Source organism: Astyanax mexicanus, chromosome 17 (assembly GCF_023375975.1).
Source record: "Astyanax mexicanus isolate ESR-SI-001 chromosome 17, AstMex3_surface, whole genome shotgun sequence".
Classification (NCBI taxonomy): Eukaryota; Metazoa; Chordata; class Actinopteri; order Characiformes; family Acestrorhamphidae; genus Astyanax; species Astyanax mexicanus.
In genome coordinates this window covers 5,866,634-6,110,426 of record NC_064424.1, presented here as the reverse complement: position 1 = coordinate 6,110,426, position 243,793 = coordinate 5,866,634, and the positions used below count along the sequence as shown (strand labels likewise).

General features: G+C 39.3%; 1 protein-coding gene and 1 long non-coding RNA gene across 9 annotated transcripts; both read right to left on the bottom strand.

The window, feature by feature from the left end:
- Positions 1 to 1,149: 1,149 nt before the first annotated feature.
- On the bottom strand, positions 1,150 to 203,918 carry gria4b (glutamate receptor, ionotropic, AMPA 4b). 7 transcript variants are annotated; one of them, XM_022675976.2, is made up of 16 exons: positions 203,636 to 203,917; positions 199,470 to 199,628; positions 100,521 to 100,760; positions 90,231 to 90,415; positions 88,578 to 88,631; positions 87,858 to 88,016; positions 72,987 to 73,154; positions 70,089 to 70,193; positions 62,477 to 62,587; positions 52,019 to 52,225; positions 46,048 to 46,421; positions 19,146 to 19,344; positions 16,658 to 16,905; positions 9,165 to 9,279; positions 6,107 to 6,244; positions 1,150 to 3,231 (listed from the first exon to the last, which is right to left on the bottom strand). In XM_022675976.2, exons 1-16 carry the CDS (start codon positions 203,721 to 203,723, stop codon positions 3,067 to 3,069), a joined length of 2,715 nt encoding a protein of 904 aa, XP_022531697.1. In that variant the 5' UTR covers positions 203,724 to 203,917; the 3' UTR covers positions 1,150 to 3,066. The 7 variants fall into 7 exon arrangements, with proteins under 7 accessions (XP_022531697.1, XP_022531696.1, XP_022531694.1 ...); XM_022675975.2 differs by lacking the exon at positions 9,165 to 9,279 and adding an exon at positions 11,866 to 11,980 and having other exon boundaries at positions 203,636 to 203,916; XM_022675973.2 differs by lacking the exon at positions 9,165 to 9,279 and adding an exon at positions 11,866 to 11,980 and having other exon boundaries at positions 3,091 to 3,231; positions 5,895 to 6,244; positions 203,636 to 203,918.
- On the bottom strand, positions 168,472 to 169,413 carry LOC125782395 (uncharacterized). 2 transcript variants are annotated; one of them, XR_007425041.1, is made up of 4 exons: positions 169,198 to 169,413; positions 169,048 to 169,143; positions 168,760 to 168,861; positions 168,472 to 168,519 (listed from the first exon to the last, which is right to left on the bottom strand). It is a non-coding gene; the product is annotated as an uncharacterized LOC125782395 (long non-coding RNA). The 2 variants fall into 2 exon arrangements; XR_007425040.1 differs by lacking the exon at positions 168,472 to 168,519 and adding an exon at positions 168,562 to 168,663.
- Positions 203,919 to 243,793: the final 39,875 nt, after the last annotated feature.

Sequence of the window (243,793 nt, the reverse complement as noted above, 5' to 3'; positions counted from 1 at the left end):
GTTCTGCAGTTGGGTTCAACAACCCTCTGGGCTGAAGAGCTACTAGTCTGTAGCACTTCATCCCAAAACAGATTTTGCTAAAACTTCCTATGAACCCTGTATTCATAATGCCTTATAAATGCATTTATAATAATGCATAATACCTTAAAATGACTGTAATAAGCCTGTAAAATTGCTTATAAGTTCTTAGCATAGCACATTAAAAACTACAAGTGTTTATAAAGAATGGTGTATAATGCCTTATAATATCTGTTCATAAGAATATTGCACAATGTAGTGTTGTAATGCACTATAACACAGATTTGGTATATATTTTGGTATAATGCATCAGTGTTTTCATATGCTTTTTAAACGTGAATTAAATTTTATTATGCCTTACTGTAATGTCGTATAAAGCATTACGAGTGCTCTGTATTGACTTTAAGTGAAGTGTGTTTTAAACAAGTTTTTAAACAAGTAAATGTGATTATGCCTCACTGTAGGCATTTGAAAAGGCATTTGTAAACACACTTCACTTAAATCCAGTAAAGAGCACTCATAATGCTCTATAAGACATTACTACAGTGAGGCATAATAAGATTTACTTCACGTTTAAAATGCATATGAAATCTTACTTTTCATATCAGTAATTTAATGACTGTATATAAGGCTTTATAATGTGCTACACACTTTTATAAAAGCCTAATTTGAGAAATCATAGCTGCTTATTATAATGCATTATACCAAAATATACCAAATCTGTGTTATAGTGCATTACAACACTACATTGTACAAAGTTCATTTGAACAGATTATATATTGTAAGGCATTATAAGCAGTTTCTTTATAAACCCTTATACTTTATACCCTTTATAATGTGTAATGAATGTTGCTGTAAGTGCTTATTACAGTCATTATAAGGTATTATGCATGTCATATTATGCATTATGAATGCATTTATAATACATTTTGAATACAGGGTTTACAGGAAGTGTTACCCAGATTTTTTTTGTGGACTACCACAAAATATCCAGCCCATGGCCAAACTTGATTGCCGACCCCTGGTGTAGAGGGTCTCAGTACTTCAGACAGACAGGTGTAATAGTGTGTAGATGGAGATGTAAGTGTAGATGCCTTTCTTTTGGGAATTAAAGTGGAGTTAAGAACATGAAACAGAGCAGAAATTGCACTTTATAAGGTAAAATGCCTTGAGTTTGAAGGAGGTTTGGGCAGTAGTCGGTTAAACAGGATAGGTCAGTGTCCCATTGTGATGCCCTGAAGCTTTAACGTCCCTTCATTGTCCTTTAAGTCCAGATGTCCGGTGTATAAGTCCAGATTCGTTCCTCTGGCTGGAGACCCATTGCTCCATTGCTACAGGTTCTGGAGGAGAACATGCTCAAAGGCCTGGTTGAGGTTACACAGTGTTTTGTAGAAAAGGCCAAAGCCGGGCTCTGACCATGGCTCTAAACAATACAGTGTCTTCAGAGTTCTCAGTGTTGCTTTTCTATACACTCCCCTCTCTCTCTTTTTTTTTAGTTAATTTTTTTTTCCTTTTAGTTGATAAAGTAGCTTCAGTGAAAAGTGTTTTTCCTTTGTATTACGTTCAATGTAAGAACTTCAGAACTCCTACCACCCACATATCCACTATATCCATTATATATATATATATTCTCATTATTTCATTCATAAACACACGGCGGCTGCTCTAAAAAAATGAACGGGCAGACACTGAAATAAGAAATATTAAAACTACTGAAAAAAATTCAGACATGACCAATTTCTCATGTGTGAATCGACCAACCACGTAAAATCCAAAAAAATAAAGTCTGTTTCTGAGGAAAATAAATAAAAAATAAAACAGTCTAGAAAGTTCCATGGTCTACAACTGCACAGTGAGCGTATGCAGGGCATGGGCTTGGAGAAGGGCCTTCGTTTAGATATAGATATCCCACCACATTTAGACTCGCCCTCCCCCAGGTTCAGCTGAGCACTGCATCTCCACTTCAGTTCACCACAACATGCCCATAGTTTTTAGTTTTTAGTTTTTTCACTTTTTATTTCATTGTATTGTATAGATTTAGATTTTCACATACTGTATGTCTCTATATAAATAAACCATTTTTGTAATATATTTTTTTGTACATTTCTTCACAAATTTCTATCCATTATTGCAATGAATTCTTTTCTAAAGATGGTTAAAAAAGAGAATTATACTTTGTCCACTACAGAATCGGCTATTTACATTGGTTTAAAAAGCAAGCGAGTTGTACAGTCTTCATTTCTATTTACAAAGCGATGTAAATAATAATAATTTCTTTAGTTATGATTTAGTAGAATATACATTTACTCTTCTTCACAGTTTTTAGTATCAGTAAGTATCAGTAATACTGTTTTGAGTTATTATTATTATTATTATTATTATTATTATTATTCATGTTACAATTGAAAACCCTCTCGGGCATGGAAATGCCCGCTTTTTAAGCTTTCCTTATCGAGATTTACGCCTCGATACTTCAGTTTGGCAAGGATTATGGCCGGGTGTTAGAGCGAGCGTGATTTCACGTTGATTCGCCAAACATTTCAAGTCAAGTTTTGTTTTGTTTTTTTTGTCTGTTTCAGAATTACAGTTTAGTGGTCCTCTTACCCTTTTTCCTTTTTTGTCCTTTATTTCAGTTCATTTCTCCTCTGCGATTGCGATCCTGCTCGTTTGGCTCTGAGCAGCAGCACAAGCTCTTAAAAAAAGAGGCTGCAGACAGAGGCTGCAAACGTCTGGAGGTTGCAGACGACTTGTCTCGTCTCGTCTCACTGCTGTCTGTCTTTCTTTTGTCTGTCTGTCTGTCTGTGCTGAAATCATCTCTCGTATAGCATATCTCATTGCCGCTCCACAGTGAATCTGTATCTGGATCTTCTCCCCCAGTGTTTTTCAGTGTATGGAGCAGCCGAAGGGCCCCGGATCATTGTCCATCTAAAGATTGGTCACGGTGATTTCTCAGCTCGGAAACCGTTGGTGCTGTTCGGGTTGGTTGTTCTGATAGTTGTGGTTCAGTGGAATTTTTTTGTTTTTAAGGCACTTGGTCGTTTTTGGTTTTCACGGCAAGTCGGACGAGACCAGAGCCAGGCCGGAGCTCTGTCGTAGGGAGGGGCCGGAGTGGACGGCTTTAGGGCAGTCGGGGGTCAGGACACGCCCATTCTCGCCCACACTCCCCGTGATTGACAGTCGAGCTTTGTTCCGCATGGCTTCGGTGAAGGTCAGCTGGAGCGGACGTCAAGAAGAGAGAGGTGGGAAGATGGCCGAGAGACATAGAGAGAGAAAGAAAGAGATACAGAGAGAGAGAAAGAAAGAGATACAGAGAGAGAGAAAGAGAAAGAAAGAGATACAGAGATACAGAGAGAGAGAAAGAAAGAAAGAGATACAGAGAGAGAGAAAGAGAAAGAAAGAGATACAGAGATACAGAGAGAGAGAAAGAAAGAGATACAGAGAGAGAGAAAGAGAAAGAAAGAGATACAGAGAGAGAGAAAGAGAAAGAGAGAGATACAGAGATACAGAGAGAGAGAGAAAGAAAGAGATACAGAGATACAGAGAGAGAGAGAAAGAAAGAGATACAGAGATACAGAGAGAAAGAAAGAGATACAGAGAGAGAAAGAAAGAGATACAGAGAGAGAGAAAGAGATACAGAGATACACAGAGAGAGAGAGAAAGAAAGAGATACAGAGAGTGAGAGAGAAAGAAAGAGAAACAGAGAGAGAAAGAAAGAAAGAGATACAGAGATACAGAGAGAAAGAAAGAGATACAGAGAGAGAAAGAAAGAGATACAGAGAGAGAGAAAGAGAAAGAAAGAGATACAGAGATACAGAGAGAGAGAAAGAAAGAAAGAGATACAGAGAGAGAGAAAGAGAAAGAAAGAGATACAGAGATACAGAGAGAGAGAAAGAAAGAGATACAGAGAGAGAGAAAGAGAAAGAAAGAGATACAGAGAGAGAGAAAGAGAAAGAGAGAGATACAGAGATACAGAGAGAGAGAGAAAGAAAGAGATACAGAGATACAGAGAGAGAGAGAAAGAAAGAGATACAGAGAGAGAGAAAGAGATACAGAGATACACAGAGAGAGAGAGAAAGAAAGAGATACAGAGAGTGAGAGAGAAAGAAAGAGAAACAGAGAGAGAAAGAAAGAAAGAGATACAGAGATACAGAGAGAAAGAAAGAGATACAGAGAGAGAAAGAAAGAGATACAGAGAGAGAGAAAGAAAGAGATACAGAGATACAGAGAGAGAAAGAAAGAGATACAGAGATACAGAGAGAGAAAGAAAGAGATACAGAGAGAGAGAGAGAGAAAGAGATACAGAGATACAGAGAGAGAGAAAGAAAGAGAAACAGAGAGAGAGAAAGAAAGAGAAAAAAAAACAAGTTAGACGCCACCGATTTAAAGTGAGAGAGAGAAAAAGAGAAAGCAGGCATTTTAAAACCGTCATTAATTGAGTGAACACACATTATCAGCAAGCACAGACAAAACACCAGATTAAAACACACTTCAGCGATGGAGCGACTCAAACGCACCTGGCAAAGTCCTGCACTTCTACAGAACAACAAATGACTGATATGAGCGTTTCTAATGAAGGCTACTGCGCTGTAGTGAAGGAGATTACAGCTGACAGATGTGCTTGTGCACACTGTGGAATCTTCCTAGTGGTGTTTGATGTCTTGTCGTGTGTGAGGAGGCTACTCGCTGGATGCACTGTAGCTGCTGCTGCTGCTGCTGCTGTCTGAATGACTCTGCACTGCACTGTGGTGAAAACATTTTCTTTCATATTTGAAGCCAATTTTATTCTATTTACTAATCCCCACTAGTGCTGAGCGGTATGAGCAAAAATGTATATTATGGTACTTTTCAAGATTCTGGCGGTTTTACTATTTATATTACTTTTTTTATTATTATTAATTTATTGAATGAACACATGTGGAGTTTTATGTACTTAACAAAAAATGAGCTGAACCTCCACAGTCACCGGACCTGAACCCAATCCAGATGGTTTGGGGTGAGCTGGAGCACAGAGTGAAGAAGACAAAGGAGCAACAAGTGCTAATAAACACATCTGGGAACTCCTTCCTTCCTTCAAGACTGTTGGAAAACCATTTCAGGTGGCCACCTCTTGAAGCTCACTAAGAGAATGATGCCAAGAGTGTGCAAAGCAGTAATCAGAGCAAAGGGTGGCTATTTTGAAGAAACTAGAATATAAAACATTTTTTTTAAGTTATTTCACCTTTTTTTTGTTAAGTACATAAAACTCCACATGTGGTCATTCATAGTTTTGATGCTTCAGTGAGAATCTACAATGTAAATAGTCATAAAAATAAAGAAAACGCATTGAAAAAGAGAAGGTGTGTCCAAACTTTTGGCCTGTACTGTGTATATATAGCCAAGCCATATATATAAATTCTATTATGCTGGATGCATTATAATGTGTTATGGGTATGCTTGCACATATTCTTAGAGAGATGACATTCATAGAAAGTGCTACCTCAGGAAGCTATCCCACATTACACATTACAGGAGTTTATAATGAGTTATAACCACATTTATAGTATAATAACTTACTGTATAAATACAAGTAAATACAAGTATTTTTACTCTAATCTCAGACTTTTTTGATCTTTTTACTGTTTAATTTATAGAGAGAGCATGGAGCTACGTATGACCCTCTTCAGCATCGATGAGTTTGCTTCACATTTGCTATTTTCACATTTTACCACGGCTTGAATGGCTACAGACAGATGTGCGAGATGCAGGAACCTCCACTGTGGACCACACGGCGAGAGGAGACGAGATGAAGGACGTCACAAAACACAAGCAGCTTTACCACGGGTTCACACGCTCAACACGGCAAAGCTACTGCAGCAGTACAGAGGAGCTCCACTTACTACAGCAGGGCACCCTACGTACGTCTGAGCGCCTACATCTCTACGCCATCAGTCCCGTAGACGTTGTAACCCTCTCTATATGTGGCTAAGCTCTGAGTGCTGTGGGTGGGACTGGGCCCCAGGATGGGGTGGGGTGGGCTGGGGGCGGGGCTGGGGAGGGGGGCGGGGTTTTCAGGTGAGATAGAGGGGCGGTGTTGTTCAGGCGCTTCCACCTTCATTCTCTTGGCCTCGTTTCGCGACTTGTAGCAGAACTCGATGAGGGCCACCAGCATGGCCAGGCCCAGGCCCCCCACCAGGATGTAGAAGACCCCCGCCACATTACTGAGGCTGAGGGCCTGAGAGCTCTTGTCCTGGGGGCAGGAGGAAGGAGGAGAGAGAGTTAGAGGGATGGATCGTATGTAACACACAATACAGCACACACACTAGATGGATCCATTCTTTCAGAACCCACAATTCATTCAGACACACAACAAAAAACTCTAGTTCTACTACTAGATCTACTACTAATTCTATTGGTGATAACAAAAAGACTACAAAAAGACTACAAAACTACATTCTCTACATTCTCTCTCATGCAAAAACACACAAACACACTCTCATACATGTGAATGTACACATACACATACACATACATCAGTGCATCTCCTCAAAGTCAGCATTTTCCTACCCTCAACATTCGGTATCACCTTCCATCTTCCTGCCCTGACTTTCTTTTCTTTTCATCATTCCTGCATCTCACTACGCCTCCTCCTCTGCTTTCCCCTAACCAGGCATCAGTCTACAACCCCGTAACGCACAACAATTACTGCACAACTGCTCGCTACAATAAAGCGCCAACAGGTTTCGCTAAACTCTGAAGTGGATTACTCTCCCCCGTTATCACCGCATACGTAATTACACACTGTGAATTCTCTTAAAGAGATGAGACACAGGATTTAGGTTCTCGTGGCTTAGCTCCGCGTCTCAGGCTTCCCTTCCACCGAGGGGTCAGAAAAAAAAAAAAAAATCAGGCTCATAACGCTCGGTCTGTCATGCAGCAAATCTGTGTATGCTCACGCTTAAAAAGAAATTGCACTGATCTTTTTAATACAATTTCTGCATAATTTAGTCATTGAAACATAAATAAAGTTATTACAGAATGTTTAGAGCTATAATACATATTATAATACAAGTATTGTATGGATTTGATTGTTCTGTATTACAATTAAAGGTGTATGTATTTTATACAAATATTATACATGTAATTTATGATATCTGACTCTTCAGTACTCCAATTAAAGGTGCAGCAGATCTGTCATACAATTCCTGCACAATTTAGTCACTGAAATGTAAAATAAAGTCATTAAATCTAAATAAAGTTATTAAACTGTGATTAGATTTGCTTAATGCATTTCATACAGCTATAATACATATCATTTTTCATATTTGCCTGTTCTGTATTTCAATTTAAGGTGCAGCAGATCTTTCATGCAAATAAAAACATTAAAGAGTGTTTAGATTTGCTTTATGTATTTTATACAGGTATAAAACATAGAATTTATTAATTTGACTGTCCTGTATTCCAAATAAAGGTGAAGCAGATCTTTTTAAATACAATTTCTGCAGAATTTAGTCACTGAAATATAAATAAAGTCATTACAAAGTTACAGTGTTTAGATTAGCTTTAAGGAATTTTAAACAGCTATGATACATATAATTTGTTATATTTGCCTGTTCCAATAAAAGTATTCCCCTCGGGGGATACTTTTTCCCTAGACTTTATTCCCTAGAATTTTCCCCTCGGGGATCAATAAAGTATCTATCGATCTATCATCTATCTATCTATCTCAAATAAAGGTGCAGCAGATCTTTTTTAATACACTTTCTGCACAATTTAGTCACTGAAGTATAAATAAAGTTATTAAACTGTGATTAGATTTGCTTAATGCATTTTATACAGCTATAATACATATCATTAATGATATTCATGTGCTATGTATTCCAATTAAAGGTGCAGCAGATCTTTTTTAATACAATTTCTGCACAATTAATCACTGAAATGTAAATAAAATTATTAAGGAGTGTTTAGATTTGCTTTATGCATTTTATACAGCTATAATACATATCATTTATTAATTTGACAGTTCTGTATTCTAATTAAAGGTGAAGCAGATCTTTTTTAATACAATTTCTGCATAATTTAGTCAGTAAAATCATTAAAGAGTGATTAGACTTGCTTTATGTATTTTTTACAAATATTATACATGTAACTTATGATATTTGACTCTTCAGTACTCCAATTAAAGGTGCAGCAGATCTGTCATACAATTCCTGCACAATTTAGTCACTGAAATGTAAAATAAAGTCATTAAAGAGTGTTTAGATTTGCTTTATGCATTTTTTTTACAGCTATAATACATATCATTTATAATTTTGACTGTTCTGTACTCTAATTAAAGGTGCAGCAGATCTTTTTTAATACAGTTCCTGCACAATTTAGTCACTGAAATGTAAATAAAGTCAAAGTTACAGTGTTTAGATTTGCTTTAAGGCATTTTAAGCAGCTATAGTCCATATAATGTATGATATTTGCCTGTTCTGTATTCCAAATAAAGGAATATAATGGCTTTATTTTACATTATTTTTACTTTTATACTTTAAGTGGTTTTGAAACCAGTACTTTTACTTCTACTTTTACTACTTGATACTTCAACTTCTACAGAAGTATTCTAAATATGGAGATACTTTTCACACCTATGTTAGTTACTATAATTATAAAACTCTTATATGGAGGGGTTATATTTACAGCACTGTTCTGTCTTTGTCTGTATTTGATTCTCCTGTACAGTTGCAGCTGTACTGGTGATTTAGAGTGATTTTATCGCTTGCTGTGTGCACACAGGGTCTACTAGAGCTACAGAGCTACTAGCTGAGCAACAGTTTTTTTTTGTAGGCGAGACAGTAAGACAGTCCGAACTCGGGGAGGGGAACTGAGCAGCGCTTGGAGAAACAGCTACACTGTTTGGAACTGCTTACACCGAGTGGTACACTTGTTATTTTTACCTGTTACATAAGTGGTGTGTAGTGAAACTGACATGTCCTCCTCCTCCCTTAACAAGTGCCTGCTGTATCTAAACGTTTTCTCTCTCTCTTTCTTTCTTTGTTGTTCTCTAACTCTCTCTCTCTCTGTCTCTCTCTTTTTCTCTGTCTCTCTCACTGATACACAGGCTGTCACCATGTCTGTGCGAGCATTTAGACAACAGTGATGGTCCCAGACTTGTGGAGACTGACCTTACTTCCCGAGTCCTTGGGTCCACACTCGCCCTTATCGTACCACCATTTGTTTTTCAGCTTGTCTAAGATGCCTGATTCACTCAGTTTCAAAACGGCAAGGTTTACGGGAGTTCTTCAACCACGTAGGGGAAATAACATAAATAACATCATAGGACATGTTATTTTATGTTATTCAGTTACAATAGCCGACATAGCAGTTGCACTGGCAAAGTGACGGAGACGGGGTCCCATCGGAGTACATGTCTCTATGCTCCTGGAGCTGAAAGCGTGAGGGCCTGGGAGGGTGAGGGGGCGGAGCTACAGACATATGAATGGGACCCTGCTCCATCGCTTTGGGCAACGGACCCATACTGCCACGGCCTGTCTCTCGCCAAAAGCCGGAGGCAGTTACTGTTAACCCACAAACATTGGCACACACCAGCAGAAACACATGCGTGCAGCTATAGCACACACTGTTCAGCACTGCAGACACTGCTTTTTTCTTTTTCTTTTTTTGTACAGTATTAAATACATATATAAATATCTAAGAATCAAGGGTTTCTCAGTGGTTCTTGAGGCAAGGATGCATATATTTATAGAAAACACTTCATTTTAATTAGAATAGAATAGGCATGTTCAGGAGTTCACGAGAATCGAAATATTGGAGTCAGGCCATACAGCAGATCCCTAAAACCAGGATTGAGGCTGCATTCCCATTTAACTCAAGTTAAATGAGTATCAAGAGGAAAAAATTAACATAAATTTGACTATTAACAGGCCTCATCTTTTCTTTTTTTGTACAGTATTAAATATATATATATATAAGTGGTTCTTGAGGCTGGGATGCATATATTTCTAGGAAAATGGAGGATATTTCTAGGAAAAAAGGATATTGGAGGCAGGTTGTACAGTAGATCCTTAAAACCAGATTTGATGCTACATTTCCTTTCAACTAAAGATGTTGTACTTTAATGTTAAGTTGAATGAGTATCAAGAAAAAAATCTACCTAAATTTAACCCATTAAGAGGCCATTGCTTGTTTTTTTTTGTACAGTAATAAATACATATATAAATATCTAAGAATTAAGGGGTTTTTCATTGGTTCTTGAGGCAAGGATGCGTATATTTATAGAAAACACTTCGTTTTAATTAGTATAGATCAGAGATATTCAGGAGTTTATCACCTGATACAGGTAATAAATTAATGTATGAGAATACATCCTACAGTAGATCCTTAAAACCAGGATTGATGCTTAGTTCGCAGAATTGGACATAAAACACTGTTAAATGATCGTCAACCAGTTGTGGTAAACTCCAAAGTACTACTTTATCTACTGAAAACGAAATGAATTGAAATAGTGTAAAATTATCTTAATAATTTAATTGAATGAAACGCAACATGAGCCCCCTTGCTATACAACCCAAAGTATTAAGTTAAAAGGTTTTTCAGTCCTGTGTATCTCATTTTCTCATTGTTTCTCAATTTCAGTCTATTAAAAAGTTCTTTAGGGAAGCAAATAACTGCTTCAAAGTAGGCCTGTCTTAATAATTCTAATAGTTATTGACTTATTGGACAATATATTAACAGAGCCTCCATCATCTTTGCTCAGCATTTTTTGTCAGCAAGGAGAGCAGGTATGTCTACTTTCTTTTTAAAAATGAAGTTTTAATTTACTTTTATTCATATTTATTTAGGATATTTAATAATTTTGTATATTTCAAAAACATTCAACAGTCAAGAATGAATATTCTTAATTATCCTTCAAAGTTAACTGCTCTTTAAAATGCTGTAGTTAAATCATTATTTGCTATTATATATATATATATATATATATATATATATATATATATATATATATATATATATATATATATATATATATATATATAAAGTTATATATAAAATGGTCTTAAAAGAATGACAATAATATAATATTAATATTTATTGCAATAATGACTGAAACTACATACATACTGTATATCATCCACACGAATATAGTTATTGTGACAGGCCTATCTCCAAATAAACTTTTTTTAAAGATTTTTTTAAAGAGTCCTGAGTCCTTCCAACAAAGAGAAACAGCTTGTTTTTGAAGGTAGACCTGGAACGTTTTGAGAAGATATCCAGGAAAGTGTCCTTGGCAGCTGCTAAATATTGCAGCAGTACCAACAGTGGCAATGGAGTTATTTGTAAGCTCTTTATAATGGCAGCACTTTGAGTATAGTTTTCTGTGCCAGTCTAAAATGCACCATCATAATGCGTCTGTTGAAGCTCCTTCTTTCCGAAGCCACTGAATCGGTCCTGCATTGTTCATCCTTAAAGATGCAGACGCAGGTGCGGCTTTCTCTTCTAGGAGAGAATAGGGACGACAAAAGGATGCAGATTAATTTTTTTATGCGCTAAATCTTGGGAGGAAAGGAAAAAAGGAGAGCGTGCTCCTGCCTCGGTATCTCCTCGCTCTAAATATGGTGCATGAGAGTGAAGATGAGCCACATCAAAGGAGGAATCTGAAGGAATGGGATGGATTGGCGAATGTTTGTGGTCTGACAGTAACTGCTGTTTCCGTTTCTCATCGCTGGTGAAATATAGAGTTTAAAGCGATGGCCAGGCTTGTGTGTGTGTGTGTGTAAGTGTGTGTTTTTAAGTGTGTGTGCCCCCGGCAGATGCGCCCGTTACATAGGAATCTGTTTACCCGCATTTGTTGACATAGTGGCTAACCTTCTCACCACCTCCTCCGCTGCCACACTCTCCTTTGTCGTACCACCACTTGTTTTTCAATTTGTCCAACAGGCCTTGTTCATTCAGTTTTAAAACTGCCAGGTTAACTGCACTTCTTGAAACGATAAAACATAGTTTGTCAGAGTGAGCAGAACCCAATCAGAGGAAATTAGAGAGATATAGAGAAATAATATACTGTATATATAGATATACATATATATATAAATATACACTACTGGTCAAACGTTTTAGAACACCCCCATATTTGTTATCAGTCCAGCGGCAGTGCTGCAAATGACTTTTAAATACCCTAAATTACTTTATTTTATTACTGCTTATCACTTTTCACCTGTCAGACCTCCTTTAATTCTTCTCTAATTCTTCTTCTACTGCTAAAACTAAGACTAAAGCCATATTCGGATGGGATTCGTTTCTCAGGGGGTTCTGGGGTCATTTTTTCTTTTATGGGCGTCCTCCAAGATTTTATTCCTGTCCAGAACGACAATTATCTACTGAACTCCGTGGTCCGCCGGAAATGTTTGTCCCGTCCGGACGCACATCTCTGAGTTTCATCTCCTTGTGTTTAATAAAATTGCTTTTTGTCCCCTGCTGCGCACCATAATTACACTTTGGGTGCACGTTTCCACGGAGATCCATGTTAAAAACACAACAGAGAGTGGAAATAGAGGAGCTACTGAACGCCATGTCATAAAAATTCACTGGTTCTCCTGTTTTTTTTAAATGCAGTCCAGATGCAAGAGTTTTATCACTGAGTAGAAGTGTGAAATATATTTCACAGATGCCCCCCTGAGATACTAATCCCGTCCGGATTGGGCTTTAGTCCAGTCATGTTAAGCTAAGCTAAAGGCTAAAGCTGTTGTTTCCATGTGGGTCAGCCAGACGTGACTCTTCCTGTAGCAGTTTTCTTCAGTTTCCAAGAGTCAAGAGTTTTTTGAAGGTGTAGGAGACAGTTCTCACTGCTCCCTGGCTGTAATTTCTGTAATGTCTTTAAAGAAAAGACTTCTACTTTTTTTATAGTTACAGAAATCTCTGTGTTTCTGTGTCTTTTTCTAGTTATTATAATGATGAATATGTGAATGTACTGATTTACTACAGATCATTGGTAACACTTTAAAATAACTTTCATTAATATACCATAAACTAATGATTAATAACTGTTATTTTTCACAATTAAAGAAACTAAAAAGTTGCTATCACATTTGTGAACTCCAATTAATAAACATTTGCCTGGTTTAAAATTCATATTTACTAGTGATTTATAAATGTTCAAATTCTGATGAGCTAATGATTTTCTAACCTTTTTTAAATATGAATATTCATGCTGATAAATAAGGGTCATGTGTGAGCATTTGTTAATATTCAAATCGTGATGAACTACTGATTTTTTCACATCTACTGATCATTAGTTAAAAATATATTAATGAAAGTTATTATAAAGTGTTACCAGATCATTTGTACATAAGCTTAGTTTATTTCCAGTTATGTAGACCAGCTGTAAGCCAATGATTAACCGATGACTTTTTTCCTGAAAAGAACTATATTTTTAAGTGTTAGTTTAAGCTGAAAACTTTTGTACCATTAAAGCTCACTGGATTCTGTACTATTTCAGGTTATTCACTGGAACTGAAGGGTTTCAGTAGCAAAAATGAATGGAAAAAGATACCTGGGGGTGTTCTAAAGCTTTTGACCGGTAGTGTATAAATAGACTATATACAGGGGTGGAAATTTCTATAGCTTTATATTCACAACCCCTCCCTCCACCCTCCCGCCACACAAAACACATAAACACAGGACAAACCTCTCTTTTCCCATGTCGCACCGTAAAACGCACACATGTTCACGCGTGATTTGTTTCTAACAAGAACAACCCAAGACCACTAATATGAAAGAAGTGAAAAATCTATAGCCCCTCTGCACGCGCTCCTTCTCTCCTCTATCCTCCCTCCATCCCTCCCTCCCTCCGTCCGGCTCTCCACCCTCATGCTTCCTCATTACTCCATAGTCAATATTGCTCTGAGAGACGCAGAGGACCTTCACCGTATTGAATACCTGTTTCTATCCCCCTGGGCGACTTTAGAATAGTTTAAATGAGCTCTGAACGTCTGCAAAAGTGCTGAATCAGGCGGATCCCGGCCTAAAATTCCTTTATCCTCAAGATGGCCATTCACTTGCCAATGAGTGGAGCTTATAGAGCTCGATAAGCTTTACATTAACGCATTTAGAATAAAATAAAAACTTTGGGGAGAGGGGTTCGATCCTCTTTGTGTCGTCATTGTCCTATGAGAAACATAATCCTAATTATAATAATAATAATAATAATAATAATAATATATGTAATTAACTTATTTCAGTTAGTTTTTCTCGTTTTTTTTATTAATATTGGCGATATGGTAAAACATATATCATGATAATTAAAAGATGAAATACGGAATCCTACTAATTATTAAAACAAATATTAATTCTAGATCTGTGATTATAGTATAGTCACTGTATAGGTTTACATTTTAAATGGTTGGTTGCATTTTTTTTGTGGGCTTTGGTGCATTTTATGGTGGATTCATTTGGATATAGGTTATATACTATACTATACTAAAATTATTAAAATGTATTTATATATTTATGAAATAGGCTTACTATTAACAGAAGCTGCTTTTGACTGCATGGGGCAAATGGTTAACAAGGCCGAAATCAGGACCAGGACCAACTAGCCAATAAGCAGGTCTCTTAGTTTTTAAGCCCTCCCACTGAATAATTCTGTGGCCCCAAATTAAGTTATCTAACTGTAAGAAAAACAGGTTCAGACCGGATGCCTCCAGGCCCACAACCGTTCAGCCCTGCGGTGAAAAAGATGCCGTTAATCCCTAATAGTTAAACTGTGAATGCAAGGACCCTGTTTTAGCGATCTATAGGCAAGCCGTTATTTAGGGCGTGTCAGTGTGTCTTTGCTATCATAACAACGGGAAAAGTACACCTTGCGCATTTTAAAATGCGCAAAAGGCTTATACTCATTTTCTTAATTATTCATGGGTGTGTTTTGGGTGTAACATGCAATAAACCAATCAGCATGCCACTTGCCTTCCATGACTTATTGGCAGATTGCTATTTCAATGGTGCAGCGTTTTTGCACTTCTCAGCAGAGGACACTGACCTGCTCGTTCACACTGTAAAGATGCGTAAGCAGGTAATTCACGGGAATAGCAATGTTATTTTATTTTGTATTCTGTTTATTGCTGATATAAATGTTGGGTTTGTGATCTGTGGCATGTCCTTCAGTGTGTTTAAGCAGGTTGAGCGCACCTGCGTTGCCAAGTTAGCAATGAACGTCTGACTGTTGACATCTGTCTAGGTAGTTTTCAGTCAGTGGTGCACCTGTGTTTTCCGTTGCCTAGATAGCAATAAACCAGAAATGTACCTGGTGTACACACCTTTATATTTATTCAAAAGCATCTTTGCTATTTAAATGACGCAAGTTGAAAATAGAGTGTTGGTGGGGTGTAAGATAGCAATGAGCATCACAACGCGCCTTCCGCAGGGTGTAAATTAGGGCTTCTAGTGTGCATATGAGAATAATTTTTTTTTTGATAAAAATATATATCTATAAAAAAAAAACTAGTTGGATGATTAGCAATGATCTAGCACAAAAATCATCAGAAATTTGTTAGAAATTTAGAAACAAATTGAAAAGAATCCGCATTGTCACTGGTTTCAAGAGAGGTTTATCCTGAACGCAGTTTATCCTGAATGCAACACTGATAAAGACACAGCCCACAGGAACAAAGACAAGGACGAGACTGCAGTGGAAAAGGACAAGAAAGCAGAGAGAGAGCCGGTCTGAGCTGAGGAGGGGAAGAGACAGAAGAGTGTTAAAGAGTGCTGGAGGAGTGGGCGGAGTCGAGGGAACGCCATGGCTCTGCTCTGACGCCACACGCCGCCCCTCGGCCACACCGGCGGAGGCCCTGTTCCTCACGCGCTGGAGAAGCGACAGACAGACGATGATAACTCCAGAGAAATGCCTGACCCAGGGAGCTACCCGCATCTGTAAGCTACTCTTCCCACCAAGATCAGCGAGAAAAGCCTGGACAGTGCTGGACTTCCTCAACAGGCCAGGCGTGGTGGAGTTTACAGACTGAACGGTTCTCATTCTCAATCGGTTTGCTTTAGTTTGAGTGGGTGCAAATCTATGCGAACCCTGTATACACACACATATATTTAAAAATATTTCGTTTTTTACTTATTTATCGGTTTAATTTGGCTCCTTTTGTGTCTCTTTATTGTTTCAGGCCCTCCTTTCAGTCTGTAAATTCTACAATCACTGCAAGAGCAGGGCGGAGTCAGAGCAAGCCAGGCATTCACTGGACTCTCCGTTCAGACATATTCATCATCATCATCATCATCATCTTCATCATCATAACCATGAGTTAAACATCTCAACATTTCCCAACATCTCAAAATCAGAGGCATCCACATGCAACTCAGTTACCTGAGCGAAGCTTCCCATAAACATGAACAACATGAAGCTGAACAAAGCAAATTTAGAAGAAAACAACAAGAAAAACAAACCACTGCTGCAGCCGTAACTCCACCACATAATAAAAGCACTCGATAAAGAAAAAAAAAAGCAGGAAAAGCTAACTTAAGACAATAGAAAACGAGAAAGAAAAGAGAAAGAAAGAGAGAAAGAAAGAAAGAGAGCATCGAGTAGACATAGGCACGCCAGGGAAGGTGGAATACCATAACAACACGTTACATATTGTTATACTACTCCACCCACCTTAACTGTGAGCCCTTGGGCGTGGCGACTCCGTAGCCCTTGGAGTCCAGGTTCCCCCCGACCTTCATGGTGTCGCAGGGCTTGCGCTGCTCCGTGTACTCGTTCATGGTGGACTCCAGCAGGAAGGCGTACTTCCCCTTCGACTTGCGCACCCGAGCCACGCCCTCCGCCGTGGTCTTAGTGAACACCGTGGGCTCGGCCGACTTCATGTAGCCCCACATTTTCTCATACACAGCGATCTTTGACCTCTGGGAGGCAGCAGAGGGGGAGACAAGGACATTCAAACAAAGTGGACACAAGAATACACAAATAAAAGGGATGAAGCTTGTGCGATAAAGGTTTCGTCACTGGTGTATAAATAATACTACTACAGTGTAGGGCTATGCATCAAAAATATTATCTCAATATATTTTCATCATACAATCTAAAGCAGGGGTGCCTACTACAGTTGATCACACAGTACACGTTGGTAGATCACGTTTCCTTTAACCCTCTATAGCATGAGATTGATGATATTTGTAAAGAGGGTGATCTAACCGCATGATGTTGCGCTGAGGCAACAAATATAAAAACCCTGTCTTGGGGAGTAAATGAAAATAAAATAGTCAGTAAGCTTTAAAACAGACATTTAAACATACTTCTCTAAACAGCTCTGGAAAAAAAACAGATCACTTTAGTTTCTGAATCAGTTTCTCTGATTTTGCTATTTTTAGGTTTATGTTTAAGTAAAATGAACATTGTTGTTTTATTCTATAAACTACAAACAATATTTCTCCCAAAATTCCAAATAAAAATATTGTAATTTAGAGCATTTATTTGCAGAAAATGAGAAATGGCTGAAATAACAAAAAAAAGTTGCAGAGCTTTCAGACCTCAAATAATGCAAAAAAAAAAAAAAAAAAAAAAACGAGATCATATTCATAAAGTTTTAGGAGTTCAGAATGAATCAATATTTGGTGGAATAACCTTGGTTTTTAATCACAGTTTTCATGCAGCTTGGCATCATGTTCTCCTCCACCAGTCTTACACACTGCTTTTGGATAACTTTATGCCTTTACTCCTGTTGCAACAATTCAGACAGTTCAGTTTGGTTCGATGGCTTGTGATCATCCATCTTCCTCTTGATTATATTCCAGAGGTTTTCAATTTGGTAAAATCAAAGAAACTCATCATTTTTAAGTGGGCGCTTATTTTTGTTTCCAGAGTTAGATATTAAAACATTAAGGGACAAGGGATAATCACAAAAGTGCTTTTTTTGCCTCAGGGCAACATTATGCCATAGAGGGTTAAATGTATGTTTATGGTGGTGGGCGGGTCAGTGTATTAACATAAAAGCCAATGCACTGCTGTTCTGTGTTACCATAGCCATGCCCACCACATAATACCACAGCCTGCATAAAGCACCGTTTGCCTCGTGATACATCTAACTTTTTGTTTTGTATTATTGACTCCAAATATTTGGTCCAAAGTGTTTAGAAATAACTCATTCAAATGATCAGGATCATCATCAAAGTTGCAAAAATAGTTCCACCCAGAAGAAGTGCTGGATTGTGATGCTATTTGGAAGAAATATATGAGACTGATATGTGGGAAACTCTTAGCTATGTTTATTAACATAAATATCCTCTTGAGACCCTGTGTCCTCATATGAGGACGTTACATTTCTGCATCTCTGCACCATGATTCTTAATATTTTAAAACATTGACCCTTTGGCCTCATATGGAGACACTGCCCGTACCATTTAATCACATGACAACAGCACAATCAATTGATGTAAAACAGGAAAGGTGGCGGGAATTCCAGTCAAAGGTTTTTACAGCCAGTCCAGACAGGAAAATGGGCCAGATATCCAATTTCATATTTGAAAGTAGTTTATTTACTTATTTTGTTTTTGGACCATGGATCATTTTAAATATTAAAATAAACTAATGTCCCCATAGGTCGACATAATTTTTTTTACAAGAACGACTACCTGTGCAAGGACAACGTTTAGTTTTTATACCTGCACACAAAGCAAAAGTCTGGGTCTCAGGAGGATATATAATTAGATAGATATAACATGGCTATAATGTGTTACACATGGTCATAAATATGTATAATATGATAAATTTGTCTGTCTGAGTGCCTGTAGTGAAGACCAACGATGATCTGGTATTGCACGAAACTGCCCTCCTCACAATGACACCAGGTTTTCTGGATGTGGGATGTACAACAACAAACACTTGATCTTGGCACTGACCAAGGTGCCTCCAGACACTGATTTATTGGTCATCTACAACAAGCCAGAAGCAGTTCTTGTCACTAAAGACTCATTCAATGACCAAAAGTTTCGGTCCTATTGGTTGATTCCTTCTGGGTGCAACTATATATTTTGATGGTGGGTGTACTAATTTAAACAATCCATTTAGATAACATCAAGAACTCAAGAAGAACAGCTTATTGGCTGATTCTCCATGGTCAGAGGTCAGATGGTCTTTGCCTACTCACCCTGAAGAACTCTTTGGTGGAACCTGAGTCTAGAGTGCCGTAAGCTATATCTGTCTGCTTGGCCAGATCTTCAGCGCTCTCGATGGGCGACACCATCCTCTCGACTGTGAGGAAGGCAGCCAGGTTGGCCGTGTAGGAGGAGATGATGATGAGGGTGAAGAACCACCACACGCCTCCCACGATGCGGCCAGACAGTGACCTGCACCACAGGGTGGAGAAAGAAGAAGAAGAGGGGGAGGAAGAAGGAGGAGTGCGGAGAGAAGCAGGAGGGAGAGGCAAAAAACAGAAGCATCAGTTATCGTGGTGCGGAAAGCAGAGATTAATGGCTGTGGACAGATCCATAATCAAGCATAATGAGGCCAGGGCTTATCACCTCTGTGTGGGCACAATGGATGAGCACCAAACATGTAGCGGACCACCACTGTGGCGTATATACAGTATATATACAGCTATACTGAACCGCAACCCTGCGGCATGCAGATTTCCCCTAGCCTGAGACGGGTTCCGCCTCGTGGAACAGCGCAGGCTGTTAAAACGTGCCTGCGAGCAGAAATGTTCACCAGACAGCCAGAGATCACGAACCCTGCTCCGCAGTTAGAACCCCGCCTGCGGCTCTCAGAGAGAGAGAGAGAGAGCGTGTGGAGGGGATATAACAACAGGACTAGGTGATAAAACAACAGCAGTTGTAGAGATCGGATTTTTTTCTAATATAGACAATAATATACACCAGTGTGGTAATTTCAGTAAACTGCTGCTGCTCGTGTATAAGGGTTGGAATATATACAGTATACAGTACATGTGATGACAGTGACAATGAGGACAAAGAATGACGATAAGAGGTTGTTACATCATCTTGTAGCTCCTGGGATTGTGCTTCTCTGTGAAGGTTGTTAAGCAGGTAATAGGACTAGGGTTTATAAGGCACAATGGAATCTGCTTTATTATGTAAACCATAGACTGTGTATAGCTGGACAGAGCATTGTCTCTTAAAAGTGAAGCCACCACAGGTCGGGCGCCCCCTGCTGTTCGGCTGCAGAAAGCTGTGTAACTCCGCCCATCCACATAGGTTTCAATGGCAAAACTCTCAATCACCTTTTTTTCTAATATAATGTAATTCTACCTCCATTTTTTAAATGCAGCAGCTAGTGTAACCTCTGCTTATATTGTCAAATTTTTATATCCCCACAGAATTCGGTTTTTAAAACTTTATTCGGCTCTATTCAAAAAAGGTGTGGTTATGGTAAAAGGGCTGCTTATGGGCGGGACCAATAACAGACCGTCAGCTCCGCTCCGCCCCGCTCTGCAGTCTGTGACCGCGAGGCAGTCCTCAGGGGCGGGGTTATTTAAATGAGTAGGCGTCTCTCCACAGCCTTTCTCTCTCCTCTGGTCTCTACTGCGCAGACTCTGGGGTTGGTGGTTGGTGGGGGGAGAGATACGTTCTGTCTCCCCCCTGTCATTACTTTCCCACCGCGCTCCGCAAACCAGCAAGCTAATTGGCTGTTTCTCCGGAGAGGAAATTTATTTGGGGCTTTGATTTGGCGCCCCCTCTAGTGCAGCGCCCCTATGCGTTGCATAGGCTGCATACCCCCTTTTTGCGCCACTGAAAAACTTAAAAGTGTTTAACAAACCAAAATTTTGAATTTAGGTAGTTTCTGAGGCTGGTAACTCTGATGAACTTATCCTGTACAACAGAGGAAACTCTTGCTTTTCCTGTCTTGGGTTGGTCCTGATGAGTGCCAGTTTCATTATCAATGTTTTTGATGATCTTTGTGTCTTTTTACTTGAGGATACTTTGAAAGTTCTTGATTTTTTTCAGATTGACGGACCTTCATTTCTTAAAGTATTTTTTTTTCTTTACTTAGCTGAGTATTTCTTGCAGAACATTACTCAAATAGGGATATTCACTGTATACCAACTCTATCTCTTCACAACTTAACTAATTTACAACAATGCTCTTGAACACATTATGATATATTCAAGTAATTAACTATTGCCTTCTTTTTTATAGTTTGGATGACTTTATCTACAATGCAGAACATTTTAAAATAATGAAAAAAACTCCAATGAACTTTTGACTGGTGCTGTATGTATGACAGAACATCTCAAAAATCTCAAAAACCTGATTTACCTCAACAGGCAAAGGCAAAAAATGTAATTATTATTATTTGGGTGGGTGGTCATTATTCTCAGTACTGCAGTGATTAGCGCTGATTAGCATGGTGGTGGTGTATGAAGTGTTATTAGTGTGTGTTGTGCTGCTGGTACAGTGAGTGGATCAGATACTGCAGCAGTGCTGATGGTGTTTTTAAACACTGTGTTTAATCATCACTCACTGTCCTCCACTCCTCTATTACACACTCCTACCTACAGCTGAAACACCCTGTAGATAAAGTAAAGTCAGAGACAGAAGCTCAGAATCTGTTGCTGTACAGTTTACAGTGTTGCTTATTCTTTAGATCTTCATCAGTGCATGTCTGTGACGTTTTAATCAACCTTGAAATCCATATTCTGGCTTTTTCTGTGCTTCAAAGGCGCCCAATTCCGTATGTGGTGCTCTCACAAGGGCAGCCTACTCTTTCCTGATTGGCTGAATGCAGCATGTCGGCCGTATTTATTTGCATAAAGTTGAAATTTTCATCATACAGTAAGGCTGACTTGCACCAGCATGCACCACACCACGTGGTGTCTCTCAATTGAAAGGAATAGGATGCGTCGAGAATGTGTGAGAATAACCCACCAAATAAATAATAGCTGCTCTGTGGTGGATTTCTCTCCTGTAGGGTCCTGACTATTAAAGAACAGGGTGAAAGAAAGATAATAATGAAGTACATAGAGAAACTACAAAGGACTACAGTCTGTAACGTATCCATTTTTGAAGGTTTTTGTTTCAGCACAGGGCGTGATAGAGGCCATTCTATTCTCCCACAAAGAACAATGCTACAAATGTACAGCAGGAGAGCAGAGTTAATACAGACAGGTTTAGCCAAGTCAGGTTAGCCCAGAGCAAGCATAAATTACCTCACTAACTTAGGCAGAAAGGAAAAATTACATTAATGCAATCTGTTGGAAAGTAGCCAGTCAAGCAAGTCGGCCTGTTTCACAGAATAAAAGTATTATTTTAATGCAGCAGGAGTTCAAACTGCCTGAGAGCTTAGATTCCTGCTGTAATAACAATCACTGTGTCTGCATTAAAATGTGATGTGCTTGGGTGCTATAGGCTTTATTTGATTTTGTAGCTTGTGCTCAAACACTAAAAAAAGACCTGTGGTCTCAGAACATAATGGGCACCGGGCGTGATAGGACGGTGACGCGGTGAGTGACGCAACTTCCGGCCTGCGAACCTGCTTGCTGTTTGTTTAGCTCCTCTCTGTTTTAGCTATTTGTTTACGTTTTCTACTACTTATTAACTTTTAACCGTCTTATAACCCTCCTAAACTTATAAAATCCCTCAGGTAGCCATTATTTTTGTGTTATTTATCGATTTTTGCCGTTTTTTGTGTGTGTTTTGTGCTTACTTCGAGGTAATGGCGTGTGCGGAGGATCGTGCTCTCCTGACACTCAGCGAGGAGCTCGTCCGTCTGGATCAGCAGATCCACCGCCTGCTCGAGAGGCAGTCGGAGCTCCACAGGCAGAGGACGAGGCTGGAGGAATCCCGCGACGCCGCCTTCGCGGCCGTCTCCACCCCGGTGCTGCCGGCGCGGCGGACCCCGGCGGTCGTTTGCTTCACCCCCGCTCCGGGAGGGGCCTGGGAGCGGCAGCGCGGCCGAGGAAAGCGGGTTTCCCCCCTACCTTCTCAGCCGGATTTTGCCTCCGCAAACCGGTTTGAGGTCCTCAGCTCGTCGCCTCCTTCACCTCCCCCAGCCCCGAGGAAAACAGATAAGGGCAGTACCCTCATTGTCGGAGATTCCATTGTTAGGCATTTAAAGGTGTCTAACGCTAAGTGTAATGCTGCAGTGTCGTGTTTTCCAGGAGCTCGGGTCCTGGACGTCGCCCGGCGGCTTCCTACGGTGCTTCGGCATCGCGGGGACCCCGGCACCGTCATCCTGCATGTGGGTACCAACGACACGTCCGCCCGGCGCAGTGAGGTCCTGAAGGAGCACTTTCGCACTCTTCTGGACACCGCTCGCAGACTGACCCGCGCCCGCCTCCTCATCTCTGGTCCGATGCCCACCTACCGCCGCGGGAGCCAGCCGTTCAGCCGCCTCTACGCTCTCCACTGCTGGCTGCGGGACTGGTGCTCTGCTAGTGGAGTTGGCTACGTGGACAACTGGGAGAGTTTTCGGGAACGTCCAGCCCTCTTCCACCGAGACGGGCTTCACCCCAGCCGCCTGGGATCCACCGTCCTCTCTGGTAACATTGAGGCGGTGCTACGCCGGGACTGACTGGCTCTAACCAGTCATACCGGCCAGGTTAGTGGTCTAAGTAATGGGCAGTTTAGTAATATACATTGTTCTAATGAGTTATCTTGCCACTTTCCTGTGCATAAGGCTGTGAGTTTTAATTATGTGCCTTTTTCAGATACAAGTGCATTTTTACCTTGTAGGATTGAGACTGTGTCTGTCCCCCGTGTCGCTCGAAACCGAAAAACTCAGAAAATCTGTTTTAATAATCTTATTAAAATTAAAACAACAGCATCCGTCTCTCAGAGTACCAGCAGCGTCCGTATGAAACTAGGGCTATTAAATATAAGATCGCTAGCACCAAAATCAGTTATTGTTAATGATATTATTACTGATAATCACCTTAATGCACTATGTCTGTGTGAAACCTGGATTAAACCTGATGAATATATCGCTTTAAATGAGTCTACCCCCCCAGGTTTTAGCTATTTCAGTTACCCACGCAGCTCTGGTCGTGGCGGTGGTGTTGCCACAATCTATGACTCAATGTTAGGTATATCTCAAAACTCACAATTGGATGCTAAGTCGTTTGAAGTTCTTAGTCTTAAAGTAGCAGGCCCGTCTCCTGCTTCCAAAACGCAGCATTCGTTCCTGCTTATAACACTGTATCGTCCTCCTGGACCATACTCAAATTTTATTAGTGAATTTGCTGACTTTCTAGCAGCAGTAATTCTTCTTTCTGATAAGATCATAATTGTCGGAGACTTTAATATCCACTTTGAAAAGGACCAGGATCCACTAAAAATTGCATTTAAATCAGTTTTAGATGCTCTAGGCTTTAAACAAAATGTAATTGGCCCCACTCACCGATGTAGTCATACATTAGACTTAGTTTTGACACTGGGTATTGAGGCTGAGAATATAGTTACTCTTTCTCAACATGACTCAATATCCGATCATTATCTAATTATGTTTGAAATAGTTTTTAATCAAAATATCCTCCTCCCGCCCCGCTATATCAGCAAGCGTAAAATAACAACCGCAATTGCTAATGAATTTGTAAATAAACTCCCCGACTTAACCATCTCCCTTCCGTCCTATGAGCATGATCTCGAGCACAAAACAGAAAATCTACAAACTGTGCTCCGCTCTAACCTTGACCGCGTAGCGCCGACAAAAATAAAACAAATCAGGGATAAAAAGCTAGCACCGTGGTATAATGACCACACACGTACATTAAAACAAACCGCTCGTAACTTTGAACGTAAATGGCGACACACAAAACTAGAATTTTTCCGGCTAGCATGGCAGCATAGTCTCACAGACTACAAAAAAGCCCTAATTAAAACAAAATCCCAGTATATTTCATCGCTTATTGAGAAAAATAGAGACAATCCTAGATTCCTTTTCACTACTGTGGCTAAACTCACCGGCAGTCAAAAACAAACTAGCTCCGTTATCCCTGTCGACATTAATAGTAATGATTTCATGAAGTTCTTTGATGATAAAATTAATAGCATTAGACAAAAAATTCAGTATCACCCCCAAAATTTACTTATAGATATCGATGAATGCTGCTCCAGCTCTGAGACACACCTAGAGTGTTTCAGCCCGGTTACAGAAAAAGATTTACTTAGTGTAATTAACTCATCAAAATCAACATCATGTATATTAGATCCAGTACCCACACAATTATTGAAACAGGCACTGCCAAAGGTGGGAAAATCATTACTAGAAATAGTAAATTCATCCCTTAGCATGGGCTATGTACCCAATTCTCTTAAATTGGCGGTCATTAAGCCCATTATCAAAAAGCCAAATCTGGACCCCCGCGAGCTTGCTAATTATAGACCAATTTCTAATCTTTCCTTTATAGCCAAAATCCTAGAAAAAATTGTGTTTAACCAGCTGCGCTTGTATCTACAAAGTAATAGTATGCATGAGGTTTTTCAATCTGGATTTAGACAAAACCATAGTACTGAAACAGCTCTACTTAGAGTAACTAATGATTTACTTTCAGCTCTTGATAGGGGCAGTAATGCCATCCTTGTACTGCTAGATCTAAGTGCTGCCTTTGACACCATAGATCACGCTATTCTACTTGATAGGTTAGAAAATCTTATAGGAATTAAAGGATCAGCCCTCACCTGGTTCAGATCTTATCTGAGAGATCGATTCCAGTGTGTTTACTTAAATAACGAATGCTCTTATCAGTCTAGAGTAAAATATGGTGTCCCTCAAGGATCAATACTGGGTCCATTACTCTTTACACTTTATATGCTACCACTGGGTAAAATTATCCGTAGGCATGGTATTAACTTTCACTGCTATGCTGATGACACGCAACTTTACATATCTGCTAAACCCAACGAGGAGCTCTGTATAAATCAAATAACAGACTGTATTAAAGACATTAAAAATTGGATGACACACAACTTTCTCTTACTTAATTCTGATAAAACTGAGGTCCTTCTATTAGGTCCTAATATTGATAAAAACATAAATGTTAATACTGTAGACATAGACGGTCACTTAATTATACCTGGTAAAACTGTGAGAAACCTTGGGGTCATCTTTGACCCAATTCTTTCGTTTGATGCTCACATATGTAGCATAGTCAAAACTGCATTCTTCCACTTAAGAAATATAGCTAAAATCCGCAGTATACTCTCTCTGGAAGATGCTGAGAAGCTGGTACATGCATTCATAACCTCCAGGCTGGACTACTGCAACGCGTTGTTGGCTGGAAGTCCACATAAATTACTCCATAAACTCCAGCTAGTTCAGAATGCAGCCGCAAGAGTGCTTACCAGAGCTAGAAAGTTCGATCACATTACACCTATTCTTTCATCCCTACATTGGCTACCTGTTAGATTTCGTATAGATTATAAAATACTTCTCCTGACGTATAAATCCCTTAATGATCTGGCCCCGCATTATCTACAGGAACTCCTTACTCCTTACAATCCGCCGCGTTCACTCCGCTCCCAAGACGCTGGCCTGTTATTAGTCCCGCGTATTAGAAAAAACTATGCAGGAGGAAGAGCGTTCTTTTATAAAGCTCCCCAACTTTGGAATAACCTCCCTATTAATATACGGGACTCAGACACACTCTCAATCTTTAAATCTAGACTCAAAACATTTCTATTTGCTCAAGCTTTTGAGTAATGTCTCATTACAATTTTCTTCCTCTTACAGCTTATCCAGCAAATATAAACCCTGTCCTAATCATCTGCTTTCTCTTTCTCTCCCCATGTCCTGAGCTGCTGCTACCAGTGCCCATCCCACTCCAGCAGAGTTTTATAAAACCATTCTAACCCCTTTTTCTTCCCTCCCCTCTCTGTTCTCTCTCTCTGTCTTTCTCACATGTGCTGAGACGCCTGGCCGGCCGGTCTTCCTGGATGCGTCCGTCTGTGGTTCCAGCTTTCAGGAATCAGCCCTGTCCTTCTACTCAGAATTATTACACAGCCCTTCTAACTCCTGCTTTTTTTTTCTCTTCCTTTCCTTTCTGTTTTCTCTATCTATCTCTTTTACATGTATGGAGATGCCCTGTTCCTGATGTTCCCAGCCTGGCTCTCCACTGCCCGCTGTGTTGTTCTCCGGCTCTGCAACCCTGCACTGATTACCATTAACACACTCAGTATCTGTTTCTGTATTAGCCATAGCTCTATAGTTTGTGCCCATCACATTCTTATATTCATAAATTAGTACCTGTTATATTAGCCATAGTTCACATTAATTCTCTGTACTGTTTTTGTTCTGTTATTTGTTTGTTGTTTGTTTGTACTGAGCGGGTCAACCCGAGTAGGATGGGTTCCTCGGACTGAGTCTTGGTTCCTTCCAAGGTTTCTTCCTCTTAAAGGGAGTTTTTCCTTGCCACTGTGTCACCATAAAATTGGCATCTCTGTGGTGCTGCTCATAAGAGGTGTGGACCTGTTTTTCCTGTAAAGCTGCTTTGTGACAACCTTTGTTGTAAAAAGCGCTATATAAATAAATTGAATTGAAACAGTTGGTTGTGAAAAAAAAAATACACATCTGTGTATCTTTAGTAGAGTGCAGATCTCTTAGGGTGTTTTTACACCAGCACCATTTGGTCCAGTTAAAACGGGCTCTGGCTGGTTTGTATTCTTAGTGCGGTTCAATTGAGCAGGTGAAAAGAACCCGACCAAGACCTGCTAGATGAGGTGGTCTCGGTCCAATCCCAAACTAAACTGAAGCTAAACTGCTAAAAAGGTGCAGTTTAATCTGATATATTAGCCAGATAATGCTAATTACCACAGCTATAAATGGACGCTGTCTCTGCTGCTCCATGCTGTTTACACGCGCATAATGTGCAGCGTTCACTGCTCTCAGCCATGCGAACACTACCTGAACATATGCGCTGTACATCCAATTAAAAACACTGTGTTTAAAAAAGCAGTGGCACATTGTCTGCATTCTGTGTTAACCCCTTATCAACCCTAAATCTTGAGGATTTCACATAAAAAGCTTTCATGAATGATGAAGAACGTTACTGAAAATCATAACTGTAGTTGTACCCAAAAGTATAGAAAAATAGTCAAGTAAATCTGCAACTGTCATATTGTTATAATGAATAAAATCATAAAATTATTTTTTTCCTAAACTTCATTTTGAAATCAATATTTTTCTGAATACAAATCAAACATTTTGTTTTGTTTTGTTTGTTATGTTTGTCTTTCACTAGTTTTTACGTCTATGCTGAATTTAGATGCAGAATTTAGGTTGATTCCTGTTACTGATCTGGAATTATTAAGTGGAGTAGACATAAAGTGAACAAGCAGCTTCTCCAATTGCCCTGTAGGAGATTTCAAATTTGAAGAATTTAGAGTGTAAATAACTTATTTTACTACAGAAATAAGAGTTTTGTATCACCTACACCTGTAGCCCGTATACAGGACAAGGCATGTTAATAGGATAAAGCAGCTTCACACTGCACAGATACGTACAATTTTAACCTTCTTGCTACCACACCAGACAGCTCTGACCAATCAGAGGAGACAATGTGCTTGTGTGTGTTTTTTTTTTTGGTGCGCATTTTGGTGTGTTTAGGTTTATGCCTGTGTGAAAACAAACCAAACCACCATTGCCTAAAGATCATGCCAGAAGTTCAAACCCAGAAACTGAACTTGCACCTCCATTCAGAGAGCAGACGCTCCATTTCTCAAGTCTGCCACTTAGTCAAACTGTCTCTAATAACTTGAATCATAAAGGATAGTGGAAAATAGCTGATATAAAATCAAATAGAGTACTATTCTGAGACTGCTATTATGACATTTGGCCGTATCGTCTCGTGCTACATCATGAGAGGCTTACCCGAGACCCTCTCTCTACGGAGGAGGACACTTCTTTGAGTGGGAGCCATGGTGACAGATTGGTAGTCATGGTGGGCAGGAGGGGACGTCATTGACGAGTGTCTCCGTGGAGGTGGTGTGAGAAAAGTTAGCGGCGCTTAAATTTACACCTTATACTGATCATGCAAATCATTTCACGACTGAGGAAGGCGGGCGATGTGAATTCATGCATTTCTTTTACGGGTTTTCGGTCAGTGCAACACTGGAGCGAACCCATTTACACCAGTTATTCACTCACCAGCCTGAAATAACAATGGTCAGACATGATGGCGGCGGCGGCAAAAGAGCAATAGGCCATCGACAGCTACATTTGTGGATAGGCCTGTCACAATAACATTTTTTTAAATAATATATTTTCTCAAAAATAACTGTGCTAAACAATATTATCATTATTTTAAGATTAAAACAATTGAATGCCAGTGACAGTGATAATAATGCAATAGCAACATAAAGCAGTTACATCCATTTAAGGACAATGAACAGGTTATTAATCATAGTTTGGGACCTATGTATATATATTGTAGTATATACTATGTATAAATATTGTAGTTAATTTATATACTGTTTAAAAAAAAATACAAAAAATGATTTCTACTTTTTTCAAATTTCTTCCAATTTAGCTAGGCTGACTGTCCTAGCCATTCAGCTTCTACTCAGCTGTTTATCCCCCATCACTATAGTGATTCCACAACATAAGGAGGGTGAAGACCAGCACATGCCTCCTCTGATACATGTGAAGTCAGACTCCGCCTCTTTTTGAACTGCTGCTGATGCTTGGAGCCTTGTGCTGATCCACATCACCCTAGGAGTGATGAGGGGAAAGACCACCATCTACTGTACCCACCCAGAGAGAGCAAGGCCAGTTGTGCCAGTGTGTCTCCAGCAGCTGATGGAAAGCTGTAAGAGCAAGTTACCACTTTCTTAACTGCAAAGTCTCACTGAACTGAAACTCATGTTTATAATATGTATGCAGTATTTTAAGCAGATTCTACAGGCTGTTTTTACAGTTTTCCAGCCATTTTAGAAAATATAAAGCACATAATAACAGTAAAATGCAGGTTGCCAGCTAAATTTATTTATTCATTTATTTTCACAGACTATAAACAGCAATAAACAGAATGCACGATATTACGATCTCCGAGATTATTGAGCTTATGTCCATTTATTGTTTGATAAATCGATAATGCAATTATCGAGACAGGCCTATCTATGCAGCACATCAAACACCAACCTAAAGAGGATTCTAAAAAAAGGTTCTCTCATGAATTCTCTGACTGCATGCTCTGCGTACCCCGCCACCGGCCGTGATTGACGCTGGATCTGGGCGAGCGGCGTCGTCTTCCGCTAAGCACTAACCTGCATGCAGACACACAGTCTGCCACAGTGACGTCTGAGGGACAGATGCGTCTGGGACGGCGCTAAAGCGCGGCTAATCGATTTGACTCTATAAGACAAAGTCAATTTAATAAAAGCCCCAATTGAGCGGACACGACACCAATGACTCAAAGCCTCGCCGCTCGCCCGCTCCGCCGCCCCGCCGCCTGCCTGGCACGCCGGCTCATTCACAAGGACACATCAGCCACGGACAAATAGCCATTCTCTCTGCTCCCTCCCATGTCATTGCTTGTATTACAGCCTTTCTGATCATAGCACAATGATGAGAGGCTGACTGCTTCCCTGCAGCACACACACACTCACACACACACACTCTTACACTTACACACACACACTTACACACACGTGGACTCACCTGTCACCAGTGCATGTCTCAAAGCAGCTCTTTATCAAGGCAGTGTCATTAGCAGAGCGTGATAAGTGTGCTATTGACAGTGAAGCGCTCTGCATTTGTCAGTGCAGTCAGTACTTTATGCTCTTGTCTGGCGTCCCTGCAGACTGTGCTCACCGCAGTCATTACACATCAAAAACACACATCAGTCGGATCGTGTGCCTCTTTTTTTGGGTGGAAAAGAGAGAGAAAAGAGAGAAAACACTGAATTTTTGTGTTTGAAGTTGGAGAGACTGCATAATGTCAGGTCCTTTCAGGCTGCCCTGCTTTTTAATTGCTCATGAACTGCATGATTTACCATATATTACTATATTATAAAACTCATCTCAAGCTGATTGACATGCATTAAAGTTTAAAGTTTTAGGTAAGAAGTCAAATCGTCACTATAAGTGAAATATTTGGATAAGTTTGGTCTTGGTATTGATCAGTACAGTGATGGCGGCGCCCAGAGATTAGGCTATGCTACGGGTTGTAAACAGTGGTTTTTAATAAGATTTTTATTCACTTTTTAAGTTATTAATGCCTTGTTTTAAATGTCAGAGCTCTCCAGATTCTACCAATGTGTTGTGAAGCTTCTTTGAGCCTGAATATCAGTGTAAAAAGCTATTTATCTGCAGGGGCTAGTGGATGCCCCAAAGCACCCGTTGTAAAGAGTGCCGGGCAAAAAGCACAAAATTACTGGATCTTAGAAAGCTGCAGGTGAACCGAGTGGGAATATTCAACAAAGGTTAATACTCTTTATCATGTTTTACTACACCAAAAGACAAATTTACACTGGAGTTCTCCTTCAAAATGAATAAAAATGCAGCAAAGAAAATAATTACATATAATAGTTCTGTAAAATAAACCTACCTTGTAAGGACATTTAACATTAATCTGTAGTCTACTGTTATATACATATTTATTTTACATTATTATGATTAATTCAAGTACTTATATAATATTTAATGTCTATTTCAAGTGCCTATATTTAGATTTGTAATGAAAAACAATAATATGGCCCTTTGTACATGAGTTTGACACCCCTGTTCTAATAGTTACATCCAGCTTTATATTATTGCACCAATGGCTGTCCGATACAGAAGTCGTCACAAACTGTATTTTCTATTTATATATGTGTTATATTCTGTGCATTCAGGAAAGTGCATATAAGAAGAAAGTATTCTATACTGTCCTTTAAGCTATTTAATATAATGGTTGGCTGCCTGATAACAGTGTTTTAGGCTTTAAGAACAAGTTACCACTTTCTTTCCTGCAAAGTGTCACTAAACTGAAACTCTGTGATGCGTTTTTTTAATAGATTCTACAGATCCTCCTGGTAAGAACTGATAGACTTTGAGAGGGGATGCAAATCTACAGCTACTTCCCACAAAGGAGAATAACCCAAACTGCCCAGCATGTAATATTTCATTGTTTATTTCAAGTGCCTATATTTTGATGTTGCAGTTTTTGGCATATTTTGAATGATAATATGGTCCTTTGTACTTGAGTCTAACACCCTTGTTCCAATGGCTACACCCTGCTTTATATTGATGCACCAATGGCTGTCCAAAGCAGAAGTCAATCTCAACCTGTATTTACCATTTATATATATGTTTCATATTTTGTGCGTTCACTGCTGGGACCTGAAAGTGCCTGTAGTTGCAGAAACAGTTACAGGAAAGTGCTTATAAGAAGAAAAGCCCTCCATACTGTTCTATATGGGATGATATAAGCAGTATAAGCACAGATCCGGACTGAAGCGCAGAGCTGGACTACGACCCACACCGAGCACATTCTGCCCTGACGGCTTATTTTTTGTCAAGGGCTCGGCGTAATCTGTGTCCGGAGAAGCGGCCCAGTGGGAGCAGAAAAGGGTGAATAAGGATAGAGTGGAGGGAGAGAGGGGCAGGGACGGGGCGAGAGGGAGAAGAGAGGACCTTGAAACAGTGTAGATAAATGAAAAGGTCACTGCCTGCAGCCCCCAGTAAGCCTCCAGTGCTTTATTTATTCATGGCTTGCTCTCTACTGGCCTGATTAAGATTTAATACCTGCAAATCAATTTCTCCACGCATAAGGCCGGAGCCGTTTGCAATCACCCTCCACATTACTGATCTCTAATTTCACTGGCAGATTGGAAAAAAACCCAAACCAGCACTTCCATTACCCGATTCCACAGCAGGCAATCATATTTCAGACCAGTTTCTATTTCCACTGGTAGATCCAGAGTGATGCTCTGACCCTGTTGGCAGAATCTCAGGCTACATGTGTTGCTGCCACGGCATGAACATGATACAGCATATGCTGCACTGTGAACTGCAATCCACGGCCTGCTGAAGGTAATCCGTACAATTACAGCTTCATGCAAGAGTGCAGCAAATAGACGAGTGATCTAAACAGGCCTGTCACTTTCCATCATATTAGCAATCAAGTAATCTAACAATTATTTTGATGATTAGTTGAGTAATCAGTGTTTTGAAAAAAAATAAAAAAGTTAAAAAAGGCCAGCCACTGAAACTGTGCTGTACTGAACAATAAATAACACAGTGGGCATAGTGTTTTTTAGAGTTTAAGTGTATTTGTAAATTGTATTACGAGTATTATAATAAAGCACAAGCTAGAAGGACTTTTATGTTTTTAAGGACAGCCTTAAAAACAATACACTAGTGCATCTCAAAAAGGTTATCATTGAATTATCATTGAATATCAAGTTACTTTATTTGGTACCACTTTAAAATAAGACTACCTTTATAAAAGGTTTGTAAATGGTTTACATTTAGTTTATTAATGGCTACTAATTAATTTGCCATTTCTAATTATGTGTTATAACTGATTATTAATGATTTTTAAGGCATTTACAACCTAATTAGTAACCATTAATAAACTAATTGTAAACCATTTATAAACCCTTTATAAAGGTAGTCTTATTTAAAAGTGCTACCTTTATTTCAGTTGTTTAGTTCAAAATGTGAAACTCATATATTATATAGATGTATTACACACAGAGTGATCTATTTTAAGCCTTTATTTCTTTAATAGTTGATGATAATGGTTTACAGCCAATTAAAACCCAAAAATCAGTGTCTCAGAAAATTTTAATATTATATAAGACCAATTGGTACTTTTGGCAGTGTGGGCAGTGTGCCAAGTCCTGCTGGAAAATGAAATCCGTATCTCCATAAAAGTTGTCAGTAGCAGAGGGAGGCATGAAGTGCTGTAAGATTTTGCAGGAAAACAAAACTGCACTGACTTTAGACTTGATAATAAAACACAGTGGATCAACACCAGCAGATGACATGACTCTCCAAACCATCACTGATCATCAGTAAATTTTACATTTCATTTGAAGGAAATCAATTGTGAAGTTTCCACAATCAGTGACGGTTTGGAGAGACACGTCATGTGCTGGTGTTGATCCACTGTGTTTTAATTATCAAGTAATTTGTATTGGCGTCAACGTAAATGTGTTAATGTAGTTTAATCTGAAAACTTTAACACGTTAATGTTAAGGTTTTTCCCATAATTCACTCTTTTTACAACTATTTTATTTCTTTTTACAACAAAAAGTCACTACTGTCAAGTTCATAAGATGTAAAACTACTGATGTATGCTGAAATATGAATTAAATCTCTAAACCTAACTCTCACTACCCCTCTCACTCACACTTACTTACACACACACAGACTAAGGGAGGGAGAGTATATCAATATTGCAGTATTTTATCAATACATGCCATTAATATCTATATTTTCACTGTTTTCACCACCAAATTGGCTTACTAAAGTTACTGCTTCATTACTACCATGCTTTCAGACCTCAAATAAAGCAAAGAAAACAAGTTCATATTCATGTTTTAATGTTTTAAGAGTTTAGAAATCTAAAGTATTTGGTTGAATAACCTTGATTTATAATCACAGCTCTCCTCCACCAGTCTTACACACTACTTTTGCACTAGATACAAGCAGTCCAGCTTTATTTAATGGATTTTGACTATCTATCTTCCTCTTGATTATATTTCAGAGGTTTTCACGCTACTATTTTTAATTGAGTTATCACAAATTCCCGAGATTACGGTTATAAATGTGTGCCTGGTCGTGGTAGTTTTGGCAGGAGGTGAGCTTGGAGTTGAAACGTCCTCAGCTGTAGTGTGATCTGCACCCTCCTCTCTGTCTCTGCTAAACCTGGCCCTGATGAGTGAATCACATCCTCTCACTAACATCCCTGCCATGATCTTTCCCTCCTCCCGGCCCCGCAATAATTTCCCAGTCATTTCCGGAATAAAAGGAGCTGCTGAATAGAGGCAATTGCTGAGGCAAAATCGACCCTCAAATACAAAAAAAATAAAAAATGGAGGGAAAAGTGAAGGACGGATTGTCAGAGAGAGAGAGAGAGCGAGAGAGCGGGTGATGGAGAGAGCGGAGAATTTTAGCATGCTGTGCTGGAAATGTGTAAAGGGGTGATGAGGAAATCCACAGATGAATAGGAGGAGGAATAGGAAGGACTGAAATGGGAACGGAACATTAAAAAACATAACTATTTTCCTCGCAGGCAAACGGCCAGCACCACCTTATTCACATATACTCCTTCCTTTAAACACACGAGACCTGAAACATGTACCAACAGCTGCATATCTCTCCTACTCTATCTCTCTGCAACACACACACATTTCCACACACACTCTCACACACACACACTCCAGCCAGCACGCACATACATGCAGAAAATAAGCAGGATTGGAGGCAATCACGACACGTCAAGGACTCGAGTCAGGGAAGCATGAAGACTGCAGGGAAATGGTGGGAATTACATACGTGACAGAAATGTCTTATCCCAGGGCTCTAGGCTCAGGAGCTCAGCTAAACGCACAGCATGCTAGAGCTAGCACTAGCGTTAGCATAGCATTGCTTCCAATGAAAAACATATACTGTATCTCCAATATGGTGAATTTCCTAGCTTTAACTCTTTTAGACCTGAATTATGTGCCAGTGTTAATAAATAAGTAAATTAATAAATAAAAATAATATTTAAAAAATAATAATCTATATCGTAATTAAATCCAGTTAAACTAAAATAAGAAACTGTTATTTTATGTCTATTGGATTGGAGGCCTGTTCTTAACATTTTTTAGATTTAATATTAACCTTTTTGTTCACAAGCCATCCCTAAGCATTTAGAAAACGTGTTATAAATTACATACAATTAGTAAAAATTAAGCTAGTTTAATGTCTTTTAATTTGCCTCTTTGGCTCTAGTGCTTTTTTTTCAGTGCTGGGGCACGGCTATGTTATTGTTTAATTGGCATATAAACTTTTTCTTTGGCTTGTTTATAGTCTATTCTGATTACAAACAGGTCACAATTAGTGTTATGTGCAACAAAGCATTTAAAAAAATAAGAAAATACATGATGTCCAGTGTAATGGATGCAGGGTCTGAAAGGGTTAAATTGAAGTTAATGTAAAATAAAAATGTATTCCAAGTCACTTCAGACTATGGTGAAGACAAATAATTTGTGTTATAAAAATATAAAATGTGTGTAGTTTGGTAAGCTAGAGATACTCTGAAAAATATTTACTAACTCAAGTCAAGTCATTATTTTTAATTGCAAATGTATACAATTTTACCTTTATTCAACTTAACTGAATCAAAACTAGATGACAACTTAAATCAGTTTAGTTTATTCAACTGAGTTTTGTTAATAGTTTAATTAACTCGACTGTTTTTTCAAGTATTATGTTGTTTTAAAAAATATAATATAAAGTTCACTTCTTATTAATAAAGGCTATATGCTATGAATATTGTATAGTTGTTTAGTCTTATTATTTAATTTAATTGAGCTTTATACTCTTTATTTTAGTCAGCAAGATAGCATCCATAAAGGCTATAGCTAGAAATGCTCTTTAGTTTTTTTTTAAGTGCTGCCACTATTATCAGGAGATTGCTTGTTCGAATCCTGGTCATGCAGCTTTATTATCAGCTGCCAGAGCCCGAAGAGAGCACAATTGGCCTTGCTCTCTCTCTGGGTGGGTATAATAGATGGCGCTCTCTCCTCTCATCACTCCTAGGGTGATGTGGATCAGCACAAGGCTGCGTCTGTGAGCTGATGTATCAGAACCGAGTCACTGGGCTTTCCTCCGAGTGCGCTGAGATGCTACTCAGTAATGCTGCATCAGCAGCAGTTCAAAAATAGGTCTGACTTCACATGTATTGGAGGAGGCATGTGCTAGTCTTTATCATCCTGGTGTTGGAGCATCACTAGTGATAGGGGATATACAGCTAAGTAGCAGCTGAATGGGTGGAACAAAGGGTTTTTCATTGTTTTCAATAAATATTTGCAGTATTTTGAATAAGTATTGTATCTGGTTGGTTTACTGCTCAATTGTGTGATCATAAACTGTATCCTATTGAACTATAGGTAATTTTTAAATAGCAATAACAACTCTCATATGTTTTTTTGTGTGTGTTCGTGTGATCTGATGCCTGTCAGATCTGATCACTCCTGCCAGATGTTACCTGTTCCAAGACCCAGGAAGCTACAGTACCTATGCTACCTGCCTGCTAACGACATGTCAGAACACTGAGCCAAAGACAACACCACGGGGATCCATCCAAGAGTTACGACCCCGTCTAAACCCATCGCAGATCTCTCTCTCAACACTTTCATCCAGCATCGCTTACACACTACCGTCATCCGGCTCGCTCTGGGTAGCCATCATACTGGGCAGCAATGGTGAAAGAACACAATAGCTAGAGAAGAATGTGATTAATATACAGCAAGATTGAATGGACTTTAGGTCTTTAGGCTTTACATCTAAATTGCAATGAAAGATGAAATGAAATGAAATGAAATGAAATAAGATACAAGATACAAGCTAAAGAAAGCAATCTGGAGCAAGCAAGCATAATTCCATTTCGTGTTCTCCATCAAATGATGATTAATAATTCAAATGCGCACAGCATGAGAGCAAGGATAAATCCCCCCTCAGGAATTCTCACATTTAAAACATGCACATAACTAGCAAGGGAATTACTGCCAGGGGTGGAAAAAGTACAAAGAAACCGCACTCAATGCACTTAATGCTGACGCTGAGGGATGGGGGGGGGAGTGAGGGCCATCCTACCCAACTATACAGCCAATCAGATAGAGAGAGAGAGAGAGAGAGAGAAAGAGAGAGAGAGAGAAGCTCCTGGACTACTGTCCACAGTCACCAAAGACGCCACAGCCATCATAGAAAACCACACAGATAAGTTGTTGCTAGGTGGTTGCTATGGAGATTGGTGATGGGTTGGTATCACAAGTGTTTTAACTAAGTGTGTTATAGTATACACGCTTGCTAGATGGATGGTATGGTGTTGCTAGGTGGTTCCTAGAAAGGTCTTGTTTGGTGTCAGAACTTAGGGGTTTAAATAGTAGCATTATAGTACTTTTTATATATGTATATGTTATTTCAGTAACATAAAAAACAAGTATGAACACTAACAGGGATTTAAAATATAAAACATTTCCAAAACCTTCTCCATGAATTCTGAATATTTGTTTTTCTGGTCTCAATCAGCCCTCTGCTTCTTAAAGCTTCTTAAATGTCAAAAACTAGGCAAAAATTGACATATTTTTGTCTAAAATACAAGGTAAACTGAATAAAAGCTGTGCTTTTAAGGGTTAAAATGACTGTTTCTGCCAAAACTTACAAAACTGAATTTAGGAATCCAATTCTTAAGAAACAAATTGATTAATAGCAATTTATTAGCAAACAATATTTGTCATAAAATGTGAAAACTGTGATAACTGGCATTTTAAAAAGAAATGGCATGTAAGTCCAACAATTATGGGTGGGAGAAAATATCATATTATAATATAATATAATATATTAGAGATATATTGCATATTTTTTGTATACATTTGCAATACATTAGCAATAGGTGGCATCAAATATCTATATCTTTATTGAAACATAGGTGATGTGATTAAAAAAATTGGTTGTTAAATTATTTGAAACTGAAACACCAATAAATCCATAAGTTTTTTTCTTATTTAGGAGTATTTTATGCATCAGTAACACAAAGACTGTTAAGTATCATAGATAACTTTCTTGTGATATATCGAGTATCACTGTTATCGTGGGCAGCGTAGTGTGAGATGAGGATCCCACTGGAGACCCAGGATGTCCTATTGAGAGGACAGTTCAAACAGATTGTATAAGTTCCATTGGCTTACAGATCCCAGACATGAATTGTATCTATAACCCAGACTATTAAATATATCTTGTAATATTCCCAGATCTCTGTGTGTGGTGCTGTGATTAATAGTTAGTACTGGTGTGGTGACCACAGTGGTCCCATCTGCCAGGCTGATCCACCTGCCATCATAAATATGTTTCTACTGGAAGAAATCACTCATACACACACACACACACACACACACGCACACACACACACACAAATAGTTTCATTGATAATAGAAAAGATCTTTTTTGCTCACTGAACTTCTGCAGTGTCTAAAATGCTAGGTGGCAAACATCAGAAGCTATCACACTGTGGCATCAACAACATCAGTGAAAAGGGTTGCCAGGTTGCTACAGTGGTTTCCTGACAAAACATGTTAAAAAAAATCTACTAAAATGCATGGGAAACTGGTTGTCAAGTGTTTGCTTGAATGCTACTAGTGTACTTTAATCATCATGACATAACAATGGAGCCAAAATATTCACACCCCATAATTTTCCTGTGGGAAGAAAAACGTATAGTCTACAAAAATCCACAAATATCTGTAGATCAATCAAAAAGCAGTATAAAAAAGTTATACATAACATAATATACAGGGGTTGGACAATGAACCTGTGCTCTTACCCTGCTAATTGAACCTTCACACTCTGCTCTTACTGGTGCAATGTGCAATTCATGAAGATTGACCACCAGGCTGCTCCAATTTAGCCATGAAACCTCCAACACTAAAATGACGACTGGTGTTTCAGTTTCCTTGTCCAACCCCTGTATGTATATAACACTAATAATATACATCATTTATCAGTATAACCATAATAATGATGAGATGCTGTGTTTAATAAGCTTGCAATATTTTCCACTGATTGTTCATAGTAGTGGATGAGGGGTGCTCATAACAAGCTCAGCATGGGAGACCACCATATTCAACTGTTTTTTGCACAAGGAGGAATTACTATCTTACCGTCTATTTTCTTGTCTATTTTCATACATAAGGAGCACTGGATTATATTGCACATTATGCGACACTAGTAAGGAACTGGGGTGTCGCCATGTTTCCCTTCTAATTTATCAGGTCTTGCTGCTGGGTGGTGGTGGGGTAACTAAAGTAAAGCTAAGCTGAATAAACAAAACTGTAATTCTTAAAATATATACATTTTTAGGTCAAACAATCACACATTAATCTACACATTCTTCTCTCCTAAAAACTGTTTCTTTGGGTGAGTGAAGCGTACCTGTTTATTTACAGTAAGCTTAGATTTCCAGATTTCCACTAAGGCTGGGTGCAGCAGCATTAGTGTTAGCAGATAACTGCTAGCTGCCCAACAGCGCTACACTAAAGAAAGTTTCGGAAAGCATGGGCAATATTAGCCAGCAATTCGTCCCTCGATAAACGCACCTTACCTCTGAACGGAAAAAGAACTAGAGCTTAACACACTTAGCTGCCAATGCTAATGATGTTCCAGCAGTGCTAGCCGGGGTTAGCAGCTGGCTACAGGCCAATAAATAATACTCACTTCTGAACGCTAATACAAACAGTTCACTAAAACTCCTGTATAATGCTGTACTTCAACCTGACTGGTACATTTTTTACGTAAAACACACTAGATTATAAGGTGCACTGACAATTTTTGGGAAAATAAAGGATTTAAGGTGTACGTTATAGTGTGAAAAATACAGTAAACATGCACTGGCCAAAATACAAACTATGCTTTGGAGCATGCTGGTTTACATTTTGCAATATAACTTACATTGAAAACAAAAGTATAAAGATTAATAGTACAAGTACTCTACACACTACTTAGACGTTTCTACTATACACTGTTGGTTCTACACAGTCCAGGACAAAGCCCTGCCATATGCTGTGGTGTTACTGCATCAGCTTTCTGCAAATAAACCCAACATACATTAAGACTGGAAAGATGGCATATGGTGAGAGGAGAAGATGAACAGTATGTAAAAAGGTGGCGCAGTTCTTCTTTTTTTTTTACACTGAGCTCGAACAGCCTGTTCTGGATACTCATTAAACGCACATTCAGCACTGCCCTTGAAACCCCCCACCCCCCCACCCCCCCTCCTTATTCATACCATGCATCCTTATTAGCACTGTATTAGGATGATGAAAGTCATGAGCTTCTTACAGTCCTAAATGGAATCCTAAATGAGTTTCTTATGCTGGATCAGAACCATAGGCTCGCTATAGTGCTGTATGCGGGGAGCAGCAGCCTATAGCGCTACAGCGTGGCTCAGCCGGACCCTATGGTTCTGATGGCCCTCTGTAGTACCTGCTGTCTTCTGCCAGCACGTGTCGCTCTTTTTATTGCTCCTTTGTTCCCCTTTGTCCTGTCATGTGAGTGATTTCTTATCTGGCGGTGGAGGGGGGCTGAAAAATACGAGTCTCTTTTTTTGCTCACCACTTTTGATAACAGGTCTTAAAAAAAGCTCTATCACGGGCATGCAGGTGTTATAAAGGACAAAGAGAAAGAGAGACTGAGAGATAGAGAGAGATAGAGAGATAGATAGAGAAAAAAAGAGAGAGATGGCGTCATAGATAGCCAGAGAAAGCCTGAGGTCAGACCAGGGGGCACGACAAATGACCAGAAACAAAATTAATAACACAAAACCACCTACTGCACACAGTAGCTCACATATTATCTCATATTATGTTGTTACCTGACAGATTTTAGAACATCTCTACAGGACAAACGTGAGGACAGTAAGTGCACAGAAAAAGACAATGACCCCCAAATGATTGTTAACAGACTCCTGCTGGGCTCGCTGAGAGATAAAGATTCATCAAAAAAAAAAAAAAAAAAAAGAGAAAAGAGCAATGAAGACCATGAGCCCAATCCCATTTCTCATTTGTACCCATACCACTTGTTTTCGAGTGTCACCAGAGAATGTTATAAGAACATTCAGCAACATTTTGAAAAGGTTTTAGGAAGGTAAACCTGTAATGTTACAGAAATAATTCCAGGAATGAGTTAAAAAGTTTATAACTGGAATTTAAAAGCATTAAAAGTTGTGCCTGCACAACAAACATAGAAACATAGAAGGCCCTATTTTAGTGATCTACAATGACCGGGAAATTGCGCAGCTTGATTTAGAGCGTGTCGGTGGATCTTTGGTGTTTGGCTAAGATATGATTGGGAATCTGACTGTTGACTGTTTAATCAGGATTTTAATCAGTCAGTGGCGCTCCTGTATTTTCTGCCACCAAGACAGAAACACGCCAGATATTTACCTGAACACACCTCACTTCCAGACCACCAGTCAGCCTATAAGTGTAGACTTATTCCTAAACTCAGATGCTATTTTAACAGCGTGTGCACAAGGCGTAAAAATAGACTACTGATGGGGTGTAAGATAGCAACAAGCATCAAAACACGCCTTGCGCAGGGTGTATGATAGGGCCCTTGATGTTGTTCTGTGTTAAGAAATTGAGTACAATTTTCAGTATAAAAATTATCAAACATTTCTAAACTACGATTGAATATTTTTTTTTATTAAAAAAATTATCAAACATTTTTAAATTACTGACAAAATCAAAACTGCAAGAATAATAATGTAACTAAGTATATTAAAAAAAAAACATATTTTCTATATACTTTGTAAAATACACTTTTTCCTTTTGATTCTTAAATTTTTGATAGCGGATTTAATTTTTTTCCTTTCTTTTATTTTTTTTTGTTGTTGCAGAGATGATGTTCACTTGGCTTCACTTCAGCAGATGCTACGCAGAAACTTTCTGTGTCACGCACATGAAAATTAGTGTCTGAAGGCAATGCATGGCAATGCCTGTGATAGATCGAGGGCGTAGGCGATTGTAAATTTGTGAAGCTGTGCTCAGCTTTGTGCAGCGCTCCCTGATTTGGTTTCGAAGGGAATTTTTGGAGGCCTTTAGGGCTAGGTGTTAGGGAGCAAGTAGTAAAATGGGATTGGGCCCAACTGTTCCTTTCTTCCTAACTTCTTTATACAGCACAGGTGAGACACGTCAATAAACTAACAGACTGAGGACAGATGAGGATGATGCGTTCGATAAGCACACAGAGACACATTAAAATACACACACAGAGAGACCAAGCACATCTGTGCAGTTATGGGACATTAATGACTGTGTTGTTACGTCCTTATAAAAGAGACAGAGAGACACACACACACTAACACACACTAACACATATACAGCTCTGGAAAACAGTAAAAGACCACTTAAAAATTGTAAGTTTGATTTCACCAAATTGAAAACCCCTGGAATATAATCAAGAGGAAGATGGATGATCACAAGCCATCAAACCACCAAACTGAACTGCTTGAATTTTTGCAGCAGGATTGACATTAAGTTATCCAAAAGCAGTGTGTAAGACTGGTGGAGGAGAACATGATGCCAATATGCATTAAAACTGTGATTAAAAACCAGGGTTATTGCACCAAATATTGATTATTTCTGAACTCTTAAAACTTTATGAATATGAACTTGTGTTTTCTTTGTATTATTTGAGGTCTGAAAGCTCTGCATCTTTTTTGTTATTTCACCCATTTCTCATTTTCTGTTAATATAAATAAATGCTCTAAATGAGAGTATTTAATTCTTGTTAATTAATATTTGGTATTTGGGAGAAATGTTGTCCGTAGTTTATAAAATAAAACAACAATGTTCATTTTACTCTTATAACTTATAAATAGCAAAATCAGATTCAGAAACTGAAGTGGTCTCCTATTTTTTTCCAGAGCTGTATATTCACACATATATATGGATGCAGAATGACAGCGCCCCCTTCCCAGCAGGAGAGCAAAGCAAGGACACAATGCAGCAGTAAATCCATTTACATTATGCTTATAAAACTCTACCAAACACAGAACACAGACCCTCTTTTCACTCTTTTTCAAATTACATGCACTTTTCCAGTCAAGTTCAGACACTCTTCAGTGCATCGCCATGGTAACCACAGAGCCACATGTCTATTTCAGGTTGTCCGGTATTACCATATCAATACTCAGGAGACCTTTTCATGAGGTAACCCCAGGTTAACAGACTTAATTCCACTTCTTTCTCCAATCAGTACTGCCCTAAAGAAGCTGCCCTCGGGGCAATTGAAGGTGCAGAGGTGAGCGATTCAACTCCTTAACATTCATGGACCCGGTCCAGGCTTCTATTACTCACTTTTTTTTTATTACTAACTTAATATTAATTCAATACACTTCCAATAATTGTTTTTTCATGTATAGGTACAGAATACAGATGTAACTGCTGCTCTCTCTACGCAACTAATTCTGCCAGTTCTGTCAGTTTAATCAACTCATACTGAGAGTATCTGTGTGGCCATTAAATAGACACTGGGGCAGATTTAAGATAAGTCTCTTCTGGGAGATGATCTTTTTAACTCTTTTCAGGAGTAAAGATACAGATTACCTGGCATTTCATAGTACATCACACAAAAGGACATCGTTCCTATTGGCTCCTGCTATTTTTAATTTGTATAGTGAGTGTATCCACACAGTTTGACCCTTTCAGACCCTGCGTCCATTACAATGGACATCATTTATTATTATTTTTTTTTCAAACCTTTTGTTGCACATAACACCAATTGTGACCTGTTTCAATCAGAATAGACTATAAACAAGTCAAAAATAGTTTATAAGCCAGTGAAACAATAAATTAGCAATGCCCACTGCACTGAAACAAAAAAAGAAAAAAAAGGGAATTTAAAAGAGCAAAATGTTACAAATTGTATGTAATTTAGGACACTTTTTCATGTTTATTTCAGTGTCAATATCAAATCTAAAAGAAAAATGTTAAGCACAGGCCTCCAATCCAATAGCCATAAAAACAGTTACTTTACGTTATTTTAGTTTTATTGGATTTAGTGTTAATATAGATTTTAAATTAAAATATTAGAGTCTTCCTTTGTGTGCATTGCAGACAGAAAACAGCATTAATATTATTATATTTTTTAACACTGGCACATAACTCTGAAAGCTCTGAAAGGGTTAACTCACTATCAGTGCGTGGTTTCGCCCACCAAGGGTTTTTAAGCCCAAGGGATTTTAAGTGACTCAATATAAATAAGGTTTAGCTGTATGAAAACTGTACAATGTATCGTGCCAAAAAGCACAAGCAACGTAAGTCAGTATAGGTCCTACGATCCAACAATAATGTTGAGGTTGTAACTTGAAATCTGTAAGAGGAGTAGCGTAAAAAAAAGGCAGAGTTCAGTTCTGCCAGATTATTTTCTCATTATACAAAAAAATTTATTCAATACAGATTTATTTCCTTATTTCAGTTCTCAGCCAGCGTGAAGTCACTCACTGCAGTAAAGGAAATGGTAACTTGCTCTTATGGCCTATAACTGTGGCCATGTAGTCTATACAACTGCATAAAACATAAAACTATAATACCCAATGAAAGGTAGCCTTGGTGGGCAAGACTACACACTGACGGTTACTCAGGGTTGGGGGAGGGCTGACCATTATTTAAATAAACAAATACCAGGAGCCAATAGGAAAGCTGTACTTTTTGTGTATTGTTGCAAATTGTTGCTTCAACTTGCAACAAAGCCATAAAAGTTCTATGAAGGTTTAAGACATCTTATCTTATCTTATCTAGCTACAATGAAACTGCAATAAAAGTGATAAGTAGTTATAAGAGTGTTATAGTAGTGTGAACACATACAGCTCTGGAAAAAAATAAGAGACCAGTTTCTGAATCAGTTTATATGATTTTGCTATTTATAGATATTCTATAAACTACGGACAACATTTCTCCCAAATTCCAAATAAAAATATGAAATACTGTCCTTTAGAGCATTTATTTGCAGAAAATGAGAAATGGCTGAAATAACAAAAAAGATGCAGAGCTCAAATAATGCAAAGAAACCAAGTTCATATTCATAAAATTTTAAGAGTTCAGAAATCAATATTCGGTGGAATAACCCTGGATCTTGGCATGTTCTCCTCCACCAGTCTTACACACTGCTTTTGGATAACTTTATGCATGCACTCCTGGTACAAAAATTCAAGCAGTTCAGTTTGGTTTGTTGGCTTGTGATCATCCATCTTTCTCTTGATTATATTCCAGAGGTTTTCAATTTGGTAAAATCAAAGAAACTCATCATTTATAAGTGGTCTCTTATTTTTTTACAGAGCTGTACAGGACAATTTGTTAGATTTATAGATGCTAAAAATAAATAAATAAAAGGTAGCTAGCTCACCTGGGTGAGATGTCACAGCCCTGCTGCATGAAAGCTCCCAGGGAGAACCAGAGACTGTTGAAGATCCCAAACTCATTGGGGGGCTGGTCACTGGGCGGACCGTCGGTGCCCTCCTCGGGCTCCTCGGTGTGCCACTCGTACGGGCTGAAGCGGCTGACCAGGAAGAGCACCACGCTCACGCCGATATAGGCGAACACGATGCACATCCAGATCTCGTAGGCCAACGGGTCCAGGAAGGAGAACACGCCCGGCTTGGACTTTTGAGGCTTCTTGATCATGATGGAGATGCCCAAGCTCATGAAGGGCTTAGAGAAGTCAATGACCTCCTCCCGGACCAGGGTGATAGTTAATGGGGCCACAGCGATTTCCGCTTTCTGAAATCAGAGACGGGGAGGGTCATCAGGGAGCGTCAATCCAACAAATATTGTTCTGAATGCAAAATTCTTCTATTAACTCTCCTGTTATGTTCATTTATCAGGAACAGCAATGCAGTTTTCCGGGTCATATTGACCTGGTGCATGTTTAACCATACCATTTGTCTAAAACCAAAAAATCCTGAAAAGCAGTGTGAATATTTAATGACTAACTCCATTCACTGTAAGCCTGGATAAGCTGAATTTACTTAAAATTATTTGAGGAAAACGGTTGCCTTAAAAAAGTTAAGTAATGGGTAATGAAAAATTAAGATAGCATAACTTAAAACATCAAGTTATTACAGCTAAAGGGGAAGTTGATTTAACTTTTTTTTTTGTTATACTGTAAGACAGTTTGAGTAGGTTGAGTTTACTTAACTTTTTTAAGGCAGCCAGTTTTCTCAATATTTTTTAAGTAAAAGTGGTATGAAAACTTGAGTTAGCATAAATTAAAACATCAAGTTATTCATTACAACTAAAGGGGAATTTGATTTTTTGTAAGGTAGCCCAGGGGGGGGAATCACTACACACTGATGGTGAGTGTTAGTCAAAATCAGAAGCCAGTCAGAAGCCAATGTAAAAGAAGCTGCTAATGGCAACAGACTAAACTCAGTTATTATAAGTTGGTTTAACTCAAAGATCTCAGTTTGAATAGTACAGTAAATGTGCCCACAAATATACTCAGATTTAAATCATTTGAGTTTAAACAATGTATGGGTTTACAGTGTGATATAGGGGTGTCACGATTCTCTAAATCCTCGATTCGATTTCATTTTCGATTTGAGGGTCACGATTCGATTCGATTCTCGATTTTCTTGTTTTTTTTTCTTGTTATTATTTTATGCCTCATAAAATTTAAATAATATATTTATTATTATTATTATTATTATAAATATTATAAATATTATTATTATTATTTATTAAGATATATATGGTAATGCCATCTAGTGACTTTTTTTGGTAGCAACAGTGTGCACTATTAAAACAAGCAGTTTATCAGAGCTGTGTGTGGATGGCTGGTGAAACTGCTCATTACATGAAGCTGCAGTTCTTCATCCAACCACTAGCAGCAGCAGCACAAGCCCCGCTCTTTTCACTCAGTCACTACTTCAGTACAGCCCAGCCACGGGCTACAGAGCTCAGCCAGTCCGTTTTTACTGTTTCTGTAAACAAATAAAGGTTTTAACCCCACTAACCGGATAATACAGCTCACTACAGTTCATCTTTCAGCCCAAGCAGCTAACAGCAGCAGGTTAGAACAGCCGACACGGAGGCACTGCTCGGATTACATTATAAACAGGTCAGTTAGCGCGCTGCTAACCTCAGGATGTTTATAACTACGGAGTTTAGTGGACACACCACGGCCGCCAGGTAAGTCTTTTAAAGGCTACTGAAGACTATTAAAGGCTATTAGAGTGTAACCCCTGGCTCCCAGGGGTTACAAGAGGTTATTGAAAGCATTATTGGGGGGCAGAAATCAGTACAGGCTGGTTAGATAAGTGATGTGGGTATTGTCTTATAAATATTTACACATAACTTATATCTCTCCTGAAAAGCTTTTATTTTAGTCAGAAACACGCTTGTGTTTACTTTATCTGAGAGAAAGATGTTTTTTTAATTCAATGGAAAGCAACAGGTGTAGTCAATTATAAGTTTAAGATTTTTAATCCACCTCACTGTGATCTATAGTCAGTGTTCTCAAGTCACACTGACACACGCATTTCAGCGAGTTCACACGCTCTCACCTGCGCGCACCCACCCCTCCGTTAGATACAGATACAAAACCTGCGCGCCCAACCCCCGCCCCCCCTCCCCCGTTGGACAGATAAAAACAGTGATCACACTCCCGCCGACTGCGCTCATGCAGTGGCTATCTCTATTTAAATGAATAGGATGCGCTGTGTTGGTGCCGCGCCATTTGCGTAGCGCGCTGCGCTATTTGCGTAGCGCGCGCGGGAGGGATCGTCGATCCTCTTTTTGACTTCGATACTCGAGATCGTGACCTCATTTCGATTCGATTTCGATAAAATATCGAGATCGTGACACCCCTAGTGTGATACTAATTATTCTATTAATATTTAGTGCAATGCTGTTCCTCACCTCTAACAGGTAATGGCTCAATTAGGATTATTCACAAATGTTTCATAAAAAAAAAACTTTCTTTTAATGTTTCACTACTTTATTACTTTTGAAAGGTCAATATAAAAAAAACATTAGTTCTACATAACATTGAAACATAACATTGCAATTTAGTTTTAGTTTTTGTAGTTTTTGCAGGGGGTGGTTGCAAATATGTGAGATGAACCATTTTCATATTAAATGTTGATTAAACTAATTCAGGCAAGCAGAAGTAAAATAAAGTAAAGTAAAAATACTTTTAACTATTTTTCCTAGATCTTCATACTTTACATTACATACATTTACATTACAGGAGGGTTCACTTTTTAACTTTTAAGGTCATCTAAAATCTTTCCCCTTCATATCTCTTAGATTTAGTTCAATACTCTCAGATCCTCTTCCTCCATCTAACTGTACCCTCTGCTCGTTTTGCCACTATGGGGAGCAGAGCTGTTACTCACTTCCAGTTTTTAAAACTTGACTCAAAACTCATCTATTTAGGATTGTTTTATCTTTATAAAATCACTTCTAAACACCACTAACAAATATCTAATAATAATTCAATATTTGATTTATTTTGTTCAGCTTTTCTTCTATTTTTTACCCTTTAAGTACTTTTTATTGTTTATTATTGTATAGTGTCCTTGGGTGCTAGAAATAATAGGCGCCTTGAAATAAAATGCATTATTATTATTATTATTATTATTATTATAACAACAACAGTCCAGTACAGCAAAGATAATAAAATACTTTTCATCATTTTATGATTTTCTATCATAAAAAATAGAAAAAAATAAAAGTCTCGCTCAGTAGCCGGCACTAGTAAGCGGAGCAGTAAATGCCCTCATTTAAGCAGATAACAATGACACGGTTCAAACTTTATGACTAAACCTGACAAAAACACGAGGCATCTCACACTGCCGAACAATAGCCGGCGAAGCGGAGGGAAATAAAGAATAATCCATCCATTTCCACCTCTCCTTTCACATCATATTTTACCATTTCTCTAATTGGACAAGGCTTTGCATGTTAATGCTGAAGAAAAAAAAAAAAAAAAAACTAAGAAGCTAATCCCAGGGACTTAATTCCACGGGGCTGTGCAAAGTTTTTTGGGGGAGCAGGATGAACCAATCAATTCAGAGAAAAATGCTTACAGCACAAGACAGAAAAATTGGATACAGACGCTAAGGTCTGGGAGCGATGCATTGCTTTGCGGTAAATCCACAAACTTGATTATTGTCGGTGACTTAGCAACACTCTCGACCTCGCCGGGGCTGTGCAGGGCTCAAAACTAATCCAAAAAAGAAATTAAACTTTATCATAATAGGCTGACACTTTGTAGAGGGAATAGAAGTCCGAAAAAAGAGAGGAAAAAAAAAACTTGAAGGGATAAATAAATAAATATAAATTTATAAATATATAAATAAATATATATAGATGTTTTCCCGTGCTCAGCATAAATCTACCAGATGACAGGACCGGCTGTATAGCGCACATGCCGTGCATTAATATACATCAGCTCGCCAAAGGTTGTTTATTTTTCAGAGGTGCTAGGACTGTCACGCACTCCCACTGTGAGTGCTCGCTCACAGCTGAAGCTTCAGGAAGGGAAATCGCTGATGCTTTCTGCTCAAATCCACAGCAAGTCTCTCCCAAAGCCTCTGCAGAGAGAAAGAGTCTATTCCACAGCTGGAACCGGCGGACCGGGAGTCTTTCACAGCAAATTACACAGACAGTGACTTGCCCCCCCTCAACCCTCAATATTTCATCCCAATCTACGAACCTGCTTCATTCACAGCATACAGAAATAGACCTTAACCTTCTCAAACTCTCCAGCCCTTCAGATCCAGCTCCGCCAGTGAAGACCCTTAAGGACCTCATAACAGCACGGAGCCAAAGCTCATCTCAGGAATGTTAAAAATACAATGTGATCAAAGAACCCTTTAACTGACACCGAACCACATGCATTAAACAAGGGTTTAAACAGCGTGTCATAGCCCTCACCACGGCAGAGATACTGTATTCCCAGCTAATCCTAGTCTCTGAAATGTGAACTATTTCAGGCCTTTTGGGTCAGTTTCCCAAACAGTGATAAGGCCTAGTTCTTAATCATGGGTTTTCTAACCTTTTGTACTCAAAATATTCCTTCCCAAATCCAAATTAACCCCCCAAAACACATTAGAGAGGAATACCTGACAGGCAGCACAGTTATAAGCTGAAACTACAAAAACTAAATCCTCAACTTCCTTTATATTTTACAACCTTTACTGAAATTTGCTTTTATTTGACCAAACCTAACTTATATCTGATTATATTTGACCAAGATTGTATTTAAGGCACACTCACACTACTCCCCAGCATCCACAGTAAAATACAGTAAAAAGATATGAAAACATCAAATCAAACTCATCAAACTGTCACATTTTGAGAAAGTTAAATCAAACATTTTGTGCCCTTTTTTTACCTATCAATAAGCAAGCCATCAACCGTAAACTGTGCATTTGATTTTGGGCGTGTCAGTGAGTCTTAGCTATTGTAACGTCAGGAAAAGTACACCATCATGGGTGTGTTTGGGGCGTAATGTAAAATAAACCAATCAGCCTGTCCTTTGCTATTCCCTTTAAAAGCTAGGTGCACTCAGACTTTAGGGCATTGCTATTTCAATGGTGTAGTGCCCATGTGAGCATAATAAATAGTAATAAGAGGTATACATGTGCATGTTGGGGACGTGCCTGTGTTGACAATTCACTCCCAAGACAGCAATGAACGTCTGACTGTTGACGTCTGTCTAGGTTGTAATTAGTCAGTGGTGCACCTGTGTTTTCCATTGCCAAGATAGAAATTCACCTGAACACACCACATTTCCATATTTTCACATTTTTCTCCCAATTTAGCTAGGTCAATTGTCCCACCCATTCAGCTGTTAATCAGCTGCATTTTCCAATTACAGGTGATGCCACAACACCAGGAGGGTGAAGACTGGTGAAGGGTGAAAACATGCCTCCTCTGATACATATGAAGTCAGACACGGCCTTTATTCAAACTACCGTTGATGCAGCATTGCCGGGTAGCATCACAGCGCTAACACTCGGAAGAAAGCTCAGCGACTCGATTCTGATACATCAGCTCACAGACGCAGCCTTGTGCCGATCTACATCACCCTAGGAGTGATGAGGGGAATGAGAGTCATCTACTGTACCCACCCAGAGAAAGCAAGACCAATTGTGCTCTCTCAGGGCTCCGTCAGCTAATGGCAAGCTGCATGGCCTGGATTCAAACCAGCGATCTCCCAATCATAGTGGCAGTGCAGAATTTTTTTTGTGATGAATCTGATTATTTTATTTAATTAAGATTATATTATGTATTATTGTTTAACACCACTGTTAAAAACCTATTCGATTAGTTTGATATTTGAGTGCTTGTGTGTTTGAGAGTCTTACCCCGTACACCAGCTCCCCGACCATGCCGTTCCAGATCTTGGTCTCCGGGTCCCGAGCTCCGTATTTTCCGTCCGGCACGATAGAGATCTTGTATTTGATGCCAATGTGTTTGGCGATCTCAGACGCCAGATCCACGCAGTATCCCTCATACCTGTCATTACCCTCGTACATCTCCCAGTTTTTCTTCAGCATCACATAAGGTCCTTCCTGGAAGGAGCAAACCACACAAGAGATTCAACCTGGCAACCCGGCAAGAACTCCAGCCATCCCAGCCAAGCACCCGACTCCTTGATTTTGGTACATTTGTCGCAGCTCCTTCATCTCAGAACAGAAAATGTGAACATAAATAAAACCGAGCACAAAGTGACCCAAATAAAAATCCATCTTTAATTCAGCTTGGAATGTTTTAGCAGAAACATTGGAATAAAAACACTGAGATCAAAGAGAAGAAACACACTGAGGCACGGCTACTGTTTAACAACGGCTCCCGACACCACGCTGATACACTACTGCAACCGTACTGTAGCACAACCATTACATCCAGATTTACTACAGCAGCTAATCACATCATTACATCATAAAAACACACAATTTACACACAAATCAGCTCATAAACTGAAATGAAAGATTACAGAATATCAATAAAGATTAACACAAGAGAGCAAACGACTAATCAATGTACAATCTCAAAGCGTCAATACCATTATTGTGATTATAATCAGCTGAACTAATACAATGCATTGTGTAATTTATAGTTGCAAATATTTACACATATTTCCAGATAATGGCTGTGTGTGTTTTGCGTATTTGTTGAAACACAAGTTCAGATTATTAGAAACATCAACCTGTGGGTTCACTTTAGTGCTGGAGAATAATAATAAGTGTTAGTCTATGTTCACACAGCAGCTAAAAGTGGCCCAAATTCAATCTTTAAGGTTACATATGACACAGATGTGTTGTTTGTGTGGCAGTGTGAACAGCAAAAACACATTAAATCCCACATTTACACAAATCTGATCCACATGTGACATTCATCTGAACAGTCCGTGCTGTGTTACTGATGCACATGTGCAAAATATGTACAGAACATTACCTTGAGGAGAAGGGAAACGTAAAATAAAATTATATTTATCATAATCATACAGGTGTATCTCAAAAAAAAATTTAATATCATTGAAAAGTTATTTTATTTCAGTAATTCAGTTCAAAATGTAAAATTATTTCTTTCATTGTTGATGTTTATGCCTTACAGCCAACGAAAACCCAAAAGTCAGTGTCTCAGAAAATTAGAATATTATATAAGGCCAATTGATATTTCTGTGGGCAGTGTGCCAAGTCCTGCTGGAAAATGAAATCCGCATCTCCATAAAAGTAGTCAGTAGCAGAGGGAAGCATGAAGTGCTGTAAGATTTTGTGGGAAAACTAAACTGCACTGACTTTAGACTGGATAATAAAACACAGTGGATCAACACCAGCAGATGACATGTCTCTCCAAACCATCACTGATTGGTGGAAACTTCACACTAGACCTCGAGCAGTTTGGACTGTGTGTCTCTCCACTCTTCCTCCAGACTCTGCTAGATAAAATAGATCACTCTGTGTGTAATACATCTATATAATATATGAGTTTCACTTTTTGATCTGAATTAATGAAATAAAATAACTTTTCAATGATTTTTTTTTAGATACATTAGTATTGGTTCAGCCATTCTCACACATACTGTATAGTGGAACTTTAAGGTAGATGGACCACATAAACTGACCACTGTGTATCAAAGGAGATCAGTATACAGCATACAGCATACATTTGTGTAAAAGTGTTTAAATAATACCAATAATAATACTTTATGATTAGTGAAACAAATAACAGTGCTTATGACAGTAATAAACATTGTTATAAACCCATTATTAATTGACACTAGTTAAAATACTATTAAACATTAGACATTTGAGACATTTGTAATGAATTAATAATGTGTAATAATTAATAATGATTTAACTAATGTAATTTAATAGTTTAATAGTTATTTAATGTACCCTTATTGTAAATTGTTACTTTGAAATAAAAATAAAAACACAAAATACAAATACAAGTTGAAGCAGTACAGTAAAACAGCAATAAAAACAAATCATCAAATTGTACATTTCACAAAAGTACACTCCTAAAAAACAAACTTGTGTATAAAGAAACTTTGGTAACACTTTCTATGAACGTCATCTCTATTAGACTCTATAACCACATTCATAACATATTATAATGCATTATAAACATGGCTATAAATATTTAGAAAAATGCATAACCCATTATAGCCATGTTTATTATGCATTATGAATTGTGATCATAATACATTATAAGCTGTGCTTATAACATGTAGGTTTAAATAGTTTATGTCTATCATTAATAATCTAGTTCCAGAATGAAAGTTGGGGCGCACAAAGGCCTGTTATAACTCATTATAAGTGACTATAACTAATATTATATTCAAAACAATTATAATTAATGAGTGGTTTCAAATATTTAAAGTATTATGCAGGGTGTTTTAAAATGTATTAATCGTAATGCATAATTCTGCAAGCTGGGACTGAGTTTCTTGATATTGACATATAATATAACATGTTAGAAACACAACTATTAATGCATTATGATCACAATTCATAATGCATAATAATAAATATGGCTATGATGGGTTATACATTTTTACAAATATGTATAATCACGTTTATAATGAATTATAAATGCATTATAACGTGTTGTGTGTATGTTTATAGAGTCTTATAGAGATGACATTCATAGAAAGTGTTACAGAAACTGTTTACGATAACACTTTCTATGAATGTCATCTCTATACGACTCTACAAATATACTTATATCACATTATAATGTATTCATAAGGCATTATGAACATGGCTATACATATTTACAAAAATTTATAATCCATCATAGCCATGTTTATTATGCATCATACATTGTCATCATAATGCATCATTAGCTGTGTTTGTAACACGTTATATGTCAACACCAAGAAACTCAGTCCCAGCTTGCAGAATACTTTATGAGTAAAAAAGCTATATTTAGCTATATTTATAACTTATAAACACACCCCCAATAATACTCTAAATATACTTTTAACCACACATTAATTATTTTTGTCTTAAATATAATATTAGTTATAGCAATTATAATGTATTATAACAGGTATTTGTGCGCTCCAAGTAATGTGACAGACTTTCATTGTGGGAATAGATTATTAACAATACATATATACTATTTTAGCATACATATCATAAGCACAGTTTATAATGTATTATGATCACAAGTCATAATGTTTAATAAACATGGCTATAATGGGTTATGCATTTTTATAAATATTTATAGCCATGTTTATAATAAACTATGAATGCTTTATAATATGTTATGAATGTGTTTATAGAGTCTAAAGAGATGACATTCATAGAAAGTGTTAACCAAAACTTTTTATAAGAAGTATTTTATAAGGTTTGCTAATGCAGCACTGTACTACTCTAATCCAAACTCTGAAATGCATGACTTCCACTCTTTATTAAATCACAGCACAGAACGGATGGCGTTAATATCTTCAGTAAATATTAAATACAAATAAAGAAATACAGCAAGAAAAAATAAAACAAAGAAACAAAGAAACAGAACAGCACAGAATAAATACTACAAGAATTACGACTATAGCAAAAACAATGGCAGCTCTATACATTACTGTAATTCCTAGGTAATAACAAGCACAGATCTACCACACTTATCCAATAACACACACAGAATAATGTTATCTCTCCAGGAGAGGAAAGCACATTTCCATAACCACCCCGCAAAAACCCGCCTGTCTTCTCAGAGACGCTCTCTGAGCCATATGGCTAGCCTGGAACCATGAAAGGCATAAAGCCCAGCAGGACGAATCAAGCATTCACCCTCAGCCAATCGAGAGCTCTTCATTGAATGCCAACCGAGGATTCGTTTCATCTTGAATTTGTTTGATGTATGAGAATGTGGCTTTCGCCGCGTATCTATAGGTTTATACAAGAGCAACGCTGTATTATTCTAGGATCGTGTTAATCTACAGGTATAAGAAAAAGCAAGACAATTCATCATCTGTGGAGCGCAGTGCTGCAGCTGCAGGTTATCTGCAGCCCTAAGACATGCTTTAGCGGAGGATACTCAATCATGCAAAATTACGGCTGAGCAAAGGACAGGACTGCACAAAGGCACCAAGCTTAAAGCTGCTATTGAGCGAAAGAGAAAAATATCAAGCAGCAGGCATTAGAGAATGCTAAAGACTGGAGGAAGTGGGTATGAATGAAGCTGGAATTTCATTGAATAATTTACTCAGTACTGCTAACATGTTGTACTACACATTTCTTTGGACATGCCAGAAGTGTTACCTTTAGAGCAGGGTTGCCAGGTCCAACAAAAATATCCAGCCCAAACTCAGTCTAAAACCCACCCTTCAGAAGCCTATGAAACGTATTTGGTTTAATAAGGGATTTATTATCAGTATTGCTATTTATCCTCAAGTCATTAATAATATTGTAAAATTAGTGTTTTATTAGTTCTTTTATAACAGTTATAACATTATAACAGTTTTATTTCCTAGTCAATAACATTTATTAGTAACATAATTAGCAAAAGAACTGACTTTTTCCTACTCTATTCTTTTCTTGCCCCTTCTGAACTCTCCTCTTTAACATTTTTTTTTATCATCTTGTGATTTCTGGTAACACTGTGATCTCTCTCTCTCTCTCTCTCTCTCTCTTTTCTTTTCATGCTGTCCTTTTTGTCCTTATGTTCTCCTGGGCCCAAACAAACTTACCCTGCTACCCCTGAATTTTCACCCACAACTGGATTTTCAAACAAGCCCAATTTGGCAGAAAAACAGCGAACCTGGCAACTCTGCCTCAGAGGCGGCTTGGGAACACCCGCACCTGTGTAAGCTGTGTATAGGGTGTTGTCTTGTGAGATAGGTTAACAGGATAAACATTGGGCAACATGCTCATGGCAAGGCAAAGTGTAATTATTGAATGAGCTTGAGCGAGGCCTGATAGTGGCTGCCATATGGACATGACATTTTCCATTTTCAAAGTTGGAGGATATTTAACATTCCTCTTAATGTGTATATCAGGTAAAATATATAACAGAAGGCTCATATAACCACCCACAGTGCAGTGCAGTGGGTGGTAATGAGCGGCAGTGTCTGGCTAGAAAAAAGACTCAGTCCTGCAGTATTGTTTGGCCTCAATGAGACATGGCAAAAGTTATGGGACACAATACTAGGCTCTATCCCATGACTTTTGGCATGTCAGTATATATATATATATATATATATATATATATATATATATATATATATATATATATATATATACAGCTCTGGAAAAAAATAAGAGACCACTTAAAAATGATGAGTTTCTTTAATTTTAAGAAATGTTAGTTAAAAAACATCTGGAATATAATCAAGAGGAAGATGGATGATCACAAGCCATCAAACCAAACTGAACTGCTAGAGTTTTTGCACCAGGAGTAAAGGCATAAAGTTATCCAAAAGCAGTGTGTAAGACTGGTGGAGGAGAACATGCCAAAATGCATGAAAACTGTGATTAAAAACCAGGATTATTCCACCAAATATTGATTTTCATTTGATGACAATATTTTTATTTGGAATTTGGGAGAAATGTTGTCTGTAGTTTATAGAATAAAAAAACAGTGTTCATTTTACTCAAACATAAACCTATAAATAGCTTCAGAAACTGAAGTGATCTCTATTTTTTTCCAGAGCTGTAAACTATAGAGGTGCACTTTGTAGGTGCATTAGTTAGTAGTCGTTTTTAACTGAACCTTTCCAACTGACAACCATATATCATCCATTTCAGTTATTTTATTTTAAATACCTTTATGAATAAATAAATATAATTCATGACAATATGACCCCTACTATTATATATTTTTTTAGCTCCACTGATCATATAGGAGCACTTTGTAGTTCTGTATTTACAGACTGTAGTCCTGTATCTGTTTCTCTTCATAATTTATTATTATCCCTCTTTCAGCCTGTTCTTCAATGCTCAGGATAAACCACCACAGATCAGCTATTATTATTCGGATGGTGGGTCATAATTATTCTCAGCACTGCAGTGACACAAAGGTGTTTAAAAACTCCAGCAGCACTGCTGCTGTATGTAATCCACTCACTGTACCACCAGCACAACACTCACTAACACCTCATACACCACCACCACCATGCTAATGAGTGCTAATCACTGCAGTGCTGAGAATAAAGACCCGCCACCCAAATATTGATAATAATGGCAACTCTGTGGTAGTCTAATCTATGGATTTTGGTTCAAAAAAGAACAGGGTTAAAAAGGAGGATAATAATACAGTACACAGAGAAACCGGTACAGGACTACAGTCTGTAACTTATAGAACTACACAGTGTTATAATATGATCAGTGGAGAATTTTTTTGTATTAATCTTAATTTCTTAAAATCTTAAATTCTTTAACTGGTACTCTATAACAATAAACTATGACTGAATTTGACTGAATGTGAAACAGCCCACACTCCGAGCCCAGGCCTTGTTATCCATATACAGAACATTTCCATTCAACCTATTTGTTTTCTCCTAAATGAAAACTCCAGTGGCTTCATCCAGCGCTCGACTCGTCTCCTAATGCTCGGCTCATTACGGTGCTCCCGGAGTCCGTCCGTAGTTCAGCTGCTTAATGAGGGCTTGGCTTGGCTTTGTCTTTGCGTGTGTGTTTTTCCAGTTGGTTTTGGCAGGGGAAGTGTCTGTCCACGGCTCAGAGTTATTGCTTTTCTGCTCAGAATCTGTCTGTGTCTGTCCGTGCTTTAATAAGAGGCTTGGTTTCGGCCGGGCAGAGTCCGTCTGCTGCTCAGTTTCTTAAAAGTGGGTTCCTCAGCAGGGGCTGAAAAGAGGAGCATTGGCTTCAGGTGTAACTCTCCAATCCAATCCCTTCTCCATCAACATCCACACCTTTCTTTTATAGGCTCTACTGTTACTCTTCATCACTGACTGACTGACTGACTCTTTATATGACCTTTCTTTAACAAAATAAGAACAGGGAGCTACAGCGTCGCATTTCATGCAGTGCTCCGTCTGTTTATCTCCCATGAAATGAAAACGCCTCAAAAACACAACAATTACAGGAGACAGAACAGAGGAAAACAAGCCAAAACACAGAGTCCTCAGCACAGTGTAGGGCAACCATGAGATCTTCTGACACACACTATAATGACAGAGGCAGATGATATATACACACACACACACACACACACATACTATACATATATACATACACACATTCCTGCAAAAGCACTGTTGAGAAACGCTACTCAGCAAATAAACATAAATAGACATAAATCTGTACTGATCTGACTGGACACTGATAGGACTGACGGGTAAATCACTTATACACACACACACACACACACACACACACTAGGGCTGCAACTAATGACTATTTTAGTAGTCGACTTATCTGCCAATTGTCTCCTATTTATATATTATATTATATAGGCGTATATATTATATAGGTCTTGGGTTAAAGTCCCTATCTGGGTGGAGTTTCCATGTTCTCCCTGTGTCTGCGTGGGTTTCCTCCGGTGACTCCGGTTTCCTCCCACAGGCCAAAAACATGGAGATCATGTAAATTGAATACTCTAAATTGTCCAGAAAAATTGAAGACTCTAAAATTGATCTGGTGTGTATGTGTAAAAAGTGTGTGGTATGTATGTAAGTTTGTGTAAATGTGTGTGTATGATTGTGCTCAGATGTGGATTGGCACTCTGTCCTGGGTAAATGCTGTAGGGCCCGATGCAGTCCTCCAGGTGGACGGTTGTTTCCGGTTGAGAGTACGCTGTGCGCTATTGGCTGCCGCTTCTTACCGGTGTGTGGATGAGTGTTGATGGGTAATGTGCTTGTGTGTAAAAACATGTTAATTGTAAAAGCGTCCTTGGGTTTCTAGAAAGGTGCTATATATAATATATTTGTTTGATTAGTCGATTAGTCGCGGTTATTTACATTTAGGCCCCAGGACCAATTTTGTAGTAATATATTAGTAATATATAGTATATAATATATAGTAATATATTAAAGTAAAAATTACATAATATACTATAGGAAACATTCACACATTATGTATTTTTTTATTTACTTTTTTTCCAAGAGAGATACCTCCCTGAAATCAGGATTTGTCTCAGGATTTGTCACTCTCTCACTACGTGTGTGTATTCATCTCTAACCCTTTTTTTCTCTTGTATGCACTCTCTCGCTCCATCAAACTTTAGCAACGCGTCGACAATTAATTTTCTTTTAAGTTGACATTGTCGATTATGGTGACTAATTGTTGCAGACCTAACACACACAAATACACACAGACACACACACGCACACTGACACAAGGGGTGATCGATACGGTCCTAACACAATATCACAATTATTAGCAACTTCTGTGTTAGCCAACATAAATTGATGCTAAAGAAGTGTGCTAAAAATTAAGGCATCAATTAAGGAGTCAAATCATATCATCGAGCAGTTGAGAGCTTTTTTTTTTATTAAAAAATAAAGAAATTATTATTTCAATATGGACAATGCTACAGATTTCCTTAACTGTTCCTTAACTGTATCAGGTCAGGCCTTTTTCCGCTCATCTAAAAAAATAAATATAAGTAGATGTTAATTAATTTAATTCGGTAATTTAGTTTAATTTATGAGAGAAAGTAAGAGGCATGCTCGTCCTGTTAAAGAAAAATGTATCAGGTATATTGCAATTGGCGGCAATTTGAATTTATTCATTTACACATTGAATTTAATATTTAAAACCATATTATGGTTCGACTTACAGTAGGCTGTAATCAGAAATTACACAAGGCTGCAATTCAAATTATTATGCCTAAAAATATGTTTCTGTGACTTACAATACATACACACAATGGACAGGCACACACACACACACACACACAATAGGGGTGACTCATATGGCCCTAAAATGCTATTTGCTATAACTATAAGAAAAAAATCTATATGAAAAAAATCACTGAAGCTATTAAATTCTGCACTGAATGTGGATGATGTCATTTCTAGCTAGACACCACCCGTCACAATCATTACAGTAATGCCTACCATTACCTATACACAAGTGATACTGCTAATACTACCTTTTTTAAATATTTAGCTGAAACCAACTTACCAAATTTGTATTTTAAACTTTTTTAAACAAGTTTACTTACAATAAAAGTCACAAATAACAGTACTTACTACAGCAATAAACATAATTAAATGGTTAAGTATTGTCTCTACAATAATTAATTAACACTAGTTAGGATATTATTAAATATTATTAAATATTATACCACAGTTAGTTCTGACCCTGCAATGTGATTGGCTGAGAAGCATTCTATGAGTGCCATTATCAGCCGGTAATGCATGGTAACCGAAGCTCTTCATGTATTACTCCGCCACATACAGGTAACCTAGCAACGATGCAGCGCTTACAAGCCAAACAGTGCAGGAACAAACAGACCAGCAACAGAACTATTTTAACTGGCAGAGTTTTTATAACCAAACAGATCGTATTTTCTTGTTCTCTTTAACTCAAAATCTTTCAATAAACAGTGATAATAGAACTGTGGTATAATTGCAATAATATTCCAGAAGTTGGTGCTATCTATAACATGTAATATTGGCAAGCTGTGCTGATTTGCCTATGACTGTAGCACAGCAGTGCCAATATTACACGTTTTAGTACCAACCTTGAGTGTATTAGTGCTTAATGATTAATTGATTAATTAATGCTTAAGAATGTAGTAAGTAATAATGAATTAAGACATCTAATATTGTATCAATCTTGCATTCACTCATAGATACTGAGTTTTACCGAGATTACCAAGTAATATAATATAGCACAAAAAAAAATTAGTAAAGTAATAAAGTGGATGCATAATTAATGCAAACAGTAGTAGACAATTATACAAAATATATTACTATTATTGCAATATATTCACGTCATTTTGTATGATACAATATGGCACACCCCTAAGACACACACACACACATACACACACACACACACACATACACAGAAACGTCACTTTTTTAAGCAACAAAACAGCAGGGTCATGCTTTACATAAACTCAAACGCAGCCCAGTCTGTGACAGCATGGACACGTCGTTCATCAAAATGCAAGTGTGTGTAAATGTGTTGAGGCATGAGGCAGCCACCCGAGCCCACTTCCAAATCCTCAATGTATATTTCATTCAAATGAGCGGAACACCTAATTAAGAGGAAGCATTTGGATGAGAGACAAACATTAACAGTGTTTTTGGTCAGTCTGGAGGCTGACGACTGTTGCTGTGTGCTCTTACTGACAAAATCATCCATATAAGAAAGCAAGAAAACACTGCAGACACTCACCATGATGGTCGTCACCACCACAGTCCTGTTCTCCATGCCGGAGGTCTCGTTAGGGAGTAACGCTTGATCCTGGATCAGAACCAACTTATCAGCATCATTCCAATAGCCAATCTAGGGACAGGATACACGGTTAGATGGTTAGTAAAGCATTTATAAAAATAAAGCAGCCTGATCAACTAATCTACATTATATATAAATTACAAATGATTCTAACTCATTTACTTATGGACGTCATTGTCAATCAATTGCCTTGTATCTACTGAACGAAATTTATTAAAATATTTTTTATTTCTATTCTAGCATCTATTCTATTGTTAAAAAAACAGCACATTATATTTACATTATATCAAAAAGTACATTTCTCATGCATGTCAAAAATGGAGATACAAGGTTTTTGCATGGCAGTGATGATACTGTTTATGTACATACATGTACATACAAATGTGTGTGTGATTATGTGTACTCATGGTGGTGACGTGTCTATAAGTGTGTGTGTGTGTGTGTATCTGAGGCTATGTCAGTGTGTGTGTGATGTGCAGCATGTGTTAGTGCAGCTCCTCTGTGTGTGTGCTGTGTGTGATTGAGATGCAGTGTGAGAAGCGTGAAGCCACTTCAGGGGGAGTGGGTCCAAGCAAGTGCGGAGGTGGAAGTGATGTCGCTGTGTATTACATTATGCTGAGTGGAGGATGATTGAGGACTGGAGGGGCGGGTGCAGCTCCCTGTCCGTCCAGGAGGCAGCAGGGCGAGAGGAGCCGGGCCAGTTAAATCATTTCAGTCTTTCAGCCTCTCAGCCTCGCCTGCATATGTGACAGCCTTTCAGTCTCTCAGGCTCTCAGTTTCTCAGAAACTTGTTGTTTCAGTCTCCTCTCAGCCTCTCAGACCAACAGCTTCTCAGTCTCCCAACAACTCAGCCTCTCTGGCTCCCAATCTCTCAGTCTCTTAGTCTCCCAATCTCTCTGTCCCCCAATCTCTCAGTCTGCCAGTCTCTCAGTTTCTCAGTCTACCAATCTCTCAGTCTCCCAAACTCACAGCCTCTCAGTCTCCCAAATTTACAGTGTCCCAATCTCTCAGTCTGCCAATCTCTCAGTCTCCCAAGCTTTTAGTTTCTCAGTCTCCCAATCTCTGTCTCTCAATCTGTCAGTTTCTCAGTCTCCCAATCTCTCATTCTCTCAATCTCTCAGTTTCTCAGTCTCCCAATCTCTAAATCTCTTAGTTTCTCAGTCTCCCAATCTCTCAGTTTCTCAGTCTCCCAATCTTTCAGTCTCTCAATCTGTCAGTTTCTCAGTCTCCTAAATTTACAGTGTCCCAATCTCTCAGTCTGCCAATCTCTCAGTCTCCCAATCTCTTAGTTTCTCAGTCTCCCAATCTGTCAGTTTCTCAGTCTCCCAATCTTTCAGTCCTCAATCTTTCAATTTCTCAGTCTCCCAATCTCTCAGTCTTAATTTGTCAGTTTCTCAGTCTCCCAATCTCTCAATCTCTCAGTTTCTCAGTCTCCCAATCTCTAAATCTCTTAGTTTCTCAGTCTCCCAATCTGTCAGTTTCTCAGTCTCCCAATCTTTCAGTCTCTCAATCTGTCAGTTTCTCAGTCTCCCAATCTCTCAGTCTTAATCTGTCAGTTTCTCAGTCTCCCAATCTCTCAATCTCTTAGTTTCTCAGTCTCCCAATCTCTCAGTCTCTCAATCTCTCAGTTTCTCAGTCTCCCAATCTCTTAGTTTCTCAGTCTCCCAATCTCTCAGTTTCTCAGTCTCCCAATCTCTCAGTCTTAATCTGTCAGTTTCTCAGTCTCCCAATCTCTCAATCTCTTAGTTTCTCAGTCTCCCAATCTCTCAGTCTCTCAATCTCTCAGTTTCTCAGTCTCCCAATCTCTTAGTTTCTCAGTCTCCCAATCTCTCAGTTTCTCAGTCTCCCAATCTCTCAGTCTTAATCTGTCAGTTTCTCAGTCTCCCAATCTCTCAATCTCTTAGTTTCTCAGTCTCCCAATCTCTCAATCTCTTAGTTTCTCAGTCTCCCAATCTCTAAATCTCTCAGTTTCTCAGTCTACCAATCTCTCAGTCTCCCAAACTCACAGCCTCTCAGTCTCCCAAATTTACAGTGTCCCAATCTCTCAGTCTGCCAATCTCTCAGTCTCCCAAGCTTTTAGTTTCTCAGTCTCCCAATCTCTCAGTCTCTCAATCTGTCAGTTTCTCAGTCTCCCAATCTCTCATTCTCTCAATCTCTCAGTTTCTCAGTCTCCCAATCTCTAAATCTCTTAGTTTCTCAGTCTCCCAATCTCTCAGTTTCTCAGTCTCCCAATCTTTCAGTCTCTCAATCTGTCAGTTTCTCAGTCTCCTAAATTTACAGTGTCCCAATCTCTCAGTCTGCCAATCTCTCAGTCTCCCAATCTCTTAGTTTCTCAGTCTCCCAATCTGTCAGTTTCTCAGTCTCCCAATCTTTCAGTCCTCAATCTTTCAATTTCTCAGTCTCCCAATCTCTCAGTCTTAATTTGTCAGTTTCTCAGTCTCCCAATCTCTCAATCTCTCAGTTTCTCAGTCTCCCAATCTCTAAATCTCTTAGTTTCTCAGTCTCCCAATCTCTCAGTTTCTCAGTCTCCCAATCTTTCAGTCTCTCAATCTGTCAGTTTCTCAGTCTCCCAATCTCTCAGTCTTAATCTGTCAGTTTCTCAGTCTCCCAATCTCTCAATCTCTTAGTTTCTCAGTCTCCCAATCTCTCAGTCTCTCAATCTCTCAGTTTCTCAGTCTCCCAATCTCTTAGTTTCTCAGTCTCCCAATCTCTCAGTTTCTCAGTCTCCCAATCTTTCAGTCTCTCAATCTGTCAGTTTCTCAGTCTCCCAATCTCTCAGTCTTAATCTGTCAGTTTCTCAGTCTCCCAATCTCTCAATCTCTTAGTTTCTCAGTCTCCCAATCTCTCAGTCTCTCAATCTCTCAGTTTCTCAGTCTCCCAATCTCTTAGTTTCTCAGTCTCCCAATCTCTCAGTTTCTCAGTCTCCCAATCTCTCAGTCTTAATCTGTCAGTTTCTCAGTCTCCCAATCTCTCAATCTCTTAGTTTCTCAGTCTCCCAATCTCTCAATCTCTTAGTTTCTCAGTCTCCCAATCTCTAAATCTCTTAGTTTCTCAGTCTCCCAATCTTTCAATCTCTTAGTTTCTCAGTATCCCAATCTCTCAGTCTCCCAATCTCTCAATTTCTCAGTCTCCCAATTTCTCAGTCTCCCAAAAACTCACATCCTCTCAGTCTCCCAAACTTAGTGTCTCAATCTCTCAGTCTGCCAATCTCACAGTCTCCCAATCTTTCAGTCTCTCAGTCTGCCAATCTCACAGTCTGCCAATCTTTCAGTCTCTCAGTCTGCCAATCTCACAGTCTCTCAATCTCTCAGTCTGCCAATCTCTCAGACTCCCAATCTTTCACTCTCTTAGTCTGCCAATCTCACAGTCTCTCAATCTCTCAGTCTCCCAATCTCACATTCTCTCAGTCTCAGTTTCTTAGTCTCACAGTGTCTCATTCATCCAACATTTCAGTTTACCAGTTTCTCAGTCTCTCAGTCATCCAGCATTTCAGTTTTTCAGCCTCTTAGTCTCATAACCTCTCAGTTTCCCAGCCTTTCAGTCTCCCAGCCTCTCAGTCTATCAGTCACACAACATTCCAGTCTCCCAGACTTCAAACTACCAGCCTTTTAGTCTCTCAACCTCTCTTTCTTTTTCAGTTTTCCAGTTTCTCAAGTCTCCCAGCCACTATTAGTCTTACAAATATGTCAAATAAGACTCCCAGTCTCTCAGTCACTCAGCCTACCAATATATTAGTCCCCCGACATATTAGTCTTCCAAACCCTCAGCCACTCAATCTACCAGCATTTCTATCCCCCAGCAGTTTAGTCTCCCAATATTTCATTTTCCCAACAATTTCAGTATTCCAGCCTTTAGTCCATCAATCCATCAGCTTATCAGTATGTTAGTTTCCCAGTGACTTCCAGTGAGTCTCTTAGTTGATCAGCCTCTCAATATATCAGCCTCCCAGTCTCTGACTCTTAGTCTCTTTCAGTCAGTACATTCATCTCTCAGACTCTCAGTCTTATTAGCCTCTCAGTCTCTCAGCTGATTATCCTCTCAGTAAATCAGCCCCTCTGTCTCACTGCCAGCCAATATCCCAGCCTCATTCAGTCTCACTCCATCAGACTCCCAGTATCTCCGTCTCTCAGCCTCACAGGCTGTCAGTCTCTGAGTATCTAAGCAGGCCAGCCTTTCAGCCTGCAGCAGTCGCTCAGTCTCTGCAGCGGCAGCAGCGGCAGCAGCCTCTCAGTCTGCTTGATTGATGCTCTCTAAAGGTAGGCAGCCTTCAGTGCTCCCCGCCCCTCTGCCTGCCTCTCTCTATCACTCTTCCCCAGACACACTGCTCCACAGCAGCAGCCAGCAGCCGCCACACTCCATAAAGCACCTCACAGGACCTCCACACAACTTTACAGGAGCCGAGTGACAGGAACCTTTACAGCACTTACTGAACTCTTATTGAACTGAACCCCAAAACGCATATTTCCTGTATACAGCTGTGGTTATTAGTGACCCGGCAGTCATCTATAAATTATTTACGAATTGATCTGTAAGTTGTCATAACAGTGCGAATTGTTCACAATATTTTATGTATAAGGCTGTAAAAATGTGAAAATACATCTGAAAAAAAAAAAAAAAAAAACAGAACACACAATATACGCCCAAATAAATGCATTCAGTTACTTGAGGGTGCATCTATTGCTGACAAAGATGTGCAAATGCACACAAAAAGCTTGTTGAATCCCTGTACAGAACTTAAGTTATGAGAGATAATACAGCTCTGAAAAAAAGACCGCTTCTGAGTTTCTGAATCAGTTTCTCTCATTTTGCTATTTATAGGTTTATGTTTGAGTAAAATGAACATTGTTGTTTTATTCTATAAACTACAGACAACATTTCTCCCAAATTCCAAATAAAAATATTGTAATTTAGAGCATTTTTCTGCAGAAAATGAGAAATGGCCGAAATAACAAAAAAGATGCAGAGCTTTCAGACCTCAAATAATACAAAGAAAAAAGTTCATATTTATAGGTTTTAAGTTCAGAAATTAATATTTGGTGCAATAGCCTTGGTTTTTAATCACAGTTTTCATGCATCTTGGCATCATGTTCTCCTCCACCAGTCTTACACACTGCTTTTGGATAACTTTCTAAAAATTCAAGCAGTTCAGTTTGGTTTGATGGTTTGTGATCATCCATTTTCCTCTTGATTATATTCCAGAGGTTTTCAATTTGGTAAAATCAAAGAAACTCATACTTTTTAAGTGGTTTCTTATTTTTTTCCAGAACTGTATATTCCCTAAATGAAATTGAAGAACATTTGAATGTTGTTTCTTATGTTCAATACTGAAATATTTCCTTACTTTTGTTTAACTGAAAACTAATAAACTAATGGTGCTTTTCCACTCTATTGTACCTAGCCTACTTAAGTGGTTCATTATCATCTTGAGCCTGATTCATGTTCAATTCCTACAATTCCTCCATGAAATGTAGTTGGGGATGCTGCAGCTATTTCTGGATCATTTTGCTGAAAGCATCAAAAGAATAAATCAAAGCCTAAAAACAAAGATTAATTAATAAAGTAATAAAGGACAGAAACCAAATAAGTGTGACCCTTTTATAGTGAGCTGTTGGTGATAAGGTCAGATGAAAGGTACTACTATTCTTTGATAGCTTTAATAGCTAATGTGATACTGAAGTAAATGAAACCGAAACTTTACGTGAAGCATTGCTCTTTTGCAAATGGATGTTAAGCTAGACAAATATCATATTAAACAGATAGTGTGAACAAATTGGGGAATTGGATTTGGGTCACTTTGCCTGCTTTTTCCAATTTATGTGAATAATTCTTATTATTAATATTATTATTAGTTCTGTACATTGGGCAAATGCAATTTGTCATTTCCCCTCTGGGATTATTAAAGTTGTATATCTGTCTGTCTGTCTGTCTGTCTATCTTTCTATCTAGCAAATTTGAATCCTCTAAATAAGTACCACTAAAAAAAATCCCCCAAAAAGTGGAAAACCCAAAAAGTAGACACTATATAGTGGGAAAGCACCATAATCAGATCATGCAAGTTACAGTATGCATTTACAATTTAAACTACATAAGATAAGACAAGACCTGCCTTTTGCTTTATAATTCCTATAAATCTCTACAATGTCAGCATCCAAATTTATATGAGGAAAGCAGCATGTTTTACATGCTAATTGAAGGAAATGGCCATTCTTAATTACTCACTACAGCCTTTCTACTCACAAAGAAGAGCTTCTGCTTTATTGAGAGAGGATGCAGGCCATTTAAGCTGGAATATTGAAGCTTAGTTACTCATTTTAGTATTCACTTCACGCAAATTATATTTTACATTCATAAAGCCTTTTAATGAGTCACTAAAAAGCTAACGTCTCAATAAAATAAGCGTTTCGGTGTGGAAAAAAGGTCCTTATTTTCGAACACAGCAGCACAATGTTAAACCCTGAAGCAGCATCGGAGGCAATCCAGATGAAAACATGATGAAAACAAATATGAAGCTCATCGGTATTGCTCCTGCTGAAACAGCTGCATCAAACAACCCATGGAGCATTAAACACACAGAAAAAAAACACACACAGAGCGTGAATCAGACAGTGAACAACACTCAACAGATGTAAGCAGACAGACTAAAGGAAAAAGCACAAAAATACTTTAGCACAGTCAAAGGCAAGAATCAAACACAGAGCAGATGTACATGTTCACTCATTGACAAAAAAAATGCAGCACAGATAAAAAAAACCTGTGCTGAAAATAGCAAAATTCAACATTTAAAATAATGTCTCAGGCAGGTTTTTAAATGAATACAGGTGTGGTCTGATTATATACTGGGTATTACCAATGGGGTACACTTTTTAGAGGTGTATCCTGTTACTTCTGGTGTAAAACCAACACATAATTTTGGAAAAAGAACATTATACTGATTGTAAAACATGGTGGTGGTAGTGTGATGCTCTGAAGATACTTTGCTGCTCTTTTTTTGACTTGGACCACTTGCTATAATAGATGGCAGTAAACCAGTAATTATGTAGTTAACCAGACAGTTCTAAAGGAGAATATCCGACCATCAGTTTGTGACCTCAAGTTTAGGTGTACTTGGGTTCTGCAGCAGGACAATGACCCATAGCACACAAACAAGTCCACATATGAACGGCTTAAAAAAAATAACTAAATGAATTAATAATTATCATTTATAAAGGGCATTTTTATATATTTTTTTATATAATTTTTATATTAACTCAGGTTATCTTTGTGTAATATTAAAGTTTGTTTGATAATCAGAAAAATATCAGCATATCAAATTAGCAAAAACTAAATTAACTCCTTTTTTTACGCCATTGTATTTCATCATTACATTCACACATATGAACCTCTTGGTGCGTTACTTTTTTATTTTCGTCAATAAGTGATATTTCTTCTATTAGTACAGTCACATTTAGCCGGATTTTATTATTTATGAGATAATTAAAGCAATTTATGATGTGAAAATCATGGAAATCAGTGATGATACATTTGATAAAGAAAGGAAAAATGATGATCTTACTCGTCGAGGGCCGTTGTTCTTCAGCTCGAACACGTCCATGGTGTAGTTGACTCTGCGCCCGTAGTGGTCGAATTGGACGTTTCCTGTTAATCCTTGGAGCCGGACCTGGATTTCGGCGATAAACAATGTAATTACTGCTTATCCAACTGCTGCCTCTCGCAGCCCCATTACTCTACTGCTGCTGCTCAGTCTTAACTCATTTCCCCAGCTTTACTCCATCTCCCTCTTTTCTTCTCCCTCGCTCTAATTTTCAGCGGGTTTCTGTGCCGGGGCTTTGAGCTTTCTCCAGCCTGTCCAGCAGCCTTTATCTCTGTGTTCATCAACGACCCTGTCGCACCTATTCAGGACGCTGCAGTTCACTAGCACACAGCATTTCCTGCCACTTACACAGCCTATTCACACACTGTGCACTTCCTGTGTCCTGAACCCCACTCCTCTGCACTGTGCACTGCTTATTATTTATCATAATCACAACACTGGGCTTTATTATAGTGATAGCATAGAACAAACGAGCCTCCTGTCCACTGTTCATTAAGAATTTCTATTTCTATGAATGTCTTGTTTATATGACTCATTATAATGCATTCATAAGGTCTTACAATATGGCTATACATACCGTATTTATAGAAATGCATAATATAAATACAATTAAAATACCGTAATGTAACATGGTTATTATGAATGCCACTTTACTTGAAAGTGTCTTTACAAAGACATGTTATAATATACAACAAAATGACTATACACACACTAATGAGTCTTAATGTATAATAAACCTGTTTTTTAACATGTCACATATTTTATTTACCATGTTTTTAAGGCCTTATGAATGTATTCATAGAGTCTTATGGACATAACATTAATGGTACCACTTTCTATGAATGTCATCTCTATTAGACTCTATGAACACATTAATAACAGATTTTAATGCAGTTATAAGGCATTATAAACATGGCTATATATTTAGAAAAATGCATAACCCATTAAAGTTGTGTTTTGTAACATTATGACTTGTGATTATAATACATTATAAGCTGTGCTTATAACATATATGTTAAAATAGAGTATATATATATATCTTTAATAATCTAGTCCTGCAAAGAAAGTCTGTCACTTTACTTGGAGCTCACAAAGACCTGTTATAATACATTATAACAGACTATAACTAAAAATATATTTTAGGCAAGTATAATTCATGAGCGGTTAAAATATATTTAGAGTATTATTTTCGGGTGTGTTTTTAAGTTGGAAGCTTTTTTAGTCCTAATGCATAATTCTGCAAGCTGGGACTGAGTTTCTTGGTATTGACGTACAACATGTTATAACGCAGCTATTAATGCATTATGATGACAATTTATAATGCATAATAAACATGGCTATGGTGGACTATCCTTTTTTATGAATATGTATAGCCTTGTTTATAATGCCTTATGAATGCATTATAATGTGCTATAAGTATGTGTATAGATTCTTATAGAGATGACATGCATAGAATGTGTTACCACATTAATTACAGGTGCATCCTCAAAAATTACTTTATTTCAGTAACTCACTTCAAAATGTGAAACTCGTATATTGTATAGATGTATTGTTGATGATTATGGCTTACAGCCAATAAAAACCCAAAAAAGTGTCTCAAAAAAACAGAATATTATATAAGACCAATTGATACTTTTGGCAGTGTGACAAGTCCTGCTGGAAAATGAAATCTGCATCTCCATAAAAGAGAAGTGCTGTAAGATTTTGTGGGAAAACAAAACTGCACTGACTTTAGACTTGATAATAAAACACAGTGGATCAACACCAGCAGATGACATGTCTCTCCAAACCATCACTGATCATCAGTAAATTTTACATTTCATTTGTAAATCAGGGGAGCAGAGTCTGGAGGAAGAGTGGAGAGACACACAGTCCAAACTGCTCGAGGTCTAGTGTGAAGTTTCCACCAATCAGTGATGGTTTGGAGAGACATGTCATCTGCAAAAAAGAAAAAGATTAAAGCAAACACTTGGGCACCCTGCATGGTCAGTACTTAGTAACACCCATTTCCTGCCAAATATCACAGCTTGTAAAGGCTTTTGTAGGCAGCTATGAATCTTTCAGTTCTTGTTTGGAGGATTTTCAGTCTTGCTTCTATTTCTGAGGTGTGTTTATGATCATCATCAACCAGCTGCTACTATATATTATGGTGAGAACTACTCAAATAAGTAAAGAAAAAAAATACTTTAACCCTTCTGTTATGTTCATTTGCAAGGAATGTTTAATTATCCAATTAATATCCAAAATAATAATTATCCAAAATTATAATTATTCAAAAGAATTCAAACAAGCAGTGTGAATATTTCCTTACTAACTACATTGCTAATAATTATATCAATATTTAGTGCAATGTTGTTCCTTACATCTAACAGGTAATGCTTCAATTAGGATAATTACTCGTTTAAAAAAAAACAAAAAAAAAAAAACACACGTTTTATCCTGAAAAAAATACTATTTTTCCTAAATCTTCAAACTTTTAAACAGGTCAATTTGACCCGAAACATAACAGGAGGGTTAAGAAATGAGGATCAGTCAATCTGAAATAAGTGCATTCGAAAAGACCATAAAAAATGTGATGATGAAACTGGCACTAAATAAGACCACCCCAGGAATGGAAGAGCAAGAGTTTCCTCTATTTAACAGGATAAGTTCATCAGAGTTACCAGCCTCAGAAACTACAAGTTAACAGCACCCCAGATAAGAGCAGACTATTTGTCCATTCATCCATTTATAACGCATTTATAATGTATATATATATATATATATATGTATATATAACAATATGCAACACGTAGCAACAGCTTTACCATATTGTGTTTTATCTGTCCCATTGATCCCCAGCCCCCCTGTGTTTCTAACCTGCTTGAGGGTCCGCTCCATGTCTATCCCCTGGTTCCAGGGGGCCGCAGGATTGGCCAGGCAGTCTCCAGCATTGCCCCTGCGGGAGATGTCCACCTTCTGCCTGCGCAGATTCCTGAAAGCTTCTGCCATCACCATCACACCGTCGTATGTCAGAGCGGAGGTGTACTGCAGAGAGAGAAGGTCAGATAAAGGTCATATAAATACCAAGCATCCAATACAGCGCTCGCTCAAACACGCTCTCTTTATAACTCCCCCCCCTCCTCCCCCGCACCATCGCTTTGTACTTTACTCTGTGTCAGTGTAACCCTACTGACACTAAACACAAACTACACGTATGAATATTATTATAATATCAGTACTGATATATACAGCTCTGGAAAAAAAATAAGAGACCACTTAAAAATAACAAGTTTCTTCTTCTGCTTGAATTTTTGCACCAGAAGTAAAGGCATAAAGTTATCCAAAAGCAGTGTGTAAGACTGGTGGAGGAGAACATGATGCCAAGATGCATGAAAACTGTGATTAAAAACCAGGGTTATTCCACCAAATATTGATTTCTGAACACTTTAAACTACAACTTTATGAATATGAATAGTTTTCTTTGCATTATTTGAGGTCTGAAAGCTCTGCATCTTTTTTTGTTTTTTCATCCATTTCTCATTTTCTGCAAATAAATGATCTAAATAACAATATTTCTATTTGGAATTTGGGAGAAATGTTGTCTGTAGTTTATAGAATAAAACAACAATGTTCATTTTACTCAAATATCTACCTATAAATAGCAAAATCAGAGAAACTGATTAATTTTTTCCAGAGGTGTATATAGAATCAACAAGGAGTTTATATATTCATACAGAGCCTTGCAAAAGTATTTGGCCCACTTGAACTTTTCAAACTTTTGACACATTTGAGGCTTCAAACATAAAGATATTAATAGTCTTTTGTGAAGAATTAACAACAAGTAGAACACAATTGTAAGGTGGAAAGAAATTTATTGGATATTTAAAACTTTTTTTTAGAAATAAAAAACTAAGAAAGTAAAGAGTGTAATATTATTCGGCCCCCTTGTATTAATTCTTTGTAGTGCCACCTTTTGCTGCGATTACAGCTGCAAGTCGCTTGGGGCATGTCTCTATCAGTTTTGAATTATGAGAGACTGAAATTTTTGCCCAATCTTCCTTCGAAAACAAGGAAAACGACCCGAGCTGGGTCGAATACTTTTGCAAGGCACTGTATATATAAAACATGAATATACTCAAATATACATAACTGTTTCAAGTAAGACATAATAAAATAGAAAAAAACACATGAAACAGATCACCACCTGGATTTAACTAAGCAAATAGTAAGAGCATCCAATTGGATAATTAATGCATGGGTGATTATGTTTTAGCTAGCAACACATTATTTAACCTTAAATGATGCAGGGAGTAGCTTCTCATTTGTTAAACAACCATGTAAAAAAAGAAAGACTCTTCCTGTGGTTGTGGAAAAGATGTTGATCTGTTTTTTAGAAGGGTCAAATTATTTGCATTCATCATTTACAGAAAACATCTAAGGAGATAGTAGCTGAAGCTACTAAAATCGGGTTAAAAACTGTCCAACACATTATTAAATAGTGGAAGGACAGTGGAGGTATAGGACAGTGGAGGTATAGGACAGTGGAACAGAATTTTGGTGAAATAAATCAAATGGTAGAAGAACAGCACTAGAACTCATGAGATATGATGTTTAATAGTGAAAGTAAGAGCTTTACCATACACACAATATGAAGCGAACTCGAGGCATTGGGACTAAACAGCTGTGTAGCCTTAAGACAACCACTAATCAGTAAAGCTAGGCAGCTAAATAGCTTCAGTTTGCTGGGGAGCATAAAGATTAGACTCTGGAGCAATAGAAGAAGATCATGTGAAGGTCTGATGAGTCCAGATTTACCCTCTTCCAGAGTGATGGAGCATCAGGGTAAGAAGAGAGGTAGCCATCATGCCTAGTGCTACTGTAAAAGCTGGTGGGGGTTTAATTACACATCCTAACACCTTGTGAATAAACTGACCTATCTTACAGAACTTAAAGGATCTGCTGCTAACATTAGTCCTGGTGCCAAATATTACAGGATACCTTCAGATCTTCAGAGGTCTTTTGGAGTTCATGCTTTAAATGGTCAGATCTGTTCTTGTGGCACAAGAGGGGTCTGCTCAATATTAGGCAGGTGGTGTTAATGTTATGGCAGATCAGTGCAGTTAAACAGCAGTAAACCAATAATAAACCTTCTACTCACTGAAAGCTAATAAAACTGAAACGCAGAACAGAAATGGAACATGAATTGTCCTGCACTCGTTTACTGTAAACATGGTTTTGATGGTATTGAAAAATGGCGGGGGCACATTGTTCCAGCTGAGGGAGTTCTGTCCTCTCGTGACCCCCGTATGATTCCAGGCCTGGCTAAATGTCATGTGTTGGCTCAGTGAGGAGATGCATGTTTGCGCAGTCAAAATAAGTGAGATTTGATTCTCTCCAGGCAGCCGGATCCAACTGAGTTATGAAGGCTTTCCAGCGGATATGAAAGCGTGAGGAGCTGAGGAGCACAGCTGCATTACACAAACACCACGTCACACCACTACCGCACTACTCCTCACACCCTCCTCACATACTGTGTCACACCAGAGAGAGAGAGAGAGAAAGAGAGAGAGAGAGATAAAGGAACAGAAAGAGAGTGAAAGCAGGACAGAAAGAGACAGTCATAGAGTGAGCGATTAAGGGAAACAGAGAGAAAGAGATAGGAAGCAAGAGAGAAAGATGGATAAGGAAAAAAGAGGGAGAAAGAATGAGAAAGATAGAGAGAAAGGAAAAAAGCAAAAGAAGGAGAAAGAGGGAGAGAGAAATAGAGAGCAAGAGAGAATAAGAAAAATAAAGAGAGGGAGAAAGACAGATGGAGTACGGAAAAGTAAGAGAGAGAGTGAGAAAGAGGGAGAGAGAGAAAGAGATATAGAGAGAGCAAGGCAAAGAGAGAGAGTAAGTGAGTAAGGAAAACAGAGAGAGATAGAGAGCAAGAGAGAGAGATGGATTAGGAAAAAGAGAAAGAGAGGCAGAAGATAGAAAGAGAGTAAGGAAAAGAAAGAGAGAGATAGAGAGCAAGAGAAAAAGATGGATTAGGAAAAAGAGAGAGAGGGAGAAAGTGGGAGAGAGAATAAGAAAAATAAAAAGAGAGGAAAAAAGAGAGAGAGAAAGATATACAGAGAGGGGGAGAGAGAAGGAGAGATGGGGACAGTAAATGAAAGAGAGGGAGAAGGAAAAAAGAGAGAGAAGTGTATATATATATATTGTGGTAGGCCCCTGGGGTTAGGGGCGTGACCACTGTGACCCGGAAGGAGGAAGCTCACAGAGATACACAGACACGGGGAGTAAATGAACTCAAACCATACCTTTTATTTTAAATGCCCTCCACCACACCCAAAAACAACTCAAAACATAACTCAGCCCAATGGGGCTCTAGAGTCTGTAGAATTACTTAGTTTTACTTTAAAGGCTAAATACGAGTCTGTGCAGCCTCAGCCCTCAGCTCCCCAGTCAAAGTCCTCCCAAATGATGGCGGAGGCTGAGTATATATGGCAGTCTCAACTGGCAGCTCAATCAGCCCTCATGCGGGCCAGCTGAGACAGGCATGGCTTTGCGCTCTGGCGTGGGGCGGACCCACAACTCCGCCGCCTCCTCACGCCACAGTCCCTCCCCCTAAGCTTCCAGCCACCAGGGTCGAAGGTGAGGCGTGACCTGGTGACTGGAGCGAACGAAGAGAGGCGGGGTGAGGAGAGCGGGGGATGCAGTTCGTTCGCTTGGGCCCTCCCCTCCAGAGAGAGACCCGTGGAGATGGCAGCCCACCTCCCAGCCTCCGTCCCCCAGCCTCGCGCAGCGGCGGCTCTCGGTAGCGCTGTGGCGGCTCTCGGCAGCGCCGTGGCGGCTCTCGGCAGCGACGTGGCGGGAGGTGCGGCGGCTCTCGGCAGCGCCGTGGCGGGAGGTGCGGCGGCTCTCGGCAGCGCCGTGGCGGGAGGTGCGGCGGCTCTCGGCAGCGCCGTGGTGGGAGGTGCGGCGGCTCTCGGCAGCGAGCGGCTGCTCGGGGCACCGGGACAGGTGGAGCGGCTGCTCGGGGCAACGGGACAGGTGGAGCGGCTGCTCTCGGCACCGGGACAGGTGGAGTGGCTGCTCTCGGCACCAGGACAGGGGGAGCGGCGGCTCGTGGCACCGGGGCTGGCTGAGCGGCTGCTCCCGATAGCGCCGGGGCTTGCGGAGCGGCGGCTCTCGGTAGCGCCGGGGCATTCGGAGCGGCGGCTCTCGGTAGCGCCGGGGCTTGTGGAGCGGCGGCTCTCGGTAGCATCGGGGCTTGTGGAGCGGCGGCTCTCGGTAGCGGCAGGGCTTGTGGAGCGGCGGCTCTCGGTAGCGCTGGGGCTTGTGGAGCGGCGGCTTGTGGAGCGGCGGCTCTCGGTAGCGCCGGGGCTGGATCGGCCTCGCTCTTGTCAGGCCCGTTCTCCCCCCTCCACGACTCCGACTCGGCCGCCGAAGAGTTTCGCGGGAGAGGCGGGGCGGAGTCGGACTTTAGCCCGGGCAGAGAGGCGCAGAACTCGTCATCCTCCTCCGGGAAGACTCAGCAGCAGCAGAAGTCCGGGCCGTTGTGAGCGCAGTCCGCCTCGCGGTGTCTGGGCTCCGGACACCACTCGCACCAGCCGAGCTCGGGGCGAGGCGTCCACTGCTGCTGCAGCCGCCTCTCGCTGGCGTCCTCCCACCGCTGACGGAGCCACTCCGGCAGGAGAGAGGAGAAGGGGAAATCCCCAGCGTCACCGCTGCAGAGCGTTGGAGAGAAACTGGGGGCGGGCTCTGGCTCGCGCAGTAGGGCGGCGAAGGGGAATTCCCCGGCGTCACACCAGAGAGGCGGTGAGTAGCCGGGGGCGGGCCTCCTTTTTCCACCAGCGATCCCCGCATTCTCCACCACTGTGGTAGGTCCCTGGGGTTAGGGGCGTGACCACTGTGACCCGGAAGGAGGAAGCTCACAAAGATACACAGACACGGGGAGTAAATGAACTCAAACCATACCTTTTATTTTAAATGCCCTCCACCACACCCAAAAACAACTCAAAACATAACTCAGCCCAATGGGGCTCTAGAGTCTGTAGAATTACTTAGTTTTACTTTAAAGGCTAAATACGAGTCCGTGCAGCCTCAGCCCTCAGCTCCCCATCCAAAGTCCTCCCAAATGATGGCGGAGGCTCAACTGGCGGCTCAATCAGCCCTCATGCGGGCCAGCTGAGACAGGCATGGCTTTGCGCTCTGGCGTGGGGCGGACCCACAACTCCCCCGCCTCCTCACGCCACAATATATATATATATAGAGAGAGAGAGAGAGAAAGAAAAGAGAGAAAGAGACAGCGAATGAGAGAATGAGAGAAAGACAGTCATACATAGAGAGAGTAAATGAGTAAGAGAAACAGAGAGAAAGAGAGGGAAAAGGAAAGAGAGAGAGAGAGAGAGAGAAGTGAGCAGTGGTGCGTTGAGAAGTCAGAGCTAGGCGCACAAGCTTGTCATTGCACATATCAGGAGTGGGCCGAGCATGCAAAATCACACACACACACACACACACACACACACACACACACACACACACACTGTCTGTTCAGCCTGTGGGGGAGGGGGGACTGATTGTGCCAATAAGCAGCCATGCTCTTTCCCATGCTGTGATAAAAGGATACAGAATGAATCACTGGAGACAGCACACAGAAAGACACAGACAGAAACACACACACACACACACACACACACAGATACACACAAAACACACACACAAACACACACAGAGCCAATGCGGAAATGGGGCCAGTGCAGCAGACCAGGACGTGCACCGAATCGTCCTGTTTTTTAAAGGTTTCACACCTAATGCTCCTGTTTTTTTCCTGTTGTTTGTCGGGTTTTGTGCTATTTCCAGTGTGTGTGACGTGTGTGTGATGTGTGTGGTGACGCTAGTTTATTCTACACGGACTCTGTGGTGTGTGTCATCAGTTTGAGTCAGGGGGTTTAGTTTACCTGAGATTTTTTCTTTCAGACATACTTACAAAATATCCACACATACAGATACAGAGACAACAAAAACCTTAACTCTGGTTACTAGGGAATAGTGTCCCATGACTTTTGGCAAGCTTCAATGACCTGCAGGATGTGCCAGAGTTACTTGTCTGTTGGCATGGACAATTTTAGACAATCGAGATGCTGCTGGTTGGATACGAAGAGTTGATGCAGCATCATCAGGTAGCCAGCAGGCATGGAGGAAAGTGCAGAGACACAGCTCTGATACATCAGCTAACAGATGCCTGTGCTGAACAACATTACACTTAAAGGGATGAGAGAGAGCGCCATCTATCCACCCAGAAAAAGCAAGGCCAACTGTCCTCTCTCTCTCTCTCTGACTCCGGCTGCTGATGGAGACATACAATGGAGCAGCAAGAAACAGGAGAAGTCAAGTGTTCTCCAAATGACCAGAGCAAAGACGCTGATTGTAAGAAACAATGGCATGATTTCTCTGTTTCTGTCCATGTCAGTGTTTCACTATGATGGAAGTCATTGTGTGTAAAGGTGTTTGTTTCACTGTTTTTATGGTCTGTTGCTGGATAGATAAGTGACTAGTGGGGATGCTCATTTAGGTAGATATAGTAGTTAGATAGTTAGCGAGCTGGCTGGCTAAACATTTTTGTTCTAGTAATAGCTAGATAACTGTCTTTGCATCACTTACTATTTGGCAACCTTGCTTCATTAGCGAAGTTAGGTCCAGATATGTGTGTATTTACTTTACAAAATAGCCTATTTTTGGGGTGTATTTGATTTGAAGTGTGTTTTTTTTACTTTAAATTTATTTAGAATTTTTTCCTCATAGGCCAGTTGTCCCTCCCATTCAGCTGCTACTCAGCTGTATATCCCCGATATATATCATCCAGAGAGAGCAAGACCATTTGTGCTCTCTTAGGGCTCCGGCAGCTGATGGCAAGCTGCATGAACAGGATTCAAACCATCGAAAATCTATAAAATTGTTGAAAATTTACACAAAATCAATAATTACTTTTGTAGACATTATTTTTTTCTTGGCCTGTAGGGGGAGCCTTGTAATAAAACCAACCAAAGTTTGCATAGTGTCCCTTTAAATAAATGAATTTTGTGAATACATTTTGTATATTCTCCTGTTTATATTCTGCATTTTGTCTTATCATTTCGTCAACGACAACTGTGCATTTAAAGGGTTAAAGTGTGTTTTCACCATTTTCCACTTTTTACTGCAACACCGTAGCGTACTGTTCGGTCTGTCTTATCTGTTTCTGAAGGATGACACTTCAAAGTGTCTGGTTTTCTCGCAGCTCGCCGAAAAAAGGTGTTTGGAATTCCACTGAAGGATTGGAGTTACAGGAGTTTTGATTCTTTGTTCCTTTACAAACAAAAATACAAAACCCATGGAGAGACCTGAAGGCAGAAACATCACATCAGCAGGGGAGGCGAGGGAGACGGAGTGTGTGTGAGAGCATGAGAAAGAGAGAGAGAGAGAGAGAGTGAGAGAGAAAGAGAGAAAGGAGGAAAGAAAAAAAAAAGACACACACATATAGAGCGACTTCCACAGCGTTACAGTCATGTATTAATTATCAAAAATGGCAGGGAGTTCATTATCTCCCCCAGGCCAGAGGGAGGACATTACATCATTCTCTCAGATTCATTAGGGCCTTCAGTGTGCCGGTGGTAGCTCACGGTTCGCGCCGGGTGGGGGGGTTAAAGAGCAGTACCTCTGCAGCTCAATCAGCCCCACTAATGCCCCTCGCTGCACCCCGGCCCTCTGCTGGGCGGACGGAGGGCAAATTTGTCTAAAGCTCTTAAACAGGGGGACTGAGCCCAGTGACTCTGCTGAGGATTCGCATGATGAAGAGGATAGCGCGCACTTTAGAGACTGGGAGAATAACCGTGGCAGCAAAAGGGCTTTAATTAACAGCTAAGAGAGCTCTGAGTGTGTTTCCTGCTACACAAACGACTGAGAGACGTCTCTGAGCAAAGAGAGAGAGATACAGAACGTGTGAGATGGTTAAAGAGCGAGAAATTAGTGAGAAAAACTCACTAATTACACTGTATTATTAATAAAAGAAGGTCTCCTTACGCTAAAATGGACTTTTTCCTGTTCTTTGTGAAATTCTATAGGTCTCTCTGAGTTGTATATGATGCTGCACATGAAACTGTTCTTCAATCTTTATTGTCTGCAGTAGCTAGTAAAAGAACATTTTGCAAAAAACGAGTCGATCAGGACTATCTTGTGTAAGTAACTATAGGTTTAAATTGGATCTCCGGTGAATTCTGCGTTTTACCGAGATGTTAAATATACACTAGTGAAGCATACAGGGAGAGCGCGGCTAGTCTGACATTAAGTGAAGTTTAAGGGTTAACTTTACCTAGCACTCATTGCTATATCTTTACAACTTAGGCTGTATCTCTGAAAACATTTTGTCCTTTGAGTTTTAAAGGCGAAGGCAGGTAGGCGTTCTCTGCCCCAACTGCTGTTGGCCAATCAGAGGCGATATGTTTGCATGTATAAATATTCATGAGCAGGAGCCAAAATCCTGTCTTTCCTCAGAGACCTCTAATTCAGTGAACTAAAGCAGGGCTATATAGAAACACCGGAGCACTTTTTTCAGAAAAAAAATGGCTCACATGGCATTAATTCATACTAGAGACCACAACTAGACATTTTAAAATTACTAAAAAAATATTAAAAATGTCTGAACTACTACAACAGTATTACACAGTAAACAGTAGAGGTGGGTGATACGGACCTTAAGTAAAATATCACAATATTTAGTGATATTCTTGATTTTTAAGATTATTTCGAAAATATACTATTGCAACAAAATAATATTAATATAAAGGGTTTAATATAAAATATTAAACCCTTATTTAGTATAAATATAAGAGTTTCATACATTCAGTAAAAACAAACAAAAAAAATCTAAAAAGTGTGTCTGTTTCATAAACAGTAACTCACCAAGACTTAATAATAATATAATAATAATATAATAATAATAGTGTAACAAAATCAAAAATATATAATTAAACATAAATTAATGCAACTACAAAAACCTACCACCAGACCTAAAGTGCAGCATATATTCAGTGCATGTAAACTGCAAACAAATAATTAATAGTAAATTATTAAAAGTAAATACATCAAATAGCAAAATATACAGTTTTTTTTCGTGTCGATACAATATTGCACGCCCTTAGTAAAACTATTCAGAAAAGACAGAAAATGACATAATGTGAATTTTTAGTTGTATATTGTTGTCATTAATTATTTTATCATTTGTATCATAATTCCACAATACTTCATTTTTATTTAATATTTTTCTCCATTTTTGCTGTTTCCTTCCTTTCTTCACAGAACACTGACATTATGTAAAGGACGGTAAAGGACATTTTTATATTATGCCAAATTATTAAACATGCTAAACAATGAGATATAATTTTGAGATTTATATTTTGTGCTGACAGTAATGATGAATTATGATTATACTGCATATTTTTAGTAATATCTTATCTGCCGTGAGATTTCATTAATATCTTTCTAATTGGAGACAGTCAGCATGTTCATTGTATTTTACACATAGAATTTCATTCTGAATGTTCTACAACTTTCTTAATTAATCTGGGTTAATTATCTACATATCTGTTCATCTTTCTGAACATATCGGAACATCACACACACACACACACACACACACTATAACCCCCGCTGACCACCTGCCTCACTCTGAGCCCTTAATGCCGCTGGCCTCTGGAGGGCACAGGTCGCAGCCCCAGCCAGCGGTGTGTAGTGAGCAGCAGCCGCCCGGTAAAGCAGCATCCCCTCAGGCCATGCCAAAGGGATTTCCTTTACCACATCAGTCCCTCAGCCCTCTTCACAGTGTCATTCTCCTCAGCCCCACGGGGACGTGCAGTCATAGTGAAAAAAGCATAGAAATTCAGCAGCGCCTTCACTGGATACACTCCAGCACGGTTACACATCGCATCACTAATGGGAAAATGTGGAGGTTGAAATAAGCCCATCATAGCATATAGAGCGGCTCTGTAATACACAGCACAGCAGAGCATAGCACATCACATCATAGCACAGCACAACACAGCATATCATAGCACAGCATACCACATTGTAGCACAGCCCAGCACATCATAGCACTGCACTTTGTAGCACAGCACATCTTAGCATAGCATATCCTAGCACAGGATATGCTAGCACAGCACATAATAGCATATAGAGTGGCTGTGTAATACAAAGCACAACACTGCACATCATAGTACAGCACATTGTAGCAGAGCACATCATAGCATATAGAGAGACTCTGTACAGTACAGCACATCACAGCACAACACAACACAGCACAAGACATCATAGCATATAGAGAGGCTTTGTACAGTACAGTACAGCACATCACAGCACAACACAACACAGCACAACATAGCACAGAACAGCACAGCACAGCACAGCATAGCATAGCACAGCACAGCATAGCACAGCACAGCACAGCACAACACAAGACATCATAGCATATAGAAAGGCTCTGTACAGTACAGTACAGCACATCACAGCACAACACAACACAGCACAACATAGCACAGAACAGCACAGCACAGCACAGCATAGCATAGCACAACATAGCACAGCACAGCACAGCACAGCACAGCACAACACAAGACATCATAGCATATAGAAAGGCTCTGTACAGTACAGTACAGCACATTACAACACAGCACAGCACAGCACAGCATATAGAGAGGCTCTGTAACACAGAGCTTGACTTAATATGTTTTTTTTCTGGAGAAGAACAGGAAAAATCCACCAAGGTAAGGACTTGAACTGGGGACCAGGCAAACCAATCAATTAATGAGCTCAGGGCCCCCAGGCAATGTGTTACGCCCTCGCCAGGTTTCCCTCTGTTTCCCCGGTGTTTCCACTGTTATTTTCCATTACGTGTGTCTAATTTGTAACTCCGCCCCTTCCCAGGTGTTCTGTGTTTCATGTTTAGTTTAAATAGTACCTGTTAGTCAATGTTTGCTGTCGGTCTTTGCACCTTCCCACGTTTGTTTGTCTCGTCACGCTATTTACTATTGTTTTGCCACGCCACGTCACGTTTGTTTATTTCATGTTTCTGTATTTACTTGTTCTTGTTTATTTCCTGTTTGTTTCTTTGTTTATTTTGTATATATATATTTACGTAGTTATCCCTGTATATATCCCTAGCCCTGTTTCTTTATCTGTTTAGCTTAGCTCACTGTTTGTTTGTTTATGTACATAGATATTTTCGTTATTCCCCTGTTTAGTTTACTTGTTTATCTGTTATTTAATAAAGTCATGTCTTACCCGTTTAAACGTCCGCCTCCCGTCTCATCACGCCTTACAGAAAGACCGACCGCCATGGACGTTTATTCGGGAAACCCTTGGGTTGGATCCGGGCTGGCCATCCGTCATGCCCCCTTTGGGACCTCGGCGCAGGAAAATCCGAGGCCTCGAGGCCGGAGAAGGCCTCGGGCTGGGCGTTCTAAGAGGTCCCAAAAATCGGAGGATTTTCTTGGGGGGGGGCTAACGGTTGGGGCCATCGGCCTCGCTCCTAACCGCGAGGTAGGCAAGGCGGGCAGAAACGCGGACTGTGAGGACTACTTCTGGGATTACGTGGACCTCCTCGCAGCCGCGTCCAGTTCGGAGGACGAGTTCTACCCCCTGACGAGAGCCCGCTTGCCGCCGCTTGCGGAGGCTATCCTCCACCCGCCTCCCAGGGCGCGCTCCACCTCGGCGGCTCCGCAGCTAGCTTCTGAGGCTAACCAGCTAGCTCCTCCGGCGGCTGCAGCTCGAGGCTTCCCCACGGCTACGCGGCTAATGCAGGTAGCATCTCCAGCGGCTGCAGCTCCAGGCATTCCCACGGCTACGCGGCTAACGCAGTTAGCATCTCCTGATTCCACGGGTCAAGTTTCTCTGGCTGCTACGGCGCTCGCATCTTCTACGGCTGCAGACCCAGCTTCCACGGCGGCCGCCAAGCAGCGCTTCCAGTCACCCGTAGCGGCAGCAGATCTTCGCTCCGGGGTTCCCATGACAACGGCGCTACACTGTACTGCTACTACCACCCCGGAACCTGAATACGCTACGGTGAAATTAGGTCAAGTCTCCGTGCAGTCTTCAGCAGCCCGAGTCGTCACACAGACACCTACAGCCCAAGGGTCCAAGTCTGTTCATGTGAGTGTTCCTGTGTCAGCGGTGCCCGCCACCGCCAATGTTCCTGTGCCAGCGGTGCCCGCCACCGCCAATGTTCCTGTGCCAGCGGTGCCCGCCACCGCCAATGTTTCTGTGCCAGCGGTGCCCACCGCCAATGTTTCTGTGCCAGCGGTGCCCACCGCCTATGTTCCTGTGCCAGCGGTGCCCACCGCCCATGCTACGATGCCAGTGGTGCCCACCGCCAATGTTCCTGTGCCAGCGGTGCCCACCGCCTATGTTCCTATGCCAGCGGTGCCCACCGCCTATGTTCCTGTGCCAGCGGTGCCCACCGCTCCTGCTACGATGCCAGCGGTGCCCACCGCTCCTGCTACGATGCCAGCGGTGCCCACCGCTCCTGCTACGATGCCAGCGGTGCCCACCGCTCCTGCTACGATGCCAGTGGTGCCCACCGCCAATGTTCCTGTGCCAGCGGTGCCCACCGCCTATGTTCCTGTGTCAGCGGTGCCCACCGCCCATGCTACGATGCCAGCGGTGCCCACCGCTCCTGCTACGATGCCAGCGGTGCCAGACACCGTCCATGTTCCTGTGCCAGCGGTGTCCACTGCCCATGTTCCGAAGCCAGCAGTGCCCACCGTCCATGTCCCTGTGCCAGCGGTGCCTACCGCTCCAGCACCGACCACGCCGCCAGCCCCAGCTGCTCAAGTCGCCGCGCCGTCAGCTCCCGCTGCCCGAGATGCCGCACCGCCAGTGTCTACTGTCCGAGTCGCCGCGCCGCCAGCTACTGCTGCCCGAGTCGCCGTGCCGCCAGCTCCAGCTGCCCGAGATGCCGCACCGCCAGCTCCTGCTGCCCGAGTCGCCGCACCGCCAGCTCCTGCTGCCCGAGACGCCGCACCGCCACCAGCTCCTGCTGCCCGAGTTGCCGCGCCTCCAGCTCCTGCTGCCCAAGCCGTCGCATCGCCAGCGAGGCCCGTCACCACACCCACGCCTATCCCGGCACCCAGGACTAAGTTTCACCCCAAGCCCCATGTGCCCAGGTCTGCCCCAAGGCCCCCGGACTCCAGCCCAAGAACTTTGCCCAGGCTGGCTCCATGGACTACCCCACAGACTTTAGCCAGTCCTGGGCATCCCCAAGTGGTTCTGGTCCCCATGTCACTTCCTGTTCTGGTCCCCGTGTCTGTATATGTTCCTGTTCCTGTCTTGTCTGGTTTTTCTGTGCCTGTTCCTGTCACCGTCTTCGTGTCTGTTCCTGTTAATGTTTTTGTTCCCGTTCCCATGTCTAGTCCTGTCCAGTCACCCGTCATGTCTCACGTCCAGTCATCGTCCCCTGTCCAGTTCCCCGTCCAGTCTCCTGTCTCGCCCAATGTCCAGTCTCCAGTCACGTCCCCGGTTCAGTCTCCTTTCTATGTCCAGTCTCCTGTCCAGTCTCCTGTGTTGCCTCATGTCAAGTCTCCGGTCTCGTCTTTTGTTTTTCCCGGCCTCTCCCCGCCGCCGGCCCCCGGGGTTCGTTTTTACGCGCCTCGGGAGCTGCGCGTTTAGGGAGGGGCTTCTGTTACGCCCTCGCCAGGTTTCCCTCTGTTTCCCCGGTGTTTCCACTGTTATTTTCCATTACGTGTGTCTAATTTGTAACTCCGCCCCTTCCCAGGTGTTCTGTGTTTCATGTTTAGTTTAAATAGTACCTGTTAGTCAATGTTTGCTGTCGGTCTTTGCACCTTCCCACGTTTGTTTGTCTCGTCACGCTATTTACTATTGTTTTGCCACGCCACGTCACGTTTGTTTATTTCATGTTTCTGTATTTACTTGTTCTTGTTTATTTCCTGTTTGTTTCTTTGTTTATTTTGTATATATATATTTACGTAGTTATCCCTGTATATATCCCTAGCCCTGTTTCTTTATCTGTTTAGCTTAGCTCACTGTTTGTTTGTTTATGTACATAGATATTTTCGTTATTCCCCTGTTTAGTTTACTTGTTTATCTGTTATTTAATAAAGTCATGTCTTACCCGTTTAAACGTCCGCCTCCCGTCTCATCACGCCTTACACAATGACTGGTTATGAATTGAATAGAATTTAATTGAATATCGTAAAACGATATTATACCCTGAAATATGATGCCATATCACTCACCCCTAATTATCACACTATTTTATTTTACTTTTAGGTTTTATTATTTATTTTACTTTAATCCTTGATATATGGAGAGCTATTTGGAGTGCATTATTATTATTAGTATCATGACATTCTGGATCACTGACTCTGTTACAAATCTGATAAAACTCTTGTATTTCTTTTTAAATCTCAGTTAGGGGTGTGCCACATCATATCATATCATATACACAATAATATATATTTGTTTCATTTTGCTGAAGTAGTGTATTCTTGAAATATATATTTTTTAATTCAGTGTTTTGTCATATCGCCAAGAGTATCGTTATCGCGAAAATACAATGAAATATCGTGATTTTATTTTAGGGTCAAATCGCCTACGATGCTGATAGTATGTCCAAATGCCTTGAAAAGGCCCTGGAGTTTGTTCAGCAGGAAATGGCATGTTTGAGGCCCAACATGAGGAGAGAGAGAGTATATCTGGTGGTTGGGGACAGTTTACCTTGGGTGGGCTGTCTGAGCCGGGGTACTCGCGCTGGTCCAGCTTGTTCCAGCGCTGCAGGAGCTTAATCACCATGGGATTGCCGAAGTCCACTAGCTGAAAACCCGTCACATTCGCCCCGCCGTGCATGAAACGCTCCAGATTGATGTCCTTAAAGCCCTGTAGGAGCACAGGGGAGAGAGAAATAGAGAGAAAGAGGAGCAGAGAGAGAGAGAGAGAGAGAACGAGAGAATGAGAGAATGAGAAAGCAAGGAATTATTAAAGCTGGGCTGTGATAAGAGTGATTCTGCAAACACACACACACTTACGAACACATAAACACACACACACTTATACACACACTTATACACACTTTCCCCCCGCTTGCCCTACTGAGCCAATCCAGTGCACACACACAGACACAGCCTGTTCTCTGCTTTAAAACACTGTCACTGGCTCTGCAGCCCGGAATATGAATTAAACTCCACAAATGACGTATCTCGCATAGAAAAGGCAGCGGATTAAGAAAGCCACAGAAGGAAGGAGGGGAGAGAGGGAGGAGAATGCAGGCAAAAAGACAGTGAGAGGATAGGAAGAGAGTCAGGAGAAAGACAGGAAGAAAATGAGGAGGAAATATACAGCGAGAGAGAGAGAGAAAGGGAGTTAATATGAAGATGAATAGAAGAGGCAAAGCTGACAACGAGAAAAGGGCGATAAGAAGAGAAAAACAATTTCGCTCACCAAATTTGCCATGATGTAATGGTAGCCTTTGACATGCTTGCCGACGCTCACAATCTGCGGAGGTAAGCCAGACACACGGCGATGAGCAAAATCCGCAGCACAAACACACCGCTGTCAAGCGCTCTGAACGAAAGAACTGTGCCTCCAACTGAGGGGGGGAGTGGTGGGGGGGATCGGAGGGGATAGACTTCTGCTGTTTTTAATTATCAGTAATCAAAGCCTCTGCCTCGGCCTATAATGTTCTGTCACTGCAGGGATATTAAGTAAATACCGTCCCTCATATCTCAGAGACGTTTGACAGCCAGGGAAATTATTCGGCAAACGGCAATCCTGTGGGACGAACAGCAAATGACGTAATTTCACACTGGGTTGTTCCTGCTGAAGGGTTTTTCTATTCTCATTTTATAGGCTTTGACACTGTGTGATTTTGTGTGCAGACACTGCTGACTGAGGTATACTTTACCTAGTTCACATTCAACTTTTAACGTTTAATATAGATGTTTTAGTTCATTAAACTAGGCCACATATATTGTTTTTGTCGGATTATAAGGTGCACTCTCAATGAACGTCTATTTTCTGGTCTATTTTCATTAAGCGACACTAGTAAGGATGCCTACATTGAAGTGAGCAAGTGTATCACCATTTTTCCCTTCTAATAGGAAAGCTTACAATAAAGTTAACAAAACTGTAATTCTTAAAATAAAACACTTTCTTTCTAAGTCAAATGAGTGCCGGAAATTAATCTACACAGATTCTCTCCTGAAAAAAAAAAAACATTTAACTGAGTGAGTAAAGTGCTTCCATTTATTTACAGTAAGCTTAGAATTCCAATATTTTGTTCTCCAGCATTAAGGCTGGGTGCAGCAGCATTAGCATTAGCCGTTAACCATAGTGCTAGCGGATGTGAATACTGCCTGATAGTGCTACGCTGAGGAACCCTGAGTGTTCTGGTAACGGTTCATCACACACAGCTTGTTTTAACACAGCAAACACATAGAATATACTCGCCTCTAAGCGGCAAAAGAGCTAGCGTTGTGGTTTAGCGGTTAATGCTAATGCACAATGTGCCTAATGCTAATGCACCTTTATAATGCTGTACTTCAGCTGAGTGGCTTTACTGCTTGATAATACCTGACTGGTAGATTTCTATATAAGGCACAGCGGATTATAAGGTGCACTGTCGATTTTTGGGAAAATTAAAGAATTTCAAGTGCACCTTATAGTCTGAAAAAATGTGATAATTTGTGCTTTTACTCATAGCAAAGCTAACTTAAATTTCACTGTAAAAAAATTGTCCTGTAAAATGACTATATAATTCAAGTAATTATGTCTTCGGCACAAGTTCAGCACAAAGCCTGAATTCCAGGTGACTCTACCTCATAAAGCTGACTGACAAAATCCAGCCAAGATGTGCAAAGCTAAAGTAATCTAAGCAAGTGGTGCTACTTTGGAGAATGTAAAATATAAAACATATTCTGGTTTGTTTAAAACCTTTTTTTGTTCACTAAATAATTCCTTATGTTTTTCTTCTTCATAGTTTGGTTGACATATTATAAGTATTGATCTACAATGCAGAACCGAATAAAAAAAAAAATTAGTTTGCCCAAACTTTTGACTGGCTCTGTACATCTATCATCATCCCCTGGGATGTACCTGCTCCAGCATGTTGGTGAGTCTCTCTGGTTCCAGATCTATCACGAACGTCTTCTCCTGCCTGCGGTCCAGGTCCTCCAGTAGCTGCCGGTAGCTGGCATCGTTGAAGTTCTCCACGCAGATGGCGCTGACCTGCCAGCCGTTCTGTCCTGCCTTCTCCATGATGGCCTGCAGGATGGAATATCCTGTGGATCAAGAGAAGAAGACACTTCCGTTATTCCATCACAGAGCTTAATGCACTTAAAGAGAAGGTGAAATGTGACTTAATCGTAGAATCAGAGCTTCTGCAGTGCGGCGTGATCACGGCTGAGGCTCGATATCTATATGCTAATGTTCTCATTAGCCTACCGTCCTTTTTCTACACATCAGCCAGTTTTAGATGTCATTCTCATCACCTAAAAGCGATTGGAGATAGAGGAGACTGCAGTCAACTCGCTGCCGGCAGTGTTGAGACAGGATGCTGGATTTAGGTGCCCGACCGGCAGTTCATTAGGCCAAATTGGCAGGAGAAACCCGGTGCACGCTCCCGCACCTCTGCAGTGTTATTGAGGCTCAGGAAGGACAGCACAGAACCAGGCTTTAATTCAGGCCTGCCACACTGCTGCTTGTTCCAATCGGTCCGGACTGATGTTAGATATGTTAATCTGGCTGCTCGAGAGAGGCACCCGCAGCCTCTGAGGGCCACTTGACTCCAAGATGAGCAGATGTCCCTGTAAAACGGATCCTTATGGTCACAATCAGAATTTGGCAACAGGGAGAGCAAAAGCTCCCTCTTGCTCCTCTAATTAGTGGATTAACCTATGCTTAATCTGGCAACCCTGCAGTTACGCCATTTGGGAGACATGTCTGCTCACCCTTGCTCTTCCCTCGCCCAAATTCCCACATGGTAAAGCACACGTGCCAGATCATTCAAAGCAACGGAGCCCTGTGATACTGGGTAATGCTGTGAGTTGAATGATAGGTGGTACAGGTGGGCAATATAACACATTTCTGATACTTTAAAGGTGGCATTCCATTGTTTTTTCATTCAAAGTGTCTAGTTGTGGCTCTAAAACGCTGCTTTAGTTTAGTGGAGGAGTGGGCGGGGAGAATTGCTCATGAATATTCATACATGCAAACATATCGCCTCTGATTGGCTATAAGCACTGCAACGGAGGGAGACAGACAACAACTAGAATTTACATTTTTACACTAGAAAGACATTTTACACCAATACCAGTCTTGGTGCATTTTTATTAAATAATAGGTCTGTGCTTCTTCAGTGTTGCAATGTTCATTAATATTAGACTGGAAATGTTTTTAAAAAGCTTGGTTTTAACGTTGTATTAATTCGGGCTCAGGCTCATAATGACAGTGTATGGGGCAGGTCGGGTCTGGCTCGGGCAGAACATGCACGGGCTCGGGCCGGGTCGTGTCAGATTTTTTGGGCTCGATATAAGCTCTACTTTCAATACAACATTCAACACACTACATATTCAAAGCATATTAATTAGTGCTCAGTTGGGATGCACCCTCAGTACACTGCACCCATAATCACATGTAAGGCTTTGACATGGTTTGCTAAATGCACTAAATACAGTGCATCAGCGAAACACTAGTGCTACATTCGGCTGATTAATGTTCTTTAGTTTTTGCTGATGACATTCAGAATGTGCTTATTGTGTTAAAATTCACTATACGATAACCCTGACACACTGTCATATCGCCCAACTCTAACGCTTAGCCTTCAGATTCTCGCTGTCGTTTGTACGCTGGCCTGTGGTTGGTTGGTGCGTTGGGATGAATTAAGCAGTGCACACGGGTTGCCAGGCACTCTGGGGATTTTGCCATTCCATAAATTTCCCCTAGAATTAACACATCAAAGCAAAGCGCTGCATTATGGAAAGCATGAAGGCTGTGTTAATGTGGCGGTTTGTAAACCGCATCAGTCAATGTCCAGTAATCATAAACGCATAACGCACAAGCTAAGCTGTGTGCACACAGGCATACATTAAACTCAGACATGTTACAAGCATGCATGCATGTGCAGAGAGCTGCTTTGAGCGTGCTCCGAGCTGCTGTACACACACACACACACACACACACACACACACACACACAAGAGAACAGGCGTACACAAACACACCTGCAGTAGTGCTCTCTGCTCTGTGTAATCATACGAAATGCCTTCACTTCCAATTCCCACTCACAGCCCTTACTGCTAATAATTCAAGCCCTCCAACAGAGAATACAGCGCTGATTAATATCTGATAAATCTGATAGCCTCAGGCTGTGTGTGTGTATGTGTGTGTGTTTGTGGACGGGTGTGTGTTTATGTATTTGTGTGTGTGTGTGTGTCAGAAATTCATATTAGAGTAAGTGGTGCCAAGTCAGCCCCTCCTCATCCCTCCTCATCCCCTTCCTCACAACCTCCCTCCTCCCCATTCACCCATCCGGCCCAGCAGGGGGAAGCAGCGCAATGGGATGTGGTCTATGGATGAATGAAAAGAGGAGAGGAAAAAAGTGGGGGGGAAAAGGAGGGAGAGAGAGAGAAAGAGCTGCAGGAAGTGTGGGATTGCAATGCTACAAAAAATAAAAGTTACCAGGAACATGGTTCATTATAAAACATTTAGACTGATATGAGAATTTGAGCTACACATGCAGAAATATTGTGTGTAACACATGTAAAGCAACATACTACCTTACATTTCAGCACATGTGGAGGATTCTTGATGAAGTTTTTAATGCAATAATCAATCCAATACAGGATAGGAAAACACTGCACTGACTTTGGACTTAATAGAACACAGTGGATCAACACCAGCAGATGACATGACTCTACAATCCATCACTGATCATCAGTAAATTTTGCATTTTTAATGGAGAGACACACAGTTCAAGCTGCTCAAGGTCTAGTGTGAAGTTTCTACAATCAGTGATGGTTTGGAGAGACATGTCATCTGCTGGTGTTGATCCACTGTGTTTTATTATCAAGTCTAAAATCAGAGCAGTTTTGTTTTCCCGCAAAATCTTACAGCACTTCATGCTTTCCTCTGCTCTGCAACATTTATGTAGATGCGGATTTCATTTTCTAGCAGGACTTGGCACATTACCACACACTGCCAAAAGTATATAATATTATATAATATTCTAATTTCTGAGACACTGATTTTTGGGTTTTCATTGGCTGTAAGACATATTCATCAACAATAAAAGAAATAAACACTTAAAACAGATCACTCTTTCACATTTTGAACTGAATTACTGAAATAAAGTAACTTTTCACTGATATTTGATTTTTTTGAGATGCACTTGTATATATAAGACCTCGCCCAACAATTTGACTTTTTAAAGTTATTGCTTCATTACTAAGTAGGTGGAACTATAATCAAATGAATAGAGTTAATAATCCTGCAGTGAAGTATATTGGTTGTAAAATTATGTGAAACTGACTCCAATAAAGACATAATTTCTGGTCTTTGCTTATTTAGGAGTATTCTATCCTCTTCAGTAACACAAATGCTGAATGTTTTAAATCCCAGTCCCAATCAAATTGATCGAATCCAGGTCATGCAGCTTGCCATCAGCTGCCGGAGCCCTGAGAGAGCACAGCTGGCCTTGCTCTCTCTGGGTGGGTACAGTAGATTGCGCTCTTTTCCCTCATCACTCCTAGGGTGATGTGGATCTGCACAAGGCTGCGTCTGTGAGCTGATGTATCAGAACCGCTGTGATGCTACTCGGCAATGCTGCATCAGCAGAAGTTAATAAAGAGGTGGCGTCTGACCTCACATGTGTTGGAGGAGGCATGTGCTAGTCTTCACCCTCCTTGTGTTGAAGCATCACTAGTGATAGGGGGTAATATTGGGTAATATTGTGAGATGCCCTGTGATTCCCACCCATTAATGTACATGGTACAAAAACTGAAGTTAAAAAAGTTGTGTAGAGTGAACCAGGCATTACGCCAAGTAGCTGAATGCCTTTGTTAGAATTTTACAAATATATAGTGTCTATATATATCTACTGTATATCAAGGGAGGACAGACAGAAGACAAAAAAGGTTGGTGTATGAGACAGACAGAAAAAAGAGAGAAAAAAAAGGAAGTACACATAGAAAGAGAGAGAGAGAGAGAGAGAGAGAGAGACAGAAGGTATCTGTGAGCCATTCATCATGTCTCTTCGTGCTCTGCTCGTGTCTGCTGAGATCTCTCACAGTCCAGTGAATCTGAGCCAAACTCACCCTGCCCTGAGCCCACGCTCAGCCAGCAGTCAAAATACACGTCCTCAGGGACACACACACACACACACACACACACACACACACTACACCTACACAACCGCAGCAGCAACAGCTGCCTACACTTCTCAAGGCTTTTTTAGACCTGAGACACTTAGATACGAACACTAATCTGATTCATTCATTCATACAGCCGTAAAAACAGAGCTGCAGGACAATCCGTCAAACAAGCGCTTCAAACTGCCTGTTCTATACACACTTCATAAACACACACTTGTAAAGTCAGCCTTTAAAAATGTAAATATCACCTCCATAAACTGCTTTTTGGCCCTTCATCTTCATACAGCTATAAACCTGCCCTGTGCTGGAGCTCTTCGAAGTTTAAAAGGGGCTCCAGTCTCTTAGGAACCCAAAGCCACAATAATGTTTCATGACATTATCAGAAAAGGCCCTGATTCCCCAATGTATTCACACTCTCACTGTTTGCATGCTCTGTGCGGACTCTGACTGCATAACTAGTGCAGTGGGTTTGCAGCGGGAGCTCTGGGGTTTACTAGCAGGGTTTGGTTTGAATAGGCTAGATCATAATCATTGATTTATTAAACCCCCACACACACACACAGATCTGTGTGATTGACAGACACCCAATACAATGTGTGCTCTGGTCTATTTTGCTCTCACTCAATCAATAAGCTCCCAATAACTAGCATTTATTTATGTATAAACATTAATAGAGTTGGCTTCATCCATATAGAAATTATTCCATCTTTAAAAGCAACACATACAATTCATATATTCTGATCAGGGGAGTAACGGTACTACGTTTTCGGTACTACTGTCATCATGAGAGGCTCCATCTTTTCAATCTTGTTGGAACAAACAATGAGTATGATTGTTGTGCTTTATTAATAAAACAAACAAAAAAATATTGCCAAGCCTATTACTGAATGCATTTCAGTGTTTGAGTTCTTTTTAAGAAATATCAGCATTAGATTGTTTAAAGTTAAGTATATTAGTGGTGTCAATCACTTAAATCTCAGAGAGACAGAGAGATAGAGAGAGAGCATGTGAGAGAGAGAGTGTGAGAGAGACAGACAGACAGAGAGAGTATGTGAGAGAGAGAGACAGACAGAGAGTGTGAGAGAGAAACAGACAAAGAGAGTGTGAGAGACAGACGGAAAGAGTGTGAGAGAGAGACAGACAGAGAGAGTGTGAGAGAGAGAGACAGACAGAGAGAGTGTGAGAGAGAGAGAGACAGACAGAGTGTGAGAGAGAAACAGACAGAGAGAGTGTGAGAGAGAGACAGACAAAGAGAGGGTGAGAGACAGACGGAAAGAGTGTGAGAGAGAGACAGACAGAGAGAGTGTGAGAGAGAGAGACAGACAGAGAGAGTGTGAGAGAGACAGAGAGAGAGTGTGAGAGAGAGAGAGACAGACAGAGTGTGAGAGAGACAGAGAGTTTGAGAGAGACAGACAGAGAGAGTGTGAGAGAGACAGAGAGAGAGTTTGAGAGAGACAGACAGAGAGAGTGTGAGAGAGAGAGAGACAGACAGAGAGAGTGTGTGAGAGAGAGAGAGACAGACAGAGAGAGTGTGTGAGAGAGAGACAGAGAGAGTGTGAGAGAGAGAGTGTGAGAGAGAGAGACAGACAGAGTGTGAGAGTGAAAGACACAGAAAGAGAGAGTGTAAGAGAGAGAGAGTGTAAGAGTGAGAGAGACGTGTGAGAGCGTGTGAGACTGAGAGCGCGCGAGAGAGAGAAAGAGACAGAGAAAGAAAGAAAGAGAGAGCGTACGTGTGAGCAAAAGTGAGAGTGACAGAAAGAGAGAGCGAAGGCAAGTGAGCAAGCGAAAGAGAACGAGAGACAGAACAAAGAGCAGTTAATAAAAATTAGTAAAAAAATCGTTAAAAAAAATTAGTAGTCAGTAGTTGAGAGCGAGCGACCGAGAGAGAGACCCTTTCCAGTTTCCAGTCGGCCATATGCTCAGAGCTAAACTTCAGCGCAGGCTATGGGCTAAGTCAGTAGCGTGTTGATAATAGCAACAGTGCTACAGCTACACTTTCCAGGTTTCGTTCATTGGTTCCACATTGGTTCCTATAGGCTGTACTGTGTATTCTGTGTGCATTTGCGTGTACTGAACCGAGACCTACCACATGTGTTCATTCATAGTTTTGATGCCTTCAGTGAGAATCCACAATGTAAATAGTCATGAAAATAAGGTGTGTCCAAACTTTTGGCCTGTACTGTATCTGCATCATTTTATGAGTTTTCATTTTTATCACAAAGCAGGATGCTCGAATCCACCCATAAAACGCAGCTGCTGTTGCAGATGAAGAGGCATCCACAAACCGTGTCCTAAAACTCTGTTGACTGCCTCCTGCAGCAGCTGAGCTTCAAGTTATCTGGGTTGAAAAGTGCAGTGAGCTGTTTCTCACATTTGATTTCCACCGCTAGCAGAGCTGTTTACCAAATCTAGGTCTACAGAAAACCCACAGCGTCAGATGACAGGAGGATAAAGTGGGATGTATCAGTAGTTCATCTAGTAGGCTCTCGCCTGAAGTGAGTGCTTTTAGGAAATGTGTCAGAGCACGAGCCGTAGCTTTCCTCCAGGGCTCCTGCCAGTGTAGTGGCCCAGCCTGCTGGAGAAGAGGAAGCGAGAAGAAAAGGCACTGATGGAGAGGAAAGAGAAAAGACAAGGGGGAAGGGGGTGGGGGGGTAGTGGAGGGGTTCAAACAAGGCTCTGATTCTTGGCGAGGGAAGTGTTCATTAGGCGCTGGAAGCTCGCGGCCTGGGTACGCTCCAGAAGAATAAAACCACAGCAGCCAACTCTATTAATAAAAGGAGAGCAGGAAATAAAAACACTTCCCAAAGTGAGCAGTCCATCACCCCAGGTCATGACACTGCCAGTACTGAACATTACATCAGTATTAATCAGCAGCGTGCCCAACACCCCCACTGTAAAATATTATAATCATTTTTATACTGAGGGCAACACGGGTCTGACCAATACTGCTACAAACCATTCATTTACAGTACAGCAGTTAGCTTTTACTGTAGAGCAGGGGTGTCCAAACTTTTTTTTTGTTGGGGGCCAGAAGGAAAAATATATTTGAAGTCACGGGCCACAGACTCTGTAATAAAACAAATAATGAAATATACCACTTTAAATAATACATTTTCCTGATTACTTTCATTTACACACCATTTTACTTGACTTACTATCTTTATCTATCTTTGACAATGTTGAGTAAACTAAGATTTTTCAAATTGATGTTTAATTTCATGATGTCTCTTAATATTAAACTCCTTAATTACAGCAGCTTTTAGACTCTTTAGCCCTTTTTCTGTGCTACAACTGAACACTCTCTCCGCTATTAGACTCTTTGGCCCGTTTGTCTGTGCTACAACTCTCCCCTTTTAGACTCTTTTGCCCTTTTTCTGTGCTACAGCTGAACACTCTCGCCACTTTTAGACTCTTTGGCCTGTTTTTTCTGTGCTACAACTGAACACTCTCGCCCCTTTTTAGACTCTTTTGCCCGTTTTTCTGCACTACAACTGTGCATCCTTTCTGCTTTTAAACTCTTTGGCCTGTTTTTCTGTGCTACAACTCCGCAATCTCTCCGCTTTTAGATACATTTTCATTTTCCTGATTACTTTCATTTACACATCATTTTACTTGACTTACTATCTTTATCTTTGACAGTGTTGTGTAAACTAAGATTTTTCAAATTGATGTTTAATTTCATGATGTCTCTTCATATTAAACTCCAGCTTTTAGACTCTTTTGCCCTTTTTCTGCGCTGCAACTGAGCACCCTCTCCGCTTTTAGACTCTTTGGTGTGTCTCTGATACCAAAGACACACCGACACGCCCTAAATCCAGCTATGCGATGCGCAATTGACTGGTGCATGAAAGATCACTAAAATAGGGCTCTAAGTGCCCTAATTTTGCATAGAAGGAACAGGAGTACAATAAATAAGATAAAAAACAATATCATTTTATTGGACGTTTAAGCTCATACTGATACTCATAATGCATTTTCTTATTATTAATATGAATCATTTCTAATGTTGTGAAGTCAGTGCAGTTGGTTCACCACTACAAATCGATGCATTGTGAACCATTAAATGTATTTTTTCTGAGGAGTGTACATGCTGGGAAGTGACACACTGAGATTTTTTTTATAAGCTGAAGATGCCCACTGTTGTTTTATTGGCAGGTGCATGATATTGATCTGCTGGATAATGCATGAAAATACTCTGAATTATTTGTTATGTGTATTATTACATGTTTGTGGACCAGCAGCGTCTATAGTATCTCTTTATGCAATTCGCAGCATATGATGTGTATTATATATATGAAATACACACATACCATATTTAGCTCTGGAGACCACTTATAAAAATGATGAGTTTATTTGATTTTACCAAATTGAAAACCTCTGGAATATAATCAAGAGGAAGATGGATGATCACAAACCATCAAACCACCAAACTGAACTGCTTGAAATTTTGCACCATGAGTAAAGCAGCATAAAGTTATCCAAAAGCAGTGTGTAAGACTGGTGGAGGAGAACACGATGCCAAGATGCATGAAAACTGTGATTAAAAACCAGGGTTATTCCTAAATGACAATATTTTTATTTGGAATTTGGGAGAAATGTTGTTTGTAGTTTATAGAATAGAACAACAATGTTCATTTTAATTAAACATAAACCTATAAATAGCAAAATCAGAGAAACTGATTCAGAAATTGAAGTGCTGAATTTTTTCCAGAGCTGTATATACCACACTATTGGTGCTAAACCTTTAGGGGTTTCAGCACCTTGGAGAGCGCTGGCTTTTTGCAGTGATGCCGTGACCTGCGTCACTGAGAGATACTGATATATTGAAATATATTAAGTACTTATTTTTTGGATTAATTGTTAACATGCAATGGATCATGTCTGACAATGGTTCACTTTATGATGTATTTAAACCCTGACCAATAGATAGCAGTGTTGATCAGTGTTTATTTTTCTGTGATTTTCTATAGTATTTTATTAGAAATGTTTTAATGCTGACTGATAGAAAAGACAAATTAAGATAAGCATCCAGGCCACTGTTGCCTGTTGCCCTTTCTAATGATGTGTTATAACAGCTTATTAAGGATTTTACAACCTATTTAATATCCATTAATAAACTCCTTAATTCATAACTCTTTATAAGTGAGCCATATTCCAAAGTAGTATGTTACTGTTTACTATGTAATTCCATTTGTGTCATTTAATTGTTTTCATGTCTTTAATATTAATCTACAATGTAGAAAATGTATTAAATAAAGGTATACGTTTGAATCATAATGAGTGCCCAAGCTGTTTTTTTTTTAAATAAACTGAAATATACAGACATGCTTCCTTAGTTGTTTGAGTAATATACATTATTCTACTTTCTAAAATTAAAGAAATATTCAGAACATGTCATTTCTAATTATTTTTAATTTAAAGTTTTTAGCTTTTAGCTGCATTCACTTCTACTCATAGAGGACTCACTCACGGGTCCCTCTAGAGCTTAACAGTCATTTACTGATATAACAGGGGAGACAGTAGGGTGGTCAGACTCCCCATAAACAGCTCTGGTGTGTTTTGGACCCGTGGTTCTCTCTTTCCCATATCCCATTGGCATTGACTGAGGCAGATAATAAACATGTTGAATATTTGCTGGGCGTCTGCGTCTTTTCGGGGATCAGCGAGCGTCTTTCAGTTGTTTTTCGGTAGCCGAGTGATCCCAGATTTCCCTCCGAGGAGAGTTTTTGTCGTCGATTAACAATAAACTGTCAGCAACTGAAAAAACTGGCCCAAAATCGCATAGTATAAACCTGGCATTAATTGGTTTTGTGTCTTTAATATTAATCTACAGTGTAGAAAATACATTAAATAAAGGAATATGAATCAGAATGTGTGCCCAAAAGTGTACTTTAAAAAACTGATACAGTATTGCAAAAAAAAAAGGTGAGTTGTCTTCGATATATCAATATTTTCCTACACCACTGTGTGTATGTGTGGTGTGTGTGTGTGTGTGTGTGTGTGTGCAGGGGTCTTACCCCGGTCTGTGTCATAGAGGAAGACAAAGCGGTTCCAGTCGTAGTGGTCCAGGATACTGAGCAGTGCCCCTCGTATAGAGGGTCTCAACTGCAGCACGAACTGACTCTCGCCCTCGATGGGGAAGCTGGGGGTGATGAGGGAGATGTGGAGAGCTCCGCAGAATGACGTCAGGGTGTGTACCGAGCGCTTATCATACAGGCCGAAGATGGCAAACACACCCCTCGAGTACTGTGAGCAGACTGTGGAGAGAGAGAGAGAGAGAGAGAGAGAGAGAGAGAGTTGGGTAAGTTTAAAGTTAAATTAAGCTAAACACCCAGAGGGAAGTGATACATTCATTTTGCCACTTTCTATAACATCTGCAGATAAAGTAAAGCAGATTAGTTTGCTGGTACAGGATTCATTTAGCATTTAGCAACTTACGCTCATGTCTACAGACTTCAGCCTCAAAACAAGGGCCTTATCCTACAGTCTTATATACTGTATGATATTTTTGTTTATATATTTTTGAATATTTTTTCTTCTAATTAAGCTAATTCAATCGTACCCCCAATTTGCTGCTACTCAGCTGTGTATCCTCCATCACAAGAGATTCCACAACACCAGGAGGGTGAAAGGTAGCACATGCCTCCTCTGATACATCTTTGTGAACTGCTGCTGATGCAGCATTGCCAAGTAGCATCACAGCGCTAAAGCACAGCTACTCGGTTCTAATACATCAGCTCACAGACGCAGCCTTGTACTGATCTACATCACCCTAGGAGTGATGAGGAGAACGAGCGCCATCTACTGTACCCACCCAGAGAGAGAGAGCAAGCCCAGTTGTGCTCTGTCGGGGCTCCAGCAGCTGATGGCAAGCTGCATGAACGGGATTCAAACCAAGGATCTCTCGATTATAGCAGACCACTGGTCCACTTGGCAACTCATACTGTAAGATATTTGAGTGCTTTTCTGCACCATCATGAATCATTATTATTTTTTTAAACTTCTCATTTTATGACTGTTAAAAGTAATGTAAATAATCTCTGGTATGAAGGCTTGGGTGGCTTTTCCTTTTATAATATCAGGCTTAAAACAACATTTCATAGCAAGTGTATCCTAATATAACTTCATAAATATCATTTAATTTGTATGTACAGTAGTAAGTAAGGTATTCAGTCAGTGTTGTTTATATATATATATATATATATATATATATATATATATATATATATATATACAGGGGTTGGACAATGAATCTGAACACCTGGTTTTAGACCACAATAATTTATTGTGGTGACGGACAGTTCTGGTGGAAACAGGAGAGTTGAGGTGCACATTGATTTCTGCCGTGATTTGATCAGCCGTGGTTTTATGTTTTTTGGATACAATCCGGGTTAGCAACCAAACATCCCTTTCAGACAGCTTCCTCTTACAGCGTCCACAGTTAATCCTGTTGGATGTGGTTGGTCCTTCTTGGTGGTACGCTGACATTACCCTGGATACCGTGGCTCTTGATACATCACAAAGACTTGCTGTCTTGGTCACAGATGCTCCAGCAAGACGTGCACCAACAATTTGTCCTCTTTTGAACTCTGGTGTGCCACCCATAATGTTGTGTGCATTGCAATATTTTGAGCAAAACTGTGCTCTTACCCTGCTAATTGAACCTTCACACTCTGATTAGCCACCAGGCTGCTCCAATTTAGCAATGAAACCTCCCACATTAAAATGACAGGTCTTTCAATTTGCCATATAGCGGTTAAAAGAGGAACTTCAGCATTCTGTGACTTTACATACAGGGGGAGCCCATGAGCTTTTCACTTTACATTTCTTAAATGGGTATGCCTAGAAATCTGCAGGCTGAACAAACAGATATAGGTATTGTAACTACTGTAAATGTGCTGATTTCTGTGGCACATCACAGAAGCAGTGAATATTAAATGCACTGTTTTTGCGGTGTTGTGCTTGTGTATGTTTATGGGGATAGATCAGACATGGTGTGATTAGAAACTTTAACAATGCTTTGGTGCTGCGTTCAATGATTTCCTTTCGAAAAAAAAGTGAGAACATTTTTGATAGGGGCCCTTTATACAAAAAAAGGACAGAAGAAAGAACATAAGAACATGCTCATTATTCTGCATTCTGTTTATTTATATCTGTCGTAATTGCTGCCATTTTTATATTTATATAAATATATACACCATATCCATACTGGGGCTACTAATGGCTGGTATGCCGACTTTCTGCCCGGTCTGAGATTGGAGTGGTCTGTAAATGGTGGAGTTGCGTTTGAAGCGCGGCTCCAGTCTGAGGCAAGCAGATAAATAAGGCCTTCTCTAAACTCGGAAAATGCTTCTCCATCCTGACGGTCCTGCACTTTTATTTATTTATTTATTTGCTTATTTTTTTTCCCTCCAGCAGCCAATCCAACTCCTCAGCCGTGAGCAGCCCGGAGCTTAACTGTGCAGCGCTGATGGAAAGCCTCCTGGCTTTGATGATTTTCACTTTCCTCTTCGTCCGCCGAGCACAAAGTGAAAGACAGCGAAATGTCAGAGCTAACAATGAACAAAACAACGCTTTGTTTTCCGGACGCGGCTCGGCTCCGCACTCGGGAAATGTTTGTTAACATCAGGTAGCGGCGAGCTGTGGCAAATGGCCTGTGTCATAATTACACTGGGCTGAATATAGACCCAGCTGAAGTGTCCCTTTGTCTAGTTGTCTTCGTAATTCTCCAATGACGCTGATTGCCACTCACACGCGTCTGAGGGTAATTGTAGATTATTAGCGGGGGTCTTATTGTGCTTTAAACACAGGCTCTTTGATCATGCATGTGCTGAGAGGGCTATTGCCATGTCTGCAGAACACAGAGTCCATGTGAGTGCATGCAACTCCTGAAAGAGGAGGAGGAGGAGGAGGACCACAGCACCTGGGGTTGAGGTGGGGGGGGGGGGTGAGGACAATCTCCCAAAGGGATGGAGGCCACTCAGTGTTTCCACATAGAAACACACACACACACACACACACACACACAGCTCTTGGCTAGAGCCTCACCTCAATACTGTCCTGGGAATTATGTAAAATCCTGTATTACGGACTGTTTAGTATTTATGAACTCCACTTCCTCCACAAGATATTTTAGTTGTACACATTCTACAGAGTGAGACATGTTGACAAAAATGGTCGAAGTGTTCAAAATAGCAATTCTTGCATAACGCTGGTGTAAACACATACACACACACACACACGGCCATGAGAAGACAAGCGACCCTCTGAGGCAGCAGCTCTTGGCTAGAGCCTCACCTCAATACTGTCCTGGGAATTGTGTAAAATCCTGTATTATGGACTGATTAGTGATTAGTATTTTTGAAGTCGATATGTGAATCCCTCTACAGCACTGCACTGTGGAGCTCAGAAGTGGTGTGTACTATCTTCATTAGCTCTGCTGCGTTCTGATGTTTCCTATGCTGGGATGAGTGACACACTCTCAAAAAGGGCTACCTGGTTACTGGTGTTAAAATATTTACTCAAATTCCTCCACGTGATATTTTAGTTTTACACATTCTACAAATATTAGTTTGTGAGAGTAAAACATGTTGGCAAAAATGGTCCGAATTGCCGTTTATTGGTTAAATGAGGAGAGCAATTATTGACTTCATAACAATTATATAAACACACACAAACACACTCGGCTATGAGAAGGCAAGGAACCCTCTGAGGCAGAAGCTCTTGGCTAGAGCCTCACCTCAATACTGTCCTGGGAATTATGTAAAACCCTGTATTATGGACTGATTTAGTATTTTTGAAGCCGATATGTGAATTCCTCTACAGCACTGCACTGTGGAGATCAGAAGTGTACTCTCTTCATTAGCTCTCCTGTGTTCTTTATTCCACTTCCTCCACTGGATATTTTAGTTTTACACACTCTACAAATATTAGTTAGTAAGAGTAAGACATGTTGACAAAATGGCCCAAATTGCCATGTAGTGGTTAAATAAGGACCGGACAGTCTTGTGAATTTATGAACCACTGCAGCAACTTGCAAAATATGAATCATATGATCTGACCAACCCTCAGCACTGACCAGTTATTAGTTGAACTCATATTTTGAGATGAAAATCGTCTGAGAAGGTAAGGAACCCTCCAAGGCAGAACCTCACAACAATACGTTCCTGGGAATTGTGTTAAATCCTGTATTATGGACTGATTTAGTATTTTTGAAGTCGATATGTGAATCCCTCTACAGCACTGCACTGTGGAGCTCAGGAGTGTTGTGTACTATCTTCATTAGCTCTGCTGCATTCTGATGTTCCCTATGCTGGGATGAGTGACGCACTCTCACAAGGGGTACCTGGTTACTGGTGTTAAAAGTCTTTACTCCACTTCCTCCACAAAATATTTTAGTTTTACACATTCTACAAATATTAGTTTGTGAGAGTGAGACATGTTGGCAAAAATGGTCCGAATTGCCATTTATAGGTTGAATGAGGATAGCAATTCTTGACTTCATAATGCTGGTGTAAACACACACACACACACACACACACACACACACACACACGGCTATGAGAAGGCAAGGAACCCTCTGAGGCAGCAGCTCCTGGCTGGAGCCTCAGCCCTCTCCTGGGAATTACACACAATAAATGTACTGTGTTTGCCTACATTTCCTTCGGGATCAATAAAGTGTCTCTCTGTTTATCTCTCTGTTAATCTCTGTCTTACACATACAGTAGAGTACTGGGTCATATACATTACATGCAGCGCTCAACAGAGAAAGGGAATGGTGTTTTCTATACTGGAACTAAAACACAATTCTTGCAGTCAAATGTATTGATTGGGTATTTTCTCTTCAATACTCAGGACATCCCAGCAGTTCCTAACTGTTATCACAAATTAGTAGTAGGACATTTGGCTGATATTCTGTCTAAAGCAGCTCACATTTGACTCATGTTGCTGTCTGAGCAGAGAATCAAACCCTATTCTGAGGGAGGGTGATGTTGATACCCACTACTCTACTGTATAACATCCTACACAAATATGAGCATCAGATGTCACCTAGCATTACAGCCAGATTTACAGCACTGTAAACCAAATTCATAATGAATGAATGAAGTTCAACTTATATAGTGCCTTTCTAGAAACACAAACACGTGTTACAATTTACACGTTTTACGTGCAACCATTTATACTCAGCACTCATCCACACACCGGTGAGAAGCAGCAGCCAATAGAGCACAGTGTACTCTCAACCGGAAACAACCGCCCACCTGGAGGAGGACTGCATCCAGCACTACAGTATTTTACCCAGGACAAATTGCCAATCCATATCTGGGCACAGTCAAACTCACATTTACACACACACAAACTTACAAACATACCACACATTTACAAACCAGATCAATTAAGAGTTTTCAATTTTAATAATAAGGATGCTATGGTCTATTCTATATTAAAGTGTTAAGAACAACAGTAAAATAATATATGTATATATTAGTGCATCTAAACAAAATTGAATGTAATTGAAAAGTTACTTTTTTCAGTAATTCAGTTCATAATGTGAAACTCACTTATATTATATAGATGTATTGCACACAGAGTGATCTATTTTGAACGTTTATTTCTTTTATTGTGGATGATTATGACTTACAGCCCATCAATAAAAAATAAAAATCAGTCTCTCAGAAAATTTGAATATTATATAAGACCAATTGGTACTTTTGGCAGTTTTCCATAAAAGTTGTCAGCAGAGGGAATCATGAAGTGCTGTAAGATTTAGCGGGAAATCACTGCGCTGACTTTAAACTTGATAATAAAACACAGTGGATCAACACCAGCAGATGACATGTCTCTCCAAACCATCACTGATTGTAGAAACTTCACACTAGACCTTGAGCTCAAGCTTGAGACTCTGCTCCCTTGATTTACATAAAAAAATGTAAAATTCACTGATGATCAGTGATGGTTTGGAGAGATATGTCATCTGCTGGTGTTTAGTCCACAGAGATGTATATATATATATATATATATATTGTACCTCTGTGTGTACAGTCTGTTGTGTAGTGTCTTCCTGTATGACTTCATTATGCAACTCAGACCAGACAGCCAATCACCTGTCTAGATTCTGGAATACATTGTGCAGTATTATTGCCTATTATCTCACTAATGCGTATTATCTCACTATTATTATTAGACACTGACAAGACTGACTGCTCAGGCTCCTGATTCTCTGTGGCGCTGAATCAATTTATTTGATACCATAAAAGTAAATAAATCAAATTTCGATACCCAGCTCTGCCTCTGAGGCGCTGTCTCTCTCTCTCTCTCTCTCTCTCTCTCTCTCTCTCTGTCTCTCTTGCTCTCTTTCTCATCCTGCTGAAGTCGAACGCAAAACTGCCGGGGCTGAGCTTCTTATCCAGTGGAGGGAAGTGTGAGAGGACTGCGGCTGGCGAATGGCCCTTTTCACACCGCAGTCATTCAATTTCACCCAATTTCCACACTCAACACTCTTTTGTCTGATGCCGAATAGATTCCCTTAGCCTGTTTGTCATTTCAGCCCCTTCATATGATTACCCAACATGAAACCATTACGAGGAGAACAGCATTGTCTTGTTCTCTCCACCACCTTCTTTTTTTTAGCTCTATTAAATCTCCACGTGTTTCAATTTACTTCTTATTTTCTTTTCTTTTCCTTTTTTTCCCTTTTCTTCTTACAGGGAAATCACAGGCAGTGCCTGAGGATGCTGCTGAACTGAACTGACAGCTCTGAAATATATGTGCAAAGCACATTATCAGCAGAAACGAGGAGGAGAAGGGGGGGGGGGCGGTATTCCAACACAAAGATCTCATATCATAAAAAGCAGCAGACTCGCTCTTTGAAGTGGAAGTATGCGAGTGGGGCGTGGTGACGTCGGGCTATAAGGGAAGTCCCTGCTGCCTTCATTACAGCGAGCGCAGCGGAGCTCAGAGACCTGGACAGTGGTGGGATTCACTGATGCAATCCCCTGCCTGCCTCCATCTCCTTATAGCTTTCAGCCACGTCTTCTATCTTCTTCTATCTCCTCCTATCTGCCTTTGGGTGAACGCCGAAATCACCCCTGCAAGCCAATTCCCCAGAGAGAGAGAAAAAGAGAGAGAGAGAGAGAGGGGTTGGGGGAAAAAAGAGTGGGGGGGTTAAGAGATGCAGGGAAAAAAGAAAATAGAGAGATGAAGGTGTAGCGAGAGAGGATGTGAGAAAAGGAATGAGACACACTCAAGAAAGGGACAAAAAGAAAGACAGAAAAGACAAAGAAAGACTAACAAGAGGGTGAGAATAAAGGAGAGACAGAAGATGGAAGAGAAAAAGTAATATGAGAAGAGGAGAGAAAAAAAGATAAGATTGGAGATGGAAAAGACCACAGCAGGGTTTCCATTCAAATCTAATGATGGCTGAAATCTCCCCAAATGCCACCCCGATAACCTTAACAACACCACGCATCTGGGAGCACAAACACACCAGACAGTTTAGCTGAGAAAACAATGGGGGAAGAAGGGAGATATAAGGAAAAATAATCTAAAGAGGATTAAGAGAGAGAGAAGAGAAAGGATGTGACACAACACAAAAAGAGATGGATCAGAAGAAATCAGATAAAGACAAAAGCAAAAGAAATCAGGATGAAAGGATGCAAGACAAAACGGCAAAAAGAGATACATGGGAGAGAGAGGTAAAAAGGTTGAGAATAACAGAGAGAAAGGCAAAATAAACAGATAAAGGGAAGGTGAGATGAGAGAAAGATAAAGGAAGAAGAATGAAGAGAGAAAAGGGAGAGCAAGAGATACACTGGAGATGGGGAGAAAAAAGAGCAAGATTGAGAGAGAAAGAGGAAAAAGAGAGGGATAGAAAAAAATGGAAATTGGGAGAGCAAAAGGGAGCAACTGATGGAGAAAGAGAGAGAGAGGAAATAGAGAAAGAGAGAAAAAGACAGAGCAGGAAAGCGTTGGAGAGGGAATGGGAGAGTGAGAGGATGCAGGTGCAGGAGATGGAGTGAGAGAAATGGAGAGTAGGAAAGAGAGAGAAAGAGAAATGGGAGAGCAAGAGATAAATGAGGGAGAGAGTGAAGGGAGAGAGGCAGAGAGAGGGTGAGGTAGACAGAGAGAGAAAGTGAGGCAGAGAGAGGGAGAGAGACAGAGAAAGAGATCAAGTGATGCAGAAAGAGGAAGAGAAAGAGATAAATGAGAGAGAGAGAAGTAGAGAGTGAGGTAGAAAGAGAGAGAGAGAGAGAGACTGAGAGAAAGGGGAGAAAGACAGAAATTGAGACAGAGAGAGAGAGGGAGGTATAAAGAGTGAGGTAGAGAGAGAGAGGCAGAGAGAGTGAAGTAGAGAGATAGAGGGAGAGAGAGAGAAGTAGAGAGTGAGGTAAACAGAGAGAGGGGGGAGAAAGAGAGGCAGAGAGAGAGAGTGAAGAATAGAGAGACATAGAGAGAGAAAGGTAAATAGTGAGGTACAGAGAGAGAGAGAAAGAGAGAGATCGAGTGATGTAGAAGAAGAGACTGAAGTAGAGAGTGAGGTAGAGTGAGGTAGAGAGAGAGAGAGAGAGAAGTAGAGAGTGAGGTAGAGAGAGAGGCAAAGAGAGTGAAGTAGAGAAATAGAAAGAGAGAGTGAGGTAGAGAGAGAAAGAGAGAGATAGAGGTAGAGAGAGAAGTAGAGAATGAGGTAGAGAGAGAGTCAGAGAGAGTGAAGTAGAGAGATAGAGGTAGAGAGAGAGAGAGAAGAAGAGAGTGAGGTAAAGAGAGAGAAGGGGGAAAAAAGAGAGGCAGAGAGAGAGTGAAAAAGAGAAAGATAGAGAGAGAGAGAGAGAGGTAAAGAGTGAGGTACAGAGAGAGAGAGAGAAAGAGAGTGATGAGTGATGTAGAAAGAGGAAGTGAAGTAGAGAGAGAGAGAGAAAGAGAGTGATGAGTGATGTAGAAAGAGGAAGTGAAGTAGAGAGAGAGAGAGAAAGAGAGTGATGAGTGATGTAGAAAGAGGAAGTGAAGTAGAGAGAGTGAAGTAGAGAGAGGTAGAAGGATGGAGAGAGAGAGAGAGTGAAGTAGAAAGGTAGAGAGAGACAGATAGAGAGAGCGTGAGGGAGAGAGAGAGCACTAAAGGGGGACACCCAGGCTGCTTGTAGCAATCAAGACAGCAATCACCTTAACAACATTCCTACCATCTCCACCCCCCACACCCCCACCTCCATCCCCACCTCCACCCATCTCAGAGTAGCTGTGCTCTGGGTCAGCGTGACCTTTTTAAAGAGGCCACAGCTGTTTAGAAACACAGCCCAAAGAAAAGCTCCGCCTGACATTATCAAACAGCCCCGCCCGCCTCCCAACACTCTCCATTAGCCTGCGCTGTGTTTACACGCACTCACTACTAGCACACGAGGGTCTGCGGGGGGGTTCAGAGAGTTACTGCTGAGTAACGGTGTAATGATTTAAATACTACAGCTGTGTTTTGGCAAAAAACTTATATGATACCTATCAATATTAGGGGTGAGATAAAAAATCGATATTGTGATCGCATACCACTCTGACTTACTGAAGGTACTGCTTTTTTTGTGGCGCCATAATCAAATAAATGGGGTAAACTAGCGGCCAATGATATTGATTGTTAAAATCATTGAAACTGACGCATATAAATCTTTAATTCCTGGTCGTGATGCTATTTGCTATCTTACATCAGGTCAACAGTCTATTTTCACGCCTTAAAATAACGTCAGAATTTAGGAATAAATATATATACTGATGGGTGTGATGGTCTGGAAGTGAGGTGTGTTCAGGTAAATTTCTGGCGTATTGCTATCTTGGCAATGGAAAACACAGAAGCTCCTCTGACTAATATAAACCTAGACAGTCAATCATCATCAGAGTCCATTCCTAAAGGTTCACCCCCGCTCATTACACACATACACACTTTTTAAACTCAACAATAAACCGAATAAATAATAAATTAACATTGCTGATCCCTTAAATAAGATGCTGGCGTACCTTCACAGGTCAGTATCCTCTGCTGAGACACGCAAAAGTGCCACACTGTTAAGATACAAACGCGCCAGAGTCAGAGCTCACCTGACTGGAGTCACATGACAGGAGTCACACTGATTATTATACTGGTTTATTTCATGTTCATGTTTATTTTAACTGACCAGTGGACTACAGAACGCTAAAATAGGGTGCTAAAATAGAAACACAGAGAACCCTGTAACTATTAAAAGTAGAAGTCTTTTCTTTATAGAAATTACAGATAAAGTCAGAGAGGTGAGTACCGTTTCCTACACCTTCAAAAGAATCTTGGAAACTGGAGAAAAAAACTGCTACAGGAAGACGTCTGGCTGACCCACATGGAACCAACAGCTTTAGCCTTTAGCTCAGATTAACATGATTGAACTAAATCTCAGTTTCAGCAGAGAAGAGAATTAGAATTAGAGGTCTGACAGGTGAAGTGCAGAAATTAAGTCATTGCTAAAATAGGGGTGTTCTAAAACTCTTTTTGTCCGGTAGTGCAAAAAGTAAAATAAAATCACTGTTAAGCAAAGTTATGTCACTCCTGGTGCCGAAAGTCTCTCCTACACTTAGTTTCACCTGAAATCTTCTACCTCTAGAGTACGATACCCAGAATGCACCTCACACTGACATCATGCACTCACACTATCACATACAACTGCATATGGAACTTCCAGGAATTCAAGCACCAGAGTATTGATCTCACCTGTTCACCTCCCTATTTCTAAAACTTCACTCCATTAACTCCCTGACGAGTTTATTCTTTCTACACTGCCTGTTTTTTGCCTAAATGGTTCGACCAATTCTCTTGACTCTGAGAGACTCCCTTGTGAATGATCTTTGGACTGTTCACCGTGTATGGTATGTTTTCTCTCTATTGCTGCTGTTTACTGATATTAACCCTGCTAGGTCTAGACCAGACTACCCTTATTATCATTGCTTTATTTAATAAAGTATCAATTTTTCATCCTATCCAGTCATAACAGATTACTGTATGTCCAATTATTGTGGAATAGCTCAATTATTTTAATGATTGTGACAGGCCTACACAGAACTTAACAAATCTGAGTAAATAATACCAGAGTAAATATGCTTAGTGTTGCACAGCTGCTACTAAGGTCTGGTTTTGTGAAGAGGCTGGATCATGATCATCGATCTGTCCTCTACAGAGATCTGGTACATCTGTGTGTGACAGAGAGCCAGCCAGCGCTGCTGTGGTCTAGATTTCTCCAGCCCACACAGAGCTAATCAGCCCCCAAACAGCATCAATTTACATCTCATTTCCCTCCTAAAACCATTCCTAAAATGTACAGATCTTCTACAAATCTATAGTAAAAAATCCTCCTGATATACATAAGTGATTCCCACTGCTATTATTCTATTCTGCCAAATTATGTTAAGTTAAATTCATATTTTTTGTTTTATACAGTATTGTGCAAATATTTTAGGCACCTGTGGGAATGTCAGTCAAGAAAAAGCTTCTTATCTGTGAAGTAAGTGTTTATTAGCTCAGTAAAACACATTACATCATTACAATAAATACAAACAGCAATTTTACAAAGTTTTGTAAAATTACAGAGTTTTTACAGCCCTGTTTTCCTTAAAATATCTCCTAATCTCTCCTCCTCATCTGAGTTTAATAGAGTTATTTCTAGCTCTCATCATATTAATTACTGGTAAATGTGGTAAATCAGATGAGCTGCTGACGGAACTGAACATAATATACACATGCTGGCTGAGGGAAATCTTCCAGGAGAAATCTGGAGAAACTATACTTTGTTCTTCAGCTTCGGCTCACAGGATATAACATACTTTTAGAGTTAAAAATGAGAATTCCTTGTTCTGTTTTACTGTATTTATGTTTAATTGCATGTGTTTAAATCATATGTGGTGCTTTTTTTTAAAGGTAAAAACACTCATATTGCTGAGATAAATGAATTAGTGTAATTTGCTTTGCACAGTACTGTTCATCAGTTGTAATTAACTCATATGGAAACTCAAAAGAATAAATAAATGTTTAAATGAACCAAACGTACATCTGTTAGAGTGTTTTTTACAATGTAGTTTTTTGTTTCTCTGGTCAAAATCAAGTAATTATTTGTTAATTCAAACAACTCCTTCTCTGAGTTTTTGTTTTTTGTTATTAAGTGTATTATACATTAATAAAACAAGGCTTATTTGCTGTTTGTGTATTCATGTACTTTTAAATTTTTTGCTAATAAAAACAGAAAACTTCATTCACTCTATGCTTTGCAGAGAACTGTGTCTAAAGTTTAAAATTCTCCTCTTATACGCAGTTCTCAGTGCAGAAAGTCATTCTTTTCAAGTTGTTTTTAATGCGTGAGAATTGGAGCTGGTTAAGCCTTGAGGTTCTGTGCGTGAAACTAAATGCAAAGTGGAGCCGGACTGCTTTGTTTCCATAATGCATAAATCAGGAAGGAGTAAACAAAAAAACCACAACAAACTAGGAGGGTAAGAAAATAACAGTATATTGAAGTATATTGAAGAATGTATGTTTTGCAATCCAGTTTTTATTCTCAAAAGCTTGGTATTGATTACTTTTTATCATTAGTTTATATATTAAGAATGGTGGTGGACTTTGGCTCACCTGTGTTGTTTTTAGTTGTCTTTTATTCAGATTTTATTAATATTATGTATTAATATGAATATACAGTACCAGTATCAGTCTTATTCAATGTTTTTCTTTCTTTTTTATAATTTTGTACATTGCGAATTTAATATTGAATATGTTAAAACTGTACAGTGTGCAAATTTGCACACTTTTGGTATTTTCTCAGCGTCATCATGTTTCTTGTCACTAACTTATCACTAAAGACTCCATTTCCCAGCATACACCCACACCAGACTTCCTTCACACCACTGATAATGTGACGCTACGGCGTTCCTGCTCTCCGAGTTACTGATTGTTTCCACCTGTTCTCCACTGTATAAATACCCCTTAGTTTGCCATTATATTTGCTAATTATTGCATCTAGCTTTCTATCTGTTCTACGATGTGTTCTTTTAGTATCAGAGGGGTCTGAGTTTGTCTGACATCTTATACATATACATATACTTTGTCTATGACATCATCATATATACAAAAAAAACACACAACTCAGCTGCCTGAGTGGACTTTAGATGTTAAAATTATGTGAAACTGTAAAAATACCTTAAAATTTCATAGAAGGAAATATCTTTATGCAGTCATAACACATAACATGACACCTAATGATACAATGATATTACAATACTGTGATTCTGTGATACCTGATATATCACAAGACTAAAGGGGATAAAATACTCATAAATAATCAAATACCAGGAATTATGGATTTATTGGTGTCAATTTCACATAATATAACAACCAATATTCTTCAACACAAGTTTAGCAGTAATTTTATTAATAAATATATCCTTATTTGACGCCATGTATCAATAACATATTGAAACATTATGATACAATATATCAAATATCGATATTTTGTTCCACTCCTATTAACTAGTAGACTGGGTTTGCAGTGAGAGCTCTGGAATTTACTACCAAGCATTGGATTTAATAGGCTAGATCATAATCATTGATTCATCATACACACACACACACACACACACACACACACACACACACACACACACACACACAGATCTGGTACATCTGTGTGATTGACAGACACACAGTACTGTGCTGTGGTCCATTTTGCTCTGGTCCTCACTAGCAATGACCCTCAAACAACATCCGGCAACATTCCACTCAAATGAACAAGCAGGTCAGTGCAGTTATCCTGCACTTCATATGATCGATGTGTGTGTGTGTGTGTGTGTGTGTGTGTGTGTGTGTGATGTTCTCTCTCGCTCTATGTCTACATCCTGGACTGGTTCAGCAAACATGTCTGACCTTGGCTCTGTCCAGTAAGTCCATGCCTCCTCTGAGATTCAGCTGATTCTTATAGTAATAATTCAGCCAAAACTCAAATAATCACATTTATCCACCTTATTCCAGACTAACAGTGTTTTACACATTATATTGTTTCCTTTGGTTTGGTTTATTTTCACACAGGCAAAAATCTAAACGCCCTAAAATGCGCCCAACAAACCATCAAAACAACTAACCAATAAACAACGTTTAACAAATTGAACGCCACGTTCAGCAATGCATGACAAACAGCCAAGCATAGAGCAGCAGCAGAGAGGGCATTAGTTATTAGCTGTAGTAATTATCTGGGTAATAAATCAGGTTAAACTGCACCTGAACAGCCGTTTAGCTCAAACATGGAGTAGCTATACTAGTGTCAATGAACCAGAGCCCATTTTAATCAGGCTAAATAGTGCTTGTGCAGCTATAACAGTTCAACTATTCTGGGAAGGCTTTCCACAGGTTTAGGAGTGTGTTTATGAGAATTTTGAACATTCATCTCCAAGCACATTTGTGAGGTTACACACTGATATGGGACGAGAAGGTTGGAAAACATTAGACACTGTATGTTGCCCAGTCATCTTCATTTAAACAGAGCTGGACTGCTACAAACTTAACCCGCATCAAATGTAGTGATAGATCTAGAGGCTGTTTGGGATCCAACCATAGTCAGATACGAGTATGGAGCCCTTTTGGTGAGTTCTTCAATCCAGCTTTTGCTGTGGAACAACACAGTGTCCAAACTGCTGATGTAATGTTCTGGGGAGCATCGCATGCAACAGTCATTCACCCCTAGTAGTGATAAGAAGTCAGGTTAATCTGCACCTGAACAGCTGTGAGCTCAAACATGGAGTATATTATTTTATAGTTGTGTCAAACTGAGGTCAGATCAATACACAATACATGATATTTGCAGTCAACATACATCAGTAGTCATTCAAGCACTTCTCTATACTGAGTAATTACACTATTTGTAATGAAGAGTACAGTTGGGTTAGTACACGTACTTTAAGCAGGTAAAATTGTATCCTTAATTTGTTAAAGTTAAAGTCCGAGAGTAGGTTGTGCCCTAGTGTGATGCTGGTCAGCACAGGAATCTATTAGCTGATGTATCAGAGCTGGGTCTCTGTGCTTACCTAGTGATGCTGCATCAAGTCAAGTCAAGTCAAGTCAAGAGGCTTTTATTGTCATTACATCTGATGCACAGTGCACAGTGTGATGAAATTACGTTCCTCCGGAACCATGGTGCAACATAGAACAACAAGCAATAGACAACATAAAGTGCAGGAGTGACGACAGTGCAACATAAAATTATAAAATTATAACACTAAATAACAATAAATAAAATAAATACAAAGGACGACACAATTTAAAGACAGGACAGTGCAGTACCGATACGGTATAATAAAGTGTATAGTGGGGATAAGGTGCAGAGATGTGTGACATACTGTAACATATAGAACATATATAATCACAGCAGTTACTGAGGTAGAGTTTATAGTTTTTAAGAGTGCAGCAAATAAAGTCATGTCAGCCTCTGTGTGCTGACTGGGTGTGTGTGTGTGGGTGAAGTTCAGTTCTTGTGAGTGTAAAGGGGGGGGGGGTGTACAGTTTAGTTTTGTGTGAGTGTGTTGGGTGAGTGGTGGGTGGGGTGGGGGTTCAGTTCTGTCTCTGTGTGTTGAGAAGTCTGACTGCCTGGTGGATGAAGCTGTTGCAGAGTCTAGTAGTGGAGGCTCGGATGCTCCTGTATCTTCTGCCGGACGGCATCAGACCGAAGAGTCCGTGTGAGGGATGGGTGGGGTCGTCCACAATGCTGGTGGCTTTGCGGATGCAGCGTGTGGTGTAGATCTCGGCGATGGAGGGAAGAGAGACTCCGATGATTTTCTCAACTGTCCGCACTATCCGCTGTAGGGTCTTGCGGTCTGAGGTGTGGCAATTCCCAAACCAGACGGTAATGAAGGTGCTCAGGATGCTTTCTACAGTCCCTCTGTAGAACATGGTGAGGATGGGGGGTGGGAGATGTGCTTTCCTCAGTCGCCGCAGGAAGTAGAGGCGCTGCTGGGCTTTCTTGGTTATGGAGCTGGTGTTGAGGGACCAGGTGAGGTTCTCTGCAATGTGAACACCGAGGAACTTGGTGTTATCCACAATTTCCACAGCAGAGCCGTTGATGTTCAGCGGGTGGTGGACACCTGGAGCTCTCCTGAAGTCAACAACCATCTCCTTGGTTTTATCCACGTTAAGAGATAGGTTGTTGGTTCTGCACCAGACCGTCAGCCACTGCACCTCCTCTCTGTATGCTGACTCGTCGTTCTTGCTGATGAGGCCAACTACAGTTGTGTCATCAGCGAACTTGATGATGTGGTTTGAGCTGTACTTTGCAGTACAGTCATGAGTCAGCAGAGTGAACAGCAGTGGGCTGAGTACACAGCCCTGGGGGGCGCCAGTGCTCAGTATGGTGGTGCTGGAGGTGTTGTTTCCAATCCTGACTGATTGTGGTCTCTCAGTCAGGAAGTCTAAAACCCAGTTGCAGAGGGAGGAGTTCAGGCCCAGCAAGCTCAGTTTTCCGATCAGATGCTGAGGGATGATGGTGTTGATGCTGAACTGAAGTCGATGAACAGCATTCGAACATAGCAGTCTTTGTTGTCCAGGTGGGTGAGAGCCAGGTGGAGCGCAGTAGAGATGGCATCGTCTGTTGATCTGTTTGGACGATACGCAAACTGCAGAGGGTCCAGTGAGGATGGGAGCTGTTTTTTGATGTGCCTCATGACCAGCTTCTCAAAGCACTTCATGATGATGGGAGTAAGTGCAATGGGACGGTAGTCATTAAGGCAGGACACTTGAGACTTCTTCGGCACAGGGACGATGGTGGTCGTCTTGAAGCACGTCGGCACGATTGCAGTACTCAGAAAGATGTTGAAAATGTCCATGAGAACATCCGTGAGTTGTTCTGCACATCCTCTGAGCACTCTGCCAGGTATGCTGTCTGGTCCTGGGGCTTTCCGTGGGTTGACTCTGAGTAGAGTTTTCCGCACATCAGCTGAGGACAGGCACAGTACCTGGTCGTTTGGAGGAGGTGTAGTCTTCCATGCTGTCGTGTAGTTCTGTGCTTCGAACCTTGCGTAGAAGGAGTTCAGTGCATCTGGAAGGGAGGCATCACTGTTACAAGCAGGGGGGGGTGACTTGTAGTTGGTGATGGTCTGGATGCCCTGCCACATGCGCCGAGTGTCAGTAGTGTCCTGGAAGTGGGCGTGGATTTTCTTTGCGTAGGTGCGCTTTGCCTCTCTGATCCCCCGGGAGAGCTTGGCTCTAGCTGTTCGGAGGCCAGCCCTGTCCCCTGACTTAAAGGCCTTGTCTCGGGATCTCAGCAGCGCACGCACCTCTGCAGTCATCCACGGCTTCTGGTTGGGGCGGGTTGTGATGGTTTTGGAGACAGTAACATCCTCAATGCACTTGCTGATGTAGCCAGTCACTGAGTCTGTGTACTCCTCCAGGTTGATGGAGTCATCAGAAGTAGCAGCTTCTCTGAACATGTCCCAGTCAGTGTGCTCAAAACAGTCCTGAAGAGAAGAGATGGCTCCTGCAGGTCAGGTTGTAACTTGCTTCTTCTCTGATTTGGCACGTCTGATGAGCTGTCTGTATGCTGGGATGAGCATGACAGTGATCAGAGTAGCCGTAGTGGGGGCGGGGCTCTGCTCTGTACGAACCGGGAACGTTAGTATACACACAATCGAGCAGGTTAGCTCCACGGGTTGGAAAATCCACATGTTGGTGAAAGCTGGGCAGCAGAGCCTTCAGATTACTGTGATTGAAATCACCAGCAACAATAAACAGTCCGTCGGGGTGTGAGTTCTGGAGTTTGGAGATAACAGTGTACAGTTCTTGCAGAGTGTTAGCATTAGCACCGTTAGCATTAGCATTAGCACTGGGTGTTACATACACTGCTATTATGTACACGCTGCTAAGCTCTCTGGGCAGGTAGAATGGCCTGGCTCTGACTACAGCAAACTCCACCAGCGGCGAGCAGTAGCTGGAGATCAGCGCAGCGTTGTTACACCATGCTGTGTTGATGTAAACACACACCCCACCTCCACGTACCTTGCCCGAGAGGCCGGCGTCGCGGTCCGCGCGGTAGCATAGCATGCTGCTCACCTCAATCGCGGAGTCCGGGATGGAGTTCGTTAACCACGTCTCCGTGAAAACGAACACACAGCAGTCTCTGAACTCGCGCTGGGATGTCCGCTGGAGCCGGAGATAGTCAATCTTGTTCGGCAAGGAGCAAACGTTGGAGAGAAGGAGAGATGGAACCGCTGGCCGGCTGGAGTTAGCCATTAGCTTAGCGCGGACACCGGCTCTCTTACCGCGCTTTCGGCTCCTCGCGCAACGCTTGCGGAGAGACCGCTTCCGGATAGCAGGCTCAGGAAACGCCGCGGATCTTAGCAGGCCTAGCACGCGTAGCTCCGCTCGTAGACCGTCTGTAAGTACAGATTTTTGTTGATTTTGCAGGTATAGCAGGGTCTGTCAGTCGTAAGTTGTTCCCATAGCGAACTTTTGCATGATTGCGAGTTCAGATCGGATTATTTACACAGAAAAACAAACAAAAGCACCGTGTTTTGCTTCCGGAGTAGCCGCTGCGACTGCTCGCGCCGCCGACAGGAAGGATTCTGCAGCAGTTAGAAAAAATGCCTAACTTCACTCTTTCAAAATGAAAGAGTCTAACTTCACATGTATCAGAGAAGACATGCACTAGCCTTTACTCTCCTAGGACCCTAGTTTATTGCTCTATAGTGCAATCTTTGGTTGTTGTAAGAAAACCAGTAAGAGACGTAACATGGGATAAATCAATCAGTGTGTCAGTTCTCATTCCGTTTAAGAGGCAGGTGAGCTCTGACTTTGGCGTGTTCGTATCTTAACAGCGCAGCGCTTTTGGGCGTCTCAGCAGAGGATGCTGACCTGCGAGTTCACACTGTGAAGATACACGAGCAGCTCATTTAAGGGAACAGTAATGTTATTCTATTCGTTTTTCTGTTTATTGTTCAGTTAAAAGTCGGGGATGGAGCAACTATAGTAATAGACTCCGATGATTGACTGTTTTTAGGGTTAAGAGTAGGGGTGGGTGATATGGCTCTAAAATAATATCACGATATTTCACGTTTTTTCACGATAACGATACTTTTGGCGATATGACAAAAAACGGAATTAGAAAAATGATAGATATATAATATAATATAGATAGATATATTTTTTAATAGAGATATTAAAAATAATAATTTTATTTTAACAGAAGTCAATGATCCAGAATGTCATGATTCTAGTAATGCACTCCTTCATATATCTCCATATATCCAGGATTAAAGTAAAATAAATGATACTGGACAAATATAATCTGACTCTAGTAGATATATAATAGGAAAGGAGAACAGTGTGAATTTTTGCTTTTGCTAAAAACAGCAAAAAAGCTGTACTCTGATGTGATAATTAGGGGTATCACACCATATTTCAGGGTATAATATCGTTCACGATATTCAATTATTTTGGCGATATTATCACGTACGATACGATATGGTACAACACTAGTTAAGAGAGGGTGTTTTTCCTGGCGGGGGTGCTGAATTTGTCACCATAGTAGTGCCTAAATCTGCACCCCCGCCATGAAAAGCACCCTCTCTTAACTAGTGTTGTACCATATCGTATCGTACGTGATAATATCGCCAAAATAATTGAATATCGTGAACGATATTATACCCTGAAATCACTCACCCCTAATTATCACATCAGAGTACAGCTTTTTTGCTGTTTTTAGCGAAAGCAAAAATTCACACTGTTCTCCTTTCCTATTATATATCTACTAGAGTAGATATAATCTTCTTAATAAAAGCGGAGATGATTGCTTTAGCTAACTTTAATTAGAAACGCGCTACAGAGAGGGGGTGCTTTTCATGGCGGGGGTGTAGATTATTGCGTGCTATTAAAATAAACATTTATTTTAAAACAATTCCACCTATTTTTTCAGTTCCTACGCCAATGCTGAAGTGACTAAACTCTTGTCATGTTTGGTTCACAAACCTCTGAGTAATGGATTCCAGGTTTATTTATTTATTTATTTTTCTAGTTGTGTTGCAGTGCTCGCGTCTGCAGCATGCACATCTCCCAGAGGCTAAATAAACTGGCTTTTGCTGTAATTCATATGATCTGTACGGGGGATAGGATGATATACGATCCAATGAAAGTGCGCTGGTATTGCTTTCCCTCTCGACGTCCCCCCACCCACTCCCCTCCGCGCGGTCCCCGGGCTGGATGAGTCGATGGTGAACGTGAGGGAAATAAGCGAGGGTCGAGCGAGCTCCTGATTCTATGTAAACCATGAAATGCAGAAAAACAGAGCCTGCTTTCCGCTTCACGCATCGGCGCCGCTGACAGCCTCACTCGCTGTGCGCTCGACTTCATCTCCCACGCTGCCCCTGGGAGGAGAAAGGATGGACCAGGCTTTCCCCTAAACCCAACCCCCACCTCGCTGCGAGAGCCTTAAAGATTATGACATGAAAAAACAGCCTGGGACTGCTGAGGACATGGAGGGTGAGGTGGGGTGAGGGAGTAGCTCAGTTTTATAAAGCTTTAATGGGTGCTGGGCGGTGAGCGTTTAGGAGCGTTTAGCTGGAGTTCTGCAGATACAGACCCGGTCTGCAGTGTGTGTGTGTGTGTGTGTGTGTGCTGAGGCAAGGTGAGCAGTACGGTGTACCAGAGGCTGATATATTAATACATGAGATATTATAATAATACAAAGTATATCTTTGGTATAAGCAATAAATATGGTATTTATATTATTATTATTACCAGCATGGAAAAGACGACCACGCATGACCAATAATAATCAAATGCGACATACACTATACTACACTAGTCAGGTGCTGGTTATCCAGCCACCTTACCAGTATGGAGTATGTTTTACCTGGATATATTTTTATTTTGATAATAATATATAAAAAAAACAAACAATATATTTTATACAAAACATTTTACCTACAATGTGTTGTACATTTTTACATATTTGGTATTAATATATTACAAATAAACAACATATTTTATACAGTATATTTTACAAATAATATGTTTTTTGATTTTGATTTTAATCTATTTAAAACAAACAATATATTTTATACAATATATACGTTGAGGCAAGGTGAGCAGCACGGAATACCAAAGGCTGATATATTAATACATGAGAAATTCTAATAATACAAAGTATGGCTGCACAATATAAAAAAAAAATATTACATTGCAAATGTGTTTTTTTCTGCGATGTACTGTATATCACGATATTAAACAATGCACAGCCCATGACGTTACCAGCCCCGCCCCCACCAGTGCGCTGTCTCACGTCCGGACCAATCAAGAGCTGAGTCAGATCCGAGCTCTCAAAAGGAAACGAGGAAAACAGCAAAACAACAGTAATCAGCTCTTTAATCAGGCATTTAAATGGCTTTTTAAAAGGTAAATAAGAGCGTTTGTTTTTCTGGGATTAAAAGCATGAGTTCAGCTGTAACTGGAAATATCTTCTCCACAAAACTGTGCTGGACTGAGGTGCATGTGCATTTACAAGCATGTGCCCAACCATGTAGATGGAGGCCACGCGGTTACCTCGTGTTTACTCCTCCAGCTTAGCTTCTCACTTCGCACTATGACTATTAAAAACCACCTTGGACCATCTGAAACCAGCTATCAGCCTCCTCTGTCATTGTCACTCTTGTCAGAAATGCTGCTACTGCACAAATCACCTTTAATGGAGCTGCATGAAACGTCTTGCAAGTTGTACATAATGCTGTATAAACAACTGTGTAGTTATATTAAGGCAAAATCATGTAATATTACTCTACCACCTCAATCCACATGCTTCCTTCACTTCAGCACTGCAAACAATTCAATTTTAACGAGTGAAATGATCTAATTTCAAGGCAGTAAATCTTATTTTTTTCTCTGATAAGACATTTCATCTTACAAAGCATTGCACATGTAAGATTATTTTACTTATTTTGGAAATAATGATCTTACTAAGACTTTTCACCTTATTTTTAAGTAATCTGAACTCAAAATAAGCACAAAAGGTAAGCACAGAAAGTCTCTCTGCTTCTTGTGTACAAATTTAAACCACAAAATAAGGACTTAACTCATTTCGAGACTTTGTGATTGCTTCTTTTTAGAAATCTTACTAAGAAAATATTGCTCACCCCATTGGCAGATTATTTTGCATAATTGAAGCATTTACGTCTCAATTTACATATATTTTGTCTATTTTTTCCAATAGATTTTTGCAGTGAGGCGCCTATATTTCTTGGCTTGTCAACAAATGCATGTGAACAGCTGTCCAGCTGTCAAACAGAAGTACCATTTGTTTTATAATGGTGCTTTAGCTTTAACTTACATTATTAATTTAGCAATTTTACAAAATATTTTACTTATGATGTGTTGTCCTCTTTTATACAGTATATATACAGTAAACTAAACTTATAGAATAATTTCAGTTTAGTTTCTCCAAAAACCGAGACTCGAGACTGGAGCAGTATTAGCATTAGCCACTAACCTGTAGCCTAATGCAAACCCCAGCTAGCACTGCTGGAGCAGCATTAGCACTGTACACTAACTGCAATAAACACCAGCAGTTCGCTGTTCAGAGGTGAGAATATCGGACTGTAGCCTGTGCTTTCACAGTGTTAAAACAAGCTACGCAGGACAAAGCGCTGCCTAATATCAGGAACAGGGGTGTTACTGCTGTTTGGCGGCGACACCCCTGTTCCTGATATTAGGCAGTAGTGTTGCATAATGCGCCTTATAATCCAGTGTGCCTTATATATGAAAACAGACCAGAAAATATATGTTAATTGATAGTGCACCTTATAATCTAGTGCGCCTTAAGTGTGAAAAATACAGTGTTTTGATATTAATATATTAAAAACTAACAAACAAAAAAATCATCAAACTTTCTTCCAAGTTGTGTTTTCTATCTGATGATGATTTGAGTTTTTTTAATGTAATTTAAGACATTTATACATTATATACATGCTAAATCATTAAAACTGTTTTGTACTTTAGAGGTAATGAGTAAAATGTATTAAAATGCATTTTTTGCCTAATGTAATAAGTTGGTCTTAAAATGGCTTTTATATTTATTGCAATAATTTCTGGTACAATATCTCAATATATTACTGCGATAATGGTATTATTGCCATTTTAATTCCCAAATATATAAATGGTTATTATGATAGGCTTATGAAAAGGTTATTGTGGTGCAGCAAGACTGAAACGACACTAAGGAAACAGATCAGCTTACAAACCCCGAAGTTATCAGTGAATATTTACACAGTTTGTGCTGCTATAAAAATGAATGAAAGCTCTCAGAATCCATTGTTTCTGCTGGTGTGAGGGATACAGTATGTGGAGCCATGCTATAACAGCATGAAGCTCGGTTCCATCCCACAGGAGTATAACATTTTAAATCAAAATCTAAAATGAATCAATATGAGCACTGGATTCAGAAACAAGGCCGAGGTGAGACCCTACTGTTCCTGTTCTCCTACTTTACCAAATGAAATAATGTGTGTCTATAGCAGGGGTGTCCAAACTTTTTTTGTTGGGGGCCAAAAGGAGAAATTATTGCAATAAATATTAGTGCCGTTTTAAGACCGAAACATTACATTAGGCAAAAAATTATTTTTTATGTAGCTGCACCAACCAACTAACTGCCTTTACTGATTATTAAAAAATATTAAATGTGTTATTATGATAATGAATAAAGACTAAAGACTAAAGACTTTAGTAACTTAAAAGTGTTAAACAAACCAAAATACCCTATAGGTTCTCTTATCTGCAGAGCTGTTAACTTGTGGTCTTCCTTTTCTGGGGTGGTTCTGATGAGAGCCAGTTTCATCAAAACGTTTTTGATGCCATAATATGGATTAAAACATTACTCAAAAAGGGCTATTCACTGTAAAACTATATACTCTACCCTTTGGGGGCGTCTCAAAGAACCTTTATTTGACTCTTTTATAAATACATTCTGGTATATTAGCAAAATTACAGTCAGACACACAGTCTGAGAACTAGGGAAGTGTATTAGCTACAAGACATGTAAACAGCCAATGATGTGTCTTAAATATGTAAATGTGTATTATTATATAAATATTATATAAGGCTAATTGGTACTTTTGACACTGTGGGCAGTGTGCCAAGTACTTCGGCTTGAGGTCTAGTGTGAAGTTTCCACAATCAGTGGAATCATTATGGAGATGTGGATTTCATTTTCCAGCAGTATTTGGCACACTGCCCACACTGCCAAAAGTACCAATTGGTCTTACATAATATTCCAGCTTTTTAAGACACTGATTGTTCTAAATGAACAAAAAAAAACCTTTGTAGTAAAATTACTTTTTTTATCCAATCAGAACAGTGGAATCGAACAAAACAAATATATATATATATATATATATATATATATATATATATTTAGTGGGTGGGGCTTAAACACAAAACAAAACATAACAACAGAAAATAAACCTCTGTCTGGCACTAATCTTTGCATCTCAATTAAAAATGACTTATTGCAAAGTATATAAAAATATCACGAAACTTCGATATTTCAATATATCAATATTATCTTATGTTCCTAATAATGAACCAACTAATCAGGGGAGTAGGTCTTTATTTTAGTTCTATAAAAAACAGTGCTCTATGCTTTAAGTAAGAAAGAAAAGAATAAACACTATTAAACTGGAGGAAAAGCCACGTCTGTGCCTCACAGAACCTTTATTTGACTCTTTTATAGATCTATTCTGCTGAATTAGCTGCGTGAGCGTGAAGAACCACAGTAAAAAGCTATAAAACAGACACTGTGGAGAAGAACATGCTCATAATGTAAAGGTTTTAAAGTAGGGCACTTCAGCTCTGGGTCTGGAAGGCTGGAGTTCTGCACTGTTTGATTATTCTCCTGCTCAAACACACCTGATTCAACTCTGCTGTTAATTACTAGGTTTAGGGGTGTTTGAAAACAGGAATCAATAACCTGGTTCCTGCAGGACTGGAACTGAAGAGCTCTGTTCTATGATAAAGGTTTTTTTTTTTTTTAATAGACGCATAGGTCCAAGCCAAGAAGCTGCATTTTGAAGAGTGCCAGTTCTAACTCTATCCAATGTGGCAGACTGAGGCCAGAATATGGAAGAAAAAGAAACAAGCAGAGCAGCCTGTAACAGTGCATGAAATATAACAAGTCATGTGCCAAACATCTCCTCTTCTCAGAAATATAATATATATATTGCCAAAAGTATTCACTCACTCATTCAAATCATCAAACTCTGGTTCCAATCACTTCCATGTCCAAATATTTGTGACCACTACGGGTGTAATGATACACTCTGTTCACAATTCAATTCAATGTGATGATTCAATGATTACATTTTAATATGATATTTTGAACAAATGTGAATTAAGACATTTTCTGAGTGCCGGACAACAAGCTGTAATCTAGCTGCCATCATAACTAACAAAGAAAACGAGACAAATCCCAAAAGAAATTAATAATATTTAGCCAAAACCAATAAAAAGAAAGGAAATTCCTGCACAAAATAAACTCAAAAGAAAAAAAAAAACAAAAGAAAAAAAAACATGAAATATACACACAGACGTGCAAATGCACACACACAGCTTGATTACTCCATATAGAAAACACTAGGCATGATCTAGAGCAGTATAAACCCCCCAGCATTGAGCTGTGGAGCAGTGGAATAGTGCTCTCTGGTGCTCCATACAGTTCTTTTAGTATGAGGATGATGTTGGGAGTTGGGAATGAGGTGCGGTAGTGATTATTCAACATTCTGAACTCATTAATGATTTTGTCGGTAGAGACAGTTACTCCAACAAAAGAAGGATAACTACTTCCCTTTTTTATTTCTAATTTTTTCCCATTTTCTCCCCAATTTACACGGCCAATTACCCAATCCACTCACTAGGACTCACCCTATCACTAGTAATGCCCCAACACACCAGGAGGACAAAGACTAACACATGCTTCCTCCAATACATGTGAAGGCAGCCACCGCTTCTTTTCAAGCTGCAGCAGCTGTTGCAGCATTACCGAGCAGCATCACAGCTCACTCGGAGGAAAGTGCAGTGACTTGGTTCCGATACATCAGCTCACAGACGCCCTGTGCTGTGGACATCACCATAGGAGTGATGTGGGGAGAGAGCGCCATCTACCCACCCGGAGGGAGCAGGGCCAATTGTGCTCCCTCTGAGCGCCGGCAGCTTGATGGCAAGCTGCATGAGCGGGATTCGAACCTATGACCTCCTGCTCATAGTAACAGCGCTTTAGTCTTAAATTGAACGAAGATAGATAGATAGATAGATAGATAGATAGATAGATAGATAGATAGATAGATAGATAGATAGATAGATAGATAGATGAAAAGGAAAAACACACAGAAAAAGAGAAAGAGAGATGGAGAGAAAAGTCAGTAAGTCTGCCTCTAATCACTCTACTTTTGGCTTACTCACACATTCAGGGTGACTAATGCTGGAACGCAAATGAACAAACGAACACTTGTCAGTGGCATTTGGGAAAATTCGTCATCACAGACATTAATGGTAAGAGGAAGGAGAGAGAGAGAGAGAGAGAGAGAGATACAGAAAAAAAGCCATCAATAAAGTATGATGTGCGCACCTGTACACTGCCCCCACCTCTATCTCCATCCTCAGCTTCAGCTTCAGCTTCAGCCCATCACTTACTGGCAAAAATGTCACAATAGCTACAATCCCTTTCACTCACTCAGCACTGCTGCTGTTTCTAAAAACACAAAAACAACGTGCTTAAAAACAGAGAGAGAGAGAGAGAGAGAGGGAGAGAGAGAGAGAGAGAGAACACCTGAGACAGGACAGCAGAGTGTGTGATGGATGAGAAGCTGACCACCAGACTACACAGTGTGTTAAAACAGTATTGAGACGCCGGCTCTTCAAGGTGCATCCTTTGCTGACACCTACAGAGACTGTCTCTACTGTATTTGGAATCAAATCCTTTGCTGTGAGGATTTGACTGCATTAGCGACTAAAGTCTTAGCGAGATCAAGATGTTAAGGATGATAATCACCACCACAACCCACCACCTCATGCCCAACTCCCCCACTTATCCTAAATTTACTATCCAGAGAACCATCATTCCACAGCAAAAAGATAAATAATCACAAAAAAATAAAATTCCAGGAACTTTATGAAATATCGATATTAGAATGATTCTCACAAAACTAGTTTAGTCTCAAAATTAAAACTAAAACACAAGTGCAGTGAACAGAAAACAAGAAACAGAAAACAAGAACGTAAACTGTATTATTTAAAAATAGATAGATTGGAGGCTCCAAGTGGTCAAGCAGGCTAAAGCACTGCCACTATATTCGAGAGATCGCCAGTTCGAATCCTGTTCATGCAGTTTACCATCAGCTGCCAGAGCCCTGAGAGAGCACAATTGGCCTTGCTCTCTCTGGGGGGGGGGGGGGGGGTAGATGCCGCTTTTCCCCTCATCGCTCCAAAGGGTGATGTTGATCAGCACAAGGCTGCGTCTGTGAGCTGATATATCAGAACCGAGTCGCTGCGCTTTCCTCTGAGCGTTAGCGCTGTGATGCTTCTCGGTAACGCTGCATCCTCCGACAACATGTGTCGGAAGAGGAGTCATGTGCTAGTCTTGTGCTGGGGCATTACTAGGGTTGGGCAACTGGCCTTAGCGAATTGGGAAGAAAAAGGGAAGAAAATGAATAAAAAAAGAAAGATTGCATAAGCAAAAAGAGTGTTAGTGTGATAGGAAATTGGATAATCACCATCTCAACCCACCTCATTCACAACTCATCCACTCATTCAAAAATCACTATTCAACATAACACAGCTTCATAGCTCAATGCTAAGAGCCTTTAGTTAGCAAATCATATTTTTTTTCCAAAACCAAACCATTATGCTGTAATAAAGCTAGTGTTTATTTAATATAGATATAATATATAATAACAGATGTAGTTGATGTGACCCAATTAAGTTCATTTTATAGCATGGGAAAATGGAACAAAAAACGGCAGGCGCTCTCTTATCAGACTTCCCTGACTCAGCTGATCACGTGATGCTACGAAGTTCACGCTCGCCGAGCTTCTGATTGCACACACCTGATCTGTCTTATATAGATATAAATAACTACTCAATTAATTATTAAAAAAATATATTTTAAGAAATGAAGATTAATCAATCTGAAAAAAATCAAGAACTTTGAAAGTATCCTCAACTGCAGTCCTTGCAAACACCATCAAAAACTTTATGATGAAACTGGCCCTCATCAGGTCCGCCACAGGAAAGGAAGAGCAAGAGGATAAATTCCAGCCTCAGAAACTGCAAATTACCAGCTCTCCAGATTACAGCACCTTAATGATTCTTTACAGAGTATTTTGGATTGTTTAACAATCTTAACTTTTAAGTTACTACATGATTCCTTATGTGTTTCTTAATGGTCTGGATCACTTTACTTTTCATTTACAGCAGGGGTGTCCAAACTTTTTTTTGTTTGGGGCCAGATATAATATATTTGAAGTCACAGGCCACAGACTCTGTAACAAAACAAATAATGAAATATAGCATTTTAAATAAGACTTTTTTTCCTGATTATTTCATTTACACACCATTTTACTTGACTTACTATCTTTATCTTTGACAGTGTTGTGTAAACTAAGATTTTTAAAATTGATGTTCAATTTCATGATGTCTCTTAATATTAAACTTCTAGCTAGAAATGCACACCCTCTCCGCTTTTAGACTCTTTGCCCCGTTTTTCTTCGCTTGAAATGCGCACTCTCTCCGCTTTTAGACTCTTTTGCCCCGTTTTCCTGTGCTAGAAATGCACACCCTCTCCGCTTTTAGACTCTTTGGCCCGTTTCTGACACCTAGCGTTCAAACTTTGAATCTCACATTATAAAAACCTGCTTAACAGCGGGCCGACTTTCAATCTATTTCTAAAATACCTCGTGGGCTGCTCCAAAAAAGGAAACGGGCCGCAAATGGCCCACGCGCCGTAGTTTGGACACCCCTGATTTACAGTGTAGGAAAGACTTTTAACTAAAACTGATCCTAAATCCTAAAATTTCTGCAGCAGCTCACAGAAGATAAAGGCTGAATTATTTTGTAATTTATTTTACTGGGTTAAAAAAAACAAACACCACTCCGACAGAATGAAAGGCATTTGTATGTGACGATATCTGTTATCATCTTCACACATCCTGCAACGTGTTATTATGTCTAATGGGGACAGCAGTGAACACACATTTTAATGTCACACTGCATCACAGCTGTGTGTTAGTGGGGGCATTAGCATTCCTTTCAAAGATTTGTTAATGAAAGGGTGATTCACTGAAGTGATTCGTTTATTTTAAATCGCTCACTGATTCGTTCTGTGTTTCAGAACTGCAGAACAGCGTGTGAAGCGCAGCAGCGTGAGTGACGTGACGTACACCATTAATTAAACCGTTCCGCACGCCGCGGTGTGAAGCGCTAGCTGCACAAGCGCTCGTTATAATAACAGAAAGCTCAGATACGTGTGGATCATACACTGATACACTACACTGCAGCGTAACTGAGTGATGGAGTGATGCTGAGGAGTGAAGAGTCAGGTGATCTCATCAACAACAGCATCTTAAAATTCATACACTTCTGAGAGTGTTTAGGAGGAAATGTGTGATACAGGAAGGAAAGTCTGTGGACAGCAGTGAAAAATTATTGGAAAGCAATTAGTTTAGAACATTTCAAGACAAAAAAGATGAAATTACGATCAATTGACAAGGAATTTGCCAAAACTCAATTTTTATTTTTTTGCATCATCTGTAGGGGAGTATAAAAATATCAATATCATATTTTTAACAATTTTTTATTTCAATTATTAAGATTTTTAAAAATACAATTTTAATTATAATTACAATATTCCAATTCACAGCTCTGGAAAAAAATAGGAGACCACTTAAAAATGATGAGTTTTTTTTTTTACTTAAATATCCTCTTGAATATAATCAAGAGGAAGATGGATGATCACAAGCCGTCAAACCAAACTGAACTGCTTGAATTTCCGCACCAGGAGTAAAGCAGCATAAAGTTATCCAAAAACAGTGTGTAAGACTGGTGGAGGAGAACATGATGCCAAGATGCATAAAATCTGTGATTAAAAACCAGGGTTATTCCACCAAATATTGTATTATTTCTGAACTCTTCTGATCTCTAAATGACAATATTTTTATTTGGAATTTGGGAGAAATGTTGTCTGTAGTTTATAGAATAAAACAACAATGTTCATTTTACTCAAACGTATATCTATAAATAGCAAAATCAGAGAAACTGATTCAGAAACTGAAGGGTCACTTAATTTTATAATATAATTGCAAGCAATTTGAATATAAAATTCAAAACAAAAGAAACAAACAGACATGAAATAAATGAAATAAACTGACAGAGACAAGGAACAAACAAGAACCAAGCAGAAAGGCGTATAACACGCACAAGAACAGACAATCAGAACAAGAAAACACAGGGCTAGAAATACACAGGGGAACAGGAAACAGGTGTTACAAAGGACACAGGTGACATAACAGCTCAAGAACAGTAGAGAACAGTAGAGAGTCTCATGGAATGGAGATTTTACATGCCCGATCAGCTCTGGATAATTAAAAAATGTTAATAAAAAATGTCAGTTAACAGTTAACCATGTTTGACTGCAAAGAACCTTCAGGAAGATTTAGCAGACTTTGAAGGTGGTGGTGCACTGCTCTACTGTGCAGTGATGCCTGCACTAACATCTAACATGACCTTCATGAAAGAGAGTGAAAGAGAACAGAACTGACCAGAGAGGAGAAAGAGCACAGAGAAAGAACTGTGTTCTCACCAGAAATGCAGTGTCAGAAGTATGCAAAAGCATTGTGAACTTTGTGTTTTCAAATACGATAAATGACAGTGTTTAAAATCATTTCTGAGCCAAAAAAAAGATATTAGAACTATTGCCCCTTACTTAATGCTTTATAAAGGTCAAACTAAAGAAGAATGCAATGATGAGTACAACCAGTATATTGACAAATGTCCTCTAACTGCTGTAAATGTCCCAGTAAAATGTCATTTCAAAATACATTACAGAATTAGTACCAAAAGAATCTCCCCTGTCAGCTAGCCAAGTGGTAGAGACGTATCTTTAAGATTTTTCTGCGATCAGACTCAAGGTGATTCAATACAGAAAATTTTAGGTCAGGCCAATTTGTGTTGGAAATTACACAAATATTAAAAAATATATTTAACTGAAGAGGCCATCTATATTTTAAACAGACTGTATATTCATGTTATCCACTGCCATTATTCACATATTAACCCCTTAACAGGCCAGGATTTTTGTATTTTGGAATTTTCTGCCTGACGTTACACCCCTATATCCTGAGGATTTTTATTCAAGCATTACATAAAAAGCTTTCATGTTTGACAAGGAACATTACTGAAAATCATAACTGTAATTGTAATAGAAAGTATAGAAAAATACTCAAGTAAATCTGCAACTAATGTCAAAATATAATGAATTAAAATCATAAAACTGGCTCTTTCCTGAACTTCATTTTAAAATCAATACAAATCTTGAATACACATTAAACAGTTTGTGTCCTCAAAACCTTTAGTTTTGTTATGTTTGCCTAGTTTTGCAGTATTTGGGTTAAATCATTAAGTGGAGTAGAGAGCGGGAAAACAGGCAGCTTCTCCAAGTGTCCTGTCGGAGATGTTAAAGCCTCAAATTTTAGAGTTTAAATAACTTAATTTACTGCAGAGAATAAGGGTTTTGTATCACCTACACCTGCACTGTAAACCCATACGTTGTTTAAACTCAAATGATTTAAGTCTGTTTTATATAAAATTGGATATTTCTAAACAATACTCAACTATTTTGAGTTAGTTGAACATTTGTGGGCACATATACTGTACTATTCAAACTGAGATCTTTGAGTTGAACCAGCTTATAATAACAGAGTTTAGTCTGTTTTGCCATTAACAGCTTCTTTTCCATTGGCTTCTGTCACAATCTGCACAAATTTGCATACTGGGTGTGTCCAACAGTTTCTGACTAACACTCACCACCAGTGTGTAGTGATTCCCCCTGGGCTCCCTTACAAATAAATCAACTTCCCCTTCAGTTGTAATAACTTGATGTTTTAAGTAATGCTAACTCAAGTTTTCATTCAGCATTACTTAATATATTTGAGCAAACTGGCTGCCTTAAAAAAGTTAAGTAAACTCTACTTATCCGGTCTTACAGTGTAACAAAAATAAAAAAGTTAAATCAACTTCCCCTTTAGTTGTAATAACTTGATGTTCTAAGTTATGCTAACACACACACACACACACACAAATGTGAAAAAAGGGTCCAAAAGTCTTGCTTTCCAACTTCTTTTTCCCTTTTATCTCATCTTCCCCCAATTATCCCCCTTTCTTTCTCCCCCAGCACCCTCCCCTGTATCCTACTCCCAAATCCCTGCAATTGTAAACCCTCTAAACTATACTCACAAAAGACAAAAAAACAAGAAAAGGGACAAAAAAAAACAACACAACAACAAAAACAGACACTAGTGACTATTGTAATGTGTAAATAATCAAATTAATAAACAATAAAGTATTAATAGTCCTCCAGAGGGGAAGGGGGGTCAAAAAATAAAAAAATAAATAAGTCATGCTAACTTAAGTTTTCATTACACATTACTTTTTTAAGGCAACCGGTTTCCTCAAATTTTTCAAGTAAATTCAACTTATCCGGGCAGTAATACAAGCTATTACAGTGTGTAGCTTCACTCTAAAAAACAGAGGTACGATACGAGTACTTTTTTGTACTCAAAGATACACTTTTTTTTATAATTCTACCCTCAAAGGTACAATATTGGTCTTTACAGGATCAGACTTGTTCCCTCTGAAGTACAAATTAATTTCCTACAGCAATAAGTACAAATTTGCACCATTTAAGCAGCCGAAAGGTACATTCAGTATTCTGTATCACTGTACTAATAAACAATATATATTTTAATTGCACATTTTTTATTTGAAAGCCAGACAATTTTGGATCATCAAGTTTTTGAGCCATATTTAGTCGATGATAATGTTTATAATCTTTATAATCTTTACTGGCACAAAAACAATTCACTGTAAAAAAAAATGCTATTTTTACAGAAAATAACTCTAAATGTTTACACTATTTATCCATTTTCTTTTACTGCAGTCTAATTCTGTCAAATTACAGACATTTTCACACATTCTAATTTTACATATTATGACATTAATGAGAGATTACGGTTAAAACTCTTATTTTTAGGGCTATATTGCTATATTATTTTTATGGTATTTTTCCATGTTCTTAAGTTATATAGATATGTATGTAAAATTACTTATTATTATATGTAATTATATGTGTGTGTTATTATTTAAAGGTTTATTTCTTTCCCAACATCTCAGTGTTTTTCTTCATAATTGTAAGGTTTATTTATTTATTTATTTATTATTCATTGTTTAAAAAAAATAATACAGAACATAACCATAGAAATAAAACGTTTTTTTCTTTCTTTTATGTAAAAGAAAATATACCTAAAAAAAACAACTGTCTGTGGGGCGTGGCTATGTTAATTAGATGTTCAGTTTAGAGGGCTCACCATGATGTAGTTTCATAGCAGTTTTATCCACCTGGCTGGGTTTTAGACTGTGCTAATATAAGTGGTTTCACTCTCTGAGCACTTTTTATTGCTTTAAATGAGCAGAGAGCCTGTTAATAAAGAAATTCTGAAAAGATCATACAGTATGTCACTGAATGTCACTGAATGAGTCAAATATGCATTAATTTGTGAATCATAAAGCTCACAACTTGAAAGACAATAAAGTTAGTTAAAAAAAAGGTAAAATAACAGGTTTTCCCTGCAGAACATTGATTGAAATCGCTTTATTGAAGAAATCGAATTGTAAATATGCTCTGAAAAACTGTAAAATATTGGTGTATGTGTGTGAAACATTTAATGAAAATGCATGTGAATCTACTGGTTTTGCACTTCATATGAATGAAAGTATTTTACTTTAATTTTAGGGTTTTTGTTTGGCAGCCGCTGCTGCCAGTAATTTGACCGTTTTTTTACGGTTTTATTTTTTACAGTGTTGGTACAAAAAAGGACTTTCACTGATAGGTACTTTTTTGTACCTCAATATAAGGTACAGCCTCAGCGACAAGCTTGGTACTCTTTTAGGTACAAATCTGTACTTACTTTTCTTAGTGTGTTGTATACGGGTCAAGGCATTTTAACAGGTTAAAAAATAATCTTTACTGTCAGTTAGTTAAGTGTCAGACAATTATTATTATTATTACAAACATCTCTTTTCTCAAAGTGATTCAGGTGAGGTCAGAATTCAGATTCAGTTCAGAAGAATTCAGAATACTGAATCAGTCATCTTCAGCTTTACACTCACAGTCTTATCTATATTGTCTAATCATCAGCTGATCTGAATATCAGTACAGACCCTGATCAGAAGGTTTCAGCTCTTATTTCAGTTGGTATAAAGACGTGAGCGCTGCAGTCGGTGCGGGTGAGCAGATTAGCGCTGTGTCAAAGTTTGCCTGCGTAATCATATTCATACATATTCATACATATTCATACGCTCCCTGAATGAGGATAAATAGTATCGGAAGTGCCTGAGACGCGTTTCAGAGCGCTGAGTTCCTAAAAGACACATCCTTTAGCACCGCTCTCTCACTCTCAGTTCTGACGCCACCCCCCATCGCTCTCTCGCTCTCTCTCTCTTTCACTGACACTGTATAAACACTGTTTCGTCAGTTCTTAACAAACACTGCTCTCCCTCTCTCTTTCCCTCTCTCTCTCCTTCAACATTTCTATTGCTTTTCTAAATGGATGAATGCCAGGGTGTGCCTTGCAGGGGAATGCTGGCCCATTTCTCTCTCTCCCTCTCTCTCTCTCTCTTTCTCTCTCTCTCTCTATACACTACAGTCTTCACAGTGCTCTATTGCTTGCTCATGCCTTTGTCCTTTTCTGCTCCTTCGTTCACCATCTCCTTTGTCTTCTATCTCTCCTTCTTATTCATCCCGTGCCTCTTGTCCTCTTATCATTTTCTTCCATCTCTTCCTCTGAGACTCCACTTTTCACTCTATATCTCTCTTTGCTGCATCACTCTGCTTCCCCTTTTCTCCTTTTCTCCGGGACCGGTGCCTCTATCTACCTTTCCCTCCCTCCCTCCCTCCCTCCCTCCCTCCCTCCCTCCCTCCATCCTTTCCTTCAGTTTGTATTTACCTGCCATCCTCCAGAGAATTCACTATTTATCACTCTTTCTTTATTTATTTACTTATTCCACTATTTCTCTCATCAGAAGTGCACCACAAAAAGAGAGCAAGAATGAGGCAGGAAAAGAGATAGAAAGGCTGTATATATATGGAAAAAATAAAAAACCACATACGTTTGAGTAAAAAGAAGATTGTGGTTTTATTCTATAAACTACTGAAGGTATTTCTCCCAAATTATAAATAAAAATATCATTGTCATTTAGGGCTTTCAAACCTTAAATAATGCAAAGTTCAAGAGTTTAAGAGTTCAGAAATCAATATTTGCTGGAATAACCCTTTTTTGTAATCACAGTTTTCATGCATCTTGGCATCATGCTCTCCTCCACCATTCTTACACACTGCTTTTGGATAACTTTATGTCACTCCTGGTACAGCTCTGGAAAAAATAAGAAATAAGAGACCACTTAAAAATGATGAGTTTCTTTGATTGTACCAAATTGAAAACAAATTGAAAATACAATCAAGAGGAAGATGGATGATCACAAGCCATCAAACCAAACTGAACTGCTTGAATTTTTGCACCAGGAGTAAAGCAGCATAAAGTTATCCAAAAGCAGTGTGTAAGACTGGTGGAGGAGAACATGATAAGATGCATGAAAACTGTGATTAAAAAACAAGGGTTATTCCACCAAATACTGATTTCTGAACTCTTAAAACTTTAAGAATATGAACTTGTTTTCTCATTTCCTGCAAATAAATGCTCTAAATGACAATATTTTTATTTGTAATTTAGCAGAAATTTTGTCAGTAAATAGCAAAATCAGAGAAACTGATTCAGAAACTGAAGTGGTCTCTTATTTTTTTTCCCAGAGCTGTATACATGCATAATAGTAAAGACAGTAGTAATAGTAAACCCTGAGATGTAATAAAACAGAAAGAGCGAGAGAAGAGAAGAGAAGAGAAGAGAAAAGGCTGGGTAGGTGGGTGGCTGGATGTGGGGGGTATGTTTTATTGTGAATCTGAAAATCTATTAAAACCTCAATCCAGTTTTGAAGCAGGAGCACACAGTGTTACTGTAATTTCATGACATCTGAAGCAGCATGGGAACAATCAGCCCTGTGTGTGGTAATCTAAATAACACACAACACGGCGGATCACGCTAAAAAAAACCACAGGACTGAAAATACCCCCGGAGAACGCTGAAAGGTCGGGGCTTAAATAAGCAGTGCTGTGACAGACCGCCCCACTGCACTCTTACACCAACAAAGGAGCAGGAGGGGTTCTCAACTCTGAAGAACCTAAAAATGATTTCTTTATCTAAAGGAATACTGGAGCATTTATCCATCTAATCTCAGACATTCTGACACATCTGTAGCGTACAGTCTCACCATTTACACACACGTCCGTCTACTTCACAAATAGCCTCTATATATCTGTATTAAATCTGGTAACACTTTAAAGTAAGAATATCTTTAGAAAGTGTTTATAAATGGTTTACAATTAGTTTATTAATGGTTACTAATTAGGTTGTAAATGCCTTAAAAATCATTAATAATCAGTTATAACACATTTGTAGAAAGGGCAACGATATAGACGGCTGTGGATTTACTATTAGGCAAACAACAGGTCATTGTTGCCCTTTCTACGTATGTGTTATAACTGATTATTAATGATTTATAAGGCATTTACAACCTAATTACTAACCATTAATAAACTAATTGTAAACCATTTATGAACCCTTTATAAAGGTCTTATTTTAAAGTGGTACCATAAATCTATTATAAACAGGCTGAGCTTCTTACTGGACCTTTTACACTAATAAGCTCTTTGGCCTATATCCAAATGTTTTCGGACACTAGGGGTAATAATGCTATAATACTGGAAACTAGGGCTGCACGATATTAGAAAAAAATTACATTGCAAATGTTCTTTTTTCTAAGATATATATTGCAATATTAAACATTGCAGGGCCCATGACGTCACCAGCCACATCCCCACCCGCGCACTGTCTCGGTCCGGACCAATCAAGACCTAAATCAGTACAGAGCACTCAAAAGCCAGGGAAAACCGCAAAACCACAGAAATCAACCCTTTAATCAGGCATTTAAATGTCTTTTTAAAAGGTAAATAAGAGCCTTTGTTTTTCTGGGATTAAAAGCATGAATTCAGCTGTAACTGGAAATATCTGCACTGCAAAACTGTGCTGGACTGAGGTGCACAGCTTTCCACACGTGCTCACGTTTACAAGCACGTGCCCAACCATGTGGATGGAGGCCATGCGGTTACCTCGTGTTTAATCCTGCCCCGCCCCCTCACGCTTCTCAGGCAGCAGCAGCCTGTCACTCACACAGAGACACAGAGACAGCGCTGTGCATCGACACACTTCTTGTGTCAAGAATCAAAGCATTGCAACATGACGTGTTTGATTTAATTGCCTTAAGTGATATTGCACGTCCTGCGATGTGACAACTGCGCATGTGCACCTCGTGATGACGATGCTTAAACAATATATTGTGCAGCCCTCCTGAAAACAATAAAAAAATAGCAGTATCCTGTCTTAAAAACTTGTTGCTATGCTGTATAGAAAAGCATAGAATAATCACACATGATAAATTTGGGACCAGTAATGCGTTATTATTTTTAAGTTAATCACAGTTAATCATAGAATATTGTTTGCGATTAATCAGAATAAATTTTTGAATCAATTGAAACCACTAATTTTACCCTCCTAGGACCTGGTGTCCACATGTGGACATCACATTTTGGTTTTCTAGACCACAACACTAAATACTTTTGCTCTACAAGGGCCTGGTGTCCTCTTATGAGGCCATTATACTGTCACCTAGTGGTGGCAGAATAGTTTTACACGTTACAGTTTCCATTTTGTTCAGAAATGTACTGTAAATGAACAGTTTGCTTTCGTATTTGTGCTGAAGCATCATTTTAAATTCATATTGCTCAAAGTGGTACAATTGTTGTTTCTACTTTTGTTTTGCTGCTGTGTTCGGGCACAAAATAAATGTTTTGCACATTATTTCTAACTATGACTCATGACTATTGTGTTCTATTCAAATATAAAACTAAAGTCCTCATAGGTAGACATATTTTTTTCTCAGAAACTACATCATGTAAAAAGATCATTCTTTGCTTTTTTTTTAACTAATCAGGTGCCAATTAGCTCAAATAGCAAAAAGAGGGTCTTAGGAGGTTAAATAAATATAAACAAATGATTTATTTAAGAAAAATATTGAGACAGTATTTGCTATGGTGGACTCTAAGAACCGTCCACAGATTCAGGTTCTTTAGGGAACCAGAGGTGAGTCATCTACATTATTAACAACTCCAAAGAACCCTTACAGCAACTTAATTTATTTAGAGTGCATGTGTGTGTGTGTGTGTGTGTGTGTTTAATATGAAGTGGACGCAGAGGTGGTTCTCCTGCTGGCCTCGGCTGAACACCTTGGGGATCTCTGATTAATTCCACCCACACTTTAAATTAAATCAGCACATCTATAAGAGAGGGAGGGAAGATGCTGGCATGTGCAGCTCTTTGATTTAACCTCACACACACACACACACACACGTACACACACACACACGCACACACACACACACACACACAGTGCAGAAGACTTCCCTGTCCGAGGATGACGGGTTTTTACAGCATAAGCTGTCACATCTACTCATCCTCAGAGGTGCAACTCTTAACAATACACACACACACACACACACACACACAAATCATTCCTAGAGCACTGCAGGGGAATTCTCCTCAGTTAGAACGTCACAGTTTGAACACAGTGTTTGTAAAGGGAAAACTGTACATAACTGATCGGCTATTAAAATAACTCTATAAATAAAAGCTGGTAATAATAATAATACAGTATACAGAAGGGGTGTCAGTCTACCACAGACTCTAGTTCTTAAACCAAACACTCCACTTCCCAGAATTCACCTGCTCTCAACCTCCCGAACATGTCAGATCAGCGTTCCAGCTAGCTCACCTGACTTCTGAGATTGCTATCACCTGTCTTCCCCTGTATAAATACCCCCTGTTTTCCCTTGATCAGTGCCTGGTATTGAGTCTATTTTATATAGCTCTTCTACCCTGCATTTCCTTTATTGTTTTCTTTTCCATGTACAGCTCTGGAAAAAAAATAAGAGACCACTTAAATGATGAGTTTCTTTGATTTTACCAAATTGAAAACCTCTGGAATATAATCAAGAGGCAGATGGATGATCACAAACCATCAAACCAAACTGAACTGCTTGATTTTTTGCACCAGGAGTAAAGGCATGAAGTTATCCAAAAGCAGTGTGTAAGACTGGTGGAGGAAAACATATGCCAAGATGCATGAAAACTGTGATTAAAAACCAGGATTATTCCACCAAATATTGATTTCTGAAATCTTAAAAAAGTATAAATATCAACTTGTTTTCTTTGCGTTATTTGAGGTCTGAAAGCTCTACATCTTTTTTTGTTATTTCAGCCATTTCTCATTTTCTGCAAATAATTATTTGGAATTTGGGAGAAAATCTCTGTCTGTAGTTTATAGAATAAAACAATAATGTTCATTTTACTAAAAAATAAACCTATAAACAGCAAAATCAAATAAACTGATTCAGACTAAAGGGTTCTCTTTATTTTTTCCAGAGCTGTATACATCTATATACTTTACCTGCCTCTGTTTTGTATTCCTGGCCATCAGCTCACCTCTTAATGCAATCTAGATTTCAGCCCAAGCAGCAACCAATCCAGATTACAATACAGCAGATGACAATAGAGCAGAGTATTGTCTGATTCAGAGTCTAAGTGAGGTTACGGCACAGGGTCACGGCACAGATAGCCTCTTGACCTAATGTTCTTTCTGCCCGTTTTCCCTGCTAAAGCTGAGAGCATGACAATGAGCTCTCTGAACGACTAGAGCTCTGCACCCAATCACTGCACCAGCCCTGATTCACAGAGCTTTATACAGGCATTCTGCACTAAAACAAAGCTCAGCCTGGAATAAAATAGCCATCATAACTATTTTACTAGGACAATATATTGTTGCAGGAATAAATGCAATAAACAATATTATTATCATTTTAAGACCATTTTATGCTATAATAATTTAATGATAATATAATATGAATAATATTACACCTATAAGCTGGCACATTTCCTTCCTTTCCAAGTTGTTCCAATGTGGAATATGGAACTAGAGTTCATTTTCTCTATTTATGCTCTCAATTACTCATTGCTTAATTACTCAATTACTCAATTAATCATTGAATATTGTTGTGATCAGTACAATTATTTAATTAATTAATTTCAAGCATTTGACATCACTAACATAAATATCATTTTATTTTGCCAAACTATTTTATTTGCAGTAAATATCCCTATCGTTATTCAAAAAGTGTGATTAATCACAATTAATCACAGAATTCTGTTATGATTCATGTGATTAATTTTTATACAGTGTAATAAATCAATAACATAATTATTGGACAGGCTTAATTATAATTGTAAGACTACTTTATGCCACAGATATAATGATAATATAATATGAACAATATTACACCTATATAGTGTCCTTCTAGACACCCAAGGACACATCACAATTACGTTTTACACTGAGAAGCAGCAGCCAATTGGGCACAACATACTCTCAACCGGAAACAACCGTCCACCTGGAGGAGCATCGAGCACTGAGGAACTGATCCAGCACAGAGTGCCAAATTATATCTGTGCATACAGTCATATACATACTGTACATACTTACATCCACACTCACACACAATTAAAGTATTAAACAATTTAAAGTATAAAAATGTACCTGATTTTGATGATTTAGGACTGTGGGAACTGCTCCCACATAGGGACTTGAACCCAAGACCCCAGCACTTGGAGGCAAACCTACTAACCACTAAGCCACCATGCTGCCCAAGCATAATAGCATAGCATTACAATTACACCCTTATAAAGTGCAATAAACTTTAGAATTATTATAGAATTATTCAGACTTTAGAATTGATAATATTTATTAGTGCTGTCAATATTAACATGTTTTTTAATGCTGGTTAATCACATCTCCAAGTTTGGCAGCAACCTCCTTCTGTAATTTACTCCTTCTGTAATTTTACAGAGCCTGGTGATGCATTAGCATTTATTAGCATTTTTTAAATATTTTAGCAGAGTCAACACAGCACTGTTTACTACCGCTAAATTCACAAGGTAGGGTACTTTTAATTTATGCTGATATATGGATTAAATTTCTTGCACGCACACACACACACACACACACACAAACACACACACACACACACAGAAGCTAGCACATTTCGATCCTTTCCAAGTTGTTCCAATGTGGAATATGGAGCTAGAGTTGATTTTCTATATATATGCTCACAATTATTTTTTTCCCCTCCCAAAAAGAAGTACCAACATCATAATTTATCACTGAATATTGATTATTTTATTTACTGTAAATATCCATTATTAAAAAATGTAACTAATCACAATAAATAATTAATTAATAATTGACCACTATTTAGAGCACACATATTGATAAATTAACTGAATACATGCTCAGTCATGTTAATGGGCTCTCCTACTAACCAAAACATAGTGGGCAATAAAGAGATCAGAAAAATGACTGAGGTTAAGTCAATATATTGTGTAATAAATCGATAACATAATTATCGTGACTAGGGATGCAAATGATTAATCGACTTTAGATTAATTGTCGATCAAGAGGTTGCTCGAACAAAATGTATTACTCGCGATTAATCGCTAGAGGGCGCTACTGTAGTAACTTGAACTGAGAGCGCGAGCGTGTGATGAGAGAAGGGCGGAGGACATTACAGAGAGGATATGCAGCATGATCAAGAGAGATTTGATGCCAATCAAGACAGTTGACGGTACAGGGTTTCAGGATCTCATTGCATTGAGGATTGTTGAGGATTTCCTAATTAATAGCCTAGATGCAGTTTCTTCATAATCTATAGGCTCAATAATAATCTGTTTGGCTCTCTATTTAATTTCTTCTATTCTTTTTTTTTTTTTTTTATATGTCTAATGGTACAAAAACGCAAAAACTGAGCCAGTCCTTAATTTATTTCTCTTTTTAAATTAAAGAATGTATTTTCTTATACCATAAAAAGTCTGCTTTCTTTTCCTAATGCATAATTACTTGAGGAATATATAATATAATATAATACAATATAATTATCATAATATAATATATACTTTTTGAGCTCAGTGTTTTAACTATTTAGCTGGTATTTTTAAAGGCCCTATTGAAACACTAAAATTCAGGTAAAAACGCCGCTTATCAATTAATCGAAAGTCGATCGATAAGATCAATCAACTAATGATTAACGAATTAATCGATAATTTGCATCCCTAATCGTGACAGGATCAGACAGATAAATACAGTCTGTTACCTTCATGGCATGTTCCCTCAGTCAGAGGACAACAGGAGAAACTCACAGGAGAAGCTTATAGGAAAAGTAGTATATTATTACAGTTATTAAGATGTGATCTGCATCAGCACCTAAGCAAACACTCTTCAGTCTGAATGAAAAAAGGACTTATTTACCACAATAATACAACTAACCCTATCTGGTAAAATCAAACAAAATGACACAGTACTGAAGACAGTACTAAAGAAATTTTATAAATACTATTCTAATTGAAAACCCCATCGTTATGATTTCTCTCAAACGCACTGATTTTATAAACAGGAGCAGATCTCATCTTCTTCTGCATTTAATCAGGAATATTTCAGAATATCAGCAGATGAATTCATTTGTGCTCTGTGTCACTAATTCACACAAATCCCCGGTTTTCTATTTCATTCCTCACTAATTACAGTTACGCTAATTAGCTCCAAATCCAAACAGCACAAGGCCGTGATATTTACAAAGAAAAAAAAGAGGTAGGAACAAATAGGCGTGCAGTGTTTTTGGTTGGTGGCACGCTGCCAGGCCACATTCCTCTGTTTACAGGACTGCGTTTTGGCCCATTTCTGTCTGGGTCTGTTTCCCCTCACGCTTCTGCTGCCCTCATTCGAGGTGCTTCCCTGTGGTCTCACTCTCTCTGTTCTCTCTTTCCTCCTTTTTTCTGTTTTACTGCCACAACTGACCTATATATCCTGCAAATACTATTCAACCTAATGAGAGACTATAGCAGACTTCTCTGTTTGTGTAAAAATATGAAAATTATTTTTATATTCCGCCTACATCTTTCAAATAGCAAGAGTGCTTGTGAATATACAGCTCTGGAAAAAAATAAGAGTGCACTTAAAAATGATGAGTTTTTTCATTTTACCTAATTTAAAACTTCTGGAAAATAATCAAGAGGAAGATGGATGATCACAAGCCATCAAACCAAACTGAACTGCTTGAATTCTTGCACCAGGAGTATAAAGCATAAAGTTATCCAAAAGCAGTGTGTAAGACTGGTGGAGGAGAACATGATGCCAAGATACATGAAAACTGTGATTAAAAACCAGGGTTATTCCACCAAATATTGATTGCTGAACTCTTAAAACTTTATGAATATGAACTTGTTTTCTTTGCATTATTTAAACATATACCTACAAATAGCTAAATCAGATAAACTGATTCAGAAATTGAAGCGTTCTCTTCATTTTTTCAGAGCTGTATACCTACACTGATGGCTGTGGTGATCTGTGAATGAGGTGTGTTCAGAAAAATGTCTGGTATATTGCTATCTTGGCAATGAAAAACACAGGCGCACCAATGACTGAATACAACCTAGACAGACGTCAATAGAAAGAAGTTTATTGCTATCTTGGCAACACAGGCACACCTCACTGCACGTGTCCAACTCATGTACACAGTGTGACTGAGCAGACTGAAAAGAGCAGAAGCACTGCACTGTTAAAATAGCAATCTGCCAAAAGTCAGAGCGCACCTGACTCTTAAAGGGAATAGCAAGTGACATGCTGATACACCTATGGTTAATGATTAAGGCATAATGTTGCTGTTGTTGTCAAAGCAAAGACACACTAACACGCCCTAAATCAGATCACCTACAGATCGCTAAACAAGGGCCCCAAGTGTTTTAATATTATTTTAACAAAGATGCAGCAAATATTTGTGTAATTTGTTGAATGTAGGGTTATGTTTTGTCAAGAAATTGATGACAGAATACATATTATGATACAGTATTCATGATTTAATATATTATGAGGTATTACAAGGTAATACTATTAGCAAGAAGATACATAAATTGAAAAACTCACCACTTTTTATCCAATCAGAACAGTCGAACTGAAAAACCTACAAAGTACATCACTGGTTGAACCACTGACTGACACCGATCTTTACATGTAAACTGATCATTAAAAATTGATACTGTAGTTTTTTTAATTGATACAGTATTGCAAAACTAATTTTTTTACACCCCTAGATGATAAAAACACAAGTTTGTCCAACCCAGCAGTTGCTATAACTCAACATGTTCATTGGTACGTTAGCCATGATGCATTATTTTAATAGGCTCAATTTATCTGCTTTATTCAAATGAGCTTAGCCACCTCGCTGTCTCCAGCCAATAAGGGATGAGTAGGTTGGTACATCACACACATACGAGCATCACACACACAGAATAGAAGGCTTCCAAACATGGAAGAGAAGCTGAAAATGCAAGAAAATTGATTTACAGAACTACAGATTAGAATGAAAAGTTAAAGATCTGTAACTTCTGTAAAATATGATTCTCTATTTCAAGACATACAGTCAGCAGAAAGATCAGGGTTAGTGGACTGCCTTGGAATAAAATACCGGTGGACACGTACCGTAAAAGAAAGCATCTGTAGGCAGAACAAAATGAACTGAACCCTCTCATGTCTTTTTTTTTTTTCACAAAGAGCAACATCGTGACAATAGGAAACTCCAGCTCCTGTAAAAACTAAAGAGTGTACTCTCTCACCCTCAGAACGTGCAGATCATTACAGACCTATTCACAGAGCGCTTCCTTCCCCAGCCGCTGGAGCACTCAGCTCAGTCACTCAGACGTGGCTTGATTAGCACAGCCTATCCTCAATAGCCTGATCATCATTCAGTTTACCCAACTCTCACTCATCACTGTTTATTCGCCTGCAATCAAGTGCTCCTGATTAGATAACTGTTATAGAAGTGATTTAGCAGGAGCTGAGTTCTGGTGTCTCATCACTTCTGAAGAGTTAGATATGGAAGTTTTTGTGAAGAGTAACAGAGTTTTGTCATCAGAAGTATTTTAGAATTATGATTTCTATGATTTCTGGTAACGGAAATCAATTAAGCATTATAAAACATTATTTAAAAATAAATTGCAACAAATATTTGTGTATCTGGTTGAAAGTAGGGCTGTGCATTGGCAAGAAATTGATGACACGATACGTATTATGATACAGCATTTTTGATTAAAACATTGAAATACTGTAAAAAAAATAATATATAGTATAAAAACCCACCATCATGTGCATAAAACATGAGGAAAAGGATAACTACACATACCGTTTTGTGAGAAATATGTTATTTTCTTTACTGTTTAGTTTCTTTGCTTTAAGTGTCTCCAAGAATCAAGAAATATCGCTAAATGAATAACTGTTCTATCCCAAAAGGGAGAAATGATTGATATATCAGTGCTGTCCAATGAAAAACATATCTCCAAAACAGTAACTTTACAGTAGAGAGATAAAACGTTTGTAACTTACATTGAAAATCAATGTAAAAAGAGTTTATTTCAGGTTTAATTTTATCTTTTGGAGAATTTCTATTGGTCTGTTCAGAGTTAAGAGTAGTTGAGAGAATCCTGAGAGAGCACAATTGGTCTTGCTCTCTCTGGGTGTGTACAGCAGATGGCGCTCTTTCCCCTCATCACTTCTAGGGTGATGTGGATCAGCACAAGGCTGCGTCTGTGAGCTGATGTATCTGAACCGAGTCGTTGCACTTTCCTGTGATGCTACTTGGTAATACAGCATCAGCAGCAGTTCAAAAAGAGGCGGAGTCTGAGTTCAAATGTATCGGAGGAGGCGTATGCTGGTCTTCACCCTCCTTGTGTTGAGGCATCACTAGTAATGGGGGATTTACAGATAAGTAGCAACTAGTTACTCCTAGTTAAATTGGGAGAAAATGGGAAATGTTTAAAATAAACTTACATATATAAAAAAGTAACTATAATATATAATATATAGTATATATAAAGAGATGAATCTTGTTTAATCTATAAACATTATATAAACATAACAGTGATGCAAAAATATGGTCTAAAAGCTCAAGAACCTCTGAGCTGGATTACTTTCTAATTTAATGACAGTTAATGACAGAATTCCTTTCCCTGTTTTCCTGTGTTCTGCAAGCTCAGCTCTCACACAGTCCTGTGGCTCTAGGGAGCCATTCTGTCTGTTTTTAGCTTTAAGCTAGCTCTAACGTCTTTTTGGATTAATATTGGTGTCCAGTAAAGTGGCTTTGCTGCTTATAAAAAAAAAGGTCCTAGAAGGAAACATTGCAATATGGCCTTAAATAAACGAGTCATTAAAGTATAAGTGGAAATAATTGTAGAAATCAAGAGTAAAATTGTGTTAAAACGATAAACATTATATAAGCATAACAAAAATACAGCCTAAAGCTCAAAAACATCCACAAAATGGAAGGTTTCATAAAAGTCAGGAAATTGTACACGCAACCCAGGCAGCGCTGCATTTAGAGTGTTCTCAATGAGGGCAACCTGGAGATTGCTTTGAGCATGTTGCGTTGCTGTGCTGTACATGATGTGGTAAGCATGCAGCATGCTCAGTGGGAGCAGCTTTATTCAGCTCTGAGGTTTAGAGCATGCTCTGTTCTCTCAATGCAGATACTGAGCATGCTCAGGGGTCCAGCTCCAGAAACATCATTACTTCAACCGAGCGGCGGGACCGCTGTGAAACGGCGAGTGTAGAAGACTGTCAGCGCAATCTCTCACAATCACCTGAACAGAGATTAGATGCTGTGCATGACTGAACACAGTCAAAGCCTAAATAACCTGATTCTATAGAGACGTTTCCCACGCTACAGCCATTTTTACACTGCAGGACCAAACGGTTACTGAGGCCGTGCCAATGTTACCAACACTGCGTTAGCAAAGTCACCATCTGGGCTTATCCAGCGACACTAACGCCACATTAGAAGAACACATTGTTCACTTACACTTTTGGCAATACATCTTTACAGGCACTCGCCAGGCCGTGTGATGTGTTTTGTGCATTTGCACATATATGTTAGCAATAGGTAAAAATAACTTAAATACATAATATAGCTGAATGTATTCATATTATGTATATCTTTTTAATGGGACAACACTAACAAAAAGACCTTTGAAACAATAAAAAGTAGTCTATGTTCATATTGAGGTTCATGTGTCCCTCAATGAAATGTAACTCCCCAACACGTGCTGCACTCATGCAACCCCAGACCATGGCACTCCCACCACCATGCTTGACTGTAGGAATGACACACTTATCTTTGTACTCCTCACATGATTGCTGCCACACATGCTTGAGCCCATCTGAACCAAACAAATTAATCTGGGTCTCATCAGACTATAGAACATGGTTCCAGTAATCAATGTCCTTTGTTGACATGTCTTCAGCAAACTGTTTGCGGACTTTCTTGTGTACAGACTTTAGAAGAGGCTCCTTCTGGGGTGACAGCCATGCAGACCAATCTGATGTGCGGCATACGGTCTAAGCACTGACAGGCTGACCCCCCACCTCTTCAATCTCTGCAGCAATGCTGGCAGCACTCCTGCGCCGATCTTTCAAAGACAGCATTTAGATGTGACGCTGAGTTTCACGTGCACTCAACTTCTTTGGACGACCAACGCTAGGTCTGTTCTGAGTGGACCCTGCTTTTTTAAAATGCTGGATGATCTTGGCCACTGTGGTTTTAGACATGAATGGCTGTATATTGAGTTATTTTGAGGGATTGAATACATTTACACTGTTATATAAGCTGCACACAGACTACTTTTCATTTTGTCAAAGTGTCATTTTGTCAGTGTTGTCCCATTAAAAAGATATACCTAAATATCTGCAGAAATGTGAGGGGTGTACTCACTTTTGAGATACATTGTATTTTATGATATTTAAAATTAAACCAAGCACTGGGATCACTAGCACTGGGAGAGCTAAAGCTAACATACAACATAACTGCTACTGATGCAAAGTCACTGGACAGCTCAACACGCTTGGAGAAGAACAGTATTCGCCAATCCTAACAGATGTCCGTGCACTGGAGCACTGCACTGAGTGATAGGGGAAGACCAGTGGGCAAGGCCAAATGTGCTTTCTTGGACTCCTGGTCATGGATGGCTTTGGCACTGGTTAGGACCGAACTCAGGGCCTTCTGGAAGTCATACACACTACCAGAAGCTGCAGAATACCAAAAAAAGTCAAGGATTGAATTTTTATGACTTCTTGAGTCACACAGTCAGACCCTGAGGCCGTGCAACTCTGAACAAACTGCAGGACAAACTCCAGTCATAACTGATACAGCTACAGTGCTGACACTGACCCTCTGAGACAACACCACCACCGAGTGAACAAATCTCCCAGTTCAGAGAGGAACACTGAACACACATTACTGACCCAGTGTGGTCCTAATGAACCTGGATTTACCACACACTCACAAGCCAGGGGTCTATATTCACTGCAGAGTAAATAAAGAAGCATTTCTGTACATTTCCAAATCACTATACACCAGGGGTGTCTAAACTTTTTTTGTTTGGGGCCAGAAGGAGAAATATATTTGAAGTCACGGGCCACAGACTAATAAAACAAATAATGAAATATACCACTTTAAATAATACTTTTTTTCCTGATTATTTCATTTACACACCATTTTACTTGATTCACTATCTTTATGTTTGACAGTGTTGTGTAAACTAAGATTTTTCAAATTGATGTTTAATTTCATGATGTCTCTTAATATTAAACTCCTTAATTACGGCAACTTTTAGAATTTTTGGCCCGTTTTTCTGCGCTAGAAATGTGCACTCTCTCCGCTTTTAGACTCTTTGGCCCGTTTTTCTGCGCTAGAAAATGCGCACTCTCTCCGCTTTTAGACTCTTTGGCCCGTTTTTCTGTGCTAGAAATGCGCACTCTCTCCGCTTTTAGACTCTTTGGCCCGTTTTTCTGCGCTAGAAAATGCGCACCCTCTCCGCTTTTAGACTCTTTTGCCCATACCAAGACATATCAAGCCATCCTGTCTGTTGATGGACTTAAGCTAACTCTGACTTTGGATCCATTTATTGTCTTGAAATCCACCTAATATGACCTAAAATTAGTGATTGGTGAAAGTATTCCATTTACTATTTTTTGCCAATTTTACATAATTATTTCCGATTACCAAATATACGGTGGATCCTTATTTAAAAGGCAGTGGATATAGGTTCTATGGTGTAGTAAGTCTCCCTTTCTCTCTTATTTTTTACTTTAAAAAATTATATTAAACTGTATTCCTCCTTTTGTACGTTTTCTTTCTGGTTGTCATCTATCTACATCAATGGATCTGCTGTTCCACTGGAAGTTCTAACACAAACTAAGCGTCTCGTCTTTTAGAAAATAAGGTGGACAGCAGTGAGAGATGATTTAGATTTACCTTAAAATGTCAAGAACAGACCTTAGAAGAAAAGACGTAAAAAAAATGTCCTTGGAAGAAGCTCTGTAATCTCTCAAAAGCCTGGTTTTGAATTTCCTGACAGAATCACAAAGCTGGCTACTTTTAAAATAAGCCGAATCCATGACATGACATTTTTCTCCAAAAGTCAGAAAAATACAGAATGAAAATGCTGAAGACTGTCAGAGACGCGTTCATTTCAATCCTATATCTGTTATCTGGATATCTCAGAGTGAACCCTCTGAGTGTGCTCTGAGCTACCACTCATAAAGCCTTCGCTGGGACTCAGCTCCTGTCCATCACACACACACTCACACCACACAGCTGAATTACAGCAAGACCTGCTGCCTTAAATACATGTACTGGATATGAGCAGGAATAGTATGCATAGTACTATGCAACTACTGATAAAGAGTGTCAATATAATAAAATCGTCTTAAATAAAAAATATATAATATACTCTGTTATAATATGTTACATTACATTGCATGTAGCAGACGCTTTTATAAAAGGACATAGGCTAAAACCAGGCTAAAGCATTTTTAAACAGGGCCTAAAGGGCACAAAAAGGACCAGCATTAGCATTACCTGCTAACCACGTTAAGCGCTAGCTCTTTTGTTGTTCAGATGTGAGTATTACCGGCCTATAGCCTGCTGGTAACACTGGCTAGCACTGCTGGAGCAGCATTAGCATTACCCGCTAAGCGCTAATTAGCTCTGTGGGACAAACCGCTAGCTAATATTACTCCCTGGCTTCCTAGAACACTCAGGGTTCCTAAGTGTTGTGCTGTCTAGTTAGCATTAGTGGAAATCTGGAAATATATGCTTACTGAAGATAAACAGAAGCGCTATACTCACCTAAATAAACAGTTTTCAGGAGAGAAATCGTTATTGTAGATTAACAGCCAGCACTAATTTGACTAGTGGGCCTTATAATTTGGTGAAGGTATGAAAATATACTGTTGGCAGCAGGGTGTAAGATAGCAAAGAGCATCTGCCTCTTACAACATAATGCATATAATATCTACAATGTGCACAAAAATAATACAATATATGTTTATTTAAGCATATTGCATTAACATTTACAGCATTTAGCTGACTTTCTTATCCAGAGCAACTTACAATGTTATTTCTATTACAGGTTTGGCCCAATGTATTGTTAGGAGTCTTGCCCAAGGACTCTTATTGATGTAGGACTGCATTTGGTCACCCAGACCTGGAACTGAACCCCAGTCTTCCACATGTTAGCTCACTGGCAGGTGGTGGTGTTATCCACTGCACTGCACCAAACATTTGGGTTATTCTTTGGCTAATTAGCTTTAATATGTATGTTATAATATTGCCAACATTTTTGAATATCATGAACCATATTATACCCTGAAAAATACTGACATATCACCCACCCCTAATTATCACATCAGAATAATACTTTTTTTGTTGCTTTTTTTTAGCAAAAGAAAAATTCACACTGTTCTCATTTTTTCCCATTATATATCTACTAGAGACAGATTATATCTGTCCAGTATCATTTATTTTACTTTAATCCTGGATATATGGAGATATTTGGAGTGCATTATTATTAGTATCATGACATTCTGGATCATTGACTTCTGTTACAAATCTAATAAAATGATTGTATTTTTTTTGTATATATAATATATCAGTTAGGGGTGTGCCATATGATAAAATAAAGTTTTAAAATATATATTTTTTTATTTGTTTTTTTTTATGTTTTGTCATATCGCCAAAAGTATCATTATCACAAAATACCATGAAATATCATGATATTATTTTAGGACTATATCGCCGACCCCTTATTAATACTACAACTACATCTACTAAATCAGTCTTCTCAATCTTTACATTCTACACTCTTAAGCAGACTGGACTCCATATGCACACTATTTAAAAAAAATGCATTTTCTTTTAACCCACTTTAACACTTAAATCCATGTGAAATGCTCTTTCTCTCTGCTGTTCTTCAGATTATTTAGATTATCATGTCATTAACTCCACACGCAGCCTCTCAGCAGGAAACAGCAGGCATATTTTTGAGTCAATAAAACAATAGAATAGTAAAAACAAACAGATGAAGAAAAAAAATAATGCATGGCTGACAGATTCTCAAACAGCAGCTCCCGAGGCTCTGCAACCTGAGCGTCAGTTGAAAGGAGAAACAGAAATTAGGCCACGCCAATGACTTAATAAACAACACAGCATCCTCATAACGGATGCGGCGGTACATTCGTTTCATTGTTGTTCGGCGAGTTCTTCCCAGAAGATCTTCAAAAAGGAGCTATCCCTGCAGGATCTGAGTCTTCTGACTTCATGTGTGTGCAGCAGTATGTAAATAATTGCTTATATACATGCATGCTGCGTGTGAGCTTTTGTCGGAGTAATGCGCCGCTCTGATTGATTCCCGCGCGCAGCGGCAGGTTTTGGCCCATGGCTGAATAATTGGGTGTGTTTCCTCCTGCTGCTCTGCGTGAGGGAGAAAGCGTCTCTGAGCCGTGTACACTGCTGATCATCTCTAAAGAGCAGCTCACGGCTCTTCCTCCGTAAAATGCAGCATTTACTAAAAACACTATCTGTTCTTGCCCTAACTAACCTAACCTGATATTGTGAAGAAGTGGCTGAGGTGGGCTGGATGTGGAGTAGCCAGGATTAGGGGGTGGGATAAAATACTGATATTGTGATATATCGTACAAAACTACGTAAAATGAAGACATGTACATGGACTCGCAGATCGCAGATGGCAGATGGTGTACATGTGTGTAGAAGTGTCTGAAGCATTGTCCACTCGCTGTGTGCATTCAGTGACTTAGATTGTGTCTGCTGCTTAATTAAATATCTAGTTTTAGTATGTAACAGCATACGTAATCTACAATTCTGTTTTTCCTCTTTTATATTATAATTAGATGGATGATATGAAGGGTTTTTGTGACCTGCTGAGCAGATCATTACAGGACTTCTATCAGCTATCTCCTAAAAAAAAAGTTTCATCATATATCCAGAAGCAAGATACCCATATGAGAAAGGCTATTACTTTAAAAGAAAGGCTTTTTATGGGTATATTTGCATAAAATGTTGGGAAAACAGGTCAAGATATTAAGAAATCAGACCAAAAATTCTGTCGTGTCAGAAATCCCTCCTCACATTTGATTTACTATTCGCAGTTGTTTGGGCAGTTAATCGGACATCGTTTCCCCTCTCAAACTACACAACACGCGACGCACAACGAAGCTGAAATTCAGCCCGATCATAAAATTCAGTCACATCCGACCAGATCAGGCTTAAACTTAGGCTAAAATCGCACAGTTTCCACCTGGCTTAACCGTTTAAAGTATTCAAGTATTAGGTCTAGCCATGATAGGCAGGCAGTAAAGATGGCCGTGTCCCAAAAGTCATGATTCGTTTGTGATTTGGGATGGGTCTGTAAACACTCAGGTTAAGTTCACATTACCTTTACCATTATCAAGTGACTCAAATCAGATTTTTTGCTCAATGTGGCTCAGATCAGGTTTTTTCATGGCTGTGTGAACGTGCCAAATACGATTTTTTAAAATCAGATTTGAGTCACTTTTATATGTGGTCCTAAATTAGATAACTATCTGATCCATGGACATGCGACATTAATGTGAACGCTCAAATCAGATCATCCATGATTGATATTAGTAGAATTAGTAGAATGCATGGTGTACTTTTCCCGTCGTTATGATAGCAAAGGCACACTGACATGCCCTCAATCAAGCTGAACGGTGCATGGTTGATCGCTCGCCTATAGATTGTTAATATATATATATATATATATATATATATATATATATATATATATATATATATATATATATATATATATATATATGTATATAGTTCTCATTTCCCATTATGTATCTACTAGAGACAGATTATATCTGTCCAGTATCATTTATTTTACTTTAATCCTGGATATATGGAGATATATGGAGTGCATTTTTATTAGTATCATGACATTCTGGATCATTGACTTCTGATACAAATCTGAGAAAAATCTTGTATTTTTAAATATCTTAGTTAGGGGTGTGCCATATCATATCATATGCAAAAATATATATATATATATTTTCTTTTTTTCCCCATGGTGTACTTTTCCTGTTGTTACGATAGCAAAGAGACACTGACATGCCCTCAATCAAGCTGGACAGTGCATGGTTGATGTCTCGCCTATAGATTGCTAAAATATATATATTTAGGTATTTACTGTACCTTCCGTAATGGATTACAATGAATTGCATTCATATTTGGTTCATTTGGTTGCATCAACAGCTTTAAGTCTGCAATTAAATTTTTATTTTATGTTTTTAAAAAATATGCGTACTGTACACACTGGTCATAACTGCAGCTCCTAAGAAATACAAAAGGTCTGACGGCAGATCCGCGTCACAAGTGGTGCAGCAGCACTCTACAGTTCTCTACAGGGACGCCATACGGTGTAGCACCTCGGAATTGATTGTTTTTTGCACCAAATGAGGAATGAAGCTGACACTTCATATGTGTGCAACAAAGCTTGGCGTCTCTAGGGGCCGGCGAACAAGATGGAGTCTTTCTTTCAGGAAACATTAGGCCGGCTGTCGCACTGAGATATTATTAAGACTCTCAAAGGGCTTTTTGTTCCCTGTCCTCTGGATTAACATTCATTTCTGTGTAGCACTTTCCGCAGGTCTCGGGCTCGAGCTCAGACAGCGTGTAGTACAGCCCTGCTGCCGCTGCTGCCGCTGAAAGAGTTATCTCCTGAACCGGGCAGGGCTCTGTCCAAGATCAGAGAGCAATGGCACCTTCAGAACGCAGCTCACAGCCACGGCTCAGAGTGCAGAGACACTGCGCAGGAGAAGCTGTCACTGCTGCAGCTCAACACAGCACTTCTACGTGCTCGGCCTCAACCCAGTGTCTCTGCTGTAAAAAAAACCCAAAACAAATCAAGCAATGCCTCTGTAAAACAGAGCCCTGCATGATAAAACCTCAATAAAGCTCAATACAATCTCAATATAAACATCTACACGCACAATTCTATTAGAATATACACAAACCACACAAAAATGATGTACAGTAGCAGTTAAAAGTGTGGACAGACCCCCTAATTCAATTTATTATTTATACCTTTTCCTGCATTGTGAATTAATACTGAACTTAACTTAAAAGTGTTAAACAAAACAAAATACTATTTCTAAGCCTGGCAACTCTTGCTCTTCCTTTACTGGGGCAGTCCTGATTAGTGCCACTTTCATCCTAACGTTTTCGATAGTCTTTGCCGTGACAGTACTTGAGGATACTCTCAAAGTCTTTAAGTATTTTTTCTTTACATAAATAGGCCTATTCACTGTTTACCTGTAACTCTACCTCTTCACTACTTTACAACTGATGCTCTCAAACACATTAGGAGGCAAGAAATTCAAGTAATTAACTCTTGATGAGTTCAGCACAGCTGTTAACTGAAAGCCTGAATTCCAGGTGACTCTACCTCATAAAGCTGACTAAGAAAATCCAGCCAAGATGTGCAAAACTGCCTAATCTAAGCAAAATGTGCTACTTTGAAGAATTGAAAATATAAAACATAATACGTTTTTTTAACACTTTTTTGTTTAATAAATAATTCATGTTTTTCTGAGAGAAAATACAAAAACACTAAACCAATACATCAGGATCAGGAGATTGCCGGTTCAAATCCCATCCATTTGTGCAGCTTGCCCTCAGCTACCGGAGCCCTGAGAGAGCACAATTGGTCTTGTTCTCTCTGGGTGGGTACAGTAGATGGCGCTCTTTCTACTCATCACTCTTAGGGTGATGTTAATCAGCACAAGGCTGCGTCTGTGAGCTGATGTATCAATAGCAAGAGTTAGCGCTGTGATGATACTCAGCAATGCAGCATCAGCAGCAGTTGGAAAAATGTGGGTAAATTAGGGTAAATTTGATGAAAATATATTTAGGCTATTTAATTTATGCAATAGTAAAATAATGGCAAAATTAATAATTAGTGTTCAGTATTCGGCTAAATGTTTCACTTCAATCCATACTTAGTATTAATACCTTATACATAAAGATAAACGATGCACAACACTCAAATGATACAGTTTATACTACACTGACCTGACTGTTAAACATCAAAGTAAGCCATGAGAGCATTCACCAGCCTTTAATAAGAGTAAGATTAGTGCTGATTTAAGTGCCCTTGAAAGAGTCGGGTCTTCAGTCAGTGTTTAAAGACAGCAGGCGACTCTCCCAGGGGAATCTGATCCACCACCTCGGCTCCAGCACTGAGCAAAGTCTACACACGTGTCCTCCATACATCTGAAAGACTACAGGTCAGTCTGAGCCGTGCTTGAAGCTCACAGGGCTCCTGGTGGGGATAGGGTACTTAAACATTCCAGTCAGACAGGAAGTGGCTGGTCTATTTTTAGCTTTAACAACAGCTTGTAAACAAAATGTAATAAAAGTGAATGAAACAAAATAATGAGCTGTGTGGAAGTAAATGAATGTAGGTGCATCTAACCTGGCTTTGAAGGTACTGTACTATAAATTAGTGCTGGGTAATATGATCTAAAAATCAATTAAACGATTATTTAAGGAAGTATTTAATTATTTGAATATCAGGGGAGAGTAGACGAATGAACACAATGGGGAAAATATGTACAGAAGCTCCAAGCATGTTTGTCAGCCAAATTTTCTTCTTCGTTGGTGATCTATCTATCTATGTTTTAATAAATGGGATGTAGTTTTGTTAATTCCTCTGGGGAACATGTAGTCACCCTCCTGGTGTTGGGTTGGAGGGTGGACATGGGTCTCCAATTATTTTGATTGCACAATATTATCAGTTACAGGTTATGAATATGATATGGAATAATACAGTTAGATATCCTGAAATGTGGAAGACTTTTTTTGGTAAGTGGCTTCACTCACTTTTCCAAGTATAAGAAGTAGTTTGGTATAAGTGTTAACTGTGGACCCCTACCTCACTCTGCTTTTCTCTACCTCACTCTACTGTGCTTTACCTCAGTCTGCCTGACTCTCTGCCTTTAATCTCACTCTACCTGTCTCTGCCTCACTCCACCTTCCTCTATCTCACTCTTTCTTACTCTACCTCACTCTACCTTCCGCTATCTTATACTCTACCTTACTCTACCTCACTCTACCTTCCTCTGTCTCACTCTCCTTACTCTACCTCACTCCACCTTCCTCTATCTTAACCTACCTTACTCTACCTCACTCCACCTTCCTCTATCTCATACTCTACTTTACTCTACCTCACTCCACCTTCCTCTATCTCATACTCTACCTTCCTCTACCTCACTCCACCTTCCTCTATCTCATACTCTACCTTACTCTACCTCACTCTACCTTCCTCTGTCTCACTCTACCTTACTCTACCTCACTCCACCTTCCTCTATCTCATACTCTACTTTACTCTACCTCACTCCACCTTCCTCTATCTCATACTCTCCCTTACTCTACCTCACTCTACCTTCCTCTATCTCATACTCTACCTTACTCTACCTCACTCTACATCCCTCTATCTCATACTCTACCTTCCTCTACCTCACTCTACCTTCCTCTATCTCATACTCTACCTTACTCTACCTCACTCTACCTTCCTCTGTCTCACTCTCCTTACTCTACCTCACTCCACCTTCCTCTATCTCACTCTACCTTACTCTACCTCACTCCACCTTCCTCTATCTCATACTCTACCTTACTCTACCTCACTCTACCTTCCTCTGTCTCACTCTACCTTACTCTACCTCACTCCACCTTCCTCTCTCATACTCTACCTTACTCTGCCTCATTCCACCTTTCTCTATCTCACTCTACCTTACTCTACCTCACTATTTTTAATTGTCACTGCAGCTCTTTTCTTGTGTTTACTGTAAAAACTCAAATCGCAATAACAATAAAAATATGATTTTTTGATTCATTTCACAGCTGAACAATTCTCTCAATTCATTCTTGCTGGCTTATACACACAACACTGTACTCAGAAGAAGGTAACGCACTTTCTCCAAAGTAATAACATTACTAGTATTAGGCTGTGCCCAGTAGGATTGTGTGCGGTGGCTGTGTGGACAAAGAGAGCTTTAGTGAGTCAGAGCCTCTATAAATCTCTATCAGGGCCAGACAGTGCGCCTGTGACCTCATTATGGACTGTAACGAGCGTTATCGACACCGCTTGGGCCCGGAATTTATCTCTCAGTACTGCCGGCATGTTCCCACAAAACACCCCCTAACACCGGGGCTTTACGCAGGGCAGGGAGTGTAAGTACAAGGCAGCCTTTAGCTGGAGCTCTGTTGAGTTAATGCAACTCCCCTCCACTAAACCACCTCACTCACCCCCCCCACAGTCCCCCCACAGTCCCCCCAACCTGAACACAGCCCAGAGGGGAGCGGAGCAGAGCAGCCGTCCCTGCTTCAGCTCATTTTGTCTGGTCCTAATGACAAAAACCTGATTTAACAAAACCATACCGAATGGCCTTTTCTCCATCTAAATTGAGCGAGCAGGTCTAAAAATAAACCTTGATTATGTGCAGCCTGGAGAGATTCCTGCTAGTCAGGGATGAGAGCGAGGGCAAATTTGCACACCACATCTCCATCAGTCTCAGGGCTCAGGGTTTCGCTTATTACAAAATGGCACAGTGAGAAAAAAGAGAGAGAAAAAGGGCTATTTAAGTTTATTACACATTTTTTTCTGTTTTTTTGTTCCCTCCTTTGCAGAAACAGACCCACGCACATGATGTATATTGAGCAGGACATATGACAAATGGAAATTCATACATAAAACCCAGTGTGTGGTCGCCCGCGGCACAAGGGCCCACAAGTATGACCTTGTCGTCTTATTAACATGCTGCTTCCTCTCCAGACCTGAATAAATGACCAAATCTCCATGGAAACACAATACACCGTTCATCCCCTCAACTGCGGCGACAGAGAGTTTTGTACCTGTAATTGTGCACACTCGCACGAGCGCAAATAGGCACCATGCAGGGTGTTAAGATAAGCCATCACCTGCATTATGCTCCCTCGTCATCAAAAAAAAAAAAAAATAGAAATAAAAAATAGCTGCAAAAATAGCTGCAGCCAGCAGGAGGAAGTGTCGGATTGCTGTGCTATTCTGAAGGGGGATAAAAGTTTCCAGAAGCAGGCTAAGTCACTATGCCACTATGATCAGGAGATCGATGGTTCCAATCCTGTTCATGCAGCTTGCCATCAGCTACCAGAGCCCTGAGAGAGCACAATTGGCCTTGAAATATCTACCCACCAAGTTTCATTCCTGTCAGTTGATTCATTCTAGTATATATAATATATCAATATTTTATCACAGTATGATACATTTTTTAATTGCTGTACATTTCATTATAGAGAGTGTAAAACATTATGTTTGACTGATAATGTGTAGCAATATATATATATATATATATATATATATATATATATATATATATATATATATATATATATATATTTAGTGTACTTTTCATGAATGATCATTTAAATAAGAGAATCTTATTATGATAAATACTGTGTATCATGAAAATGTCTTTAAATATTGTGATAAAATATTTTTACCATGTCACCCAGCTCTGTCATTGTGTACACTTTTATGTACACCAAGGGTGGTGGCTTTTATACTGTAAAACAGGGTTACAATACAGAAGAATTAAAACACTTAATTTTAAGTGAAGAAAAGTTTCAAAGTGAATTTCACTGTTGAAATATTGTTCCTATTTGTTAGGTGGCTGCTGAGGTACAGAAGGTATCCCAGGTGGTCGTAATAAAATTGACAGGTTGTTAATATACTGTAGTTTTCTATGTGGTTGATGTGGTGTTATTAAGTGTCTGCTTAATGATTAACACACGTTAGTGTTAGCTTGTGCTAAATGGCAAAACACGAACAAGCTAATTCATGCTCAACTGTGATAGAAGCACAAAACTCATTATTTTAATGTCCTTATATCTCTCCTCTGCTGACTTGCCATTGAAAGTAGGTACAGATCCCTCCCTCAGACGAAGTCTGCGGTCTAATCCTGCTGTGTACTGTCTGAGGTTCTTAATCAAAATTATTTTAGTCGAGACCCAAGTGGAAATACAAAAGCACACAAAAAGTGAGTTTTGCATAACAAATTAGGTGGCTTTTTATACTTTTTATATTAGAATTGTTTTGATATCAATTATTTTCATATCATCCAGCCCTAGTGTAACTATTTGTTTTCACTACAGTACAGAAAACGAGCCCATCCTGTACAACCTTAAGGGCCTTAACACATCGAGGAAGCTAACGCTACTGCTGAGCTGGGGATAGAAGTAATTGAAGAAAACAAAACTGCTTTTCATTTCAGAACCATTTCCCAGTTTCCAGCAAGCGCAGATGAAAAAAACGTTGGGTAAGTCTTTTTCCGTAGGCATGATTTCGCTGTTTCATGTCTCAGGTAATTTCGCAATAAACTTGAAGTCAGGAGAAGATAAAATGAGGGTCTGAAAATATACCTCACATAGCAGATCACAGGCCAGGCTCTGCTTCTCAGGTTAGAGCCCGCTAGTCTCGGATGCTCCCAGTGGAGCAGTACAGCACTGAAATGGTGCCAACAACATCGCTGTTCAAAAGCAGAGACCCATTCCGGATGAATGCAACGTTTCATAAAGAGCACTTAACCTTTCAGAGCCGTCTTTATGAGAGATTGTTTCTTTTGTATAGACGGCGAGAGCTTTTGTCAATGGTTTTGTCGATGCTTAGAGAACCAGGCATTGCTGTTGATGATGTAATGCAATGCAATTACGTAACTACAGTATATACAACACACTGGATATCATCATATCGCATGTAGTCTAGAGACTCTTTGAGGTTTTACTGGCTGTATGATGTATGAACTATATTTCACTGAGTTCTGATTCTGTAATGCACATGTGGACAAAACGTTCATTAAAGAAAGAAAAACAACAATGGTTAAAAAAATATATAATAATAATAATAATAAAAATAATAAACTGCATATGGCTAATTACTAAACTAATGAAAACCAGCTTTGGAATTGTAGTTCAACAGAATCATTATAAAAACTGAGCATTAGGCTGAGTGAAGTAGAGTGAGGCAGAGTGATTTACAGCTGAGGTAGGTAGAATGAGGTAGAGCAAGGTAGAGTGAGGTAGAGGTCCTCAGTGAACGCTCACACCAAACTACTTCCTTGTAGTTCCTGGCAGTTTAACTGAGAAGCTGAGCTGAGAAACTAATTTATTATCTTATTTTACTGTATTTTACATCGAAATCAGGATATCCAACGGTATTATCAAACATCACATTTTTGTCTATATCTTATATTTAATTACTGTGAAACTAAAATTTATAAAAGTAATATAAAAAGTAAAGTAAACAACTGAAAGTGAGCAACTGTTGACTGCTTTATTGAATTTTAGCCCATTTGGGCTCCAAGTGGTCCAGCGGTCTAAAGCGCCGCCACTATGATCAAGAGATAGCTGGTTCGAATCCCAGTCATACAGCTTGCCATCAGCTGCCAGAGCCCTGAGAGAGCACAATTGTCCTTGCTCTCTCTGGGTGGGTACAGTAGATGGTGCTCTTTCCCCTATCACTCCAAAGGGTGATGTTGATCAGCACAAGACTGCGTCTGTGAGTTGATGTATCATAACCAAGTCGCTGCACTTTCCTTCGAGCGTTAGCGCTGTGATGCTACTCTGAATAGAGGTGGAGTCTGACTTCGCATGTATCGGAGAATGTTATGGCATCACCAGTCCAGTGATTGGGGATATACAGGTGGGAAATGGGAGGAATGTACTGTAGGTTTCTGCACAGTAAAGGCGTTTTTTCACCTTGTAATATAGGAGACATCACTTATGTTGATGGTCTGCTCACATAACAAAAAAACATGACTGCCTGTGCCCTCCTCCTTTACACTGCCTGTTTAACACAGCGGGGTCATTTCTCACGAACTGAATGATGACGCTGAGTCACACGGCAAGCTGTCAGGAGAAAGTAACCCGCGGGTCAAGTGGCCGAGCACAAGCGTGCATTAAGGAGACTGTGATTGACAGCTATTACCTGAGGGCAAAGGGGAGCGCGAGCCGAAATAGAAAGAAGACTCCCTCCTCACCCCGCTGTGCCCTGCGTGTACCGTAATTGGAAAGGCAGAGTGAAAAAAGCCTTTTTACTAGAATTCTTAATGAAAGGCCTGGGCTGCTGTTTCCCCGGAGTCGTTACTGTAAGACCACTCAGATTAAGTAATGGGGTGCTTCTTAAAACCCCTGCACTTATTTACTCTCATCACCTTAGCTAAGAATTATCAGAGAAGAATGCTGTTGATTTTGGAGAACTGCTCTCAGGAGGTTTTAATGCCAGCTGCCCAGTCGCAGTGTGCAGTGCACACGTTTGATGATGAGCTGGAGAGCAGAAATGGCTCAAAGTCATAATACTCTACAGGGTTACACTGCAGACAGAAGAATTAAAGTAGCTTAATGTTGTGCTTGAAGTGAATTCCACTGTTGCGATACAGTTCCCATGGTGTTGCTAGCTCTAGCTGTGTGTAAGGTGGTTGCTGAGGTACAGTATATCCCAGGTATCCAAAGTGGTTGTTGTAAAATTGACAGGCTGTTAATATACTGTAGTTTTCTAGGTGGTTGATGTGTTGTTATTAAGTGTCTGCTTAATGGTTACTAGGACAGTGGCTAGGGTAGCTAGTTTTAAACTGTAAATCCCCCAATTCAGAGTTCTGTTACTGAGTATATGTCTAGGGTAATAGGGTAAGTGTATGGGAGTGAGCAAGAGCAAGAGAAAGAGAAAGAGTGAAAGAGCGAGAGCAAGAGAGAGAGAGAGAGCAAGAGAGAGTGAGTGAGAGAGAGAGACACCAAAAGAGAGAGAGAGTGAGAGAGCAAGAGCAAGCAAGAGAGAGCAAGAGAGAGTGAGTGAGAGAGAGAGAGAGAGAGAAACCAAAAGAGAGTGAGAGAGCAAGAGCAAGAAAGAGAGAGGGTGAGAGAGCAAGAGCAAGAGAGAGAGAGTGAGAGAGCAAGAGCAAGAGAGAGAGAGTGAGAGAGCAAGAGCAAGAGAGAGAGAGTGAGAGAGCAAGAGCAAGAGAGAGAGAGTGAGAGAGCAAGAGCAAGAGAGAGAGAGCAAGAGAGAGAGAGAGAGAGCAAGAGCAAGAGAAAGAGTGAAAGAGCGAGAGCAAGAGCAAGAGAGAGAGAGAGCAAGAGAGAGTGAGAGAGAGAGAGATAAACCAAAAGAGAGAGAGAGTGAGAGAGCAAGAGAGAGAGAGTGAGAAAGCAAGAGCGAGAGAGAGAGAGTGAGAGAGCAAGAGCAAGAGAGAGTGAGCGACAGTGAGAGCCAGACAGAGAGCTAGAGAGAGCAAAAGAGTGAGCAAGAAAGAGAGAGAGAGAGTAAGACAGAGAGTGATGAGAAAGTTAGAGCAAGAGTGTGAGAGAGAATGAGAGCGAGAGAGAGAGAGAGAGAGAGAGAGAGAGTGAGAGAGTGGTGTAATTGTCGAGAAAGAAGACAAAACAGAGAAAGTGATAAAAGGGGAAAGTGTATGGGAGTGAGAGAGAGAGTGATAGAGAGAGAGAACGTGAAAGAGAGATAAAGAGTGGTGTAATTGTCGAGAAAGAAAACAAAACACAGAAAGTGAAAAAAGGGGGGAAAGTGTATGAGAGTGAGAAAGAGAGAGAGAGAGAGTGTGAAAGAGAGAGAGAATGAGAAAGCGAGAGAGAGCAAGATAGAGAGAGAGAGCAAAAGAGAGAGAGAGGGCAAAAGGGACAGACAAGGAATATATTCTTCTTATTGGACAGATCCAGAAAAAGCAGGTTATATGAGTCGGTCATGGCCCCCTTGTGTGCTGACTGGCTGTGTGTGTGTGTGTGTGTGTGTGTGTGTGTGTGTGTGTGTGTGTGTGTGTTTGCTGTGGCTATAGCGTTGGCTCCTCTCTGCTCGCTCTATTCACACTGTAGCCGAGGCTGCCGTGTAATTGGAAAGCACCCATATCTGCACGGCCTGGCGCTCTGCCTACGGCCCATATAATTGAAAGTGTGCTATGTGTCGTAAGTCCTGCATGGCTGTGGCATACAGGCCTCTCCCAGCAGCTGTTCCACCGCCCTGTTATAATCACCCAGCACTGTGCTCCTGCAGGGTGCACAGACACCTCTGTATGCACAGCTGGACGCACATCAAATTTCACATTTACGTACATATCTCACATCATAATTCATTCACTTTTACATTAGGGAAGCACTGATTACTTGGCAACTGCAATTTTTCAGTCAAAAATGGTGTAGAAAATAATTTCAGGGGCAGTTTTTCCAGACAGGGATTAAGCCTAATTTTGGACTCCACAGCATTTGCAATAGAAATTGTCAATTGAATGGAAAATAGAGTCTACAGCTAGTAGGGGTGGGTAATATGGCCATAAAATGATATCACAATATTTTAGGCTACATGTGCAATTACAATATTCCTAGCAATATGAAGTAGGTATAGATCCCTCTCTCAGAAGAAGTCTGCAGGTCGAGGTTCTCAACCAAAATTATTTTTTTTTTCACACTTGGAGTGTTTAAAGAGGTAGTCGAGTTCCAAGTGGAAATACAAAAGCACACAACAAGAGTTTAGGATAATAGCTCTCCTTTAGAATAGGAGTATAGTCTACAGTTAGTAGGGGTGGATGATATGGCCATAAACTGATATCACAATATTTCAGGCTAGATTTGCAATAACCATATTCCTAGCAATAAGACAAAACACTGATACAAATTTTTAATATTTGATATTTGAACTTTAACTTGCCATGGACAGTAGGTACAGATCCCTCCCTCAGAAGAAGTCTGCAGGCCGAGGTTCTCAACCAAAATGTTTTTTTTTTGCACCCTTGGAGTGTTTAAAGAGACAGTCGATATATAAGTGGAAATACAAAATCACACAAAAAAAGTTTTGGATAATAATCTCCCTTTTAGAATAGTAGTATAGTCTACATCTAGCAAGGGTGGATGATATGGCCATAAAATAATATCACAATATTTTAGGCTGCATTTGCCATAACGGTATTCCGAGCAATATGGTAAAACACTGATATATATTTTAAATATTTGATATTTGAACTTTGATTTGCCATGGACAGTAGGTACAGATCCCTCCATCAGACAAAGTCTACAGGCCGAGGTTCTTAACAACCGCAAAAACTAAATCAAATGCAGTGTTCAACTCAACTTATCATGTCTGGAGTCAGTTTTGTTATTTTACTACTTCTTCCCATGCTGGCAGTTTTCCAACTAAAACTAAAAGCTGTACAGGGCTAGAATAGTTACGTTAGTTGAGGTAATGTAGAGTTAGTGTCTGTTTCTTTACCAAAAAAATCAAATAAAAAATAAAAAATTAAAAGCCATATGTGTTTCAAATTAGTGGAAAGGTTTCAAATTAAAAGTCCTCTTTAGATTTCTGTAATTTCATGAAAATTTAGAAGCAATGGGCCACCACTGCAAAACATGTGGTAGAAACGGTATATTATGCTTTGTTGGTATGTAAAAAAATGTTTTTGTGTGCAATAAATATATTAATAAATACATATTATATAATATAAATTATAGTTTGGTAATTACCTTTTCTTAAAAAAAAATATATATACAGGCTTTCTATTCACTGAAAGTATTCTGTAAGACTGTGGCAATACAGAAGCAGTTGAGGCTATGGGTCTTATGTGTATAAAAAAATAATAATAATAATGGCATTTTACAGTAATAAAAGGAGAAAAGGGATTATGCATACTTCAGTGAGATTCTGCATATCGTAAGTAGAAGAGCTGCTCTAGTCGTGGTGAAAGTGCAGAGGCTTAAATCTCTCTCTCTCTGTTTAAACTTTGTTTTAAAGAAATTGGCAAGGGAATTGTAGCTGTAAAAGGAAAAAGATTGGTCTATAAAGCTGGTGCATTATCTCCCATACCCCTTATATTACATGCTTTATGACTGAACCACACTTTTACTAGTTTAACATCAGGTAAATCAATCTTGTATGTACACTAGCTGCATATTACAACTGTATGTATCATCGCTTTAAAGATTCACTCACTTTCCAACCATGTCAGCCTCACTAAGGCACTAAGTTTACACATCAGATAAAAGGGGCTAAAATCTCATTTTCTGACCAAAAATCTGATTTGTATTTAATGCTTGCATCTGTCGAAATGGTTCACTTATCGAAAGTGGCATGCATGCACAACAGAGCAATGCTTCACATTAAGTTTCACTTTAATCTTTAAGGCTGCAGCTGAGCTTATTCACAGAGAATTTTCTCCAGCCTCACTGAAAAGCACACATTATGTATGTATATTTTTCTTTGATCATGCAGCACGTGGCAAATAAATTACATTTACATTCACATTTACAATTACTGCATTTTAGCTGACACTTTTATCCAAAGCAACTTTGAATACAAGGTTATTCCTATTACAGAGTTGAGCCAATGTAGTGTTAGGAGTCTTGCCCAAGGTCTCTTATTGGTGTAGTGCAGAACTTAGTCTCTCAGACCTGGAATTGAATAATAATAATTATTATTATTATTGGAAAAAATGCAAGTCCAAATAATTATGAGGTCTGTTAACTTGTATTTCCACAACTTAAGTCCTCACTCACTGCTGTTGTCCATTTTCCCATCTTTTTTCCTTCTGTTTGATATTAAAAAAAGCATGAATTCCGAGTCACACTGCCACAAATCTGATATGTATGAGATTTCAATACCAATAATTATTGGTATTGGCTTCAATAATTGAAGTAATCCGAATTTGAACTGAAAATATCAGATACAGTGTGTTTTTGCTGTTTACACAGCCAGAAAATGGCATATGTGTGTCACAGTTAGCATAAAAGATTTAATTTGGGGTATCTTTACTGTACCTGATGTGTGAATATAGCCTACGAGCCCTGAGAAAAGTCCATCATGCCCCCATATATAATAAATATCCAGTCCGTATTCAGTCACTATAGTCTCTATTGGTGGAAATGGTGTTTAATATTATCAGAATGTTAGAATGTAATGAAAGGTAAATGAAAGTGCTTTTAAATTGAATATTGGCTCAGGACAGGCAGAGTTTTCCTTCAGATCCGGTACAGTGCATCTCGCCCCACGGGGCCGTTTGGCCCGGTTAGACCTCTCTTGCCCAAGCCAAAAATAACATCTCATTATTACTAGTTTTTGCAGAGGGAAACAGGATAAACATGACATCACAATGGCAAAAGCCTCGCTACAGTAAGAGAAGAAGAGATTTGCCTTTGCAAATTTTAGCATAATAAAAAAAAAGTGCTGTGCAGTGAAAATTACTGCTTTATTGTGTAATGGAAACCAGGGGCCACGGCATCTATAGTCAATCTAAAATATATATATATTTTATTTATTCACCGAACAGTGAACCAGCTGGCTTTTACCTCTCTGTTTGAATCTGGCTGTGTTACAGTTACATTGTGTTAACACTTCTTGATGAATGAACCCATGCAAATGCTCTAAAATCATTTTTATTGAAAGTTTAGAATGTTTTTTTTAACTTCTAAAATAAAGTTTCTGACCTGACGCAGCTGCCAAGGAACTACTATTTAACAGCAGAACACAATATCACAGCCCAATGTTTGAGCTTTTATTAGCATTGTACTATCAGGATATAGCATTTCAAAAGCTAGAAAGTGTTCATCTGTGACTTTATTTTAGTAAACGAAACAAAAAATACCTTTGTTTTAACTGATAAGTGCTAACATGTTAACAGTTAGCAGCCAAAATGAGGCTGAAGTTTGAAGCTTCTAATAAAACTCTGGTAACACTTTACTTGGTTGGTCCATTTTATGGTCTTATTTAACTGAACCCTATGTTGAATTTAAATGATTCCAAATAGAACCTAACCTTACACCTAACCCTAACCTTAACCCTTAATCAACCCTAAAATCTAACCCTACACCCAACCCTAACCTTAACCCTTAATCAACCCTAAAATCTAACCCTACACCTAACCCTAACCTTAACCCTTAATCAACCATAAAATATAACCCTACACCTAACCCTAACCTTAACCCTTAATCAACCATAAAATCTAACCCTACACCTAACCCTTACCCTAACCTTAACCCTTAATCAACCATAAAATCTAACCCTAACCCTAACCTTAACCCTTAATCAACCATAAAATCGAACCCTACACCTAACCCTAACCTTAACCCTTAATCAACCCTAAAATCTAACCCTACACCTAACCCTTACCCTAACCTTAACCCTTAATCAACCCTAAAATCTAACCCTACACCTAACCCTAACCTTAACGCTTAATCAACCATAAAATCTAACCCTACACCTAACCCTAACCTTAACCCTTAATCAACCATAAAATCTAACCCTACACCTAACCCTAACCTTAACCCTTAATCAACCATAAAATCTAACCCTACACCTAACCCTTACCCTAACCTTAACCCTTAATCAACCATAAAATCTAACCCTAACCCTAACCTTAACCCTTAATCAACCATAAAATCTAACCCTACACCTAACCCTAACCTTAACCCTTAATCAACCCTAAAATCTAACCCTACACCTAACCCTAACCTTAACCCTTAATCAACCCTAAAATCTAACCCTACACCTAACCCTAACCTTAACCCTTAATCAACCATAAAATCTAACCCTACACCTAACCCTAACCTTAACCCTTAATCAACCATAAAATCTAACCCTACACCTAACCCTAACCTTAACCCTTAATCAACCCTAAAATCTAACCCTACACCTAACCCTTACCCTAACCTTAACCCTTAATCAACCATAAAATCTAACCCTACACCTAACCCTTACCCTAACCTTAACCCTTAATCAACCATAAAATCTAACCCTACACCTAACCCTAACCTTAACCCTTAATCAACCATAAAATCCTTCCCTAAAGACGCTGAGAAAACTATTCCAGGTGACTGTCCCTCATGAAGACACTGAGATTAAAATACCAAGAGTGTGCAGATATGTCCTCAAAGATAAATGTGACACTTAGAAGAATCTAAAGTATAAAACATATCCTGTTTTTTAACAATAATTATGAATGTGTATTTGTATAGCTTTAATATCTTTAATATCTTAAATTTACAATGTAAGAAATTATAAAAAGAAAGAAAACACATTGAATGAGAGAAAGAGGTGTGTCTAGACTTTTGACTGGTACCATGTAGTGCTTACTAGAAACGAAGCCTCAGCTCTAATAATTAAAAATGAAGAATGAAGGTTCTGGCTTTGTCTAATCAAATAGCAATGCCAGTTTCCATTAAAAACTACAAAAGACAAGCCAATTCAGTCTGGAGATACACAATCAAATATTACCGTGTTACACAGTAGTGTAATGTAGTGTAGTGTGTGTGTGTGTGAGAGAGAGAGAGAGAGAGAGAGAGAGAGAAAGACAATGTGTGTATGAATAGAAACATTCACAGAGCTTCACAAGAAAAAGCAAGGCTAATAAGGCAACACCATAAATAACAAAGATACCATCTTATTAAACAGCAGCTGGATGAGGAAATCTGATATTTATATTTATAAAAGCTCTGTTCTGGATCCTCCAGCAGCTCACAGTGAGGATAATGGCAGGGGAAGTGCAGCTGGGTGATTTGTGTAAGAGATGATGCAGCATTAAAGCCTCTCAGCAGGTCTCCGGCTCTAGGCTTCTCCTTATCTAAAGGGATCTGAGGGTTTTGTCTGATGTCTGTGGTTTTTGGCCACGTGCCACCAGCCAGCCGAGCACACCGAGCCAAATCAGAGGTTAAAAGGTCCATCCTGGCCCGACCTCTCATAACGACCACACGGCCAGCGTTTTTCCACCAGCCAATCAAGCCATTGACAATTAAAGTAATGGTCAGAGTCATTCATCAATAGCTTCTAATGTGACACAGAGGACAGTGAGCCGAGCTGTAAAATTTAATTATTACCATCACCGTTATTACCCAGACATCAAAACCACTTTAAAATAAGGTCCTTTATAAAGGGTTTAGAAATAGTTTATAATGGAATTTATTACTTAGGTTGTAAATACTTAAAGGTCTCCTTTGATAAAATCCACTTTTTATCTCAACAAATATCTCCACTTTTGTCATTTTTTAGTTTACTACATGATTTAAAAGTACAAACTGTTCCTTACACTGTGCCAAAATTTCTTGATGAACGGACCAGTAAAAATACTTTAAATTAACATGAAATAAACTCTTTTTACATTGACCTCCATTTAAAAAAAAATTAGAAGGTTTTTTCTCTCTCCTGTAAAGTTGCTGTTTTGGAGATACTTGTTTTTCTTTGGAAAGCGATGACATGCATACAGCACATGAAACTCTTCCTCAACCTTCCTCATTGTCTGCAGTAGTTAGTAAAAGGAAATGTTCAGAAAAACAAACAGCTTGGGACCGCCCACAGGCAGAGCTGAAGCCATGCAGTGATGATCTCGTCAGATAGGAGTTAACAGAGTTAGGAACAGCATGGCAGTTCATTCCTGCGTTATTTGCGCGAATATCACATCAGTGTTATACTGTATGCTTGACCCAGTAATTCAGAGCTAAGGAACAAACGGTTAGAATTTGTCTATAAAACACCACCAGTGAAGTACAGCTGACCGTAGGTACGGTTTAGAACAGTTCTGTTTACACTAGTTAAAAGTAAAAATCCACCCACTATACTTTCTGGTCCTGGACTAGCCACCTCTGTGTGTAACGGTAGGTTAACATAGGATCTCCGGTGGATTTTGCGTTTTCAAAGACTCTAAGACTAGGTCAGTGGCTAAACTGCACTTAGCAGGGCATTATTACACATGTTGTAAAGTAACATATGACATTGCAAAGACTGTTATTAGTGTAAAATGTCTTTATTTTAACTGTTGTTTGTCTTACCGTTAGCCAATCAGAGGCGATATGTTTACATGTATAAATATTAATGAAAAAGAGCCGAAATCCTATTATTCCCCCTAATTAAAAAACATGCATAGAAAGGGTAACAGTTACCTGTCATTTGCCAAATAGTAATTCCACCTATATTTACAGACTAATCTTATTTTGTTATGATTTTAATTTTCCAATAAAATAATATTAAAAGTCAGTTTAGTCATGTAACATGTTGTTATACAGTACCAGTCAAAAGTTAGGACACACCTTCTCATTCAATATATTCAATATTTTACTACATTGTAAATAAATACTGAAGTGATCCAGATTATGAAGGAACACATAAGGAATCATGTAGTAACTTAAAAGAGTTAAACAAACCAAAATACTCTGGGGAGCTGTTAACTTGTGGTCTATGAACTTATCCTGTACAACAAAGGAAACTCTTGCTTTTCCTTTCCTGAGGTGGTCCTGATGAGAGCCAGTTTCATCATTGTAATTGTTTTAATGGTCTTTGAGGTGACTACACTTTTTTTTTCTTTACTTAGTTTTTTTTCTTAGGTTTTGACATAATATGGATTAGAACATTAATCTAACAGGGTTATTCACTGTATACCTACTTTAAATAAACTAAAATATAAAACATATTCTGGTTTGTTTAACACTTTTTTGCTTTCTACATGATTCCATATGTTTTTCTTTATAGTATGAATGATTTTAGTATTAATCTACAATGCAGAACATTTTAAAATAATGAAAAAACACTGAATTTAAGGTGTATGTAACTTTGGACTGGTACTGTATACCATTTTATGCTTTAAGTTAATTAACCCCTTTATACACTAATTATAAATCGTTTATACTTTAAATATTTTAAAGTGGTACCCAGACATTTACTTCATAAAATAGCAGGCAATGAGTTTTTTATTCAGAGTAAAAAATCTCAAAGCTCTCAGTTTATCAGCTTTTCTTACAATGTCTTATTTCCTTTATTAATATCTGCTTGCTCTATACCGTTTGATATATTCTAAGCGATATTTTTTTAACAGTATGTATTAACGCTCTATGGCGTCTCTGATATCTCTTACCTTATCATCAAAACACAAATCAATAAAAGCCCTTTCTGTAATGGCAGGATTCAGAAAGCTCTCCTAAACTCACTCAATAGAGGGTCTGCACTGCTGTAACGTGTGAATACATCATTTCACGCACTGCCTGGTAAAATCAAATGTGCAGCAATCAAACGCATTTAAATGGGGCCGTGTTAAATGAGTCAGGCTGAGAGAGCAGCTCAGAAAAGAGTGCTCCTGCACAGTTGGGTGTGTGAACACACACTGAACACACACTGAACACACACTGAACACACCAAACTCCACTGATCAAACTGCAGCCCTCTGTGCTTCTCCTAGCCAATTAAACACACCTTAACAAAATCACCTCTCTGTGTTTCTTTACTTTCAACTTTAACTTTCTTAATATTAATAAAGAGAGAGAGGAGAGAGAGAGAGAGATGTACACACAGATACTCTGCCCGAGCCTGAGCTCGACCCAATGCCCAACATGAACCAGGGCCTGGACGAGATTTTAGAAAAGAAGGTGTGAGAAAATGGTCTGTGGTGTAGGCCTATATTTGTAATGTAATGTTATTTTACAATTTTTCCACATTGTATACACACAAAATATGGAACTATGCACACAAATACGAAAACATGAAGCTCACGTGTTACATTGTGACTCCAAACTGCTAAACTCTAAACACAATTCCACATGATCTCACTCAAATATCATTCTAAATCACATTCTCTTTTTAGAACTATATTTGTTACAGATGCATATTTATATTATATTTCTGTCACATCAGTCACTTTCATAATCAATGTCATTGCACATTGCACTTTGCTCTGTTAATTATTTAATGAACATTTGCAACATCTACTGCACTGCTCCGTTTACAGATAGATTTTTACCTTATATAGTAAGTTCTTTTATGGCCTTATACATTTTCTATTCTTCTGTGTTTTAATTTATGTTTGAATATATTTCTTATTGTATTGTGTTGTTGCTGCTGGATGCCTAAATAAAAATATATCTATCTGTCTGTCTGTCTATCTATCTATCTATCTATCTATCTAGCTAGCTAGCTAGCTAGCTAGCTTTACAAATCACTAAACACAAATTTCATCATTAAATACACCTTGCTCACCTAAGAGTCATTGACCTTTAAATATATAAATAATAAATACATTTCTGTTACTTCTTTGGATGTGAACTGATTTTCCTCAAAATGTTTATCATTGTACTTACATAAGTGAAAATTACAGTTTCCACAAAGCACAAATTTCCAGTTTGTGTTGAGAGTTTTGAGAAACTGAGCCAAGTTTCTAGAAATGCGCTTAAACATTTGGGGAAAACTGTAATTTTATATAAAGCTATGGCGTGATAATCACAATATAGCAAATTAAATAAATCACACTAGAGTCTTAAAATAACTCTGAAAGACTACAGAAAGAGACAGAGTGCTAGAGAGAGAGTGAGACAGTGAGAAAACACTACGATAGGGAGAAAGAAAGAGAGAGAGAGAAATGAGAGAGAGAAACAGGGAGAAAGACAGTGAAAAAGGTGTTTAAGAAGTGGTACAATGAGGGAGAGAGAGAGGCAGAGAGAAGGGGGATATATGGAGAGATAGATACAGAGAGAATTTTATGGAGAGAAAAGTGTAAGAGAGGAAATGAGAGAGAGAGATGTGTGACAGAGGTGAGAGTAAGATATAGTGAGAGACAGATAGTGATAAAGAGAGAAGTGTGAAGTGTGTGTGAGAGAGAGAGAGAGAGAGAGAGAGAGAGAGAGAGAGAGAGAGAGAGAGAGGAGGGGTTAAAAAAGAGACTAAAGTGACAGAGGGGAGAGTGAAATATAGGGGTATGGAGAGATATAGGGAAAGACAGAGAGAGAGAGAAGGAGTGATAATGCTTTTAAGAAAAAATAGAAAGAAAGATAAAGTAAGACATTATTGTGAAACAGAGACAGAGAAAAAGACAGAGAAATTGTTGAGAAAAACAGAGACATAAAATTAAATATTTTGAGAGATAGGGAGAGAGAGAAAGACAGAAAGTGAGAAAATCTGAGAAAATGTTGAGAGATAAAAAGAGAATGAGAGAGAGAAAGATAAATTGACATCTTTTTAAGAGAGAGAAAGAGAGACAGAAAGAGAGCGACAGAAAGAGAGATAATGTGAGAGATTATTGTAAAAGAGAGTCAGAGAGAGAGAGACAGAAAGAGAGAAGAAATAAATTGAGAATTGTTGAAAGACAGATAGAATGAGAGATAGAAAGATAACATAATAGATTTGTGAGAGAGATAAAGAGAGACAAAGAGAAAAAAATTGATAAACTGAAAATGTGTTGAGTGCTGATAGAGTGAGAATGAGAGAGAAAAATAAAGTGGGTGATTTTTAAATGAGAAAGAGAGAAAGAAAAAAGAAAGGAAGGGACAGAAAGAGTAAGAGAAGAGAAAGAGACAAAAAGAAAGAGAGAGACAAAGATGGAGATAGTTGAGAGATTGAGAGAGAATGAGAGTGAGAAATATAAAATGAGAGATTGTTGAGAGATACAGAGAGAAAGAAAGGGAAAAAGATAAAATGGAAGATTTCTAGGAAAAAGAAAGAGAGACAGAAAGAGAGTGAGAGAGACAAAGTGAGAGATTGCTGAGAGAGAGGTTACACTGGCAAGAAAAAAGCAGATGTAAAATGAGGAAAAATGGACAGAAAAAGAAAGAAAGAGAGCAGAAATGAGAGAGAGAGAGAGTAAGATGAATAAGCGCAAGAGTGAGACGGGTGAGGTGAGGTGACAGTGTTGTGGTGTGTTAAATGTAGACTAATTAAAAACAGAGCAATCAGGGGTTTGTGCAGGCCTGCGTCCGCCTCCACCCCCTCCAGCCTGACTACAGGGGATTTGAGGAATTGAAAATGGGGGGTTGGAGGGGTTGTGTGGGGGGGTGGAGGTACTTAACAAAAGCAGGAGAAAAAGAACGGAGGCACAGAGTGTGCAGCGCGACAAAATCAAATCAGGCCTACAAAAGAAATAATTACATGTTTTCTCATAATATTGGACAGAGCAGCGATCCCACAGTTTAACTTTTAATTGGAATGACTCACTAAACCTGGAACTGGAGCACAGCAAATAACACCATGACCAGACGAGCAATCTAGAAACGGAATCATTAAAACAAGCCGCTGGGAAAGAAAGGGCTGTAATGGCTTCAGGAAACTTTATCTGGGGTGAGCAAATCCCTTCTAATGTTTTCTTTCTCCCAGCAGAATCAGAGGAACATTTAAGCAAAAGACTTTCAGCCAGGCAACAATCGACGCCGTGAGTGATGCAAAATGGTGAAACTCGGGCAAAATCCTCTCCTTTATGGAGCACGTTCAAAACTAAAGTCTCACTTCCAGTCTGCAGCAGTCGTCTGTGCTCAGGGACTCCTGTGGAATCTGGTTGGCTGAAGGAGCTGCACTCATGCAATACGCTGAAAAAGTGACGCATTTACTGCATTCAGAGGTGTGAGAGTGGGAGAGGTGGCACCTAAAAAAGTCAAACCTTACGTTGAAATAAAGGTGGGAATATAGACAAGGTCTTACAACTGTTACAATTTGCCCACATTAACAATAATGTAGTTATCATGATACTGTGATTCTGTTCAAACATATTTTAGGACCATATCTTAGAGCACCTATGCGTCACAAATCACAAAATCAATATTTTGTCCCACACCTAAAATGGAAACACAGTTCAACAATTAAATATAATGGAAATACAAAAAGTAATGTTTGTCACAATAACAACAATGTACAGTGAATAAAAGCAAATTCAAAATTGCATTATCCATATGCAACAATAGATAGATCTCTACACTGTGAACTGTGCTCACATTACATAACAAGGCTGGAGGTAGAGTAAGGTAGAGCAAGTTAGAATGAGGTAGAGTGAGGTAGAGATGGTGTAATGGGTTGGAGTGCTACAGATAGGTGGCACTCCAGCCCAGAGAGTTGTAGAACCCAGTGGCAGAACAGTAGATCTCAAAGCAGGTAAACTCAAGAAAAAAGGGAAATAATGATAATAATAATAATAATTAATTATACATAATCATTAATATATATAAATATATATTAATAGGATATATAATATTATAATAATAAAATTATATGTATACATATGTATGCATGTATATATATATATATATATATATATATGTCCTTATTAAACCCCGCTCCACGTGGGGATCGAACCCAGGCTGTCGCGGTCGCAGCCCAGTGCTCTAACCGCTGCACCAGCGAGCGGATTGGGATGCGGCCGCTTTATTCGCCCTTAGAGCCTCTGCCGAAAGGGGCGGAGCAACGAAAACGGGCGGAGGACGAAAACGGGTGCAAAACAAAGCCACGCCTAGCGTGAGTGAAATAGTGGGGGAGAATGTAAACAAGACTCGCCGCGGAAGCTAACGGCTACCTCTTATAAGACGAGGTGAAGAACAAAAGAGCTTCCAAAGGAAACGAAACTTAACTAAGGAGTTTGTGGATTATATGCTGTTCCACCAGAGAGGGGAGGAACAGCGGGGGGAAAAGAGAGGTGAGCAATCCGCGCCTCGCGGCTGCTACACACACACACACACACAGGAGAGAGCACACAGCTCCACCAGACTCGAGAGGGAGAGGAAAGGGATAGAGGAAGATACTTATGCGGGAGAGGCACGCCAGCGATGCTGATCAATGCTCTCTCCAAAGGGACAGCAGGAAAAGAAAGAGAAAAAGAGCCGAGGCTCGCTCGAAAAACGGGCATAGATTCGCTCTCACAAGCTTCAAAGATCCAGCCCCGAGGACCTGAATCTCAGGGTTTATATAGGGGCAAACCCAGGTGGAGTGGATCAGGTCTGATTAGGGGCTCAAGACCTCCCCCTGGCGGCCGAAGAAGCCCTCGGCCGGCCCCTAGCCATTACAGATGGTTTATTAATGAGAGCAATGCAGGGCATGGTCAAAACGTTCAGGGTCAATACCAGTATACAGCAGCAATGGAGAGTTAACATACCATAAACAAGATTCAGAGCAGATGTTAAAAGTCAGAAAAACAAAATGAGATCATACATGAGAGGGTGTATATATATATATATATATATATATATATATATATATATATATATATATATATATATATCCTGTTCATGTGGCTTGGCATCAGCTACTGCATAGTCGCTGCGCTTTCCTCCGAGCGTTAGCCCTGTGATGCTAGCTCAAAAAGAGGCGGAGTCTGACTTCACATGTGTCGGAGGAGGTGTGTGCTTTTCTTCACTCTTTGGTGTTGGGGCATCACTAGTAATAGCCGGAGTTCTAATGAGTGGGTTGGATAACTGGCCTTGTAAATTGGGGAGAAAAAAAAAAAGACAATAATATGTTTTATTGCAATTCTTTCTCGAATTGTATCGTCAATATATCTTCAAGGTATAAACAGCTATTGTGACAGACCTTGTACAGCTAGTATGTTGTTAGTCACACTAGCGAAAAGTATCACAATAAGATAAAATGCTGTCATCCTGTCGATTCAGCCCACGTGAAAGTGATAAAAACAGCTGAATCAGGTAAATACGTGAAGTGAGTGTAGTATCCAGCAGCACTTAACTGACTACACTTAAATGCAGCTCTGTGTTTTACTGCAGCCGGATACTTGACACCAGCCTGTGTCAGAGCGAACTCTGAACAGCTAAAACGTTTGATTCAACATTTGACACAAAATAGATCTCAGCGAGGACACATTTGCATTTGTTATTTCTGAGTTATATTAGAGTCACGCCACACGCGTGATATACTGCTGCCTGGAAATACGCACACTCTGAGCACGGAATAAATCACTCCTTCTGCCGGAGAGAAGTGCACGGGCGCATCTCGAGTAAAAGGCCAGCTTTACTCTTCGACTCTCTGACTGTACTTTGATGGTTGCACATTAGAGGAGAGTTCAAAGTGAAAATATTCAACCTTCAGAAGACATAAGAGAACATTTCCAAACAAAGCCTGGAGTAATAAACCTGTCGGCTCTAGTTAGATATGCTATCCCTCACTGAAGGCTGTTTATTCTCCTTCTCTCCTGTGTCAGCTTTTCCTGGCATTCCCCCATTCCTTCATCCAAAGCCTTTCATCCTGCTTACTACACATCAGTCCATCACTCACCTTAAACAGGACTAGCTGCTTGATATATTAGATGGCCTTTGCAACGCTGCTACGTGCCGGGGTCTGAACGTTTCACAAGTCAAGGGCACTGCAGATGTACTGCAACAAATAACAGCAATCTGATTTTATAACCTCGCATACAAGCTTTTATTTGCGCTATAATACCCGGCCGCCGCTGCCGTCACAGTATTTTATTGAGCAGGTAGGAATATGACTGAGAGGAACAGGTACTGTCCAAGAGAAGGAGGCATGAGCTTGATTTATGCATCAATTCCTGATCTGCTGGAGGGAGGAGCACAGGGCAGAATCATCACAATTACTTTACCCTGTGAGGGATGGTGTCAAACCCAAAAGATGTACGACGTGGAAAGCATCTCCATCTCGCCTCGGGCCAACTTTATCAAACGCAATCAGACGCAATCAAACAGAAGCCCTGAACTAAAACTAAAAGAGCAGCTCCTAATTCCGGCTGCGATACATCAAATAAAAAACTAATGAAGCAAATCAGACATTCTTTCTTTTAAATCACTTGATTTTTTTTTGTAAAAGGAAAAAAATCAAGGTGGTTGGGAGCTAGGTTGGGGTGATATAGCCCTAAAATAATATCTCGATATTTCACTGTAATTAAAACAATTATTTTCCTATCCATATGAAAAACACAAATCCATTTAATTAATTATGGTAATATAATGTCACGCATGGTGCTGTCTCTCCTACACTCTGCTCTCCCTGCGATCTCCAGTCTCTGGATTCAATACCTGTGAACTGATGCACTGCCACTATGATCTAAAGATCTTCTCCATCAGCAGCCAGAGTCAGAGAGAGAAGGTGCTATATAAGTGTAATTGTAAGTAAGTTAGTAAGTAAGTAAGTAAGTAGTGATGGGCATAAACATAAATATATGTTTTCTGTTCTTCTTGCTGCTAAATGCTAATTATGGGCTGTTTTTACAGAAAATTGTATAAATATCTCTTATTTACCAGCAATCATTATTGATCTCAAGCTTAAGTGTTTTATACTATCTATGCTTTCTGTGTGCATTCAGACACCATCTCCACACTCATCCACTCATCAATTGGATTTGGATTTGTATATTGAGGATTTACATTCATAAACATAAAGACCTGTATCTGTCTGTAATGTGAACAAATCTATGTGTAATTATTTACGTGTTTGCCAGCTAGTTTTGGCAGCACCGTACATAACAGCTACAATGCAGGACATGCAATATCAGAGGTGGACGGTTGCAGAAGTCAAAAAGGTGCTATATAAGTGTAATATAAGTAAGTAAGTAAGTAAGTAGTGTTGGGTATAAACATAAATATATGTTTTCTGTACATTTACCAGCAATCAATATTAATCTTAATATTGTTTGAACAGTAGATTAAGTGGATTGGATGGAGTGTGCATTCAGACTCATCCACTCATCAATTGGATTTGGATTTGTGTATTGAGGTATTACATTCTTAAACATAAAGACCTGTATCTGTCTGTAATGTGAACGAATCTGTGTGTTATTATCAGAGGTGAACGGTTGTTTCCGGTTGAGAGTATGCTGTGTGTGATTGGCTGCCGCTTCTCATCACTGTGTGTGGAATGTATCGATAATCGCTTTGAGTGGCAGAAAGGCGCTATAAAGTGTAATTGTAAGTAAGTAAGTAAGTAAGTAGTAATGGGTATAAACATATAAACATACTTTTTCAATACCAATACTTTAATATCTCATAATTTTACACAACTTCTCCACACTTATTCTCTCAGCCCATTCATCCATATGTGTAGCGGAAACACACTGGTGGGAAGGGAGCATGTGTCTAGTTCTTGTTGTAGAAGCAGTCAGATCTGCTGGCAGGTGATAAAAGGAGGCTGACAAAGCATGAGACCTGCCAGAGGAGAGGAAGAGGAAGAGGGAGGAGGCCTGACAGCAGCTCCTGTCCAGCCAGCGTCCAGCGCCCAGCGTCCTGCGCTGCTCCCTGGCCGGCCTTGTGCGTGGGACCGGGGTGATCCATCACATCGGCCCTGCCATGCTTCTGGAGCCCGGTCTGAAAGACGAGCCACGATGCCATGGGTGAGCGTCCCACGGGCCCGGAGGAGAGAGGCACTTTGAAAAAGGTTCAGAAGGTCTGAATGGAATCGAATCTACTTGGCCCTGACAGAGGCAGCTGCTCAGCAGAGCACGGACGGCACTTTGAGAGCGAGCACAAAGGCTCTAATCAGTGCAGATACCTGGCCAGGCACAAAGATACAAAGATAGCCAGGATGGAGCACGGCGAATAGAATTCAGAAGCAAAAAAAAAAAAAAGGGAAAAAGATCTGGCCCGTGCTTCAAGGATTTATGGAGGGAGCACTGAAGGACATCCAGGGGGCTTTTAATCACTGGGAGAAATACAGTTTTGACAAAGACAGCTGAACACTGAGGTCGGAGGAGAGGAGAAGAGAAGTAGACAGCCGGCACACAGGCCTCACATAAAAGCCACAACTGTGAAGAGAATACTGGCCAATGAATTTTTATGTCTGAGTGTTTGTGTCTCTGTGTGTGTGAGTGTGTGTGCATGTGTTGTGTGTGCGAGACAGAGAGAGAGACTGTGGAAAGGAGATATTGGGATTGCTCTGCAGGACTCAGTCAGCTCCCAACGACACAATGCATGCTGCCAGTCTTGTCTTGTAGCTACATTATAATGATACTTCACTGTTTACTGTTTCCCAGCCTAATCTCTATCTGCCACATGTGCAGCATTCAGTCCATTACCACATTCTCCTCTCTACCCAGAAACAGAACAGAACTCCTATGGACTCGAAACACTTTGTGACAACTGTGCGTGTGTTTATATGTTATAAGGATTCTCACTTCCTCACGCCATCAAACTGACCACCTGTAGTATTTCTGAATAGCATCCCTGATGATACGATATTAATACAACAGATAGAAGAGACTAGGGTAAGAAGAGCTAGAGCTGTCCAAGTTAAACGTGTTAACACACACACACACATACATACATACATACAATGAATCAATTTCTGCCATAAGTTGCTGTTGTTTTCCTTGGTTTATCTGTTCGACATCTGTCACTTAGTACACCAGTGATGACTTTCTTCTTCAGAACATTTCAAACGGTTGTACTGGATATGGATCTGATTGATATCTTCTTCTCTCAGCTTCACAACTGCATGTTTTCCACCCATAGACAGTTTAAAAAACGGTCAAAAACTGTCCAAGTTAACGTATTAACACACACACACATACACACAATTAATCAATTTCTGCCATAAGTTGCTGTTGTTTTTCTTGGTCTACCTGTTCGACATCTGTCACTTAGTACACCAGTGATGACGTTCTTCTTCATGACATTTCAAACGGTTGTACTGGATATGGATCTGATTGATATCTTCTTCTCTCAGCTTCACAACTGCATATTTTCCACCCATAGACAGTTTAAAAAACTGTCAAAAACTGTCCAAGTTAACATGTTAACACACACACAATTAATGTGGAAACAGCACTTTTACAGCACTTACTATGTTTCTGTTATAAGCTGCTGTGGTTTTCCTTGGTCTGCCTGTTCGACATCTGTTACTTAGTACACCAGTGATGACTTTATTCTTCAGCACATTCCAAACAGTTGTACTGGAAATGGCATATATTTGTGCTCTAATGGCTCTGACTGATTTTCTATCTTCTTCTCTTAGCTTCACAACTACATGTTTTTTACCCATAGACAGCGCTCAGTTTTTCATGTTTACTTCTCTAACTATATTGTACATGCACAGTATGCACAGTGTAGACGTTCAGCACTATTTATTACTTGAATAATCAATATATCAAGACAAACCTGCGCCAAAAACAAAACCAGTACTTTTGCTTACAAGAAAAATGGGTGGATTTAAACAAAAAGTGCTATCTTCTGAATGCAAGCAGCTGGTGGAGCAATGGAGACTTCAGAAGAGGAAACTCAGAGCTCAGAAGCGCATTCACTCAAAGTAAAACCAAGGAAACGAAGGAGAAATTTTTAACTGAGCCTCTCTCTCTCTCTCTCATAACCTGGAATTGTATTCATCCGCTCTAAAAGGAGACCGCATCACACCCACCCAGTTTAAAATGACTCTTCCTCATGCTCACTGCAATTACCCATTCTCACCAGAGAGGGCCCTAAATCCCCCAAATCCCAAAACTTACAGACATCAGCTTTAAGTGCTTACAAAGACTTACAAAAATCAAAAGTGTGATGAATCGTTTGCCACCACTATTAAAAACCCTAGCAATCCCAGTATTCCTTTAAACAGGTCAAAAACCCTGAAAACCTTCCTACCCTGCAATCACAGCACCAACACCCCGAGGAGCCTAAAGCTGATCCTGCAGTGATGGATCCTTCAGGGAGCTCTGTGTGTGAGCTCGGCGTGAGACAGCGGCCCGCTGATGAGAGACGACCCGATCCCAGCCATCGCAAACTGCAGGACACAGCCGCAGAGGCACGGCCGCTGGAGACGCCTCATCAGGAGCAGAAACCCAACCACTTACAGACTGCTCACAGCCTAAACTCCAGGGGCAAGGCAGGAAATACTTCAGCAGAATGTCAAAAAACCATGCAGCATGCGTGAACACAGCAACATAGCTAGCCATTCTGATAAATGAAAGAAAGAAATATAAGAATAAAGCACAGGGATGTGTGAATATAAAGTGATTAATTAAATTAAATTAATCTTCATTAAAATGCACTTGGGGTTAATGGGGATTTTTTTGTATCAGGATTATATCTGGATACAGCCAAGCCACATAAAATATAATTTAATGATATATAAAGACTTTTTAATGATTCACAATATTTATTGCAATTTGTTTGAGAGAGGAGACATTTTTTTTTTACTTTTTTAACTGTTTTAGGTCATTACCCAATTAAACAGGATTTTTAACACACTTCCTGTAATAAAATGTACAGTTATAAGTCATATACCCCTATAAACAATCCGAACTCAAAAAGAAAATGCATCTATCCATTTCTGTGAATCAGCTGAAAGAGTTTAGGTGTCAGAAATCACATGCTTCTATAAGCCGTTTGGATGCAATAAGAAAACAGGCATAGAACCACCCTGGCTCCGCCCCTCACCAATCAACCCTAGACCATAGACATATTATAACTTGAGTAAAAAGTTTTATAATATGTCCCCTTTAAAAATTATAATACGATATAATAAATATAATAAGACAATTTACCACAAAATGCTAAAATATCATTATTTTGCCCAACTATAGTGTAGATGTATTTAAAATAGATACAAATCTAATCACTAAAACCACTTCAGGAGGTGGCCTGAGGTGTATTTGAGCCATTTTATAGCAGTGTAAATGTATATGTCTCTCTAAGATCAGTAATAAGGGATATTCTGAATGTTTGGCAACCAAAAATTATCCAGCTTCATGAATACCAGTGATATATGCTGCAAATATATAATATATAAAGTGCTAATTTGCATATTCCATGCCAAATAGTAAAATTTCGATCTGATTAATCAGAGATTAATTGAATTTTCAAAGTGTAAAGAAATGTGACTAAAATCTAAGTGTGGCTAAAACGTTATCAGGAGATAATTCAGATACTTGTCTCATAAAGTGACCAGGTGTAAACAGGGTCTAAGATGCTGTAAAAGGTAACAGTGCCAATGCCACAGGGTGGCATCGATTACAGGTGGTACAAAGCCCTCTAGCATTGGACTGCAGAGCTGTGGAATCTTGTTCTTCAGAAAAATCAAGCTAAATCCAATAACTCTGTTATGAGATGGAGTGGTGTTTGTGATCCATCACCCAATATTACCGATCTCACTAATGCTCTTGAGGCTGAATCCAATCAAATCATTACAGAAAAGTTCCAGCATCAAGGGTAAAGACTTTATGTAATTGTTGAAGTGGTTACTGCAGCAGAGTCGGGACCCAGGGCTTTGTCTTACATGCTGTAAAAGGCACATCGTAATGCTCATTGCTATCTTACAACCCGACAACAGTCTGTTTTCACTCTTTCCACCTGACTCGTTTAAACAGCAACAGTGCTCACAAGAAATGAATATATCTACACCGATGGCCGTGGTGGATTTAACATGAGTTGTGTTCAGGTACATTTCTGGTGTACTGCTATTTTGGCAATGGAAAACGCAGGTGCACCAGTGACCGAATACAACCTAGACAGACGTCAACAGTCTGACACATAGAAACAGACAACAGACAACACATAGAAATAGCATTTACTTGAATTGCAAGTACAAAGAATGACAAGTGACCCTCTGATTCATTTATTTCATGTTACGCCCAAAATTAACCACACCCATGATTAATTAAAATAATTAGTGCATGCCTTTTGTGTGTTTTGAGCCGCACAAGGCAAACTTTTCCCATTGTTACGATAGCAAAGACATACTGACATGTTCTAAATCAAGCTGCGCAGCTTAAGCGCCTATAGATCACTAAAATAGGGCCCACTGTCTCTAATAATAGACTTGTTTGAAGACACTTTTGTATATATATAGTGAGATATCACTTGTCTGTTGAAGGCATGGACAATTCTAGCCAGAAACTGTCGGTCATGGTCATTACCACTCACTGTACTGTCCACTGCATATAGTATGCACTATTAGACCATATTTAAACTCCAATAATTCAAGTTGCCTTGCCATGAGAATGCTAGCCAGCATGTAAGCTCATTCAGAAGATAACACCACACAACTTATACAGTGTGGACATTCCCAAACCATCCCCTGAGGTAACATTTCATGATTAGTTTAAATGATACTACTGTAACATGATTCTGGAAATTTCGGAAAATTAGATTCTATTTCTGTTTTTATTTATATACTCATAATTTATAAAGAAATAAACACTATGTTTGGTTAAACCAATGTTTTTTTTCAGTCCCACTTATATAAAATAAGTGTCTCTAATAATAGTGTAGTTACACATTAACTAACCATGTAATAACATTATAACTACAGGTGAAGTATGCATTGCTATAGTTGCATATGTGTCACTGTAAATGTTGACCTGTGTGTAATAGGGTGAGTGTAATTACATGTAATAAGACAGGCTGTATGGATGCATATGTTGCACAACTGTGTCAACATACAGTAGCTGAATGCTACTATAATGAATGCTATCATAATGTTACTATAATAACAGCTGAATGCTAATAAATATGTTATTACAGTGTGCATAATTACAAAAATCTGTAATTCATCTCTAATAATATGTGATTCACCAATGGTTATTATATTTTTTTATTATTGCATGGATTGTTAATTACGTGTAACTAAACAGTCATTAGAGACACTTTAGGTCTTTAAATTGGGATCATATTTCCTGTGATGTTAAATTTAAACTGAATGCACAGCACAGAACAATAGCTTCTGATTTGCACACACACTCAGATATCTCTGGTACTCAGTGAGCAGAGAGGCTAGTATTAAATATGGCTGTTCTCACTCCAGCTGCGTGTATCTGAATACAGCGCTGATAGCTGATGAAGGAGATAGCATCCTGTCAATCAGAGCTGCTGTAAGTAGGCAGCAGATTAACCCTGCAATTCCCCAGGCCTTTTCCTTTCTCCCACACCGTGCACCATGCCCATCTCCTCCTCCCTCCATCAAACAGCTCCTGATCACCAGAGACTTCTCACCTCCATCTCCCTCCTGCTGGAGCTGCCTGCAGGAGGCCACGGCTGATTCAGCAGCAGAGCTGGATGATGTACTGTCCATATAGCCGATATCACCACATCAAATAACTGTACTGAACCTTAGATTCTAAGCTGTGTATCTAGATAACAAGAAAGCAACTATAGAACAGGGGTCCAGATGTGGCCTGCAAGCATGAAACATCTGACCTGTGAGGTTGTTGTTGAACTATAATGAACAATAATGAAAAAAAAAAAAAAATAATAATAATAATAATAATAATAATAATAAAATAAATAAAATGCTTCTCTGATGAGCTTTTGTTTTCATTCCTCCCCTGTCTCTCTGTCGTGCTCGCCATGACTTTAGTTCTCGTCTTTCCACTCGTTCTTGGGCTCCCTATGTCCTTATAAGGTCATTTTTCCTGGTTGTGTCCCAATTCACTAGCCTGGGCAGTGGTAGTGTATTGGACAGTGACCCTGAAGACACGGTGTGTTTATTTATTATTTATTCTTTTCTTTCTTCTTGAGTTTACCTGCTTTGAATTCAACTATTCTGCAGTTGGGTTCAACAACCCTCTGGGCTGGAGAGCTACTAGTCTGACTTCATTTTCCAAAACAGAATTTGACACTGCTCCTTATATAATCCAGTGCGCCTTATGTATGAATTTTATCAGTCAGGTATTAAGGAGCAGTTGGACTAAAAGTATAAAAAGTATTAAAGTATCTTGGACTGTCTGCGTTTTGCCATGTTAAAACAAGCCACGTGGGACGAACCACAAATTGATAGTGCACTGTGGTTTGCAGCTAATGCTAATGCTGCTGCACCCAGCCATAGTGCTGGAGAAACATTACTGAAAACTCACCTTTAGAAACAATATTGTAAATCTAAGATTACTGTAAATAAACAAAAGCGTTTTTACTCACTTAAATAAATGTTTTTTTTTTCAGGAGAGAAATGTGTGTAGATTCATTAAACTAATGCTAAATTTTGGGCTGCGAGTGGTCCAATGCCGGTTCGAATCCTGTTCATGCAGCTTGCCATCGGCTACCGGAGCTCTGAGAGAGCACAATTGGCCTAAATTTCCTTCGGGATAAATAAAGTATCTATCTATCTGTCTGTCTGTCTGTCTGTCTGTCTGTCTGTCTGTCTGTCTATCTATCTATCTATCTATCTATCTATCTATCTATCTATCTATCTATCTATCTATCTATCTATCTATCTATCCTTGTTCTCTCTGGGTGGGTAGATGGCACTCTCTCCCCACATCACTCCAAAGGTGATGAGGAGGTCTGCACCACAATGTGTCCTCCGAGTGCTGTGCTGTGCAGCTACTCAGTAATACTGCATTAGCAGCAGTTGAAAAATAGGCGGAGTCTGACTTCAAATGTATCGGAGGAGGCATGTGTTGGGGCATCACTCCCTAATGTCCTAATGAGTGGGTTGTCCTAGGGTAATTGGCCATGTAAACTGGGGGGAAAATGGGAAAAAGTTAAAAAATAAAATTATAAAAAAAAAATTTACACTAAAGCATTATTTATTTTGCAGCCTTATTATTATAATCAAAATATTGGTAAATTACTAGTGTTATATAAATAGTAAAAACCTACTGTTTCTACAGAATTGAAAAGGTTACATTTATACTAAATTTAACGTTAACATTTATTTGTTGTAGTAGTAATTTAAGAGCTTTATTTATATGAGCAAGAATATCACTATTATTTTAGGACCATTTCGCCCAGCCCCTGCCAACTCTAATTTCTCTAATTATGGACGTATGCAAACCTCCTCCCAGCACGACAATGGAAGAGAGAGAGAGAGAGAGAGAGAGAGAGAGAGAGAGAGAGAGAGAGAGAGAGCATGGCTGAGAGGGAGATACGGTGCTGCATCACTGAGTGTGGAAGAGCGAGATGAGGCGATACTGGCTGGAACCCTGTTCACAGAGACCTCTCTCTCTCTCCTATCTGCAGAAACAGTTCCCCCGCAAGCCCCTGGCACTCCACGTCACCGCCTGGCTCCCGCGCTCTGCTCTGATTTCTGGTAGCCAAAGCACATGGAAGACAAAGCCTTCTGAGAGCAGCACTGCGACACAGGGGACGCCACGGCTTCAATCAAACACACAAACACACACAACCCAGTTCTGCTCGTCACACAGTCTCCAGTGTGGACAGAACAAACACAGCAAGAAGAGTCCTCCCATCAAGAAATCAAATCAGACAGCGGCTGCTGAGCGAGGGACGATTCCGCAGGCAGAGAAAAGAGCATAAACTGCTAAACGCTCTGATAAAGCTCCAGTGTGTAGAGTAATAATAGTTCGTTTCAAGTTCTCCTTCCATGGCCTACTAAATCTGAATTAGAATCCAAATTAGGGCTTTAGCAATATATAGCGAGAGAGGCCTTCAGTTTCTTAGAAGTTACCCTGGGGTTCTACTTTTGTGACCTCGACGACTATTACAAACCTTGATCTTGCAGTGACCTTTTGTTTTAAACATTCAGTAAAAAAAGGTGTGTTTATGTGTAAAATCTGAACAAACAAGAGACAGACAAACAATTTTAAACATCATACTTGGGCACGGATAGAATTTGAACCTTGCCTGTCTAATTTCATGAGTTGAAATTAGATGTTAAATCCAGAATATCATTAAAAATGAGAGAGAGGGGACAAACAAGACTACAGTTATCATAGCACTCTTATACGCTTAAACCAATACAGTTTCCACAGTATCATGTACATCCAACAGATTAAAGATACTGTTAGTGTCAATTATCACAACATGTGTTATCCAAAAGCAGTGTGTAAGACTGGTGGAGAACAACATGCCAAGATGCATGAAAACTGTGATTTAAAAACAGGATTATTACTGCAAATATTGATTTCTGAACTCTTAAAACTTTATATAAACTGAATGAATTGTTTTCTTTGCATTATTTGAGGTCTGAAAGCTCTGCATCTTTTCTGTTATTTCAGCCATTTCTCATTTTCTGCAAATAAATGCTCTAAATGACAATATTTATATTTGGAATTTGGGAGAAATGTTGTCTGTAGTTTATAGAATAAAACAACAATATTCATTTTACTCAAACATAAACCTATAAATAGCAAAAACAGAGAAACTGATTCGGAAACTGAAGTGCTCCAGAGCTGAATACTCTAACACACTATCACTTTCAGTAATCATTTTATATGTTTTTATTTATTTTGCATCATTTGCTGTGCGCTGAACCCTATTGGGTTCAACTGTTTCCCAAACATCAGAGCAGTTCGCGACTCTAAGGCTCCCGCATGCCCTGGTCAAAGTTCAACTTGGTTCGATTTTTTATCATGAAAATCATAAGCAGATGCTGTAGCCCAGACCACAAACCATATCACTGGTCCCAGACAATTGCCGATCTAAATCCTGGATCAATTCCCTTGCCATCAGCAGCCGGAGTCTGAGAGAGGTTACAACTGAACATGCTCCATTTGGTTGCGTCCATCACTCCTAATGTAAATCTAATGTTGATCAGCACAGGCCTCTTTCGGCTGATATATTGAAGCTGGGTTGCTGCGCTTTCCTCCAAATGTGCTGTGATGCTACCCAGTGATGCTAGTCTTTAGCCTCCTCTACTGTGGGAGGAAGGAGTCCTAATCATAAGTGGGTGAGGAGAAAATGGTATACAACTAAAAGTAAGTTTATTAAATATGAAAAACAATAAAGAATTATTACAATATGTTTTATTATCATTCTAATCCGCAGTCAAGCACCTGCTGACAGCTCTAAAAATGAGGTGCTGCCCACTGGTCTTTCTGCACTGATCTCCACATAGTTCAGCTGATTCAACACCAGGGCTTCAACACTAAGCCCAATGACACAAAAAGGTAAAAGATTAGATTTTTTTTTTTTTTTTTTTGGCTCTTGACTGTGAAAAAAGAGTCAAGTATAATACTCAGAGGATATGAACCGATGCGCAAACATCACTTCAGCCCGAAGCCGAGCACTCGAAGCGGTGCAACGTGAAGAGGAGCTGAATTCCCTTCGTGCTACGAGTGAAAAGCTCGGGCCGGTGCTCGGTGGTGAGCGAGATACGCGGTGTGGTGATGCGGTGAAGCAGCGATGCTATCACAGAAACTGATAGCACGTTAGTAGAAGAGCTCGACTCAGCTGCAGCAGAATTACGCTGAGAAGAGGCTCAAAACCATGGCGGTTGTGCTGCGTCTGCACTCAGCCCGGGATAAAGAGGAGAAAAGCCAGCCAGAGAATTTCCCCAGTGAAGGTCAAAGGAAGTCCTGCTGGTGTGGCGGTGGTGCTGGTGCTGATGGTGGTGGTAGTATAGGCTGTGCAGCACATGCTCACTGTTCGCTGCTTAATTTAGTCATTGATTATGTGAACTAACAGAGACGCACTGAAGAAAGGGAGGAAGACTGAAGAGACAGACAGCGTGAGGCGGAGAAATCATCGTGAGCGAATAATCTGTCCTCTACTCATCCTACCCATGGCAGCCATGACTCCCCAGTGAGGCATAAAAGCCCTCATGTGCGACAAACTGCAAGTCGAGCCATGCCCAGCAGAGGAAATGAGGAGAAAAAAAGAATACAGAGAGAGAGAGAGAGAGAGAGAGAGAGAGAGAGAGAGCACAACACTGAGGATGCTGTAAGATGATGCACCAGGCCACTAGGATGCTACGCTAATATCACTACACTTACTCAAATAAAGCTTTATATGCTTTATATTAGGAGTGGGACAAAATATTGATAAAAATACAGTTCTCTTTAACTTCTGCTAAGCTGTTTGGTAGGACAAATTTATGACACTAGGGGCCCTATTTTAGGGCATTTTCACACCAGCACTATTTGGTCCGGTCAAAATGTACTCTGGTCCGTTTATAACTTTAGTGTGGTTCAACTGAGCAGGTGTGAAAACACAATGCTTTAAAATATATTGTTTAAGCATCGACATCGCGATGTGCGCATGCGCAATACTCACATAGCAGGATGTGTGATGTCACTTAAGGCAATTAAATCAAACACGTCATGTTGCAATGTTTTAATTCTTGACACAAGAAGTAGATACACAGCGCTGTCTCTGTATCTGTGTGAGTGACAGGCTGCTGCTGCCTGAGAAGTGCAGGGGGAGAGGGGGGGCAGGATTAAACATAAGGTAACCACATGGCCTCCATCCACATAGCTGGGAACGTGTCAAAAGCTGTGCACCTCAGTCCAGCACAGTTTTGCAGCGCAGATATTTCCAGTTGCAACTTAATTTTACACTTTTAATCCCAGAAAAACGCTCTTATTTACCTTTTAAAAAGTGATTTAAATGCCTGACTAAAGGGCCGATTACTGTTGTTTTGCTGTTTTCCTCGGGTTTTGAGGGCTCTGTGCTGACTCAACTCTTGCTTGGTCCAGACGCGAGAGCTGGTGACATCATGGGCCCTGCATTGTTTAATAGCGTGATATATATTGTTGAAAAAGAACAATTGCAATGTACAATTTTTCCAATATCGCGCAGCCCTACTTTAAAATACAGTGTAATCAATGGCAAGTCTTACAGACATGAGTGGAGAGCGCTGCACATATGGTGTTCAGTGTTTAAACAGAGAGCTTTTGTTCATAGCTATGGTAGTAATTATCTGGGTGATAAATCAGTTTAAACTGCACCTGAACAGCCGTTTAACTTAAACCTGTGGAGTATATTTGATAGTTGGTTCTGACTAAGATCAAATCACATTTTCACCAAAAACGAGTTGATTTGGAACCAGCTGCCAAGACAACCTTCTCTTGCGGATCTCGTCCGCTTGTTTTGATTGGCTCATGAGTGCAATTACTGTTTTCATATCTGGTGGAATGAATCACAACATAAATGTGTTTTAACCAGATCAGTGCTTGTGCGAAAAAAAAATGCCCTTTTATGATATGACTCAAAATCTGCTAAATACTATGAAAACTGGTTCTTGATTAAAAACTAATTTCCCCAAGGAACCATCAGCGAAAAGGGATCTATTTAGTACCTCATTTTTAAAGACTGCAGTTCTCCACTGTGATTTAAACAAGTTCCAAAATGGCAAGTAACTGAGTGAGTGGCTAATCTGCTTAACAGAGACCAACTGTTCATAGACAGTAATGACAACGGCACTTATCGGGGGCTGGCGTGAATTACTGATACCACACTTGTGTGCATTTAATCTGGCGAGCAAATTAAACAAGCCACATAATTTTTTCCAGCAAATCTATCATTATTGCCCAGAAGTCAGCTACTATCTTCATCTTTATGAAGAGGTCCTTTAAAGACGGAGAACATGGCACGTAATGGCCTGGGATAAAGGCTACAAAGCACACAGCAGGAGAAAAAGCTGCTGCTCAATGAATCTGCTGCTTTGTGATAACACATACACAACATTAATGATGTTTCCAGTGCAGAGAACGCTACGTGCACAGGTTCTGCAGGGCTGGAGGGAGTATGTCGTATATATACAGCTCTTAGGTGTTCAGTTTCTGAATCAGTTTCTCTGATTTTGCTATTTATAGGTTTATGTTTGAGTAAAATGAACATTGTTGTTTTATTCTATAAACTACAGACAACATTTCTCCTAAATTCCAAATAAAACTACCGTCTTTTAGAGCATTTATTTGCAGAAAATAAGAAACCTCTACTAATGCAAGAAAAACAAGTTCATATTTATAAAGTTTTAAGAGTTCAGAAATCAATATTTGGTGGAATAACCCTGTTTTTTTTTTATCACAGCTTTCATGCATCTTGGCATCATGTTCTCCTCCACCAGTCTTACACACTGCTTTTGGATAACTTTATGCCTTAACTCCTGGTGCAAAAAAAATAAAGCAATTCAGCTTGGTTTGATTCAATTTGGTAAAATCAAAGAAACTCATACTTTTTCTTCCAGAGCTGTATATATTGTGTATATTGGAAGCAGTATTTGGTAGTATACTAAATACAGTACTTCTACCAGTGCAGAGAGAAAGCATCACCCACGGAAGTCCCGCTGTGATGAATTGCGGTGTCTGTTATACTGGCACAGAGTGACAAGTCCATTCCACGGATTTCATCTTTAGACACAGCATACATAACAAGCAGACATAATGAAAGTCCTTCTCACCAGTTTGATTTAAGGCTGCATGATACAGAGACAAGGTACTAGAATTGCAATTATATTGCTGCATATTAATAGGCCTCCCCCAATACACAATCACGTGATGTGGTTAAAGGGTGCGTTTCTCATACCCTGTTTACATTCAGTCATTTACTACTGAATATCTGAATATCAAGTAAATACAGTAACAGCCGGTTTGAACACACATCTTCTATTTCAATGTGTTTTCTTTATTTTAATGATTTTTTACATTGAAATTTTCATAATGAAGACTGTATTAAAGCTATACAGTAATGTACACACATGCAGAATTATTCTTTCTGTAAACTTTCTGTATACTTTAGATTCTGCAGACTCTTGGTATTTTAATCTCAGTGTCTTCATGAGGGGGAGTCACCTGGAATAGTTTTCTCAGCGAGTTGCTGCTTTTCCTTCGTGCTGAGAATTTTATTTACTGTTTACTACACAGTTTTATATGTATTTATTAATAATCTACAATGTAGAAAATCAATTAAAGCTGATGTCCTTAAATTCTGGGATTTGGGGGATTTAGAGCCCTCTCTGGTGAGAATGGGTAATTGCATCGATCATGCAGAAGAATCATTTTAAACTGGGTGGGTGGGATGAGGTCTCCTTTCAGAGCAGATAAATCCGATTCCAGGTTATGTTCAGTCAGAGATAAAGAGAGAGAGAGAGAGAGAGAGAGAGCTCAGTCAGAAACTTTACCCCTTCGTTTCTTTGGTTTTACTATGAGTAAAAGAGCTACTGAGCTCTGAGTTTCCTCTTCTGAAGTCTCCATTGCTCCACCAGCCGCTCACGTTCAGTAAAACTAAGACGGATCCTGTTTTAGTGGCTGTACGTGTGACGTAAGTACGTAAGGACGCGTGACGTGCCCAGAAAAAGAACTCCTGTAAAAAGAACTCCTGACCAAACAACCCAGTTTTTAGAAGGAATATATTAGGCTTAGAGAGGGTCGTTTCAGCACACTGATACCATTAAACACAATATATATATATATATATATATATATATATATATATAAACTACATAATATGGACTGCCACTTTAATATAAAGAAATAAAGAAAAATACTGATCAAGGAAATGTGTCTAAACTTATGATAGGTAATTTTTTTTAGCTTTTATGGGATATGATACTCGTTCTTGTCCAATGACCTTGGGCATGTCATTGTTGTGAGTCTATATGGAATCAATAACACATTTAAAAACTCTAATCATGTTCAGAGAATGTAGAGAATGTAAAATATAATTTTTCTATGTTACTTCCTTCCAGAAATGCCAGACGTGTGATTGGTCGTGAAGGTGACTGTAAACACTGTCAGCAGTTACAGCACATTTGTATAGATTTGTATAGTTTTCTGTAGAATAAAATATTGTGACAGCGTCTCAATGGAATAAGAAATATCCAGCGTTTCTGGTCTGAAAGCTGTAAATTTCTCATCAGGTGGAGTGAATAGATAAAGGGCACACAGGGCAGTGCTTGGCGCTGTGGAAGCAGCTGAAGCAGAGGCGTGGGCCGGAGCCGAGCTGTGGCTGGCTGATGTGACGGATGCTCCGCGCTGACCTTACGCTGGCGCGCCTGAGCCTGATGGGAAGTGACAAAAGCCTGAATGTGGGAGAGGAGGGTGGGGGAGCTTTGCTGTGACAGCAGCAGCAGGAGCAGCATGAAGAAGAGAGAGGAGAGAAGGCCCTCGCTGGCCCAGACTTCACTGAACTAGTGCTGCACCCCGAGTCATGGAGAAACATGGTATAGGGTAAACAATTCCACCTTATAACTTTTAACTTGTACTGCTTTCAATTCTGCCTTTTCTTTCTTTTTTGTGCAGTTTAATGATATTTTAAAGGTCTCCTTCTGCTAAAAATCCATTTTTTCTTGTTCTTTACTGAGAGCTTAAATAAACACTATGGAAGCACAGTTTGACATGGCAGCTCAACTCGACAGAACACCGGTCAAAACGGGCGCCGTTTATGTTGGATTTTATGATATAGAGTGCACTCTGGGTTTAGTAGCCTTAGTTCATCTGAAATAAACTAAAACAGGTGGAAATGTTGGCTGGTTTGTCGAAAAGCATCACAGTTCTTATTAGACCCAATGGAACTGGTTCAAAAAACAGTTCATTTTTCACAGAGACATATATAAAAAATATTTTACACTTTTACTCTTGCATTAGAACTGCAACTAAAAAACAGGAGGACCAGTGAGTTTTTTGGCTTTCTCAGTCACATGACATCGCGTTCAGTAGCTCCTCCATTTCCACTCACTGTTGTGCTTACGTGGATTTCCATGGAAACCAAAAGTGTAATTACAGTGTGCAGCAGTGGACAAATAGCTATTTTATTAAACGTGAGGAGACGAAACTCAGAGATGTGCGTCCAGACGGGACTAAAATTCAGCAAAAAACTGCAGATAATTCAGCCTGGAATTTTCATAGAGGACGTCTGAGAAAAACACGTACATGTTCGTTCTGGACAGGAATAAAATCACAGAGGATAAACCCCCTTATAAAAGAGAAAATTACCCCAGAAACCCCTAAGAAACTAATCCTGTCCAGATAGGGCTTAAAATAAAATAAAAAATCTGACATAGCTTGAAGGTGAGGACGATTCTTACAGTTGCTTTAAGATGAAAGGGTTTTTTATAATCTCACAATTTCAGATTTTTATTTATAAACTAAGTCCATGCTGCATTGTTTCATGAAGGTATTGACCTGTCAAACCAGTCACAATTTCTATTTTCATTTCATTCTATTTTCTATTTTCAATCATATCCAGGCAGTTCACAGCATCTCACAAAAATTACGTGCTAGTTGCGTTATTAGCTAGTTTAAACATGCTAACTTGCAAAACACAGAATATTATTTAGGGCAAAATGAAGAACTGAATTTTTTTGCATGCAAAGCAGCACATAATACACTTAACAAATGCAGAGGAAATCATTACACACAGATGGTAACCAGCACAGGAAGAACTGAAGCATAAAGATCAGAACCAGCTGGTTCACAGAGAGTTTCTTCCCCCAGGCTGTCAGGCTGCTAAACAGCCAGTAGCAGAGTTTAGTCCACAGCCCACCTTAAACTCTTCTCATCCATCTCACTACTGAGTTATCACATGTCCAGCCCTTACAAACTAATTATGCACCCTGCACTTTACTTATTTAGTGAGTGAAAGCCATATATGTCTGTGATATACAGTGATACAAAGGCGTAACAACTTCTGGATTTCTGATACGTTATATTCTGCACTTTAATGCTGCTCTGTTGAGTTATATACAGATAAAGTCATTTTTTTCTTTACTTAGTTGAGTACATGGGTTGTACAATGAAACTCAAACATCTGGTTGTAGACCACACTGTCCCGACGGACAGTTCTGGTGGAAACAGGAGAGTTGAGGTGCACATTGAATTCTGCTGTGAGTTGATCAGCCGTGGTTTTATGTTTTTTGGATACAATCCGGGTTAGCACCCGAACATCCCTTTCAGACAGCTTCCTCTTACAGTGTCCACAGTTAATCCTGTTGGATGTGGTTGGTCCTTCTTGGTGGTATGCTGACATTACCCTGGATACCGTGGCTCTTGATACATCACAAATACTTGCTGTCTTGGTCACAGATGCGGCAGCAAGACGTGCACCAACAATTTGTCCTCTTAAGAACTGTGCTCTTACCCTGCTAATTGAACCTTCACACTCTGCTCTTACTGGTGCAATGTGCAATTAAGGAAGATTGGCCACCAGGCAGCTCCTATTTAGCCAGGAAAGCTCCCACACTAAAACGACAGGTGTTTCAGTTTCATTGTCCAACCCCTGTAGTTCTTGCTTTTCATAATCTGGATCAGAACATTACTCAAATAGAGCTATTCACTGTATACTAAGTCTACCTCTTCACAACTGTACAACTGATTGCCTGTTTAGTATTTTAGTTTAGTTGGAGGCTCCCTTTGTGGAAAAAGGTACCACTGCAGCCACCCAAACCTCCACCCTACCCAGAGTACAGCGTTTCTCATTTCAACAGTGCTTCTTTTAATCAGACAATCTTTTTATAAGACATGGTCAAATCGGATAATGATAAATGGACATGTATTAAAATTAAAAGAGGAGATTTGATAGCCACTGGTCAAGTCTGTTTAATTATGATGTGTACATGTCCTGCAAGTACACTTGTGACCTCACCAGGACAAACTTGGTGAAATAAAGTGCTTGTGATTCTGTGTTTTGGTGTCGTGACATCCTCAGCCCGGACTTGCGGTATTTCTGTTGATGGCAGGCTCTCACACAACCCACCCCCCCCCCCCCCCCATTTTCTCTCTCCCCTTCAGGCCAGAGCCTAGACCACATACCAGCAGCTTCCTCACAAACAAACCCTGACAGACCTCGCCTGCTCTGCTCAGAGATCTAAATTAGGGCAGCAGCAGAAACACGCGCATCTGAAAACAGATCTGCACAATGCGGACGCACACGTCAGGCACAGGCTCACATAATAACCATGCGTTCACACACTCCAGCTCATCAAACGCGGCTGAGAGGAAACCAGTGCATGTCCTTTTTGTTGGGGCATGGGGGCGGCCACACACACACACACTGAAACGCACTCAAACACACTCACATACACACTCAAACACACACATACGCACACAACACACAGTGTCACTGTGAGTGAATGCACTTAGCCTGTTATTTGTGTCAGTAGAGAGCCTGGGGATAGATCTCTTGCAGAGACACAAGCGCTGGGCTGGACATGGTCCAGGAAGTGGCCCCTCGCAGTGCAGGACCCACACTGCACTACGGTGCACTACACTGCACTATGGTGCACTACACTGCACTATGGTGCACAAGACTGCACTACAGTGCACTACACTGAAAAAAAATGATGCGCAAAATTTACTTTAAAAAAGTTTCGTAACTTTCTGCGTTTACTTTTTTTAAGTAAATTTAATTTCAGATAAATTTAAGTAACTTCAATTCAGTTACTCAGTTAAATACGTGAACTGAACTTCAGTCAATCCTTTCTTTTAGCAAACTTCACTTAATTTCTGCATACAATATTACCTAATTACAATGACTAAATTTATACTTATACTTTAATATTACTCAAATAATTTATGATACATAATATATTATAATGTAATTCCTGAATTTTTTATAGTTTTAGTTAAAACACTCTTTGTAGTACACTAAAAATAATGTATTACACGCAAAAATATTAAAATTTCAGGAATTATAATATATTATGTATCATACATTATTTGAGTAATATTGTATAAATTAAGGGTACCACTTTAAAATAAGACTACCTTCATAAAGGATTTATTAATGGTTTGTAAATTAGATTATTACTTATTATTAATTAGGTTGTAAATGCCTTAAACACCATTGATAAGCAGTTAAAAGACATCAATTAAAAAAGCAACAGTGGCAACTCAGTCATTTAATTTATTGTAAATATTTAAACATACTTATAAATATATTAATATGGCAGCTTTAATGCTGATTGATGGACAACACAAAGTAAAACCAGTATCTAGAAAGATCTGAGGTTTGACAGTATAAACGAGTGTGGAATCACTACTCTGGTCATTTTCAGCTCACTGTTGCCATTTCTATTTGTTATATATTAATTAACTGCTTATTAATGGGTTTTGAAGTATTTGCAACCTGAAGGTGTGGTTATCTCCAATCACACCTAATTAATAACCATTAATAAACCCTGTGTTACTAAATTAAGTAATTGTAATTAGGTAATATTGTATGCAGAAATGAAGTAAAGTTTACTAAAAGAAAGGATCGATTCAGCAAAAATAAATTAAGTTTAATAAAAGAAAGGATTGACTGAAGTTCAGTTCACTTATTTTCTCTATGCAACATTTAAGTCTTGCATACGAGTTGAAGTTACTTAAATTTATCTCAAATTAAATGTACTTAAAAAAAGCTACTTTAAATTTTACACATCATTTTTCTCAGTGTACCCTGCACTATTTCTCTCAGGGAGCTGCTATTCTTCTCACTCTGAGCTCCAGGTAGTTATCACTCACACCGCCATCCATTAGCGGATTCCAACAACAGCCCAGTTCAAACCCACCAACCCCCATAACCCCTTCCATCCACTACACCACCACCACCACCACCTCACTCCCACCCCCACCCCCCACCCCGCAGCGCCTAATGAAGCAGCTGGAATGAAGGCGGCCGGAGAGCCGAGCTCCAGGCAGGACTTACAGGCGTTGGTCACGGCGAAGCTGTTGGCCGTCTCAATGTTGTCCACGTGGGGCACGAGGTTAAAGGGCGCCTCCGACGCATTGGGGCTCGTGTTGTGCAGAAATATGGCCAAGCGAAAGGCAGTGTACTCCTGATCTGTGTTTCTGATAAACAGTCCTCCTGTAGGAGAGAAAGATAGAGATTAGATTTTTCACCAAAAAGAAAGGCAGTTGCTTGCTTATGTCTTATACAAAGATGAGGTCAAGATGAAAAAAACAGGAAATAAAAGGGAAAGACGTGAGAGCAGAGAGAGAGAGAGAGATGGAGAAAGACTAAAAAAGTGAGAGAGTCTGTGTAACAGTATTAAGCCCTATCCAGATGGGATTAGTTTCTCAGGGGGGTTCTGGGGTAATCTGGGGTCCTCTGCGATTTTATTCCCGTCCGGAACGACCATGCACATGTTTTTTTTTTCAGACGTCCTCTGAGAAAATTATAGGCTGAATTATCTACTGATTTTAGCTCACGACCGCGAGTGGAAATGGAGGAGCTACTGAACGTGATGTTACGTGACAGAGAAAGCCTGAAAACTCACTGGTCCTCCTGTTTTTTCAATTGAATTCCGGGTTCAAGAGTTTTATCACTGACTAGAAGTATTTTTCACAGACGTTCCTCTGAGATACTAATCTCATCTGATAGGGCTATAGAGAGAAACAAGAGAAACAGATGTGAGACTGAGAGAAAGAAGAGAAACAGATGGTGAGAAAGAGAGAGACAGAGAGATAGAGTGTCAGATGAGAGAAACTAAAAGAAAGAAAGATGGAGAAAGAAGATGGCGAGACAGATGGAGAGAGTAGACAGGGAGTCAAAAGGAAATACAGAGAAAGAGAAATAGAGAAAGAGAGAAGATAGCATGAAATAGAGAGAAAACAGATGAGAAATAAAGAGAGAGAGAACAGTTAAAAAGACGTGAGATGAGTAGATGGAGAGAGAGATAGAGGTAAAATAAAAAAACAAAAGAGATGGAGAGTAAAAAAGAAAGGTGAGAGAGACAGATAAATGGAGAGTGTAAGAGGGATGAGAGCTACTGAAACAGAGAAAGATAGAGAAAGAAGGTGGAGAGAGCAGACAGAAAGTGAAAGAGCGATATAGAGATAAATTAGGAGAGATGAAGAGTAGGATACAGTAAAACAGAGCAAAACAGATGTGAGATTAAAAAAAGAGAAACAGATGGTGAGAAAACACAAGAAATAAATGGAGAGTGTAAGAGGGATGAGAGAAATTAAAAGAGAGAAAGATGGAGAGACAGAGTAAAAGAGAGATATAGAGAAATAGAAAGAGAAACGGAGAGTGCTAGATAGCGTGAACAGATGTGAGAAATAAAGAGATAGAGAGAACAGTTAAAGAGTGCACGATTGAGAAAAGACGTGATATGAGTAGATGGAGAGAGAAAGAGAGAGAGAGAGAGAGAGAGAAAGAGGTGAAGAGAAAAAGAGAAACAAGAGAAACAGATGCGAGATCGAGGGAAAGGTGAGAAACAGATGGTGAGAAAGAGAGAGACAGAGGGATGAGAGACATTAAAAGAGAGAAAGATGAGAAAAAGATGGAGAGAGTAGACACATAGTGAAAGAGAGGTATAGAGGAATAGAAAGAGAGATGGTTTGTCAGAGAGAAAGAACTGATTTGGGATTAAAAGGAGAGAAACAGAGGGTGAGAAAATAAGAGACAAATAGAGTGTAAGAGGGATGAGAGACATTAAAAGAGAGAAAGATGGAGAAAGAAGATGGAGAGAGTAGGCAGAAAGTGAAAAAGATGGTGTGTCAGAGAAAAAGAAAAGATGTGAGAAAGGAGAAAAACATATGGTGAGAAGAAGAGAGACAGAGAGGGATGAGAGACATTAAAAGAGAGAAAGACAGAGAAAAGGATGGAGAGAGTAGACAGAGAGAAAGAGAGCGATGGTGTTTTAGAGAGACAGAATATATGTGAGATTGAAAGGAGAGAAACAGATGGTGAGAAAATGAGAGACATAAATGGAGAGTGTAAGAGGAATGAAAGAAATTGAAAGAGAGAAAGATGGAGAAAGAAGATGGAGAGAGTAGACAGAAAGTGAAAGAGATATGGTGTGTCATCGAGAAAGAACAGATGTGAGAAAGGAGAGAAACGGTGAGAAGAAGAGAGACAGAGAGGGATGAGAGACAATAAAAGAGAGAAAGACAGAAAAGGATGGAGAAAGTAGACAGAGAGTGAAAGAGAGGAATAGAGGAATAGAAAGAGAGATGGTGTGTCAGAGAGTAAGAACTAATGTGGGATTGAAAGGAGAGAAACTGATGGTGAGAAGAAGAGAGACAGAGAGGGATGAGAGACATTAAAAGAGAGAAAGATAGAGAAAAGGATGGAGAGAGTAGACAGAGTGAAAGAGAGAAATGGTGTGTCATCGAGAAAGAAAATATGTGAGATTAAAAGGAGAGAAACAGATGATGAGAAAACAAGAGACATAAATGGAGAGTGTAACTGGAATTAAAAGAGAAAAAGATGGAAAAAGTAGACGGAGAGACAGAGTGAAAGAGAGGTATAGAGAAATAGAAAGAGAGATGGTGTTTCAGAGAAAGAGAGAAACTAGAAATTACACTCTGTACTGTGGGATGTTGTTCTTTGTACAGATATTTATATTTGTGTACAATAACATTCACTGTTATAATGTCCTTCATAAAGTCAAAGAGAAGGACAAAATAACGGAAACCCCAAACACACACACACACCCTGCAGGCTCTGGAGTAAATAAATTGTTTGAGTGCTGCAGGAGAAGAGTGAAGCACTGGTTCAGTACCTCACACACTATAACCTGACCACTCACTGCCCAGCAAGGGCGCTCCGCTGACCCCGGCGATCACAGTCAAACACAGTCTGACACAGTCCGGGGGGCAGGAACAGCGGCAGCGCGCGCCCCTCGGCCTGATGCAGCGGCGGGCGGCATTAATTAAAGCACTTTGGAGAGAGGAGGACGCGCGCGCGCGCACACACACACACACACTAACATATATGTACACACACATACACACACTGCAGTGGAGCTGTCCACGGTGCGCTTCAGTAAACCACGCAGCCTCAGCGTTCACACTACAGATAAAAAAACTGTAAAAAAAAATCGGTTTCGGTATTCGGAGGAATAAAGTCATATATAAAACAAGACAAAATAAAACGGATTTTTTCATTTTGAAACTTCAACAAGGCGTACATTTTTAAGAACATTTTTAGAAAAGAAAAACAAAGATACACAAAAGCGACCTTCATTTATGAAATGATGAAATGTTGGGAAAGAAAATCAATTAAATAACAAGTTAATTTTCATAAAGTTTCAAGAGTTCAAAAATCAATATTTGGTGGAATAACCCTGGTTTTTAATCACAGTTTTTTTATGCATCTTGGCACGTTATCCTCCACCAGTCTTACACACTGCTTTTTGATAACTTTATACTTTACACTCCTGGTGCAAAAATTCAAGCAGTTCAGCTTGGTTTGATGGTTTGTGATCATCCATCTTCCTCTTGATTATATTCCAGAGGTTTTTATTAATTTGGTAAAAATCAAAGAAACTCATCATTATTAAGTGGTCTCTTATTTTTTTCCAAGAGCTGTGTGTATTGTTGAAGTAGAATTGAGCAAAAAACATCTCAAACATGGCAAAATTAGCTAATAAACAAAAATCAGCCAGAAATAAAAAAAAAGAAAAAAAAACAGACAATCGCCTGAATTCGGTCGTCATTCTATTTTTTTATTTATTATTATTTTTAATTGGCCAAAATTTTAATTTAAAATTAAATGCTTAATTTTACTATGCATTCCTTCTTCACACTTTCACTTTAGCATCTCTTAAAACACAGCTTTTGTATACAGCCTTTAATTTTTATCTACAGCTATGACAACAGTTTTGTTGTCTACACGCCGCTGTGACTGTGGCTGTGTACAATCATCCCCAACCCACACCCCAAAGCCAATAGCGCGCGGGTTCATTCATGCATCCCTCTCTCTCTCTCCCCCTCTCTCTCTCTCCCTCTTTCTCTTTTTCACACTTTGTCCTGCAGCAGGAAAAGAAGAAACCCGAGACCGGAGGGGGAGCAGAAGCATCAAACCCCGCATCCTCCGGTCCCTCCTGTCCGTGCTGTGCGCGCGCCGGACCCCCGTGTACTCACCGATCTGAACGCTGCTCGGAAAGGCGCCCATGCTGAGACCCCAAACGCACGAGAAGACCAGCAGAAGACGACGACAAGAAATCCTCATTTTTGTTGGGTTAAAAACTATTGCGAGACATTGAGCATGACGTCAGGCGGCGGAAAGGCGCGAGAGAGGAGAAGCGGTGTTAGCAATCCATTCTTTATCCCTCTTTTCTCTCTTTTCCAGCCCCCTGCAGTGGCGAGAGACCCTGCTGCAACTCCGTCCGTCAGCGCGCGCTCCACATGCAGGATGGGGGGAGGACGCTCCGCACAGGCGCTACGGCTGTTTCCCCACCCATATCAACACAGGCCACGCCCCCTGCGCTGAAACCCGAGAGGAGATTGGATAGTGCCCGGCCTGAAATAGGTGGAATAGAAATTATCCGTCTTCCTGAATTAGAACCCAATAGAAATATGCCTTCTTTGATTACAACCGGACAGCAATATCTGTGTTCCTGAATTGTCACTGAGCCCCAGTGTATCCGACTGCCGAACTAGACCTGAATAGAAATAACTGACATATGGATGTAAATCTAGAATAGAAATATATCTCTCTTTTAACTAGAACTGAATAGAAATAACTGACATATGGGTGTGACTCTAGAATAGAAATATATCTCTCTTAGTTAGAATTACATTTTACAGAGCCCCTAAGGTGACATCATGTTATTAAGGTGTGGGAACAAGATTCTAAGGTGTGGGAATGAGATAATTAATTAAATCGAAGCCATTATGGTGTGGCCAAAAGGTACTTTTGTTTCCCAGCTAACAAAGCGAGCAGCTCTCAGATTTAATTAACTCGTTCCCACACCTTAATAAGTCATGCCCTCGCCTTAATGATCTCGTTCCCATGCATTAGTTCCCACGCCTTAATCATCTCATTCCCACACCTTAATTATCTAATTCCCACACCTTAATAAGGCGTGGCCACACATTACTTTTTTTTTTTTACATGATGTCACCAGCTCTGGAAAAAATGAAGAGAGCAATTCAGTTTCTGAATCAGTTTCTCTGATTCTGCTATTTATAGGTTTATGTTTGAGTAAAATGAACATTGTTGTTTTATTTTATAAACTACAGACATTTCTTCTAAATTCCAAATAAAAATATTGTAATTTAGAGCATTTATTTATTTGCAGAAAATGAGAAAAGGCTGTAATAACAAAAAGATGAAGATCTTTCAGACCTCAAATAAAGCATATTCATATGCATAAAGTTTTAAAAGTTCAGAAATCAATTTTTGGTGAAATAACCCTGGTTTGTTTGCATGTTTCCTCCATCAGTCTTACACATTACATTACATTTACCTATAAATAGCAAAATCAGAGAAACTGAAGTGGTCTCTTAATTTTTTCCAGAGCTGTATTTATATGCAGCTCAGAAAATGATGCTTGGCATTATAGCCTTTAGCATTAAGGCCAGATAGCTAATCGAGGATGGGGAATGACTACAAACTTACAGTGAGTGTCAGAAACTGAGGGACACACCTAGCATGCAGGTGGATGGCGCTAGAAGCCAATAAAAAAGCTGCTAAAGACAGCAGACTAAACTCTTATAGACAAGGCTATTAAAAGTTGATTTTCCCTAAAGATGTCTTTACACTAATGGCTGGGAGTATTATCAACTTATAATTTAATTAGATAAAAACAAATCTGACAAATGTAAACCTAAAACATTAGGGAAAATATAAATTGCATGCTATTCAGCTGGAAAGCAGACAGTCGTACTGCAGTCTACTCTAAACATTCAGCAAAACCCTTAATATGCTGATTTGTGCACAGCTGTACACTGCTAGTGTTAATGGGATGCTGCAGATGTTAATTCAGCAGTGTAAAATGTGTGTGCTGTGTGAAGGCACCTTTAGCTTTTCTTGATTTATTCGAGCCCTCAGTCAGACAGGTTCAGACCAGTTTCACAAACCCAGTGGTTAAAGCAGAGCAGGCGTAATCACTGGCGCTGTCCGCGGTGCTGAAAGCCTGGCAGAACCCTATTATCTGCTGCTGCCGCTTCCGAATTTACATAAACATTGCCCGTTTTTTGGCGGACACGAACACAGCACTAAAAGAGAAACACAAACAATGTGTCATTCTCTCTCACACAAGTAAGAACAATATCTAACAACATATTTTCTTACGCTGTCAAAACACATATTCCCATCGTCTCTCTTTACAAGTGTTATTTTTCAGAAAAAGCCTGGAATAATTCAGGTTACAGCAGCTAAAAACCGTAAAGATAAGGATGATTAGTTTTTTTCCAGCATTAGATTAAGCGTCTGCATCGGTATCTCTGCTTTTCTCTTTTTTCATAAAGTCAGACACTGTTTCTCAGCAACTTGCCAGCCTTATCTCCAGTAGAGGATGGGTCACGGGGAAGGTCAATATAAATTACTCAGGCAGCAAGAAAACAGTTCTCATCTTCTTATAGCAAAAATGCTGACAGAAAAAAAAACAGAAAAAAGTGTCAAACATTTACTCAAGAAGAGACTGCAGAAGTTGGACCGAGGTGTTTTAATAAGAAGGCCAAGATGCTAACTCTGCTTCAGTTCCAAAATCCACCATTCAAACATATATACACCTCTAAAGACCACTTAAAAATGATGAGTTTCTTTGATTTTACCGAATCAACAAAATCTGGAATATAATCAAGAGGAAGATGGATGATCACAAACCATCAAACCAAACTGAACTGCTTGAATTTTGCACCAGGAGTAAAGCAGCATAAAGTTATCCAAAAGCAGTGTGTAAGACTGGTGGAGGGTTATTCCATCAAATATTGATTTCTGAACTCTTAAAACTTTATGAATATGAACTCGTTTTCTATTCATTGTTTGAGGTCTGAAAGTTCTGCATCTTTTTGTCATTTTCTGCAAATAAATGCTCTAAATGACAATATATGTTTATTTGAAATTTGGGAGAAATGTTGTCTGAGAATAAAACCACAGTGTTCATTTTACTCAAACATAAACCTATAAATAGCAAAATCAGAGAAACTAATTCAGAAACTGAAGTGGTCTCTTAAGTTTTTCCAGAGCTGTGTGTAATTTTGAACTATATTTGAATAGAAACATTTACACCAGGGGTGTCCAAACTACGGCCCGCAGGCCATTTGTGGCCCGTTTCCTTTTTTGGAGCGGCCCGTGAGGTATTTTAGAAATAGAATGAAAGTTGGCCCGCTGTTAAGCAGGTTTTTATAATGTGAGATTCAAAGTTTGAACACTAGGTGTCAGAAACGAGCCAAAGAGTCTAAAAACGGCGAGAGTGAAGTTGTAGCGCAGAAAAACTGGCCAAAGAGTCTAAAAGCGGAGAGAGTGCGCATTTCTAGCACAGAAAAACAGGCCAAAGAGTCTAAAAGCGGAGAGGGTGAGCATTTCTAGTGCAGAAAAACAGGCCAAAGAGTCTGTGGCCCGTGACTTCAAATATATTTCTCCTTCTGGCCCCCAACAAAAACAGTTTGGACACCCCTGCTCTACACACATAATGTCTTGGTTCGTCCTAAAGTTTAAGGTTTCACCTTTTAGTGTGAGGGAGTATCTCCTTGCCACTGTTGGCACAATCACTGTGGTGCTTACTCATAACAGGCTTGGAGCCGTAAACATTTGTTGTAAAAAGTGCTATATAAATAAAATTTAATTGAGATTTTAAAGGATAAAGAGAGATTGAAAGAAAATTGTTATCTAAAAATGAGAGACCCCTACAAACAGCATAGAAGTAAACCTATATAATAAAATTAATACAAAATAAGGCAGGATTCACCCTTTAACACCTCGAAAGCCCATTCCACATTTTTACCCGCTTATTCACTGATTATTCATTCATGTATAAAATTCCACTTTTATACATTATGCAATGTCTCAGTGTTGCCACACGCGTCTTAATTCCGTTTGATCTCCTGGTTCCTCGATGCAGGCTGGTTTATGTATGAAAGCTGTGCTGCAGCAGAGACAAGAAACAAAACAACTGATGAATTATGAATCCTTGTTTTTGAGGACTTACATCTGCCAGTGATCTTAAACTCTCAGCATTTAGATTTCCTGTTCTCAGAGAGTCAAATATTCAGTGATGAGTGGACCATGGGGTACAGAAGAGGAGCAGCTCACCATAAAACACAATTCAAAACCAGATTCATGTTATGAATTTCTCAGTATGTGGACCACAGACCACCACTGGGCCGTGAAGCACCCTCTAGTGGTCTGCAGGCTCATCCTGAGGGGGAGGCAATTGTAGCGGACCAGTAAAAACAATACATCAATCCTGTTCAAACTCTAAACATTTTACAGTATTTTTCGCACTATAAGGAGCACTGGATTATTAGGCGGATTATCAATAAATGTCTATTTTCTGGTCTATTTTTATACACAAGACACTGGATTATAAGGCGCATTGTGCAACACTAGTAAGGAACAGGGGTATTGTCATTTTTCCATCTAATTCAGCATGAATTAAGTTATGTAAACAAAACTGTAACTATTAAAAAACATTTAATTTTAAAGTCAATTGAGCGCTGGATGTTAATCTACACAGATTTCTCTCCTGAAAACTCTTGGGTGAGTAAAGCTCTTCCATTTATTTACAGTAAACTTAGATTTCCAGATTTCCATTAAGGCTGGGTGCAGCATCATTAGCATTAGCAGCTAACCGCACAACAGCGCTACACTGAGGAACCCTGAGTGTTCCGGTTAGCCAGGGCGATATTAGCTTGCCGGTTGTCCCATTAGGTTTGTTTTAACACAGTAACCACGCAGAACACAGTCTTTTATTTTTGCCTCTGAATGGTGAAAGAGCTAGCACTTAGCGTGGTTAGTGGCTAATGCAGATGCTGCTCCAGCAGTGCTAGCCGGAGTTAGCAGCAGGCTTCAGGCCAATAATACTCACCTCTGAACGACCTCTGAAAATCTAATAATCTAATACCTCAGTCCAGCACAGTTTTGCGGTGCAGATATTTCCAGTTACAGCTGAATTCACGCTTTTAATCCCAGAAAAACAAACACTCTTATTTACCTTATAAAAAGCCATTTAAATGCCTGATTAAAAGGTTGATTACTTTTGTTTCGCTGTTTTCCTCGGATTTTGAGTTCAGCTTTTGATTGGTCCAGATGCGAGACATTGTACGGGTAGGGGTGGGGCTGGGGCTGGTGACGTCGTGGGCCCTTGCACTGTTTAATATCGCAACATATAACGTTCAAAAAAGAACATTTGCAAAGTATTTTTTTTCTAATATCGTGCAGCCCTATCACTCAGCCACTCCTAGCAGTGATACAAGGGACACTAACAGATAGCATTGTGCTTGATAACCTGCAGCCACATGTGTTGCCTCTAATGGCAGGACTTTCAACTCACATTTTTCAGCAGGATAATGTTCGCCCACACACAGCCAGGTTTTACTAGGAATGTTTCCACCAGATTGCAACACTTCCTTGATCTGCACTGATCACAAGATTTATCACCAATCGAGTATTTACGAGACCAGATGGGATACCAGCTTTGGCAACCTATGAGTGTAGACCAGCAGCATCTATAAGAACAGTTCCTTCTGTACATCAAGCCAACAGGGTATTAGAGCCTCCTTTCCTTTTGTACACACACACACACACACACACACTCACAGTAGTGTTGCAGTTCTGATGTTTTACAGAAAATAAATTTAAAAAGACATTTGGCTCCACATGCAGAGCCATAAATGCCATACAATGATACATAAATCTTCTGTGGTTAATCTAATAATTACATGATGCAAATCCTATGGGTATATTAAAGTATATATCATAGCATTCAGTACTTAGACCTCAAGAACTGCACTAAAATCCAATGAACCATTTGCCTCTTTACTGCACCCCTCTGATAGCAGACAGTAAAAAACTCAATTAGCTTATATAGCAGTGGTGTCAGATCCTAATGCAAACTGTGTACTATATATACAGATAGCAACAGACTTCAAAAGGCTATATAATACTGTATATAAGGGGTCGGCAATAGGTGTGAAATAAGCATGAAACATCTGGCCTGTGAGGTTGTTTGAACTATAATGAATGATAGTGAAAAGAATAAAAAATAAAATGCTCCTCTAGTAGATTTTATTTACATTCCTCCCCTGTCTATCTCTGTCGCACTCGGCATGATTTTAGTTCATTAGCCCATTCTTGTTTTTTCGCCCGTTTATGGGCTTCCTATCTCCTTATAAGGGGTTTTTTTTCCCGTCTGTATCCCAATTTTACTAGCCGGGGCAGAGGCAGTGTATTGGACCGTGACCCTGACGACACAGGTTTGATCCAGTGTAAGGAGCGTTTTTTTTATTATTTATTTTTTCCTTTCTTCTTGAGTTTACCTGCTTTGAGATTAACTGTTCTGCAAGTGGGTTCAACAACCCTCTGGGCTGAAGAGCTACTAGTCTGTAGCACTCCATCCTATTACACTTCACTTTACAAAACAGATTTTTTTTGTGTGGCCCACCACGTAATGGCTTGGAAAATATCTGGTCCGTGGCTAAACTTAATTGCGACCCCTGGTATATATGCTACCAATCAAACATCTGGACACAGCTACTTACTAAAGAAGGGATTTTCCTTATTTATACACACACAATAATCAAATCCACATTCAATGCAATGCCCCATATGCGTATCCCAAACCAGTAAAGTGTTCTTCAGCTTCCATGAGACATGGCAGAAATCATGGGACTCAATACTAGCATGGACATGTCAGCACATACACTACACAAGTGTGTCCTAACATTTTTTGACCGGTAGAGCATCAGACAGTACAGGAATTCCACAATATAAAAGGACTCGCTCTGCATTATCTAATAAAGACAGAAAGATAGTATACATATTGTACCTATCCACAACTGAATACACTGGAATGGTTGTAATCATCGAGTGTTGTTGTCCCAAGCCCTCCATTGTTGCAGCAGAGAAAGGAAATTAGCTCGCCAATTACAGTAATGATTAAGCAGGACTTTAATGACCTCTGTCGTTCGCCAGTGAATCTTATCTTATTACCATTCCTGCCATGAAATTATGTCTGGATGAGCTATTCGGAGGCCAGTCATTCCACGGCTTCAAATCATTATTGATGTCAGTTTGCTGCAGATATTCGTCAAATGCAGATTTACGGAGTGCAACAGAACGCAAATAGAAAGCAGTTATGAAATTAATGAAGGTTTTTCTAGGGTGCAAAAAATGTGGATCAGGGACATACTGTACGTTTCTTAAAAAGGAAGTAATAGATCACCTTCATATCAAACATATCAGTCCTGTTTCTGATTCAAGCATTTGGAAATGCTGGACAAAATCCTGAAAAAAAGATCAGGCGTATGTAAGGCATTATCTATAGAATGTGAAATGAAGGTTTTATGCAAAAAAATAAATTCACAATTAAAATTTCACTTCAGTTTATGAATCAGTTTCTCTGATTTTGGTATTTATAGGTTTATGTTTGAGTAACACATTGTTGTTTTATTCTATAAACTACATACAACATTTCTTCCAAAATGTAAATAAAATATTGTCATTTAGAGCATTTTTTTGCAGAAAATGAGAAATGAGCTTTCAGATCTCAAATAATGCAAAGAAAACAAGTTCATATTCATAAAGTTTTAAGAGTTCAGAAATCAATATTTGCTGGAATAACCCTGATTTTTAATCACAGTTTTCATGCATCTTGGCATAATGTTCTCCTCCACCAGTCTTACACACTGCTTTTGGATAACTTTATGCTGCTTTACTCCTGGTGCAAAAATTCAAGCAGTTCAGTTTGGTTTGATGGTTTGTGATCATCCATCTTCCTCTTGATTATATTCTAGAGGTTTTTTAAATATACTTGGTTACTTTATTATTCCTTGCTGTTGTTTGAAAATGATTTCAGTGTGGATTTTTGGGTCTTTGTAGATTTTTTGTGGATTTTGCTGATAAGGACTTTTGCTTCTGGAATCTCTCACTTGCTTTTGCTTCAGTTTCCTGCTTTGGCACAGTTTTCACTGGTGGGTGGGGCTTAGAAGAAGGCATTCCCTTTGAATCTCCATTGCTCACCGGATTTTACTCTGACGAGTACCCTGAAGCTTGTCTGAGACCTACTATTAACAAAATGAAGCAGAAGCAAATGAAAGATAACAGAGGCAAACGTCTTTAGCAGCAAAATCCACATAAAATCCACAAAAAATCCCTAAAATCACAAAAATGAAAGCAAAGATTGACAAATGCCAAACTGAAATCATATTCAAATAACTGCAAACAACAATTAAGTACCTAAGTATATTTAGAAATACATATTTGATTTTTTGTCCTTGCAAAAAAAACATTTTAATTGCGTATTTCTTTTTTTTTTGTAAAAAAAATGTAGTACCTAAGTACAGTAGTGAAGTAAAAATAATACTCCAGTAGCTACAGATACAGTATTTTAGTACTTAATTACAGTAGTGAAGTATTTCTACTTCTTTACTATAAATATCTGTATGTTTCTATTACAGATCTGATTATCCAACATCAGAAAAGACATTATATCACTAATGCTCCAGTGGTTGATTGCAATCAAATCCTCACAACAATATTCTGACATCAAGTGCAAAGCATTCCCAGTGAAGTAGAGGCTGTTCCTGCAGGAAGTGAGGGAGAGAGACGCTCTGGCACACTGACAGTGAGCATTTTCCAGGAGTCTGCACTATCTGCTCTGCTGTTAGGAATGAGACGCTATTAATACTTCCTCTAAAAAACTAAAGAGGCCAGAGGTTAATTTGAAGTCTTTGTGTTTAAATGATAACAAATGTTGTTTTTTTGCTTGTTTAACCAGGTACTGAAATGTGCTTTGTTTTATGCTGATAAAAAAAACAACAACAAAAAAACAAGATGAACTGCTTGATCCAAATAAAGAGATGATTTGGTCTTTTTATAGTACTACTGTGTTTAACTAAGTGCCTAACCCTTTAAAATCCTAATGACACTTTCTGACAAAAAATAATACACCCCAGCATGCACCCCACTTATACAAATAATTGCAGGTGTGGTCTGAGTAGACATTGGGTCTTGCCACAAAAAAAATACTGTATTTTTTGCAGTATATGAGTATATCGGACTGTAGTTTGCGTGTTTACTATGTTAAAACAAGCCACATGGGACAAACAACTAGCTAATATCGCCCTGGCTTACTGGAACACTCATGCTTCCTCAGTGCAGCACTGTCGGGCAGCATTAGCCGCTAGCTGCTAGTGGTTAGCTGTTAATGCTAATGCTCCAGCCTCAGCTTTGTTATCATGAGAGCACCTCGAAATTTGCAAAAGGCATGTACTAATTCTTTTAGTTAATAATGGGTGTGTTTTGGGCGTGAAATGAAATAAACCAATCAGTGTACCAGTTGGCATTCCCTTTAAGAGCCAGGTGAGCTCTGACTTTGGCGCAATCGTATCTGCATCCATAGGAATGGACTGTAGTGATTGACTGTTGTCAGGGTTTTAATCAGTCAGTGGAGCACCTGTGTTTTCCACCACTAAAACAGAAACACACCAGTTTACAATTTACATGAACACATCTCACTTTCAAAACCACCACACCCATCAGTGTAGATTTATTCCTAAATGCTTTTTTAACAGCATGGGCACAAGGCATGATAATAGACTGTTAACGGGGTATAAGATAGCAAAGAGCATCACGACAAGGTGTGCAAGGTGTACAATAGGTCCCCAAGTTTTTTTTTTTTCTGTAAGCACCACACTTTAGTTGGAATGTGGAGTTGGTTTTATATGTAGCTATCAGGGCCGCCGCTCTGCATACGCAGACAACGCAGCCAGCGTTAGGCCTCAACCATTTTGCAGTTGCAGGGAGCCAAATTGACTGAGAATGAAATGTGTTGAAATTATGACATTATTAAATTTAAAACCCAATGTGAATTATTTATGATACGCTCATCTTTTTTGTCTTTAAACATTGCATGGGGCACCTACTCTACTACTTAAAAGCGGCACGTTATTATTTTTGTGCATAATATAATGCCCCCACCCCTATTGCCTGAAATGGCACGGCTCGGTTTGCTCTGTTGGTTGTTGCCAGATGTGACATTTTCCAGTCAAATAAATAATCAAAAAATGCATGGAGGCGCTAAATCTTGCGCATGTTTAACCATTTTTAAAGTGTATGTGGCCATTCTATACAAAAACTTGTCCAGTGCAATATTTGTGTAAGTTAAAAACTTAAAATAAAATAAACAAATAGGATGAAAAATCGTAACTTATCTGGCAACCTTAGTCCTAACTAAAGTAGCAACGCTACTTGAGTTTGGCAGGAGACAAGTTCACCGCGCGAAGTTGCTACTAAATGGTAATTCAACTATGAAGCGACGGTTTGAGTCTGGAGCTGAGAAGAAGAAAAAGAAGCAGAAAGATGAGGCCCATGCATCCCTTTCTGGTGAGTAACTTCGATGATAAAGGTTTAAATAGTTTTGATTACTTCATGTTCAGTGGTGTTGCCTGAGCTAGTTACGTTGGCTTTGCTGATTTGGTAGCTTTAAACGCTTAACTAGAAACTAATCTGGGTATTGCAAGGCACGTGGCACGTTTGCAAATAGTAGTAGTGTAGTTTGAAGATTTTTAGTGACTTTAATAAAAAATTAATAAACAGAGTAGCCTACCTATTCACTAATGCCATCAGTGCACTATCCAAATGGTCTGTATGACAGCAGGATCAGACAGCTCTATAGATTTTGACAGGCTGATATAAATACACCACGAATATAAACGATAATTTCATAACCTTTAAGGCTGGCTTGTGTAAATGACGTGTCCACTGCTTAAAATAGACATGCATCGTTTCATTTATTATTTATACATTATAAATAGTACTCTTGTGCTGTTCTTCACTGTTATTGGCCTTACTTATAACGTTGTAAATATTCACAGTTACATGTGTAATTTTAATAAATAGTAAAATTTTGCGTAAACCTTTTGTGTTTGTGTGTGTGGTTGTTTTTTTTTTTTTTTTTTTTTTTTTTTTTTTGGGGGGGGGGGGGGGGGGGGGGGCCTCCCTGACCAGTTATGCTTAGGGCCTCCAAAACCTTAGCAGCGGCCCTGGTAGCTATTATAGAAAGCAGTAAAAGTGGAAGTAGGGGTAAAAATAACACTTCAGTAAAACACATACAGCATTTTAGTACTTAAGAACAGGAGTGAAGTAGATCTACTTCATTATTATACATCTCTTTTTCAGTGAGTGCACATAGAAAGCAGTGCAGCCTGGCTGTTTCTCTGCTCTCAGGCTATTGGAGTAGTGGAGGGTAGTAGAAGCTGAGACCTGCTGGCAGCACTTGGCCACTTAAAGGGTCACAAAGCAGTAATACACACTATTGTACTAAAACAATTAGCATTGCTTTATAGCTGTGTTTTTTTTTTCTTCTTTTTTCACATGGTCCTGAAGCCCCCCTGCCTGATATAATTCCCAACTCTAATGCCTATTTCTACTCAGGAAGGACTTCTTAATTAGCTAATGAGTTGAATCAGGGATGTTAAAATGTGCAGAACAGGGAGTCTCGAGGACCAGAGGATGTGAAATACAAACAAGCCTAGAAAAACAGAGCGAATTATCACCAGTTCTGCTTATGGGCAATATTGTGACGATAATTATAACAAAAAAGGCTTTAAAACGTGTGCGTGTATCTCTGTACTTCAATGAAAGACTGTAACAGCAGCTTACTAGTCATTTTCCCACAGCTTTTAAAAAAGACCGTGATCAAACATAATTATAATAATTATACCAATCGGAAACAGTATAATTATCACAGGGCATCATACCATGATACTGTATGTCATTCCATAGGTAGTAATGATGTAATCCCGTTCCCCCATGAGTGTAATTCATTGGCTCTCTCTCTCTCTCGGGAATTACTCCTTAGAATAATGTGTCTCTGCCTCCTCCACCCCCTCGTTATTGCCCACAGCTGTGACTTGTTGTGTTAGTTTTTCTATGGTAATATCAGGGGCACGTCAATGGGGGAGGCCAAGGCTTGCCCACTGCCCCCGACCAAAGCTCCGCCCACAAGTGTGTTCTTTTGTGTACATGCTAATCTACAGATCTGCAGCTCTGACAATAAGAACAGAGAATGCAAAGAATTCACCAAAATGCTAAGCTGCCTTACATTACTGTATAAACAACATCTGCTCTTTTACAAAGCCTTTAGTAGTGACCTTTGTCTTCATACACCCTCCTACCTACCCCCTCCAACTACACACACACACACACACACACACACACATGAACACACACACACACACACACATCAAATAAAGTGAATGTAAAAATGCTGGGAACACTTCTTAGGATTTAAGGCTTTTTCAAACCTCTCTCTGACAAAGAGAAACAGGTTTCTGACATGATGGGTGTGTCCATAGAGATTTCCTGGGTGTCCATTGGTCAGTTTTACAGATGAGAGGCAGACAACAATAATGGAAGTACAAATAGAAGATGTGTGTGTATAAGAGAGAGAGAGAGAGAAAGAGAGCGAAGGAAAGAGAGAAGAAGTAAGAGTTATTTATACTGCACTGGAAAATAAATAAGAGACACCTTCAGTTTCTGAATCAGTTTCTCTGATTTCACTATTTATAGGCTTATCTTTAAGTAAAATGAACTTTGTTGTTTTATTCTATAAACTACAAACAACATTTCTCCCAAATTTCAAATAAAAATATCGTAAATTAGGGCATTTGTTTGCAGAAAATGAGAAATGGTTGAATTAACAAAAAAAAAAAAAATGCAAAGAAAACAAGTTCATATTCATAAAGTGGTCCGGATCAGTTGATGAGTTGATGTTTGTTTGGAGCGTTTCTCCATCTGTTTGGTTTGGTTTCACACATGCATAAACCTAAACGCACCAAAATGCGCACCAATAAACATTGTGAGCACATCGTCTCCCCTGTTTGGTCAGAGCTGTCTGGTGCAGGAGCAAAGAAGTAAATATAGTGAGAAGATTTCAGAGTGTATATCTGTATATCTGTGCAGTGTGAAGCTGCTTTAACACAGAATGCTGAAAATTTGCTGCTGCACTTTTTAAACACAATGTTTTCAATAGGACATGCAGCACAGATGTGAGCAGTGAACACTGCACATACCGTGCCCTCAGTGTGTAAACAGCATGGAGCAGCAGCAGATACAGTGTTTGTTCATAGTATTATATTATTTGGCTAAAATATCAGATTAAACTGCACCTTATCAGCAATTTAGCTCAATTAAAAAGAAGTGTATTTAATAGCTGGGTCAGATTGAGACCAGATCACAATCTCACCAGAAGTAAACCTCTCAGGAAAATAAAATCTGCACGTTCGGTGGGGGCGGTGCAGATTATGGTGGAAGATAAGGTCAAACTCGGTGTTGTAAATAACTTTAAAAGCGTTAACGTTAAAAAATGCTAACCTGTTAATGATTTCAAATTTATTGCGTGCGTTAACACTTTAACATTGACAGCCCTAGTTTTAAGGTTTTCTTTAAAACTTTCCAGCACTGGAATATATATATATTTATGTATATTTGTCCTGTTTGTTATTTCTGTAAAGCCCTATCCGGATGGGATTAGTTTCTCAGGGGGACGTCTGTGAAAAATATTTCACACTTCTACTTAGTGTTAAAACTCCTGCATCCGGACTGCAATTAAAAAAACAGGAGGACCAGTGAGTTTTTGGGTTTTTCTGTCACATGACATCACGTTCAGTAGCTCCTCCATTTCCACTCGCTATTGTGTTTATGTGAATCTCCATGTAAACAGGCATCCAAAGTGTACATTAATTACAGTGCGTGGCAGTGAACAAATAGCTATTTTATTAAACACAAAGTGATGAAAATAGTAGATAATTTAGCCTGTAATTTTCTCAGAGAATTTTCTTAGAAAAACACATACATGGTTGTTCTGGACAGGAATAAAATCACAGAGGACTCTCGTAAAAAAAGAGAAAATTACCCCAGAACCCCCTGAGAAAACTTAATATTTACCTAATTAAAGCACACACACACACACACACATCAGTATTTGGTCCACCTGCTCTGTGTGCTGAAAGACTTTCTCTGGTTTCAGACAGAAACCGGCCTCTCTGTGCTCAGAGGAAGCTCATTGAAGCACACAGACCCTGCAGCATTTAAACCCATGACATTTTCCCAGGCAGCGTTCACTCGTGTCCACAGCACCTCCCTCTCCACTGCTTATTCTGAGGGGCAGGAGAGAGCTGACTCATAGAAGGAGAAGGGGGTATTTTTAGATACTATTTTACCCCCCACCCCTTAAAAAAAAAACACACACACACACATAGATACACACACGTGCACATACACACATGCCGGCCCCCCTCAGGGTTCTACACTGGCCAATAGTGGAGGAAATAAGAATATTGACGTGGATGAGTGGAGAGTGACCAGCAGGGTACAGACCGATAAATGGAGCATTGACCATGAGCACGGATTTCCAGAGACGTGGTTATTTTTAGAATATTGATTTTTTTGCCTTTATTTTTTTTTAGACTTCAAAAAACACCTTTCTGTTCAGGCTAATGGGGGGTCTAGAGACTGCCAAGAATCCTTGGGCCCTGAATAGTGAATAGAGCAACAGGCCCATTAAAAAAAGGTACCACACACACACACACACATAGATTCACTTCCACTTAGTAGCAATTTATCATAGCCATTTCATCTACCATGTATTTTTAAGAGGTAGGAAGAAATCCATGTGAACACACCCAGCTCCTCACAGGCGGAGACCAAAGCATGGATCGAACCCACAACCCCAGACCCCTGGAGCTCCACAGCACACAAGCACACACACACCACCTGCTTCACAACCAGGCTAGATGGAAGATACATACTTTATTTCTATATGAGTCATATAGTTCATGTGATTACATTACACTACATTGATATATGTTCTAAAATATATAGAGAGAGTAATATCAAATATTTCTGAATGGTACTACTTTAAAGGTGCATTACATGAACACTGCAGCTTGCATACAGCATGTAATACAGCCTCAAGCTCCCCCTTGTGGATACACTGCACACATACATTTCTTGACAAGCTGAAATGTTACATAGAAATTAATATCAGTAATATATTATTAATATACTACTACATTACACTGCCTGACCAAAAAATAAAAGTCACCACCTGGATTTAAGTAAGTAAATGATGTGGGGTTGATGCTGCAGTTGGTCTGCAGGTTTAGGTTCAGCAACAGTATGTGCTGCTGAAAGAATGAGGTCAGCTGACTACCTGAATATACTGAATATAGACCAGGTTATTCCTGGATCAATGGATTTTTTCTTCCCTGATGACACGACCATATTCCAAGATGACAATGTCAGGATTCATGTTGCTGGAATTGTGAAAGAGTTCAGGGTTCAGGGAGCATGAGATCATCATTTACACACATGGATTGAGAGAGAGTTCACCACAGAGTCCAGATCTTAACCTCATTGAGAATCTTTGGGATGTGCTGGATGGAGAAGGGCTGCTTTGTGCAGTGGTCAGACTCTACCATCATCAATGCTACTGCAAGATCTTGGAGAAAATTAATGCAACATTGAATATAAATAAATCTTGTAACATGGCAGAAGCTTACTGAAACAATGCAACAGTGAATGTGTGCTGCAATCAAAGCTAAAGATGAAAGAGTGTGATCTTTTGCTAGTCCTTGCTAGAGGTACCTTGCAGTTCCTATTTTACACCTGAATGTCCATACCAGATTCCGCACCAAGGATTTTCTTACATTGTATTCTATGCATTTACTTACTTACTTACTTACTTATTTACTTACAGTTATATTATATAGCACCTTTCTAGCCTTTCTAACCACCCAAGGATGCTTACAGCTTCATCCTACATACAGTCATTAACACTCAGCACTAACACAAACCAGTGAGAAGCAGCAGCCAATCACACACAGCATACTCTCAACCGGAAACAACCTGGATCCACTGCATCAGGTACTGAGGAGTTTACCCAGAACAGAAGGCCAGTCCATATCTGGGTTTCTTACAAGTCCAGAAATGCATGTGTAAAGCATGTCCTTCTTGAAGGGTGGCACACGCTGAAAATTCCACTTTCTGACTGCAGGGGGGGGCGAGAGCAAGAAAATACTGATTCTCACATACTGCTGCTTTAACCTGGTGTATTTACTGTAGTTTCTCTCTCAGGAATATCACACAGCAGCAGCAGCGCTACACTGACCTCTGTTTTCGTTCGTTTGGTTGAAATAGAGTGAATGATGGAGGCGGAGAGAGTTCATATAGTGCTTTCTTGGCAGACTTGCTTAAAGATTTATTGATTGATTGATTTTGTTAATCGTACTCCCACGAGCGAATACCTGCCGTACAGCTGCTCTGCTCTTCTGTCAAGCGGAAGATTTTAATTGAAGTCGCAGCTCACTCCCTCACTCACTCTCTCTCTCTCTCTCTCTCTCTCTCTCTCTCTCACTCCCTCTCTCACTCTCTTTCTCTCACACTATCACACTCCTGCTGTTTCACCTACACACACACACACACACACACACATACAGCTAGTGTAATATTTTATATGCATAGGAGTTCTCCACTGATTCACAATTGCACAGTTTATTTCTTTTTTCCCCCCCAATAAAATGTGTTTTTCTTCACAGGATGCTCCTAAACGCTCTTAAACTGGCATTTTGCATCAATTTATTTTTATCTGTCTTGTTGATCAATGTGGATGATCATGAGATCATGAGGACGCCTGCTCCGGCAGAGAGACACAGCTTGTGTGATATTATCTGTAGAGGGGTTCACTATTGATTCACCACCACCCCTGAGAGGAGGGGGGTTGTTTTGTTTTTACACAACAGGAAGCTGTAAAATGTCCCCCGACTATCTCTCTCTCTCTCTCTCTCTCTCTCTCTCTCACACACACACACACACGTATATATACACACACATATATACACACTTGTCTCAAACCTGATTTAAACCTGACATTTTTTAGTAAGTAGAGCAGTAGAGAGTAAACATTTTCGAGCAGTTTTAATGAGCAAAAACTGTTCAGAATTATGTTAATTAACAACACTAAAGATGAGTTGCGAAGCAGGGAGACGAGGAGGCGGACGCAAATGCAAGTTAATTTGATGAAAGAAACAGGAAATCTAAATAAAACACAAAAACATGATAAATAAACATTACACTAGAAAAAGGACACGGAACAAACAGAGCCAACTAACAGATGTGTGATACATATAAGAACCAACAAGGGACACTAAAACAAAGGGGCTATAAATACAAGCGGGAACCAGGAAAAAGGAAACACCTGGGGATATGTAACGAGGGGGCAAATGAACAAATCAACACAGGTAAAAACACTAAAGACTGAGGCAGAGACACGGGAGGAACACACAGGACCACATGTAGGGGAGCATGCAGAGAGAGACACAGAGACAGACAGGAGAGAACCCGAACAGGACAAGAACGTGAAGAAGCATAGATCTATTATTTAGGAACAAGTTCATTAAGAGCAGAGCTCTAAATGATTAAAACACCAACAATGCGAACAATGATTACAGGCTTAAACATTGGTAAATTAGGCTACAAGAGTGATGTCTGAATGACTTTCCTCTAATCTAATATAATCTAACTTGGTTTAAGCATATAAAATACAGGAAAAGTATGCCTTGCGCAGCTCAAACTCGCAAAAGACATTTCCTAGTTCTCTTAATTAATCGTGAGTGTATTTTGGGTGTAACGTAAAATAAAGCAATCAGCGTGTCTCTTGGCATTTCCAGCCAAGAGCCAGGTGAACTCTGAATTTGGCGCATTGCTATTTTAATGGTGCAGCTACCTGAACGTGTCCAACACTTCTCAGCAGAGGAAAATGTGACCTGCTTGTTTATTTTGTTTATTGCTTATTGTTGATTTAAAAGTTTGCATAGCTGTCAACTGGCAGGTGGTATGGGTTTGTGTTGACAATTCTCTGACAAGATAGCAATTAACATCTGACTGTTGACATCTGTCTATGCTATTTTCTGTCAGAGGAGCATCTGTGTTTTCCAGTGCCAAGATAGCAATATGCCAGAAATTTACTTGAACACACCCACCAAGCCCATCGGCGTAGGTATATTCAAAAGTACCATTGCTATTTAAACGACACAGGTGGAAGGTGCGAAAATAGACTATTGATGAGGTGTAAGATAACAATGAGCATTGCAACACACTTTGCAAAGGGTCTTTCGTCTCATTTTCGCCACTTTATAGGGCACTTTAGCAATACAGCAACACAGGGGAGTGGTTGGTTAGGGTCTGTCTTTATTCTGCCAGTGCACGCATGCAGACACACACACATACACAAACGCTCAGTTGTCTTCAGCCAGTTGTGCTGTCTCTGAGCTCCGCAGTGTGGACCTAAGCTCTTCAGTCATATTTACAGATTGTTATTTGCATATGACTCTGTGCCCTTGTTTTTCATAATGAGAGGAAGTGAAGGCCTGTCAGAGGGGCTTATGGGTATTAGCGCCTCTGAAGACTGGAGATAATGCACAGGAGGGGAACGTGGCAGGCATGTGTCACAATACAGCCGGATACATTAACCTCTGTTTACTGACAGACTGGCGAAGACAGTAGGCGTCAACCTCTCTCTCATCTCTCTACCTCTCTCTCTTTTTTTCTCTCTCTCTCTTTCTCTCTCTCTCTCTATCTCCGTCCCTCGCTTTCTACCTTACTGTTCTACGCCCTCTAGCTCTTGCTGTATTTTACCTTCTTTTATATTTCTCTTGCTTTCTAATTCTATCCATACATCTCTATATCTTTCCTCTTTATCTCTACATTCCCCTTTTTATCTGTACCTACACTCACCGGCCACTTTATAAGGTAAAACTGTCCAACTGCTCATTAATGCAAATGTCGAATCAGCCAATCACATGGCTGCAACTCAATGCATTTAGGCGTGTAGGCAAGGCCAAGACGATCTGCTGCAGTTCAAACCATCAGAGCATCAGAATGGAGAAGAAAGGTGATTTAAGTGACTTTAAACGTGGCATAGTTGTTGGTTCCAGACCAGAAACTGCTGATCTTCTGGGATTTTCACGCACCAAACAATCTATAGGGTTTATTGATCAGAGAATGATCAGAAAAAGAGAAAATATCCAGTGAGCTGATTCAGTTCTGTGGGAGCAAATGCCTTGTTGATGCCAGAGGTCAGAGAAGAATGACAAGACTGGTTCCAGCTGATAGAACAGAAACAGTAACTCAAATAAACCACTCAACTCGTTACAACCGAGGTCTGCAGAAGAGCATCTCTGAACATCAGCACAACACGAAATCCAACCTTGAGGCGGATGATGATGAGCCACAGCAGCAGAAGACCAAGACCACACCGGGTGCAGCTCCTGCAGCTAAGAACAGGAAACTGAGGATACAATTCACACAGGATCACCAAAACTGGACAATAGAAGATTGGAAAAAACAGGTTACCTGGTCTGATGAGTCTCTGATGATTTCTGCTGAGACATTTGGATGGTAGGTTCAGAATTTGGCATCATATAACATGAAAGCATGGATCCATCCTTCCTTGTATCAACGGTTCAACGGTTCAGGCTGGTGGTGGTGCTGCTGAAATGGTGTGGGGGAGATTTTCCTGCCACACTTTGGGCCCATTAGTACCAATTGAGCATCATGTCTCAAACGCCACAGCCTACCTGAGTATTGTTGCTGACCATGTCCTTCATCCCTTTATGACCACAGTGTACCTGTATCTTCTGATGCTACTTCCAGCAGGATAATGCTCCATGTCATAAAGTGCCAATCATCTCAGACTGGTTTCTTGAACACGACAATGAGAGAGTTCACCGTATTGGAATGACCTCCACAGTCTCCAGATCTCAATCCAATAGAGCAGCTTTGGGATGTGGTGCAGCAACTGCATGATTCTATCATATTAATATGGACCAGAATCTCTGAGGAATGTTTCCAGTACCTTGTTGAATATATACCATTAAAAATTAAGACAGTTCTGAAGGGAAAATGTTGTTTAACCCAGTACAAGCAAGGTGTACCTAATAAAGTGGCCTGTGAGTGTATATTTCTTGCTTTTTTTCACTACCTCACTCTCTTTCTCTGGCTCTCTCTGCTCTCTCTTTCTCTCTCTCTCGTTTTCTCTTATCACTCTGTCTATTTCTCTACCTCTATCCCTTGCTCCATCTTTATTCCTCTACCTCTATCTCTCAGTCTGTCTCTTATCTCTTTGATTGATTTCCCTTGCTAACCCTTTCTCATCTCTCTCTCTCTCTCTAACACCCTTATGCTCTTTCTTTCTCTGGCTCTCTTCGCTCTCTCTTTCGCTTCCTCTAATAATCTCTCTACCTCCATCCCTTGCTCTATCTTTTATCTTTCCCTTGCTCTCCATTTCCCTGTCTTTCTACTTCCCCCTTATCTCACTCTCATTCTCTCTTATCACTTTGCCTTTTTTTACTCTACCTCTCTATTACTCTCTCTTTAGCTATTTCTCATCTCTCTACGTAATTCATGCTCTTTCCATCAATATCTATCTTAGTCTCTCCTTACCTGTCTCTTTTTGTCTCTCTACCTTTTTCTTTCTTTTATTTTCCAGTAATCTTCATATCTATCTACTTCCTTTTATCTCACTATCTTTCTCGTTCTCTCTTTTAGAGTTCACTTGATTTCAATGTCTCTCTCTCCCATTGCTTTTATCTTTCCATTTACTTTTAATATTGTATTACCCTTTCCTAATATCTCATGTTCTCTCATGTTACTTGTCTTTGGTCCATTTCTCAGGCAGATATGTCAATTATTACAGGTGCGATCTTGGAAAAGAGGGTGTAAAATCCTTCCCCCACTGCCTTATAATAAGACTCTCACTTAATATCAATATTTGGTGGAATAACCCTGGTTTTTAATCACAGTTTTCATGTTTTCATGCATCATGGCATGTTCTCCTTCACCAGCCTTGCATACTGCTTTTGAATAGCTTCATGCCACTCCTGGTGCACAAATGCAAGAAGCTGGGCTTCTTTTGATGGCTTGTGATCAAACTCATCATTTTAAGTGTTCTCTTATGTTTTTCCAGAACTATATATATATATATTCTCATATTTATCTCTTTCTCATCTCTCTGTCCCGCCCTCTCTCTCCTTCTCTCTCTCCTTCTCTCTCTCCTGAGTCTTACAGCTCTGTTTCCTTTGTTCTCCTTCTCTATAGACTTGCATTCATTGTACGACTGCATTGTTTCACCGTGACCTTCAAACATTGCCATTATCAGAATGCGTAAGATGTTGCGCATTACGTTACGAGTGCGAAATCTTGTTCCTGCAGCTGTTCCTGCTACGCCCTGATCTCTCAGGCCTGCCGGACGCAGTGGAGACACGGCAAGGGTACGAATAAACATGAGATACACACATGCACTGCTGCTTCACCTCCACACTGTCCAATGGCTTTCCTTTATCTGCCTCTGTAGGCTGTAGAGCAGGGCAGGCTTATTGGACAGAGCTGTCTCTGTGTGTCAGCTGCTGGGGGTGGAGGAAGAGTGTGAGTGTGTGTGAGGGGGAGGGGGGGGGGGTTGAGTTCATTCACATCCGCACTCACTGGAGGAATTAACATGCAGCTCGTGTTTCTTTTTCACCTGAACTCCTACCGAATCAGATGCCTGCGTGTTGCGATTAGAGCTTATATCATTCATTACTCACTATTTCGCCATGCATTTCATTCAGAGCCTGCTTTATCTCTGCACACTTAAAACACCTTTCCAGGCATGTGTGCTGTTTGAATATGATACTGAACCTTGTTGATTAGGAAATGCTTTGCTTTAATCCCGGAATTTCCCCATTAATAACTGTACTGCATGCTGTATTTGAGAGATTTGAGGAGAATGCTGTTGAGGGGCATGTGAAATGGTCCAGGCTTATAGAGAGTGGCTAGGGTTCTGCTGGGCTAGTCAAAGGCCTCTCAAAACAGAGAGTAAGGCCCAATCCCAAGGGGTAGGAGTATCCTGATTCTTGTTAGGCTGGAGAGGTAAGGGGAAAAGAATAGGGATTTTTTTAGATGCACACTTCAAACCAAGGGGTAGGAGAATCACTGGTAAGATGTGGGACCCTAAATTAGGATATTAGGGATCAATATATGTTATATTACTCATATATTAGTACAATTTGGCCATATATGAACAAGTTTATTGAGTTCAGTTAAAACTCTGTCTGCTCTTCCTCAGCAAGGCCCAGTCTGTACCAGGCACGCTGGGAACCGAGGGGGAGACAGTTATGAATATGATAAGGACTGGCCATAGTTGGAGAAGAGCCCAGGAAAGCTCTTCATAACTGCTGAGTCATACCAGGTGTCTAAAGGTGGTGCTTAAAGCCCCCACCTTTGTTCACCCGAATACTGTATAAAAGTGTGTGTATTCCTCTGTGTTTTCAGAAGATCGGAGCTTCCTGACTGATAGAACAATAAAAAGATCAACTTAGAACTTCAGAATGACCCGACTTCTCCTTTCTTTAAAACTCGAGGCACTCGTCTGTTTTTATCTTCTTTCTTTTGAATTTAGAACTTTACATCGATGCATGACTAGATAATTTTTAAGAGTCTATTTTAAGCTAGCCCAAGGCTTCCCTTTAAGGGAGGCCAAGAGTCGTCAGATTACGAACGACAGCAGCCAAAGAAACTCACAAATATAAGGCCAATCCCATTTCAACCCTTACCCCTACCACTTACCTCTACCCCTTGTTTTCAAGTGTAACCCTTCCCCTTGAAACAGAGCTGCAAGGAAAAGGGGTGAAATCCTCCCCCTAAGAATTGGGACAACCCTTCAAGCAATGGCTATATCATCATCAGTAACTGAAATTATAATTTTAGGGCATTGTATGTCTTCAGAAAGTGGGAAGATGATTAAGAAGTTAATTAATATTTCTTAATTCCTATGTGATGGGGAGCTTAAATTAGCTTTAATTAGCTTTCATTTTACTTTATTTTTCCATTCCGCCTTAAATGCTACAGCCTCTGGCAGCTGTTGCACCATTTAAGGTGGAACGGGCAAGTTAGCTAGCTAGCTACCTTCTGAGGCAAACTACTAGCTATATTTTTTTATGCTTGTTATAAACAATTTGGCCATAAAACATTGAAACTACACATTAAACTATGGTAATATAGTGCTAATCGTCACTTTCAACAGGTAAAATACTTACTTTTCTGGGTTTCTTACCAGTAATTCTCATACTCCATTGTTTGAAGGAGTGAGATTAAAATACCAAGAGTGTGCTACTATAAATAAATGTGCTACTTATAGTATAAAACATATTCTGGTTTACAGAATAATACTGCATGTGTTCCTGAATAGCTTTAATATTGTCTTTAATAATACATTTACAACGTAAAAAATAATGAAAAGAAAGAAAACACACTGAATAAGAAGTTTTGTAAGGAATTTAAAATGGTTTCGTGTGACGTCACTTCAAAAACTCGATTTGCCACCTTTTATAAGAATGTAAAACTGAACAAGAGCAATTCAACTTCACGACTCTCTGAAATAAGCTCCTGGAATGCACCGCATTGACCTACGATTCAGCCACGTCAGCATGACGTCCAGAGACTAGCGATGAGCTCGGTTCAGTCAAGGTGAAAGCTGCTGAAATCTACAGTCTCAAGGACGAATGCAAATTTTAAAAGCTGGGCCGCTTTCACAAATCCACACAGAGGAACAGACTGGAGCCTGTAGCAAACCCCTACCCTCTCTCTCTCTCTCTCTCTCTCTCTCTCTTATTGCTCTCTCTCTGCCCCCTCTTTTCTCTCCCACTTTCTCTTGCAGTAAACTTATCTCTTTTTGTTTCACCCTCTCCTTTTCATTCTCTGATTTTTGTCTTCTCTCACTCTCTCTCTCTCTTCTTCTCTATCTCTTATATTCATCTTCTTATATTTCCCTTTTGTCTCTAAATCATCTTCGTTTACTCTTTCTCTCCTCCCTCCTCTACTCTCCCCACCTGCAATCTCTTCTTTTTCTTTTCCTCTACATTTCGTTTTCTTCCCTTGCTGTCGTTCCTTCCTCTTTGTCTCTATTTGTCCTCCTCTCTTCTCCTTAACTTTTGCTCATGTATTTGTTTAATTTGTCCCTAGCTCGCTCTCCTCCTTTTCTTCTCTCCTTCCTCTCCGTTTCCCTACATTGTTTTAAATCCTCCTCTTTTATACCATGCCGTTCTTGTCATATTCTTGTCATCCTCTCTTTTTTTCTCCCACTCTCTTCTCTATTCTCTCCTTTTATCTCAGTCCTCTGCTCTTTCCCTTTCCTTTTCTTACTTGCATAGCTTCTCTTTTCACTCCTACTTCCTCTCTTTCTCCCCCTCTCTTCTCCTTTTCTTCACTTTCTATCCCTCTATCCCCTGACCTTTCTTTCCCTTAGCTTTTGCTCACTCTTTTCTTCCCTCCTTTCCCTTCCTTTTTCAAACCTGTTCTCTCATTCCATCCCGATCTTGCCATTCTCTTATTTTTTTCTTTTCTCTTCCATTTCCACCTCTCTTTCTCTTCTTATTTCCTTCTTCTTGTCTCTGTTTTGCAGTGCTGAGAACTCGTGCCTCCATCAACACATAGATCCTTTCCTCCGAGTCCGTCAGCGTCTCTCCCCACAGAATGAATAATTGCAGGCAATTTGGGAAGAAAGCAAACTGTTTCCCTTCTCACTCCGAGGCAAGAATGCCAAGCGATGCAGACGCAGTGACTGGCCTGATAAGTCACCTTGAATTTATTTTCACTTCACTTTACCCTCCGCCTCCACGCCTCTCCGTATTAACAGTTAATGAAATTAAAGCCACGCAATGATAATTCCCTTGCATTCATTTGCATTCCATCCCTGGTATCTAGGCCTGGCCTCAGAATACTCCTGCAATATTTATTAAAGCATTACAAAATATTGTGAATTTATCATCATCAGAGACAATAAAAGAAAAAAAGAAAGCTATTGCTCATTTATGAAATGGGTATCTGAAGTGGCTGAACAAAGAAAGACAAAAATATCCTAAAAGAACAATAAATGTGCCAACAGGAGCTGTTTGGAGTGAATCTACAGGAAAATCACTTCTATTCCCATAAAAATCTTGAATTTGATTTATTCAATTAATTTTGTATAGAATACTTTTTGTAAATGAGCCATTCACTCAATACAAAAAACATCTGGGACATTTAGGAAGCCCTTTCTTTTATATTACAATTGTGTAAGGACAAACTGTGTTTTGTTCTCTTGTAGGGGGGTGGGGGTTACACCAGCACTATTTAGTCCAGATAAAATAGGCTATGTTTCATCTTAATTCTTAGTGCAGTTTGATTAATGTTGGCAGGTGTAAAAGTGGTAATCGCATTTGGGTTCAGATTAAAACAACTCCACCAAGAGCAAGAGGAGTTCAGTTCTTGATCAGGTCCCAAACCAGCTCTAGAGAGGTTTATTGTAGTGAGAACGTGATCCAACCTTGATCCGACTCAACTCACCAAGATCCTCCGCATGTTTGAGCTAAGCGGCTGTTCAGGTGCAGTTTAACCTGATTTATTACCCAGATATTTACTGTTTCACTAATTTTACTAATATCCACAAAACTCCACAAATCTCTAGCAAAACTGATTCCTTCCACCAAAACAACACACAGCTATTTATATACTTATCTCTTGCAGAGCATCAAACAAACACTGACAAGATAAATTCAAAGCACTATTATCAGAAGTATTTGGTTATGTTTTTGACTTCATGAGGCCACTGTACAAATTCAAATGCCATATTCATGGAAAATCCATGGAAATATGCTGGCTTTATGTTATTAAGATTTATTTGTTACGGTGTAGCCCCCCCCCCATATAGCATTTACAGTATATGTGACACAAATGTAAGCTGTTTTTACTGTATGTAGTAAGGTTGCAAAACTGTAATTTTCACCTAAATTTTCATGCTAAATTGCACAGATATACACATTAATCTGGAACACAGAACATTCTACCTCTATTTGCTTTTTTGCTCTGACCAATAAGAGGAGAGAATGTGCTTATGTGGTTTTCCTTGTTTGAAACCAAAAACCAAAAAAAGCATGGCGCCGGCTGATATGATATGCGGAGTCTATGTATATATATGTCTATGTTATGTTCATTTCAGTGATGGTGGCGCACGGAGCTGAAGCTAGCATTATGGGATGTAAACAGTAGTTTTTAATTAGCTTCTTGTGAACTGTTTAAGTTATTAATGCCTCATTTTAAATGTCAGGGCTCTCTGGATTCTAGCAAGGAGGTGTGGAGCTACTTTGAGCTGGATAACGGTGGAAAAGGCGATTTATCAGGGTAAATTATGCCCCGTATCACCCAGTCTGAAGGGTGTTTGGATGAACTGTTAAAATTTCTGGATCTCTGAACGCTGTGGGAGAACGAAGGTGAGCTATTCATCAAAGGGAAGTACTTTTTATCATGTTTTACTACAACAAAAGTCCATTTTACACCGAAGAGAGTTCTTATTTAACACAGAATGTATTCAGAAAGTATTCATTTGTGGCATTATTGTGGCATAATCAAAATAAAAAAAACAAAAAACTCTCACATGTACTGTGTTTAGAATTGTGAGATTTATATTATTTGATCTTGTCAGGCATTGGTCAAACAGGCTATTTGATTTCACCGTACAGCTGCATTTCCTTCAATATCATTATAGCCTCAGGTTTCTTCTACCTCCTGTCCTCCCTGAACTCAGAGATACAGCAGAATAGCTATGGTAATCTCAGGAACACAGCAATATACACTACACACATGGCTGAGGCATGCAAATAGGCTGAATCCGGAGGCATTCTAGGTGGGAAATATATGAATGGAATATTTATCACAGACTTTTAAGCACTAATCTAATGAGAAGCGTCTAATGAATAAAGCTAATGGAGCTTAAAGCTGATAGTTCAAGGCGAGTCATCCAGTGTTTTTGAGGTAACTCCTTATCATACAGATCGAATATTAGCACCAGCCATTAATGTGTAATGATGATGGACTCTTTTCTTCTGCTCTCTCGCTCCCTCTCTCTCTTTCTCTCTCTCTTTCTCTCTCTCTCTCTTTCTCTCTCCCTCTCTTTCTTTCTCTCTCTTTTTGTCCATTAGCGAACTGTGTAGAGCTCACATCAAATAAGATCAATTGGAGCGTCAACAGGACTCAAATTAATTTCACTCTTTCGGCTGTCACTCAATTCTCAGAGCATGTATTCACTTTTGCTAAAATAACAGTGTAGCATCGATCACATTTATTCATGTGTTTCTCCAACCTACTCCATAGCATTTCCTGACCAGCAGGGCAGTGTACTGACAAGATCATGGTGAAACGAATCAAAATACAGGGCTTACAATTTAATTTATCACTATATATTGATTGCAAGGCTGTAAGCATGTTAGTGTAAAGTTTCAATATCATTAAAAAAGATATATTATATAGTATTTTAAGTATTTTAAGTATTTATTTCTTTTATTGTTGATGATTATAGCTTACAGCTAATGAAAACTCAAAAATCAGTGTCTCAAAAAATTAGAATATTATATAAGACCAATAAGTCCTGCTGGAAAATGAAATCAGCATCTCTATAAAAGTTGTCAGCAGAGGTGACAAGTATGAAGTTTAGACTTGATAATAAAACACAGTGGATCAACACCAGCAGATGACATGTCTCTCCAAACCATCACTGATTGGTGGAAACTTCACACTAGACCTCGAGCAGTTTGGACTGTGTGTCTCTCCACTCTTCCTCCAGACTCTGCTCCCTTGATTTACAAATAAAATGTAAAATTAACTGATGATCAGTGATGAAGTCCAAAGAAGTTCAGTGTTTAACACTTTATTCTTCCCTCTGCTGACAACTTTTATGGAGATGCAGATTTCATTTTCCAGCAGGACTTGGAACACTGCCCACACTGCTAAAAGTACCAATTGGTCTTATATAATTTTCTAATTTTCTTTTTTTTGGGGGTTTTCATTTAAAAGAAATAAACACTTAAAATAGATCACTCTGTGTGTAATACATCTATATAATATATGACTTTTACATTTTAAACTAAATTACTGAAATAAAGTAACCTTGTAATGATATTCAATTTTTTAAGATCACAGTATGGAGGAGCTTAGGGGTAAAGTGCTGGTGAATATTGAATAATCTCTGGATGTTTGGCTGGCCCTGTAGAGAGAGTGTATTTGGCTGTGTGTGGTGAACAGATGTAGCTGCAGTGTTGTAGCTGGATTTGTGGTCTTTTCAGTTCTTGGCTTCATGCTGTAGCAGCTGGGTGCTGATATTGAGAATGTAGCTGAGTCAGGTGAGTTTTAACACATGTACATATTTCAGAAAATTTAAAGTAGATGAACCACAATTGGTTATATCAATGCTCCGCCCACAAATGTGAGTAGAATGTTCTGTAAACCTGCTCAGGCCTAACAGCATGCTGTGAACAGGTCAGTTATATTTACTACACATTAGTGGTGTCATTTTCTGCTTAAGACTTAATTATGGATATCTGATGTATATGTTTATATTAGTGTTGTCTATTGCTTAAATTGACAACACTATTATACATTTAATGGGGGGGGGGGGGGGGGGGGTTTAGTATCAACGTCATGTTTACATTGTTAATTAAACTGCCAATATATCACCAGGCAAAATATATGTTATATCAAATCTAAAGTCAGTGCAGTAATTTACTGGAAAATCTTACAGCACTTCATGCTTCCCTCTGCTAACAACTTTTACAGAGATGCAGATTTCATTTTCCAGCAGGACTTGGCACACTGCCCACACTGCCAAAAGTATCAATTGGTCTTATAGGATATTATACATTTTCTGAAACACTCATTTTTGGGTTTTCAATGCCATTAAAACAGTAAGCTAAGTTACACGTTCGAGATTTTCAACACTCCACATGTACAATTCTTTGTGCACAGCACTCAACCAACACATAACATACACAGCATACTCTCAACCGGAAAACACTGTGCACTCTGCAAATTCATATCTAGGCATACAGACATATACACATGTCCATACATTTATTAACACACACACACAAAATGTGTAGTAAACTGGAGACAACAGGGACCCACATAGGTACTTGAGCTTAAGACCCCAGCACTGCAAGCTAACATGCTAACCACCAAGCTAACATGCCACTGTGTGTATCTTTCCATGCAGCATTTGTAAATATATTATATTATATATGTATATTATATATGTAAATAAATAAACTCCATTTGACACAAAAGCAAAGAGTGGAGCTACAAATACATGAGAAATAAAATTAAATCCAATAAGAAAACTCTTGGATAACGGTTGGATAACATGCTATATATTATGGCTGCACCATATATATCGTTTAAGCATCATGACACGTGATGTCACTTAAGGCAATACTTCATGTTGCAATGTTTAGATTTTTGACACAAGAAGTAGATACACAGTGTTCTGGGAGTTAACACAAGGTAACTGCATGGCCTCCACATGGCTGGACACGTGCTTATGAACACAGCGAAGTCAGCCTGTGTAAAAGCTGTGCACCTCAGTTCCGCACAGTTTTGCGCAAATACTGTATTTCCAGGGTTCATACATCTTTTACAAAGGTAAAATTAATGCACTTTTCAAGCACTTTCAAGGCGCATTTTTTAGTTTCTTCAGCACATTTTAGCTGTGGTAAATTAATAATAACAGTGATATCTCAAAACTGTGAATCAGCGATAATCAATTAATCGCAAAACTATTCTCCACACTTCCCAACGATTTATGCTCCTAAGTAACTTCTAAGTAAGTAAACAGCAGAAATTAAGGATCTATTTGTGTCAGTTTCACACAATTTAAATACCAATGTTCTTCACTGCATGTTTACCCTATTCATTTGATTGAGCAGTTATAATGGTAATAGCAGAAGAAGAGGAAATTAAAGCCTTTTTTATTTAACGCTCTGCAATTTTTTTCTTAAGCGAATATGTTTAGACAGATAGTTATTTATTGTATAGTAAATGTAGTTTTCAAGGATTTTCAAGCACTTCCTCCAAAATTCCAGCACTTTCCAGCATTAAATTAAATTTTCCACGATTTCAAGCACCTTTACGAACCAAAGTATTTTAGTTACAGACGGAATCATGGTTTTAATCACAGAAAAAAGCTTATATTTACCTTTTAAAAGGCCATTTAAATGCCTGATTATTATTGTTTTGCTGTTTACCTCTGGTTTTGAGTGCTTGGCTGACTCTAAAGTGCTGAATCAGCTCTCGGTCGGTCTGCATCTCTGTCGTGAGACAGCGTGCGGGTGGGGGCGGGTCTGGTCATGCCACGGGTCCTGCATTGTTTAATATTGCAATATATCACAGAAAAAGAAAACAATGCAATGTTATTTTTTTTCCCACTATCGTGCAGCCCTGCTATATATAACAATATATTTATAGCTGTGATTAACTGAAAATCAGATCTCTCCTCCCGCTTTATCCATATCTACACAATGCATTTACAGCATTTCCATTCGGTCTGTGTGTATTGTGCCACAGCAGACAGCTGCTTAAATTTGCCATTTCATGAAAGCAAATTGTTCTAAGGCTTATCACAGATGATGAGTTACTATAACAACTGCCGCCTTTTACCAGCTCCTTTTTAATCTCACTGGCATTAATTAAGACTGCGTAGTTAAGGAGCCTGAGAACCGAGTTTGCTCTAAATTAAGAGGAGCAAATTATTATTGGGGAAAGGCTAAATGTGCGCTCTTAAATATTTCATTGTCGCTTAAATTGCTTTTTACAACACAGCGTGAAAGATAGTCCCTCCTTACTGCTAAAGACTTCAGACTCGTCCCTCTTACTGCGAGACATAATTTGGCAGGGAAAAAGAGCCGTAAAGGAGTGAAGAGAATGAGGAGAGCAGCGATGAGTACGTCCTGTAAGCCGCGTCTCGAGAGAGATGCAGACTCAGAACCGGCTCAGCTCTCCACCATCGAGCCTCCAGCAGAACAAATGGCGGCTTCATTTTCTAAAGTGCTACATCTTAAGCACCTGAAATGGGAAGAAAATGTGCTTTTTTAATTTATTTAATATTTATACACACTAAAATGCTGTTAAAGGCTCTATGGCGCAGAACTTAACATTATCTTTTTGTAATAGGCCTAATTTTTCTACATAAAAAGACCTTGTGTAAAAGGACTGTCATGGAAAGACATCAGAATTAGTAATAAAAGCTTTAGTACAAAAAAAAAGTTTTACAAGGAGAATACAATGGCCGTTACTCATGTTTCTACCAATCACCAGCTTCCACCTGTCTTTATAAGGTCTTTATTAGACCTCACCTAATCTAATCCAATCCAGTCGGATCTTCTTCCCTGATACTGGGGCCTTCGCCATTGCTATATATCACATTGTTATTACTATCTAAGTAATTATTCTTTTTTATTATTGCATTCTTGTGCTCTATTTTAGCGATATATAGTCAAGCCATCAACCGTGCACCATGTAGCTTGATTTAGAGCATGTCAGTGTGTCTTTGCTATCATAATGACGGGAAAACGTGCAAAAGACATGAACTAATTCTCCTAATCAAACAGAGATGTGTTTGATGCAATAAACCAATAGCTGTTTCACTTGCCATTCCCTTTAAGAACCAGGTGCACTCTAACTTTGGAGGATTGCTATTTAAATGGCGCACCTATAGCAGGTATACCTGGATATGTCCAAGGCTTCTTAGTAGAGAAGACCTATATTTTGTGTTGATGTAGAATAATGATAATTTATCATCATGCACGTTGGGTACATGCCAAGGTAGCAATGAACATTTCACTGTTGACCTTTGTCTAGGTTGTATTCAGTCAGTGGCGCACTTGTGTTTTCTGTTGCCAAGATAGCGATACACCAGAATTTACATTTTTAGACCACAACACCCATCAGTGTAGATTTATTCACAAGCACTGTTGCTATTTAAACAATGCATACGTAAAACTGAAAATAGACTGTTGGTTGGGTGAAAGATAGCAATGAGCATCACAACACGCCTTGCACAGTGTGTAAGATAGTTTCCCTGCCTTTAGAGCATTCCTAGTGGATCTGGCTGGACTCAAATCAGTGGCTGCAGCACTTAAAATTCAATGTATAGACAGGCTTTACTCTACTGCACCCAGTGACACTGCGGTTAGGACGACCTGTTAAGAGCGGAGATTTATTTTCCTGTTTTTGTGCTGCTGGATTGCTGTTCTCATTACTGTTGTTCTTTTTAGGGCTGTAGATCTGATTTATGAAAGTAGTCTGGGAACTATGATGAGAGGAAACGCTCATAAAGGGAACCAAATCTCTTCAGGGCCGTCCCAAAATACCTCTTTGACCATAATTAATAATACTATTAATCAAAAGAGCAATTTCTTTTAAATATCTAACCTAACTATGGATTTCCACTCAAACTACACAACTTTTGCTTATTTCTCCTGATTATTGCTCTTTATTGCAAGCAGAAAAGGCCATTTCACACTTTAATTGTAATGCGTGATGGCTCTGATCTTCTAGAAAGCCCATATTTTTTGTAGTGGCTTTAATGCTGGTAATACAGGAGGTTTAGGTCCAGTACAGTTTACTGATTTCTCTGCTTCATCACAGAGACAATTCACAGAAAGTGCAAAAATTATGTTAACCTTCTTTAAAATTATGTTAAAAGTCACAGTCACTGGCTTTATAAGTCATAAGTCAAGAGTAGCGATGGAATAACAACACTTATACTGATAGTGATACTGAAGCACTGCTGAATAATTTGGTTTGGTACTGAAATAGAATTAAAATACAATTAACCTGTATGCTGTCTCCTACTTAAAAAATCCATTCTGTTGCTGTTTGTTTAAAATGAGAACATGATCCAACCACGATCCAAACCAACTATCACATATACTCATCATGTTTAAACTATATAGCTGTTCAGGTGCAGTTGAACCTGATTAATTACCCAGATAATGACTACAGCTATTAACTAACACCATGTCTGCTGCTGCTCCATGCTAAATCACACTGAAATTCATGCTAGTCCAGCACACGGGAACTTCTTCCTGTATTTACTTTCCTGCTCCACCTCAAACCCAGCCCCTAGACGAAGCTGATGTATTGATAAATCCGCGAAAACTATTTCAGAAGGATATGTCTGTTGTTGATACTGGAGAGCCGTATATAATGCAAATGAAGGCATTGGTAAATAGTTTCTCTGATTTTGCGATTTATAGGTATTAGTTTGAGTAAAATGAACATTGTTGTTTTATTCTATAAACTACAGACAACATTTCTCCCAAATTCCAAATAAAAATATTCTCATTTAGAGCATTTATTTGCAGCAAATGAAAAATGGCTGAAATAACAAAAGACCTCAAATAATGCAAGTTCATATTCATAAAGTTTTATAGGTTCTCCTCCACCAGTTCTACACACTGCTTTTGGATAACTTTATGCTGCTTTACTCCTGGTGCAAAAATTCAAGCAGTTCAGTTTGGTTTGATGGCTTGTGATCACCCAGATATATTCCAGAGGTTTTCAATTTGGTAAAATCAAAGAAACTCATCTTTTTTAAGTGGTCTCTCATTTTTTTCAGAGCTGAGAAAAGTCTGTTTTATATATTTACAGTACCCAACTACCGCTCTGTATAGTGTGTAAATAACTCTGGATAAATAGGTAAAAAGGAATGTTCTAAAATGAAGTGGAAAACTCTTGTTTTACATTAGCTTTCTTTCAAAGTTTAGAGCATTTTTGCCTTCTCCTGTAAAACCATCAGTTTGGAGAAACATAATCCAATTCAAAAGATGATCATATAAAGGAAGACTATCACGCTCAGACTGTGCAAACACTCTTCTACCCCACATGAGGAAATACACAGCTAACAGCAGGATATCACTCAGTGTGAGTTTGTTCTATTTCTGTTTGGATTAGATTATTTATTTATTTATTTTTCCTCACAGATAGCTCAATACCAGTCCTGCCTATAGATACCAGCATGCCATGAGTCCTATATTGTATAAAATTCTATAATAATAATAATTACAATAATAATAATAATAATAACACGACTTTTGGTCTAATAATAGATTTTATTATTACTACATTCTCCTAATTAGTGTGGAATCAGCTTTTGTCTTCTCCTGTAGAAGCTCACCGGTTCGAGTGGCTCTCCACAGCGCTTTCATCTTTGTGCTTCAGAGAGAATGAGAGTTAATTATAAATCTGTTTCAGGGGATCTTACCTTGCATCAGTTTCTTGGAAGGATAAGCCAGTCACATGTACTGTGGGCCACTTATGATCTACTACTCTATCGATTTGTTCAGCTTTGCTATTTACAATCATGAAGCACATTGTTTCTGTTAGTCTCTTACTAAGAGTATATCGCTGCTGTCCAAGAAAAACCCTGTAGCTGCTCTTTATAGTGTGTAAATAACTCTGGATAAATAGATAAAAAGAAATGCTTTAAAATGATGTGGAAAATTTGTTTTACATTAGCATTATTTTAAGGTTTAGAGCATTTTGGGCTTGTTTTTTTATTGGACAGCGACGATATTTTAGACAACCAATGAAATTCAGGACAGCAGAAAAAAATAGATCAATTTACACTTGAATCAGAAACAACTCTAACTCTAACTCTAATTACTTGTCACAAATAATATGAAGATCATCTACAGATTCTGAAGTAGTCTGAAGTGTAGTCTTGACTAGTGCGGGAAAATATGTAAAAATATAAATAAATTAAAACATTTGGTCGATACAATATAATTCCAATGTCGATATGAAAAATATATAAAACCACCACCTACGGTGTAAGTAATCATGCACTAGCCTATGGTTTTCTGCGCTTTCTGCTTAGCTTAAATGCAGTGAACTAATGGTAGCAGCTTAAACAATGAACATCAGTCAGTAACAGAAGTTGTAAATAGTGTTGTAAATAGTGTATCTCATATAAACCTAGGCAACTCTTTAAACAAATTGATGTAGGAGACCCTAGAAAACTCAAATAAGTATATAAAGAGTAACTACACTCAAGGCATTGAGTGAGGTTTTACATTAAAAGCTGAAATGTGTTAAAATACTATATAACATTATATATAGTGTTTTATACTGTAATAATAACATATACCGGTCTTGCTTAAAAAAATAAAATGAAAATATTTACAGAATTATTTTACCAGAATTATTTTACCAAATTCATGACAACAACAATTTTCCGAATAAAACAATATTATAAATGAATAGTGAAGTGATCCAGACTATGAAGGACACATAAGGAATCATGTAGTAACTTAAAAGTGTAAAACAAACCAAAATACTCTGTGAAGAAGCATTTAGATGATCTTATCTGGGGAGCTGTTAACTTGTAGCTTCTGAGGCTGGTAACTCTGATGAACTTATCCTGTACAACAGAGGACAAGCTTGCTCTTCCTTTCCTAGCAAGGGCCTGATGAGTGCCAGTTTCATCATTACGTTTTTGATAGTGTTTACGGTGACTGACTTTGATTTTTTCTTAAAGTCATTTTTGTCTTTACTTAGTTGAGTAGTTCTTGTCATAATATGTATTAGAACATTACTTAAATATTCACTATTCACTGTATACCTGTAACTCTACCTCTCCACTACTTTACTTTAACTGATGCTCTCAAACACTTTATTAAGAGACAAGAATTTCAAGTAATTAACTCTTGACGAGTTCAGCACAGCTGTTAACTGAAAAAGCTTACAGAGAAAATGCAAAGATGTGCAAAACTGTCCTCTAAGCAAGAGGTGCTACTTTAAAGAATCTAAAATAGAAAACATATTCTGGTTTGTTTGACAATTAAATAAGAAATAATTCATCAATATGTTTTTCTTTATATAATTAATCAGAAAAAAATAATAATTTAAGGTGTGTCCAAACTGGTACTGTATTTTATTAACGTGTACTGGCCTATAATGTAAAGCCTACAATAGTGAATTAGCCACAATGGAGCTGGCTAATGGCTAACTGATGATGATAACTGTATTCTGAGGTGAATTAATGACTGATGTTTGATGTCAGAATGATGTTAATGTGCTGCTTATATATGGTCAGTTCTGCTATTTGATATAATATGTGTATCACGTCTTTATTTTACTCTGGGTTTTCCAAATACCAACATGTAGTTTCTGGCTTAATGCAGTCCTCTGGCAAGTTCTTAGAAACATCAAAATATCAAAATATACAAAATGGCTCTGTTAAAATTGTAGGACACTTCAAGCTGAATTTAGACAGGGCCATGTGGGTTTATTCCCCCATATACAGGTTTAAATCGAGCACTATAATCAATATAACTGCTCATTCTGTTAGCAGAGCATTACAAACATGTTTTCACTCACTTTGGCTGCTGCTGCTGATCTTATTCAGTGTGTTCAGTTGCGCTGTGTTAATAACAGTATTTTACCTGGATATAACTGCAGCAACGCATGATGACTCATCATAAACAGCGGTGCGCAGTGATTTTAAAGGGCGTCGCTCAAAAGCCGCTGTCTGTGCTCAGCCTCAGAGCTGCTGATGCTGCTGCCGCTGTAACTTTTATAGGCTCACAGCCTCAGATTACAAACCTTTTGAAGACACAGAGAAACTCATTAGCCTGCAGTGGATGTGGATAATCAGCTGAAGTTCAATGACAAATAAAAGGCCACAGCATGATTCTAGTCTTCGCAGTGACAGTTTCCAACACATTATGTGTTGTTTCGTAACACATTATGCTTTAAACAGCCTTTTCCCACAATCATTAAAGCAATATCAGCTTCTGAAAAGCAGAGAATATATGTGGGGGAAATAAGTTTAAATATGAGATATTTCAAAAGAGATTTTATTTTTTCATTGTTCCAAAAACTGTAGGTTTACATACAGTGAATACAGTAAAGTTTCAAAGGGGGCAGTGTGGGGGGGAGGGGCTAAAAGAGGTTTAAAAAGACAAAAAAAAGAAAAAAGGTCGGGAGTAGGAGGAGAAACAAAGAAAGAAAGGAAGACAAGAATAAGGAAAGATAGCCATCAAACCAAGCTGAACTGCTTGAATTTTTGCACCAGGAGTATCAAAGTTATCCAAAAGCAGTGTGTAAGACTGGTGGAGGAGAACATGATGCCGAGATGCATAAAACTGTGATTAAAAACCAGAGTTATTGCACTAAATATTGATTTCTGAACTCTTAAAACTTTATTAATATGAACTTGTTTTCTTTGCATGATTTGAGATCTGCAAGCTTTGCATTTTTTGTTTGAGAAAATGTCTTATTTTTTGCAAATAAATGCTCTAAATGACAATATTTTTATTTATTTATTTTATTTATAGAAATGTTGTCTGTAGTTTATAGAATAAAACAACAATATTCATTTTACTCAAACATAAACCTATAAAAAGCAAAATCAGGCACACCAACACCTTTTTTTTGGTGGCGTTATCCAAACAAAAGTTATTTTTTAGCAGATGTTAAGAGTCAATAATTTTAAACCAAAACAGAAAAGTTTGACAAATGTTTGCATCCCGCTGTATATCTTGAGACTGTATCCCTTTAGATATACCTGTATATTTCAAGCAAAGACACAAACTACATAAAACAACTTAACTATAGATAACATAAGCTTACATCTCATCTCTGCAGTTTTGTGGTAAGAGCCAGTGTGTGTCAGTAAGTGAAAATGCCTCTTCTAGGCCGGCCCGTTAGGTGGTCAAGAAAATCAGAAGAAAGAGAGGAGTGAGTGGTCATGTTCATTAAAGCCTCAACAGTCAACATCAAGTATGTGACACATTCAAGTATAGTAAGTTTTGTTGGATTATCAACAAACATTTGTTTAGTAAAGTAAATAAAGTGTGTTGATCATCGACCAAATATTGAATTTAATATCCATAAATCTAAACCTTACCTTAGAAGTTACTGATTTAATCAGCCTATAATTTAATCAATGTAATCTTAATATACTCAACACAGACATCCCACCTTTCATGGAAGTTCTGTGAGTCTACTGAATTTTCATAAGAGCTCCCTGATGCCTGTAAATTATATACTGTACAACATCCTGCAAATTATGTGTAGTGTGAGTGTGTGTAAAATAGTTTAACCCTTGTGTGGTGTTTCATCAAATGATACAAAAAATATATTTTTTCTATCTCAAACTCATTGGCATTGGCTCATTTTTTGTGAAAAACATATATCAAAACACATTTTCGATAAACACACACTGTACACCCCCCTTCCCCCCCACACATTTATATTACATACAGTATGTTTGGCCAAGGGCAAATAAACATTGCTTCATTTGTAAATTTGAAACTAAACAAATTTTCTACTCATATCTTGAGTTTAATTCATTTTCTTTTACATTTTATTAAAAAACTAATAAAAAAACGAGTAGCACTTTTTAAAAGAAATGTAACATAAGAAAGGTAAAGGGCAAATATTAACCATGTAAGCTGTTTATATTGCTTGCAATTTAGGTGAAGCGAGCATGTGTAAAGCATTTTAATGTAGAATTGCTTAATTTTGCTGAATTAAAAACAAGTAACAAAGTAAACGAGTAACAAAAATATGAACACCACACAAGGGTTAAATATGTGAATATTAAATAAATTGCTGTAAACTTTTCCGAAAAAATAACCTATATTTCTCAGCCCTCCTCAATAGGTGTTGAAGACGAAATGCTACCTCCATAAAACAAGTTTTTTGCAGGGTGGAATTCCTACTTAACAAGCTGGAGTTACAGGAGTTGGACAATGGAACTGAAACACCTGTCATTTTAGTGTGGGAAGTTTCATGGCTAAATTGGAGCAGCCTGGTGACCAATCTTCATTAATTGCACATTGCAGCAGTAAGAGCAGAGTGTGAAGGTTCAGTTAGCAGGGTAAGAGCACAGTTTTGCTCAAAATATTGCAATGCACACAACATTATGGGTGACATACCAGAGTTCAAAAGAGGACAAATTGTTGGTGCACGTCTTGCTGGAGCATCTGTGACCAAGACAGCAAGTCTTTGTGATGCATCAAGAGCCACGGTATCCAGGGTAATGTCAGCATACCACCAAGAAGTACCAATCACATCCAACAGGATTAACTGTGGATGCTGTAAGATGAAGCTGTCTGAAAGGGATGTTCGGGTGCTAACCCGGATTGTATCCAAAAAACATAAAACCATGGCTGATCAAATTCAATGTGCACCTCAACTCTCCTGTTTCCACCAGAACTGTCCGTCACCACAATAAATTATTGTGGTCTAAAACCAGGTGTTTCAGTTTCATTGTCCAACCCCTGTAGACATGTTGTTCACCACATTCTACCTGGACTTTAAGATAAAGATCAAGGCTATAGAATTTCAGATTAGAATGAATCTTTATGGCCATTATAACAGCAGTGCAGCAGCCATTTTAGCCTCATTTAACTCATCCGTGTCAGTGAACACACACATTTCACGACTATGGGCACCTGGGGAGCAGTTTCGGGTTAGATGCCTTTGCTTAAGAGCCCTCCAGCCACAAAATGTTGAGAGAGGAGAAATCACTGGTCCTTCACCCCCTCTTTTCACACTTCCTGCCAGTCCAGGGGATTGAACCAATGACCTTCCTTTCTCTAGCTTGTTTCTCTCAATGAGACCACAACATCTCCTTCTACCAAAGTGCATTTGGATGTTCACATAGACTTAACACATATTCTGCAAATCAGTAGACCCAATCATCAATGAAAATATAATATAAAAACGACCATTCAGGATTGGTACAACATGTAACATACAGCACAGGGAAAAAAATAAAAGACCACTTAAAAATGATATGTTTCTCTGATTTTACCAAATTGAAAACCTCTGGAATAGAATCAAGAGGAAGATGGATGATCACAAACCATCAAACCAAACTGAACTGCTTTAATTTTTCCACCAGGAGTAAAGGCATAAAGTTATCCAAAAGCAGTGTGTAAGACTGGTGGAGGAGAACATGCCAAAATGCATGAAAACTTATAAAAAAAACAGGGTTATTCCTCCTAATATTGATTTCTGAACTATTAAAACTTTATGAATATAAACTTGTTTTCTTTGCATTATTTGAGGTCTGAAAGCTCTGTGTCTTTTTTGTTATTTCAGTCATTTCTCATTTTCTGCAAATAAATGCTCTAAATGACAATATTTTTATTTGGAATTTGGGAGAAATGTTGTCTGTAGTTTATAGAATAAAACAACAATGTTCATTTTACTCAAACATA

Excerpts from the sequence above, each read along its gene's own strand:
- gria4b (XM_022675973.2), bottom strand. The coding sequence starts at position 203,723 with ATGAGGATTTCTTGTCGTCGTCTTCTGCTGGTCTTCTCGTGCGTTTGG. Across the intron at positions 199,629-203,635 it reads TCCGAGCAGCGTTCAGATCG|GAGGACTGTTTATCAGAAAC; the intron begins GTGAGTACACGG and ends TCTCTCCTACAG. Across the intron at positions 90,416-100,520 it reads CCTCTATGACACAGACCGGG|GATATTCCATCCTGCAGGCC; the intron begins GTAAGACCCCTG and ends CTTGATCCACAG.